This window comes from Ciconia boyciana, chromosome 1, assembly GCF_034638445.1.
Source record: "Ciconia boyciana chromosome 1, ASM3463844v1, whole genome shotgun sequence".
Taxonomy (NCBI): domain Eukaryota; kingdom Metazoa; phylum Chordata; class Aves; order Ciconiiformes; family Ciconiidae; genus Ciconia; species Ciconia boyciana.
The window spans coordinates 80,216,357-80,466,110 of record NC_132934.1 but is presented as its reverse complement, the minus strand read 5'-3'; the positions used below and the strand labels follow the sequence as shown (position 1 = coordinate 80,466,110).

The 249,754-nt window shown below is 39.7% G+C and overlaps 5 protein-coding genes across 11 annotated transcripts; 3 read left to right on the top strand and 2 right to left on the bottom strand.

The window, feature by feature from the left end:
* Window positions 1–8,874: 8,874 nt before the first annotated feature.
* Window positions 8,875–37,595, top strand: LOC140658321 (protein mono-ADP-ribosyltransferase PARP12-like). The gene is made up of 14 exons (XM_072876559.1): window positions 8,875–9,311; window positions 12,726–12,858; window positions 17,841–18,093; window positions 18,204–18,308; window positions 18,687–18,755; window positions 21,146–21,247; window positions 23,604–23,727; window positions 24,947–25,112; window positions 27,529–27,649; window positions 28,206–28,302; window positions 28,748–28,826; window positions 32,936–33,066; window positions 34,863–35,014; window positions 35,641–37,595. Exons 1-14 carry the CDS (start codon window positions 9,025–9,027, stop codon window positions 35,922–35,924), a joined length of 2,103 nt encoding a protein of 700 aa, XP_072732660.1. The 5' UTR covers window positions 8,875–9,024; the 3' UTR covers window positions 35,925–37,595.
* A 1,416-nt stretch (window positions 37,596–39,011) lies between these two features.
* On the bottom strand, window positions 39,012–64,356 carry TTC38 (tetratricopeptide repeat domain 38). Its single transcript, XM_072876571.1, has 14 exons — window positions 64,269–64,356; window positions 60,888–60,965; window positions 60,290–60,371; window positions 59,780–59,951; window positions 58,641–58,814; window positions 56,316–56,391; window positions 55,041–55,160; window positions 51,927–51,986; window positions 50,775–50,813; window positions 49,819–49,900; window positions 48,685–48,850; window positions 45,065–45,224; window positions 44,700–44,773; window positions 39,012–43,874 (listed from the first exon to the last, which is right to left on the bottom strand). The coding sequence occupies exons 1-14, from the start codon at window positions 64,290–64,292 to the stop codon at window positions 43,781–43,783; spliced, it is 1,401 nt and encodes a 466-aa protein (XP_072732672.1). The 5' UTR covers window positions 64,293–64,356; the 3' UTR covers window positions 39,012–43,780.
* Window positions 64,357–64,620: 264 nt separating this feature from the next.
* Window positions 64,621–72,674, top strand: PKDREJ (polycystin family receptor for egg jelly). Its single transcript, XM_072850261.1, has one exon. The coding sequence runs from the start codon at window positions 64,713–64,715 to the stop codon at window positions 72,672–72,674; it is 7,962 nt and encodes a 2,653-aa protein (XP_072706362.1). The 5' UTR covers window positions 64,621–64,712.
* A 1,356-nt stretch (window positions 72,675–74,030) lies between these two features.
* On the top strand, window positions 74,031–97,690 carry CDPF1 (cysteine rich DPF motif domain containing 1). Its single transcript, XM_072876547.1, has 5 exons — window positions 74,031–74,130; window positions 74,434–74,572; window positions 85,007–85,130; window positions 87,400–87,511; window positions 93,487–97,690. The coding sequence occupies exons 3-5, from the start codon at window positions 85,018–85,020 to the stop codon at window positions 93,634–93,636; spliced, it is 375 nt and encodes a 124-aa protein (XP_072732648.1). The 5' UTR covers window positions 74,031–74,130; window positions 74,434–74,572; window positions 85,007–85,017; the 3' UTR covers window positions 93,637–97,690.
* Window positions 97,691–98,792: 1,102 nt separating this feature from the next.
* Window positions 98,793–141,408, bottom strand: PPARA (peroxisome proliferator activated receptor alpha). Of its 7 annotated transcripts, none has more exons than XM_072876494.1 (9): window positions 141,121–141,408; window positions 140,327–140,523; window positions 137,739–137,865; window positions 117,156–117,401; window positions 114,319–114,479; window positions 112,806–112,944; window positions 110,047–110,249; window positions 106,658–107,105; window positions 98,793–104,946 (listed from the first exon to the last, which is right to left on the bottom strand). In XM_072876494.1, exons 4-9 carry the CDS (start codon window positions 117,361–117,363, stop codon window positions 104,699–104,701), a joined length of 1,407 nt encoding a protein of 468 aa, XP_072732595.1. In that variant the 5' UTR covers window positions 117,364–117,401; window positions 137,739–137,865; window positions 140,327–140,523; window positions 141,121–141,408; the 3' UTR covers window positions 98,793–104,698. The 7 variants fall into 7 exon arrangements, with proteins under 7 accessions (XP_072732595.1, XP_072732587.1, XP_072732614.1 ...); XM_072876486.1 differs by lacking the exon at window positions 141,121–141,408 and adding an exon at window positions 140,765–141,110; XM_072876513.1 differs by lacking the exon at window positions 141,121–141,408 and adding an exon at window positions 140,765–141,110 and having other exon boundaries at window positions 117,276–117,401.
* Between the last annotated feature and the right edge of the window lie 108,346 nt (window positions 141,409–249,754).

The following is a 249,754-nucleotide window of genomic DNA, read 5'->3' as shown; positions in this document are numbered from 1 at the left end:
CCAACAAATCCCAATGGACCAAAACCAATATTAATTATTACAGATTCAGACTATGTCTCTAAACGTTATAATTCTAAGCTAGAATTTTGGGAATCTAATTGGTTTTGTAATGCAAAAGGCAAACCATTGCACCATATCTCATTATGGAAAAGCATTTCTGAACTAAAGAAAATTAAGCCCTGGGTGCATGTCACCCATGAGCCAGGGCATCGATGCATCAGGACCAGTGTACATACAGCTGGAAATGCAGTAGCTGACTCACTGGCAAAGAAGGCCAGTACGATTAATAGGAAACATACCAAGCCAACAATAGACACCAACCTTGAGCAATGCATTAATGAACGTACTCCAAACCTACCAGGATATTACAAAAATTATAAATATCATAAAGATGACCAGGGAATATATTGGATTACTAAACCTGAGGGGGAATTTCAAATACCTCCCACTACTGAAGGACATTTGGTAACTGAAAGAGCTCATTCCTCTTTGGTACATGCACATTTTGGAAGAGATGCCACCTTAGCAGTTCTGAAATGAAAGCATTGGTGGCCATACATGATCCAGAAAGTACAGCAAGTTTTGCAGTCTTACTCTAGATGTATCACATATAATTCAGCTAATCAGGCACCCATCCCCCATGGTAAAAGATCTATCCCTGAGTCTCCTTTTGATATATTGTTTATAGATTATATATGACTATTACCAAAATGTCCTGGCCAACTGGAGTATGTTCTGGTGATTATAGATGAGGCAACTAGTTTTGTATGGCTGTACCCCACTGCAGGACCAACAGCCCAAGCCACAGTGTGAGCCCTGACTGATTTTTGCGAGACTGCTATTCCCAAGAAAATACATTCAGACCAAGGTCCTGCCTTTATGGCAGATATTTGCAAAGAGTTTGCAAAGTATAATATACAATGGGAATACAGCACACCCTACCACCCCCAGAGTAGTGGGAAGGTTGAGAGGGCGAACGGGGAAGTCAAAGCAGCTCTCACAAAGTTATCGGGAAGTTGCCCTGGCAAGTAGTATGCCTACATTCTGCTAGTACAATTAGGCTTCAATAACAGACCTAGACCATCTATCAAAAGAACACCATTCGAATTTCTCTTTGGGGTACCAATGAATGTAGAATTTAATCTTACTTCAGACCTCTCCAGAGAATAACAATTAGCACTCCTAGCCAAAATATGACATACATTGGCAACTACCTCCACATCCACGCCACCACTCTCACCTCATTCGTGGCATCCTCTGGTTGGCCTTCTCATCCAGGAGAGGGTAGCTACTCAACGACCACTACAACCTCAGTGGAAACCACCAACTCCAATTATTAAGATACCATCTGACTGAGTTGTTGAAATTGTGGACAAGAAGGGCAACGTGAGACAGGTATAAATAGATAATTTAAAGGTAACTCCACATCAGCAACAGAATGGCCATGTCATTGGACCAGCAGATGGTGTGGGAGAGGGAGACTAGATGTAGAAAAGCACTTAACTTAGTACCATCAGACAAGACAGCACGAGCTAAAACACTGTTCCAGAATTATATTGAACAATTGGATGAAAAAATAACATGGAAAACATGATACAGATATTAGGGCTATGCTGCGTATGCTACTAGTACTAGGATAGCAATGTGGATTATATTTACCTTACTCATATTAATGATTATCTTAGGAGTAACCTGTACAGTAATATTTAGGTTACAATGGAAATATGCTATAGAGAGACAAGGCCCTACAATTACTTGGAATCAAACAATACATCAATCACCATCTATTCATAGAATCAGGAGAGGATTATATGATCATCCATTACTGGTAAATGTGACTATTACAGGATTAAAACAGGGACTATACTGGGAAGCATTTCCGAAACCGATAGTGGCCAAGGAGAGGGTGCTAGGCATATCCCAGGTATTGATATTAGATTTGGATCATATGGCTGAAGCAAACAATTTAGGAAATCTTGTTGGAAAAGAGATTCTTACTCAGCTCCTAAATGAGGAAATGAAACAGCTTAAAGATATTACTCTTAGTTTTGAAATACCTTTAGATGGTCCAGAAACTCAGCAAGACTATATTCAAAAGAAAAGTTACCATGAATTTACACATTGTTACTGAATTGATTATGGGGAACTATGAAAAAGGCCAGAACCCCAAAGTAATAGCTGACCATTGTGCACACCCTGAAAGAGGATACCCTCAATTTGCTAGTAAAGACTACAGGGTAGAACCTCCATTCTCTGTTATGGAACCGGAATGGAAAAGGCTACAGAGGTTAAAACAGAGAGCAAAGCTACAGACATATAGGCTACCAGGGGGACATGAGACATTTACTGAAGCACTAATGTGATGGATGATGCCTATCATTTGTGGTGGAACAAGAATAAAATGATAGAAAAGGAGCTATTCTTAGCCTATGTCACTCAGATAAAGGAGCTGATTCAAGATATGGAAACAGGGTAACTAAAAAAGGATGCCCTTCCAAATGATTGGCATGATCAAGCAAAAGGGAAATGGTTCAAATCCATGGATGACCTGTCATTTTGTAGACATCCAGAACGTACAGTATTTCGAAATGGCACATATTATAAACACTCATGCATGGAGAGCAATTGTCAGATGACTTGGGCAAATATAACACAGATAAAAGGTTGTGAAAACCTAAGGAGTTCATATAAACACCCATATGCATGTCAGTTGGAAGATTTTCTCCAACTACAATATTATGATCAGCAATATTTATTATACCCTAAATATAGCAGGATGGAAAAAGTCAGTCATGGAGTAGATATGGGACTCCTTTTACATGATCACGCATTTCCCAGACCCTGGTGCATTGAAGCTAAGCAGGTCCGGTGACAGAATTATTCACTATATTCTCTATACCAGCAACATTTATTTCACTCACAAAAACACCCAGTGGATGACGTAACTAGTGGAATGAAGCAGAGATTATATGTACAAAAACAGGAAGAATGGTATCCGCGCAACTTAACCACATGCCAGCCAGTCTCAATCTTAGACATATCACGAGGACAAGCTATCTGGGGCACAAATGAAACCTTCCTAAATTACACGACAGTAGACACACCTAAAAAACCAAGAGGCAGCTATACTAAGCGAAAGAGATCTACTACTAATCTACAAAAGATACAAGCAGCCAGATTGATCCTAGGTAGTTCCATTACTAAAATTGCCAAAATATCTGATTTAAATGATAAAGAATTAGCAAAAGGGATACATCTGCTATGAAATCACCTTATTACATTTGCTGATCATACAACTGATGATATGATTCAAACGAGTCAAACCATTTCCACAGTAATGATACATTCTCATATACAGAATTTAAGAATCCTTTTAATTGGAGGGAAGGTTGGTTGGAACATTTTAAACTCAACCTGGATACAAGAACAATTACAAGTCACAGATGAAATTATGACTTTAATTAGAAGGACAGCTAGGGGATCAGCTTATGATATACAACAACGGGTTGAAAAATCAGAAGAAGTAGTCTGGGAAATCCTATATTACAAAATTGTTATACCACAAAGAATATATCCTACTAATTGGAAAATTGTCAATTATGGTCATCTGGTATATACTGGAAATAAAGGAGGAAGAATCTGGTTAAAACATCCCTATACCCTAATAACCTAAGGGTGCGGGGAAGTAAAATATTTAGAAGTAAGAGAATGCTATGAACAGGATTCTTATTTGTGATGAGGTCATCGAGCATGAGCCATGTGGTAACCAAACTGGATCCAGATGTCCTATAATGGCAGCACCAATTGTCTCCCCATACCTTAGAATTGACCCATTGAAGGATGGGAGTTACATATTGATGACCAGTTTGGATGAGTGTAATGTACCACCATACCAACCATGTCTGATCACAGTAAATGAGACAGTGACTTGCTATGGATAGCAGTTTAAACCACCCCTTAGAATAAATACAGTAATACAAGAAAATATACATGTGCTACCACTGTCAGTCAGCTTACCGCATATGATAGGTATTATAGCTGATCTTAGGCAAATAAAAATGGAGCTGGCTTCCTCTGGGACTCAGTTCGTGATATGATTGAGAAAGCAAATACTGAATTACTGAGAATAGATTTACATGAAGGAGATATACCTCAATGGTTAAATAGACTGTCAGAATCCATTGCAGACATCTGGCCTACTGCAGCTGAAGCCATCAAGGGCATAGCTAACGGCATCAAGGATGTAACATCTGGAATTTTTGGTACGGCTTTTGATTTGTTAGCTTATGCAAAACCCATGATAATAGGAGTGGTTTTGTTGATTATACTAGTGCTAGTCATCAAATTAATCAGTTGGATTGCTACGAAACGTAAAACAGAGTAAGATGGAATCGCAAGATTAGGCTACGTTAGCAATGTTATGGCTTTACAGACCTTTTATAGTAAAAGTATACTTACTCATTATAAAACTATCCTGGTACTAATGCCGAGTTGTGACCAGGATTCTACTATTATTTTTAGACACGCTTATTGTTATTGTGTTTATATCTATCATAGTAAATATCTAATTAAGCAAAAAGAAAATGGAGACAGAGCATCCTGCACCACTACTCCAAAGCGACAACTCAAACATATGGGATGGAATTCTATCTGTACACACATTAAAACCAGACACCGAAATCGATCGTGAACAGTACCCTGTGGTCATGCAACCGACTCTTACTACTCTCAAAGGCACACCACCTGTCTGGATACAGACTCCGGCGAAGGAACTAGCACGGATCACACTATCTGACAGGACAAAGATATTGCCCAACCACATGGGATGGCCAATCCTGATGGAACAGCCACATCTCCTATACTTTCAGAGTCTCCATCACTGGATGTACAGCAGCTCTTCGAGGAACTGGGTGCAGACCTCCATCACCACTCATTGTCTGAATCTGGTATTCCGTCCCCTGGGACAGGTTTCAAAAACTTCTTCGAAGAATTGGATTTTAACGTTGACGTGCTATAACATAGCTAGTGGATTGACACATGGACATTGTTACATGGATCTTTGGGAATCTGGTAACAATGGGACCACTGAGGGATTGCTGTTCTGGGGTGGAAACAATGCCTACAAGCACAAGGTACAAGTAATCTTTGGTGTCATAAGCCATTATTACTACCCATGCATTGTTACGACACTGAATTTGCATTTGTTAGCGATGGGTCCTATCCGGTTGAAGACTGTAATGTATGTATGCTATGGTATAAAAGCTATAACTCAAATTTTAATAAGACCTCTTGCGATATTATATATCAAAATCTAGCAATGTTAAGAAAAAATGAATGTACTAATGATATACAGCGCTCTTGTACTAACTGTCAAAAGGAAATTGTTATACGAATGATTGCTGAGAACCAAAAAGATAATTGGCAAGCTGTGACAGCAAGGAAAAGGTGTCACAGGACACAAAGTAGCCCTTGGTGGAGTAAGAAGTGATCTGACCACTGTCAAAGCCTCCCACGGACAAATAACAAACAGAAATAGGTTGCTAAACTGCAATAGGTTGCTAAACAGCAAAGAAATGCAGACTCATATATGCTTGCTTAAGAAGGATCTGTTTGAACATCACTCGGTATGTAAACATCGAACAAGTTCTGGTATTATGCTACCTACGTAAAAGACGAAGGTGTCGGTGTATAAAAGTAAGATCAAGTGTAAAGCCAGCAGATCTCCAGCCCATTTGCACTTGGTTGCATCCAAGCAAGGAGACCTCTGGCTCGGTATGTAAATCTTATTATTTAATGCTTGCTCAGGTCACTTAATATTTCATTATTCATTATGCGTGATACCTCTGTATGATGTGTCAACAGTAATAAATAGTAATTAATATATCTGCTCCTTGTGGTCCTGTAATTTATTGCCAGGGGCTTAATATAAGCAACCTGTGCGTAATCCCAGCTATTCCTGATTGGCCCAGGCCAAGCAGTGGAACAAGTGATCTATGTGAGGCCTATACCCACGACACCAGCATGTTCTGCAAAATGGTATTTGAAACAGTCTGGGGAAATCAGAACAAGAATAATAGTTGGTTGCGTCGGAGAGAATAACTATAAGGTGAGCCAAAGCTGAGACCTGAAAGAGGGTTCTCAAGAAGTAGGATGGGGCTGACAATGAGAGAAACTGAACTAGCCACATGCTGGAAAAGAGGGGAAGTTGGTTTGGCAGCAACATTCTCAGGGTGTTTCTGCATACTTTAGCCATCCTCAGAGACAGAACTGCTGATGTCGTCAGAGCTACCAGGCAAGCCGGGCTGTGTAGTCTATTTAGAGCAAGAATAGCCTCTTCTTCACACACAGCAGAGTGGTTCCACAGGACTGAGCGTAACAACATACTGTGCGTTTGGACTGCCGATACATCAGGCAAGGCAAAATTTTTTTCAAAATCCAGCTGCATCCAGTTAAGCTGCAGAAGTTGCGTTTAGGTATGCATTCATTTCACTCAGTTCCCCCACTTTCATTCATGTTCATTCAATTTATTTAACTTCATTCACACTGTCAAACCCCACACTCACAAGGACCGAGGTGCGTGTGCACCTCGTGTTCTTCATTTTGAGTTTCTGAGGCTATGGTCTGCTTCCAGTTGGACAAACAGGAAAAGGAATGGCATTTGTGATGTGCTATATCTTCCTGCTATGTCCAGCTGTCAGACAGTAGGGTCTTCTGCAGACAAGTTGTCTCTGCCACAGAGTGCAGGTCTTCCTGGTTTGAGAGAAACAACATATTTCTCAATTTTACTGCCTTAAACCATGTCTTTGGTTATCAACACAGGCCATTCTTTTAACCTTTGTTCTGCTGTTTCTTCTGGTGCTTACACACAGCCATTTCCATTCATACTTCGTTCATACCAATCGATATTTCAGTTTCAATTTGATATTTCAGTTTCAGCAATCAGTTTGAAAGCTGATTCAGCTTACTAAGGAGTCAGGTGAATACCAGAGCCAGGGCAAACAGGGAGACATTACAGCTGGAAGTAGAAGACACCAGAGAGAAAGATGTACAGGGATTACATTTTTAGCAGCAACAAGAGGTTACATCAACCCAGCCACTTTTTCAGTGGTTTCTAACTTTAAGCAAATGGCTTGATATTTAAGGCTGGAATCACTCACTGCCCTGTGAAAATAATGCCAGTTTGGGACTCCTTGATACAGTGATCTCTTCTGCCTCACCCAGTTGTGTTGTTTCACATAAACCGGTTCTGTTTGAAGTAGGTAAGGAAGTGAAGTATTTGAGGCATTTGTATTTGCAAAACATTATACCAACAAACAGAATAAATCCGGTAATGCTTCTTTGTTTGCTTTCACTCAGGACTGATCCAAAACCCTTCTTAAGTGTATTTAAGTGCAGAATAGAACACGCTTGCCAAGATTGTATTTGCAGCTTCTTTCTGCTTGCAGTGCTTCACTTACTTTCCTGCTCCCTGCTGTTAATACTGTTCCAAAAAAGTATCCAGTAAAGCTCCTCTGCCCACATAGTTCAGATTTCTCAGTGCACTAATGCACAAATGCATGTTTTCACTGGAACTGGCTGAAAAACAGAAGACAAATATAAGCAAATGACTGAAAGGTTTGCCTGATTAATGATTATTACCTACTGTTTGGAGTTGGCAATACATTGCTGAGTCACTGTTTGAATCATTTTCTACCTTATCAGTCAGTCTTGAAACTACATCGAGTATCTGTTTTATCGTCCTCAATAACCTGTTGACAACCTGAGAATGCACGTATGTATGCCTAGAACATAAACCAGCCCAGAACTATCAATTTATCTTCTAAAGCTAGAAGTGGTGTGGTAAACTCCGTCTGCCTCTCCTTTTATATTGATTTCTTTAAATTAGTTCATTTGTTCAAGTATAATAGCAAGAGGGCAAATATGGGAAAATATGCCCGATTAAAAGATCCTTCCATATTCCCTTCAAGAAAGAAAGCAAAACAACGGACTGTGCCACCTTGGTCACATTCCTTGAGGTGGTTCTCTTTCTATGGCCTGAACAGCCATTGTTCGTACAGCAACTGTGTAGTTTCACATGCCCTTCAGATTAGGCAGTAGTACCAGGCAACACAGGCTGGCATTCACTTTACTTTTGAGGTTAACTTCCTGATCCAGAGGTCGTAGTTGATACTTGCCGTTTCTTAAGCTTGCACTGCCCAACAGTTTGAATATGAAAACTCATCTTGAATGGATTTAGTACTCAGCCCTCTCCCCATCTTCCCGATTCACTCTTTGCCGTGCTTCTCCCCAGTCCCACAGACCCTACTTCAGCATTAACAGGAACCGGTCATTTCTCGGCTTCACACCCCCTGCCAGGACACCGCTCTGCAACCAGCCTTGATCAGCAGCTGACTGCTAATCTGAAAGAAAGAAAAGTAATGGCATTGCTACACAAATACTATAATTATTTGGGTATGATAAGTTTTTCTCCTACATTACAGGCTTAATGCTCTGTACTACATTTGTGTTAGTGTTACGTATAGGTAGAGAGAGCAGAAGTTAGCAGCGAGGCGAGGAAATCCTTCAGTGGACGCTGGTGCTCTGCTCTGTGTACACGCTCTGGGAGGGACCAGCTGGGATCCATACTTGATATATAGGGACCGATAACAATACTATACATGGAATTGCATCCAGGCGGCAGCTCATTGCCAAATCCATTCATCCGAAACAGCAAAGAATGCGGCATTTAAAAAAAGAAAAAACAAAAAAGGAAGACGAAAACCCCGCACCCCTTTCAATCACTTCTCGCATTATTTGTCTCCTGCGTGGTTTCCAGACGAGGAAGCCGCCGGGCTCCTCTCGTGGCGCTGGGCGCCGGCTTCCCGCCTTACCTCCAGCGCTTCCACAGCCTTAGGCCCCGCCCGCCGCCGAGCCCGCCCCGCGCCTTCAGTTTCGATTCCTCCGAAGCCCGGCCGGGCGGCGGTCGCGGAGTCTCACTCCGTCCCGTCCCGTCCTGTCGCGGCCGGCCGAGGCGAAGGGGGAACGATGGGCGACCCGGCGGTGTGCTGCTTCCTCACCAAGACCCTGTGCGCCCAGGGCGGGCAGCTGGGGCTGCCGGAGCTCCGGCAGCACGTCGGTCTCTCGGCGCAGCAGCTGGAGGAGACGCTGTCGGCGGCCGGTCCCCAGCGGTTCCTGGTGCTGCAGGACGGCGGCGACGCGAGGGTCCTGGCCCTGTCGCCCGTGCGGCTCTGCGTCCTCAAGGAGTGCGGGGGCTGCGCACGGCTGCACCTCTGCAAGCTCCACCTCATGGGCAGGTGCAACCTGGGGCCCAGGTGAGCGCGGGGGGACGGCGGGGCGCGGGCAGCCGTTGGCGCCGGCCGCCCTCGCGGAGGGGAGGGGGGCACCCCCCACACGCCCCCGACCCCCCCCCCACACACCCCCGACCCCCCGGGCTTCTCCCCGGAACCGGCCGCCGTCGGGACTGGCCCCGGGGCGGCTCAGCGGCAGCCTGAGGCCGCTCCCGTCCCTCGGCTGTGCCGGCCGGCCTGCTCCGCCGGGGGTGCCGCTCCTGCCCCGGCTCCCTGCGGGAGGAGAAGCCCAGTCCCCCCGTCGGGTACAGCCTCGTACCGGGCGTTTCGTGCTCGCGAAGGACTCGTTTGCTCTTCTCGCTGGTTCGGTAAAAACCCGGAGTGACCGCGGTAGGTTGCAGTTTTCTGAAGCCTCGTTTTCTTTGTCAGTATTACGATTTTTTCTTAAAGCCGCTTGTTTGCCACCTCCACCCCTCAGCCCACTGGCATCTGGATGAAATAGTTTACAAATATTTCCCTACGTAAAAAAACCCAAAGTGTTAGCATGCCATCTGGTTTTAATCTAGAAAGTTACAAGCACTTAGTTTTGCTCGAAGTCACTGCTCCACTTACAGCCCTTTGTGCAAGAGGCGGTGTTTGATTTCCCATGTACAGCGGTCCCGTTTTCTGGAAGTACAGAGGACTCACAGGAAGGGTAGGCCTGGCAGCCTCTCTAGGCACAGCTCGGCCAAAGGTGGTACCTAGTTTAAAAAAAAAATGATAAAGGAAACCAAAACCAAATAAAGAAATGAAACCCAGAAGCTGTTTTCAGTGACAATCAGTGGCAACAGTGAGCTCTGATGGAAGAGTTTGCAGTGTAATCCCCCAAGCCCCAGGCCTTGCCCTGTTGCAGTGTTAGTAACATGCTAATATCCCACCAGATTCTTCCTCTTCTGCCCCAGGAAAGTAGCTCGTTGTGTGCTCGGATTCAAAGAGGATGGAGGCGAAAGTACCATCTCAGAATGGTACTAGCAAAGTATTAGGATGCTAACATTTTCTTACTGTTTCTCACTTTACTGATGGTACGATAAGCTTTCATGTGATTCACTGGTAGAAATACCTTCAAGTGCATACGGGCACTCGCACTGGATGACTCCGTGTGAACTAAAACGTGCAGTGATGTGATTCCCTTTGTAACGATAAACCATTCTGTCCTCTCAATAGGACTAAGTATTTAAAATCACCTTTGTATGTGTTAATAATTAATAAGAGTATGCCTTTCGTGGAGGGAGGTTGATTAAAATGAAGGGGCAAAAATACTGCTAGGTGGAGCACATGGATCAAGACAGAGAATATTTTTTAACTGATAAGATAAAAATCTAGCTGTCCTGGTTTCAGCTGGAATAGAGTTAATTTTCCTCCTAGTAGCTGGTACAGCGCTGTGTTTTAGAATGAGAATAATGTGATAACACATTGATGTTTTAGTTGTTGCTAAGCAGTGCTTATATTAAGTCAAGGACTTTTCAGCTTCCCATGCTCTGCCAGTGAGGAGGTGCACAGCCGGGAGGGAGGGAGCATAGCCAGGACAGCTGACCCAAACTGGCCAAAGGGCTATTCCATACCGTATGACGTCATGCTCAGTATATAAACGGGGGGAGTTGGCCGGGGGGCAGCAGTCGCTGCTTGGGGACAGACTGGACATCGGTCAGCAGGTGGTGAGTGGTTGTATCACTTGTTTTTCCTAGGTTTTGTTTCTCTTTCTCTTTTTTGTTGTTTTCCTTTTCATTACAATTTTTTTTATTATTATTATTTTTATTTTATTTCAATCGTTAAACTGTTCTTATCTCAACCCATGAGTTTTCTTACTTTTGCCCTTCCGATTCTCTCCCCCATCCCACTGGGTGGTGGGGAGGTGAGCGAGCAGCTGTGTGGTGCTTGGTTGCCAACTGGGGTTAAACCACAACACTAGCCTTGCTTCCAGATCTTGCATCCTTTTTGATTTAGATGTTTTTGAAAGAAAAATGTCTGTACAAATTACTGGGGTCCTCCTATTTAGTGGAATCAGGATTTTAGTCCAGTTAAATCTGTTTTTAACTTGTGTCTCGCAAGTAACTTTTCACTGCTTTTTTTCTAAATGTGTTATTAAACTCAGCTGATTGAAACAGTCCACAAATACAGTGATAATCAACCTTTGACTTAGAAATATGTACTCAAGTGATGTAGCTCACTATGTGACTGTCACGGGAATCTGGAGTTAACTGTGGAGGAACGCTGGTGATGGCTCCCACCTCAAATAGTCTCTAGCTCTCCTACCTTCATAGCCATTAATTGAGTGTCTATAGAGTCTAGTATCCTTAGAAGATTGTTTCTCAGGACCAAAGATGGCACACTTCTGCCCTTCAGACTTCACATTCTTATTTATTTGCTTACAAAGCAATGTGTCCAGCAGGTGGTGGGGGTCAGGGGCAAAATGTCTACACGAGGGTCTGCACAGAAGGATTGGATCAGGCACAGCATGAGATAAAAAAGCTTTCACGAGGAGAGTTTCAGGAGTTAACTGGAGGCTAAAAGGATAATAGGAACAGAGACTTGAGTGGTAGATTAACAGCTACTTTTATTGGTTGAGTATGTCTACTCTTAAGGCTGTATCAAATCATGCTTTTGAAGAGCAAGACATAAGGAAGCTATATTTTACTTAATTGAATTAATGCACAAGTTGATTATGTTTCTCCTCTTATTATTGATTTGCAGTATCTTTTCAAATAGATGCAAAAAAAAGGCAATCTTTCTCACTCTGTAGTTTATACTCACTTGAGACATTTCTCTTGGGTTAGTAAGTGGCACCAGCATCTTTGTTATTGTCCTTTAGTCGCTTCTTTATCCAAAACTCAGAAGTTAATGAACTTTATTGGAATTTTTTCTTTTTTTAACTTCCCAGACAGCAAAAATAACAAATTGTGTTGTTTTCAACTTCATTATCTCTTTGTTTTGCACTCTCAGACTTTTGCATCTTTCTTTACATGCCACCGCTGAGACAACAAACTTTTACCTTCACAAAATCAAGGGTGTTGCAACTTCCGCTGTTGTTGATGTATTCCTCTAAAATTAGCTTTCCCTCCAGCTGTTCAGATCGTGTGATTTGATTTGCCTCTTACTGGAGTGGAAGAAAGTGTGGGGTAGACAGACTTACCTTCAAATCTGTGCTGCTGGCTTTCTTAGAAGTGGTCTGGCCACATCCATGTTTAAAATGGGGATAATAATGCCACTGTATTTCACAGAGTTATGCTGTTTGGTCCATTCTGTACCTAACTACAGAGACCATCTAAATGTTCACAGAGACTTTTGCCAAACTGCCTTTCTCTCCCTGACTTTTCCCAAGCTCAGTGTTATCTGAGGTTCTTCTTTAAATCAACTTGACTGAAAAAGTAAACATTGATATTTCTGTGTATTTTCTTGCAGATCTTGTAAGTACTCGCATGACATCACCAATGCTGAGAACAAAAAAGTTCTAAAGACTCATGAGTTGTCTGGCCTCGATGAGAATGAGCTGCGAGTCCTGCTTCTCCAAAATGACCCTTTCCTCCTCCCTGATGTGAGTTGTACTGATTTCTTAAAAGAAGCTTTTATTAATTAGGAATGGGAGAGGGTAAGAGAGAAGGTGGAGGTCTGATCTCAATTTCAAGCTGTTAAGATATGTAACAGAAATATTAAGATTAGTCTGAATGAAGTATGAATGGGAATGGCTGTGTGTGAAAGCACCAGAAGAAACAATATGGAGCAAGGGTTATGAAAGTGCCGTGTACTTATAACAAAAAAAAAATAACAGCAATTAAACTGTTAAACACTAAGGAGTGTGTTGCTTACATAAATACCAGAAGGTTTGCACCTTGGTAAGGCCATGTCATCTGCGACTTGTCAGCAGAAGACCTGCCCTCTGACAGCAGGAAGCGGACAGCAAGGATACAGCCTGTTTTGCGTGCTGTTCGTGTTGTCCCAACAGGATAGCCATAAAGTTACTCAAAACAAGCAAATAAAAAAAGTCAACAACTTCACCAGAGATTTACAGACGGCGAGGTAAGCAAGACAGAGGTGAAAGATCACAATAATTGTACATGCTTACAGGATAAAAGGCCTGACCAAAACCCGTTTGTTGGCTCTTCTCCAAGAGATGATGGAGACTAGGAAGCGAGGGCCCCTTTCCTTTTCCAGCCTATGTGGGCCTCCACATTTTGATGCTTTAGGGTATAGGGGAGTGAGAAAAATCTATGAGAAAATGACCAAATAACTGCAGTCAGTTTTATGTAAAATCTGCCCCTTCCAAAGCACACTGAGTTTTTGTACACTAATTTTCTACGAAGCAGCCTTTGTCCAGTTTGTATGCAAATCATTGATTTTGTTAAATTTGGCTGAACGATCCATTCTGGTTCTGCATGTGTGTATAAGGGCAGTGCTATCTTCAAGCTGTTTCAAAGCCAAGAATATCCTGTTCTGGCTACAGTTGCTCCTGGTTAAGAAATTACCAGAGTACTACCTGTTACCCTTGTCTTTTGGAGGTTATAATCTCCACAGATCTGTTGGTATAACAGTTCTATTGTTTTCTTATTCCCTGCTGTGACAGTGCTGGGCTTTGACAAAATAAGTTGTTGTTGTTGTTTGGGTTTTTTGTAGTGTTTTAAAATATGTTGTGCTGGCAGATTCAAGGAGCATGGTGGTGATGAGCAAGGAGGTTTAATAATATCTTTGACCCGCTCAGCTGCATCTAAAACTTAAGTGTTTCTTGTTTAATTACTCCCAGCAATGAGCAGATAGTAGCAATGATCATTGATTGGTATTACTCTTAAACTCTTATCTATAGATCTGTTCAGCCCTCACCACTTGCAGGCATCATTAATTACTTCTAATTGAGCACCTTAACTCCTTTTATGGAGTAAAATAGTGGTAACAACAGAAAACTGATCAATGGAGGCCATTCATAAAACTGAGAGCTGGGGAAAAGGGTGAGAAAGCCAGCTTGGCTTTTTCTTGTTTAGAAATGCTGACTGGCTGTGTGTGTGCTGACAAATAGCAATGTGTGAAGCTCTCAAGCAAGAGGAAACTTTGGTCTTCTGTGACGTGAACTGGGGTGCAGGGTAAGAAAAACACAACAGCACCCCAAAATCAGGGGGTTTTACACTTACCCTCACCTTTTCTCTGGCTCTCCTTTTTTTTGTTTCTTGGCAAATGCAAGGGGCAGTGTGCTTTCTTGATGTAGCTAATTAGTGGATTCCCTGTTTAGCTGAGGCAGCACTTTGTTCTGGTTTGGTAGTTTATTCTGATGCTCCCGTGTAAAAATTCTGTCTGGCATACTAACATCATTTTTTAATGCATTTTCCTCTAGATGCTCTACAAAATCACCCTCAACCAGATTCAGTGTCTTTAAATCTCTGGGAGCTTCACTTTGTAACTTAAGTGGCTGGTATTACCTACCACTACCCTAAAGTGATATTTTGCGTAATGGGTGCTCCATACAAAATGTTTGTATTTTTAGTACTCTCTCAACTTTTACCCAATTCTGTATTTTAGTTGCCCTTTTTTTTTCCTCCTACTCTCTTGAGCAGGAACATGCAAGCATGAAAGCAATTCCTATGCTCTGGCCCCCAAAACCAGTGTCTGACATAAGTCTTATGCTTTTTTTGCTAGTTCTTAAACCAGCTTCAGGCTGTGTGACAAACTGTGCTCTCTATGCTTCTGGTTTTGATTAGCAGTATTCCTGGAGGAGAAAGTTTCTAGACAGGAGAGGATATTGAAGTTAAGGGGGAAAGACTGATTTGGGGAAAGACCTATTAAGAAAGCAGTGATTTTAAGTTTTTCTAGAAACATCCAGCGAACTATGTTACCCCTTTGAACCAAGGGACTATTGTATAAGTTTATATCACAGCCCTTAGTTTGTGCTTGATTGTCTGTCTCTGGTGGATGTTGGACTAACTGTTTCCAGCTCAGTAACTTGAACAGTTATCTTCACTTGGAGGGATGGAAAAACAAGCTGCATATTTAAAGTCTTAACTTATTTTTCTTGTTATGTAGGCACTTGGGTGAGGCACGTACATTTTAGATGAAGGTAACACTGAGTGGTATTGGGCCCCCAAAATAGAGCAACATTCTTCAACTGAGGAAGACCATCTCTTGGCAGTGGTGTAAGATTGGAGTTCTTTAGTGACTGAAGTTGCAGAGCATCTCCCACAAGACTGTTTGTCATTACATAGCACTTACATATGTTCTTGATACATAGATCTTAGAGTGCTCTGTAGACAATAAGTCACTATCTCTTCATTATAATGTCTTCCACAGCGGCCCACTACATTAGCTGAAAATAGTCCAAAATTAATTTTCCAAAATTTATTTTCTCAGTACAAGAGAGTGATGGAGCTACTGGAAGGAGTTCAGCAAAGAGCCACTAAGATGATGAAGGGACTGGAACATCTCTCACATGAGGGCAGGCTGAGAGACCTGGGACTGTTTAGCCTGGAGAAGTGAAGGTTCAGGGGATCTCACTGATGTTTACAAACACCTGAAGAGGAGGGTGTAAAGAGGACAGAGCTGGGCTCTTTTCAGTGATGCTCAGTGACAGGACCAGAGGTGATGGGCACAAACTGAAACACAGGAGGTTCCCTCTGAACATCAGGAAATGCTTTTTTACTGTGAAGGTGACTGAGAGCACTGGCACAGGTTGCCCAGAGAGGTTGCGGAGTCTCCCCCCTTGGAGACATTCAACAACTGTCTGGACGCAGTCCTGGGCAACCAGCTGTAGGTGGCCCTGCAGGGGAATCTCTACTCAGGCACCTGGAGCACCTCCTACCCTTCCTTCTTCTCACCTTGCTGTCTGCAGGGCTGTTTCTCACACTTTCCCCACCCCACTCCCCCTCACTACTGTGCAGCGTTTTGCTCTTTCCTAAATATGTTTTCCCAGAGTTGCCACCAGCTTGGCTGACAGGCTCAGCTGTGTCCTGCAGTGGGTCTGTTGGAGCCAGCTGTGTCCAGCATGGAGCAGCCCCTGGCTTCTTCTCACAGAGGCCACCCCTGCTGCCAGCATCTTGCATGGGCGCCCAACAGATAGTAACACCACTGACAACATTTTGTGATGCAGCTGAGCTTAAATATGTAAATAATAGCCATAATTGCAAGGTGGTAAATGGAAAGTTGTGATATAGTTGTGCAAACAGGGTGCAGGAAAACATGTAGAAGTACAAGCTGCAAGGTATCTGGTAAAACTAAAATCCTGCAGAGCAGGCAGGAAGGGTATGCGATGGAAGCAAAACAATCCAGTAGAACAAGCAAAACCTGAACAAGTACAGATCCCAAAAATAAGATGTCAAAAGCAAATGAGAGCATTCTTTGGGGTGTTAGGTGTAGAAAAGCATAAAGCATCCACAATGACAGAGGGAAGATGGGGAGGAAAGAAGACAACCCCCTTTGGTTTCTGCTTCCCTCAGGGGGTAAGAACCATTAAGGGTAGTAGCCATCAGTGCTCACTGAAATTCAGTTCCGTGCCTTTGTATGCTCCCAGCTAATTTAGAGTAAGTTTGTGAAGGCTAATTGTTCTGTATATGACACTGACTGATGGCAATAAGGAACTTGCCTTTGGCAATGGGTATTGTTAATTTCTATGAATCGAGTAAAGAGTTGTTTTGCAGTTGAAACTGGCCTGATTTCTCAGTCTTTTAAACACTGCCATCCCAGCAATCTCTAATTCCCTAGTTGATATATAAATCTATATATATTCAGTTGCACGCAGCATAAAAACTGTCTCTGTTGCTTGGAACAGGGGTTGGGAGGAGATCCATGACAGTTCTGGTGTGATGTTGGGGCTGTCTGCCAGACTGGGTGTCTTCCTCAAAGCAGCTTTCTTGTTATGGGCTGCTCCTCTGTGCTGCAGGAGTGGAAGTGTTGCTGTGGTGCTTGGTGGGCAATAGGAAGAAGTTTTTGGTCTGTGACTTGTTCCCTGGGTCCAATTAACTGCATATCTCTTTTTTTGCTGAGCAGAGGAATAAAGAAGTGCATTGCTTTTTCCATATGTACTCTAATCTCAAAGCATTCTTATCATTTTTAGATGCCCAGGTCTTCAATGCAGAATAAGCTTTACAAATAGGAATTGCAAATGCAGTTTCAGCTCCATGAAATAATACCTCATTTGTCACAGTATATATGTTTTTGTGGATATACTTGTTCTTTGTTCTTCGTTATGTTTTTGTTTGGGTTTTTTTTGTTTTGTTTTGCTTTTTAATAGAATAACTGTAAAACAGTTGTTATGTAACTGTCTTCCTTAGAAGTGCAAAAAATAATGCTTGTTGGATTGGCTTTTCTTTTTCTTGGAAAAAATTTCTGCATAACTTCAAAACGGAATATGCATGAGTCAGCTGAAAATGCCTGCTCTTCCATGCAAGAAATCTGTCCAGATTAAAGAAGTCACAATGAACACATGCTTTTTAGTCACAGTTTTTCTGCTGTTAAAGCTGCATGCTTATAGAACAAAGAAAAAAATTACTGATTCTAATGTGCTTTTCCATTTCATATTTTATCTATGCTCCCCACTACTAGGTCTGCTACTCTTACAACAGAAAGGATGGTACCTGCAGCCAGCAAAACAACTGCAACAAGCTTCATATTTGTCGACACTTTCTCCAAGGGGAATGTAGATTTTTGCCATGCAAGAGGTCCCATAACCTCTTGGATACCCATGCATTGAGAGTGTTGGAAACTGGAGGCATTGATGCGAACACAGCTTCAAATGTCCAGACTATATATAATCACAAGCATGTGGAATTCAACAAACACCTGAAGAAGGGGAAAAGTAAGTTGTAAGAAACACTGAGTTTAAATAGGATTCTGAGTTTGATAGGAGTAGAAGCCGTTCTTGCCTCACATCACAGCTAAACCCCATCATCCTTTCTGTGCTTTCAGTACACAACCACAAACCAAGAGAAAATTTATTGAAGAAAACGGCAGGTATAAGGAGGGTACCTTTGCAAACAGTGGGCTCCACACTGCATATGCCACCTTCAGAAGGTAAATATCTAGATAAGTATCAACTGCTTCCATGTGGAATCAGCTTTCCGATTTTCCCTTTTACAACATGTACATATTTTTTTCCCTCCTCACATTGATCTGCTTTCAGGAATGGAGTAAGTCATGGCCGAGTTGTGTGGGAGGGAGAGCTGCATTACTGTTGCCTAAAATACTGCATGCAAAATTGCTATTGAGTGGCTGCTGATAACAGACTAGCTGGGATTTGTAACTGTTATTGCTGATCTGTTATATCAGCAGTGGAGTGCTGGTGGAAAATTATATTTGTGATGGACATAATTGTCAACACACAAATTGGGATGTTGCCAGCTAGCTGAGGTTCTGGTCCAGCAGTGCTGATCATTCACTCTTCTGATGCAGGTCCCAGTAACAGTGTACCTGCTCAGGGACAACACCAGTTGCCAACAGGAGCTGGAGGTAAAGAAGAAGGTATGGATTGTTTCTAACCCTCCAGTCTTGAGATCAGTGGTTCTCATTGGGATTTGGTTTCACACAGCCCTACAGCTCCCTGTGGTAGTCAGTGCAGCTTATGTGCTTACCCTACTGTATGCTGAAAGCCATAGTACTGGACGGCCTGGAGAGGAGTCTTGAGATTTCTGCCCAAGCATTGTGCAGCACAATGGGGAGTAGTCTGGGATTGATCTCTGTACTGTTCTGGACACATTGCTTCCTTCCTGGGAAGGATGCAGAAGTTGTATCTGTGCATGTGATATCTTTCCGTGCCTTCTGTCCCCAGGAAATGGATATAGCTTTGTCAGTAGAGTGGTTGTCTTGATATACCTTCCAGTGAGTGAATAGGAACTCATAAATCTCCTGTCCTCCTGGGCAGAGGGCCTTGGCTTTAAAGCCTGTCAGAGACCAATACTCTCTGAACAGGTTCTTTTAGATATTCCATGCATGGAGAGTGTAATGTTGTCACGGTTTAACTGCAGCCAGCAACTAAGCACCACAGAGCTGCTTGCTCACTCCCTCCCTGGTGGGATAGGGGAGAGAATTGGAAGAGTAAAAGTGAGAAAACTCATGGGTTGAGATAAAGACAGTTTAATAGGTAAAGCAAAAGCCACGCATGCAAGCAAAGCAAAACAAGAAATTAATTCACTACTTCCCATGGGCAGGCAGGTGTTCAGCCATCTCCAGGAAAGCAGGGCTCCATCGCACGTAACAGTTGCTTGGGAAGACAAACACCGTCACTCTGAACGTCCCACCCTTCCTCCTTCTTCCCCCAGCTTTATATGCTGAGCATGATGTCATACGCTGTGGAATAGCCCTTTGGTCAGTTGGGGTCAGCTGTGCCAGCCGTGTCCCCTCCCAGTTTCTTGTGCACCCCCAGTCTACTCGCTGGTGGGGTGGTGTGAGAAGCAGAAGAGGCCTTGTCTGTGTGTAAGCGCTGCTCAGCAGTAATGAAGACATCCCTGTGTTATCAACACTGTTTCCAGCAGAAATCCAAAACATAGCCCCATACTAGCTACTATGAAGAAAATTAACTCTATCCCAGCCAAAACCAGCACAAATGTTTAATATCAAATTTTCTTATTTGAAGATAGTTGATGTTACATGGGTGTTGGGGGTTAACCCTGGTGGGCAGCTAGGCACCACACAGCCATTCGCTTGCTTCCCCCTGACCCCCAATGGGACAGAGGAAGAGGAAAAAAAGAATAAAAGCAAGAAAACTTGGGGGTCGACATGGGGAAAAAAAGCAAAGGGTAAGTGCAAGAAGAAAACAAACAAACGAAAAGTGATGCAAAGGGAATCATTCGCCACCTCCCACGGATAGGCTCATGCCCAGCCAGTTCTTGAGCAAAAGATGGCTAACCCTCCTAAAACTCCCTCTTTTCCCTTTTATTGCTGAGCATAATGTTATATGGTATGGAATATTTCTTTGGTTAGTTTGGGTCCTCTGCCTGGTTGTGTCCCCTCCCAACCTGTTGTGCACTCCCCAATCTATTCCTTGGGGGGCAGAGTCAGACACAGAGAAAGCCTTGATGCTGTGCAGACACTGTTGAGCAAAAGCGAGGGCATCAGTGTGTTATCTGTATTGGTTTGGTCAAAAATCTAAAACACAGCATCATATGAGCTGCTATGAAGAAAATTAACTGTATCCTAGCCAGGCCCAGTACAATGAGATTTCTGATGTAGTGAAGTGATACAAAATACACTGAAAACACAACACAAATGTTAAGTTATGCTTACCAAAACATAGCAATTGCAATACATGGTTCAATCACAATACCAATGTGATTCCCATTAGGTCTGTATAATATGCTCACTGTCACGATGCTGTCCTCAATCTCCAGGAAGAAATAAGTGGGTTGAAGCCAGCTCAAGCCTGTTGCTCTCTTTGAAATTCTTTTGATAGTTGTTTAGTTTTTATACTCTATGTTGGCCTGAGTCCTGTATTCACTCCCCCCATGCTGGTCTGGCTAACTCGAGGAAAAAGCATTTATACCACCAGCTGATCCACTCAGCTGACATAGCCATTTATCTACAAAAAAGGCCACCCTCTGGTCCCCTTTGTGTTGAGACAAAGTCAGCTTCTTTGCAATAGCTGTGGTCAGTCATACCTTGTGTTACTCTGAGCTTCATGACATCGCCTTCACCCATCCCCACTGAGCCTTCTTCCGTGGTAGGGGTTTATTGGTCAGTCACAAAGCCCTAAGTCATGCCGTGGGCTGTACAGGGAATAGTCAGATCCTGAAAGTGCTTGACTTGGCTACTGCAGTCAAATCTTTGTTATTTCTGGGATGAAATACCAATTGCAACGTCTTTCTCTTAGAGTTGTATTTTGGTAGGGGCAAATAACGACTCATTCTTTCCTGTAGATAAAAAAGACAATTCCTCTGCTAAAGCTTCGAAGGACAACAAAGAAGATAAGTGTGATGAGCTATGCGTGTTCTATGTCTGGAAGTACTGCAAACTTAGAGGTAAGCTTTATAGAAAGTAATATTACCTTAGGAGAGCAGCGTCTGCAGAGGCACTCCTTGCTCAATGGCTCGGACTAGCGGTGGCATATGGAGTGGCAGTGGCAATTGTGCCTTCGCACTCATTCTCTTTGTTTCCAAGTCACTAATAAACACTGTCAGAATTACGAACACAATCAGAGGAAAGTCAAGTGGATATACTTAAACCCTTTCTCCTCTAGATGATCCATCTATGGCCTATTTCAGTCCTGTTGATGGTGGCAGGCTTTGGGTATGTTTCTGCGGCAAAAACCCTTCAAGTGTTAAATGTTACACTTTCTGTAACTATTAGATCAATTTAAGAGCTGGCCTTATGTTGTCATCACTGACAACTGGTAACAATATGTCATCCTTTATTCCTGCTGTATCCTATGTACATCAGATAATAGCCATATTCTCCCCCATTAAGTCCTTTAAAAAGTGATCTGAGGTGTTACAACATCTTAAGAAAACACTATAGTTGTACCAGCTAAGCTAAAGATAAATCTAGTCCATCGTCTATCTGGCAGCGGCCAATAACAGGGGTCTGCGTGAAAATACAAGTATAAACAGTTGTTTTCGGGGGCTGTCCCTGAACAGTTGCCTAACCCTCAGGTTAGGCTCTTCCTTGGTTATGAGGAGGTACCATGGGATCTTCTTTCAGGGAACTTGTCCAGTCACTTTCTAAAGGACTACTTTTCTGACCTCCTGGTCTTGGTAAAAGATCCACTTAAATTCGATCAGACTATGTTTGTTTTCGCTTAGGATGTGGACAATAAGTTGCCTGATAACTGTTTGCTCTGAGATATTTGTGTGTATTTAGCATTTCTGTAGTGGGTTTGTGTTCTGGTAAAGATGCAGTTCTCCCATCAGAAGCTCTTTTTCTGAGAGGCAGATGAGTAAGTTACTTCAGGGCTTGATAATACCTATTCTTAAACATGACTTTGAAGAGAGACAGTACTTTAAAAAATAAATTCTTTTATGGGTATTTTATGGATCCTAGAAATGAAATCTGGCCAAGAGAGACGAAGTATGGTTTTGTCTACAGCTTTTCAAGTTAATTTAAGCACAGTGCTTTCAAGACAGGGTGCACTCCGACCCTGTTAACAAAAAGAAGGAAGAAAGGAGTGAGTGACACTGTTGTCTTCATAACTGGGGTTAGTTTCTGTATGTTCTCTGGTCAGATACATCAGGGGTCAGGAATGGCGAAACTCCTTTTGGCTTTGTCCGTGCAGCAGCTACTCCAGCCTTGTATCACATTTGTCAGACTCTCTGCTTCTTTAGGACCAGGCTTGAGGCTTAAGTTTATGAACTTTTGGACCTGCATAATGTGAATGGTGTACCCATGTGCTAGCTGTGGAGGTTGGGCTCAAAGCAGCTATACTGTCACCACCAAATAGCTAAACTCAAGTAACAGCTGGAGAGTTAGTGTGCTTTGCCATGCCACGTTTGGCTCAAAAGTTGTAAATAAGAGGTTTGGTCCGTACTCGGATGTGGAGTGTACATCACCTTCCCCCAGTAGGGAGGCCTGGAGGTCAGCCTCTGTCTGTATCCAGCAGCATGTGCTCATGCAGGGGTGTTAAGCAGGGCTGAATGCAAACATGCAGACATACATGCATTGAAAACATAGATGATTTTAAAAAACCCCAAAAGAGTATAGTGAAGAGTATATAGCACTGCTGCAGGTCTTGCATGCAAGGCAGTTAGAAGTTGCTGCTTCCTGTTTTCTGCGAAGCGAAGCCACAATTCCAACAGTGCCTAGCAGTCTTGTTAGTAGGGCAGTGTGCTACCTGTTCAGGAGTGAGTGCAGGGTCCCTCCTGGGGGATGTTCTGTGGAGTATTGCAGTCCTTTATGCTGCCTCATTCGTTGGGCTGGACCTAAAAGAAAACATTCAGGCCTTGGTAACCACCCCATAAGCTCTAAGGGACTAAGGGAAAGAGAGAACCAAATATATCAGAGTGCTTATGTGATGTGTAGACGAGACTTTTTACAGCTGAGAAACATGGTGGTGTGACACACACACACACACACACGCTTCCTATCTGTGGCACTGCTCTCCCAGCTGCCAATGTCCTGTCTCAGCAAAGGGAAGGTTGTGGTTTCTTTGAAATATATTTGGCAGTATGAGGAGCTTATGTTGCTTTTCTAGATAAGACTGGAGAAACACACACCCCTATTGTTCAAACATATTTCTATTTTCAGAACTCTGTCTTTATTGCTCATACCAAAGCCCAGGAGATAAAGCCAGAGTGTAAAAAATGCTTGTTCCTTTTTTTTTTTCTTGTCTTGCTCTCTGTGTTATGACTGCAGAGCTCTTGACTATGTCTGATCTCATTACAGATAAATGCAGATTTCTTCATTACCATTTGCCATATCGATGGCAAGTATATGATGGGGTCAAGTGGAATGACCTTTCCATGATGGAGGAAATTGAAAAGGCCTATTGTGACCCAAAAAACAACAGGTATAATGATGCTGGGCTGCTTGCTTAGAGTACTGTGGTTGAGCCCCTGAGGAAAAACTCTTGTTTTCTTCCTAAAGATGCCTGACTTTCATAACTTCTGATTACTGAGCTTCTCAGAATCTGGGAGGATGTACAAATGAGACTTTCTTTTTAAAAATAAGAGTAAAAGTGATTGCATAGAAATATCGCCCCATTTTTGTCATCTTAACACAACAGTATCTTGTATTTAAAACTCTATACAGGGTAAAAAGAGGTGGGTGGAATTTAGTGCTTAGAATACTAGTATTTCAGATAATTAATCATAATTTATTTATAATAATTAAGTTGGACCTTTTAACAGCAGTTCAGAGCTGGTCCTTCTCTATGGCTATTCCTTTCCTAATGCAGCTAGTATCTATAGTAATAATATAATATAATAATATCTATAACTTGCCTAGAGGAGTTTTATTAAATGCCCTTTGTGTAAGCAGTGCATTTTTTTTTTTTAAGAGAGTGCATTTTCCCTTTAACTCCTTTCTGAAAGCCCCACTGTAAGCCACCTGGATTTGTAGGGGACCCCAAGCTTGGCCTCAATAAAATGGTATAGTCGTTTTGGCCCATACCTCTTCAGACAGCAGATGATTTTGATTTGCAGCTTGACTAGGCTGCTGGATGGTGCAAATCACAAACAAGATTCCCAAGGGGAGGCTGCTTTCAAAGCCTTTCTGCCTGAGAGTTAATTTTTCAAGCCTCCCAGGAGTAAAAGGCCATGTGGCTCCAGTGATGAATGCTATTTACAGAACTCACAGCTGTGATTGCATCCTCTGTAACCACAGAAAAAGAACAAAGTTGATAAGCTGCAGGTGTTTGCTGGCAAACTCAGGAACGTACTTAAGAACTTCTATTTTTGTACTGAGAAAAACTGTAACCATGCTTATTTATTGCAGAAACACCTTTTGCCACATTGTACATGTAGTCCCAGACTGTCTGTAAAGCTGGCAGTGCAACATCTGGCTAGCGATTGAGATGGCATTCAGTGTCTCACAGGCCATAGTTCACTTCTGAAGACTAGAAACAGTTTTCAGAGCTGCCATGTATGCTGTGGGAAATACTCTTATTTCAGGCCTAATTGAGTTCAGGCAGTCGCATTATATTAAAGAAAATTGCACCAGCTTAAACTGGGGACTAGAGGATAAAATGCATACTGTTAACTATAATAAACCTGAATTTGTCCTTACAGCATGGCAGATAAGAACATTAATTTCCAGACAATGACCTGCTGTTCTTCTTCACTTCGACGCCTCTCTACACCATCATCAGTCACAAAACCCACATTTGTATTGACCACGCAGTGGATTTGGTATTGGCAGAATGACCAAGGCCAGTGGATTGAATATGGACAACAGGTGTGTCTACATCCTGTGCTTTGAATCGGTTCTGAAGAAATGTGTGGAGCCTTTTCCCCCCACTGCCCTTTACCCAGCAAGGTTAATTAAGTAAATACTTGTGCTTGCATTTTACAGTGTCAAATAAGGCGGTGAAGCTACAGATGTTCATAAAACATGTGATAAAATAATGTCAGGCTGGAGGGGAGGCAGCATGCCTTATCTCCTTGCAGTGAGGTTCAGTATGAACTATTGTCTTTCTTTGTGTCTGGATGATTTGTTATAACTACTTTCCTGACAAAGACCTTGTTGGCAAGTACAAGAAAGCAAAATTCCTTTTTTTCAGCTTGTGTTGATCAGACTGTTTTTGATGATGCATGCTGGCTTCTCTAGTCAGATTCCCTTTTGGAGTTGTCCATGGCTTCTACACAGATTTAACATGTATACACTGTCCTTGAGATATATTGCCTTTTAAATTATTCAAGAAGTAGTCTTGCCTCTCTTCTAAGCATTGTCCCGCTTCCTTGAACGTGCAAGGATTGCTTTGCTCTCTCCAAATCCTCTTTGATGGGAGAGTGATCTGTCTGAAAAATGCAGGAAAAGAAATATATAAGGAAACTCTCCTTCCCCCAAGGCAGATGAGTTTTCCCCATCTGGTTTACAGTATAGCTGCACAAATGGCAGAACACAAAGGTGATCCAGGGATGTGGAAAAGTAGGCAGAGAAAGGTGATGGATGTAGTCGCTCTGGCAATGGTGGGCCTTGATTTCAGTAAGCAGCTTAAATGGAAAGCATCTCCATAAGCATACCCTCATATTTACATTGTTTTGTACATTAGAGAATTACACTTGCATCGTGGTTTAACCCTAGTGTCATGAAGCAGATGTAGAATCTGCTGACTACACCAGTTTGTCGTGGGGGAGATTTTAGACCATTTAAAGAACCACCATCAAAGGTAGCAGCAAAAGTAGTTTTATTGAAGTAGGATGTTGTAAAAGCGAGACTAACAAAGTCCGATGGCAAGGTTTACTCTACTACTTACTGCGCAGAGGATAATAATAATAATAATTCAAAGTTACTAATACAAAATCTTAGTACGTTATAATACAAGGTTTTGCGCAATATTGATCGCGTACCAAAGATCTGCAGTTGGTAAGGGGTCTCTCAGCCTCAAGGAGTAACCTTGAGAGGTGTCCCAGCTCAAGGGGAGATCACCACTGTGCAGCCTGCTCCTTAGCAAGGAGAGCTCAAAAAAATCTCACTCAGGCTGTCATATTTATGGAATAAAGTGGTTGGCTTGTAGTCAAATTACATGCACTGGAAAAGGTAAGCATGAGACTCCTTGTACCCACAATGTTCTTTGTTCCTTGTCAAACTAGTCTTGGAAGAACCACCTGCTATTCATGTGTTAATCGCATGATTGGTGTTCCAGTTTCTAAGCTCATATGCATCAATGCTCACCATGTCACCCTGTTCCTGCGTGTGTTTTCAGAGAACAGGTTGGAACTAGAGAAGCTGATGGTCCGGTCATGGCCTAGGCCTTTACTTCCTTTGGAGCCTGAACCAAACTAACACTAGTTTGGTCAAGGAGTCGAGTGCATCCATAACACCGGCTGGGAACTAAGCACCACAGAGCTGCTTGCTCACTTCCCCCTGGTGGGATGGGGGAGGGAATCAGAAGGGTAAAAGTGAGAAAACTCATGGGTTGAGATAAAGACAGTTTAATAGGTAAAGCAAAAGCTGCGCGTGCAAGCAAATCAAAACAAGGAATTCATTCACTACTTCCCATGGGCAGGCAGGTGTTCAGCCATCTCCAGGAAAGCAGGGCTCCATCACGCATAACGGTTACTTGGGAAGACAAACACTGTCACACTGAATGTCCCCCCCTTCCTCCTTCTTCCCCAGCTTTATATGCTGAGCATGATGCCATTTGGTATGGAATAGCCCTTTGGTCAGTTGGGGTCAGCTGTCCCAGCCGTGTCCCCTCCCAATTTCTTGTGCACCCCCAGCCTACTCGCTGGTGGGGTGGGGTGAGAAGCAGAAGAGGCCTTGACTGTGTAAGCACTGCTCAGCAGTAACAAAAACATCCCTGTGTTATCAACGCTGTTTTCAGCACAAATCCAAAACACAGCACCATATAAGCTACTATGAAAAAATTTAACTCTATCCCAGCCCAAATCAGCACAACTTGTTACAGAAATTTAAAGGGGATACATATGTGTCCATCATTACTAATTATGTATTTGTGTGTATGTTATGAGTGTTTGGTAATTGCACTTTAGTCCATGATAGTTCTGGGTAGATTCCTCTTCATCCTAGTCTTTGCGTCTTCTTTCCCTCTATGCAAACTAGTTAGCCAGGGTTTAGTCCTGACTGTGTTTACTTATTACTCTTCCTTTTTTTTTCTCTCCTCCTCCCCCCCCTACTCCCCCCAAAGGGAGAAGGGGATAGTGTGAACTCGCCATCTTCTGATATTATTGAGAATTTGTATATAGCAGATCCAGATACCACCATATCTTTCCAGGCTGGCTTGCATCTTTACCAGCTCAGTTTTAAAGGTACGCATTTTAAAGGTTCTCACTTACAACTATGCAGTGCTTTACAAAGACTAACTTGCAAGCTATCCCAGCTTTTAGAAGCTATGACTTCTTTTACCAACACTACCAGATTTACTCATTGGAAGGGGAAGTGAGGTAGTGACGGCCCAGAGGAAATTCCTTACAAGAGTAACCTTCCCCTTTATTCCTTGACACTATCCAGACTCACACTGGACCAGAAATAAAAAGATTCGTAGTCTTCATATAAAGTCATAGTAAACCTTAAGTAAAGTGAGTTAACCCTGTGATGGTAAAAATGAAAAATCAAGCATCTCTCTGTGCTGCTGGAGCAACATTTAAAGAGCATGGATGACTTAAAGGAGCAAGCAAGATAGGCTCAGGTGAAATAACAGAGTTACAGGAAGGACAAGAAGCTTACGTAGGATTTGTGCAACTATTCTTCAGCAGATAGAATTGACAATGAATATGCACTTTTCATTAATGAATGACTGTCATTAATTAATGATCCCATCTTGTAGACTTATTCATGACTTTTTCCTTCTCTTTTCTCCTCAAGAAATGACCCAGACAAACAAGTCTTTTAAAACTCGAAGGCGGGTCTGCAGGCGACCAAAGTTTGTGTCTTCTGAAGATGTGCAGAAGATAAAGAAAGGGTAAATGATGCTCTTTAAGTTGGGGTTTTTTTTTATATTTCAGAAGTAATTGTAAGGTGAAATGGCTGCCAGTGTTGGCAGTAATTGTGCAAAGAACATAGCTGTTGCTAGAAGAAAACATATCCATTTGACTGAACAGAATCTGTATCACAAATTGTCGGCTTGGTGCATCACCTGGTTTCTGGGGTACATGTTACTCCAGGTACCACATCCACAGGACTGATGATGGACAGTTGTTTCCTAAAGAAGCAAGTGGAAGAGGACTGTGACAATTGAATGGCAGCATGCAAAGCCCAGCTCAAAGAATGAGGCTGTTTCCCAGCTTCTTTGTGGTTTTTTGTTTATTTTTAAATGTAGGAATTGGCCAAAGGGGATGCTGCCAATTTGAATGTTCAGAGCAGGACTAGAATTACTAACACCTCGTTTTCTGTCTGTTTGCAAACAGCCAGAGGGATTCTTCTATTCCAAGTCAAGCCTGTCCTACCCACTGGGATCAATCTGCATTGCCTGACTTGGGATACAAGGTATCTTTTATTTTTTCTTTTCTTTTTTTTCCCTTCCGATGGGAAGGCATAATTCAAAGAAGAATGCTGCTTAACTGAACCAATTGTAACAGGGTAGGTGCTAAAAAGTGACAGGAGTGACTTCTTGGGTCGGTGTGCTAAGGACCTAGGTGATCTCCCAGGAGCTCCTGAAAAAGGTTCCCATGAACTTCCTGTGCATTTTAGGCATCTATCCACATGCAAAAACAAAACTTACCAAATTCAAGACAAAAAGATTCACTGTTAAAAATGAAAAAATGGCTTACCTTGGTGACTCGGTGGACCAGTTAAGCAAGGAGCTTCTATGAAGTGTGTATTTCTTCACTAGAAGCTGGGCTGAGACCAAACCCTTTCTGTGTAGGCCATTAAAAAGCATCCAATAATAATACTGTCATGGCTGTTGGTGGATAAAGTTTGGATTGGAGATCTAGGAAAAGGAATCTCTACATGCTCTTTCAAGTCACCCAGTACTGTCTCATACATTACAGATCTGAGCACAGACCATGGCATCAAGGAATGGCAGAAGTAAAGAGTAACAGCCAAGAATATCAAAAAACATTTGCAGTGATCTCTTCACCAAACCAAACCCCTGCCAGCCCAAAGTCTATGTTCCTACTTGGTCTACCAAGACCAAAAATGTGCAGGTGTTTTTTATATTATTAGATTCTTCTGGATCCTTCTGGTCTGGAATGGTCCTTCTGGAAGAGCAACACAGACTCTGGAAGTACTACGCTATGCTAGAAAAAAGGCTTTTCAGTGTCCTTCACTTGTCCTTTTTTGTAGTGGTTTTGACCCTGATTAAGGAACGGCACATAATGTGGTGCATAAGAAGTTTTCCTTGTTGACTGTGTCACAAAATCTTGTATGATGCTGACCAGGTTGTATTGGCACAGATATCTTGATGGCTAGGGACAGGACAGAAGTAATATCATATTTCCAGAATTCTTTCTGGCTACTTTCTGTTGACAGAGATCCATTGCTATTCTCACTCTTTGTACTTTATTTTCCCTAGGGTAGTTACACTGGCAGTGGCATGAGAACCAGAAGTATAATGTCTCTCAGCTTCCGTGGGCTGGTTTCTGTTATTCTGCTTTGTACTGAATGTTTCATTTTACCCTGACTACTCTCTTGTGTTGGATTATGCCTTATTCAAGTGTAAGACCTGTATCTGGCCATGTGTGTATATACAAATTCATCTAAATACAGTTCTGATGAAAAATCAATGGGTAAAATTTAAGTCAATTGCTCTGTACATTAGCTGCCTTCAAACAGCTGTTTTTCACAGTTAGCAAAAAACCCTAATTTTTTAAGACTAAAAGTGTCAGGTGTCCAGCACCTGCTGAATGAACTAATAGTTTGTGTGGTAATATGGCAGCCAGAACTTTTGAAGATTTGGGCCTGTGATATTATGAGCTCTGTCAAAATAATAAAGGATATAGCTAATCAGGTCTTCCCTTGGCTCATCAGCAGCTTAACTGATTACCATAAGCTTAAATTTTTCAAAAGAATGCCAGGAAGGCAGGTAGCTCAGTTCTTTCTAGGTCTCCAAGTTGTATGTACTTAACTGCTTCCCTTATTTACTCTGAAAACTTCGGTCTGAATTTTGGTTGAGTCCATTTGTTTGGGTGTTTCTGGAGTCACCGAGGTGAGTGTGAGAGGCTTTGAAATGCGATGTGCAGATCCATGGTATTGCTAGTGCTACTTCTGGGGATGCGTGAAATAGAAGGATCATCTTGTTTCCCAGAGCAGTTTGCGTGCTGAGTTGGCACCTATGAAAACCATCTCTTAACTTGTAATCTGAGTGCCTTTCAAAGGAAAGGAAAAATTAATTCCATACCTAAAAAGTGACAAAGCCCACAGTACCTGTTGGCGCTAAAAGTTAAAGTCTGGGCTAGATTAAATATTTCTGTGGGACCCTAAGCTTGTGTTTTTGCAGTAGGTAATATTGGGACTGGCTGGGATTCTGCATGCATGTGGTGACCCTCGTAACATCTGACAATTACGACTTGATGAATTCCCTTCTCTTCAGACACTGACAAATAATCCTGGCAAAACTTGCTGCGCTGGAAGTGATCCATTTTAAAAAGGAACACCTATTTGAGACAGGGAGAAAGTAATCTTTGCTTAAAAAGAGCAGCTCTGTTTTAGTAACATTGCTTATTTTTTGAGCCTTGCAGTGTGTCTTAATCTGTAAATCATTTAGAATCACAGTTCTGCAGAAAGTAGAGTGTATGAAATGTGCAATGGAAATTGGTAATACCAATCGGAAAGTTGGTGTGGATCTCTTCTGTCTTTGGTTAACAGACAAAGTGGAATTAGCAGTCAGTAAATCTTTTAAAGGCAAAAAAAGGAATTTATATTGTCTTGGAACCTCATGCCGGGTTTTAATTTGTATCTTTAATGTATGGCTGAGAAGCGTGTGCAATGAATGTCTGTTTTTATGTCAGAGGATGTCTTTGTGCAGCTGCTATGTTGCTGAATCCTAACATGCATGCCAAAGATTGCTGTGCTGTAACAAGAATGGGAGCTGATGCAACATGAAGAGTCTATCTGTGTACTTTATAGACATTAGTTCTAGTTGGGTCACTGTCACTAATACAAACTATGCTGCTTCCAAAACCTAAGTTAACCAGAGATCAAGGGTTGATATCACAGAGTACTGTTCTTGTACAGTCATACACTAATAGAAATTGTCAGGGCAGTGATTCTTTCTCTGCCTCAGAAACTCCACTCCTTGATAGTGGGTTAGCAAATGCTTATCCTCTCTAGGGTTTTCCTTTTTAGGTCTGAAGATGAGAAGAGCTAAAGAAGTTATGTCGCTATGAAGTATCAACCTGCAACAGCAATGTGATGTTACCCTTTATTAGCAGGGGAAGTGTCCTTGGGGAAGTAAAGACAATCCCACCAAGTTTTTATGCAAAAGAGAACCGGCTTCCTTGCTTGGAGGCCATCATATGATAAAATAATTGAAGTACCTTTCTTACAGGATTAGGCCTTGTGCCATGTGGCTGACCCTCTGTTTTACCTGGAAAAGCTACAATTCTTCAGTAGAAGATGCAACACAGCAAAAGCATATTTGTGGTCTAAATAAGAATTGTTTATGTATAAATAAAAAATGTAGTACTGAAATATAGCGACATAATTTTCATCTTATAGGTGATGGTGAGCAACTTGAGCTGTGGTGTCACAGAGCATGCAGATAATAAATACTCACCCATCCAAATTGTTTTATGTGTTGTGTTGTAAAGAGGCTTTGCAAAATATTCTTGTATTAAGACACAGGAAATTTCATTCAACCTTGTAAAAGCTTTTTAATAAATTCAAAGAAATACTTCTTCCTTGTGCAGCAGACTTTATTCTTAATCCTTAGAAGACTTTCCTGTGACAGGCCTCTTCTTCAGTAAGTATTTAATGCGCAAGCTGGACATGGTGTCCAGAAGAAAACTTCTTTATTTATATGCAGCTGTGAAATATAAGTCCTATTTTATCTCCTCTCTAAACTCAGCCTTCTAAAACGTGGAGCTTTTGCCTGACAGGTTAAGATGTTGATTCCAAATTATCTCCTAGGATGACTGCAGCTTTCCTGCTTAAAACACAGCTTCGATACGTGGGATGATGGGCATTTCACTTTAAGACATTTCAGGTCCCCACTTGACTTAGGCAGCAGCAAAGTGGAACGTATTACCAAGTGACATCAGTCTGCCAGCATTATGCATTTTCAGTCTAGTTTATAGAAGAGAAGTGTTCGTTCTAGAATATTAAAGACACAGATTACTTTGGAGAAAAATCTGGAAAATTTATGCATGACATAAGCAAGCAGAAGAGCTTGAATAATGTTTTATGTTTTGCCTTAACTTTTCTTTGGGAAAAATGTGCATTTCTTGATGGATTTTTAAACACAAAAAGCGTGGATTTACATATTAAGTGTCTGTCCTAATTATTCACATAGTCACAATCTAAAGCATTAAATTAACCTTCGTAAGTATAGTTTGGGGACCCTTCTGAAAGTATATCTGCTGTAATAAGGCTTCTGCGTGTTACAAGCTAACTGAAGCCTCATGTCTTCTTTTGCTTTGGTTTATATTTTATAGGCAGTGGAGATTGGTAATACAACCTCTGAATATAACACAGTAAAGCAGCGGTTTCTTCAGACTATGAAAAACTACAATGTCCTTAAAATACAGAGGATTCAGAATCCATCCCTCTGGAAAGTGTTTCAGTGGTTAGTATTTGTTTCCTCATCCTTAAGGGGAGAGAGTCTTCCAAGTGCTGGTGTCCTGCATCTTCGTCCTAGGAAAGGAAAGATGTTACCACCTGTGCTTTAACGTGACCTGTATTTCCTTCTTAGGGACAGTTTCAGGAGTGAAATGAAGTGTCTAAGGCCTTCCAGAGAATGCCATGCTCCTGGGCGGAGGTTCCCTTTGCATGACTCCTTGGAAGATGGGGGCAGGGGTACGGAAAGAAAGACACAAATGACACAAAATTGGGATGAGGATACCCATAGTGATGTGGAATAGCATATTGTCTCAGGGATTGAACAGTACCTGCCTGCTGCACATGCATTCTGTCTGTCACAAATATTTATCTATTAGAGTATATGAAATACTTCCTAAAAAAGAAGTGGACAAGGGTAAGGGTGCTTGGGCCTTTTTTTTTTCCAGTCAGATTTATTTAAGGCTTCTTCAAGAGTCTGAGTACTGAATGAAGTCAGTATTCACTGAGAAAGAATCCTTATGCTTTAACTTAATGATCTCTGAGTTCCAGAGCTCCTTTCTGGTTTTCAACATCTGCATCAGTGATATTGAACTCAGTGATATTGGTTCTTACGCCAAGCTAGATACCAACAGATTTGAGCTGGTGCTAGTGACAATAAAGAACCATGTTCAGGTTAATTTGGTAGCAGATTAAACTGTTGCATAGAACAGTTGTCTAGTTTAAAACAAAAGCACAGATACTTAATGGAAGTATTCAAGGACTGTATGGAATGGTAATGGAGAAAAGGAATACTGCTCAAATATGTACTTTCGCCTGCGAAGTGACTGAACCCAGGAAGTTATCAGCTAATAATTTCATAAAACCTTGTAATCTAGCAAAATTTACAACACTTCAAAGCATGTAATAGTGCATTTTTATCCTCCTCCAATGAGACAGTTAAGCTAACCAGGTAGAGTTTATCACTGCCAGGTTCTCAATGAACGAATTTCAGTCCATTGCTCTTAACTTTTCATTTACGCAGTTTACAAGTTGGAAGGATTCTCCCCTCTCCCCAGCTCTGTTTACTTCGTAGCTGGTCACTTCCTGAAGACTATTACTGTCTTGTCCACTTCAACAGCTTCTGAAAACCTGTGGAATGTCTGGATGCTGTGAAGTAGTGATGGGAGATACTAGTTGAGCCTTCTGTTGTGATTCCTCTTTTAATACTGGTCATAGCTCAGTCTGACTCTGGCCTAAGTTAGTAAGGTCTTCAGTGGTGAAAGAAGGCTCTGTTTCTCTCCTTCTGGCTCTGTCTCCTCGGTTGCACTGATCTCACCAAGGGGCAGGAGCTCCGGGTGTATGGCAGCTTGAGTTCACTAGGGGAATGAAGAACAAGCTGCCTCTAGCTTTTACCACTGCTGGAGCATGGAGGCTCTGTGGTTAGTACAATGTCCACTCTGCAGAGAGTTTGGGGGTGGGAAGGGACAAGAGACATTAAAGCAGAACTAGTAGGACCCTACAGAGGAGCAAAAGGTTGGTACAGTGGGGACTGTAGTAGTCTCAATGCTTACTTAAATTCACTGAGGAAGGCTAGAATTATCTAGAATTGCTGGGCAGTGGTATCAGTATATTGCTCATCTTGTAATTGTTCACCATACTGCTAGTGTGTCTTATCTTCCAAGCTGCAGCTGAGAGAGGAGAAAGCAGACCGGAAGTCTCATCCAGCTGATATTTACACGTACATGATATACTTCTTTAAAAAAAAAAACCTTTCTCCCTTTTCTTCCATGGCTCACACTCTCCTCCCCTGCATTTTTCTGTTAGGCAAAAGGAGCAGATGAAAAGGGAAAATGGAGGGAAGGAAGTAAATGAAAGGCTCCTGTTCCATGGAACCAAGACCTCCTTCATGGAAGCCATCTGCATTCACAACTTTGACTGGAGAATTTGTGGAAGCAATGGAACTGTCTATGGAAAGGGTATGTAGGAAGTGACTCTGTGTGTTAGACATCTACTTAGACTCCCCTGATACTAGAGCAATCAAAGTTTTGAAGTCTTTAAATATAGAGGGTGAAAAAAAGAGGTAGGAATTGGTATTATGATCTTCCTTCCCTCTGGAGAGGACAAGAATTTGCTTTGTGCAGGGGTAAGTCTTTTCACAAGGTATTAAGAGAATTAACGTAGGGATTTGAAAAAGCCTCTGTTGCTGTAGGTGGGATCTTCTGGGCTCAAGGTCATAATTTGAACTTGCCAGAGAAAGGGCCACTCGTCTTCATGGCAAGGAGCATGAAGGGTTTGCACTCCCTCAGTATGATTGTGGAAGGTCCTCCTGTTTACTTGTCTATTCCTCTCATCATAACAGACATACCTGTACTGTTTTTATATGTTTTGGGTTTTTAAAAATTATTCCTAAAATAGCAAATTCTGAATGGAAATTATGTGGTGAAATCCTTTCTTTTGTAAAAATTTCTGTGATATTGTGTAAACTGAGTAAGAGGAGACCTGAAAGTTGGGTCAAATACCTCCTCAAAAACAAGGGGATGCTTGGTTTTCACTGTCACTTTATACATATTCCTTGTAACCATGTTTTCATATCATTTTCTAGGAAGTTACTTTGCTAGAGATGCTTCCTATTCCCATGCATACTGTCAGCCTGCAGTGAAATCAAACATCATGTTCATGGCTCGTGTATTGGTTGGAGATTATGTTAAAGGCAATGCAGCCTATGTTCGCCCCCCGACAAAGTCTGCTGACGGGCTTCGGTTTTATGACAGCTGTGTGGACGATGAGTTCAATCCCTCCATTTTTGTTGTCTTTGAAAAATACCAGATTTACCCAGAGTATATAATAGAGTATAAGGAGGAAGAAAAAAAATGTATTGTATCTTAGAGGGACCAGAGCTGTTTGTATCCCTCATCTTGTTTTCCGTATTGCAGGTGTTCTCATGCTTGGTGACTTCTTTTTAATACAATCCTTTAGAATGTTAATCCAAAGAATTTCTGTGTTGAGGAGGGCTGTCAAAACAGATGTTACATTTGTTGAAAGTAATTGCCTCGTCTTCTCCTCTTCCTCTCTTAGATGAAGCATAGACATTTGGATAACCATAGCAGAAAAATCAGAACCATGGGATGGGAAATCGAATGTTATGACTTCTGTGGGCAAATAATTGTGAATGCATTTTCTTAGAAATAGATAGGATTTCTCTTTGCAAACAGTTCAGTTAAGAGAAAGATTAGCAGTACAGTAGTTTTTAGGCAAACTCTCAAGTTTTTAGTAGTCAAAGATCCTTTTCAGCGCAAATACGGCTGTTCTTCATCTTCTCATCTATCACAATTCTAAACAAGTCAGTGTACGTAAGAATGACTTGACTTAGTTTACAAAGTGCTACTTGTTAATGCTGATACTAGTTTCAAGTTTAAAATGGTAAAACAAAGAAATAAAAAGCTTATTTTAAATCCATGTTGTAAGTTCTCAAGTGGAGAAGTTTCATCTGTACAATGGCAGCTACTGTTTGGATCAGAAAATGGCTGAATCAAATTCTTTTTGCAGATCTGCAGTAACTTACTGGGTGACATATACAAAAATAGAGCTCAAGTGAAACTGTGTAAGTCACAACCAAGTCACAATAACCAGATACTAAAATTTGGTGGTTTGGTTGCAACTGATGGCCATAAGTATATAAAGGCTGTGTCACAATGAGCCAGGCTTTCACATGAATGGGGCCACGTATTTTCTCAATGTGGACATTTGCTTAGCAAATGCTATAGGACAGGAGAAACATCTTAAGAAGCATTGATATTTTCTGTCCTATTCATATATTTTCCTTTTTCCAGAAATATGACATGACTGGAAGAGACCAGTTATGTTCTCTCGAGGCCAGTGGTAGAACTGCTGTCCTAAGACACTTCGTATACGTGTTTCGTTGCCCACATTGCGTTGGGCAACTCGGTGAGAACTCGCTGAACAGTGTAGTTCCTCTTCGTGTTTTGAGGTAGCTGTGGGTGATCCTGGATACTGCTTCCCTGGGTCTGCTTTTGATAAACTTGCTTTGTCTCTGTCAGTGATGTAGATCCCTACTAATGGTGGTTAAGCCCTTTTTTATTGTTACATGCTTTTTATTCTCCCAAAAAGAAAACAGAAACTCATATCGTTTCTACTGAATTTTAATAGGGAGTGTGTAAGTTAATCTAACTGAAGGCCCTCTGTACAAAGATGTCTTATTCAGGCAGTCTAGCTGTTAAGAGGGAAACTGTTGCTGAGGACAGAGGAATAGTAATTTTTGCTTTCACGTAAGCTTTACAGTAACACGAATAGCCTCCCAGTTATTTGCATCTTTGATACAAATCTGTCAACCACAAGTACTACTCAAAGTTTGCAAATTACCAAGAGGATGGGGAAATATATAAAACTAGGAAATCTTATTAAAATTACTGGCTTAGAACTAAATGAAAACGTGCGTCAGTAACACATTAAAAGGGGAAGATTTTACTGCTTTTTAAGATCTCTCTCACTTTTGTTTGCCTGTAGAGTTCCTGAGTCATTGAGCTTTGCCATATTTGCAAATAAAATGTGTTTTCACTCACTTTTTGCTTGTTATTGTGCAGTTTGTCTCCATACATAAACTTACGGCACAACTAAAGAGACCTAGTGAACTAGCCACTTAATACGTGTGCTCAGTGTCTTCCTTTCATCTGTTTCTAAACCAGGGAACTGCATGCATGTAGTTTTGCATTTTAGTGTAGATGCTTAGCTAAGTATGAAGGATAGAATGCAGTCTGATTCATGGAGAATATTTCTGTAAATGAACTTCCTAACCAAGATACCCTTAATATTAAGTACTGTGGTAGTTTGGTTGGATTCTATATAATTAAGCAGCTGCCCTGAGCAGTTGTTAAAGTCCTAAAAAAGGGGAAAGAATAAGGTGACGTAGTAGCAGAACTACTGGTTTTAATATGTTGTCCTGGTTTCGGCTGGGATAATTTTCTTCCTAGTAGCTGGTATAGTGCTGTGTTTTGGATTTTAGTATGAGAATAATGTTGATAACACACTGATGTTTTAGTTGTTGCTAAACAGTGCTTGTACTAGTCAAGGACTTTTCAGCTTCCCATCCTCTGCCAGGTGCACAAGAAGCTGGGAGGGGGCACGGCCAGGACAGCTGACCCAAACTGGCCAAAGGGCTATTCCATACCATATGACGTCATGCTCAGTATATAAACTGGGGGGAGTTGGCCAGGGGGGCAGCGATCGCTGCTTGGGGACTGGCTGGGCATCAGTCGGCAGGTGGCGAGCAGTTGCATCACTTGTTTTTTTTTCCCTGGTTGTTTTTTTTTCCTCTCTCTCTCTCTTGTTGTTTTCCTTTTCATTACAATTTTTTTTCCCCAATTATTAAACTGTTCTTATCTCAACCCACAAGTTTTCTTACTTTTGCTCTTCTGATTCTCTCCCCCATCCCACTGGGGGCTGGGGGGGGAGGGTGAGCGAGCGGCTGTGTGGTGCTTAATTGCTGACTGGGGCTAAACCACAACATATGTAGAAGTAGTCAGGTATTGACTTATTCTAAAGATGTACTTTTTTGAATATCTAGATGAGGAACTTTTAAAGAATCTGAACTAAGCACCTATAAGACATAGTGCTGTACTTCCCTCTACCCCTGTAAGCTCCAAGACAGGCAAGTATATGGAAAATGCCACTGAGATGTTGACAACTTAAAATCAGTCCAAATCGCAAAATCTAGAGGAAGGACAAGGGAAGAAGTGGGAACTCCAGTACTGTGCTTCACCTTGTCAAAACTGCACTTCCATAGGTCTGGCAAGAAATGCTGCCGGGTGGAGGTACAACTCTCGTGCACAAGATATTGGCTATTTAATCGGTGCAGGGTTGGACTGTAGATGAGAGCTGCTCTGGGGAAGGAAAACAAGAACTTCAGTCTGGATAGCTGAGCTGAAGAGGGAAGAAAGCTAGAAAAAAACATACTCTGAATGCAGGAGGATGGAGCATAAAGACAAAAAGGTTCTCCCACCTACTGGCACCTCAGCCTCTTCCTAACTGATGCCAAGCAAAACACCTTGCAAGAGAAATGCCATGCTTGCGACAGGCTGATAGTAATCCTTTGCCCTTTGAGCTTGGTAAAAGGCATAGTGTGTGAGAGGAAAAGAATAATGCCTTGTGTGGCAGCTGTGTAGCCACTGGATTGAATTATGGTTCCAGTTGTTGCTGCAACAAGCCAGCTTCAAGGTAAGACCAAATCAAAGTGTGTTTTCATGAAAACCAACAGCATTTTGGAAGTAATTTTTTTCATTCCTAGTGACTCTGAGCAGAAACCATATTGGCTTTTTTCTGGCAATCCTAGCACTGCCTGTTGAGACTGACACTTGTGGGCTATGTTTTTCTCTGAAATAGCCTATGTGTGATCATAGCACTTTGATTTGTTGCTGATGATGCTTTTCTTGGATTTCTGGATTGGCTAAAAGCAGGTTATTGACTGCCCTGCTGTATCTGCCTCATTCACTAACCTTATATTATAATGTGGTTAATGGCTTTCAGGGAATTCGATAGGTGAATTCAGAACAAGCTTGTTCAGAAAAGGCTAAAAATGCATTTGCTAAGGGCACATTCTGTGTTTAATCCAGTAACTTCACCTTCTTTTAGGCACGGCATTATAGGGGGCTCTTCATGAGCACAGATACTGCTGCTCTTGACTTCTGGATGCCTGCTTTTTGGTCATGTCTTTAAACTGTGGGAGTAACTACTTCTCACATTTCAAGATGCAGAGAGTTTAGAGAATAGTACCACAGAATGTGCCATGAGCAGCACCACTGTAAATTTTTTATTTAAAAAAAAAGTCTTAGCAAGTTTGTTGCATTTTACCTCCAGTCTACCCCTGTGAGCTGGGGTGCCAACCAGCTAGTTTGCTTACAATGAAGCATAGGACAGATGCAATCCTAGCAGTCAGCTGGTCAGCAGCTCTGTTAGTCCGGTCTCCTCCCTCCACCCCACCCAAAACCCTTCAGGTATTAAGATGGAGAGCATTGTGAGGTATCTGTGAAATTGAACGGTGTCAGCATAGCTTCCTTGCCCCTGCAAGGCTCTGGGGCTTTGTTTTGCGTCCTGGCACATTCAAGCCTCTGCAAAAAAAGATGCTACGTTGGTGACAGCGCTGAAGAAGTGAAAGCTGTGAATGTGCAGCCCTCTGGCACAGCTGCTCTTTGGCTTCTTATGTCTCAAAGACAAGGCAGCTGCGAGTGGGAGTCTGCAAAACAAATGCAATGCCATTTTTCAGGAAAAAGACTCAAGGCCTCAGAACAAGCCCGTTCACCAATGCCAAGTGTTGTCGTGGCCTGTGAGACTGCATGGTGGCTGTACACAGGTAGGCATAATATCCTCTTGAAAGGTCTTGGTCAGTAGCTACGCATACAAAGTTAAAAGAAGCTATCACATGCAGAGGTTCCTGCAGCTGACTGAGGCCTTTATTTTGTATTTGAAAAGATCTATATGTATGCCTTTATCAGGAAAACATGGGTTGAAAACTTGTTTAAAAAAACATGCTTCACCCTGGGGTAATAAATCTGGTCTTGATTTGCAAACAAAAAAAATGACTCAAAAGGAGTGTACCTGCTACAATAGTTGGTCATGATACTGCTGATGCTGTGATACGCTTTCTTCCCCAACAAAACCAATAAGCTGTAGGAAGGCTTTGGAGTTGAGTGGCAGGAGCCTAGGGAAGGCCTTAGATGATGGGTGACAGGTGTGCTTTCACAGCAATGTCCAATACCTATCACAAATCATCATGGTAGGTTTTAGTACAGCACGAACAGTCTAAACCAGACAGGTCTTTAACAATTCTTTTAATGGGTCCTAAAACCTAGACCCACTGGAGCAAAGATTTTTCCAAAGAACCTTTTCGTTCAGCTTGCTTGATATCAACAGAATTGTTACAAATACTGCAGTACCGGGTCTGACAGTAGTGAAGTCCAACAGAACATCACCAGCTCCCTGTTTTATTGCACCGAGCTACAACAAACAGCTAACGCTGAAGAAACCATAGAGATAACTGAGCTGTGCTGGTCTCAGCACAGATGACTAAGAAAGCAGTTCAGAAAAGGCTTCTGAAGTGGGGGTATTGCCCTTGCAGTCACTCTGGGGATCATGAAAAATACCATCAATGTTAAAAGTAGAGGTCTCCTGATATAACGCTGGCAGGGAAGTTACTGCCCAGGCTCAAATTCTGATGCACAGCACAAAGGACCTCTGCCCCTCTTAATCCAGAAAAAGAAGTGCCACGGAGACTGGGAGGGATGGCCTACTAACTTTAATGGGTGTGGCAAAGATAGCAAGGATAGGGATGTATTTGTGTTTGTTTGCATAACCTGGGCAAAAACAGTATCTCATTTATAAGCAGAAGATGTTTATATAAAGTTTGTATCAACTGCTTTTCAACTAACTGCTCTGCTTGGATATAAGCAAGTGAGCTTTTAGGAGTCAGCATGGTCCTTGGTCAAGTTCTTCCTCTGCTTGTTCTTCCTCTCATATTGTTCTTCCCACTGAGCTACCTGCTTGTTAATTATTTTTCATAATAGTAACTGAAAATGATTCAGCATAGTGTGGTGGAGCAAGACAGAATGGTTTGAGTATTTTAGATGAAAATAAGGGGAAGATAAGGTAGAAGGCCAGAAGTTCTCATTTATGGGCAAAATGTGTAGTACTTGTTGAATAAAAAAGCTTCTAGTCACATTCACGGGAGCAAAGAGGATGCATACTGTTACAGGTTTATGAAAGTAGGCTGAATAACCCATTTAAAAGCTTCATCCATACAGGCAGAGAAGTCATATACTTGCTGCTCAACTAAGCACATCTTTGACTTTATTGATGTAAAGCAAAATTCTCAGTCACATTATATCAAAAGTACTACAACTGTCATTCTTAAGTTTGTGTAGCCATGGATTACATAAACTACATACATACTTCATAGCCAACCAGCAGACTTCTCAGGCTTTTGTTCCCTAATGAGACTTATTATATTCCTTGAGTAAAAAGTTATGTCTAAAGTCATTGCTTGAAATGCACTGATTAAAAATAATAGTAAAAATCTAGTATAACTTGAGCACAGAGTGAGCCAATCACAGTCATGGCTGAACAGATAAAGCAGTGATGAAGCTGAAGAACAGGGAACTACGACTGTCCACAGGATTCAAAAGGCTGCAGGCAAGGATGCACCACCCTTATCTGGTTTCACAAATTATCATTGATTTAAAAATAAACTATTTTTACCTCAGGTGAGGGCTGGGGGAAGAAGAGTGGCAGCAAGGCACTTGACGTCTTGTTCCTCTATGCAGGAACTCCAGGGGCAGTACAGGGCCAGCTGTGAGAGTGCTTTTTTAGGTGAAAAGGAAACTGTATGTGGGGTGCGGCTGCTGCGGGACATGGGAAAGAGCCTGAGCTGGACAGGAAGGAGGGGCAGGCATGTGTGTGTCCAGGACACCTTGCAGATGTGATACCAAAGCCAGAGCTTGGGCAGTTGAAGAGTGTGGCATTTCTCTTCGGGAAGAAGAGGAGGCATTAGTTCAGTTTCAGTCTGAAATACCATCTTTCCCTTCATTAGGGATTTCTGGATTACTGTTGCAAGACAATCTGTTAGCTCTGCTGCACTGCTGGAATCCAGAGGCACCAGAACTTCATAGAGGTACACGGCTCATATCGTGCCTCATTTGCAGCACCAAAGCTTGTCACATCACTTGGGCCGGGACACAGCTTTGTGTCAGTTCCCCTTAGCTCTCTTTCTATGGCGGAAGCTCCCTTCCAGTCTTCACCTGCTCTGAGATACCTCTATAAAGTGCATGCTTTAACATTGGTTTTAAACTCTACTTTGCTAACATGTAGGGACTCATGCTATTGAGATGGTAGTAAGGCCTGACTTTCCAAAAGCTCAGGTAAGCACAAAGACGCCAGTCCAAACTACCATTCAGAGATGGTACTGTTTAAGTTGAAATCCAGGCTTTTTCTTTTTTTCTGAAAGATTTAAAAGTGCCAAGGGAGTACGCATGTTAGAATAGTCACAGCCAGCTATTACCCCTCATGTCTGGTTTCATTCACACAGTAATTTCAGAAAGCTCTGAGGTGCTATATTGAAATGAAAAAGTTTAACATTTTGTGAGAGGGAGTTTAAAAATATGCACCTGGAAAGAGATCCTGAATGCAGACAGATCTGTAATGCCAGAGTCTGGGACTCACGCCTGAACGGACTGGAAGCTTGATATGGAATTCAGTTCATGCCTGTTATTGGCTCTGGCCTCATACTTTCCTATTAGCTATGTTTAAAAGATCCATTTGAATTAGCTGAGCAGTTTACTGATTATTTAACATATTAACGAAGGAACAAATTGGGACAATGAATGACTGAAATCCAGGCACTGTTACTGTACTGTATATAATCAGGGTTAGAGAGAACTTTCAGGAAAATATACCAGAAAAGCAGTGTCCTGGGATGCTTCAGAAAGCTGTGCATTATCAGCAGCTTATCTTCTTCCTTCCTTGTGGAATCATCTAAGATACAACCTCCTGAAATGCAACAGCTGTATACATATATATTTTTTTTTAAAGAAATCATCATCAGCTCTCTGACTCATAGGGTACTCTTACCTACCATGAATCTCTAGCATGGTTTACAGCATAGCACCCCTCCACTCCCTGCACCCAGACTTTGATTGGTAAGCTTATTGCTATTTCAGCTGAAGCACAGAGGAAAGACTTTATGCCATCGAATGAATGGATGCTGCCTTCCTAATAAGTCGCTCCGTCATTGGTGAATTTGGTCTCATCACATCACGTTCTCTCAGGAGGCACCTGAGAAAGGAGAAGAGGTAGGAGAGAAACAGGAAGGTGATGAGTACAACATCAGTTTTCCTGTGAGATCACCAGCAGTATCCTTGTAAGAGGAGGAAAACGGTACATAAAGACCTGCCCTTGAGGTGCAGATTTCCCTTATTGGAAACATTTGGCCTTGGCAGTAAGTTTATGCAGAAGAGAATTGTTTTCAGCACTGACAGAGACTGAAAATGAGCACCCAGAGATCAGAGTGCACCAAATAATCATTTTGATACTGTATCTAATTTTTAAGTTTCAAAGAGACCTCAGGAGTGGAACAGGCAAGGTCTCATTGTCCCAAGGATCCATTCTTTTAAGTGCACAGGCAGACCCAGTCAATACATTTCAACAGAACTCAATATAGGTGAATAAGCAACATCTACGATTTCTACCAAACAAGGCTCCTGTGATTTGTACTAAGACAAACTCACATATCAGACTCTGCAGATCTTATTTCCCAATAAAGCCGATGTCATCATTAGGACAGATTTGATTTTCAGCAGTTCACAGAAGTTTAGCAGTCCATTAAGTAAACTGATCAACAGGCAGGAGGCCACATTTTAAGACAGAACCATTTGAAAGTCAACTGCCCTTGAACAAATACAGATAGTTGATCAAGACCGCAAGAGTGTACTTTTGGAATTGGAAACTATTGTACTTTTTATCTTAGTTAAATGTTGCTACGTGTAACACAAATGCTTGCATATAATTTTAGCCTTAATTTATTGATTTGAATATACTCGCTACTTCTTACTTTTAGTAACAGTACTACTTCCACAAATATTTATCAGGAAAAATACTCACCTTGCAAGGTTTTGTTTGGCTTGTGATTTAGAATTTAAAGCAGCATGAATCAATAACTGGCTGAAAACATCTCTCTGAAAAAAGAAGTCAGCAAAAATACAAAGTAATAAATAACTTATCAAGTATTGCTGGTTACAATGTCTTATTTACCAAATTATTAAAACCACTGAGGAAGGAAACATATCGACAAGAAAAATTAAACAGCTAACACTGCTAATAAGTGTTTGCAAACAGGATTCAGTCACAAGCACAGTTTAGCTTTTCATTTCCTAAGAATGAAGTGGTGTTAATAATGTAAGTGCCTACTGGAGGCTACTGAAAGAGGATTAAGTTGCACCAAAAAGTCTTTTATTGATCTCTTTTACCTGAGCATTACTGCCTCCTAGTTGGATTAGTTGATAACGGATTGGGTACAGCAGGTCTACAGCTTTGTCACAATTTCCATTTTCAAACTCTACAAAAGCCTGGCACAGCGGCAACCCCAAACTAGGAGCCAGGGAAAGCTCATGGTCTTCAGAAGGTGCTCTGTAGAACAAGAAAGTGGTTAACTCCCATAAGTCAAATTATAAACATGCATGTTTCAGTGCCAGTCTGTCACTGCCTGCAGACAGAATTTTTTTTTTACTGTAAAAAGCCTGATGTTTCAGTTACTTCATTTAGATAATATCTTCTGGTGTGGTTATGTTACTTTCACCTTTTTGTTACTCATCAATCAGTCAGTTTTCATTCTTTTGCATATATCTGCAAAAGGCACAAGCCCAACCCCTCCTGCCTTTGCAATAAACAGTTTTGGCTAGAAAAGTGAGAAAACTGCACAGTTTCTCTTCTGATTATCTCACCAGAACATCCTACTGCTAGTTCTTGGACTGTTCTCATCTCCACCAAGAGTGGCAATCAGTCCCTTGCAAACAGCTCCAAATAATAATCTTGCAAAACGGCTCGCCACACAGCACAGTGCCTTGCTGTCTTTGTAATGTAAACTGTATTCCCAATGACAGCTCTCAAAGTCTGCGCTTTTATTCTAACCATGACCGACTGCTTTTAGGCCCACAAACAGCAATGGATTTTAGCTAGCTCTTAAGTTATTTTTTTTTCTTTTCTTTTTTAATGCTTGTATCCTAACCATCTAAGAGTGGAAGAGGCATATAGCATGACAATATGCCTGCAGAAGAACATATGCATTCTAGCAGGCATCCTTGGCAATATTTAAAAAAACAAAACAAAACAAAACCAAAAATACAAGTAACCAAACTGTAGCTCTTTGGTCTACAGGCAATACCTGCACGGGATAATGTGGAATTGTGTTTTTCCACTGCTACAGAAGAAGCTGACACTGATCAGGCCTTGGAGGTAGTGCCATTTCAGTGCCAAATGGCTGGCTGGCAATACGAGGAGAGGAGGGCTTTCTACGCCAAGCAATATAAACTATTCCCGAGAATACAGTGCACAGTTCAATGCTATAAATTCCATCCATTGTTTAGAACAGACCTTTCTGTAAATTTTCCAATTAAATCTTTAACATTGAGGAACATTAATCACTGGCTTCTGTTTTGAGTGCTTGCAACGACAGCTGAGAGTCACACTCCCACACTAGTACCTTAAATTTACCAAACAGAGAGCATACTCTGTGCTATCCTTCTTGAGTCAGTATTACACATTTCCCATTTCTTCCACAAGGTCAATGTTGATTTTTCAGTATGCCATGTTGCCCTATATGTTTATCATTCCTTAAACAAAATACGGCATCCTGGAAAGTTAGGAGTGCACAACAGATGTGCATTTTAAGTAAGTAGTTTTGTTGCCTTCACAAACAGAGTTTGTTACCTGGTGTGCAACACCCAACACGCACACAGAGCCGAGATAACAATTTATTTCTGGTTTTGTGCAAAACTGGGTACTAGGTGGTAATTCCACAAAGCTAGCACACTGCTCGTTCATGCAGGTACAATATTTATACAGTCTAGTTATACATATGTATAAGTAATTACACAAAGCGGTTTTCTATTGGTCTACATTTTCTTGTCTCAATCTTAAAGCTACAGTACTACTTTGTGCACATGCCCAAAGGTGAGGGGTCTCTGCTTGGGCGGGCGTCTCCAGCTCAAGGGGTGTGATTTTTAGTATTTTAATGAGGATATTAATGTGAGGGTGCTTCTTAACACACTTCTCCTAGTAGTTTCAGGTTGTTCCAAAAACATCTTAATTAGCTTACATATTTCTCCAGGATGTGCTTCACTCCCAAGGACAATAATTCTTGATTAGACATTCCACATTCCAGTCTGAATCCCCCTTATCAACTTCATGTATGTCTTGGCCTTCCATTATCTTTAGAGCACTCATCATAGCTAAGTGCTTAGGTCAGACCGATCTTCCATACGTACTTGTATAACACTGAATCTGATTGACTACATTTTGAGATAGTTAATGATGAAAATGATGAAACAATTCTTCATTTAAACATTTGTTCCAGCTGAGAAAATGCACAGAGATGGAAGACTGATTTTTTTTTTTCCTTTCTCTTGCAACTGATCTGAAGTATTGATTCATGAAGAACAACGTACCCCCTGCATTAACTAACGTTTCCATCCATGAAAATAAGCATGTGATACCAACCACTAGAGCGCGTCATGGAATACTTTACAATAAAAATTCTTGTCAACTTCAAATTGCAAAGGCTACAGAAAAATATTAATGAAAAGCTAAGAATGACTATTGTTTGTGCCAGATTTTTATGACTGCTTTTTAAACACATACAAAATGCATCTTAGGTATCATTTAGCTATTACATATTAGTGATACACATAAATTAATCCATTAATCCAACCAATAATATAATCCCTTCATCTCACAGTCTGTTTTCTCAAATAATAAAATTAAGCTTTATAATACTTCAAACTACAGCTAAAAACGTACAGCTGTATTACTACAAAAGGCTGAACACATAGGCAAAAGGAAGCACTGGGTGAAAGGATCAGTAACGTATGTTCATTAAAGCTTCCCTGAAGTGGTGTGCATGTGCAGTTTTATATACTTCATATATGCTCACATATATTTATATACTTTTATATAAGATATTCCCCATTTCCTACTTTAGTCAAATCAGACATGCTCAGGCTTGATTTGACAGTTATTTGTTTTTGTTAAGTATTCTTAAAAATAACTTTTTAAAAAATTATTTTTGATTGATGGTACTATAGTTAGGAACACATAGTGACAATTTCAGGTTCTCTTTCCTTCTTTTTTAAGGCAAGGGAAGCAATAGATACTGAAACAGACGAAAAACAGGGTGTGTGTGGGGGGAAGAAATTGCATTTAAAGCATCTATATATCAATCCCTTCAAAAAATCAAGGCAATTTACAGTTATTTAATACATAAGGGAACACACAAAAAAAACATTGTTTAGATGAAATACTTAAACATTCAAATTTTTCAAATAATTTAATTTGAAAGCAAAATATTATCTATTATTACTTTAGCAGTAAATTCCATTTCCTGCAGAGGTACTTCACAACGCATCAAATAGTAGTATTAGAATATCACTACCAACTAATGCTCTGTTATTAAAGAACCTTTTAAACCAGAGCAAAAAAGAACCACCATAGATAGCTGACATATATTGTAGAATGCCCTTACTAATACACAGGTGAAATACTTCATTCACTGAATGAATGTATGTATGTATGTATGTATGTCCTCCCATTGAAAGGAAATACACAGCAACTGTTCAGTTAGTGTCCATGATCTTGGACATAAGAGACTTCTGCTCAACAAGATTAGAAAACCCTCTAGACATTAACTCAAAAAATAAATAATTAGAGGGATCTCCTAACTGGAGATTGGCCTACTTAAACCAGACATGCCCCAGTGACATGCTAAAGCAGAGAAGAGCATGTTGTAGTGCTTTGGCAAGCCAGAGACATTATCACCCTGAAGTCCAGAGGACAAAATATTTATTGAATACAATACTTCCATTCACTTGCTTACTTGGCAAGTTCCTGAAGAGTTGTTAAAAGCTCATCAGTAGTTTTGTGGTCTTTGGCTCCAAGTGAGGACATCAAGATGTGTACATCATTGAACAAAAGAATGTGATCTTTGGTGTGCTTCTTTGTAAGCTTGAGAACATTGTTCCACCTGTCTCCAAGCTTTACACCTAAGAGTAAAAAATATTTTTCTCAATAAAAATACCACATGCAAAAGCATGACTTCGCAATATACTTTCAGTCACCCAGCATAAACAACATTCTGACTAAACTCGAGAAAACATTCCCTGATGTGGCAAAATTTATACAGTAATGCTCAGCTGCAGCCTACCATATTTGGGCAAAGAGTTTACTGACTGTCAGTAATTTATCACCAATATTCTAGATTGCATTATGTGAGGTTCTGGCTTTATTATGGGATCGCTCTTTTCTTGGAGATGATGTTCATAATGAACTACCGGTAGCAATCAAACGATACGAAGTAGTAACATGGATTTCATAAACAAACCCAATGCATCATTAGTGTTTTAGCAGAATAGTGTGAAAATAATGTCAATCTGTCTGTCTGTCCCCTGCTTCATGAACTCTAGTGTATAAACACTAGCTTAAAAAAGTTAAGGAGAAATGCCACTGAGTTCAAGGAGAGTACACAAAAGCCAGAGGCTAATATACATGTACCAGCTATTTCAATCAATATCAAAATAGACAGTTAAGTATCTAACTTGAAATGCACTTCAAGGAAGCTCTACAGCTTTTTAGAGGCTTATGTGCTTGATTGTTCAGCCTTAACTCTCCAGGGACAATAGAATTGAATTTGTCAAAAAAGAAATATGTGACCTATGCTACCTTGAGCCGAATGAAATACCATACTGGCATGGGGAAAAAAAAAAACAACAAAAAACCCAAACCTCTTGGAAAGAACAAATGTTATGGACATTATTATGAATTTCACATTGAGGCTTTTCTCAAGAGCAGAATTTTCTTCTGTAACAGAAGATTTCTTTTCTAACACTGACCAAGCTTGCTCTGTAAGTACCTTTAAATACTTCTCCAACATGCAAGGCAGGGGAAGGGAGGAGGCAAAAAGAAAACTGTTCCCCTAACAGCATTAAAAAAGAATGGTAGGTGGATATCCTACCTTCCAGATGAAGCCTGTACAGCATCGAACAGTTATCTACTACATCCAGCATGCTTCCACTTGACAGACACCGGGGAGCAATCTGTAATCACAGGTATCCATAAGCTGCCCAGCTGATGTGCTAGTGGGAACTTATTCAAATAATCAAACTGATTTTCACAGTACAGAACTAATTTTATCTTCTTATTCATTCAACAATACCTGCTTTGCAATAGCCCTAATTGCATCTTTCCTGAATACAGCAATTTGCAATGACAAACACTTATATTGCTTCATTTGTGTTGTTTTTCCTGTTATGAAGTTAAACTCGGTAAGTATGCAGAATCACCAAGGTATTTTATTTTTTCCAAAATAGTGCCATAAATATTACTTCACTTCGCCAAGGTTAGTAGATAGGAGTCTGCCCAGCAGCTTTCTTAATATTTGCATTACTTTTACAATCCTCACAAAGATATGTTATCCTATCTAATTTGATATTGCTTATGTACAAAGATTGTTTTGAAATCCAGACAGTAAAGAACTATAATAAATTAACTAGGAATCAAAAGACATGCTTTTGTTGACTTAGTAGCGAACATGCAAAATCAGTTCTTTGTAAAGGTAACTACTTATAGGAAAATTATTTTCCATCCTTTCAAAAAGCTTTTTTCAGTAGGAGCATTTAGACCTACAGAGCATGAATAAGAAACACGGACAGAATGGAAAACAGTACCTACAGTGCCATTGTAGCTCTTTCAAGCACAAGTGTAAGAAACACTTGAACTATATAACATGCAAGTTTTCTGGGCATTTTACCAGTTGAGAAACAGTTTCCCTAAAAAACTGTAACAACAGATGTAAATAATATATATACATATATGGCACACACTGATAGGTTTCAATCTCATACAGAAGAAAGAAAGCACGTATCACAGTCTTAAGCACGTTCTCAGTTAAGAAAAAAGGCCCCTACTCACATGATTGTCATAAATTGTCAAAGCAGCCTCATATTCACCCTGTAAAAGCAAACGAGGACTGCATGATTAACATTCAGATACAGTAACCAAAAGTGACTGGTAGTAACCAAAGACATACATACAATTAATAGATGTCATAGTATTACTTCACAACTGCCTCATGACTTGACCAAAACAAACTGAGTCAAAGTAACCTTAAAAGAAACCTCAAAAGAAAGAATGGAGCCTAAGATAAAGCAGGATTTACTAGGCAAAATAATCAGTATGTTTAGGTTTCATTCAATAATAGGTACCAACACTGGTGTAAGTTACATGAGTGAGAAAGACAAGGTATTACCTCTTATTCTAATGTTCCTTTCAGGGATCTTTGCAAAAATTAGTGCGTCCTATGGTGTATGCAAAGAGGTAGGAAGAAAAATAATTTTAAGCAGGCTGCAACAAAGTTGTATAGATAGAAGGTGGCAAAACAAACAAGCTATTAGACTACTATCGAGAATTATGCTCCTTCTGTGTTAATAATACTGAGCATAAGCAAGTTGCTCTGTTTTCAAGTACATGGCCTTCTCAATGATGTCACATTTGTCTCCCTGCTGAACTGAACCCCACAAGTGCTAAGCATTATGAAATCCAAGGAAATTCTGCATTGCAACCTGACACGTTGGGTAAAATTGCAACCATTTTTAAAGTGTTTCAATAATAAGAATTATTAACACTAATAATTAATAACACTGGTGACTAAATTTACAGCTGCCTCTTACAGTCAGCAAATTTTTGTGCCAGCAAATTAGTATTGAATTTGAAGAGAATTTTGTCTAATTTTTGTCTGAAAATTAGAGATCCAAGTTCATCTTTCTATAAAATAACTGTGACAAGTGTAATTAGTGAGACTATTTGATCTTCAAACATGCAATAATCTCACAGCAATTTTTCAACATTCTAACAAAGATCCTGGAACTTTGACCAATGTAATTAAAACTTCTCAAAATAATTGTAATAAAGGACTAGCTTGTAAAAATGGCATTGTGCTATTTTATAAAAACATCCTTTTAAATAGCTGAAAAAAACCCTATAAATGTTAGGTCTGCCTTTTAAATAGCATTAGATGAATTACCTATCTGGACCATAAAACACCTATATGAAAATACCTCGTACCTTTTCAATAAAGTATAAAGCCCAGTGCCAGTAATTATGGCAAGCAAGCATATCACTGTTCTGGAAAAAAAAAAAAAAAGATGACAAAATATTATTTACAAAATAACTTCCCATTTAAACATATCTAGTCAGATCTCTGTTTCCTTCTTCAGCAAAAATGAGTGCTTCATGAGACAGAAGAGACAAGAACTTTAAATCAGCTGGCCAGGATACCTTCTCATTTGATACATTTGCTCCTTGCAGCTATTCAGGGAGACACCTCAAAACCAAGGTTTCCCCCATGTCATTTTCCAGAGAAGAATTTCAATTGGATGCCTCAGAATTCACCCTTCTGCAGCACCTTTTTTTTCCCCCTTAGGAAAAAACCCCACATCTATAACAAGCGTAATATTTGTCTCATCTAAAATGTAGGCGTCTTGTCTAAAGTAACCTGCCTAGACAGTGGAGAGAGATACTCACCTTATGAGGGCCATTCACCCCACCCGTCTTGACATCCAGCTCAGACAGAGAGGAATCACTTCTTAAACATATGTTTTACTATGGACTGCAGAAGCTGCACTAGATACCAAACACACTGGCAGTTAATCACATGAGATGAATATTTGCTGGACTGTACCAACTTCGCACTGTCCTTTTCAGCTGGCACTAGAACTTCAAATACTCTTCCCTAGCCTGCACTTCAGGACAATGTCATTGCAGTTCACTTTCGTGAGTGCATTGAGAATAGACAGACAGGAAAATAATTCCATAATCCTTTGATGAAAATTAAAATATCAGAAAGGTTCGTCCCTCTCCTCCCATTCTCTCCCAGTACCCTCACACTCACAAGTGGAAAAAGCATCATTTTCATGGTGACAACCGTAACACCCACTTTCAGGAAGCACAAAGGTTCCCAGTGAATGTCAGAACTTTATTCTGACATTTATCGCCAAGATAAACATTCTGGTAATCTTTACTTATTTAATATTAAATCACAAACCAAACCTGAACAACTGAAGTAGTTAAGTGCTTGGCATAAACCTGATGATATCAAGTTTACTACCATACCTCCATTCCAAATGTCATACAAACAAGAACATGGGATTACCTCACTGAATAAAACAAAACCCTTTTTCTGCTGCTGATTTTGAGTTCTGAATGAGATTAAATTGCTAAAGGAGAAGTGGGCTTGCAGGTTAGTAAATAAATATATAAAAGCAGGCTATGGGAACTCGATCCAACAGCTCACCAGAAAAACCATTCCTATTTAATAACAAACAGCACTGGCAGAGAGGTCTCCTCTGGTAAGATAATTTGTCCCTTCTGATTTTGTGCTGAAATATACCTATAAAACAAATGGCATCTGCGTTTTTTTGGGGGGGTGGAGAAACAAAAAATATAAAGTACTCTGTAAAGAAAACCTGTACCAAATCTCTTCCACTCTTATTGGGAAGGAGAAAGATGAATTAAAAGCAACAGAAGGAGCCTGAATACTCTGGCAGTACAGATAGATGATCCCGGTCATTAAATAAAAATTAAAAATTTCAAATCACCAGGCAAAATACAAGCAACTTTATTAAAGCCCTTATAGAGACCTGCTTTCTTTTCATGCGCTTACATTTTAACGCTTGTGTTCATGATGGCTAACATGAAAAATGTTGTACAAAATAAGTGATTATACATATTATCATTATGACAATGTCAACTGTTATAAGTCTTAACTATAGTGGGTCAGGCACGAAGGTACATCAGACAATTCTACTTACTGATCTTGCACTTTATTACATTATTTTAGTTGGATAAAGGGTACAAATGACAGAGGCATGCAACTATTTTAAGAAAGAGTTCAAAAATCGATCCAAAAGTCAGTGATTGGGGGTTTTTAAGGCATCATCCAAACTGTCAGCCCCCTGCATCACTGTTTCATTAAAACTGATAGATCAAAGGACAAAAGGCTTTCTGAGAAATGACAGATATGAACCTGAAGCAAGGGTTTTCTGCCCGCACTTCCAAGCTTGGTATCTGAATGCTTAACTTAAAAAAAACAAGTGCAAAATAAACAGTCCTTCTAGCCTCATTATCCAGCCCTGCTCTTTGGGTGAGGTGGAATGGTCAGGCCAGATGACTCTAAAATAGACTCTTGTGGGTTCTAACAAATTCAAACCTCACAGCCTGCTGCTCTGAATACGACACAATCATTGGTAAAACACATGCTGTCCAACACAAATAAAAATTAAGCTTCACTTACAGCAAAGGACCATATGACTGACTAATTAAGCTGGTCAATACTCTGGGAGATATTCAAGTTTGTTGGATATATAAAGTAACTTCTGTACGCTAGAAAAGAGTCAAAAGCATCATTTTGCTTTTCTTTACAGTTGACCTTTTAAAATCCTTCCCTATCCATAAGCAAACAAATATTTTATGAGTCTTCTAAAACATTTGATCTGACTGTGTCATTTCACACATCATCTTAGGTTTCCATGAAGAGGTTTAGCCAGGTTCCTCAAGTGACTCTCAGTGCTTATCTCAGTCTAAGCAAAAAGCTTGTGAAAATATCACTGGTCACTTCAGTTTTATAAACCACACAATAAGTCACATATATATAAATCACATATCAATAAATTACAGTTTTCACAACTGAGGTTTCACCTGTCCGCAATGGCCATGTCTTTATGAGATGTAAAATACCTAATCAGCTCCTCCAGGAAAAAGAAACTAGGGGGTGGGTGGGTGTGGGTGTGTGTGTACACACCACACACTTGTTGAAAAGCAGTATTTATTACAATATCCCTAGCTAAAGTAAGGCAGTGTGAGAGGATAGACTGTGTGAATCCCGGCCCACTGACACGTTTGCCATTTGTGTAATCTCAGCACTCATAGTAACGATGGCTTAAAGAGGTCTACAGTATGCGTCCCTCATAATATGCCCTTTTTTTTCCTGCCTCTTGCTTCAAAAGCATGGATAGTAACAGCACTTCAAGTGACAGTTTCTTCTAATATGTAAAATTTTCACTGCTTTTAACATATCTGCAGATAGGAAGGAATTGCATGCAGAGGAATCAAGAACTTGGCTGGAGGAGATTAAAGAAGACCTAGAAGGAGCTTTTTCAGACATGCTACAAGAATGTTTACCTTCCAGTTGGTTTCCGTTTCCTTCATAAATTCTAACCCTTTCTTCACCTCTGCTTTCATTTCATTTACGTGAGCTATAGTATGAACAGACCATGCATCTGTCTGATTTATAGCCAAAGCCTATGAGTGAAAAAAGGGAAAACGTGATGAAGCTTGCAAACTTGCAAATAACAATATTTATCACTGCTGATATAGAAACAAGAAACTATTTTTTACTTGCTGCACATTAAGTACATCCCTGTACTATTCCAACTAACGACGGCCAGGAAGTGATTTGGATAGAAAAGGAAGAAAATGTTTATTGGCTGACTTCACTTCCCAGCTTCTACTGCACAGAGATGAACACCTGCAAAGCACTTTAAAATGTAGGCTTTAATGAAGATTATCAAATAATATTTTATCTCACAGACATGCATCAATATCAGTCATGAAAGAATTGCATGCATAGGCATTCCATGACACAGTGCCTTGCAGGTAATCATTTCTTCTTCAAGAAGATGGCCAGCTGAAATGAATATTCAGTGAATTCCTCTTTCTTGGTTCAACAACTCCCACTAGGTCTTAGGCATTATACAAGGTTAGTCATTAACCCTGTAGATCTTAAATGTTAATGTTTAGTCTTTGTTGTCACTTTCAGCAATTTGATGTAACAGAAGTTCGTCAAAAACACCCATTAGAAATTAATTGTATCCAGGACTCCTGGAGGACAGGGATAATCCTGAGGACTGGAGAAAGTCAAGTATAATGACTATCTTCATGAAAAGGAAACAGGCCAGCTAATATTGATCCCCAGGAACACTGTAGAGTTAATTGTTCAATAATCACGGAACAAGCATCTGGGAAAAAAGGGAGAGAGAACCCAAACAGGATGGATTGTCAAGAGCAGATTACATCAACCCAATCCAACATTCTTTAACAGGAGTAAACAGCCAATTATACCTGGGGGAAACAGCAGATGGGATAATATATGGATTTTATACAGGTGTTCTGACACCATCTGACAAGGCACACTCATAAGCAAGTGAAGGAAATACAGTCAAGATGAAACTGCCATGGTATGGCATAAATGTGGGAATCTTTCTAAGGAATAGTTATCAGTAGTCTCTCATGAAACTTTGTGAGTATTTCCATGTTGAGCTTTATCTCTTTGCTACTCCTACTAACAATTGGGATGACGGAGATTCAGTTCATGGCATTTGCGCAAACCACCACCCAGAGACAGGGACCAGGTTTAAGAACTCTAAAATCTTTTAGCACCAATAACAGGTAGTTTACCTCACGGGCAAGCTCCTCAGCACGATCGAAAAGGTTTGTTTCCATCAGTCCAAAAGAGTAGTAGCCCTTCACGTAGCTAAGCAAAAGGGCAAAAACAGTACATCATCCATTTAGAACCAGATTTAAGTTAGGACAGAAAAAACTATTAGAAATAGCATTTAATTCAAAACAGTCCTTACAATGCAAGTTACAAAGAGGGTTCAAGCTTGCAAAATACAGAACAACTAGCTAGTTCTTATAGGAAATGCAAGGCCCAGAGACACCAGCACGGGAAACAGTAACAAGATGCACATCACCAGTGTTTTGAGAACTGACACTTACATCTTTAGATAAGCTAGAATTAGTTTAGAGTTGCACAGAACAATCTGCTGATCTCCATAACAGTTGGAAGATGCAAAATTAGAAGGCTAGAAGCATGACAGTGCTGTCACCGAAGTTATCTCAGTATCTCAAAAGCAACATGAGTGTAGCCTTCTGCACTTGCTCCAGTGCCCACAAAACTACAGGCGAGAACTTTCATGTGAAATGGCCCTTTAAAACTGGTTGTAAAGCATCCCCATTAAGCCATAAAGGCCCAATGTAAAGGAAAATTAGGGATGTTACATGCTCTTATGCACATACCTGATGCGCTCATTTTAAGAAATTATTTAACAAGCGATAGAACAAGAGGAAATGGCCTCAAGTTGCACCAGGGGAGGTTTCAATTGGATATTAGGAAAAATTTCTTCACCGAAAGCGTTGTCAAGCACTGGAACAGGCTGCCTAGGGAAGTGGTCGAGTCACCATCCCCGGAGGTATTTAAAAGACATGTAGACATGGTGCTTAGGGACATGGTTTAGTGGTGGACTTGGCAGTGTTAGGGTAACGGTTGGACTCGATGATCTTAAAGGTCTTTTCCAACCTAAACGATTCTGTGATTGTATGATTAACTGCTATTCTATTTGCAGATTCATAGATTGCGAAATACCACAGGATATGATTACGCTTCTCAAAATATCTGTTGGGGTTTTGGTTTTAAACTCCTGAGGCAAAGGAACTACTAAAATGTGTGGGGTATGTTGCAACAGATTTATTTCATGGATTGAGATGAATAAAAGTTGGTTGTTTTTTTTTTTTTTGCCAACGTATCAATTCATGTGTAACTCTACATGCCTGTAAGTTTGAGGACAAGGGGTACTTGCCCAGTTTTTATACTTCAAGAAATGCTTGGCATATGGGTGTTTCCTGTTGCTTTACAATTAAGTGGACAACAACCTGAACTTTTGTAGCATTGTGTCTAGAAAAGTTTATAAAAATGCAGTCAAAACTGCTAAGTCGTCTTACTTCCCCAACAAATGAAACCAGCATATTGTAGTTAAAAAGAACTAAGGGGTTTAGATTTTTCTGAGTTGAAGTAACACAGCTGGAAAAATGAGACTCCTGACACTACCCTCTGTGCCATGAGACTGCGGGGTACCTCAGTTAGCTTCATTATAATGTTAGCATTCAGTCTGTATTCTCTGCACTGTTTGTGGAAGAAAAAAAGGAGAAAAGATTGTGCTGGATATGGAGGTACAGTGCATGGGTCTACAGCAACATTCATAAAATATTCAGAAAGTTATGGTTGCCTGTGGATCACCTATTTATCTATCTCTAAATGTGTGTCTTAACTTATAATTTAATGTTAATTTTTATATAAAGTTAAAAGCTTTCAAATAATTTAACAGGTCTTAAAAAAAAACTTTAAAAATTATCCCAAGTTAGTTCTTATTAACTATGCACTTGTCAATAGATTCAGATTATCCTGAATTAACTTTGGGAAACCGAAACTTTCAGGACTGAACGAAAGAAATTTTAAAAATATTCTGCCTTCTTGTCAGTCTTTGCAGCACCAGCTGTTATGGTATATCCCAAAGTTTTATTTCAGAACTATGCTTTGGTATTCCAAGTTACAATTCCTTTCTTCCTTCCACTGACATGCTCTATCACCCACAATGTGAGCCCCAAGTGAAAAACTGGACCCATAAAAGCCCAAAGGAGTTTTGCCACTGCCCTCAGCAAGGACATGATTTTTATCCTGTTTGTTACATGTCATGTGCTATATCTGACAGCAAATTTACTAATTGAGCCACAGCTCACTTAAGAAAAAACCCTCAACAACAGTGTCAACAGGGATACAGGAGAGATGTTCTAGCTGTGGTCAGGTTTGATTAACTTCTAAGCCCTTGACTTCATCTACATGTTTGTTTCCAACAGATCTTGCTATTTAGATGTGTCTGAACTTAAAAAACACAAAGTATGTGCACACCAGATAAAGAGCAATTTTCAAAATGAAGCATGACCCACCTGCTCAGTGGAGTATCAGGTGTCCAGAAAGGATAAACCCGGGCAACAGAATCTCGCATCTGTATATGATATCCCAGGTAGAAATAAGTGTCCTGGGAAAATTTGAGGGCCAGCAGGTCAGTTGGGTAGCTCTGCAGAATCTGTTCCCATAGATCACAAGCTTTGGGAAGCTCGCTAGAAATAAAAAATTATTTTGATTGCTGGGAGAAGGCACAAATACCTGCCTCTACTGTTAGCTCTAAACTCATGCTATTCTGAAAAATAGAAAATTCAACATCAAATGACTTTTTCCTTAAAGGAATTTCTTAGTCTTTTTTAAAGTAATAAGGGCATTATCTTCATTGAGCACCTTCTGGGAAATCTTTTGAAAGAAATGTCCTTGAGTTACAACAAGTCATTGTAACACACAAGGAAAATGAAACAAGCTTAAACCATAAATCTAAAGATTCTCCTACAGGGTTGAACAGTTTTTACAGAGACCTACCATAATTAATCTAACTTCACATGCATAAAGACACCTTCCCTCTCCTCTAGTGGGTATCAAACCCATAGTAACAGGGCTTCAGTAGCTTCCTCTTTACCTTTGCTAAGAAGTATGTGAGGTAAATCCATGCTCACCTGTTTGACAAATAATGAAAGTGAATCATTAGCCCATACTTCCTGCAGTGCACATAAATTCATCATATTGAATGGAACAGTGAGCCTCTACGGCCCTTCTGACACTCTGCTATCTCCCTCTTTTACAGATGAAATAGTTTTTGACACAGGGAGACAACAGAGAGAAGAAAAGTCTGTAGCTTTGCTTCTGTGGATCCGTCTGTGTTATGTTATATTGGACCTTACTGTAGTTAAATATTTAGTTTCGTAGTTCTAAACCATATATGCCACTGATGGATCTATGACAGGTTTAAAACATGGAGTGTTTAATGATATGAAGTGGTGGCAATAGAGCACTTCCCCTCCTATGGTGCTGCTCACTAAGTAGTCATGGCACTTACCGTTTGGAGAGATAAATTCAAGAACAACAACTGACATCTCACCCTGATCTTTTGCTAGATGTCAGCTAATGTCAGGCAACACTACTACCAACTAGCTAAAAACTCTTCACAGTCCTTTAAATGGGATGACAGTGGACTTACCCACGGGCAAACATGTCCAGCGCTGATACATGAAGCTTCTCCCGCTCAGTCAGTGGCTGTGATTTTGAAAGCATCATCATTGTTCTCATCGCACTGTCCAGCTCTTTGTTGAGCCGCACTGAAGTTCCAGTGCCAATCAGCTCCAAACCATTAGCAATGACATGTCCCATTGCTACGGAAAATGGCACATTACAACTTGAGCTGTACAGCATTGCAGGTAATTCATCTCTACATAAACACGAGGGGGGGTTGTTTGAAACAAGACTTGTACTCACAGGGGTCCGGGAAGTCTTGTAAGCCTAAAGTTTTTACAGGCTTTTCAAGATAGCCATTTAAAAAGACTTGATGTGAAAAGGAAAAAAAATACACAAAACCATCCCAGCCTGCTCTAGAGTCTGAAGAAGTTTTACAGAATTCTATAACCCAACACTTCCCACTTGCTTAAACAAAGTAAGTTAAACACCAAGACACAAGGCATTATCCATGCTAAGAATTAAAGGTTACACTTACTAAAATTTGGATCTGCTGCTTTTAACTTTGAGAGACACCCCTCAATACCTCCAAGGCTCTCATTATTGGCCCAGGTTGCATACTGTAAGACAGACAGAGAGAGGGTTGAGGAATCCCTGATAATATTGGGCTTCTTTTCATTCTCTCACACAAGTAAAATCCAAAAGTAAGCAAGACAAATGAGTAAAAGACAAACTTCAAATTCAGATAGGGTTAGCACAGTAGGAAAACAGTTTTCTTTAACAGGAAACAGGAAAACTGTTTTCTTTAACAGGAAACAGGAAAACTGTTTTCTTTAAGGTAGTTTGGCCACCAGCAGAACTAACAACCGTGGATTTCTATGTGGTTTATGTCAACTGGTTGATTCTCCCGTGTCACGTAGGATGAGCACGCTGGCTGAAGTTTTCCCCACAGCTGCAGCATCTGGTATAGCCCTCTGCTATGAGGGTTTTCTGCTGCCTGCTAATGGCTGAACTCCTGTAGCAGCCTGATTGTGAGGCTCTCCAAGCTGGTAAGAAATTTAAACATCAACTACAGCAAAGACTGTTTCTTGCACAAGTCACTTCAAATCACATTTTCTTACACTTTTTGGTCATACCTGGGTCAGCGCAGCATCGAATAGTTTACAGGCTTCATTGCTAGTAGTGGACAGGACAAGTCCAGCATCCTGCCAGGCCTGCACAACAAATACAAACCCACTCATTTCACACATTCGTTTTCCAGACTAAGCCAACAGATTTTCAAATTGATGGTGTTCTGATATTTTCCTCAACTATGCTTTTTTTTAAAAAAGAGAAAAGCTGGAAGGACAATGTAAGCACATACACAAACCTTTTGTGCCATTGTAGTTACGTCCGAAGACTCAATAAGTTGGGGTTAGCAGTGGGAATAAAGAAGCAACAAATTATAAAGTGTACTAGAAGATCTTGACAGGTTACGCATCTCATAATGAAAGACCCATTCTTAAGTCATTACAACTCAACTTTTGGCTAGTCCCTCTGCTGCAGACACACCTCATGTGAAGTAGAGACATGGTAAAATAAAACCCAGCTTTTTCGAAACTGAAATCAATACCTTAAGTAACTTGTAGGCCAAACAGCCTGACAGAGCAAATCCACCAAGTCACTGGCGTTCAGCCAACAAAGAATTTGGACCAGAGACTTGTACCTGAGCCTTACAAAAAGGAAGAACATGGGCATTTGATAAAGCTAAAATGCAAAACAGAATCAGGCTGCCACAGTTTCTTAACAAGCTATGTAACACTGACTGAGGTGCTACATCTCCTGGCTAGCTGCTGGAGAATGAAAAAGTTTAGTAGGCAGATGTGCTCAACAGTGGAATTAAGCTGCAGCAGCTATAGCACCCTGGTTCACGGTTGTCTCCATAACTGCTCTCTTAAGTAACTCAGGCAACAAAATGAAAAATCCAATGCCTATTTCAAAATGCCCAACTTATGTGGGTGCCTACAGCAAACAGGCATGTAATCTCTAGTTGCTGGCAGGCCTTTTCCACCACACAGGATGGCCACAAAACCACAAGCCCATCTTCTCTCAAGCTGAGGTGTTTCCCTTGGCAACCTATTCATATATTTTTAGTAACATTTAGGTTTATTTATACTAGTCACTCTCCATTCAGCATTCCTATACTGCACCCATCACTGCCTCTAAGAAGATAGGCTTCTCAAGCACACTTACGTTCAGCACACCATATATATTCTTGCTTAAGTATACACACATTTGAGGAGCTGCCCCAATCACTTCAGCATCACTTTTATTCCCATACACAGAGCATATAGGATAGACATAAAAAAAGAGCTGGGGCAAGCCAGTTCAGACTCCTCCTAATGGAGGATTAGTCCTTGCAGATGCTGCAAGAATTCAGTTCATCTCACTCTACACTTTAGGGTATTTCCTAGTTCTAATGACCCAACTGTCAAAAATTTTAAGTAACCAGGCAAAGACATCTTTGCTAATAGTATCCTAAAGCTTTACCACTGTGATTGGATTAAAGGCTCACATTCCAGCAGCTCAAGTACTTGCGTGTTCAATTACAAGCCTGAAAGACTACACCGGAATGTAAAATTACAATTTTTCTTTACAATCCATGCTATATCCAGAAACAGCGTAAAGAGAAAAGTCAAAAGAGTAACAAAGTTAGGCCTGCTACTTACAGGCTACCTTTCAAGGCACCCTGCAAAATAGGCCACAAACCACTTTCATCACCAGTTGTCAAAAACAAGCTCCGTTTGAAGCAGCTCTCTATGCCACTGCCTGTTTTGCACAACAGCTCAAGGTACTTGCCAAGTAGAAAGTGCCATCCAGTTTTGAGGAGATTTGTTAATAGTAAGATTCATTGGAATGAAAATGTCTGTGCGAAAGCATGAGAAAACCCAGCAGAACTAGTGTTAGTAAAAAAAGGCCTGCATCCATCGCTAAGGACACTGCTGATCTAGTTGAGGTACGCGGTGTTTCCATCCACTCTAGAAAGCCTCTGCTCTGCCAAGGCTACAGCCCAGGTAACTCACCCCTCACTGGAAGACTCCCACTCTGGCAACAGGAGGATGGCAGCAAGGCTGCATCACATCATGTATGCCACTACTTCTCCTGTTAGCGCACCAGGACAAGAGCCTGCAGGGAAGAACCACCCTGTAACAGCTGCTTATCTGCCCTAAACCTAATCTGTTGTTGCCAACCAAGAGCCAAAGAGCTATGGGGAGCACAGAGGAGCCAGCGCTCCTTGTCCTCTGGGTTGTACACAAATGGTCCTGCCCAGACTACTTGGGACACTCATGTCTTGGGGCTTGTCTGTACTCAGGTATCAGACTGTGACTGAAGAAATCCATGAAAGCAGGTGTGCGAGTAGGTAAAAGTCAGCCTGAAGAGTCTGGGAAACAATTATCACCTCCCATTTCCACAGAGGCTGCCTTTGAGTTCTGTTACACTAATTTCCCCATAACCTTCCTCTCTGACTCCAGAAGAGACTCTTCTCTGTGATGCTTCTTGGAGGAGAGCACCATGGCCTTGGCTCTTCTTACTGCTTCTTGGCGAGACCAAAGCTTTGCCCTTTCTCCTGCTTTAAGATGAGAGTTTAGTCACAGGATCTGGTGACTGTTTATTTGTATTTTTGTTCCTGCTAGAACCCTGGCTGGCTCTGAGGAATCTCTCCTCTTTGCGGTTTGCTGTTAGCACATCCTCTATTACCCAAGTGGCAGCTCTCCAGAGCTCTGGCACTCATGAACCTGTGACACTCTCAGAAGACCTTCAAGACTTCTTTTTTTACCTCCCTCCACCTAATTAACCAAAAATCAACAAGAGGAGTGACAGAGAAAATGAACTTCACCGGGAAGAAAGCACGCAAAGGACTAATCAGTAACTAGCTCCTGCAGATTTTGAACCCTTGGACTTGAAGCTGGTTTACAGTTAAAAGAAAGCCTGACCCGCTTTTGAGGCCCACAGGAAGGGCAAGTGAGTGCCTGCGGGACCAGTCTGCACTATGAACAAGACCCAGAAATGTTCAGACACGAGTTTGCTTCCCCCGTGGGAGGGAAGGGTGCAGCAACTCGTCCCCGTTTTCAGATCCCAAGAGCAGCCTCACCCCACCTGAAACCTACCCTGAGTGTAAGGTCACAGGGGGGTTAAGGGAGATGAGCTCCAACACAGGCCTCGCCAAACCGGGGCTGGCTCTCCGCCCCCTTCCGTCAGCCTCAGCCGGCTCGGCTCAGCTCAGCTCCCCTGCCGCCACAGACCCAGCACCCGCCAGCAGCCCCCCGTCCCAGCCCGGCTCTCGGGCGGGCCCGGGACCTCCCCAAGGCCCACACGGGAGGACACTGCCCGCCCAAAGGGCGCACACCCGCCGCCCCTGTGCGCCCAGGCAGGAGCGGGGGCCACGGGCAGAGCGGCCGCAGCCCCCGCGCTCAGTCGCTGCGGCGGGGGCAGGCGGGGCACCTCGCCATCCCGCTCCGCCTCAGACCTGCCCTCACCTTGCAGTCCCTCAGCGGCGCCATGATCCCACTCACCGGCTCGGCTACCGCCGTACGGCGGCTCCACCCCTCCCGTCCCCGCTGAAGGAGGGGCCGGGCCAGCAGTGGGCGGGGCTGCCGGGGGCGGCGTTCGGCCCGTTGGCAGTTGCTCTCTCCCGAGCCCCCGGGTTACCGAGAGCGTCCGCGGTGCTGTCGGCGGATGTGTTTCGTGTAGATTATTGGCCCTGAAATACTTGTTTCTTGCGGCATCGGGTATATCCACACACGATGTGCTGTTTCTAAAGTTAAATACCTTTCTTACCAGCTGTGCGGAGGAGGAGGGAGGGGAGGAGGCTCTGGTATCCTAGAAGACCTTCTCCGACAGTTGGGACTCCCCAACTGTCAACCTCCGTCAGGCTGCGCTCCAGTGGCTGTGCTCCCTCCTCTCCTTCACCTCATACCGCAATGACAGCTCTCCATCTTCTCCTGCAGCTGCTCTGCTGCTGTCCCCGAGGCTTGAGGGCCTCCTCTCCCCGTCTCCAGCCATCACCCCTGCTGGTCACCTGCCGGGGCCCTCACGGACAAGTCTCTCAACGGCGGGACAACGAGCGCTGGGTCTCATGCCTGTGGAACAGCACCATGGACCTGCGTTACCAGCCTGCCCCAGGAGCACGACCAGAGGCAGAGACGAAAGAGGGGCAGCCACCACCCCCACCACGGTGCTTCTGGTACCTGAACTCGGCCTGGGTAACGAACACATCACGCTGGTCAGGCCAAGTCATGCTGCAGACAGGCCTCCTACCGGGAAGCATTCCTCCACCCATGGCCTCCAGCCTCCTTACAGTGCAATGCTCATCTGCTTCATGCGCTGCACCCGAGTGCTTTCACCACAACGTGAGCATCGAGATGTCTGGGCAGGATATGCGACTGTTCGTGCTTTGGCCGCAGACACACCTGATCCACGCATGGCAGCCAGTAGAGCTGGGCTGGTGTGCACGCCTCAAGAGTGCCAGCTGGCAGTACCGCTTCAGCAGCCAGGGAGGCAGCCCCTCTACCCTCCTCCTTCCCAGCAGTGAGCACCAAGACACGCCACCACCTGCTGTCTACCCAACAGCCGAGCTGCATCAGACCTGTGCCACCTACTACAGCTACCGCTTGACTGTGCGCTACAGGCACCACGGGCTCCATGTTGCTTCAGTCAGCATCGAGCAGATGCCTCAGATAAGCCTCAGCCTCTCTCTCAAGGTAGAGCCTGACTTGCTGCATGTCCTCAGTGTCAGCTCCAAGCTCCTTAGTGTTTCTCAACAGCCCCTCAGCCTCTCCTGGAGGCTTCAGCCCCTTACGCCAAGGACACTGGCCTACAGACTGGTGGACACGCAGGCTATAGGAGGTTGGCTCCGTTCCTACAGTTCCTTTACTCTGCAGAGCAATTTCTGTGCCATTCCCACACCTCGGAGCCCAGGTGAGGTGGTGGTGGCCAGCATTTATTTTCATGTTGGTGGAAAGAGGTTCGAGGAATTGACAGGAGAACTACATCTACTCAATGGTACCCTGAGCCTAACTGCAGGCAGAGAAACTCCCACCCATGTCAATCTGCACCAGGGAAAGACCAACAGGAGCACTTACATTTTCAGGTACAATCACAGAACGTTTTACACAACCAAAGAAAACAACAGACCTACTTTCACAGATGGCCCTAACACACGCACTGTGTTCTACCAACACAAGGAGCTCTCCTACTTACTCTCCATAGAGTTTGTGGCCTTCCAGTGGTACAAGTTCAATATGTATCTTTATATGAATCAGAAGAGGGCTTTGTTTAGGTCTCTGGCAGAAAGAGACCTTGAAGTCCATGTTTTCAGCAGCGGCCGTCCTTCTTTTCTGCAGAGCTTTACTTATTTAGTGTGGTTTATCCCTGCACAACATCCGATGCTACAGTGCGAGTGGACCTTCCACCTGCAGCTTTTTGGAACACAAAAAGACCACCTTCTCCAGAACAGCACATACACATACAACGATCATGTAAGAAATGCCACACGTTTTGTCCGTCGCTCTGCTTTACCCTTTGATCCAGAGAAATACACGGGGTTTGTGGCAAAAGTGAACTGTACCAGAAGTGCACTTACACCAGCTCTTTTAGGAGTCAGAGTCAACAACTATGCTGCAAAAACCATAGAAGCACCAGTGTCTTGCCAGAAAGAAGCCTGTTACATACACACCGTGCAGATTCAGAAACCTGTTCTTCACACCTCTGTCCTGCGCCAGAAAAGGGGGACATCTTTTTACCTCTTTGTCAGATTGCTAGTAGACTGCAACGTCGGTATATCTATCAAGCCCTTGTGGCGAATCTATCCTGTTCGGGACACAACAACTATTCCAGACTGGAGAAAACCAATAAACTCTTCTTTGATGTATGGTGTAGAAATGATACACTTAACTGTTCCCAGTTTTACTTTAGATTATGGGTTGTATCTGTTTTATTTCACTGTTGCGATAACCCCAATTAGGACCACAACAGTCCTCAGGGGCTCAGATAAAGTTTATGTTCAGATTGAGAGCACCGATCTAGTGGCAAATATTGCAGGAGGCACATTCCGCACAGTGGGTTTTGCTGATAATTGGACTCTTGATGGCTCTGCATCCTACGATCCTGATTCACAGGAAGGACTAAAGGGAATCACATTTACTTGGTACTGCACTAAAGACGTGTCAGACTATAAAAACATGAAAGTCAGCCCAGGAAATAGATGCCATCCGGCCCAGAGGGATTTGAAATGGTTAACATCCTCAGGTCCAGTTCAAGCAATGCTACCAGAATCCCTCCCAGGAAACGCCGTGTACTACTTTCGTCTAGCGATTCAGAAGGATAGAAGGAGGAGTTATGCCGACCAAACTGTAGATGTGCAGCCCGGCTTCCCACTCCTTCTGAACGTGGCATGCCTTGAAAACTGTGGTAGCACTCTAATTCCAACAGAGAGATTTGCCTTGTCTGGAAAATGCCTGAATTGTAGAACAAACAGCCAGCCAGTCTACTACTGGTCCCTTTTTTCAGAAAACTCTACAGAAATTAGCTTTGACTGGTCTTCCAGAACCTCAACGGGGAGGTCTGGGGCTTACCTGTCTATACATGCTCTGACTTTTACAAAGACTGCACATCGATCCTACATACTTCTGTTAAAAGTAACTACCTGGGATGGTAGGTCCTCAATCTACAGACACGCATTTAAGGTAAATTCTCCTCCTACGGCTGGCAAGTGTACCATCAACCCACATTGGGGTACAGCCTTCCTGACAAAATTTGTTGTTCAATGCAGTGGATTTTCTGACAGCAATTTACCTCTGACATATAAAGTGATAGTAGCTTCCAATGTACCAAAAACTACCAAAATAACTTCTGTGGAGGAAAATACATTTGGCACAATTCTGTACTTTGGTTATCAGCCTAAAACTCCTCCATCTTTTCTCCCAGTTGGAGTGCCTTCTCAGAAGTACACCTTGACACTTTATGTTCAAGTCCGCGATTCTCTTGGAGCATTTACCCAACTGAGTTTATATGTTCGCGTACGGAACCCAGTTAACAGTCGACCACTAGCTGTTGTGTTTCATGAACTGCTGGCCTCAGTGAGCGGTTTAAGCGCACCGATGACATCTTATCTCCAGACTGGAGATTATTTTAGTGCAGGTTATTTGGCTTATCTGGCAGCCTCAGTCTTAAACTATATTAAAGCCTCACCAACTCTCCAGCTCCCTAAGGCTCAGTTTCGGGAAAGCCTGATTAAAACAGCCCTGAATATTTCAGTTGAGAGCACAATGGAAATCAACCAAGTAGTTGCTTCTCTTTCTCAAGTCACAGAGGAAGCTGATGAAGTGAACATTAGATCACAAGATCTTGCCATTAAGAAATTGACAGAAGTAACGGGAGTGCTGAAGATACAGAGGAATGAGAGCCATTGGTCTGAGGAAGCAGAAATTCAGACCAGTGGAATACTAAGATGCTTGTCCAACATCCTGAGAGCTGCTCTTCTGCATCGCAGGAATGTCAATGTAAGTGGAGTTAAACAAGTCTTCTCCATCATGGAAAATTTAACAGAGATAGTTTTTCAGGGCAAAGTCCCTGGAGAAACAGAAACTCTAATAGAAACAAAACACTGGAATATCACTCTGAAGAAAGATGAAACTTGGAACATTGCAAATGCTTTCTCTACCAGAAACACCTGCAGGAATTGCTTTTATCCATCACTGAAAAAGGGAAATTATTCAGGATTGCCTCAGGATGCTGTGATTTCCACTGCCCTTTTTGAGTTTGATGAGAACCCCTTCCCTTGGTTAGGTTACACATCAGAAATCGCAACAATGGTCTTGGGGTTCAAAATGGCAGAGACCAAGGCTAATGGGGATCTACTAGGGATCATGCCTGAAGGAGCAGAAATTACTATTGCTAGGAAAGATAAGGAATCTTCAACTTTTCAGTTAGCAATGGGACCCGATAAAACACAAGCTTACACAACTGGAGGATTTAGTTTTGAAGTCAACAGAAATACCAAGAGCATATACATCCAGATCCTGACAAAATTAAAAGTTACTTTCAAGGTACTAGTATTTACAGGCACCAACGTCACTCATGCTCATCCCATAGCCTCGTTTGCTGCTTTTCACAACATGTCAACAGTCGCACGCAAAAATGAGACAGCTAGCACTGACTGTAACATTAAGGCTCCCTATATTATCTGTCTCCCAGAGTCAATGCTGACAGCCACAGCTCAAGGAAGCGATGCAGACACTCATAACATCTCCATTGTCTTGCTGACACCCTATGTTATAAGGTACCAAACCCAGAGACTGGTGAGCATACACATTTTTAGTGATCAGTGCTTATTTCTGGATGGGGTTCAAAGTCTGTGGAGAGAAGACACCTGCAGGCTTGGCTCCTTGACTGACTGGCAGAGGGTACACTGTGTCTGCAATATGAAGCGGCGTCACAGAAGTCTGTCAGTCCACACTGCGTCAAATGTATCCACGTTTGACATCAGGTTCCTGGCAGCCAAAGTAATAGTTACCCCCAACACAGTAGATCTGGGAAAAACCCTGATAGCAGACATACCTAAAAACCCAGTGACCCTCTTAACAGTGGTCTTTATTTTTGCTGTCTACTTTCTTTTGTCCCTCTGGGCCATGAGAAAAGACAGGGCTGACAGGGACAGCAAAGGCAAGATTATAGTTCTGCCAGACAATGACCCCTTTGATAAAGTGAGCTTTTTGGTCACTTTATACACAGGCAGTCGCTGGGGAGCTGGAACCAAAGCAGATGTCTTTCTTCAGCTCATTGGCCAGAATGGCACAAGTGACGTCCATTGTTTACGGCACCCACATTTTCCATCTTTCCAACAAGGAAGCACTGATTGCTTTCTGTTAACTACTAAGAAAGATTTGGGGGACATTTGTTCCTTCAGGGTCTGGCACAATAACAAGGGCCCATCTCCAAGCTGGTTCTTAAGCAGAGCCACAGTTGAGAATACGTCCACCAGGAAGACCTGGTTCTTTATGTGCAGGAAATGGCTTTCTCTTGATAAGGGCGATCACTTATTAGAAAGGACATTTTCTGTCATAAACCCCAAGACACCTCTGCCCAGAATCGACTATTTTTTGATTAATCTTGCCAACAGCCTGACAGAGGGCCATCTGTGGCTCTCAATTTTTGCTCATGTTCTCACTGGCACTTTCAGCAGGCTCCAAAGGTTGTCTTCGTGTTTAGCAATATTATTGTTAAACTTGCTTGTTAACATTATGTTCTTTAATGCTGACAAGAATGAAGAATCTCCAATACACTTGAGGTATTTGAGATCAATAACAGTAGGAATTGAATGTGCTTTGCTTACCATACCTGTGGAAATGATTATAATTGCCTTATTTAAGTATTCCCAGAAGGAACCTTCTCCTCGTGGTGTGGCTCAGATGGACCCAAAAGTGAGTTCACCCCTCCTGACTGGAAATCTTAAGAACCGGAAGGAACATTTGCAAAAATTGTACCTTTCAGAAACTTCAGCACAATCGAGGAATATTAGTCCTTTGGAGAACATTCCTGGTCCCAGCAACTCACAGAGCCTGCCATGTTCCAGAAAGACAAGAAGCAAGGGAGCTCCCCAAAACTGGAGTAATTGCACAGTTTCTGAAAGAGGTGCAAATGTAATTGGAACAGAGGAGCAGACGATAACCGCAAATTCGCCTCCAATGGCTAAGGCCTGCCAGAGAAGGCAACCAGCAAATTCCAATTTTAGTAACAATTACACAGAAGAAGGGAGCAACTTTCAGAAAGAAAGGAAACTACTACGCATTACCTCCATGCCCTTTCGCAAGAGACCACACATAGTTTTTTATTGGTGGTGCGTCTATCTCTCATGGGCACTAGTTATAGCTGTCACTGGGCTATCATCATTTTTCATTGTGTTATATGGTTTATCTTATGGCTATCAGACTTCACTAGAGTGGCTTTTAGCATCTGCAATCTCCTTTATTGAGAATGTGTTTCTCCTTTCAATTCTAAAAATCAGTTTTTTCTCAGCTATGAGTACAATTCGTCCAAAATACTGTGAAAACATCACATGGTCAACTCAGGAAAAGTATTCTGAGATGAAGTTGGCTAAAGAAACGATGAGTGCTGATGAGAGGAGAGAGATTCACTTGAAACTTGCTAAAGTCAGAGGCACCAAGCAGTATAAGCCTTTAGAAGCTGATGACATTGCAAGCATGCTGAAAAGGGCAAAAATTAAAGTCAAGGCATTTATTTTCACAAAAGGTTTCAGCAGTCACCTTGTCTTTTTAACACTGCTATTAAATTTTGCCTATTCCACTGAGAACACCAACAGTTTCCACTACAACCGATTTATCCATAACCAATTCTCTCCACAACTCTCCAGTGTAGATAAGCTAGAACATATCTACGTGTGGGTGAAAGACTTGTTCTTACCTTTGATCCACAATGACATTCAGCCAACCTTTCTTCCCGACAGCTGGTCCAAAATCATTGGTTTGCCTAGGATGAGGCAAGTGCGGGCTAAAGGTACTGAGAAGAAATGTTTCCATCCTCACAGCTTTGTAAATAACTTTGTGATCAGTAAAAGTCACTGTCTTCACAAATATGGCAGTGACATCCCAGAGAAAGGTGACTATGCTGGCACTTGGACAAAGGTTGCCAACCAGTCTGTTTCCAAGGATGCCAGCAGTTACAGTGGGTTCACTTACCAGCAAAACAGAACTCCGTGGATGTATTATTCATATGGAGATTTGCACACATATGGACCAGCAGGATACACGCTTTACTTTTTCCCTGAAGAAGGAAGACTTAATTCAACAACAAGGCTGGATACTCTACAACAGAGCAACTGGCTTGATGAAAAGACATGGGCTGTGATCATTGAACTAACTACATTTAACTCAGATGCAGATCTCTTTTGCACCATCTCAGTCATATTTGAAATGTCTCATTTTGGGATCATAAAACCAAGTTTGTCAGTACACTCTTTTGCACTCCCCATTTTTCATCAGCAAACTAAAGCTCAAATGTTTGTGTTTGTAACTGTTCTTGCCTTTCTGTTCATTTACATTGCAGATGAGCTTCACATCATAGGCAAAGAAAAAAAAGATTATATTAAAAACATTTCCAATATAATCAACTTTGGCTTAAAATCAGCATTCCTTCTTTTTGTTTTATTAAAGATCATAAAGTTTAAGGTGGGAGCAGATATAGTGAAGTTTTACTTACTTCACCCAAATGATTTCATTCATTTTCATGCAGTTTCTCATTTAGATCAGATTTTAAGGACTACTATGGGCTTTTTAGCATTTCTTGTAGTTTTGAAAACTCTAAAATATTCTCAGTTTTTTTATGACGTGCGCCTGGCACAAAGATCGATCATGGCAGCCCTTCCTGGAATCTCCTCAATGGCCCTTGTGGTGGTGGTGTACTTCTTTGTATTTATGGCTTTTGGCTACCTTGTGTTTGGGCAGCATGAATGGAATTACAATAACATTATTCACTCAGCTCAGACAATATTCTCTTACTGTGTCTCAGCTTTCAGAGATACAGCATTTTCATCCAACAGGTTGCTGGGTGGTCTTTTCCTAGCCTCTTTCATGTTGGTGATGATCTGTGTCTTGATCAATCTCTTCCAAGCTGTTATTATGTCTGCCTATGGTGATATGAAACAACCTGTATATGAAGAACCATCTGATGAAGCACAAGCTGTTACTTTTGTATTGCAAAGGCTCAGGAGGATATTTTATCTTCTGATCTGTAAAACATCCAAAACCAGTGAGCCTGATCTTTTTCACAGTGTACTCTATGGGCAGCTTGAGAGAAGACATCAGCGCCATTTAGGGCTCAAGAACAGAAAAATAAATGGAAAAAAAAAGGTTTATCTTGTCATATGAGCAAGGAAAGATTTTGTATTCAAGATGACGTTTATTCTGTAATACTTGCATTTCAAATAAATGTTCATAAATAAATTATTTAGTTTAAGGATTTTTTAACATTCAACCCCTTACGAGTGATTGTGCTCAGATTTTCTCCAGACTATTTTGCATCAATTTCAGTGGTTCTTGGCTGTCATGGTGTGGTGGGTTGACCCCAGCTGGCAGGTAAGCCCCCTCCCAGCTCCTTGCTCACTCCCCTCCCAGCAGCATGGGGAGAGAATTGAAGGGCAAAAGTGGGAAAAAAACTTGTGGGTCAAGATAAGGACAGTTTAAGAAGTGAAGGGGAAAAAAACCCAAAACCACAAGTGATGCAAAAGCAGTCACTTACCACCTGCAGATGGATGCCCAGCCAGTCTTTGAGTAAAAGTTACTTTAAAAAAACTTCCCTTGCTCCAGTTTTCTTGCTAAGCATGACCTTATATCTCATGGCATTACTAACTCCATGCCAGCCAGAGCCAGTACACACAGGAACTGATGCCCATTTCACAGAGGTGATGCAGAAGGACTTCGCTCAGGAGTCTGAGCAGGACTCTCGCCTCTGGCTGAGCACATGCTAATATAAGAGCACAAATGGCTTGAGCTCTGAAAACGCTGATAAATCCTTCCTACTCAGAGCATGAGGAATAAAAGACAGGACAAGTTAGGAGGGTGCAACCCAGCAATTAAAAATAAACCTTCACAATGCTGCATTTGTATGCAGAAGGCTTTGTTACAGTGTCCCTTTGGAAGACATTAACCGTGGACTATAAAATCCCATTATTTAGCCCGGGGGGAGGGTAGTAGACCTCTGTATTGTAAGACTGTACCTGCACACAGGTCACTATGTGACCTCCTGTGAGGGAAGACTGGTCAACTTGGTCAAAACCTCTATTTCTTATTCCTAAAGCTGGGGGCATCCTCCAGGCAGCTCACTTTGAATACAAACAGACCACAGAATATTTTTTTTTTTAAATCTCGCATGCTCTTCGCAATGGGATGAGTTTATGGGGAGCGTTAGGCCTGAGGGATGGCGTCACCCACCACCCCTCTGCCACATGCTCCTCGCGGCACTGGGCGCGGCCCGGCACGACCTGCCGTTTCCAAAGCCGGAACACCTTCCCCCTTGAACTCCAGGGACGTTCGGGATCGGCCCGTCCCGCACCGCCATGCGGGGCCCACCGGGGCGACGCCCGGCAGCTGCCCGGGCAGGCCCCTCACCTCCCCGGGAAACCACCGACGCGCCGAGGGAGGCGGCAGGCGGGACACCGCGCAGGCGCACAGCGCCACCTGCCGCCGGCGCGCGGCGCGGCCCTCGGCGTCCTGCGGCGCTGGCCCTTTAAGGAGAAGCGGCGCTGGGCCCTGACGCCGCAGCGTCAGCGCGGGAAGCCAGGAAGTGTCCTGTCGCCACGCGTGGGTGGTGGCCGCGGCGGCCCTGGTAGGTGCCGCGCAGTTCGGGTGGGCAGAAATTGTGTGGTCCTGGCTGAACCAGGCGTGGCCTTCCCGCCCCGCCCCCCCCCCCAAATATGAAGAGCAGGGCTGAGGGCTGCTTGGCAACCAGGCCCCAGTGTCGGGGCAGCGCGGGAAACCCGAGCTCCCCGGGAACAGTTCCCGCTGATAGATTTATTATTAGATAGTATTATTACAAATAAAGGGGTATGGGCATGAATGAATCTTTAATCTCTCTTCAGCAGACAGCGTGTCTGTGATCTGAAAAAGGTTTTTATTTTCTCCTTACCAGCCGGATCCATCTCTGGAAGACGGGTGGCGATAGGCCTCCTTAGGACAGGACCCAAAGTGGCTCATCTGTTGCTGCGAGGGCAGAGCGCAGGGCTTCTGCATCACAGAAGACGGCGAGTAGACGAAGCCTCGCTGCAGAGGTGGGAGAGCAGTGTTCAAACCCCTGCTTTGCTTGGAGTGGGAAAGGTTTCAAATCTGCACTTTCCACCTCCAGAGTGCCTGGCTCACTAGAGCATAAGTTACACTGAGTGGAGGGACCCCTTCAAACTGCAGAAGCAAATGTGAGAAGAGGCTAGGTCAAGAGAGAGCATGAGCCTCCTGGGAGTAGCCTGGTGACTGAGGTGAATGCATAACAGGAGATGCTGATTCTGGATCCAGATCCAAAGCTTGATTATAATTTTTTTTTTCCCTACGCAAGGGTTTTAGTATAACGTATATTCTTTGTTTAATAGAATGTAGTGGCCACAGATCATTTTTTATGAGGAGCTTTGGGAGTTGGAGCTACAGGATGCAGCCTTGAAGGGGGCTGTGGAGAGGATTCCAGGGAAGTTCAGAGCTATGTGAGGGCACCGCTTTTGGACATACACAAAGAATGAGCTTTAAGGAGCCTAGGGAAGTTAGGGGAAACCCTTATTTCCTGTGATATGTAAGGATTTCCAGTGTGAGGTTGCACCCGAACAAGGTGGTTTTGGGATCACAGCTTTGGACTTACAGGACCGTAGAGCCGTGGAAACAATCAGGTACTCAATTCCCCAATGAGGAGGAGGTAGGAAGTTTGCAAGATGTTTGAGAGGGGGGGGTACCACAGTTTCTTTCTGAATCTGCTCTGAGAACCCCAATAAATACCTCCATATCTCAGTGATACTAGAAATGGTCTCTCTGCTTAAGGAGAGAGATGAATCATGTGGCTTTCCTTCACATATAATCCAGACTTGCTCGCTGACCTGTTACTTGTCTGTAAGGCACTTGGGCTGGTAAGAGAGTCTTTATAAACACTGCAAAATGCCATCAAAATAAAGTCAGTTGTGCCTTGGGTGTGATGGAGTAAATAATCTCTTGAGCTGCCTTCCACCTCTAGGCATCTATGAGTCAAAGAATTGGATTTATGTACTAGTAGTTAGTTATACCAGTACTTGCGGGTTTGTGCATCGGTTAATTTTTTTTTCAGTTAGGATTTTTCCCCTGCTGTAATATTACCAACATACCACCTTGGAGGGACCAGTAGAAGTATACCAGTGCAAAGATACCATATGCTGATTGATTTCCCTTAATTGGTATAGTTTAAAAGTTGTATTGATATGAACCCATTTTGGTCAGTATAACTAATTCTACATGAAAATATTACACTACTTTAACTATACACTTACAATTAAAATGGTATGTTTTATATAGACAAAATTTAAGACCTTCATAGTCCAGGAGCCCATGTCAAAAATGTTGTTTTCCTCATGCCTTAATTTATCACATAAAGGGAGAAGTCTGCCAGGCAAAGTAGTGGTTATAGCAAGAGCATTACTTCATATTTTGCCTCACTTTATGTCTTGCCTCAAATAGAGTCAAGATGTACATCTACAAATATGACAAAGTTGCATCAAGAACAGTGGAGGATGCCCTGAAAGTTTTACTCTGCACAGATGCAGGTTGCTTGGAGGTATTCTGACCAAAGAAGAGTTTTATTTGATTATAACGGTAGAAAAAGATTTGGATTCCACTGTTTTGGTATGGGGATTTGCTCCCCAGGCTTGTTGAGATGCTAAACTTTCTAGCTTGTACGTTACCTTTGCACTGGCCTGTTTGCTAAAGCAGTGCTTTTACTGGCACAAAAATCAATAAACCCAGAAAGCTGTGAAGAGCCCCAAAACTCCCAATAGATAAGCCGAAACCTGAGATTTGGATTAAGAAAGAAATTAGTTATCTATGTAATTGCAACAGTTTGGGGTTTTTTTGCTTTTTGCTCTGGGCCAGAATAAAGCAAGAGAGGGTCAGTGAATGTTTTGTTATGTTCCTTTTCTCAATGCCTGGTGAAAGCATTTTTCACCTTGTCTTCCTGTTTTCTTTTTTACTGGCCATCTAACACATGAACTGTGCTGCCTCCTATAAAGTCTCCTTCTACCTACATACCATAATAATTTAGCACTAAGCCTTTTTCCCTACCTGTTCATTTATTTTGTCATAACTTTCCTAACACTGAGTAAAGTTATTATTAATAACCACACTTAGAGGTACGCATATGTGCGAAAAGGAAGCATTTAAATCTGTAACAAACATCACAGCATTCTTAAGCCTTATCTATCTATAGCTATAGCCAGTACTTTTAAAAACTTAACATAAACATACAGCATACAAATTTTCTGTCAAGACCCCATCATTCTGCTGCTTAATTAGCTCCACTCTGCAGTCCACACTTTCCTCTTGGACCTCAGTGAGCTCTTAGTCAGACCTATCTATGCTTGCTGAACAGACAGAGATCTGAAGCCAAAGGAAAGTTACTTAAGTATCTGTGACATATTGAGGATGCTGCTAATTCTCACTGGATTGTGAGCTTCTTGGGCAAAAAGGCAGAACTGCAAAGATTTTGCATGCCTGCCCTCCTAGCATATGACCTAGTAGGAACAGTCCACTCTGGTTATAGTGAATTCTAGGATCCACACATCGCCACCTGTGATTAAATTTGTCACATGTGAAAAACCCACCTTCCTACTGTTTTGCCTGTGATGAACACAGCAGTAAATTTGTCCAAAATAACTTCTGGAGGGGAAGAGCATAAACACACATGATCTGGGGAACAGGCTGTGCGGACTACAGAACATGAACAAAATAAATGGCCTGGCTGTCTATGATAAAATATATCTCCAACTGTTTAAGAATAAGTATCATTTCTCTGTCCCCTACAGAAAATTATGGAAGCGGTTCTTGTATGTGTGCCCTGATACCTATTTGATGAGAATATCAGGTGTTGAAAGAAGTGCGTGCAGCCTTAGTACCTGCATGTTTTTTAGGCAAAGTAATCCAAGTATTGGTTGGGAAGCAAAGTCCTTCTGAGAGGAGCAAAGAGACTAACCTGAAAACATGCTAAAAATTCATGGTGTTTGTGCCTGGCTGAATTCATATAGCATATTTCATATTGCTACATGGCTAGAAACGAGGAATTTACCATATGTGTAAGTCAGGAAGTCTTGAAGCTGCTTGTCCCTGACTGGAGGACTAATTTCCACTGTAATCAAAGGGGCAAAACGGAAATGACCTCCGTGTGAAGGTGTGAAACAAGGCACCTATTTGTAAATTCTTGTGGCAGAACTCCCAGCAAGTGCCCTGGAAAATAAAACTTTCTAAGGGTTGAGCAACAGTGGACTTCTTTGCTTTATCAAACATGCTGGAAATACCTCTCTCCGGTGTTTTCTCATGCTCACTGTTCACAATAGCTGGGATGGCAAAACTTGAGGAACTTGTCTTCTGGAGGAAATGGGCATGCCTGTAAGAAGGTGTGTGGGGCTATGTGCATGACAAAGTATATGTATAGTAGGTACAGGACTTTATTCTCAGGTTTTCTTGGAAGCTGACACTCTTTACCCCATATCTTCCCCACCCCTCTGGTAGTTTTGTGTTTTCCTTTTGAAGGTTTTGCTTCACTTCATTACGCAGTCCTCAACTTGAGCTCAGTCCCAACAAACTGAGAGCCTCAGTCACATTTTACTGGAAAGAATTATCTTCCCCAAGTATATTAAAGCTGAACATCTCGCTGGTCACAGGGGAAAGTGGGTACTGGCTGTCACAGCAAGCACATTGTAACATGCAACCCCACATAGTGGGGGCTGAGTATTTCCTTACAGTTCCAACTTTGCTTTCTGTAGGGAGATAGATCACTGAAGCTATATTTATTTCTTTCAGGAGTATGTCAAGTTGCAGTGTCTTATTTCCCTAAACACTGTGTTAGCCTCTCCTCGTGTATTTCCACAAAATCTTGGTGTTCCTATTTTTAGACTCTGTTGGAAAGTGTTGCACTAAGTTTAGATTGTGCTTAACCAAGTTATTTTCAGTGGTATGTGTGGCCCTCCATAACTTTTCTTAAAGGACAACTTTAAAGGAATCATCATCATTTATGTATTAATAGAGTCTTACCGTTTTATTCTTCCTTACTATGGATATTAATCTATCAAAGCTATAATAGGGAGCTACAGTTTGGAAGGAAGACAAAATCAGTTCAGGGTAGGGGGTAACCTATGGCCATAGCATGCTTACTGTGGCTATACCAGAAGGGAGATTTAATGAAATCAGACCTCAAGGTCTGTTTTCCCCTTTTTGGCAAGGAATAACTGTAATCCAGAACTGATGTTCCCTTCAGTGAACACTTCAGTGTTTGCATCTCCTGTGTTACCTCCTCTCCAGTAAGTCCCTGTAACTGTGCTGTGAGAAGAGCAACAAGCTTACTTTACCTTCCTTTAATTTCTAGGCCATTTTACCTATAGAATTTTAGAATGGCATCATGGATGATGATGTGATAAGCTTTGTACTCTGCTTAGGAAAGGCCATTGGAAGAGAAGAAGAAACAGGAATGAGGGGGATTGAGCAGAAAACCAGATATAACCATAGATTAATTTTGGGGGGAAGGAAAGGAAGAACTAGTGACGCTGTAGTTCTCCCTCTGTCAGGATTGTTTGTTCTGTTACACAGCAAAGAGATCCACCATTCACTGTGCCTCTGCAACCAGACGTGGAGATGGTCTCTACCATAAATGCTTGGGCAACTTGCTTTTATTTTATTCTGTCATTCACTCTTGCTGTGTGATCCACTTAGCCTTTTACAACTGAGTCACTCTAAACAGCGGAGGTGCTGAAACAAAATTCCCCGCAGTTAGTAGCTGTGATACTGCCAGTCACCGGAGCTGTACAGTGCCGATGTGTCCACTAGAGGACAGTGGTATATACCGGTTAATCAGTGCCTTGTTGCAGCATTCCTGTGTGAAGCTGTTAAATTCTCACCTAATTTGAGATTATTCTTTATTAAATGCTGTCTAATTCAGAGCTAGCTGGCTGCCATATTCAAGTAAGGAGTATTTGGGCTAGATTTTTTAAGTGTTGGTTTCTCAGCTTTGTTAAATCATGCACAAATAGATGCCTTTTTGGGATTCATCTTGTGTTCGTAAAGCCTTTTTACCTAAGGAAGGGGTTTGATTTGTTCATCTCCTCTCTTTCTGCTGACACACCATGTTCAAACATTCCCTACAACTGTTCAAAAAACATGCTCACTTTCACATCTATGACTACCTAGGCTGTTTATCATCCAGGCACAGGGACTCCACACAAGCTGTTGTTAAAAAGCAGGGCTTGGGGCCTGCTATATGACCCATATCTAGAGGGAAGCCTGTGTGCTCCAGTGATCTCAGTTCCTTCAGAGCAGAGAGAGCATAGCAATACTAGCACAATCCCCGTGGCCTTCAGCGGGGACTTGTTTCTGCAACAAGTCAAGGTTTAATTCAATCAAGTGCTCTTTGGGAGAGGTAATAAGGGTAAAAGTTCCAAATGGCCACGCTTGGTGAAATTGCATTCCCAGGCTAATTTGTTACGCTGAACGCAAGGTAAGTCACCTCAAAGGAAGGGCAGGGAGGCAGGCAACAGGTGACCTAAACATGCCTTCAAGGCAATAACATGAAGGAACTGGAGGGAGGGAGTTGTTCACCTGGGGATTAACTAGCAAGTAAGAAGGTTCTGCCGTTTCATCTATTACCTGAGCAATTAGGCAACAGATCATTTTTCTGAGGGAGGTGAGTGCATTCCTGGTGCTGAAGTGTATTTAAACTTATATCACACCAAACACGGCAAGATAACTTGGCATTTACTAGGCTATGAACTCAGTGGCTTCTACCCTTCTATTAGGGAGCACTCCTTCTCATAGAGAATCAAGCTGTGAATATTTTAATAGGTCATCGTCATCAGCAGTGGATACTGCAGGAAAATCTTGGCAGGAAAAAGAAACAAGGGTTTAATTGGAGAGGATTAAAGGTATATCAATGTTGGTTTTATCTGACACCCGTTCAAATCAAAGTCTACATCTGTTTGTAGGCAGTGTGTTTCTTGTATAGTTTCTCTAGTTTATCAGTGACTCAGAAATACATGAGTCTCCTGTAGAGTATTAAGAGGGGCTTAACCTATGCATTGTAAAGACTTGTGCTAATGAGGTTTGAAGCAAAGAAAATCAGATTACTTATCTGTGCCACTACTTTGCCACTGACCCTGACAATTTAATGGTGATTTATTATTTCTGGCATGCCTTCCAGGCCTGTTAGCAGAATGCTCTGAGCAGAACTGCCCTGAAGTTTTTAGGAGTCCCTAGAGAACTGCACTGAGAGCCATTTCCCCACATCCATATCATGTATCAGTCACAGCATGGAGAAACACTCTTATAGCACTGCTATCTAACCTGTGCCTTTCTTTTACTGCAATTGTTTCCTTAGTGTGGCATTCAAATCTGTGCTTTACCTTTCGCCATGACACGTGGGCCAACCTCACACACGTCCTGCAGTATTCTGGGCTTGACTTGGCAGGTTTGTGCTGTGCTAGTTCAGTGTTTGCTTCATAATCAAGCATGTGTGGGTAGCCATGTTCTTTTCAGAAGAGCTATGCATGTGCTTAAAGTAAGTATGTGTTTAAGTACCTTGCGGCTTCCAGCCAAAATGGCAAACGCTTGGGCAGAATTCAGTTCTAAACAAGCTGTTCTAAAAGACTTCTTCAGTACATACCAGCCAGCCAGATATTTGACGTGTTGCTGGATGGTGCTGCTTCAAAAATTTTCAAGGAAAAGAGAAAAAGCCAGTGTTAGCACTGGTAATGATTTGAGTCACTTGAGGTTACAAATTTGCCTGTCATGATTATGAAGGGATTAGTGCCCTAGACTTTTATCTCCTCAAGAGATCCTTCATCCTGTTGGTATGCTAGAGAGAAACGAGTTCTCACTCATGCTTTGTATGTCTGCTTGGAGGGGAGACAGACGCCTTGTCGTAGCTGTCATATCAGGCATCTTGCTAAGATGGTGTATAGGGCCAAACCAACGAGCTTACTTTGTGATAAACCAATGTCTGTCTCAACTGTGGTTTTATCCCAGAATTTCTTCTGTGCATTTGCTATCTGACATAAAGATACAGTTCTTTAATTGCAGACGAGCTTTTTGGAAGTACTAGAAGCTTTGTGAGAGAGTGCATCTTAGGACTTGTCTGCTTGGTGGTTTAGTCTAAAGGTGTGAAGCACATGCATAAACTAAAAGTTTATTACATCTGCCATTAGATTTCTTTCTTCAGGAGGAAAATGGGTTTATTTTGTAATATAGCAAACTTTACTTCTGGATGGGAGCATTCAGCCTGAAATCTGCATGTGTATTAACTTCATACCTTGAGTTAGTGACCTTAACTTTCCCAAGTGCTGCTGTGTAGACAAGCTTTCAGGACAAATGATGTTCCCAGTGAAACAAAACATGGTACAGCTGATACCAGTGACTTGTAAAGCTGGGAGTAGAATGGAAAGCATCATAAATTTATCTGTGCCTTGCAGGCAGGATCATATGCTTTTCAACTGGCATAGCCAAAAATCTGTTTGTACATAGATACCATTCCTTCCCAGTGGTAGTCACTGAACAGATTCTGTTCTACATGCCAATGGTCTATAAGAGAGCAGGTGTTTCTATATCTAACATACTTCAGCTCTGACCCCAGGGCTGTTATTTTGACTTGGAATCAGGACACATTCATTCCAAAGTCTATGATTCTCACTGCCATAAATACTCTTTTTTGTTGTTGTTGTTCTTAGTGTTTTGCTTTATTTTAGAGAAAAGATAACCATGATGATCTTCTGTATTTGATTCAAGTGACTTTCCATACTCTACCTTTGTGGGGTTAATTATTTCCCCTTTTTAAAAAAAGTTGATTACAAAAATTTGCACACATTCAGACAGGTGGGTGTCTTGGTACTGCTACTGACTACCTACAGAAAAGGTAAATTTAGGTATGTTTGGGGGACTTACCTGGTAAACCTAAAATGCAGGGTTCAAAAAGCAGACTTCTTAGTTGAGTTTGTGTATAGTTTGAAGAATCCCAGTTTTAATATACAGGAAGAAACAGATAGCATGCCTTATATCTAACTGAAAAATCTGAAAGCACTTTACTTAATTAAATTCTCTCAAGCATCCCTGTGAGGTAGGGAAAATACATGATATCCAAGGGTTACATCACTTCTGAAAAAATGTAGTTGCCTAAGGTATTCACGAGTTGGATTTATTTATTAAACCAGTACCCAGCCCCATTTGTGTTACATTTGAAGAACTCCCTGTACTACTAAAATGCCAGGAGCGGCAGTAGAAGGGCTGGTGTTGAAGGAATAATGGGGTAAGGGAGATTATTCCCAAAATTAAGTTTCAGGATTTAACAGGCTAGGGCTTTCTGAACTGTGTGTCTGTTATGAAGCCTCTGTAACCTCTGAGGATCTTGGGGCTCCATGTTCTTCTGGAATATTAGAAGACAAGTAGTCACAGTTCTGCTTCACCTTGCCCCTAATTCACCTTAGCAGCATATGTCTCTAAGGATTCAGTTTCACCACACAGAGTGAGCAGAAATAGCACCTTACTGTCATTGAAAGAGGGAAATACAGGTCCCTCATCTCAGCCCTCCCTTTCTCCTGGCTGCGCAGTTTTGCCTCTTACCTTGTACTACTGTTAGCAGTTGTTGGACTCCTCTGCAAGCCAATTTAGTTCCCTAAAACAAGAGAAAAAAAGACATTGGGGGGAAAAAAAAAGGTATTTCTTTTATTTGTTACCACATTATTAACTAGTCTGATGCAGTAAGAGTGAAACCATAGACCAAGAACTTCGATGTTGGATACCAGCTGCCCACTCTCCACGTTTCAGGCTGTTTCAGACTACCTGTGGTCCTAGCCTGTAGGCTAAATGGCCATTAGCTGGGCATTCAGGTTGGAGTGTATTAGGTGTGCTTCTGGAGCACATCTCTCAGTTTAGTTTCATCCAAAACTGTCTGGTTTATGTGCTTTAAGACTGCTCCACAATGCAGTCAGGCAATTTGTTCCCAAAGAAAACCCCTGAGCTGAGCTAAAACATAGAGACATGGCCTTAGTGAACTGAATCAGCTCTGCAGGGGAGGGGTATGGCTGCAAAGCTAAAAGAGTGGGAATGACCTACTGTCCTTTGGCAGGCTGTATGTCAGCTCAACTGTGAGCACGCACAACCTAACTGCTGAGATATTGCCCAAATCAGAGTTCCTAGTGCTCACCTTCCTAACAGCTTGATGCCAGCTCTGCTTCACTTAAAAAAGCTGACAGGTTTGCAACAGAAAACTGCGTGCCATGAAAAGTCTGAGGGCTTTTAGCTAAAAGCTTGAGTTTTCTTGGTAACTGCAAGGTGAATGTGTCTGTTCAAGAAAATGGTGCAGGTGAGCAAAGATATCCAGTTTGCAAACAAGCGATCACATTTCATTCATGAATTGGTGCAATTTTGGGCATGCACATGGTTAGCTGTGTTTGATCTGATCATGCATACGTACCAAAATCAGTCCTAAAAGCATACTTGCCACACCATGCTTTTTGAAAACTGCAGGGTGTGACTCTCAACTAAAGTGGTATCAGTGAAGGATAAGCTCCCAAATGTAAAACAATGGCCAAGATTTTAAACAAGTCATCTTGTAAGCACCAAAGCTGATGAAGCACGGCTTCCTGTGTTTTATATCTCGTGACTGATAGCTACACCTTTGTAACGGGTGTCGTGAAATCTTTCAGACAGATGAACAATAGCTTTCCTATATGCAGATTCTCTGATTTATAGAAATATATGGATGTCCTCCATGAGGCTAAAACAGTCTCCCTCTTCTGCCTATTTTCATAAAAGTTATAGGACCTAAACTTTTTTGAAGGTACCTCCTCCTCTGTCCTGTGTGGCTTGAATGGGCCAACAATCTATCTAGACACAGGGTGATTACATCAGCCTCATTTCCATAGGAAGTCAGATAAGAACAGGGAGCCAGGGTTAAGGTCCCAAAACTCTATTCAAAGGTGAACCAGAAGCAAAGAAAAAGTCATAGTAAATCATTGCAACACCTACCTTTCTGGTACCTGCCTCCTGAGCAGGGTCCCAAACCCTTTCACAGCTCCATTTGCAGTTTGTGGGAGGAGACAGGCATTGCAGAACTGGATTGGGATTCTGCACAGCAGACAAGGAGTCGTTTCCTGGGAAGCACCTAAGGCGCATAGGCCTCAGTTGAGCAAAGGGTTTTCCAGTCACAGCCATATACTTTCGTTACCTAAATTCTTGTATGGATCAAGTTCTAAATTAATAGGTGAACTTTTATAGTTAGGCTCCTAGGCTGCAATTTCTAAACCTATCTAAGGAATTTTGAAATTTAACTGGGACATGGGAAACCAACTTGATTTGGGAGAAAAGATTTACTAATCAAGGTTTGCAATAGTCAATTTTCCATTGGATTTTAATTTGCATAGCCAGATGTCCCACATCAGTTTAATCTTCTTGCAGGCATGTTCCCAGTACTGCATTTTGGAGCTAAAAGATTTTTGTCTTTCTTGTAGGTAGCTTAAAGATGGATGCTCCCAAAGAAGCTCAGCCTACAGGAGAGTTCAAGTGTGAGCTATGTGGCTTAACAGCTCCATATACGTACTACGGGCAGAAGCCACCAAACACACGCTCTATTGTGTAAGTACAGTTGTTCGTATTACAGACTTCATTTATGCTATGAGCATTGGAAGCCTTGTACTGTGGAACGACGTGCACCGCATGAACCCAATAACTTGCCATATTGCCCCTGAATATGAGGTTTGGTACTTAAAGTGACCTTCTTTTTCCAAAGGGGAGAAATGTTAAAAATTGTCAGCATTGATAGCAAAGACAAAAATCAACTTTCCCGACCTGCTTCAATACCCTGCAAAGATTTGTATTTAACCTATTTCCTGACCCCACTGGCCACCCTACTATTTACTTATACCATAATTTTTTTACTAGAATACTGTTGACTGTCAGCCTAGTGTTTCTGGGAATAGCCCTTTCCTCACAGCTGTGTCAGCTGGGCAACACGTAAACACAGCATGAATTAAATACATATGGTAAAAACACTTTTTAAGAGCTGTTTGACATGACATGGAATTTTGAACAGCAATGCTTTTTTGCATAAATTAGACAATTCTTTGGCATATTGTATGACATTAAAGTGTGTGGAAATTTAGTACATATTTACATTTTCAGGGACTGAAGCCTTTTCCATCTCTGCCAAGTAGGGATAGTTTGACCAGAAACTATGTAGTTACGACTTTGTCTGCAGACATTAAACTCCCCATAAAACAAAGCACTTAGCTTTAAATGTACGAGTAGCTCTGTTGAGGCTGTCCCAGTCAACGAACCCATCAGGCAAACATGGTCAGGAACTCACTGGAACTGGAAGTCAGACATGTACTCAGCATTTCACCTCACTAAGACTGCTCAGTTTCTTATATAATGGAAACAGCTGTTGATCACCACCTGCTTGGGCTGAGATCAGATCTGTTTTCCTTAGGCAGCTGTACTTTTATCATTCTAAATCCCATGGTGCTACTGGTTTTCCCTCTTTTAGTCAGCAGAGCGATGGCCCACCTTTGATCAGGTCCATTTGTAAAGAGTCTGAATCAAAGCTGAACATGAATCTTAACTTTAGGTTATCCAAGCTCAGTGTTAACATCTCAGTTTTATTTGGATTGCTGAGATTCAAAAAGCAAAAGAATAATGCTGAAGCATAACACTTCTGTACATGCATATAAGAAATAGCTTTACATACTATCTTTACTGGCTTACTTTCTGGTCTACTCACATGTCCTAAATGCAGGAAACATATGCCAGACATGAAGGCTTGTACCTGGCTTGAATGCCAGGTCTCTGCACTGATGATGACTACATTAAGAATGTGAATCTTGCAAGGGGAGCTTTGCAAAGGTAATCCAGTCTTTGTACACTAGGAGACTTGTTGACAAGGTGATCTGCCATGTTGAGATGCCTGATCTTTCCTAACAGTGGAAGGCTTGAGCCATACCATTTTTTTGTTTGAGTAGAGAGGAAAAGGAAAAAAGAATACACTCACAGATGCACACATGTGTGTGTGTGTGTGTGTGTGTGTGTATGTATGTAGACAAGGAGAAGGCAGTATGAGTTAACATAATACCTTTTAAATATGTATTGTATTCCATATTACTACAGAATCCAAGTTTGCTATAAGTCCAAGAATAAGCCAGCCTTGCAGGGTGCCCTGTGCAAGCAGACGCCCAACTGCCTTCTGTAATATTTTGCCTGGAGCTCCCAGGAAGAATAAGGCCTTAGTCTTTCCCAAGCAGTTTGCCAAATTATTAATAAATGCACTCCCTTAATACCCTGAAGCAAACAGTACAGCCTCTGGCATAAAGTAAGCATATTTCAGGTCATTGTAATGTTCTGTGCTAGTAGCTCTTGCTTGCAAGAGGTGGGAGCCTTAGCTTTACAGAAGTGACATAATAACTAAGAGCAGTAAAACCTTATTATTTTGTAATCACATGCACACAGCTTTAGAAGAGAACTTCTAATGAAAAGCTGTGCAATTGAAATCATAACTTGACAAGATACTGAAGTTGGCCATGCGAAGGAGTGCCTGTCATAAAAATGGAAGATAAAAAATACTTTAAGGTAGAGCACTGAGAAAAGCCTAGTAAGACAACGTTGAGATGATTGCCAGTTGCCCTAATTTTGGAAGATAGAAAGAAAGTGCAGTATAGGACTGAAGGCAGTCCCCATGTTGGTTTTGAAGAGGAAGGGAGCAGCATAGCTGCTACATTGCCTCAGGTACAACACTAGGCTGAGCAAATCAAGTAGAAAGGGCTGATACCTTTACAGCCCCCACAATTTCCCCATTTCAACTCTCCCATACTGTGAAATCTACCCTTAAAAGCCTGAAATTATTCTCTTACAGGCTTTTGGAAGAAAGCTATGTCATGAAGGATCCTTTCACCCCTGACAAGGACAAATTCCTCATCCTTGGGTCTCATTGCAGTTTGTGTAGCAGATCAGTGTGTGTTGGTACAGTAAGTAACAAGCAGAACAAGTTTCTTCAATAATTTCTTTTTGTTCCAGTCCTGGTGACCTGTTAGAGAAAGACAAAACAGCAAAACCCCAAACAGCCTATTTTTAAGGCAAGCTAATTGTATGTTCTTGTTGATTCCCCCAGATAAAGCTCTTTGTATTAAATGAAAATGATCAGCAACTTTAAGTGTTCTATTTACAGATGAGCACAGTCCAGCCTCACAAACACAGTGAGTGCTCTTCTCCACTTTCTCAGCACAAGAAAATGCAAGCGAGAATCACTTCAAGACCTTTAAGGTTCAGTAGATCATACTATACCAGCAGTAGATTTTTTTTCTGTAAAGGGAATATAAACAGCCATGGATTGTTAGGTTTGCATCCACAGCACAGTGCTGCCATCCTATTTGCAAAAGATAATGTAGAAAGTGAGCAGGGAGGAGAGTTGTGCAATGCCATGATAGCTCTCTGAAGACAAATGAATTTGAGTAGCAGCTGGTAGTCAACCTTAAAACTATGAAATGGGAGTGTGGTCCAGAAACATGGTGTAAAATTACAGTTGTCTTAATTTCTTCTCCTCAGTGCAGAACTGGTCCCTTTGTTTCCTGTGAGTTCAAAGCAAAAATGAAGACAAGTTGTTACACAATTATCAGTGTTCGGAGGCTGTACTGTGCTTTTTTGAGGCAGTATAATGAATTGAGAAAACTTAGGTTCCACTCCTTTCCGTTGGCAAGCCAGTTCTGTAGTTGAAAGAGACTTGGGACTCATGCAGTAGTCAGGACTCATGCATGACTCAACCCATGAGGAGACATCACCTGTCCGTTTACATGGACAACGGCATATATTTGTTATACCAGACACCATTGGCCTAATAGCAGCCAGATCCTGGTCTTCTCTTTCAAAGTGGTTGTTTGCTATCCTAGGGTAACGTGCTTAAATCTAGAGTGCAGCTAATAGCATGAGCTATTAGCAAGAGCACACCTTGGTCTTAAGCGTCAGCTTTAGCAGTTTCCAAATTCAACCTTTTCAGCCCATTCTGTAATCACAGTGGTTAGGGGCCAGCACCAGTGACATGATCCTTACTGCAAGTAGCTAGTAGTGGGAGTTTTAAAACAAACAGGCTGCTAAAGACTTTGTGAAGATGTAGAATTTTTTTTTCATGTTTGGTGGCCAGTTATGGTTCTGGTGGGACAAAGTAACACCTCTGGCCTCCTTAGAGCATGAGGTGAGATAATCTGGGCAACTGAGACAGCTCATATGCCAATGCCAGACAGTTTCTGTGTGGGGACTTGAGGAAATTCTCTTGAGCAAAACAAAGGGTCTAATTACACTGACAAAATTTAGAGGGTTGGACAGACACTGCCAAAAGGAAATTTGCACACTTGGACAAGTTTAGCTGCTATTCTGACTTGCAGGGAGTTAGCACCAAGGATGGATTTGGTCCACTGTCCTAAGAGGAGCATGCAATAGCACCTTTCTCCTGATTAGGTTTGTTTCCTATTTCTGAAGTCTCTTCTGTCATTTAAATGAATGAAAATCACCAAAAGGTCAGTCTAGAGATTGCAACTGAGATTTTTTTTCCTTTCTGGAACTACCTGAGGACTACCTGGGAGTCAGATGAAGTGCCAGTGCTCTCTGGTTATGTCTTTGATAGCTGGGCTCAACTTTCCACAGCCAAGTAGCTCAAGGCAGTTGTGTGAAGGCAAAGCTCACATGTGAGCAGGATCTTCCTAGTGACAATGTCCCTATCTTGGCTGGTAGTTGACTCACTCCCACGCACAGCTGGAGGAAGAGGCAAGTGCAGCTAGTCAGATAGTTTGGGCTTATGAGCTTGATTCCTGCCCTGACACGTCAGGTTTATCCCTCCTCCTTTTTAACAGCAGAGGATTAGCAACTCAGACACATTTTGGGCAAACATGAGCACATTTAGCTGTTTTCATTCCCAAATGAAGTGTCTTGAATTTATGAAGGATTCAACAGATATTTCCAAGTCTGGCAGTTAAATCTGTCAGAAATACAGCGTTTCAGCCCCTCAGTGTCTTTCCACACAGTCTGTGTTTCTGAATGAAGGTGGGGCTTTTTCTTTTAAAAGATTTATTAATTGTTTCAGTTAATCTAGGGCATGGCAATGTATAGAGGATATTAGCAGTGAGCTAATAGAAGCGTTTTCTAATCTTTTTGACATTCCTGCCTTTTGTCTATTGTGGAAATATGTCAATCATTTACTACTTGTTATTTGGGTCTTCAAGATTCTCCTGATGGTATCACTCAAAGCAAAACCTTGATTGTAAATAATTGAGAATAAATTTCTTACCAAACTGGCCAGGCCAGATAGTGAATCACACATATGTCTATGGTTTCAAAATGTATTTAGCAATACTGCTTGAGTAACATTGAAAGAGATCTGCAGAAATGATAATTAGTGCTTTAAACACCCACACCACAAAGTAGGTAAACACATACTATTCCTCTTTTATGTAGGGAAAATTAAAAGTCCAGAGAAGTAAAAACTTATCCAAGGCAGTAGAGAGAGAGCCAAAGTTAGGATAATGTCTCTGTGGATTAGTTTTGGTTCCTGCTTTTGCTTGACCCAAGTAGATCAACTCAGCCCTGCACTGAGTGTTTCCATAACATTATAACATAAGAATTGAAGCTGAAGAAAAATCATGCATTCCTGGGCCTCTTTGGCAAAGAAGCTGGACCAATTTGATGGAAAGTTTTCAGTGACAGGTTGCTTTCATTTTTATGTTAATTCAAAATACTACTAGACTAACCTGTGGCAAAATTAAGACTTTTCTGACCTTAGATTTGGCAAAGGGATTGGATTTAATTTGCTAGCTTTCGTATCTAAGGAGGCTTAGATACAGATCAGATTTTAGGCTTTTCATGAGACAACCCCTGCTAGCTGAAGTGTCTTTCCTTACAGTTGCTGTGCCAATGAAAGTCAGGACTTAGCAACTGTTTTGTGTAATGCTCATAAACCGACTTCTTCAAATATTCTCTAAGTCTCACTCAGTTAATTTACTCCCGTCAGCTTGCAGCGTACATGACCCTACTGAACCAATCTTTAGCACAGTGTATTGGTAAGTGCCATTATTTCTGGTCCAACCAGAAATAATTCTAATGATTATCTGTAATGTCTTAAAACATGTCAAAACCCTGCAAAAAGGAAGATAATAAAAATGTTTCTAAAAGTATTGAGGAAGGTCAAGTGCCCTTCTTCCTGTTTCCCTTTCAGAAAAGGGGAGAGGAAATGATATAATCTGACCATATTAGTCATTTGAAACAGTTACTTCTTTTTTATTGCAACACTTACTAAACATAGGAAAAGAAAAGAGGTAGCTTTTGGAGAAAAGCAGAGGAAAGGGAGCAAGTTTCATCCCGTATTGCTCACCTCAGCAGAAGGTGACTAAACACTGACCTTGGACATGATGGTAGGTATTAAGTGATAAATGTAATACTACAGCTACTTTCCACTCAACTTCCAGTCATGCGGAGTCAATCCTGGACACGGTTAGGCAGAATCTTTCCTTTACATAGAGTTTCCTTTACAAGTGTGGTAAAGATACTATCCCTGTATATATTACTTTCAGACATAATCCATGTCAAAACAGAAATAAACTCTGGCAGCATGCTTTGGCAGCTCAGTTTTGCCTGAATCGGACTATTAAGTTTGAAATTGAAATGGCCCCCTCCTGCCTTGGTCATGGAAGGGGTGAAACATAGATTTAAATAAAATTTAAAGATTTAAAGAAATAAAGAATTATCCGATTAAACACAGAACCCTATCAGGATAATGGTCAAAGAAGGGATTGACTATATATAACAACAGCTAGGCTGAATAATCCCACGACTCCCACGAGAGGAGGATTAAGGGTATGTGGACCCAGCCCCCAGATGTGCAACCGTTCATTTGGCCCATTGGCCAAAATCAGCAAAAGTTGGCAACTCATTTCAGCTAAAAGAATGCAAGTTGAGCACCTGTATATCTGTGAGGAGGTGCATCTTAACATCGGAGTTCCCCATCTGCAGAACAGGGAAAAAGTCTCTCCTCTCCTTTGCAATTGCCCAGTGGTGCAGCGTCCATCACTGTGGAGCCATGAACTTAACCTGGAGGTGGAGGGAGCTGTGTGCCATTTTGCAATACAAACAGGAGTAGCAGGGCCAACTTAAACTCTAATCTTCCCTTTTTAATTGGCAGCTTAAAGTATTAAGGATACCAAGAGACAAAAAACAATAGGCTGTGGAGGTTGTGCAACTGAAATCCAGTTTCAGGGCTTTTCAGAGACCAAGGCTCTGAATATGAAGGTGCCTGGCAGTCAGTGCAGAAAAGGACAATAGACGAAGAGAAGTTGTTCCTCAGGCTTGAAAGTTGCACAGAAGCAGGCTGATTGTGATTTTGATATAATCGTCTGCTGAATCTACTGCTGAAGTCCAGATAGTGACATGGGAAACAAAGGCAAGAACAGAAACACAGAAATATCCAAGCCAAGCCCCCAGAGAAAGGCCAGCTGCAAATGACCATGGCAAGAGGAAAACTTTGCTATTTAGGTAAAACCCATGGAATCCATTACTCCCCAAAAGATGTCCTGATCCATCTAAACTAATGTCTTTATTCATGCTTAAATCCCCAAGAATAATCCATCAGCAACACCAGCTCCAGCTTACCCATTAAATCCTATTTGGAATTTAGTGATCAGCACGCCAGGAGAACCATGGACTTCAGTCTCACCGCAGGGCAAAGGAATAATACATTAATAAGCTTCTCATCCAGTCGTCCAAACACTGTACTACAAATAGATTAAAATATTCCATCGGTTTTGCTTCTTCCTATTCACTAACTAACATCTGGTTAGCACTAACTGGTTGAAAAATAAATATTGGGTCTGTAACACTTGCTAACCAAAACAACATGAATGAAACATGTCAGATCATAGTGTCATTCCATTTCAAGGGCAGGGAAAATACCTTCTTTGTGCACAACAGCTTTTCTACTTCACCATCAAGAATTCAGAGAAGAGACATCAGCTCAAGCTTTAGTACCATGTATGTTTTTACTTTTTAATCAGCGAGTACATTTATTCAGGGTAAAGGTGGGTAATGGATGAAATCTCAGTTGAATTGTCTCAGCCACATTGAATTCATTTAGCTATTCTGCTTATTGGACACCTATATGATACTGATATAATATTTATACTTTTTAGTATTCTTCTAGGGCAATACAAGCACACAGATTAATAGAAAGAAGAGTAGATTTTTTGGGAGTTGCGGAAAAAGATGCAGCTAAAGTCTGTGAGAGCCTACAGCCCCTGGTCCATGCTCTTTGTAGTTGTGTTGGCCTTTAGGCCATTTTTGTGGAGATTGGTGAGGAAGAGCATTCTGAGACTTCACGTCTCACATACCAGTGTAGGAACTTGGAAGATCCTCCCAGGAGGGAGAAATCTTCATAACTTTAAGATTTAGCTTTAGAGGAAAACTTTGCTATTTAGGTAAAACCCATGGAATCCATTACTCCCAGAAAGATGTCCTGATCCATCCATACTGATGCCTTTATTCATGTTTAACTCTCCAAGAATAATCCAGCAGCAGCAGCAGCTCCATCTTACCCATTAAATCTTGTTTGGAATTTCGTGATCATGCCAGGAGAACCATGAATGATGCTTGAAAGACAAGCCAGTTGTAAGGAAACATGTTACTGTTCTCTGTAGCAGTGAGGTGATGAAGGTCACTTCTTTAAAAGGAGCGACATGATAGTTGATTTGGTTAGTGATTGTTGCAGAGCCAGTTTTTATTTTTCACCCAGTTATCTCTAACCAGATGTTAGAATTCTTGAATAGGAAGAAGCAACATTGCTGGAATATTTCAACGTAGAAGAAGAATTTAATTTAGAAGACTTCTAAATATAAATGTGGTTTAATGAGACTGGAACTTAAGCAGTTCCATTTTGTATATCCTGCTAATAATGTTATTTTCTTTACAGGAATGTAGTCTGTTCTACTCCAAAAGGTTCTGCCTCCCCTGTGTGAATGAAAACCTAAAGGCCTTTCCTCTGGAAATACAAGAAGATATGGATAAAAGGAAGCCCCAACAAAAATCCTTCCCCTGTAAAAAAATGGATACAAGAACATAAATACTGAAGGACCAAGAGAGACAGTTCTTTGGCTGGGGTTTCTCCTCTCTCCGGTTAGAGACTATCATGTTGCTCCTTTTAAAGAAGTGACCTTCATCAGCTCACTACTACAGAACACAGTAACACATTTCCTTACAATTGGCTTGGCTTCAAACGTCATCATGCAGCGATTGCAGTGCCAGCAGTATGGCCTTAAGGTGTTGAAGAGCCAGAAATAAAGGCAGACAAGCCTGTTGTCACCACGTAAAACACATGTAGTAAAACTAAACAGTGTATAGCATAGGAACCATGTCCAAATTTTCACATTTGTTATTTTAATGTTTTGTGTTGTTGATTGACATTCCTAAAGTGTTATGAAAATCCGAGACAGATTTATCTGGCTTAATTCAGTATACATCCAAGGAAGTCAGTATACACCAATTGTTAACCTGACAGTGCTGTCCTTATAAGATTACAGTAGGCAAGGAAATCAAAGCTTTATTTTTAAGTCTAAAATAAAACTGTTATGAGAAAAGGTCACAGATACCCATAGAAATATCTAGATTCTTCAAGATTATAATCTCAATACTATCACAGCATTAAGACTTCTGAAGATAGGTGCTCTTATAATAAAATACCAATATAATAATAAAAAAGAGAATACTTACAAGTCACTTGCCCTTGCAGTCACTTTCCACTCAATCTTCTCATCCATGTCAATACAGCAACAGGAGAAGACCCTTACTACAACTAGTTTATGCTTAACAAGTAAAGATGACTTCCTTTTCACTTTCACATCAGTTAATCTGGAAATATAAAAGTTCAGTTAATAAGCTCGATTCTTTCCTGAACTGGGCAGTTAAACTGCAGCTTAACTGCAGTTTATGCAGTTAACTGCACTTAACAAATTTCAGAAACATAGTTTCAGTCAAAAAAGGGTAAAAAATTGTTAGGGAAACAGCAGTTTGTTTAGCTCAAAAATTAGCTTCACAAGTATCTGTGTTGACTTTGTCTTAATTACAAGGAAGATTTAGGTGGCATTTATGTAAAACCACTGTCACACACCTTAAGGATGTGTCTAGAATGCTCCCTAATCAACAAATCATGTTATTTACTCAAACTTTTGTTGGTCATTGGTTCAGAACCTGTTAATGCCTCGGTTAACGTCTCCTCTTTTCTCAACTGTTCCATCCATATCATTTGTCATATGTCAACATGTAAACTTGATCATTTTATTAGAATGAACCGTGTATCTGTTAAAAGAAATCAACATTATTTCAATGAGTTATTTTTAGTTCTTCAGGATGTTTGAGTGTCCTAAAATATTTTTATTTTTTTCTGAACCTAGTATAGTGGTGTCCTCTGTTGAGGACTGGAATTTCTTGCAGTTACTAGAGGAGCAATAATGGACCTATTAGTACCCTTTTCAAGCTCGGGGTGCTTTAAGACATAAAATACATCTATATCTTTAATTGTGGGAATAAAGATACATGTTAGAAGTCAACATTTCAAATTCCTTTTTGCAGTAACAAGAGACTACGCTTTCAAAGAAAATGATACTAAACTTATTTAAAATGGGTGGTGTTAAATTTCAGTTTCATGTTACACACACCGACTTTAAAAGTTGTAGTGTATCTGTCTGCTCTGTACAAATAACAGAGGCATATCCTATGCTAAAACCACAACTGTAAAGAGAATGAGAGATACTAGAAAGAATCACAGCACTTTTCCATCTTAAAATTGTAGTCATAATCAAGCTGACAAAAAAGCAACACAGTTATGTGGGATCACATAATATGTTTATACCAGCAAATGTCTTTCTAAAACATTTTATTTTCTGTATTTCACAATGTTTGCAACAGGTTGTATCTTAACTCTTAGCTTGAAAGTAGGTTTTAAAAGCCTGGGTAGTGCAGTTCCCATCTAAATGAGAATGTGCCTTTTGGTTGTATGACATGCAAGTCTGTCTAGGGACCGGGAGATGCACCCACTAATGTGCTGGGAAGGATCTGGTGTCTCTGAGCTGTTTTCCCTCCTGTTTAACCTCCCCTGTGCCCTTTACGAAAAATGCAGTTCACTCATTTATTCATAATCATCTTTGCCATCATGATATGCTAGAAGAATAATTTAAAGCCCTCAGAAATGACCCTACCTTTAAGTACTTGTTAAGTTGAACCAGAGGGGGAGTAGACTCAGTATTAAAAAGGAGCAGAATCTGTAACTACAGAATTTTTAATTTGGCGCAGTACAGCTCATTTATTTATCTCGAGTACAACAGAAAAAGCCAAGTTAAGGATAGCGCTGCTTCACAGTTACCTGGTTACACATACCTTTTAGGTGAAGAAAAGGACACTTCCAGCAAAGTGGTTCAGTAGCCCAGGGCCATCAGATATGTTCTGTCATCTCTGGTCCATGCTTTAGGGAAAGAAGGGTGACCTACATGCAGTTTGGTATTTCCTGGAATGACAGAGGATTAATATCTGTGCCCAGCTGTTAAAACTTAGGTATTCCACATTCTCATATTCCCATTGAACGTGAGCATTATGATCTCTGTATCATAATGTTTTAGTATATATGTGATTTCACAGACCAAATGCCATCATGCCCAAACTTCATCAGCCATGAGGCCTACTCTCCAAGATACGTACAGTCTTTACAGTTTGGTTTCATCAGGTTCTCTGAGTACTTTCTGCTGCTCAAAATCAGGCCTTCAGTGCTCCTGAGCACAGCTGATGAAGAAATGTGATTCTTTGTCCTCTGCTGTAATTTTCGCTTCAGCACTGTTTTACCAGCTTAGTAAATCCCCAGATTCTTGAAGGAAAACAATTATCTGTGACATACCCTTCCAACCGATTTAATTGAAGCCATGCTCATCAAATTAGTTAGCATGCTACACTTCATGTAGAAGTGCATTCAATGCTTGTTGAATTCAACAAATGTCTCAAGCTGGTCATGTAGTCAATGAGAATGGAAGGACACAGCAGGACAGTGGGTCAGCAGAAAAACTCATGAAATATATATTATATATGCAATGTATATATGTATGTTACACACACATTCCTAATTTAAAAGGTGTGTCTAACAGTAAAAAGTGTAAGCATCAGCACTTTAAAGATGCTTCAGATATCATTCCACCTTTAAAATGTCCTTGCAATACACACATCTTATTACATAGTAAACATACTTAATACAATTTGTTAACAGATATTTGATGCTAACCCCAAAAAATCTGGGCACCAATCCCACCAAAGGTTGCTTATCCACTCTTGTTCACTACTAAAAATCAGCATGATTACTCTCTGGTATAAAATTAAGCAGCTAAGTGTTTTCTGAAGCAGGGTTTTCTGTACCAAATTAAGGCAAATGAGGTTAAGGCAAAATCATTCACATTCTTAATTACAGTAGAGCAGCACAAAACACATGTTCATGCCACTGGTACTATCGTGGAAGGAGCAATGCGTGTCACCATTCCCAGGTGCGCCACCACCCTGCACTCCCCAGGTCCTGATTCTGCAAACATTTACACAAGCTATCAGTTGAGATCGTAAGTGGTTGTTCAAGAGTGCAGAACAGAACTACTTTGGTGTACATAAAAGTTACTCATGTGTGCACGGTCATTGAATGAGGGACTCGGTTAAGACTTGGCAGCTGCTTTGGATAACGTACAAGAGGCAGCCAGCAGAGGGTAACAAGTATGTTTCTTTTAAAACCATGACATTACAGTGAATTACTTTCCTGGAAATAAAAGATCAGCACAAGTCATTAAATACACTTTTAAAAATACTTTATTTTTTTAAAACCATTAAGGCAAAAACCATGTTTCAAATTAACTGTTTACATTCAATCTTAAAGGAGGACTTTTTTTTTTTTAAAGCACATAGGTTCCTACTAGTCTCTATACAGACACTATGAGTTCAACCTCTTAATTTTAAAGGAGACGGAAAAAAAATCAGAATGTAAGAAAGAAGAAAAATGTTTAGTTCAAGTTTTTTCATCCTAGATCAGTAGGCTGGTAACATTTGAGAATGCATCATCATATTTAGCTATATGTATTTTTTATATTCACAAGTGCAAGAGACTTTGTCTTTCCTATAAATCCCTGTGAGACCAGGGTTTCCATTCTTTCTTGAAAATGTCATTTGCATTGTTCTGACAGAAGGAGACTTGGGAAGTTGGCTTGAATTAGTGGTATTTTACTGGGAAACAAGCATTCCATGAGAATTAGGTTTGACTACTCCCTGCAAGAAATGTCTGCTCTTTGTAAATTCTGTATTCACTGTAATAAAACGTACCCCAAAACTCCTAAAAACATAGGTGACTGGAAACAATGATCTAGGCTTTTTTTCTCTTTAATACTGATGTCTTGATTTAATTAAACACTTGTTAGCTCTAGTGATTAGGGTTTGGCAACGTTAACAAAAATGCGCTTTTTTGTGTCGTATCAGATAACAGACAATTTAAGACGTGATAAAGGGTTTTAACATCATGATGTAATTAAACTCTTGTGTTACATTCCTAAAGAAAATTCAGAGCAATTGTTTGTAAAAGCTGTGAAATAGCAGGAGCAATATGAAATGCAGCTCATCCGAGAAGCTGATAAAACGGACTTTGTCAAACAGTTAAGAGGGGTGTTCTTGTTAAAATCCATAATATTTAAACGTTGATTAGATTTGTTATTACTAAAGAAATAACTAAAGCCATAAATGTTCTTCCACCTCCGAAACCAGAGGAAAGTAGCATTTGTGGCTACTGAGATGGAGCCATGGCTTCACATATCCACCTGTCTCACAGGATTCATTTCCCAGGGGAGAGGGATGAATGATTTGATCAGAAGCAGCTCCCTCCCACTCTCTGCACAACTGCCACCGGCAGCAGAGCCGTAGCAGTCTGCTCAGTAACCGTCTGCCCAGCGGCGCTGCTGGTGAGTTCCCGTAGATACCTGTCTGAATACGCACATGGCACTGCAAACAACTCTGTTACCAACAGGAGGGCAAAGGCACTGTCTCTCCATGAAGGCAACCCTACGCTACCATGTGGCAAAACATACCTAGAGTATCTGAATGTGCCAGAGGTAACGAAATGTGGATTTGAACAGCACTCTGTGGTTACTTGCATATGAATCGTCCACCAGAAGCTTTGCTAACCTTCTTCCAGTTCCTTTTGCACATCACAAACAGATTTTGAATTATTATACTGCACTCCTACACACTTGCGTGTTGCCAGTATTTCGGTTGGTTAGTATTTTCCCATGCAACCAATATTTTTTTCTTTCAAGCGTAAAGAATGCCATGAAACTTCTTGCATTGATCATAAGGCTGGTGTCTTTTCCACAACAGGGATAACTGTACCTGCATATCCGACCTGAGAAAATATACCAAAATACTGAAAAACAACTTTAAGTACCTTATGCTTGATCTTGCAGTCCTTATTTAAGGCCCAGCCTGTAATCAGATTAATCTCTTTTGTGCATGCAGCCTATCCCCTGGGCAGAGGCAACTCAGCTGAAATTGAGGTCCTTGCAATAGGAATTCTTTTTGAAACACCCTTGCAATGGAATCTGACAAGACTGACTAACACAATAAAGGAGTTCAAGAACAAAAACCAAAACAGCTTCAGAAGCCGAAAAAAGATTTTAAAAAACCTGTAAGCACATTAGAGAATACAAAAGAGGAATCACCCTTGCCCCAGGATGGGTTTAGTTAACAATGAATTTGTATCACGTATTTACAGTGTAAAGTGACATATCTTCTAGTACCTTTTACAGGGTTTTTTCATTGCTGCCTATGAAATTGAGAAAAGTAGCTGTAGGTTACCACAAGAAAGTCCAGTAGAGCTTTTACAAATATGACACAAACATCTTTGTAGACAATATACCTGTATGGTGACACTGATCAAGTGAAAATTTCAAGCTGCAGCGATTTGGGGAAGTAAAATGTTATATATTACAAATAAAGTGCAGTGAGTATAAATCATTGCTGGAACATTTGTAATATACTGTGCTTGTACTCGATGCTATGTTTTGACCACAGCAAAATAAAAGGTATACCTTTAAAAGGTAACTGTTCCTATATCGGGATTCCTTAGCAGGAATGCTGCAGGCACAGATTGTCACACCGGAATCACAGGACACAGAATCCCTGTGAACAGATTCTGAATTCATCTCTACTTAAAATCATAAGGGGAACACTCCTGTAGAAAAGCCAATAATGGCATTTCAACGTTCTGTTTTGCACTGCCAAATCACATATTTTAAAATACATCTATAAAAGCTGCAGATCAACCTCAGTGCAGGTAGCAGGAAATAATCCTGGATACACATTGTTATTCTAGTAAGCCACAAGTCAGTTCCTCAGAAAATGGAGTACTAACAGAATCTAGCTCTTTTTAGCTCTCTTTTCAGACTTTTAAGGAAAATTAACTACTGTGCTGTAAAGCAAAGATGAACTTAGTTCTACAAAATATCTTTCATACCCATGAACTTGAGTTAAAACATTAAAAATATTAACTTGATTTTGGGATTACAGCTCTTCCTTGCCTAGACTTACTTTTATTAAAATTAAATAAAAGGAAGCCTATGTTCTATGTGAAAATATATTTTAAAATTTTGTTACAGTTGTCAATACCAAACACTGATAAGTTGCAGAATTTGTGATACTTCTGCACAAATGATACAGTAATAAAGACCAGACAGGAATAAATAGCAGTTTGTCTTTGACTTCAGGCCCATCATCGTTACCCCATAAAAGTAAATCTTTCCTCACTGTACAAAAGGGTTCACAAGATAAAGTATGAAACAAATATTTAAATTAAATAATTTACATATTTTTCTTAAAGCACCTCTGTAATATAATTTAGTGAAAGTTTATACCTTGCAATTATATTCTTGTATTTTACAAATTGAAACATGAAGAAATGGTATTACATTAAATTAAAAAAATCCCACAATACATAACAACATCAATAAACTTAGATCAAACCCACATATAATTTAAATCTCTAGTAAAAGAAGGGTAATAAAGCTGATTAAACCTAGATTAAAAAAATTATATGCCACTGATTATCAAGAAAGCACTTGAGATATAAGCAAGCACCAGATACCACACTCCACCTTACATTTCAACACTTACTAAAGGATTTGGGTTTTCAGGGAAGGACCAGTATTTGTAAGACCTTATGCTTAAGCAATATCACAACAGCTGCAAATGCATTTGTTAAGTGTAGTTGCAGATTTTCAGCTAAGTAACAGGGATACTTTTAAGGAGAGACAGAGCTGAAATTGTTCCTCTGCAGACACAGTACAGGCAGCTACAGCGTAAGCTTCTCCAACTGCTTTGTCCGAGATGGTGCGTAAGTCATCCCGGCTTTCCATTAGAAATAAGGAGGAAATTCAAATTTAATAGTATGTGACCTAGCTCTTGTGATGAATAAATCTCCCCAAGTTTCAGCAGTTTGAATAAACAAACAAATGTTTAGATGCTTATTATAAGCTCTTTGATTTGCAAACTTGTGCTAGCTCTTTCATGAGAACGGACTCAGTGCAACTGCTGGTATTTCCTAAATCTGTGCAGGCCAGAAATAATGCAAAAATATGCTCTTTGGCAACACTTTAGCTTTCTAGCAGCTGGCTAGAACCAAAGCACAAAGGCACATGGAAATGGCAATTAAATAAAAAAGATTTGTTTAAATGCGAAGAAAGATTCCATTTCTGTATGTGGAAAACATTCCTATCTATTGTCTGTCAATTTGTGTTTAAAATAAAAGTGGGATTCTGAAATTTAAAAAGGTACAAAGTAACTGATTTTTTTTTAAATGGCAGTTGTGTGCTGTTACACTGAAGACAGTACACCTTTAAAGAAAATATTTAAGAAGGAGATAAAAATGAACATCAGCTTTCCCTAACACTTGACACAAAACCTTCCTTTTTTTTTTTTCTTCTCCTTTGTCAAAGTACTTAGGGCATCCCAATAAATAAATAAAAAAAACCCAAACAACCCTCAAAAATTAGTAAGCTGTAGGTTCACTGAAAACTTAAGTCATACCATTGTTTCCTAGGATTTTTCTCGATCCATCTGTTGTCTCTGGTCTTAAGCTACTTGTGGGTACCTGGTTGCTAACCAGAGTTCTTCGGTGCTATGATAGTAAAATAAGTTCTGTTGATAAGAATCAGATCAAAACTATACCTAACAAGCCAGTAAATCTTTAATAATTTTTTAATCCTAAAATCTGATCACTTTATTTCCCTCCATAGAATGGGTATTTTAAAATATTAAATGATCTGTACAAGGTGGAGATGCTGAAGGCTCCTCAGTAATATATCTCAAACTAGTTCAGATTGCAAACTTCATAAAAAATGAACACAAACTGAGTCATTTTGAAATCTAATTGGCAAAAGCCTGCTGCAGTCACCTACTGAAGTAGCTAATGTACTTCGTTAAGAGTGTAATGTAGAAATTAAGAACTTCTTTTGCCCATTAAAACTTGGGAAGTGAATCGTCTGCCCTGTCTCATTCTTTGAAGAGACTGGGGGTACGTGCACCGTGCAGCAGTGTGGGCAGTGGAATCTATCCAGAATTTTAGGCTACGTTAACATCTTGTTCATATTTTTGTAATTCAGGGATGCGTTCTTTCCATTTTTTTTTCATTAAAGGTCTGCAATTTAATTTAAAACAGAAATTAAACTTCAGTGTCCAAGGCACTAGTCAAAAAATGCTTGCTGGTTTTCCTGAGAAACTTCAGCACATCCAAACTATGGAACACAACTTTGAAATTTTCCCTTTGCATAAATCTAAGCTTTGGGGAAAAAAAATTCAGCTTATAGTTTTTTTAGAAGATAAACTTAAAACAGTTGGCTATTAGAATTTCAGTATGCCATCACAGAATGGCTGATATTTTGATAATTTTTTTGCGTAAGCAATATTGCGTGTCAGTTATTTCAATGCTCAACGTCTTATGCCTAAACCCCACAGTTCCTTAGTGAAACATGGCTGACTTGAAGAATAAAGCAGCATCATTGCTAAAATCCTCTTGTTATTTCTGAGGGCATACTACGTACTGCTGTAAGACACAAAAGACAACCTATTTCTCATCTGCTGTTTCCTGGTTAGACCAACGATCTTCTCTTAATGAAGTGTTAGAAGTAGCTGTAACGTAAGCCCTATTCTTCCTGTTGCCGACTGGCGACAGGGAAGGGAAGAGAGTTTTGTGCACGTGCATTTATTGTTTCTGTTCTGCCCCAGCTGGTCAGCAAATTTGAGGCCTATGCTTCAATATTTTACACTAAATATATCTGACACTAAAACCTCTGCTAATGACCATCGCCTGGATAAATACCAAATTGCTTTTAAACCTGTAATTTATCCAGTGTCTAGCCATGCCAGCGGGCCTGTAAAGAAACAAATGTTGTGACTAAAATGAGAATCACAGTGTGATGTTCTTACTTTATTGATCTTACTTAATTCTTGCAGTGAAGGTTTAAGATTCTGAAGTCTTCAAACATGCTACAATAAAACAACTACAAAGTGTCCTCCTGTGCCACTGAAAGATTGTGAAAATGATAAGATTGGCTCCCGAGATCTTTGTGTTATGCAACAAATAGTAAAATAAGGAAATAATAATGTGAAGTTACCATATTAAAAAAACAAAAAGAAAAAGAAACAGCACAGTGTCTTGCATGCAACTAGCATTTTTGTGTAGTACTCTCTGATAAAAGGTCCTGTAAAGTGGCAAAGTCAAGCAGTTTCCTTATGGCTTATTTTGCATCAGGAGTAAGTACTATTGTAAAACCATAGTTTGCTGTCAGGAACATGATAAACTTACTCTCAACTCTGCTCTCTTTCATAATATTACACAATTGACACCTACAAATGCTGTTCTTGGTAGTATTGTCACCTTGTCCACTACAGCTGTATGGACAAGGACAAAATCTGGTGAAATAATCTACCTAATACTTCTGTCAACAAGGCCTAAGAAGGAATAGAAAGAAATATATCCGAGTGGATAATTGGAAAAAAATGAAACAGTGTACTCATCAGAAAAGTATAAACAGGTCCAAACAACTCCATACTGCCAAGATACTTGTCAAGAAAAAGGTGCCTTTCCTATACAATCATTTCGTCAGAGTAAGCTATCACTGCACTAGAATGCTACACAGTTGAAATTATTTTTTCTGGGCTAGGATCAGATTTTTCAGTCTCTCCAAAACTCTGGCTAATTCAAAATAGTATTTTCAAGTTAAAAACTGCATCTTGAGCTATTACAAGTTCTCCAAAATACACATGCTATGATATATTTTTCCTCAGAGACATTTTCATATTTCCTTAAAACACTTTAGAAAAAAGTGTTCCATGGCTTTATCACATTTACTCTTCAAGAAACACCTGAATGGAGCATCTCTATTTTAGATATTTTAGTATTTTAGTATTTTAGATAACTCTTCGGATTTTATTTCATTTCATAAAAGAACCATGTTTTAAACATGCTAATCCTAAGGTATACTAATGTAATACTATATGAAGCTGTACTGCATTTCCTGGAATTAAAGCAGCAGCGCATCAAAAGTGTTTCAAATTTTTTAGAAGTGTATGTACAGTAATGTCCAACCATTTGATACACCTAGACTGACTGCTGTAAGAAAAAGTGTTAGTTGGTTCTCAGTAATTACCATTAGCCAAAAGTGCATAATCTTTATGATTGTGCATATACCTGGAGAGAATTTGCTGAATTTGTCATATTAATTCTAAAATGACTAAGCCAAGAGGAAATACAATTTTGTTCATTTCTGTTACTTAACATTCTGATTTATTATACAAATATGTATTCCTTACCAATCTTCAAATTTCCAAATAAAAGAACCATTGTAAGACACTTCATGAGCACTATGATCAGTATTTTTCTGCAGAACTCTTTCAAAAGAAGACATAAGATCCCAAACCAAAAGAAGTGTAACACTCCAGTTACCCAGCTTTTAGGTTTTTCATGCTCTGGACTGAGTGAACAGGAGATAACTGTGCAAGTAGTTTTGCTCCCATCTGTTATTAGTATTGCTCTTGTCTTTAAATGTTGTGGAAAAAAATACTAAAAATCCTTAGTACATATCCCTGTAGATTTCCTGTAGTAAAGGGTGTAAATGTGCATCAGATTCAGTCTTCTTAATTATCTGAACAAGTTGAGCATGCTCTGTGACAAGTTGTCGGAGGTCAGCCATTTTTTGGAGAAGTTTCGGGAAGAGGAAGATGTCATCAGGATGGTTGGTTTGCAAGTGCAGTTTCAGTACATGCACAATGCTCTCCTGCATTTTTTCAATGTGTCCTACATTTACAAGACCAGGACGATCTGTCCTCAAAACAAACAAAAGAATACATGTCATAATTTTATAATTATTCTTTAAAGTAGGCTACTTTATAGATTCTATATGGTAGGCTACAGTGTATATTTACATTATACGCTGAGGGCAATGAGCTTCAAAATGAATTGTCTTAAAAAAAAAGAAAATAAGAAAAAAAAAGTTTGACCAAAGTTTTTTCAATGCCCACAGTTATTCGAGGAGAGATTTCATACTACTAAATACAACCCGTGCTACAAAAAAAAACCCCCACACCACCCTCTCACCCCAAAAACCAGCAGAAGTATACAGCCTAGGAATCCAGTTCTATATTCTGTATGTCCCAATAACAGAATTCAAACAGTAAGGATGGAGAAAAAAGCATGTGGCTATTTCTAGAGAGTTCTTGAAGTCTGGTAGCAATACAGCAAGACATAAATAACAGGCTTTCACTCTTGGTTCCCATATGTATACTGCCATAGCACAAGTTGTTGACAGGACGTAGAGAAGCACCTATTAAGGATGTTTCATACTTTCTAGTATATGATCTCATTTTCAGCTACTTACAGTCCTGTAATACCTTCACTCTCCAGATCAAACTTCTCTGTAAGAAGTCTGGGACAACAGACTAAATATATTTCTTGAAAACTTAAGCTAGTTCCAAGGAGAAGGATAGAGGGAAAAAAAAATAATAACCCAACCAAAAAACATTTTGCCTGCAAAGAACTCTCTTGACTTTTGAAAACATCAAAATACCAATGTATTGTGCAAAAGTAATTCAAGATTTGACGGGAACTTGCTGTCTAAACTAGCACATGAAACTTTTGAAAGTCTACAGATTGTATCTTTCCTTGTAATTGCTGAGGATGTAACCAGGGCAGTGAAACATTCTGTGAGTACGGCAGAACGTAGAAAAGTCAGGCAGCAGCAGGTGCTGGAACTTTCTTGATGTTTTGTTTCCTTTTATGAAAATGCTTATGGATAGTTTTGAATTTAACCTTAAATATGAATGTCCTTACTTTCTGGAGGAAAGAAAGGATTACATTTGTGTTCCTTCACTCACAAAGAGTTCAAACAACAGGCATTTAAAAAAGAAAAAACCCAAACTCCATATCCTTAGGTACTATGAAATAATTTTAAAAAATACCATCAGCTATTTTTTTTTAATTATCTAAGTAAGCTGTTTTTTTAAAATCGCTTGTGATATTAAAATCAGAACACAGGAAGTGCATCAGCAGAGCCGTGCATTTGTGCAGAGCTCATTACATGATGCAATCAGCACGTGTCAAAGGTGAGCAAAGCTATGATCTGCACCTGCCTCCAGTCTCATTACATAGTATTTTTCTGCCCATTTAGCAGATACAAATACTGTTTCCAACCCAGCCTTAAACATAAAAGAAAAATCCTCCAAACCCCAAACAAAAAAACCACCAACACTCTTCACATCCCACTTTTAAAAACAGAGAGTAACTAGACATCTCTCTTAAGCGAGGCTAAACAGTAATTCCAAGCACGTCTACAATTTGGCAAAGCAAAATACAGGATCGAGACTGTTAACAGTTACACAGTATCTTCCATGTAACGTGCTAAAAGGGAAAATGACACTGTTAGTGGTAGAATTGAACCTGCAAGAAATATATAAGCTTTTCCATTAAAATTACTAATTCATATGAAGAAAATTTTAAAATTTACTACCTTAAAGAACAAATATGTAGTGCTTACCTCCACAGCAAATGATGGCAGCAACAAAAAGAGATATATCGCTATCATCCAATTCCAGTGCATTGAATTTCATTGCAAAATCAAATTTTGGCTCCATTATATCACAGAATGGCTTTCTCAGGCTTTTCAGGAACTCCCGGGTTATAAAACCGTTTCCATAGGCTACCAGCATCCCATCCTTGTTCATCACAGATGCTAACATGGCAAATATGGCTTCATAAACTCCGTATTTTAACAGTGTCACTTGATCATTCAAGTCAAGATTGGAGAAGCCAGGGATAGATTTGGCAAATTCAGTAAGTTCTGTGACAGTCTCTACAGACGTACACTGGCAGCAGTGGAAGATTCGAACTTCTGCTTCCTTGTTCTGAATTCCATTGGCTACCAATTTTGCCACCAGGGTCTTCTCTGCCATACACAAGGTGTCCATATCATGTATGACAAATGGCTACAGAGAAAAAAAAATACTAATTCAGTTACAAAATAATGGTTATTAATCATTGGTTTCCTAAAGAATATGAATTCTGATAAACTTTAACTTTCATGCTAATCAGTCTTCAACTATCAATAAACCACGAGTTCTTTCATATTTCTGCATAAAGACAAACCACATATCACAGAACTACAAACCGTAGTACCTAAGAACAAGTATGCTCTGCAAACAATGCAAATAGTAAAATGTAAATCTGTATGACATATCTTTAATCTAGTTTTATGTAGTAGTTATAGTGAAGATCCAGAAGTACCGTGCTTAGTATGCATATATCCATCTCAGAGCAAGTCCCAGAAGGTTCACAAAAGACTTGTATTACCTTCTCCAGAAGTCCAGGTTATTCTGCCTACACTCCTATTGATTCCTAAACTAACTACACTTGATGCACATCATGATGCTTTCCTGAAGTATCCTAGGGGGAATACAGACAGTCATTTAAATACAGGACCGCATATTTGCACAAGAATGTGAACCCTGTACTACTCTTGCATTTTATTATCAGATTTTCATAGACTATGTCCCAGCTGATCTTCCACAGAAATTCAGCTCATCCTTCTAGCTACAGTTAGCGCTAAGTGATCTCTAAACTCAGAATCCCACTAGAATGTCAGACAACAGAAAATTTCAGTCTTGATCATGGTCTTTTCTATATTCCCCTTAGTTTAAAAAGGTACGTGCATTACAAACTGATGAGCTGGTCTCTTAAAACATCATAAAAAAAAAGGCATTCAGGCTTCCTAAAGAACAATCAGAACTCAAAAATATTTTGATATATATCTGAAGAGCAGTAATCAAAACAGAGGACAATCCACTACAGAAAAACAACAAAACCCAATGCTTCCCAGCCTACCAGTCATGGCAATTGACCATGAACATAAATCTAGTTCCATGAATGCTAAGCAAAGCACCTTCCCTGTGCTGTTTTGTTCATCTCAGATTAAATATGATGAGGAACACTTGGTGTTCTGTTAGAAACTCATGGAATTCACTTATTTCACTTAGAAAACTGTCAAACATGCTAGTTTCCCACAGTTGTTCACTTTTTAAATGCTTATGGCAACTACACATTCCATCTTACTTCAGCACTTAGAGTTATACAGAACAGAACTTTCTATGTGCATGTGGGTATGAGCAGAAAGTGGCAAAGCAATAAACCCACCACATTTCTAAAACCTTTAAAAGATGTAGACTATCTTGTAAATCTTTTGGGAATTTATCATCATTTCACTATGCGGAAAATAGGTATGGCCAATGACTTAGGAGCTAAATTTAAAAATTATATTTTGTCATAATGAAAAATGCCATTTTATTCTGAAATGAATTATAGCGGTGCCAAGAATTAGGATTCACTTAAATCAGCTGTTAATGCACTGTTCAGACACAGATGGATTACTAATTACCAACAACAAACCCCCTCTTCTTTTTTTTTAATTTTTCTGTTAAAAAGTCAACAGAAAATTAAAATCTCTGTTTTCCCAAGAGATTATGAGATAGATTAAAAAACCTCTCCTCTTCCCTGCGTGTTGAAGAATGAGGAAGCAGCTTGTTTGTAAATACTAGGTCTGATTCCTCATTAATTTTTACTTGTAAATTCACCAAGACACATGCAAGGCACTATTAGGTAAGCAATCGGATGACTATAATCTGAGAGCCTCGATCGCATAAATGCAAACACAAAAATAAGGATGCAGTGATCTAGAATCCCTGCATGTATGATACATATTGTAACTTATGATTCTCACATGTGGTAACAAGCTTGAAAAGCACTTTATGCAGATACCTGCTTGGTAAGGTGTTAAAGCATGGTATTTACTGTAGGCTTATGTCAGCTTGTACTCCCAAAAAAATTTAAGCCTGTGCTTAATTTTACGCATCTCTTTAATCCAATGAAGAAGACTGGGATTATTCATATGTCTCTCTTTTAATGTAGAAGCCTGTATGCTTGGCTAGACTAGACTATAATGTGTCAAATTCCATAATTTAGAAGACAGCTTGCTTACAATTTTTATAACACTCATCCCCATAGTTACATGGGTTCTGTTATGGCATATGTAAAACCTCTTCCCTGCAAATTTTTACTGAAATTAAAATTGTTGATAAAATAAGATAGTTATCTTCTACATACAATTAACATAAATCACAACAGAATTTTTTAAAGTATACATAAAGTGAGAGAAGTCAGTCCTTACAATAGTTATACAATCTCATGTGCTACAAAACAAAAAGCAGTTGATAGCATTAGGTAGACCTTGGCTAAATTATCCTGAAAGAAAAATAACCTCTACAGCATACGTGTCTTCACAACCTTGCTTGCTTCTCTCTTTCAAAGTAACCATACAGTAAAGACCAGGAAGGCCGGGTGAGAAAATGGCCAGAACTGTAAACAAAGAATTACAAACTCAAGTTTTCTTTCCCCTCCTGCCATTAATATTGTTGTGATTAAAACAAAGGTCACAGAGAGCTCCTGTACACTCTAAAAGATAACGGTATTTATCCTGGCACTTGTGGCAGAAAAACATTATAATTTCTTTTTTCACTGTCATAATAGGAAATTAATTTTGAACCATTTCCCCCACCCATACCATGAGTTATTCACATTCAGATGTAACTTTTTTTTTTTATTAAGAACTAATTTTCTTTCCCTTGTGTGTCTACTATAATCTAAGGTTATGAGCTTCCATTTACAAGTTAATGACCTGATTTTCCTAAAGCTTCCTGTTCTTCTGATAGTGGCTAAAAGCAACCATATTTACTACAGGTATTCTTTTTGTATATTTCATGTCTGTATTAGCATGATATTTATTTTCTAAAAGATTTGCTTAAGAGATTAACAAATTATTATAATCACCTTATGTACTTGCCAGCTTTACTTTAAAGTTACAGCAAAATTACTTACTGGATTGTTATTAGTTTTCCCTGCAAGGATGATTCTGGCTTTAACCTTGTTCATATTGAAGTTTTTCAGGTAAGCATCATGAATTCTTTTGGCAAGTGATTTAAGATCTGCCATTTCTGAATCTTCTACATAATTTTCACCTGTTAGAATTTCTGCTTTCAACTTGGCCTTCTCAGACCTTGGCATTCGTCCAAAACGTATTGCTGATGGGAAGACATAATTGTAAAACAAAGGTAAGTTATACAAAACCCTATGCCTTTTACCGTTGCTGATTAGAGCAGTAAGACTTTCTGTCTAGAAAAACTGAGGTAGACGTAGTATCTTTATTATGATAAATTAATGAGTGAAAAAATCGCATCCTTTCCAACATAGTCAGTGACTAATTATCAAGACAATATGCTAAACTGAAGGTAATCAGATGTTTCAAAACACAAACTGATATCTGCAATGAGCTAGAATGCATGCCTTTTTCCTTCTACATTACCCAAGCAGTTGTATTTTGTTTTCTCCATATTGTGTTCTACAACTCCCAACGTGAAACTCAAAGTCCACCTTGGGAATTCTATAAAACTGAGTAAACTCATGTCAGGAGCTTGGCAGACAGCACACATGCCAGCTGGAGAGCTGCCTGGGGAGTTACTCTGCAGGGAACACTGCAGTGGAGTTGGGCCCGAATCCCATTGCTGATTCTGAACATGCTCAGGCATTCAGTTCTTTATGCACTGAATGTTCAGTTCAACATATCTGTACTGTCTAGTGAGAACAAAACAGACCACAGACCCAGATTTATGCCCAAAGGCTATAGTCAACAAAACCGCCTCCTAGACCCAGCATTTTATGCTTCTTTTTTCAACAGATTAGCCCTTCAAGACTGGAGAGGATGAGAATAGAGTTTGCGTATCCAATCTAGTCATTAGGATATTCTTTTGAGAGGCAGGAGACATGAGTTTGAAACACCACTGGATACGGAGGTCTCCCAGTTCTTGGGCAAGTGGTCTTGCCATTTAGCAATAAAATAGGCATGTCCACATCCTTCTTCAGTTTCACTTTAAAACTAAAACAGCTTTATTTTAAAAAGGACCTTACCCTCTCAGGTTTTGAGATGGCTAATATAGCTGGTTACTCTTACCGCATTTCAGCATCTAACCAGTGGGAGGACCGAACCTCACTGCTTAGACTGAGCAATTCAGAGCATGTGCAGAATTAGCCCTTCAACATGCCCAAGGAATTTTGTCACGACCTAAGGAGGTGTCTCATGACATAAGGAGGTGACTCTAGGCATGATCTGAAATACAGTTTTGGACTTCAATGGAAGTCCAACGTGGAAGGCCTGTTCGGAATCTGGCTATGGGTCTACTGGAAAAGTGGAAGAGTATCTGCACTAAACTGACACTTACGGTTTTAAGGTTGTGGCTGTAAATCTAGTTCTAGCTCTTTTCCTGAGAGGTATCGCCTGCAAGTTAGCAGTCATCTCCTTGCCCCACTGCCTCCCATGTGTTCGCTGCAGTAAAACTGCTACTATTCCCTTCAACTGGAGCACAGATGCCCACAGCATTTTAGTAGGATGAAACAGCTTCAACTGAATGTTAATTCCTGCCAACCAGCACAGCTCCCTGCTCAACTCCTGCCCCTGAGATGTTACTTTGTTGGCTGACACACTCTTCCCAAGTCTGCTGCTTCAGGAAGGTGATCCGCAGTCTTGCAGAGACTATCAACCCTCTCCCAATGGACCTTCATTTCAGTCAAGGCTCACAACAAGGGAGCCAGACTTCTCCAGAACCAGAAAGTCAACTCTCCCAATGACTCTTGCTAGGACTCTAGACTACAACGTCATAGGCAGCTTCCCCAACCACGTCCCCACCCCAGCTATCTTGACTGCATAGTTTCCTTCAGAAGGTAGTCTCCTAACCCACAGCTTTTCACCTAGCCCAGCATTTTCACCTACTTTTCACCTACTCCCAAGTTGCACCTGCTCCCAAGTTCAGCCTTGACACTATCAGACCTATGGAGGGAAAGCAAACTACTGTCATCTGGCCAACCAAAATGTGCTTTCTCATGGCTTAGCCTCTCCCTCGTTACCAAAGTTGCTTAGCAAGCTACATACTGTGCATAAAACTGCCTTGTGGATTGAAACTGGCCTGTAAGCCACAGGCTTACCAGCCCTATCTTAAATCATTAACACAAACAACAACATAATTGTTAAACTGGATATCTAAACGCTCTGAATTTTTACCATTCCATTTAATAAGCAACCTACCAGATTCCTGTTCCACAGTCAGCACAGATCTTCGCCCTCCCCCCACACTCCCTGAACCATCTGCCCAAGAGCTGTTGCACTGTAACCTGAAAAATAATGAAGTCTGGTTTCCTGCAGATTTCTATCCTACGTCATTCCCTCCCACAATGAGCTCGTTGTTCTCCTCCTACTCCTCTACAATGCCCTTGATCAGAAATCTTCCAGTATTGAAATTTGTTTCAATGGGAGTAATGGTGCCAAAGTTCGGGGTGAAGAAAGCAACTAAATGAATATGGACAAACAGACATCCAGCACAATTGTGTAAAGCTCATAACAGTACATTTGGCAGCTGTGTATCAATTACATCAACTACTCATTAGGGAAACTGGTGTCCCCCGCCACAATCTATACTGTAAAAATCTGAGGTTCAACTCATATGTGTAAGTAAAAACGCTATCCAAGTGCCTGCTTCCAGAACCAGACTCTGGGTAGGAACAAACAAATTAAGAGCACTCTTACCTACCATTATGTGACATTCCAACTGAAAGGCACTTTTGAAAACGACAGTATTGGCACTTATTACGATTTTTTTTCTGAATTTTGCAGTTGCGATCACATTTATCATAGATGAGTTTTAAACGAATTGTTCTTCTAAAAAAACCCTATAAAAAGTTTGAGAAAACAATATGTAATGTTAAAGAATGTTGGCTACTAAACTTCAATCATACAGGTAATTTTTTTTTCTTTTATTGTTTATTGATTTCACTAGCAAAACAATACACAAAGTATAACCTGTGCAAAGGTAAGAATCTATGCAGTGAAGTGGTGTGTATGAAAGCATGTATAGAATGGAAAACATGAAAGGAGGGAGTAGCTCTCAGCCCTCTTTCTTGGGAGAGGACCAAAAGCCTGGAGTACACAAGCAGATTTGCTCTTAAGGATTAAGCAAAACAGTCACATATTGGTTTTGTACACATTCTCTCAGCGTCTTCTGTCAGAAATAACCTTCATCCTTCATATGTGTAAGTCATACAAACACACATATTTAACACATCTTTTCTTCATCCAGCAAATGTGAGGGGTACAACACAGCACAGTGTATAGAAAAAGCCAAGGACACAAAAAATGAGCATTACAGAAAAGCCTGTAACTCAACAGATCTTACCGTGATGTCTTGATACTGCAATGTAAGGTTAGTCTCATACTATGAAATCATAGGGTTAGCAAATTCTGAGACATTGCAACATTTTGCTTCACATGACATGACAACATGTCATTTAGACTGTGGAACACAACTGACTATGAACTGGCTCCCCCTCTCTAATAGATATTCTACCATTATTCCACACGATTTATATTCAAATTATCATATTCTGAAATTGTGCATGAAAGAAAAATGTACACATATACAATTATTTCTCTCACTTTACATTATAATTTAGAAAAAAAATGGAAAACTAAAATATTAGAAGGAAAAAGAAAAGAATCTTATAATTCATGGGCCGTATCATCCCAAAAATTATACGTTAATGATAACATTATTTTGCCCCAGAGACATGCACTGGCCCCAAAACTACAAGAGGTACAATACTACGATTCAGACAGAATGTGGTGGAGATGAGAAATTCAGAATTTGTTACTGTTATAATGGAAATGTAGCAAACTGGCATGCTTCTCAGCCATACTCCCAACACAAATAAAACACTAGTGGAGCAAGTAGGCTTTGATTTTTCGTCACAGTTTAGTGTTTTAAGTTGTTTTAGTGTTTAACAAACTATATCCAGAAAAGCAGCATTAAAATTATCATTGTGAATTGCCCCTGCTTGATGAAGGTCTGGTATTGAGTTATGGTATCCAGTTATGGTATCTGAACAATTTATTTCAGAAAAAAGATCACAGATATGTTTATTATTTAAATAATTGTCATGGCTAGAGTTATATTAATTAAACATTTATGTAACAAATGTTTATCTTCATATAACCCTGTAAATAAAACAACATGATTTAGGTTCTTAAAAAGAAAATTATGACTGTACCTTACAACCTTCACAAGCATGTACTCCGTAATGGTAGCCTGAGGCTTTATCCCCACAAATTCTACATTCAATGTTTAATGCTCCACTGGGTGATTCATCTATGCTACCTGGAGCTGTGGCAAAATTAATGGATGAAGGACTGGATGCTGGTGAAAGGGTGTCTAAAAGAAAAAGGAACACTTCATAAATACTATACTATCAAGACTGATACCATTTCTATACTAAAACCACACAAAAAATGAGCTTATTCTAAAAAATAATCATGAGTTAATAGTCATTAAGTAAACAAAAAAATTGGCCATAAATGTTTGAAAAATAATTAATATTTATATTAACAGTGCAAACACACACAAAATACATGTACCTTGCTAATTTTGATGAGACATACAATGTCAAGAAACAAAAAGCCTTACTGAAGTAACTCTGATAACAAGAACTAGAAGGATGATAATGGTTCTTGAGGATTCAATAAATATGCACCACACAAAATAAGAGAAAACCAAGCTATTTTGGTTTTTTCTGTGTTCCATTTTTTACTTTGAATTTTTCAAATGTTTCTCAATTTGATGTGAACATGAAATTTTTTTATCTCACAACATAAAAGAAGTAACTAACAAAACCTGAATTAATATTTCATTTAAATCAAGGAAATTTTCTTAACCATAAAAATGCACATATACTGTCTTCACAAATAATGTAAATTTGAAACTGAAAAGCAGTATTAAACATGTATCTGCTCAAGACATTCAACTGCTCAAGACAAACAGTACAAAATATAAAAATAAAAAAAAAAACCCACAATGAAATAGAACACCCCATGACTTCAAGTTGTTATCACAATATCTGTTCAACCTGTCAATCGCTCTTTCCAGAGAGGTTATTAACAGCTGATCTTGCCATTACATCTTCCATCTCTTGTGCCGTAGCGTTGAGCATCAGATCTATTGCTATGGTATGACAAAAGACATATTCCTAGCTCACGCTGAGTTACACTTAAGATACACTTAAGTTCCCCCTGACTTTTGAAGAGGTACTCGTAGTTTTAAATGATGGTCTAAACTGAGGCCTAAAAAGCAGTTAGACAACTTCTCTTTCTAAAGAGATTTTCTCAAAGTGAAAGCATGCGCCTGCACATCAGTAGAAAGGCTGAACAAATATTAAAAGGAAGGTAATACAAATGTCTGCTTCTAAAATAATCTAGCAATAGATTAATCTAGCAGATATTTTACATTTTGATTATAATGGGAAAAGCATTTCTGAATTGTACAATGAAATAAACTCTCCAGACATTTTACTACTAGATGAACATGTTACAAAACTAACACATTCCAACCTTAATTATTTCAATTAATATTTCCACCTTGTTTGAGGAAAATATTTTCTGAGGCCAGAATTTCTTTTATCTTCCATCCTGCAACTTGCAGCACAAGACTTCAGCAAATTAATGGGTGTGTTATTTTAACAGAAAGATTAAGAAACACTCATGAATGTAGGTCAGCAAGTATTATGTTGGAAAAAACCTTGGCATAGAACTCAGAGTCGGCATTGCCGGCACTGCCAAGCCCACAGGCATCAGAGTCATCAAGAACAGCCTAAAACCCTGGATTTTTTTAAAGTGTGATTTTAATTTCTTTTTACTTGCCTTAGGGAATTTGAGCCTTGAAAGTTTAAATTTTCCATCTTCGCTAACGGCAAAACTAGAACGTTTTGCAATGAACACTGAATACTCAAATTAGAAGGTGACAGTAGAAGCTGATCTAAATTATTGTGGGACTTGTACACACATACGCACAAATAATTAAAAACACTCATGTCTCAGAAGGACTACATTATAAACCCAGCACATAGTAACTTTTCCTGTAGAAGGCATCTCTCTAACGTGAAGGTCTGCAACCAAAAGCGACCCAAATTGTATTTCTACAAACATTCCTTTGGGCAATAGTGCCAAGAGGCAGCTCTCCTTTCTCCCTTCAAAACTCACACTATTCATCGCAACCACTTTAGCACAGAGGTACACCTCGGTTGTATTAGTGCAGTTTTTGTAAGGCAAAATAGTGATCACAGCCTGGGAATCAATTTGAAGTAAGAAAACCCCAAAACAAAACCAACCAGAAAGCTAATCATAAACTGCTTAAAATGGCTCTACTGCTAAAAGATTTGTAAAACCACAGTTTCAAAAGGGATACCTTACTGACATTATTGCAGTATCCCATACCACTTCAATTATTTCCATTTTGATCTCTCAACAAAGCTTCTCACAAAGATCTTTTGACTAAAGACTATGTAATGTATAAGCACTCTGAGACTGTTAGTTTAACCAGGGTAGAAGTCATTAGCTGAACAATGCTACTCTTGCGAAGGAGGAGAAAACAGCGTGTTCAAAACATCAGTACACTAAAATATACTGGAATTCTAGGTGAGCTTTTAGGGGTTAGATTATAAATTTTTGGCAAACATTTCAAAATACTTTTCAAATATATGTGATTTGAAGAAACTTTAAAAAATGGGGAATTCCTTTAGTGCAATATCGTGACTTTCCATATGACTACAATACGTAGTAACTTCTTTGCTAGTAATAGTGATTTTTAAAAGTTATTTTGAAAAAGTTCTTGATACTAATGATAATTTAAAACAGCAACTTTATGTTACATTTTCCAGTGACGTTTGTCTAATAAATTAACGTTAGCCTTAAATATGTTAAGACCATGCTATAATCAGCTTATATATTTCTAGTATCACTTAGTCATAAACAGCAATTATTGCATTTAAAAAGTTTTATAAATACATAGTGATAGAAATTAAAAAGAAAGTTTTATGGTAAACCAAAACTCTCTTACCTGTTATAACTGATCCATCAGATCCTGGACCATTTCCCAGTGACTGGAACTCTGTTAAACTTAAAGCTCCAGAGCTATCATCACCTAGAGACTGAGACAGGTCTTGAATGTTCTCCATACCTTGTAGGAACCCTCCAGATAAAGGGCTGCCTATATCATCCTCCTCCAAGGGAGTAAGGGGATAGAGCTGGTTTTCAGTGTCCACCATTTTGATCAAGTAGAGCAGTCACTTAAAGCTTCTTTACACTGGTGAAAGAATAATTAAAAAAAAAAAATCCTGTACTTACAATATCAGGATATTTTTAAAAATATTTGAATCAGTTACAGCACACTGAATACATGAATTCTAATCTAATAGTGAAATATTATACAACATTCTGTTGCTCCAGAAGCTTTATGCAACATGAATCACCAACAGGACAGGGGAAAAAAAAAAAATAATCCCAAAATACTTTAATATGAATTAAAGTTACGACAAGATCAATCTGTAGATTGTTGTTTTCTCTCCTTTGCTGATAAAAATTACATATTGTGTTTCTATAGCAGGCATTATGCACTTCCCACCAAAATTTGTAGAAAAATAACAAATACCAATATGCATACATATTATGTTTGAGCAGTCTTTTCTCCCCTTATCTGACCGGTTTAGATATGTTGATTTGGTCCTCTGTTCTCATCTCTCTTAAATTTGTTTGATAGGTCTTATGACACTGCAGAGAACAAAATACTGTCTTATACTGAAATCTTTGTGGAAGTGGGCCAAACTAATACTTTCTGACCTACTTCGGTCAAAGAACACCTTCAGCAAAAGTGATCCAGCATATACAATCCAATATATCTGTAATTCCTAGAGTTAGTTTTATTTCCTACAGTGAAATAAGTTTTTAAAGTTGCCTTCAAAACTAGCTACCAGTATCATCAACTTTGAGTAACAATACAGATTCCTAAGAAAAAGTCACAAATTTTAATTCTTCTTCTATTGACTTGTCAGGTAAGGAATTAGGAAATGTACTGCAGAATGTTACTACTCCTGCATAGATATACTTCTGCTAAAAGAAACTCAGCTTTTACCCCGAGTAACTTGCGTTATGCTCAGTATGCGTACAAACACATACTGCTGCAGTCTTGTCCATGCAATGAATATGCATGGGCAGTTAGAGAAGCTCTGACTGTTACTGTGGTTACTGCTCAATGCTGGCCTTTACAAAGAACACGTGTTCTCTGCAGTTTATTGTGAAACTTGAAACTTCCAATAACTGGCTATATGGGGATGTAAAAATGCTGATTTTACAATAAAAGTGAATGTTATGATTAAAAAAAAAAATCTTCCTTGATGTTATTTAAAGTTGCAAATACCAACTAGTTTGATTCCCATGACATTAAACATTTTATATTAAGAAATCAATCCTTTTCTTTCATAATCTGTGACAGATTCATCCTATGAAAATCAGGCATTTATTCTGGAGAAAAAACGTATTTTTTTGGCTATGTAATTGACCAAAAGGGTACAGTTAAAAGTAGTACAAAGTGCTGATTACTGCTTTACATACTAATGACAAAAGACAGCCATCACTTGTATTCAGTTATATAAAAAAAACCTTCAAAATATTTTGAAGCAAGATACCTACAATCAAGCCTTTTATCCCCAGGCTGATGGCAAAAGTCTGCCTTCAATTATACTTGCATAACTTTACAAGTCATTACACAAATGTGAGTGAGGGCAGAATGACCTACTCTAAAGACGACTAAAAGTTATGCTTGTAACAACCCGCAACGTGCAGACAGTTTTTAAATGATTTATTTTTCAGGTGCACTTATCAGTGCACACTGCTACTTCTTTCTGCTATTTCATGGAAAACCAATGGTGCATATATGTCACTCCTATAGTGTTCTCCAATGTGTTCATTACATGACTGTAAGGCAAAACAAACAATTAAAAAAATATCTGTATTACATAAGGCTTTCTATTCCACAATTTGCTAGCTAATCACTGTTATTTAAAATATATACATTAGACTTGGCAAAACTTTCCTTTGATTTTCAGAGTACCCAAAATTTTTAATTGTGATACCAAATGGGTGTAGTGGTACATCCTATGTACCCATTATTCATTTTTAGCCAAGTGAATAGACATAAAAACGTTAACCCCTCAGATACACAGGGAGATTGAAATTGTAGTGTAACCATAAACTCTGATGATTAGAACAAAACAATATGTTTCCTATATCCTTGGGCAATTTATTACAACTCTGTGTGCCATTGTACCTGGTTTTGAAAGCAACTATGTTGAGGCTAAAAAAAGAGTTTACTTAAACAGTGTCTAGTTAGATTATCTTTCCTGCAATTCTTGAAAATAATACTGTTATGGTATTTAGCTTGTGGCACATTTTTTCCCCAAGCCAAATACCACTGTAGAGCAAAGATACAGATTTTTTTGCCCAGTGAAACAGCTTACCATGTACCTGGAAGGACAGAACTAAAGGAGTAGCAGACACAAACACATAGCAAAATCCAGAGCTTCTACTCATTTTACTCAGTTCACACACCAAAATGGAGTTCTTCATGAAAGTAAACACTGAAGATTTCAGTATCTGTCCAGCATAACTGAGATGACAAAGTTTTCAGAAGGTTCATTGTATTGTGACTACTAAAACTAAGCCAAATAAAATAGACTGTTCTGAAGGCTGAAGACTGAAAGGAATCACAAATTATAAGAATCAGATCTCTAAATATCTGATTTTATAAACCAAACAATTCCACTCTCCCTTGAGTAGGAAAAAACACAGATGCTGTCACTATTACTAACTTGCCATCTCATACTACAAGGACCCTTAGTAAAGATCTATTTGCCCAATTTCTTTGAAAGAGGATAATATTAACTAGAAAAGGAAAACATGTTCTATATCACATGGTGTAGCAAATAAGAATATCTAGGAGACTAAGAATGGGAATTTATCCATGATTTCTAATACCAGTTACAGACAACAGGTATGTTACTGTTGATTTTACTTGGATGTGTCACATTGCTACTCTATCACTATGCACAGCTTGGCCGTATTTAAAAATAACAGTCAAATTAAGTTTTCCAATTTGATATATTAGTCATTAGGACATTGTGCCAGATTGCCAGCACTGTAATAGAATATTTATAAGCAATACAAGAGTTTTCATGCGCATTTCAACTTCTTTCTGAAGGGATCAGTTGAAAGGCTGGTGCAGCTTTTATTTTAAGAGCATCCAAGCAATACTGATTGTGATGCCTAATTATTTTACAACGTAATGGAACTTTATATTGGAAAACTGAAACAAAATAACTTGTTTCACATAGAGGACTGAAGTGTAATTGCTATCCCTACAGAATTTCCATAATCTGAAACTATTTAGTAAAATAAATTTCCGTTGTCACTTTCTTTTAAAGCTCAGCAGTTGTCCTGTCTCCAAGAAGCACCTTTGTTTCTCTTATAAATCCTACTGGCTTGTAACCTGACAAAGTATTAAGAAATATCTAAATTTGATACTCATAAGCCTGTCAGAAGACATAAAATAGAAATTAAAATTATTGTAACATACATGACCATAGTTACTGAAGAAAACAAAAAAAAAATCAGAAATTATATGAATGAGGACTTTAAATAAAAGACTACTTAAAAATAAAATGATTAGCCTAGTGCTTTAGGAATGTATGGTCACACACCAAAGGAAAATGGCACAGATTATTGTAGATGATCTGACAAAGATTTTATCGCTAAACCATCTGCATTTATTCAGAGCAATGCTTCCAATCTCATGAAGACTCAAAATGAAGAGTAATTTTGCAGATGCAGAGTGCATTTACAAAACATTACATTCACAAAGTAAGAAAAGGAATCAACTGCGAACATGTCTGGTTAACATAATCTGTTACTATCTGCCAATACTTTCAATCTTGAATATCTCTGTACAATTTCTTTGTTGAGGCAGCATCAACCAGCTCAGTAACACCTGAAACTAACTGGTGTTTGCTGCTGGTTATCTAACAGAGTCCAAAACATTACATTATGCACCTGATAACCCTGATATAACTGGAAGATAATATACTCCAGTTGAGAAATGAGAAATCACTTTTATGTATTTTATTTGTGAAAACGCAGTTAAATTGCTATCCCTGTGACATGGCTATTTTCTGGTGAGGGAAAAGAGTAAAGAAACCTTGACGTAAGTTGTTTTTGTGATGATAGCCAAGAATAATAAGAACTGTTCTCCAGCAATCCAAAGGAGACTACCAAATTTGTCTCCCTGAGGAGTCATCAACAAACAAGGAAGAAAGGAATGGCAGAGCATATGGATCAGCACTGCTCCTCCAGTGTGCTCTTCATGAAGTTCTCCCAGGCTAAGACAGCTGTTCACGGCACAGAAACATTATATTCCTCTGCAGCAATGTAGCAAGAGTACTCTGCCCCAGGACAGCTGGGGAGGTTCCAGGAGGCTCCTTGTACCCAATGTTACTTCAAGTTCCCTACTGAATCACGTACATCTCTCCAAGTATGACTTCTTCGTCCAGCACAAGTATTTTTAAAAGATTAAGTGAACACTGAAGTCTACCTTGAAACAAAATAGGCATTCTTTGACAGGAAAACAAAGGAAAGGCTTGATAGCTGAACTTTGAACATAGCAACAGCTCTTTCAGCAGTGCCTGTTACTGCCCAAATTGCACCATACTTTTCCACATATACAGTAAATATTTGAAATTCAGCAGTCTTTTTAGCTGAATTATATAAGAACAACCTAACAGCTAGTGAAACATAAATGAAGTGCTTATTGTTTTAACTATTAAATTACATACCCTTTTGTACTTTCAAACACTACTAGTAAATTACAGCTGCTTAAGCAGCTCTTGTCAATGATTAACTAGCTACCTTAGCAAGCATAGCCATTACTTAACCATTTCTGAAGACTGTCAAAATATACGAATATTTTAATTACTGGAAAAGTTATAATTTTTTTTTTTTCATAAGCACAGAAAACCTTTAAGTAAAATGTCTAGTATTCATGCAATAAACCGTTTGCCTTCTGTCTTCTCTGTATTTTGTGCATGTTTACACATGTGTATGCTTTCATTGGCAGGTTTCACTTAATATGCATTGATCCTTGTTTGTATGAAAATAAAGTTTCTAAAATAAAAAGGGTCATGAGTATGAAGTTCATTTAAGTAGTATTCACAGAGAGTATTTTGCTTTACAAAAAAAAGCTGTACATGGTACAACAGTAGATGTGGTAGCTGCAGCGTGATGGTTCCAGTGAAGCATCTGTATAAGTCAACATTTCTTCTTACTCTTAAGACTTTAGAAAAATTCTGTGCCACAAAGACATTGGCGGAGGATTTTCTCATTTCCCCATACAATATTTTAGTCTCTATACCCCCTTTCCTACACCCACATACAAACACACACAAAGTAAACTGAAAACAAGAGAATATGACATAGAAAAATAAGAACATGATTTTATGAAATTATGGTTTTAAGGATAAACAGGTTTTACTGGTGCTCTCTCAATGCCTGTTATCTCTGAAATATGTCTATTTTCAGAAGAAGTCCTCCTTTCTCACCACCACACTGCAAATATCCAATGAGTAACTTACCTATAAACTTGACACGGGTCTTAAAGAAATCACAGTCACATTATCAAAGAAATATACCTAATCATGCAGCAATTGGTTATTTGCTTCACTTTTGGAAAGGGATGGTGGGAGACTAAACCCCTGGCCCTTCCACATTTAATACTTGCCACCCCTGGCCCTTCCACATTTAATACTTGCCACAATAGGGATAATCCCTGTAAGGAAACAGGTCTCTCAGATGCAAAGGTCTCTGAGAAGCAGTAACAAAGTCTGGATTTACTGCGTAAACAAATTGATCATGTAAAGGGCTTGCTTGCAAATATCAAGGTTAAAGTTGAAACAATCATTACCTCTAGGTCACTTTGAGAATGTTGTGGCTGAACATAGCACATTTAGAACTAGTGGCTGCAGTAGATACTTTTAGAAAACTTAGATGAATAGGAAGAGGCTGAAATATGTAAGCTACAGGATATTTCCAATATCCTGATTCAACACATAAAAAACAACTGAAAATAAAAATAACTGAAAATAAAATTTGGCACCTAAAATATGCAGTCCAGTCTCCTACCTGGGAAGAATGCATGTTTTTTCCTCTATCCTGTGACATTTGATTCAGTTTTCATACTTTGTAACCTGACATACTAGTAATATTTTGTAATTTACAAAGTATTAAGAACCTAAGACAAAGGGAATTTACTATGCATGAGATGAAAAATTTTCATGAGCCTCTCCAGTTGCACCCCCCCCAAAAAAAAAACCAGAAAAACTTTGTATTTTTTCCCTTTACACAGTTGTACTCCAAGATATCATATACAACTTATAAGCATCCTTGCCTTTAAAACAAATCAAAATGTACATACCCTAATTTTGAAAAATGATACTAAAATTGCAAAGTTAAGCTCTTAAAAGTTATGTAATGAAAAATTCTATGCAACCTTGATATGCTACCCTATTTTTTTTATGCACTATGGTAGAATGTACATTTATACTGCACAATGTTCTTCTTTCCCCATATCACTCCCCTTATAATTGGGCAGTGCATTAAACAGAAGTGGAATTACACAGCTTGTAAGGCAACCTGGTCTATATTAGCCTGCAGCAGGAAAAAAGCTGTTAATTTATTGGTTGATCAAAAAGGAAGAACATTCCTTGCCTAAGAAAAAAGGGAGAAAAGACAATCCTCCTTCTCTGATCCATAAGTACTTGCAGAACTGGAGGAACACTAGAGAGCTTCCTGAAGGAAGAAAACAGGCCACAGAGGCAAGTCTACTGGCTTCAGTGGAGTGGGGACCATGATGAGTTTTACTTTCCTCCCCTGAACACATTTCTCTAATTGCATCAGAAGATGTAGAGATAACACACTTCTAATCTCACATGGGAAGAGCTGATAAAGCTTTGAAACACTGCTAATATTTTGCTGATTGAAATTAAAAGTGGTAAAAACAATATGGGAATATTTTTTGGTTTTATATTACTCAGCCAAACCCAAGCAGAACTTACTGAGCCAAGCAGCAGCATTTCTTTGGTCCCAGGATTTTCCGTCCCATTGGATTTTAAAAGACATGATCCAAAGAGAGAGAAGAAAGGCAAGATTTCCTTATTGAAAATTAACAATTTTTATCAACTTTTCCATACAAGTAATTAGCCAACACCATAAGCAAATACTTTTAAAGACAGGACTAAAACAGATGAATTAACATGCTGTACAAGTTAAGTCAGCAATAAGAAGATGCGCACAAGAGCAGTGCTGATTAATGACACGTCAGGCATGAACAGTATCACATGCGCGACTGACTCTGTACATTACACTAAGCAGAAGGATTCTTCAACTAGACGTACTCTGTCAGACTGTCAGGAGCATATACAATTCTTCTGTGTTGCAGCACCAGCTCCTATTAGCCCACCATGAGTCGAAGAAAATGCAATGATAAGGCCAACGTGGCTTATTTAGGCAAAGTGTTGAGATTTTAAAATTAAGTTTATTTTATGGCATATGCAGAACAGATGTTTTCCAGATATATAGAAAGGTATAATGATGTTGACAGAAACTCTTGTATCACGCATGATATTTGGTATGCAGGTTCCCGCTAGTTTAACAAAATCTCAGTTCTTAGGATGTCACTGTTTTGATAGTTGGTCAGTTGTTTCTACTTTGAAAAAATAAGGAAATGACTTAATAAAATTATAAAACGTAATTTACAAGTCAGTGCTACAAATCTGCACTTTCCCTGGTGCAAACCACTTTTAAAAGTAAGAACATATGTAAGGTGATACTAACATAAGCAACACCTGTCATGTGGCAAAAAGTATTACCAACAGTAATATATCCATCAGGATACAAATTCTGTAGAGAAAACAAACAAGGGTTGTCAAAGAGGAGGTAGCCATACTAAACATGAAAGATTCCTTACGTATTATTCAAGTGCAAAGCAGCCATAATGCAGAATCTGCATTAATAGAAATTTAAGGCTCTAGGAACATCAGTTTAACATTTATGTCCCTCCCAAGCAAAAATCTAAAATCTCAGTTTGTATGATTATAAAAACACTCAGTTAAAGGCAAGACATACAAAGTCATCTTGGATTGCTAGACAAAATGCTATCATATCTCCTTACGAAAGAGAACTTTGAATTACTTATAATTGCAGTATATACGAAGACACAGTTAAAAATTTAGCATTCGCACCAATATCACAACCTACAAAGACCAAAAACCCCAAAATACTTATTGAAATGATTGCTTAACACTGCTCAGCTACAAAAATTTGAGCAGACCCTACACAGAAACAGACAGAAAGAGACAGCAAAAAAGCAACTAATCAGCCAAGGAAGGAGCAGGGGGCAAAGTACAGACTGAAAACATACAGAGAACAATGACATAATCACTAACAGTCACTATTCAACTACTTTGCAGTTACTGAGACAGCTTCAATCCCTGTTGGCATCTCCCTGTAGCTTCTTTCCAAGATTTAGTGGCACAGTGTAGAAGCTACTTCATGGGTCCTGACTCTCTGAAGTGGAGTCTCATTGCCTAGAACATATTGAAGAAAGATAAATGTCTCTGAACAGGGCCACTCATCCCCCTTTTAAATGCAACATTTCTGCTTTAAAACTATTCAGCTGCTTTCTATACCTTCATGATTATATATTCACGATTTCCTCCAATGTTTTCTTTCAATTATGTAACACATTCATTATACTCTAAATAGTTCTAAAAAGTGTTTGTTTTGCCAAGATTACTGTTTAAGAAGTAACTAATAACAGGACAGCAACAAAACTATTCAGGAGGTAATTAAACTATTTATCCCAAATATCATACCCTCTCACTTTCACACAAATGATGCAATTACTAATGGAGAAAAAAATTACAAAGCAGAAATTAATTTTCAGCAAAAGACATAAGAGGGGTATTCATCTCACCTAATGTCAAGCACCTCACTTACATGTTTGGGTTGAGTGGAACTCAATGGACTTTCCAAAGCCATGACTGATCTTTGAGGCCACGATTACAAATTGAAAAGCGGTACTTTTTGATCAGATCGCTTCCCTGATCCAGTTCACTGCAAAGCCTTACAAATATTTTTGCTGGCTCAATGGAGAGAGCAGAAATAAGCGGTTGGGGAGAGGGATACATGTGCTGCACAGCCAGCAAATACAAGTGTATGTGCAGCCTGCATCCCCACTGAAGAATCCAGTGATTGTATCAACAGGCTGGACCTGTAAACCAGGCACTTGCATTGCCTGAAGTAAAGCAGCCTCTAAGTCTCTGATGAGAGCTGAAAACTGCTTTACAGACCAGACAGCATCTCTATTAGATTAAGCAGTATCATCTTTTGACAGGGCTATGGAACTGTCATATAGACTCATGAGATCATGCACATCCCACAGTTATTCATCATCCTTCCAGCAGTAAAACTTTCACAGGAATCCAGTAAATGGAAGATACAGGCATTTACTCTGAGTTGAAACAACATGCTCCAATAAATAAATAAAATAAATAAATTAAAATAATAATTCCAGTGCTGGAAACTCAAGCTGAGAGTAGAATCTAGCTCAAAGAAAGACTTCAGCTGCTTGTAAAGAATAAAACAACATCCTAGCATCAAATGGCTTTCTAATGGGAAATTTTAAATTCAACAAGCCTCTCAAGAGCTTGGTAACTAGGAATTCAGTTGGGAACACTTTACATTTACATACATGACTTTTACACTGACATGTTCTATATATTTTCTGTTCTATTAGAACAGAAAATATATTTCATTGTATTTGGCCCACAACATTAGACTAGTCAACCTCAACTTAAGATGTAAAGAAATACCACAGTTCTAGGTTATCAGTACAATGAGATCTGAAGCCCATCTTTAAATTAGCCACTGCCAACCCCTTTAACAACAGGAGCCAGATTTTACTTCATCAGCAATGGGACATAAAGGTTTTGCAACCTTTGCCTTCAGGCTCCAAAGACAAGACTTACAGGTCTATCACCTCAAGTTTACATCTATCTGAAGTCATGCTTCCTTTCTTCCACATAAATGGACATCAGAGGCATCAAATGTGACATTACTCGAATTTGCAGCAAGGTTCCGCTGATAAAACAAAAATGTATTTTTCCTACCTCATTTCTGTAAAGAGTGGAGATGGGATTGTTGCTTGAACTGACATCAAGCTCAAATAGATTCAAGTCTGCATAGAATACCAATATGACATTGAGATTTTTTTGCTTTGTTTTTTTCTCCTCTAAATGTGAGTTTTCATACTGAAAAAGTTAATACTTTGGTGGTTTCTGTAATTAGGAATAGGAAGACCTGCATTTCTTTCTAGTGAAAGCTGAACTGAAGCTAAAGTCAGAAGTACCTATATATCAAAGTAAAGCTTTCAAATGTCTCTTTTAAATCTATGTCTGCTGAATCCTGTAAATTCTTGTAAGAGTTGACTAGTCAGAACTTCAGTATCAGTCAATAGTAATACTAGTTAACAAACTATATATTATATTAGGGTTATTGGTAACCTGTAATGTTCTCCTTCAGTTTACTATTTTCTTTTATTTTACTATTTACTTTTTATTTTACTATTTTACTATTATATTACTTACTTTTTTTTTTTTTTAACTACATTATAATCCAATCTGATGTCTAGATGATTCCTGACTAAACCAAGCAAGCACTGTCAAAGACTTAAGTGGAAAACTTCGTGTTAAAGTCTTTAGTCTTGCTTCAGCTTTTATTGTCAAGATGCCTAGAAATCCTGAAAAACAGGCAATTTGTAATTTTTTTTTCTTTCTATATTTATCCTGTCTCTGTTTCCACTTTTATAGTAAATAATGAGCTCTGACACGTGGTTGAGAACTGACTACAAGCTTAATCTATAGAACAAGCGTACTACTATTAACATGACTTAAAAAAAAAAAAATCAGCCTGGACAACAGTATGAGGGAGGTTTATTCAATTTATTACATTAGTTATTAATGCATGTAAAGGAAATATTCAGCTTGGAGTTAATAATATCCAGTATTTTTGAGGCATGACCAGTGAAGCAAGTATATTTTATTAACAAGAGAGTCAAAAGAACAACAGATTTTTTTTCCTGCAAGAAACTAAGCCATGGCAACATTTTAGTAACCACTATGTTATAGAGTACTCCGTGTTCTCTGATACGTGCTCTCTTTCAAGTTCAAATACAGTTCCATGAGTACTACTTACAGCTCACTACAGTTTCTAATAAAAACCCCACTTCACTGTTATATATACCTTTATGCTTCCAACACACTCTCCTTTTTTCTTTTCCTCTCTCCAAAGAATCTCCAGGTTTTGCTCGTTACCCAATGCATTTCAATGTCAATATCTCTTCAAGTCACTGTTACATTCCACTCAAATTATTCCATACTTGAGCAAGATTCAAATTATTACCCATGTTAATCATAGCAGCCATAGCAATTTGTGCTTCAAACTTTTACAGGTTCTAAATCATCCATGACAACATCTTGTAGGTGATGAAGCTAAAAAAATATAGTGTTTACCACAGAGATGCTCTGTGTCTTTGCTGAAGACTTACATGTGAACACCACAACTACTGAGAAACAAAGATTTGATGCATCATTTAAGAGGCTGTTTTCTTTACAGGTACATTAAAAGCTAGGATTTGATTTATGGCTGATATTTGAACCAATGCAAGGTCACATTCAGACAAACACGACATTTATGTATTTGCTATTTGATCCAAGATCCAAGGTCACGTTCACACAAATGTGTCATCTGAGTATTTGCTATGTTTTTATTACTGCGTTAATGAACTCAAAGCTCTCTTACTTTCCCTATGTGCCCCAAAACTCCTTACCCATTTATTTGGAAGTCATCTGTTTTTTCTAAGTTTTGCAATACGGTACAAATATCTGACAAGCTAATTACATAAGCCAAGATTTTGAATTAATTAACAGTTAGGGATACCTCGACTTCAGAAATCAGTGCTCAGATTGAGGCTAAATCTGGTTGCACAGTATGCCCAGAATTAAGGGAATTTTTTTTAAAAAAGGAACAAACCAAAAATCCCACAAAAACTATGTCTTATGAACTGCATGTACATATCAGATATCCTAAACCATTATCCATTTTTTTCTAAAAATAATATGTAAATATAAGTTTGAGTGGTGAAGTCAAAGTTGATTCCAACGTGTACAGCATTTACAAACAGCCTACACATCTGTCCTAACATGCCACTCACTGGAAACTAGATCCTCAAGACCAAATTGGAATGTTGCAATTGTTTCCTTGCACATGTGATCACAGCATCTCAGATTATGCAAAGTGGCTTCTCAACAATTTTCTAACTATACCCTGATATTCTACAGAGACTTCATTTGTTGAAGGATAAAGATATCTGAGGGTAAAAGGCAAATACAAATTGCATTTTAGTGTGGTGACTAAATGATTATCTCCAATATAATCAATTTTTGAAGTAAATAAAATGTAAGCCCCTTGCTAAGTCTCCTGCAGAGTACATTTTCGCTACATATGGTAAAAATAAACTTCAGAGGGTAACAAATTAAAGACATCTGTGCAACTAAAATTGTCAATTAAAATTATAATCTAATACATACAGAGGCAGTGCCAGGCAAAATTTTTGGCCATTTTCCATTAAACATATTGACTGTGCTATTACATAAACCTCTAACTCAGAAGTTTTACTTGCTCACGCACTTGATAAAAAAAACAACCAAACAAACAAAAAATCCCCCACAACATACATGACTGTTCTATCCAGAAAGACATAATAACTTTTACAAGCAAAGCTGTCTAGTAAGTCTTACTAACAAATGTGAAATTTTAGACCAACTATATTTATGAAAAGAAATAAAAACCAATTGCCACTAATTTAGAGAGTCAAGCAAAGACTTTGAAGCACTTTCTAAAACTCTGATAATATTTCAACAATCTTTAGGGTTCATGTATATGTATGGATACCTTAAAATGTGTTCTCATAAACTAGGATATAAGAATTCCTTTTGTTTTATATCCACAGACCTTTACGTGTGATAGCAATTGGTATATATTGTCGATAATTCCTTATTAGCAGGACTGGTAGTAACATACTCTTTAGAACTTAGAATCCTTGCTGTGTTATAAATAAAAATACCTGCCTTAAGTTTAACTTTATAGTAAAATGAAGGATAAGAAATAATTAACTAATCTTTTGTTCTGTGAGCATATTTATTATTCCCATATGATTTCAACCTTGCTTACTCTTCGACAGAAGAGCAAAGGAATGTTCCTGTGACAAATAATTCAACTAAATACAACCTAATTCAAGGCCACATATTTATTATTATTATTATTATTATTATTATTCTGCCACATAATCTAATATTTTACAGATACCAAGTAGTTCTGAGTTTGTTGACTGGTAATGAAATTTTTGAAGTTGTATATAATTTTGTGAGTTTAAACAACATGATAAAAGCTTGAGAGCATGGAGTTGTGACAGTACACAAATTTGAAAGGTAGAATTCATATCGATTTTTACTATTACCAGTATTAAGACACTGGGAAAAGGGCAACTTTGGGGAGAAGAAATAAAAAAGCTTTAATTTCTATTGATTTGCTCCCAAAGACATAAAATTTTCATACCTTTGTCACCCCACTTTGTCCTATCATGTCTCCCTGCTCTTTCCCCTTCTCACTACACTTACAGTTCCCCCTCCCCACACAACGTCCCTGAACTACTGACTATGCAAACAGCAAACATGCTGTAGCTGGTTCAGAGCTACGTGTTGCAACTGGCTCGCTAGTGCTCCTGTGCTGATTGGCAACTGACAGGCCAAACAGAACAGATAATTGTTGAATTCATATTGCATCATTTCCTCAGTAGGGTCAATAATGTGTTTTCCTGTCTTCTTTCCAGTTACCAACTTTCACAAAAATTACAGAACTTTAATGCCTTTGCAACCACTGCTCCTCTATCAAATTTGACAAGACTTGCAGGTTCAAAGTTATTGGGTAGGGGGAGTGGACAGCAGACCATACCACATATACCTGACTTTCTTACGTAACTAGACTAGAAGAGATGTGAAAACAGTTTTCAGTATAGCAGCTTTGGAGCATAACTCTCTTCCAAGATAGATCTGGACTTTTGCCCCCTCTTTTTTGTTTTTTTCAGTTCACTTTCAGTATTTGTTTTATACTTACTAAGTTTTGTAGAACACACAAACAGTAAAATGGGTGCCTTAAGTTATGTCAGTACTTGGAGTATTCTACAGTTTTCCAGGGTCCCTCACTTTGACTCCTAATGGCATACTTTATTAAGAAAAAGATAATTGGCTGTCCTTGAAATACTGGTTAAATATTCACTTTGGCTGAGGATTTCTGACTCGTGGGCAAAAATACTAGTTCTTACAGACATCTTAATGGCAACATTCTTCCTGAATAAAGAGCTATTGTTTTGGAACAATACTTTTTATCTAAAAAGAGAGAGAGGGAAAAAAAAGAAAAAGATATCTTAAAATTACTTAATGTAAAAAGTTGAAAGATGGTTTGGACTTTTTAGCATACTGGTTTAAGACCGTGAAAAGCTTCACTTGAATCTTAACTGCCCTTCAACCACAACCTAGGCCTTGCAATCCCCCTTTTTTAGAACACCTCGTCAGACACAACTTCTCCACCTTGGCAAACAAATTTTGCCATCCCAATCTCATTACACAGGTGGTGCTCAGAACAATCAAAATAAAAACCCCCACAACTTTGCATCTGTATCTGTTACTACAATAGCTCTCCTACTTATGACCAGTATTCCTTTAAAAGGAACACAAAACCTCTTAGTTTTCTCTTTTCATTTACAGCTTAAACTTCCACATCTAAGCTTGGTCTCCTTCTTGTTTTGGCTTGGGACAAAAGTCCAGTTACTTTGGAATCTGATGCTGCAAGTTTTGCTTCAAGATCAACAGCAACAACAAATATCCTTCTGCTTCAAGTATACCTCCTTTTCAGCCTCCAGCACTCTCCCTGTCCCCAAATCTCAGGTTTCAGTTTCGGCTTTACCCTGGCACACACAGCTTCAATACTCTTTCAGCTGTCTTATCCTTCTCTTTCATAAGCCATGTCAACCCATCCTCAAATCACCTCCTTCATCCCCTTGAGTCCTCTAGTCTTCTATCTCCGCCCCTCTAGTATCTGCACAGCTGCACTTTTCTCACCATCTGCAACCCCTTGCATGATTCATCACCAAACATAACAGACCATGATTATTCACTATTTGAAAAGCTACAGTGGAATTTACATCTGTTTCTGGAAGAGATTCAAGAAGACTGAATTCGCCTTCTTAGCAGAGAACACCACCACTGTGTATTTTCGGTGGTTTTATTTCACTGATAAACTTTATTCCCTTGCCAGACATAATAATAAGACATATTTGATAAACTAAATTCAGCTTAACAGAAGGATCTATATCCTATAAAAGAGAATGACCCTCAGACAAGGTATTACAGATTTAGGCTCCTTCTGCTTGCAAGTGTCTTTTTGAAAATTAATTGAGTAATCCCAATGGCCTAGCTTTCATACTCTTTTACCAGTAGACAAAATTTAATTTCTTCTATAAACAGCACCTGGAGTTGTGTAGTTTACTTATTCTTCAGTATACTACAATTTTACTCATTCCTTCAAAGTATTTTTACAGGCTCTTGTTGCTCAGCTATTACATTTAAATAAATAAATAAATAAATAAAACCTGCTAAAAATAAACCTACTTTGATTTAATGGCACACCACAACTCAGAGTATCCTGAGTGGAATGTGAAACAAAATTCTTTCACTTTTTGTTATTTGTTTTTTTGTTAAGAAAAAGGCCTTCAGTTTTGTTCTGGTAATTTAGAAATTCCTACCTTAAAAAGTTTTTCTTTGTGATAAATGTATCACACAAAACCAAAGTTTACACTGAATTAGCATTGCTGACAAGAGTCTTGGCAACAGGTATGAATGCAATGAATCTACATTTTTTGGCAAATGGACATCAAGTACTTGTACTTCCAAGCTACTGACATGTCAGATAGAGGATATACTTAGGACACATGACTTCACAGTTCTAAATCAGGTCACTTGCTACAGTACAGAGATCACAAGCCTCACACTCCTGCACGATCAAAAAATGTCAAAATATAACAAATTATTTTCCTGACATGTAAGCTCTCTGCTCATCCTTCATATGACATGAAGGGTGTCTACTTACCAGTTTAACAGCCACATATTGACAATAGTATCACCAGTGCTGCCTGCCTGCCACCCCGCTTCTCCTCCCCACTTCTTTTAACTAAGGAAGCACCTGAATTACAGAAGGGTGGAAGAAAAACAACAGTCCAATGAAACAGCCAGGGTAAGAAAACCTGTTTTAAAAGTCATATATGTACTTTCATGTACTAGTTTTAATTCACTTTGTAAGGCATTTTAGCTGACTGAATCAGACTTTGAAAAAGCAGTTATAGGGACACAGCAGTCACAGCCTTCTGCAGAGCCAAACTGAACTTGCTGATTGCAAAATAAAGTTGTGCTAAGGGTACAGTTAGACAAGCCAGCTTAAGTAACGTAATAGCTCCCTGACATCAAAAGGATATCCCTTCCGTAGCTCCCTGACGTTGTCAGCCCTGCACCTTCCCTCTCCCTTCTTCATTTCCAGCCACACAGCTCCATCCTGCCTGGCCTGGCTCTCACACTTCTCTGACCTCTCTGGCCACATCTATAATAGTAAATAAAACAGGGCCAGAGCACAGGCTCAAGCCATGCTGTTAGCGTCCTCTCTGACACCATTTTGGCCCTTACCAACTTGGCACCCTCCCAGACAAATGTGCAGGCACGGTTAAGGGGACAGCAAACGCAGAGCAGCAAACTGCTCTCCACTGGCAGTTTGGGTGCAACCATGCTGTTTCAGGAGGAAGACTGTTAGGTGTGTGCAATCTTGCCACTTTGTTACAGGTCCGGAGAACAGTCCCTGGCATATTTTATGCCCCAGCAACACGGTGTCGGTGAAACTATTCAGTTTATTAAGCCAGTAGAGATGTAAAACATGAAAAACATAGCTAGAAATAGCTGAACAGACTCACTAAGGGGCAGCAAAAAGGAAGGATAGAAACACATGGATGGTAGCATAGGAAAGAAGCACGGAGAGGGAGCCTGACTGATCTTTAACAACAGTTGCTAGATCAGATCAGGCCATGCTGTGTAACCACACCTCTCGCTGTAAGCCTCGTATTTGCAGGGCTATCAGGAACAACACAGAGAGGGGACATCCTATTGTATTATTTTTTTCGTATTTATGTCTTCATATATATACACACACACACACACATGCATACCATGTAGAAGAGAAATAGAATTAATGATAGCTGCAAACTGAACAATTCTATATTCTTAAAGGATAATCACTATTACATTTCCATGGGATTTATTACAGGATTTATAATCTTGAGAAAATGCAACTCCTTGTAAATTTGGTTAGAATTATGGCAGCTCAGTATGCTGAAAATCAGGTGCCCAAAACATACATGTAAGTTGAACATTTGACAGCTGTTTGAAAATATTGGCTTATTTATGTACAGTCCCATCTCTATGGAAGCACAGTACACAAAATGTACAGCTGCTGCTTTTTTCAAAAGCAGTATCCTGTGCTGCTTGTCTCTTAGTTACATATATTCTAAAGCTGATACCTGATTTGCTTCTAATCAGACTGGCCTGCTTAACTGCACACAGCAGTCTTTTGTCCTGAGGTCGATAAGCATAAATAAATAAATAAAAGAATTCATTTCGGAGGTAAAAAACAGTTCAAATTTCTTATGTGCTCTTCTCTGTGGGCAGCTATGTGGAATATGAATATACACATTACACCATTTTTAAATTTCACATATATACAGCATAACAACATAAGTCTACCTTGTGCCCACAGAGCAAAACTTCCAACAACCAACTGGTCAGAAACGACCACAGGCAGAACATTCTCCTGTTTACATAGCTCTCTTGTAATGAAACTGCATCCGTACAGCCTCTCACACTGGCAATAAGCCCACTCAAAACCCCCTCACAATGCAGCACACTTACTCCAAACTGAACGTTTACCTACAGGCTAAGAAAAAAGATTTGAAAAGCCACACAACCATTTTCAACTTTGCTGAGTAAACTTCAATGTCCAATATTCTGTGCATACGTACACTGGCTAGTTTTTCAAATTATTCTTAAGACTCCTAACCTTTATCAAGAACCTAGATCTAGCCTCCATTAGAAACATAATTTTTATGCTGCTAATGCATAGTTCTTGTAATCTTCCCCTGAAAATTGCCAACAAGCCAACAATATTCACTATGACGTGTGGGTTGCCATTAATTTTATTTTATTTTAACATTAGAGTGGGTGAATTCATCAACCGTTGTAATGGAGCATTCATCAGCCCTATTGTACAGAATGCCATCAAGCACTGCCTGCTAATAAACCCAGGAGTCTCCAAAGCAGTCTCTTGACACAACACCCACCTTCTCCCTCTTCCTCCCCCTCAAATCCAAATGGTTCTGTATTATATTTTTCAGCCTTACTACTCTAGGGAACATTTTCCACACATGTTGAATAAAGATGAGAGAAAGTTTTGTTTTGTTTAATATGAGCCTGGACAGTGACTCCAATGCCATGGACGTAGTAACATTCTTGCTGAAGCAGTAACCCTAACAGGAGGCTAGGAAATGTCAACAGTAATTCAAGTCTTCACTCGCAAATAGATTTTGCAAATAGACAAAAGTTCTTCTTACCATCTGAATGCTCACATTCTGGTTTAAATTCAGTGTTGTCTTCTGTGAATTGTTATATCAATCATTTCCAGTAAATAATTATTTAAAACAAAACAAAACAGGCATGTAGCACTCTTATTTGTGTAACAAAAAATGAATGGCAATACAAGCTTACATGCAGACAATAGAACTTACTCAGACAGCATAACGGTGGTGGATGCATGGATACATAAAGCAAGACAGGAAGCCCTGCCTCCAAACCTTAATCATAGGCTGTAGAATAGTTTCAAATGATCAATTTTTTTGTTAAATCTAAATAACATTAGGACAGATTGTGGTATTATTTTTCCATGCAAAATACATAAAACTCTAAACTATTCACAACAACAAATGCTCTCAGCTCCAGGATTTTATACACTCATAGATGAGTAAGAAGTTACTCAACCAGCAGTTAATTTGCACATTGAACAGCAGCTCTGGTTTCCTTTTACATACTTACCAAGAAACTGAAAATGGACTAACAAGATACAAAAATATGAAATAAAAAAATATTGGACTAACTCACTTTCACGTGTATTTCAGCTACCTGGAATCAAATGCCAAAGCAGCTTACAACTTCAGTAGCTGCTAACTACTGTGAGTTCCTCAAGGCAGACACACTTAGGAACAAGTTTCTTTTACTATTTGGAAAGATTAAGTGAATAATCTCTTAGTTTTTTAAAAACCATGATAGTATATCAGCATTTCTAGAAAGGAGTAGGTAATTTGCCAAATGCTTGCAAATTTATCTCATACTGTTAGTGTTTCCACAGGCATGAGACAACTTGAACTCAAAACAATAAATTCAGATGAATATAGTACCACAGAACAAACGATGCCTGTTTGGTAGTTCTCAGCTTTCAATCTGCAAAGTAAAAAAAGTTTCTATATCTTATGCTTACAGCATTTTAAAACACAGCAACCAGCCGCACAAACCAGTCATGTAACAGCTTAAACCTAAATCAGGATTAGAATACGAATTAACTGTATTTTATAATTTGTATTAATCTGTGTATGAGAAGCCCTTCACTGGACACAGAAATTATACTTCCTAGATACTTAAAAGACACATGCAATGCACTTATAAATAAATAGTTTCATAAGCAGAAACTATTAGAACTGGTATGAGGAAGTGGAATCAGATTTGGCAACATCTCAATGCCACATGCAATCTGGTCACACAACAGTCTGCTCATATCAATTTAATGTTTCTAAAACATGCCAAATATCACACTCTTTAAGATTGAGAGATTTTAGTTTTGTTTTGAGGACAGTGATGATTTAGAGCCTAACCCTACCAGATAAGTACTTTTTTGTTCAGTGAATATTCAGCATTCTACTTCATAAAAAGTCGTTCAATATTTCATTTTACAGACCTGGTCCTGTGAAATGCTGAGCACTCTACTTCTAAAATATTAAGAATTCAGAATTCTACTGGATAATGCCTTTATACAACTTTTACATAGAAGTCTAACACAGCAATAGATACTGGAACATAAAGAAATCTCACTTACTCTGTTCTCCTGATTGTGCTACCACTTTCCATTTATCAACTATTTGTTTGCCCTACTTGCTCAGACTTCTTTCCTTGTCAGTTGACTATACATTAATCATGCTTTACAGAAATTCTACCTCAAATGTTTTTTCTTCTCTAGTTGTTCAAAAACAATGCCAAGATAACTCCCAGTCCATGTATGTACTCACCACTTCACGCAGCATCTTGCAAGGTTGAAACAGAAGTTGTTTTCCAGAATCTGTTCCCTTTCCATTTCATGTGCACATTGGTGATAACAAGTGGCTCTTCATTAACAAAAAGCTGCTGACATTCTTTCTTAAAAAAAAAAAAAAAAAGTCAACAAAATTCCCCAAAGCTTACTATTCTAATTTTATATTGATATCATGCAATATAATGCTTTTTAATATTTCTTTATGCTTCTTCAGAAAAAAACACTGTCATTTCACTTGGGCTAAAATTATTTTTTAAATGTCTGAGGCTTTTAATACAACACCTCACTTTACAGCAGGACTACACTGACATCTAGCTAACTAGGGTATATGACTGGTATATCGCAGTATCATTCTGATCTTTTTTCTCCATACTAGAAAAATTCAAAAGCACTCAGCTGAGACCACTACAGTGAAATTTGTGCTATTTTAATTATTTGTTATAAAGGAAGATACTTGTACTCATAAAGAGCATTCTCACAAATGTCCAAGTCTTCATGTGGACAAACTGTTCGAGTAGTTATGGTTTCCGAGCTACAAACACACACATCCCACATGATGTCTTTGCAATTGACCTTTGAAGTACCATTTACACCCCAAAGGTAGAGATTTTTCTTTTATATACTTCATAAGGAGGCCTGTTAAAAAAAATTACCAAAAAAAAGCATACATAGCTATAAAAATAAATAATGGCTTGATTAAATTTACTTCCCTGTCCACTCAACCGAAAAACAAACAAATAAAAGATTCAGGGAGATTTTGCAAAAGCAGTCAGATTAAATTAAAAATGTTAAAGTTCCAAAGTGCTGTAAGAAAATATGTTTGTGTTTATAATAAATATGAATTCAACTTCATTTATTTTCCAAGACAAGTATGGTGTTCTCTTTTTTTCCCCCTTGCAACAAATATGCCATGTCCAAGAGAAACAGAACTCAGAACTCAAATCTCAGCAGGTAAGCTAAAGCAAAGGAAAGAGAAAAAAAAAGTGGTATTTGCAATTTTGAAGTAAGAGCTTCTTTTAAAAAAATACTAAGAAAATTTACATTGCCCTCCTTGACTACTTTGGGTGAACAGTGAGCACTACAGTCTATTTTTCAGAACAAGATGAATATCCTAGGCCATGTATCCTACTCTCCTGTAGGACATCATCTTCTCTAATATTTTTATAACACTCAACACATAAAATATTTTATATTTTAAAGCATAAGAAAATCACAACTGAAATGCAACCCTTTCTCCATGGTTTAAAATTCATAATGCCCTTTAAGAAGACTACAGTATTGAGGGGTATGAATAGAAAATTAAGACATTAAAGAACTACTGAAAAGCAAGTGAGACACCCACAAGGTTTTCAGGATGTACGGGTTTGTAATAGGTAGCCAAAACTCCCTATGCCACCTGATTGTACAGGATGACAGTCAATATCAGGCATCAGCAGATTGATAAGAACTTTTTTTTTGGCTATGCCAGGTGTTCCTTCCAAACATGGGAAAAGAAAGGGAGCGTGCTGGCTACGCAGTTCTACAAACCTCTGATAAGGCCTGTGTGCACTCTCATCCTTCTGAAACACTACATTGCACTACTTAAAATCCAAAAAGTTGCCACTAAAAGTAACTAAGAGCCAATGGCTGCTTGATAACCTTTGTTATTTGGCATGAGCTATGATACTGGTTTAGCTTTGAGTAGACTTGTGACCACATCACATGAACCACAACTGCCGTCAGTTTCAGCATGAGACCAGGTAGCCTCAATATTAAGTCAGTGATTCAGAATTTATAAAGGAAACACTTTTTATAGCTTATCAGTTTTGCTACCTGCAAAGACCACATGAATTTCAACCCAGTAATCAGCGTTAGATGCCAATAAGAAAGTCTGTGCATGTTCTATAATACCAGTGCAGTTTGATTAAAACTTTCCTTCCCAACAAAACTTACGCAACGCCTTTATTTGTGCAGTACTAGTAAGACATCCAATGCCACCAAAGTGCTAAACATCATTATTCCAGATAATCCTGTCTGACGAATCCTGTACTCATACTTCTTCCGTCAGAGAGCTTAGGGACAGCTACTCCTGTCAGTGAAGCTGTGCTAATCTTAATATGAATACAAGGCAATATGAATACAAGGCAATACCTTTTAGCACTCCTTTCCATTACTTTTTGAATGCTATCTTTTTCACTTGCTTTTCAGAAAGCAAGTGGACAGCCCCATAGGGACAATCAAGAACATGTTTTTCTCATCAAACCACAAAAGCAAATACAGGGGGAGCTCCCACTGACCCACGCCTCACTCCAAGGATGTAGGACTCTCCTCTGACCAACCGACTGGTAGAAGCACAACCTGCCTGACCAAGCCAAGCCAATAAAGGTAACCTCCAAGCACATATTTTCTGCCTAGTGCCCAAGTTCATTTCTCAAACCAGGTTAAGGACAATTCACATGTGTTGCATGTAAGAGATTTGACAGCTGCAAAACAGCACCTTACATGACAGGACATGGTCTTCTCCTCTGTTCCCCACCCCTCAGCACCCTGCAGTCTCCCCACAAAGTTTCCAAGATAGCTCTTTACCTGCAAACGCCAGCCTCCGCCAGGGCCGGCTCTTGTTCGTCCTTTAGCCCCTCTGCCCCCGGGCTGCCGCCCACCGCGGTCCCCGCACGGCGGGCAGCTGGCGCGAATCCCGAGCGCAGCAGCAGGAATAGCTAAAGCATCTCCCCACGCCAGCTAACTCCTCTTCGCCTTTGCCACCGCCGGAGTTTCGCAGAGGGCTTCAAAACGCGGCGGCGAGATACGCAAATACATACAAAATAAAAAGAGAGGGGGAGGAGAAGAAAGGACAGGTCATTAGCAAAACCGCCACCGTCTTAGCTAGGCGGGGGCGTCACCCAGCCGCGCTCCTACCGCCTCCGCCCCCTCCCCGTGCCCCCCTCGGCCGCCGGAGCCCCAACCGGGATACAGGCAGCCTCTGCACCGCAGGGCGCGGGGAGGAGGGTGCCCCTAAGGCAATACCGTGCATTACTGCCGGCCCGCAGGCAGGCGGAGAGGCGCTGCCGCCCGCGGCCGCTCGGCGCCCATGGGCGCAGCGGGCCGAGGCCGGCGCCGGGCAGGGTCGGGTCGCGTCGGGTCGGGTCGGGCCGGGTCGGGTCGGGTCGGGCAGGCACCACCGCGCCCCGGGCCGCGATCCGCCGTCGGTCCCGCGGGGCGCCCGGCTCTCGGCACGCGCGCGCTCAACGCCTCCCAACCGCCGCTGCCGGCGCGCGAGCACCCTCTCGCCGCCAGCCTCGGCCGCGGGCAACAGCCGCCCGGCGCTGTCAGCCCGGCGGGGCGGGGCCGGGCCGGTGAGGGGGGGAGGAGGGCAGCAGTACCCCGGTCCTGCGCCTGACCGACTCGGGGCGGCGGGCTGACAGCCTGACAGGTACCGGAAGTGAGGTCGTGGCACACACCTCCCGCAATGGCCGCGCGCGATTGGCTGGGCGGGGAGAGACCTGCGTGGGCCGGGGGCAGCGCGGGGGCACGCGCGCCCCCCCCGCGCCCCCCCGCCGCGCTCCGCTCCCTCCGCGCCCCCCCCGGTGGCTTAACGGCGACGCGCGCGGAGGGCGCCCGGCAGCGGGAGAGGGAGGCGAGGCTGAGGCGCTGACACTTTCCGTCAAGGGCGAATAAAGCTCGGCCGGGCGGAGGGGCGGGCCGGCTGCCCGTGGGCAAAGTCTGCGCTCGCCTCTCGTGACCCGCCCGGGCCGTGCGCGGCGGGGCTGCGGCCGGGACGGGCTGCGGGGGGCGAGCGGTCGTGCCCTGGCCCTGAGGGGAGGTGCGGAGGAGCCGTGTGGATCGTGGCGCAGGGACTTCTCCTTGAGTGCGGCCGGTTAAGAAAAGCTTTGTCGTGTTTAGAAAGTTATCGCGGGTCACGTCTACAAAAGCCCGAAATCCTGAATAAAACCCAGCAAAACCCTGAACGAGGCTTTGTAAAGGGCTTTGGCTTCCTGAGGCTCTTAAATCTTGGAAAGGTAACCAGAAGCATAAATACAATGGTTTTGAAAGGGGGTCGGCTTCCCCCCCCACACACACATTCAATTTCTGCTCTTTGACTGCTTCATCTATGTTACATTTCTCGATGATCCTCATAATTGTGGTCATCACTTAACAAAAAATATCACTAGGGGTTTTTTTTAATCCTATGATTGCATTTTCACTTTCACATTGTCACTCCATTTGGGAAAAAAGAAAAGCACTTTATTACTGACCTGAGTAGTCAATAACATAGGTGCCAGGAGGAGAAAACATGACTCATTTCAGATGTTTCCAATGGGAAGTTATTTTACAGTTACCAAGTACACATACACACATGCAGCTTCTGCTTGTTTTTACTCGATGGAAACATAGTTTGTGGCAGTTCAGAAAACAGAAACACAGGCCCAGAAGGGAAGGAAGGAGAGCACTGCCCTCGAGGCTCAGCCCCTACTGCAGTAAGCACCATATTTAATTCCATAAATTTCTCATAAATTTGGGTTAAGCACATGGACCTGGACACCGGAGCACTCAGTACAGGTAGAGGCTGAAAAAAACACCAGAAAGCATGCCTCAATACCAAACAATAAAAGGCAGTATTAACTGTGGAAAACAGAAGCTAGCAAAAGCCCTCACATTTATTTAAGGCTTTTTCACACTATTTCAAGCTGGTTCTGATCACAGCCCGACTTCTCAACCATTAGTGCTGCTCCAAGGTCTGTCCCAAGCTGGGCCAACACCCAATGCCGCAACAATCAGTTGATTTAGTAAGTTAATTCCCAATTTTAACAGTTACGTATTTCCCCACAGTCTGTGTGTAACAGAGCTCAGCTGATAACAAGGATCAGGGACTACTTCCATAAAAGATGTTATCTGAGCAGATGACTTTTTCATTCAGTTTTCTTTCTTTCTCTCTTTCTTTCTTTTTTTCTTTATTTCTGTCTTTCTGTCTTTCTTTTCTTTCCCCTGAAATATACGCAAACAGGATAAGGTTCTGTGCAGTTACAAGTATATATTGGTTTTCTTTGGGTGTGTAATCAGCTCTTAAAACTGTTTCCCCTCTTGTTTTGGCAAGGAAGCTGTAGAGAGTGAGGACAGTTGTGTTTGAGTTTCCATATTGAACTTTCAGACTGGATTTAGGAGGTCTGTTTGCATGCGTACTTGTATTGCTGGTTCCTGAGGTGACATTGTACAAGCGCTGCAGTACAATTCTCAAAAGTAAGATCTTGTTATGGTTGCGGGCTTTTGCCTTGGGAATATATCACATTTCGAGTGATTCACCACATCAGGGCTTTGCTGTTGCCAGTGAGAGGCATGCCAGGCTGTCTAGGCTTTATCCTAGCTGTCGAGCTCACCTAGCTTTTCTGAGGGGCAAATAGATGTTTCATACATCTTGTCCTGGCTCAGACACTAATGCTGTCCCAAAGGCAGTAAAAACACAAAATATTTATTGGAATTTAAAATGAGTTGTGGGCTGTTTCCTGTTTATAAACTGTGGGCTTCCCATCCCACGCTCGCTGATAACCAAACTTGTAGCAACCTCTGTCTACAGTGTGGTCAGCAAAGAGGACTGTGTTATCCCAGACATGGAGAAGAGCTCTCTTAATCCCTATTTTGGAAGTGTTTTCTTCTAAAGAAGTTGCATACATTTTGTCCATAAAAATGGCTGGTGTTGCAGAAAGCATCTGTAGTGAAGGAGGAGAATGTATCCTACATTTAAAATATTTACCCAGGAGACCGTACGGATTCCTTTTTAAGTGTAGATTACTGACTGGATTGTGTCAATTTGTATCGCAGTTCAAATCTTAATAACATACTAAATATCATAAACACCCATTAGCTATTTAAATCTGCAAGCTTTTAGAAATCAGAAATTAGATTATTTACTAGACTTTTAACTGGAATAAGCTTTAATTAGTGTTATATTCTATTAATATGCAATAACCATATTACTATTGCCTAACAGCTCGGCAGTTGTGAAACAAGCAGCCAGACTTGTGCAGCCGTTGATTTTCCATCTTTCCAGTAGCCAGCTGGCTTTGTCAGAGGTCTCCACGGTCATGCACAGCATTTCTGTCACAAAATGTTCTCATTTGCAAAACAAAAATGCCTTTCCATTTATTTAAAGGCCAGATACAGAGTCTCTCATAACAATTCTGTGGAAGCAGATCCAAGTCAGCACAGACTCATTCAGAAGTTTGGGAAACGGACTATACCAGCAAAAATTGGCAGCACCTTCACCATCTCCTCCAACTACGGGTAAAATGCAGGAAGTGGGCTGACCCCATGCTCAAATATTTGTTGTGGTTTCTCTTGCTGATCTGATGATAGAGATTTTAACAGACAATGTGCCTTGTTTTTGCTGGGTCATCATGAAAGACTTTCCTGACAAAGCTGATATAATAAGTAAAATAGAGCCTTCCCATTTAGGTATTTATTTGAATGGGAACTGCAGAGACCAAGCATTGTAGCCAGCATTTTATAAGCTGAAATAGCATACATATGGTTCTGTTTCTCTTTGTGTGATTACTGAAGTTTTACTGAACTAAAATGTACTAAATGAAAATTATTTTAATATTATTGAATTACTCTTCTTAAAATAATAGAAGTGGCTGGACTGTTACAAAAAGTTTTATGAACAGAGGTCACTAACAGAAGTACAGAAAACTATTCAAGTGTGATTTAAGACTTTTTGTGTATAATTTTGTGTATGCTGAATCCTGCCCAATTGTGCCCGGTCAAAATAAGTCGAAGCCAAAAGTCCCATGTGATAATGAACAGGAGATGATTACATCTGATTTATTTAAGTTAATACATGGGTTATGTGCATACACAGTATGCAAATTATTGTTAAAAGAGTCCTCTCTCACCAAATCAACCCCCTTAAAAAAACAACAACAACCAAGCAAACTGGTGAAACAGAGGACACCTGTGAGGTTTGTCTGTCCTGACCTTTCATTATGAAGCTTTGTCCCAGCATAGCAGTCTTGTTATGGAAAAGTCTGTGCTACTTTGCTTGGTTGTTAGTTTTAGGGCAGGTTGGTTTTGAGCGTTGGTTATTTTTAAATGCACATCTCTCTGCTGGATTAGAACAAAGCTCTAAGACTAAAGGTGATGAAAATGTTTTAAGATAAATCCTGTGAGGCTCATCTGCCTCATTTTAATATGACAGGTTTGGGATGGAACCAGGATGCAAGTTACAGGTTTACACAAGTCTAATGTTCCACAAAACTATTTAGACATTGGATATTTTTTTTTTAAATCTAAGCTGAGATTTTATTTCCCAACAAAATAAGTGATTAAAGTTGTTACTTATATTTAATTTTCATTAGAGATGTTTACCATGCCATCCCGTCAATGTAAGGTATGGACTCAGTCATTCAGATCATTTCTATCCATATTTGAAGGTCACTTTGCTCGTTACTCTTTACTTACTAGTGAAATAATTCATTATTTGTCAGAGTGTCAAGATCAAACATTCCAGATGTCCGTATGTCTCTTCCTGTGTCAAAAAGACTAAGAACAGTTGCATGTAAGAGGATGGTGCTTTAAATTTATCAGTTAACCCTTCTTAACCCAAAATGTTTAGAAGGTCTCTAATAACCGATATTCTTTTTATGCTGGTGCTGTCATCATCACTATGGATAGCTATATTGTTGGCAGCAATATTGAGAATTGTTGAATTAACATTTTTTTAATGTGACAGTTCTCTCCCCTGCCCCGTTATTAATGTCAGTCTGTTTCATTTCTCCATTTTAATAAAAAAGTTATTCTTTAAAGAAAAACTGTTAGCAGTGAGCAAGCACCTTTCTTACAGTAATGCAGGATGCACACATTAAGGGTGAACTGAAAGAGAGGGGGAAAACAGTACCACCCCCTAAGCTTTATCTGAGGGGAAGCCGCCCACACTTAGGCCTTCTGCAGGATGTGAAGGAACCATAGGGGAAACTATTAACTTGAAAACAGTTTACAGGAATAAGCAATCCTCTTAAAACTCAACTGTGCTGTTCTTTTCCAAATCCCCCCTACCTTCTCATTGGAATAGTTTCTTCCTCCAGTGTAAGATTCCTCTTCTACACATTCCTTTTTGTACTGGACACTGTATTACCAGATTCAGCAGGATTTAGCAGATTTATTTATGGTTTTATTGTCTCTGAGAACTGCTAAAAAATCAGTTAGACTTAGTATAATAAAATTACACAATTTTAGAAAACAAACGACTGCTCAGTATCTTGAACTAGGGCGAAGTTTTGTTATCCTGTTACTGGGGTTTTTTGCTCCTTCCTTTGATGCACGTGGTACTTGCCATGATGTGTCACTGAAGGGATAACAGGTTCCTCCCATATGTAAGGTTTTTTCCTATTATCCTTGGAAACAGATGTACTTTTAATTAATCCTTAATTTAATTGCATTTTAATTTATCCATCCCTGTACTTCTATTGAAATACTATTTCTACTGAAATACTCTTTCTACTGAATACTCTTTGAATGTTTCCTATTTCAAAGAAAGAGTTTCTTTTCTTGTCTAGGCTTCTCACTTCTTCCTACTTTTGCTCTGTTGGCTCAATGAAGTCTTTGTTGCCCTTTTTTCCCCAATCTCACTTTCACATTCGGTGTTTTATCTATCTCACTGAGATTCTCTTCTTGGGCGACATCTTTAAAATATCTCCCTGTCATCACCACCATAACTGTGATTCATATCTTATTCATTAGTTGACTATTGCAACATCTTTTCTGGCCTCCATTCTTCCCCCTCTCTAGCTAAAGCTATCTTTTACTGTTCCTCTCAAGTCTATTTTCTATTTATGTCAACTCTGTATCCCTTTCTGATGTCTGCTTCCAATTCCCAACCCTTCTTTCCTGTAATACCCGGTGCTCTCCCTACCGCCCTTTACTAATCATGCAGAAAATCTGCCCTTTCCCTGAAGAACTTGTATATTAGCAAGACATACTAGAACAAAAAAGCAAGAATGTATGGTGGAATGTGTTTCTTAATGCAATTATTAGCAACTTCTGCTTGGCTTTCTTTAAAATGTGTCCTATATACTTCTGCAGCATGTATGTACTCCCTTGCATGCCTAGACTAGCTTACGCTGCAACTGGTAAATTCTCCCAGCATACTTCTATCAATACTTATTTATTCTTGTCTGGCTTTAGTTGTAGCCTTAATCTAAGCTTCAGGAGTTTCTGCGCCTTTGCTCATGTTTTATGCAGATTTCAAGAAGGAATTACCACATAAATGTCAGCTTGCCATGATCTCATCTTTTTGTAAGTAATTCAGTCCAAGTGCAGAAATTAAAACTGGTGTTGGAACTTAATGTTTTCCTCCCTACTAAGTAGGTACACTTTGGACCAAGTTCTTCATGCACCAAAGGTGTAAGCATGTTTATTTAGCAAGCAGATGCAGTGATTTTAAAAGTTGTGTTATTGCCAGAGCACCCAAGGAGAGTCAGTGTGAATCACGTGCATGTATATTTGTTTTGGTGCAAAGTCCAGTGGCTTTTGAAGGTGAGTTTAAAGCTAAGCTGTTTTGTTTTTTTTACTGAGGCAATTAAAGGGATAGCACAGTTGCGTGTTGCTTTCAGAGTGGTAGCATGTGGTAAGCAGGTAGGATACGCACCACGCAGCACTGGTACTTTCTGCCCACTCCAGTGCATTTTCCAGAGCTCATCTAATCACAGTTTTGCAGTCCTCCAAGATCCTTAATGCAAGCAGTGTCTTTTCCTGTTCACTTGTACTACTGCAAATGCAGTTTTGGAAAGCCCCTAAGATTTCCCCCCCCGCCCTGGAGAAAGCGCAAGTATTTGTCTCGTACTATCAAGTAAAAATTTTGAGTTTGGGTTCTAGGGTGTGTAAATCTGAGACTTACTCAAAGCAATTAGCTGAGTAACTATTCAGCTTAAATTGTTTTCCTACTGTGTTTCCAGGCCATGACTAACACTCACTGTGCTACACCCAGTGTTTTCCAGTCTTTTCCATTCACAACTGATACACTGAGCATATGCTAGAACTGCCTTGTATGAAGAACAATCATATATTTAATTTCTGGGCTCTTTGCTCAATCATTGCATATCTACAGATTTTTAAACAAAAGCCACACATGTATAGTTGGGCTAATGCTTTGCAGGTACCAGTTTTTCCTTCACACTTCGACTGTCCATGTTCTTGTTCAAGTATTTCTCACTATTCTTTACACTGGTCAGCTTCGCTGTGTGAATAGGAACTGCTTATAACTAAGTCCTAGATAGACTTTTTTAAAGCAAGACTGTACTTCTAAAATTGTTTAAAGTGTTTGATAAAATAATTTGCAAACAAGATGTTAAATAACACAGAAAGTAAACAGAAGAGGGAGGTCAGATGAGATTTGAAAACACATGCAGATTTACTGTGCTATAAGACATATTAGCAAACAAGCTTGTTACTTGCTAGAAATTGAGGGAAGGCAAATCTCAGGCCGGTAGCAGAAAGGCCACAGTTTTCTGATCCTGTGGCCTCAGAAACATCCCAACAACCAGTTCTACCTTTTTTGTCCTCATGCAATACTGCAATACTCCTCGATTTTCCCAACTCCAGCTCCTTGCAGTACTGTGCTGTGAAGCAGATCAGGGGATCTGTTCCACTGAAAAATAATAAAAAAGAGCAGCAGGAAATAAAAACGATTTCCTGATCTAATTCATGGCACACACCCCAAGTCCTGGAGAGGTGGCGTGCTGTGATGAAGGAGCACTGGCTGAATTCCTTCCATCTGCATTACCTCTGAAATCAGCCTGGCATCAAACCACAGTCAAGCCTGACCAAAGATACAGAGAAGATGACTGTAGCAGGTGATCTGAGGGATAAAGAAAGAGAGTAAAGGGCTTATTTTAGTTAGAAGGCGGCTATAGGGAATCCTGGAAAAGGAGGTGATTTTCAACTGCATCATGAGGAGCAAAGCCAGAAGATGTTTGTAAGACTAGAGCACGGGCAAGTCCTGGTTGTTTGGACATGAGGAATGTAAGCAGCGGCAGGAGCTGTAACACTGAAAGCCTTCTGAGCTTGGAGAAATGGGCAAGGACGTCATTTCAGCAACGTGAAGGCATCAACTACTAACACTATATTTATCCAAACCATAAAGAACAATTTTAAATAAGAAGAGGTTTCAGAGCTGTGTTTAGCTGGAAGATCTGTGTGGGAGAGGGGTGGATACCTTTGGACTTTGTTAATAATTAAGTGGAGAAGTGTGTTAAAGCCTATGGAATGGATAGCATGGTAGTAAAAATACCGTGACTCACTGAAGTTGGAGGTTAGCAAACAGGCAGAAGTAAACAAAATTGCACATGACAGATCCTTGTGCAGCTAGACCTTCCTCTCTTTAGTGAAACCATGCCTGAAATGCTTCATTCACTTCTGGAAACCTCATGGAAATAATTTGATACTGAACCTGCAAGAAGTGAAAATTGTTGCGTTCGGAGCTGGATGCAAATCCAGCATGTTTTCCAAAGCTTTCCTATAATATTTGCAATATTCAGAGTATTTTCCAAACAGTTTTTTTTCTTATAATAATCCCTAAGCTAATGTCTTGCCAGTTAAAAAAAGTACACAAAAAAGCCTTCTTTTCTCAGATCATTTCACCCACTCCAAATGCAGTGAGAGCCAGAATAAAAATCTGGATATACGGTTTTAAAAAGGCAACAGCAAGGACTTCTATAATCAGCAGGCCTTTGAAGTCTGCTTTTCTGCATACTAGTGTCACCAGATGTTTAGTTTTTAACTGAGTTATTTTAAAGGGCTTCCCCCATTTTTTAAAAAAATTGTTATTAACTTTTGCATATATTAATATAATTATCTTCCTTTCTCCCTTTTTACCTCCTGTTTATGGCTTGAGGTACATTTGGCTCTAGAAACTGGCAGACAAATTTCATAATGTTTGAACGTAAAGCAGCACATACTCAAAAGCTGGTCTCCTGCCAGCTGCCTACCTCTCAGGGTTCACATATACTTGTTGTCTGGGTTCCCTGTTTCGACAGCCATAGCTGGAGACCCCAAAGGTTCCCAAGCCACTGGGAAACACCGACAACAGGACAAGCAAACACACCAGGTAGATCACCGATGCCGTTCCAGAAGAAGCTAAGTACAAGAAGCATTGTACAAGAGTGTTTAATTAGAGCTATGTCATAGAGTTTTGCATCCATTTTAAGTCATGCTACCTGATTCCAGTTTCTTTGATTACCTAATTCATCTGTGTGTAACTCTGCAAATATTTGCTAAAGAACACAAAATATTTGCTGTTTATCCTGGGGTTCAGCATTACAAATGTTTGTTTAATGTCCAGACTGGGATTTTCAAATGTATCTGATAGCTCAGTATACCTCCAATTTATTCCTATTTAATCTGGAAAGAAAAAAAGTCTTGTCTGTATACCTACCCTATGTGTCTGTCTTGAAATGTTTATATTCTGGGAGTTTACCTGTTGAAGCTATGTAAAACATAAAGTGCTGTGTCACTCTCCTGCATGTCAGCAGGTTTGTCATCACACACACACACACCACACACACACCTCCCACCACACACACACCACACACACACACACACACACCACACACACCGCATGCACACACAAGCAGACACACACACACACAGCCTTTAATGCAACATACGTAGAGCAAGCTACCTGTGCCACTAAAAAAATGGGGTGAAGGCAAGGCACTGTTATGTTATTATAGGGTAAATGAGTCTAGATTAACCAAGGGTGTGAGTATGCTGACATCACCTAATTACTTGGTGGTAGAATTACAAGTGCTGTCTCTCCACTTCAGATTTTACAGTTAGATTAACTATTACATATTACTGTGCTCTAAGACAAGTACTTTGGTGTAAATAAAAACAAACCCAAGCCTTTTTTTTTACCCAATAAAGCTCTAATTACGACACAAAGTGAAAATGCTTTTTTTTTCTTGTTAAGGGTAATGCCATAGGCTAATTTTAGGACGGGAAACTGAGTCAGGAAGAAATCCTCAAACCGAGGTGTCGCAGGCTACAGAACTGTATTTTATGGTGTTCTGGCAGCAGAGTGGTCTTTTGGGATAATGTCGATGTAGCTGCTCAGCATTGCTGAAAACAGAAAATCCCATTCCCTCCTCTTACCCCTTCCTTCAGGCACGAGCTCCACCATTTTACCTCCTTCGGGCTTTGGTATTTTTCAAACCCTTTAGTGAGTCAAAATTTGACTCACTGATCTGCCAAAAAGACTGGATAGTTTTCTGCAGGTTAGTGAGTTGAGTTGAGCTAACTCAGCTGGGAGCCACCGAACACCAGAGCAGGGACAAGGGCAAGGAGAGGACCTCAGAAGAGGGCAGGAGGAAGCGAGATCTTCCCCCTTGCAGCTGTAAGGTATTACATCAGTTCAGTTGTTTGTTAAACCACACCTTGGAAGAAGGTGGTAAAGGCCACTCGCTTTGGATATTTAAAAGTAGATCAAGAATTGGTTGAAATCACTATTGGGTCATTTGGTTTCCCATAGCACAAATACTAGTTTTATCCCTCTTTTCTTCCCCTGTATCTTCAAACCCCTTGACTGGGGCAATGTCCCTCTTAACAAGCACCCACTGTCCTTTCCTGTCATCTTTATATCAGTCCTTAAAGCGCTATTTCTTTTGCAAACTTTTTTTTTAATTAGTCAACTCTTCATTGGCTGCTATCAACATAATTATCTAGAATTCTTGCTCCTGTTTACCTGAGTATTCAGTTCTTTGGGGCAAAATCTTATCATTTCACTTAATTCTGTAGAGTGCTCTTTGCCTTTACATAGCTAAAGATCCTAAGACAGTTTAACAACTTTCATTTGCTCTTAGAGAAAAGACAAAGACTCGAATCGGTCATTATCCCACTATCAATCCATGAACTATATACAGGAAAATATGTATTATTAAGTAAATAAAGGCAAACTATACATTTAAAAAAAATCAGAGTGGAATACTGGAATCAAAATGTACTTAATCCAAACCCAATTAATCTCTGATTAAAAATAAAATATTAATACAATGCTGATTTTTTTTTAACTCTGTAATTCCTAGAAAAGCCCAGCTGGAACAACTAACCCTTTTTCATTATTTTTTCTGTTTCTAGCTCTTACATTGTTTTTTTGACTCCAGAAACAGAAACTTTACAGCTGTTATATATATTACACTAATGATGCTTTGATTTAGAAATATACCTACAGATGTTAAATTAATCTAGTCAGATTTTAGTTACCTTTGAGACCTAGCTACAGTGTTTTCTTCTTGAAGGTATTCACATTTTATTTGTCCCCATGGTTCATGAAAGTCAGGCTGTCTTTGGATAAATTATAGTTGATTCCATGTTTTTCTCAGATATCCACTCATGTCCATAAATTTGAAAGATGTGTTTTGTACTACCAGAGAATGTAGTTTGAAATCAGTTTTAGATTTGGTTGCTAATCTGGTGGCCCTGCTTTTCTCTTCTGTAAATGATGTTAAATAGTGTCCAATGGGCCCGAGTCCAGCTGTTCACTAAATAGCCTCCAGGTAGAGTTACTCCGTAGTGAAGGGACAAACCCTACATTAAAAGAGAAGTTTGATAGTACAAACGTATGAAAATCTATCCTGAATCTGTTTGCAGCTTTCTGAATTTGGATAGCTGAACTGCATACTGTTCCAGCGAGAAACAACAGGCTACACCCAGAGCAGCCTGTACCTGATACGAGGTTTCTGATAAGTTCCTGGATACCAAAAAGATTATTGAGCAAATATGTTTGATACAGTGGTCTACTATTTTATATTGTTTTTCCATTCCTGATCACAAGTCATCATAGAGCTAGTAAAAATTAGGTAATTCAATTCTAAGGCTTTGTTGCTCCAGCAGAATTAAAACTTACTTCTAAAAAATATTCATGTGCCTTAGGAAAAAAAAAACCAACCACCTTTATTTGCTGGATTAATCACTTGGAGCAATGTGCTAAATACACTGAGCCGTTCTTTTTGTGGAACGCGAGGATCAAACCTTCGTTCTTGGCAACCATGTCCTTCGTGCCGTGCATACTGTAACCCACCGTTGTTTTTTTTAATTCATCATGGGAGAGCAGAGTGCTTTACAGCAAATAAAGGGATAGCTCCTCCCAGAGAAGCTTATGCTACAGCAGGAGATAACACCCAGGAAGAGTGGGGGAACACAAGGATCACAATAAAGATCATGATGAAAGCTTGACATGGCACATTATGTTTCATTAACGCCACTTTGGACTTAGCATGCTTCATCCATTTTTATGGGTGGTATTCAGATTGAGGCTCAGGAGTGGGAAGCTGGTATAAAAAAAAGAACATAATGGACTGCTGAGACATACCAGATGCAAAGACATCGTGGAGGAAAGAAACTGAGACCTTCAAATTGTACTTTGTTGACAGTGAAGAACTTTGAGTGGAGCCTGCAGGCCAGACAGCTATTAACACTTCTGCCCTTTCGTCTCTATTAGTACCATGCTACCTGTCCATCCCATACCCATCCCATACCCTGAGCAGGTTTTATCTCTTTTTTGGGGAGGTTCTGTGAGATAAAAGTGTTGTGATTATTTTTGCCTTGGCAGATTCACCGGTGCAGAAGAGAGACAAAATCAGAAAGTTATTTAAAAAAAACCCAACCAACAGCAAAATTACATTCTTGTCTTCCTCCCATATCATTACCAAAAAGTCTCAGTGGTCAACACAGCAAAACTACAGCCTGTAAGACAGCTGATGGGAGGTCAGTTCTCATGCAAACCGCATAACAAAGACAAAGTTATAATCTGTGTCTCAGGGATAACATATATGGATGCATATATTTATTGTATATATTCAGATTTTATCGACATGCCTCCAAAAAACTGTGCCAGAGCTTATAGAGATGCAAAGGCAGAAGCAGAGAACACATTGCTTTATACTAATCTTTCTAGCATTAAATGTATTTAAAAAGCATTGCTTTTCAGAAAAAAAAAAAGAATAATAACTATCTGCAGTGGCTTAGCTTTACAAAGTGCAATCATCTGGTGTTAACAAAGTTAGTCTTCCTATTTGGCAGCGTGTACAGAAACCTTGCACTGCTCACACTCAGAAGCGTATTGTCAGTGTGTAGTCATCATAAAATCGTTTTTAAGAACTCAGCCCTGCAGGAAAGAGCAGAGCTGACTGAGAATGCTGACAGGTCATACTCAGGAGTTGTTCAAGTTGTTCCTCTAAATATTAGTCAAAGTGAATTTAGCTACTGCAGGTTTTACAAGGACTGTAGGTATGGAATAATTTAAAAAAAAACACAAACAAAAAACTTTGGTGTTAACCTCAGGCAAAACACATCCTCAAACTCCACATGAGACGGTGCACACTGAAGCCCCAATGGGTCCATAAGCACATCTTTTTCAGCCCTACAGGACAAATGGAAATTACATCTGTAGCGCACCGAAAGAAACTGTATTGTAACACACTGCTGCAAGCACATTGCTGTACTCTCCACAGCACCTAGCAGCTGCACAAAACAGGATCTATGAATGCTCTATTAGTTAGGATATATAGCTTCTCTTTACCTGATATTCACTAGGCTTTACCTTCTGCTGCTTTTCAGAGACTCCCAACTTTTAGGTATGCCTCTTTCCAGTTGAATTTGTTGTGCTTATCTATCGCATGGACTGGGTTTAACTGTGGTGTAACAACTGCAGTTCTTTCATATTCTTTTCTGTATTATTACTATTTTCCTTGTCCTGGCACCATAAATGAGACGGCTTTTTGCCAAGTCCATAGTACAGAACGAAAAGTGACTTTCTCTTCCTTACTGCTCTTCTGCTTGGATACAGAGAAGATGTTGGTACTGTTAAGAAACAAACAGGGAAGTTGTCCATGAGGATAAGCATTCCTTGCTATAACAGTTCAGGATATACCAAGGTGCTTCTGAAGCTAGGAAAATCTACTATTTAAAAAAAAAACCAAAAACCCATGCACCGTATATATTGTAGAGATTTCAAGCCTGATGACAAATTAGTGGGAGTTTGATATAACAGGTGATATTTTAGAATGACTTTTTAACATTCAACATATTTACAGGACTTTTCTGCAAGCACCATCTGCACAAAACGAAGATGAGTGCCTACCTACTGAAATTATATTCAGATTTGCTGGAAAGCACACCATGACATTCAGATTTAATAGAACCAGTTTTCTCTCATTTAAAAATATTTCTCCTTGCATTTGTCTTACAGCATTACAAGAACACAAATAGGTGATTTCCCTTAAACTAATATTTTTTTATTCCTAATAAAATGTTGTGTCTACAAATAACAAAGAATACACCCCTGGAAATTATTTAAACCTAAAAAAGAAACATTTTCTGTTTAAATTACTCTCTGGTAGGATCAAAACATTGTAGTCCCTCTTCTGGGGACATTATCAGAAGCAGACAAAGCTTTATGGCACAGACAGCAGAATCTGAGCAACTTAGCCATCAAAACCACTAAGAGAAACCCTAAATCCAGTTTTAGCAAACCATAAAGTAGTATTCTACAGTACTCTGTGAATAGTTTTGTATGACCAGCAGCTGGTTTAAAATAGTAACAGGACAATTATGCCATCCTCTAAAATAATGATTCTATCATATAAAAAATATTTGCATGAAGTAAATGGACATTGAGTAACGGTGGACTTTTGTACCAGTGATTACGTTGCATCAAGCCATGTTAAAAACAAGGTGGAGAGACTAGAAAAAACCTGGACATAAAACAACTTGCACCCTTTTTTCATTCTGCTGCTTATAAGAATATCCATTTGTCCTTTGAACAAGGACAAAAAGACTTACTTCTACTACCAAAAATCCCCACCACCAAAGCCCAACCCCTCCAAACACCAAATAAACTTGTAGCACCACAGTGCTTCCTTATTCCTAAACCATTTGACTGGTACTCAAAGCTTTGTGATTTTTATTCTTTCTTCTGAAATCATCAAAGAGACTTTTGTAGCAGAGAAAGCAACAACCCATCTCTGATACTTTCTGTGGTTCTTCATATTGGGCCAGATACTGAAAGATGTTATGAGTCTACAGTGCACTTCCCTGAATCATAACCCTTAGAAGAAAAATTGAGCATATCTGTTTCTTGAAGAGAGGGGAGACTGACATGCCCCAACACAAAGAAATTTAGGATACAGTCTCCCCATGTTTAGATCCTGAAGTTGGAGCCATGTAAATTTGATGTCTTGATTCAGTTTTCTGCGATGTAAAAATCACTCTTACATTCCTTTCTGGGATTGTAACTCCAGGAAATGACCATCTCCAAGTGGCTTTCTTTTTTTTAATGAGAAAGCCTTAAAATCTCTTAACAAAATTCACAGTTCATCTGTGAATGTGGTTGATTTTACAGCTGTCTCTAAAGCTCACTGATTGCAGAGATTTGGTGAATATTCAGTGAATATCTGAATATTCACTGTATTATTTCTTTTAAATGTGTAGTTCCATGTAAAGTTCAGAAAGAAAAACCGGACTTTCTTACAGATGCAGTATTGACTCAAAGCAGCATGGTGGGCCTTATCTTTTTGCAGAGCCATGCTCTTACAATGTTTTTATCCTCAGTGTAAAACACTAGTGAAGTTACAGGAATCCTTATACCAAGTGAAAAGCAAATTTTAAAATATTATCAGGTAACTTAGAAGACACTTGAGCTGTCAAGGGAAATAGACTTCTGCTTCTGTATGTTCCCTTGTGTCATGACGGCTAACAGCATGATTACAGGTTTACCTTTTAACTACTGGTAACCTGAACGATGTATCGCAGAGCTCCTCTGAGCTCTAGAGCAGCCCTGAAGTTAGCCAGGTGTTGTGATGAAGGTTTAAAAAAAATATATATATTTAATGGGTTTACAAATAGATTCTGAAGTGGCCTGAATTTCTGAGAAGAAAAGTGCAATTTTTGGAATTATGGTCTTGAAAGTGATAAAGGTTTGTTTAATTTCTGGCCTATGACTTTCCACAGTAATTTCAATATGTCTTTCGTTGTTCTGGAGCTTGATTCTCTATTGATCAAAATGAACACGAATTAGGAGAAAGGCTAGGAAAGAGAAGAGGGAAACTGGCTTGAGAAGAGAGTAAGGCCCTTTAAAAGTTGACTGCCAGGTGTTTAATCAATTATTGTGTTTATCTAATTGATAATAAAGTTTAATCTCTCTGAAATTCAGAATCGGCACGCATTGAGTTTTTCAGTGATCATCCCTCAAGCTGGCAGGATTCTAAAATGTTGCACCAAAGGTCCCCTGCAATTTTGCATGGAGGTACAGAGTGCATCACAAATAGAAATTATGTCTTTCAAACACACCTGGAAAATATTTTTAAAACATAGTGATGACAATGAATAAAAGGCTGTGCTCCAGGACATATATAATGATTGCTGTTCCCATCACAGAAATCTTTGTAAGATAATTTACTGCATTCTGAAAGAGATAGTGAAGGAAAGAGTAAGCTTTGAAGATAATCTCTGTGCAGTTTATATGAGATATTCTTCATTTGAGGTGGAATACATTTTAAAGAGAAACTGGATTATCTCCAAATTTTCCTGGGGAAAAGTGTCTCCAGTGAAAAGCTAGCAAAACCAGAAGTTTGAAGTGCTGGAATGGCAGTGATGCTTGGGGCTGACTAGCACACACCCAAAGGGCTGCATCCAGATAGCCTAGAGCTCTTTCTTTACTACTGAATGGTTTCTGACAAAATATTGAACCCAACTGTTTTATTTAACAAGGGAAGGATAGCAAAGACGATTTTTTTAATCTCTTAGAAAGCAAAACAACCTACTCTTGCTTAGATCTGAGGAACAGAGGCACATCATGAAAACAGTTTCATGAAAGAGAAGGTTAAGTGAGGAGTTTCTTTCCTTTTGCTGAGCTGTTTCGGTCCTTTAAGAAACACCATTAAGCAGTTGCATGTATTTCCAAGTGACTGTAAGGCTGCTTACTAAATACCTGTTGCACAGGCTATCGCATGCCACTGGCCTATAGATGGCATCACCGTAAGATCTTTTAATGAGTATTCCTATGGAGACCTGGTGTTGGGAGTGCAATAGCATAGGTGGAGTTTGCAGAGCTAGATACAATTGCAGTGATGTCACCGCCTTGTGCTGTTTTAGTTAATTGATTTAATTAACATCTTATTTTAACAAATTACGTTCTTGATTTTTCTTAGGCACTTCTGAGCAATTGATATGCTCAGCAAATCATTATGTTATGATCCTGTATAAAAAGATATGAGTGTTCATAATCTGTGAAAAGATTATATGTTTGTCCCTGGAATGATTGTTCTATTTATGTTAGTCTGTATGAATATTCACTGCATTCATTGGGAAAGGCCAAACCCAATACACTTTTTACATTCTTTGTATTTTTACACAAGGTAGTATTACCAATTGTGTAGTTAATAAAGAGTTTGGGAGCAAGCTGGAAAAATTAAGGACTTACTTTAGTAGAACTATTTCTATACATACACACATTGTTTGTGTGCCAGAAAACAAGCAAAGCCTGATTTCCCATGCATTTTGTGTGATGGGAACATCAGCTGGTCACCTCCTCTCCCCTAGTTCCTTTAGCTCTGTGTCCTTTGTTTTCAGCCCTATACTGAATGGTACGTTTCCAGCATCCCTCATTTTGGGGCAAAGTAGCTGATCTGTTCCTATGCTTGTGCTGCCTGCCCAGCTGGCTACTCGCTTTTGCAGTGGTAAGAGACCACATCACTAAGCAAACACTAATCTGTGTTGCTTTTGACTATTCAGTTACCAATTTTTACGTAATTTGTGAGGACTTGATTTCTTTGAATCTAATATCCCTCTGGCAATTTTGGTTTAAGTCAGACTGTGGGGTCTATGTTGCTAGGTCCACACCATCTCACTGGTCACGTACCAGAACCCAGTCTAAATGAAAGGGACGGGAGTCTCCATCACCAAATGAGAAGCATATTAATCTACTTTGGGCTGGTACAAATTACTGTAAAAAACTGCTGTACACTATTCAAAAAGTACAAATCCCGCATCTAACAATTATTTTTATCACCATTACTAATGCGCAAACTATAGCTTCCCTATTATTTTTGGTACAGCAGTAACTCAAATCAATGAACGTTTCTTTGCATGTTGGGAAATTTCATCTTTGTACATAGCACACTAAAAACTACAAATTTCTTACACGAAATTCTAACTAAATTTTAAGTGTTCTGATTGCTAAAGAACACCTAAGCGAGGTGTAAATTCACAGTTCATATTTGCTCTGATTTCTAATTTGTATTTATATCTACATATAAATAAGAAGGAGAATAATTTTAGGCAGTTGCAGTGATATTATTTTCAAACTGTACAGCACTAATGGTTATTAATGACACTAAAGAGAATGATAAACATCTGACCTCTAGTGGCAGCTATCTCACAAATAACTGTAAAGCGTACTTTATGTGGAAGACGTGAGGGAGTTGGAAAGGGGAAAAAAAGTGGTTAGAGGGTAAGCTGGAATTGTGAAGTGGAGCCTGAACTTTCATTAGTTCCTTTGTTTGTTTTTGTTTAATTATCTTTTCTATCGAGATCCCAGTTCAGAATCCAGGATATTTTTGCTTCTGAAACTTTTAGTCTTGAATCTTCAGTTTATTACTATGTTTAAGAAGCTTGTGCGTGGTCTTCCAAAACGAGGTTTTCAAAAAGAAATACAACAATATTCTAACAGGTTTTATATCTTCATATAGGAGGTTTTTGGTAAGTTTGTCGCTTTGGTTGTTTCCCCTCCGTGCACACATGATTATTCAACAAGCACACTGGGATCCTCATTAGACTTCATTCCTTCTCCTCAACTGACACATAACATTTCCCCAGTGAAAATACATACTTCCCTATCAGCACTCTGTACATCAAAGCTTTCATTCCTATTGGGCTAAAAATACAGAAGCTATTCCATAAACAAAGGTCATAACCTTTCTAATCAAGTGGTTAATCCAAATATTAAATCCCCTCCATGAGAAACAACAGTCTTGTTTTTAACCCCCATAGGATTAAATTTCAAAGTGCTAGTTTACGCAAACTTTCTCCTAAGCCAAAAACATTATCTGCAAGCTAAGGTTAAACCTACTTTTCATTACAGCTTTGTGAAGCCTTCAGACCACTGATACGGTCTTTTTAACATGATGGTGGCAAATCTGCAGGCGTACTGGAGCAATATCAGTTTCAAAGGGTCATTATTTTTTGAGTTGGAGTTAGAATAACTTACACTTATTTCCTGAAGCCAGAATGAAAATGAAGTTATGTATGACTTAAATAATTTTGTACATTAAAAACAAGTCAATAGTTATATGAAGATATGATTTCTGTAAAAACAGCTCTGATGATAGCAAATATTTTAGCCCATTTAAATGATCAGATTAATTGGGACATAATAGGGGTAAATTTGTGTTTTCCTTATGGCTGACGAGCGCTGATTTGAGAAGGGCATAGATTGAGTACTAGACTGTTTAATTTTAATGTTGCTCATAAAAAAAATTTAAATTATCATAGTTATATTTAAACATCCTTTTATGTTTGAGCCATTTATATGTTTTCTATTTAATAGAAAAATTTATGTAATATTTTTCATCTAGAAGCCTCTGAGAATCAGATTTTTCTTCTGTCTGTTGAGACTAGTTCAAAAGCTCCTTCCTTAGCGTCAAGATTCTTTGGCACAAGCCCAGGATACCCAATGGCTTGTCCTACACAAGATGTCATAGAATCATAGAATGGTTGGGTTGGAAGGGACCTTAAAGATCATCTAGTTCCAACCCCCCTGCCATGGGCAGGGACACCTTCCACTAGACCAGGTTGCTCAAAGCCCCATCCAACCTGGCCTTGAACACTTCCAGGAAGGGCACATCCACAACTTCTCTGGGCAACCTGCTCCAGTGCCTCACCACCCTCATAGTGAATAATTTCTTCCTTATATCTAATCTAAATCTACCCTCTCTCAGTTTAAAGCCATTACCCCTTGTCCTATCACTACATGCCCTTGTAAAAAGGCCCTCTCCAGCTTTCTTGTAGGCCCCCTTCAGGTACTGGAAGGCTGCTATAAGGTCTCCCCGCAGCCTTCCCTTCTCCAGGCTGAACAACCCCAACTCTCTCAGCCTGTCTGCATAGGAGACGTGCTCCAGCCCTCTGATCATCTTCATGGCCCTCCTCTGGACTAACTCCAACAGGTCCATGTCCTTCTTGTACTGGGGGCCACAGAGCCAAATGCAGTACTCCAGGTGGGGTCTCACTAGAGCGGAACAGAGGGGGAGAATCACCTCTCTCGACCTGCTGGTCACGCTTCTTTTGATGCAGCCCAGGATACGGTTGGCTTTCTGGGCTGCAAGCACACATTGCTGGGTCATGTTGAGCTTCTCATCAACCAACACCCCCAAGTCCTTCTCCTCAGGGCTGCTCTCAGTCCATTCTCTGCCCAGCCTGTATTTGTGCTTGGGATTGTCCCAACCCATGTGCAGGACCTTGCACTTGGCCTTGTTGAACTTCATGAGGTTCACACGTGCCCACCTCTGAAGCCTGTCAAGGTCCCTCTGGATGGCATCCCTTCCCTCCAGCGTGTCGACAGCACCACACAGCTTGGTGACGTCGGCAAACTTGCTGAGGGTGCACTCAATGCCACTGTCCATGCCAGCGACAAAGATGTTAAACAGCGCCAGTCCCAATCCCAACCCCTGAGGAACACCACTCATCACTGGTACCCACTTGGACATCGAGCCATTGACTGTAACTCTTTGAGTGTGACCATCCAGCCAATTCCTTATCCACTGAGTGATCCATCCATCAAATCCATGTTTCTCCAATTTAGAGACAAGGATGTTGTGTGGGACAGTGTCAAATGCTTTGCACAAGTCCAGGTAGATGATGTCAGTTGCTCTTCTCTTGGCCACCGATGCTCAGTTGACAACACCAATTAATGTCAAAGTGAATTAACAAAAAAAAATTGTGAATTTAAAGTTAATATAACTCGGGCATATAAAATTTCTCTATGGACACTCATTTTGGAGTCAGCTGGCCATAATTACCTTAATTCACGCTCAAAGTGAATTAAACTGAAGTGAACTAATGGTTTATCAACATGGGAGAGACACTGTACAATAAGCTCTGTGTAAATTCACAATTCATCAGCTATTTTGCTCTGACTTCCCTTGTGGAAATACAGCGTGCCCTCAAGGTGCCTTTGTATGAGGTAACTTAAATTTTAGGGAAAAAAAAGCTATGTATGGAAGTGTAGGCTGATTGATAGCAGGTGCAGAAGTGATTGTATTTCAATGGTGCTACGTGTAGAAAGAAGGTCAGCGTATATCATCTGTGCAGTTAAGGTTTCTCTACCGTTTTGGGACCATAATGGCACTTTCTATGCTATAGGGTCTATTTTGAACTGGAGAAAGCCAAATAGGACTTTTGATGTTTCCATAGCAGGGGAACAGGCTACAGATTAGTACCAAGTACCTGGTGTACCATCAATTCATATTTTTATTCACCGTTCAGTAACTTTGCCATGTAGGAGTGTAGAGAAGCCTTAATAATTTCTGAATGAAAACATCCAAAAGCAGTTACATGCTTTAAATTTACACCGCTACCCAGCTTGGCTTAACTTTACCGAGTATCTCTGTATTAATTTCCCCCTAAATTATTTCTCACATTTCTTTATTCATTAGATTTAACAGCATTTTCTGTTAGCATAGACAAAGCCAAGCAATAAGGAATATGGAGAAATATCCCTACTTGCAGTACCCCCTTTAAATTTAATCAGCATGTCAACGTCTCTGACATTATTATCCAGTTATGAAAACATCCCCGGCCCTATTCATTCAGCCATTCCTGCTCATTTTTCCAGGCACAGAAAGTTTGCGCCGTAGCATGCCTTGTCAGATTTGGAGCCCTTCCAGTACCTGATGAGCATATTAACAGTGCTCCCATTCATAGACGAGAGCCTGCCAGTTCTATCTAATTTTAGTTAAGTTGCTATTTATAGTTAGATCGCTGTGTTTTCTCTTGTGAAAGCCTTGCAACTGCTAGGCGCGGCGGGAATATATTTTTGTGCTGTTTTAGTTGGCATACAAAACGTTCACGGTTGTAATTTACCTAAGTCCAAAATACTCTGCAGTCCTCCCAAAGTAACAGCGATGCTCCACGTAACTATTTGCACCAAAAATATTGTGAATCATTGGCTATTTGTTTCTCAGTCCACCAAGATGCTTACTGTGTAAATAGTATAGGCAACCCAGAAGTCAGATGATAGTACAAAATCATAGTCTTTGCTAAATATTACTATATGCAGAAAGGTTTCAAGGTGCAAAGGATGGGGGAGAGGGGGCAAAAGGAGAATTTTGATTCAGATCTCTCTGTGCTGTAACACCTGTAATACAGGTCAATTGGACCGAATTCTTTCTGCCTTGTGCCACTGTGTAAGAAAGAGCATATTAATAACAGTAGTAATAATACTCGCCTTTACACCACTGTATTTTGTGAGAATTTATTTACTAACTTTGCAATTAGTGTTAAATGCCAAGTAACGTTATGGGGAAGGGATTCGCTGCTTTAGACTTGATGGTTGAGTTTATATATATAGGTTGTTACAACTTGGGCATTTCATTAATGTACTGAGAATTTATGCTCCACTATGAACAAATATTCCTATGAACATAAATACGTGCCTATGTATATATGTACATATGTACCTATGTGTATACGTATGTATATATGGGAAATTGAGAGACAGCTGAGAGGAAATCAACATTACAGTTCATTTTATCTTGCAGCAAAACATGTCTATGAAAAGTAAGCACTTCAAAACTATCTCATTTAGAAATACAGTGTTCAAATCATATATAGTCTAGTACTGCAATGTTGTATAATGATCCTTGGGCAAACACAAGTTGGCCTCTTCCAGTTAAAAAGGCACGTCATTAAGTGTTTTAGTAATAGATAATTTGTTCCCAGTTTTGTTGACATGACAGGATGGTGGCTGAAAAATTAAATTTATGTTTTTGTAAGTAGAAATTGGGGTTCATCTCATCTTGGAATTTCAAAATTAATTCTGACCTCGGTAGAGGGAGGTTCGGGCCACAGAGTTTCAGTCCAGATTGGAGCATTCTGGCTTCAAAACACCCAAAGTTGATACTGTCTACTTTTGTTTTGTTTCTATGTAGGCCTCTGATATTGGTAATATATGTCTCCCTTATTTGTAAATGGTGCTTGCAGGGGTTGTTTAGTGCCTTTCTGATGTTGTATCTTGCTTATGTAGAATATATATTCTGATCATCCCTCATTCTTGCTCCAATAGCCATGAAGACTTAGAGGTTGGAACAGATACAACTATGAGAGCCACAAAAAGTCAGAAAATAATTTTCGTACTCATCAATCTTAATTGCATTCTGATTCCTAGATAATATGTGTATCACAACAAGAAAGAGGCATTGAACCAGCAGAGATTTTGGTTCAGCTGAAATTCATATTCAGCCTGGCTGGGATTGTGCCGAGGCGGAGTTGAACTGGAACTGAACCAGAAAACTAGTTGAAGAAAGAAATAATAGCATAAGTCTGTGGATAACATGGTTCACAGGACAAAGAATAATTTTTTCTCTATTAATTTGTAGCTGACTGCTCCACATGATAAAGTCCATACCCACCGATCCAGAGGTCACAGGCTGGCAGAGGACTGTCATTTCTCTAACTTTCAGAGGCAGAAATGGGTTTTAGCTGCATAGTTACATCAGTAAGACTGTACGTCTCCCTCCCTCCTCCTCCATCTGAGCACAGATGTTCCAGAAAAACGACTGGTTTAGATGTTATTGCAGATACAAGCTGCAGTGTTGCCTAATGAGAATTACAGGTAAAGCTGTAACACAGCTTTAAAAGAGCCCTAGATTAACAAATATTTATATTACTTTGAGCATGATTTATGGCGGATGAGGATGTTCGTTGTGTGTTACTGGCAGGATGAAATTGAGAAACCCTTGCAGCTGCAGGCGTATTAGGTTCTTTTTTTTTTTTTAGGGGATGTAGAAAGAGAGGCAACACAGCATGCAGTAAGTAGAGATGATGGCATCGGCTGAGGGCTGGGAATCCAGAGGGTTTCAAGCTCTCATGCCACTGGCAGACCCAAACATCTGCACGGTGGGTAAAGCGACATACATGTGTGCTTGGCCAGCCTGTGTTTGGCATCGTACCTGTCTCACTGAAGTCCTCAAAATCTTAAATGGGACCAAGAGGTAAGTAGCCCTTCTGCCAGATGCCCGCACCACTGGTTTCCCATTGTGTGGTCTGGCAAAATCACCAGCCCCTCACACCTCGGTCAGACCACGGCTCTGGCTTCCCTGGCAGAAACCCACCCCTCCTCGCAGCCCGTGCGCTCTTCTGAAGGCTGATTCCTGGGCACGTGCATGGCTTTTTCCCCGCCTGTAGCTCATTGCAATAGGTTACTAACCCTGTTCTATAATCAGAAATCAAGATTTTTTTTTCATAATGGACTTATTTCCTAATGCTTCGATTTAGTCACTTCTGAGAACCTCCTCCAAGGACAGCTTTTCACAACACCACCACCACCACAATTTGAGAGACTCATTCTTACTGCACAGGCTGTCAAATCTCCCTCCTAGCACCACATCAAGCTCTCGTTTGCTTATCTTGTGTTGCTTTGTGGTGTCTATTAAGCAAATTAATTATACGGTCCTTCTTGTTTGCATTACTGTATTTTGCATGTCTTTGCAGCCCGCCCAGAAAAAGCTGACACATCATTGCTGCTTCCATATATTGTACTTTCTTCCACATTTTCTTGCAACCCATGGAGATGTTATGCTATTTTTCATTGTTGGATTCAGGCCCAAAGTGATTTCCCTTCATAAATGCCTCTAATGAAAGCTAATACATCATCACCTGTTGCTCTACACCCTATAAGAGAGAGTAAAAAAAATGTATGTGGTGACCAGCCACGGAAGCTTCTCCTGCCACCACGTGGTGGGCCAGGGCTGGGTTTTGCAAGCACAGAAACGCAATGTCTCCATCCTTCTTGGATTTTATCTGGCATCAGTACTCCTACTCATCCCAGGCATTTAGAGCATTGATGAGCTTACTTACAGTGACTTTAGGGAATGATTTTGAAATAATCGCCCAATATAAAATTGGTGATGTTTTTCATATACCTGCGGTACTCAAACTGCTGGTGAATTTTCCTTTATGGAGAAGACCTAGCTGATAGCAAGGCAGGGCTTAGAACTTCAGGGAAGGTTTTTACCTATGTGCTGAAATAAGACATTTTCTCTACAGCTAATATTTACCTTTTCTAGTCATTATAAAGTAAAGCTTCCATCCTTCCTATTCCCACCCCAACTCCTTATGTTTTAGGTCTATTTGAGTTTATTGTTCGCAAACCAAGAGCAGCAGAATCATTCTGCAGAGTCTTGAGTGATGCTGTGTCCCTAGAAAACTTAGACTTTCATAGTAATAACCTTCCACTCTCTCTTATGGCACTCATTTTTGGGTCTATAAACACTAGCATCTGTATCCAAAGTAAAAGAAAATTTGAAATACTGGAAGGACCCATGGCTCCACATCAAGGAATCTTGACAGCTTTTAATTTCTAGACAATCTTTTAATTTCCTTGTGCAAGTTCCTTGCTGCTGCAGTTCCTCTCTGCCGGTATGAGCCAAAGCAGTCGAGTTCTTTTGTTCTTCCATATTTTGTAGGACATTTTCTGATCAGTGGCAGCCAGCTGGCTGGTGGCTTTATCTATCCATCTTGTCTTTCTGAGCTGGCAGCATTGCAGCTGGGCTTCCTAATTTGCCCAGACAGTGTGTAGCTGCCCCGAAGGTTTGATCTCCTCAATTCTATGTCACCTGTAAGATCATCTCGGGAAGCCACCTTCTGTTACTTTAAATCTTTTTAGAGAACATCCAGCTCTTATTTAAGATTCTTTTGGTCTTTTTGATTTTTGAGAGACTGTCAGAGTTTATTCTTTAAGCCCAGCAGCTAATCAGCTTTCCATGTCTTGCATGTTGTTTCCATTGGGAAGACTAACTGATGATGGTACAAGCTCTATGTAATTTTTTATATAATCCTGTTTATTTACAAAGAATGTACTCAAAGTGCTGTTTTCCTGAAAACACCTCTCTGCTTGCATTTCTGCTTCTGGATTTTATCTTGGACACACCCAGCTCCGCCAAAACAGCGCCTGGCTCCCACATCTGCTTTCAGAGTCAGGAGATCTCTTTTTTGAGGCTTCAGCTCACAACATACCCCAGTATTGCCATGCTGATTTGCAAGTGTCGTAGTAGCAGCTACTACTTCAGCTTTCATTAAACAAAATGGGTGAAAGGAGCTGCAATATCTACAAGTTTCAGAGAGGTTTGTGGCTTCCTAAGGATCAAAGATGCACTGCCTGTGGAAGCTACCAAGCCTCAAACAAAACAAATTATTACCACTCTAAAATATGATGCACACTGTCGGTACTAAACAAATGACCACAGAGAGTGAAAAGATATGACAAAAATTAACTGCAATGCTTACAAGGTATTCAGTATCTTGCTACTGTGCAGAGCATTGCTAAACATCCCAAAAGCAAGGTGGCCAGTTCAGCAGACTACGTTCTGGATGTGTTATTTGGAAATCAGGAATTTTTGTTCTCCCTGTGCAGCATTTCTCATTCCGGTCTGCACATGCAGTTTGCCTAATGGGCACATTAAATGTCACTCTGCAGCCCTTTCCTTGTCGGTGTTGAAGCCTGTCTTTTCCATCTTGCCCGCTCCCTCCTCATGAAAGTGCATTGTCTTTTTAGATGAGGAGAACATCAGTTCTGTAACATTTTTCCCAACCAAACTCATTATGCATTTTTTCCATGAGCATCTAACTGCAGCTTTTAAGATTTCATGCTGTGTAATTCATTTTTGAATAAACTCTTCCCCTGAAAAGTTAAAATTAAACCAAGCAGCTTACTGCTTACATCAAAGCCAATACAAATAGGCCTCCACCGGGGACTGAAGGAAGCAGCTCTGCAACTCAGATCTTGGGGGGAAAGGAGCACAAATTTGAAACAGAAATATTTAGAAGTGCCAAAAGGGAAAGTAACTCTTCTTTCAAAGAGCAGCTTTATATTAAGTCAGTAACACTTGCTGCAAAAGAGTTGAAACTTCGTATAAAGGCACTATTGTACATGGAAAATATGTTAACTAAGCATGAAGCAAGGAAGGAAGATGTTAAGACAGATTCATATCGGGGGTTTGTAAGCCATAACTAAAGTTTCAATGTTTTTCTTTTATAATTTCTACTGCTTCTTTACGGTTTTTCTTAAATAAAATTTCATAATATTTTAGGTGTCTCAGTTTCTGTCTTTTGCCAGGGAGCTTCACATGCATCTCCCAGAATCTCAGATGAGTCTAGCAGCTGAAGCTCTAACCCAGATTCCCAGTGTCTGGAAGTTGGGAAGTCCTTATTTTATATTTCTAATGCATCTGTAGATATAATACTTCCACATCCCTGCTGTGATCACTGATGCCCTAGTCTGATCTTTCTCCAGCCTCTCTTGTTTATTTACACTTGATGTGTTATGTTAATCCTGTATTTCATTTTTCATCCTTGCCATCTTTAATGCACACACTGACAATTTTGACAGTGTTGAAACATTATCTTTCTCAGCAGCTTCCGTGTTTCTCTCCAAGTCCTCTCTGCCAGTTCCCCCATATTTACTTCAATCTTCAGTGGACATTCACACCTGCAAGGCAATAACAGTGCTTCTAAAATCTCTTTTCCCCTGGCTCTTTTTTCCATGACTCCCTGTTGCACATTAGGAACTTAAAAGCTTCAACAGCTGCTGAATATTGAATTGCAGGAGATCCTTCTGCCTCTTGCTTGGCTTGCAGAATCTCACACACTCAAGAGTTCAGATATTGTTTGAGACAAACTCCCACTTTGAAGACCAATTCGAATGGACTTATTTTAAGCTAATGTATACTCCGTTCACTAGATGATGTCCTGTTGAGCAGGAGGAATTTGCATTTTGAAAAACTCAAATCGGATTGATCAGGCTCAGCTTCAGACTCTCTCCAGCATCAGATTTCTATCTCCTGACTAAGCCGACTTCTACTACAGGTTAATTTTACCTCCCAGCTCAACTAATTATTTTTCCAACCTGATCATGTTGCACATATGCAATCTCAGTTGCATTTTCATCACCTGTTGAGTCACTCCCTACGTCATACCTTCCTTCTGCTTCTAATTTTCCATTTTCAGGATTCCCTCCTCCTTTAGGAGAAAATGGACAAGTATCATCATATTGGATTTCAACATTATCTTGACTTGCAGTACTTTTAGTCCACTAAACATTTGATTTAGCATCAGACTGGACACATTTCAGGGCATTAATTACAAACACCAATCCATTAGGGCATATCCAGACCTTATTCTGCTTTTCAGGAACTCCTGTTATGTAGTTAGTCTATGTTAGATAGTCCTAACTTAAAAATGAATAAATAAATAAATAGACTTTAGTACATTTAGTTCAATAAGAAGGAATGTAAGAATAGACAGGTAGAATTTTCTCCCTAAATTTTCCATTAAATTTTGTATTTTACAGCATATTACTGTGCTTTGAATATTGGAATTTCTTATGATATGGTTTTGTGCTAGTTTTGGCTGGGATAGAGTTAATTTACTTCATAGTAGGTGGTACGGGGCTATGTTTCAGATTTGTGCTGAAAACAGTGTTGATAACACAGACGAGTTTTCATTACTGCTGAGCAGCGCTTACACAGAGTCCAGGCCTTTTCTGCTCCTCACCCCACCCCACCAGCGAGTAGGCTGGGGGTGCACAAGAAGCTGGGAGGGGACACAGCTGCGACAGCTGACCCCAACTGACCAAAGGGCTATTCCATACCATATGGCATCATGCTCAGCATATAAAGCTGGGAGAAGAAGGAGGAAAGGGGGGACGTTTGGAGTGACGGTGTTTGTCTTCCCAAGTAACCGTTACACGTGATGGAGCCCTGCTCTCCTGGAGATGGCTGAACACCCGCCTGCCCATGGGAAGGAGTGAATGAATTTCTTGTTTTGCTTTGCTTGCATGTGCAGCTTTTGCTTTACCTATTAAAGTGTCTTTATCTCAACCCACGAGTTTTCTCACTTTTACCCTTCCGATTCTCTCCCCCATCCCACCATGGGGGGAGTGAGCGAGCAGCTGTGTGGAGCTTAGTTGCCGGCTGGGGTTATACCATGACAGGTTTGAACTCATTTCCCCCTGCTTTACTCTCCATGTCACCCTGCTCATGGCAGGACAACTGTCATGAATAAGACGAAACAGGCAAAATAAGTAAGATGAAAAAGGCAAATTTTGCTTTAAGGCCTATGTTTTGATGAAATAACTGCTATTCAGGTTTTTTTGTTTTGCTTTGGTTTGGTTTTTTTTGAGGTCTCATCTTTGTATTAGTATCTTGCAACACGAGTGAGTTAATCTATGGTTCTGAACTTGTTTTGGTACAGAAAGAAATTAATTCCGTATTTCAAAACTTAGATGTTTTAAGATGAGGTCTTTTATTCTTTTATTCCACACATTTGGAATTTTAGTATTCCATATGAAAACAAACTTGAAGCATAGGTAAAGATAAATCTTTCAACTGCAGGCTGTATCTTCGGTTGCTTTGATTTATGTGATCACTACTGCAGTAAACAGAGCCTCAGGTAATGAACAGAAATTCTAGGGGGTTTGTTTTGTGGTTTTTTGTTCTGTTTTAAGAACCTCCCCTTGCAAAATGCAGTTGGTCTCTTTCCATTTAACAATAGCTGATTAGGATATCCCTAATTCGATATCTTCTGGAGGTCTCCTAATACATCCATGAACACAAGATTTATCTTTATTGATCCAGCCGGGTACACATTGGCACAGGTACATTACTGTGCCTTCTCAAGAACACAAGAAAAGTTTTGGCTGTGAAGACTTTATAGTTCACTTTCGTTTAGCAATGCATCAATAGAGTGCATACCAGCCAAAACACCACATGGATGTAAGTCAACAAAGACCACTATAAATAAAATGAGATAAATAGATTAATTTTTGCTCAAAGATATAAGGCATTGTGATTTGGTCCCCAATATACATGACCTCTAATTTTTGACAGCTAGTTAGAACTGTTTATTTCATATTGTGTCAGAAGCTGTTTTGCCTCTGGAATATTGCTTTAATATATTTTATGCCAGAACTCATTAGTGTCACATATACTTTTTACATATTTTTATCTTCTGAGGAAAAAGTATTTTTATTTTCTGAGAAAGTAAAAATAACTAAGCCTTGTATTATTCCCAAGTCCCATAACAGTTGTCATCCTCTTCCTTTTCCAGGTTCAGAAAAATCAGCCTCAGAATATTGTTGGTCCAAAGTCACACAAACCTCCAGTGTCTGCATGAACATACTAATTAGGCCAGCTATATGTAACTCTACTTAGGACTTGTCAGACTACACCTGGAATTTAATGTCCACTTTTGGCCCCCCAGCTCAAGACACTGAAAGACACTGAAAGACTGGAGAGGGTCCATTGGAGGACTACCAAGATAAGGCTAGAGAACCTGGCATACGAAGAAAAGCTAAAGGAAGTGGCTTTGTTCAGCCTAGAGAAGAAAAGGCTTAGGATGGATCTAGTCAGTGTCTCTAACACCCAAAGAAAGTAGTTGTAGAGAAGATGGAGATACTCTCTTCAAAAGGATTCCTAGTGGCAGGACAAGAGGCCGTGGGCACAAGTTGCTTTAGGGGAAATTCCTTCTGGACATAAGAAAAAAATAATTCTTCAGCCAGAGAACAATTGAGCATGCAACAGGCTTCCCAGAGAAGTGTTGGGACCTCTCTTGATGGAAATATTAAAGACTTTGCTTGACAATGCCCTGGATAACCTCATCTAAGGTGCTGCTTTCAACAGCAGTTTGGACCAGATGATCTGCAGAGGTCCCATCTAACTCAGACTTTCCTGTGAATCAATGACAAGGCATGCAGCGTCATGTCCAGCAAACACCTACAGTGCATGGGGGTATGGAGGGAGAAAGCGGCGAGTTCAGGCTGAAGTGTGTAGTGCTAGGATAGACTTAGGACACAAATCAACAAGAAACTGCATTTCATTAAATGTTTATAGAACAGCTTGTCAAACGTTGCTAACATGAGCAGAGCTTGTCTGGTGCTAAAGCATCAGCGAGGCATTTCCTTAAAGTTGCCAAGCTTACTTATAGCCAAAATATAATCTATTGCACTAGTGCTGTCATACCCATTAAATGCCAAATGTAGTTCCTCCTAAAAGTTCAGAGACACCTGGATATTTAGAGCACAGGAAATTGTTGCCGAGTCTCTTAAATTAGGCAAATAACTCAACAGCTGATACACTAGGCATGTAAAGCAATGGGAGATGAATGCATTCAGTTAACAGAAAGTCTATGTAGTGTGCGCACAGACGTTTGCAGGACAGTATTAGTTGAGAGGCTTCTTAAGTGAAATTGAAGTCTAAATCATCCAGTGTCTCCAGGAAGAGGCCTATATATATTTCAGATGCAAGAGTGAGAGATTGCGTCAGCATATTTATATACATCAGTTTGCGTTTAATTAAACTTTTTGCTTGGCTCTGGAGTCTGCAGCATTTATTGCAGCTAGGGAACTGTGGTTTACTACAGCCCCTGGTTGAGATTAAGTACGCTATAGAGCCAGAAAAGTGTTTACAGGCCTTCGTTATTGATTCATGGGTATTTTCTGCTTGTAGCTATGAAGTAGAAAACTAAAGCTATATTTAGGACTTTTGGGTTTTTTCCACATATAGAAGCTGGATCTAGATTTGCCGCCAAAACAAGAATGAGCATTTTCAAAGTTTAGAACTGATTAGTAATTTCTGTTATTACTTTATCAGCAGTATGGTCTATATGTGAGCCTTCGGTTGTGAAGGAAACAAGAGGCTGCATTCATCTGAAACTGTTAAGTGTAAAGTGACAGCAAATGTAAAAGGTTCAGTCCCTTCAGCTACTGTTTGAGAGTTAACCAGTATCTGACAGTTGTAACAACATATCCTAGCCATGCTAAATAAAAACTTGAGGTTTTGTGCTCTTAAACTTACAGTAAGTCTTGGTATATAAGCATACAGTATTATTCCTATTCTACAGATAAGACATCATGTGCCCCTTTCTGTGGTGGTGCAATATTTTGACCTTTATTTAAATATGCATAGCACAGCCCAGCAAGAAGTGCGATACAGTTTAAGCTATGACTTTATACTTTATTTCTATCTTAAAATCTGAGTTATGTGTCCCACTGGAATGGTTATACTTGAGCACACAAATCAAGTGCAAGGGCAAAAGGCTCCTGACAGGAAGAACAGAATCTGAGGAACATCTTCATGACTCTTGCATAAGCCAAGTATGTTACACTATACAGGTAACTATATGTTACACAGGTACTGAAACATAATGCAAAAATGACTAACTTTCACCCCTAGCAAAGTCTACTATCAGCTCGAGACTGCTTTCAGCTGGAAGTCTACCCCTGGGCAAAGTGGGGGACCCACACAAATACAGCAGCTTTGAGATTTATCTTCACCATGTTTATCTCCACAATATTCTTTCCAAGCCAAGTCACTATTGCAAAACAAGCATATAAAAGGGAAAACCATCCAAATGAAAGCAAGTTTAGTACTGGGGCTGAAACTCTTTTGAGCCAGTGCTCCTACCATAAGAAAAGCCTTTCACAACTTTTAAACTTAAGTGAAAAAGTCCCTTCATAAAATTAGACTCTGTCCTTCCAAGGATCCACCCTTAGCTCAGACAGGAGTGCTACATCTGCTGTGGTCATCCACATACGCCCCTCACTCTTCCTGCTCTTTGAGCTGCCAAGGGCACCATGGTACACTCAACAGAAAAGATCTCCATGGTTTAACCATAACAGCTTGGGAAAAAGCATCTCTTTTTGATAATTTTTAATCTGCCATTCCCTAGGTCTCTTACTGCATGAGGCAGGATGCAGTTGTTCCCTGCTCACCTTCTCCACATCATCAATAATCAAAGACTAAGCTGAGGACAACCACTTAGCAAATACATAGGATCTTCTGATGAGGTAAGTCATCAAAACAACACTGAAAAAAAAAACTGAGGTCGCATGTTCATATTGTACGAGGTCTTGCCATATGTCATTAGTGACATTGCATATTCAAAATACACAAGGACTGATTTAGATATTACACTTAAACACGTACTGTAGTGTTAATGTTTCAGAAAGAGATTGTTTTTGATGTCATCATAAACAGCACATACTGTGAGGAAATAAGCATGAGAAAGTCAGTAATCAGTTGGGAAATAGAGAGCTGGGGAACACGAGGATCCCGAGGTTAGTGGGAAGGCACGCATCTCCCCTTCTGGCAAAGTTACATCACTCGCCCTTCTTTGGATGCTATTTTGGAGGAGACCACGTATCTCAGGAGAAGATCCACAGCTGCAACCTTCTAGGGCAAAGCCCTAGGCTTTGAGGCACTACACCTAGGGAAAAAATGGCAGCGGTGGTGGGTAACTGAGCAGTGAAACAAACCTCATGCAAATTATTTCTGATAAGTGGTTTATTTGTCTTTAAAGATATTCTGTGTTGAAATTTAAAGAGGTGCTGATAACTTTATAAACTTGAGTCACCTCTGGACTCAGGTAAACAAATTTGTCTGCAGAAGACCCCAGGGAGGCAGTTTTGTGTTGACCATCCATTTTGATGTCTATCTTACATCTCATGAGAGTCCAGACTTCCAAAGAAAATGTGCTTCAGATGTGGACTAGTGTCCAGTGAAATTACCAAAGAGTAATCCAAGGCATGACCTGTCTTAACTTTCCTTGCTTTAGAAAGGGCTTACAGCGTGACCAGCATTAAGCAGATGGAGAATTGGAGAGTATGTTGCTCTAGAAGCTTACAAGAGCAGGCAGACTATTATTTGGACTGTTGGGTGCCTTTCAAAAAAAAGAAACAAAAAAACCACCCCACCAAAAAACACATGCCATGGGAGCCTTGCTATAACCCTAGGCTGTAACCAGAAGGGAGACAAATTTCTTTCTTCAGATAGAGAAATAATGATAATAAATCTGAGTGAAAGGGAGCACACCAGAGCTTGTCTTATTAATGAAGGGAACGATACTGTAGCTGGAGGGGATTACAGCACTCACCTAGGAGGGAAAAAAGCTCCTGTTCCTGGCTTCTGTTTCAAGACCAGGGCCTCAGCAGTAGGCGTTGGCTCAGGAGTCATTTGTTGGCTGTAATTACAGCTTTCCTCCCTCTTGCCAGCTGTTTCGCTTTGCATCTTGATGTAGAGTGTTTAATGCAGGCCGTGGTCCCACAGGTGACTCAGTGCAGCTCTGCCCTTGTGCTCGTGTCATCCTGTATGTGCTGCAAGGTCTCACGTTATCCATCTGCAGAGTAAGGGCAGTGCCTGTATTTTTCCTATGTGCTACAGTTTTGGAATAATTGATTAATATATGTAAATAATGCTATAAAGTAGAATTACTTACAGCACTACTTTCCTTGTCACAGCATCATCTCGATGAAATCAGGCATAGCTTTTGCTCCACTTCTCTGTGAAAGACTATCACAAATTATTCTCCTTCAGCACCAAAAGCAGAGGAGCTCTGCAGGACATCATTAACCTAGAAAAGCATAGGTCGGTGCCACAGTAAGAGATGGCATGAGATAGAAAGGCTGTTCAGATGTATGTGGGATTCCTACCTACCCTGATGCTATGCGGCTTTCTGGCACTCTGTGTCTAAAATTAATTTAATTCACCAACGGTATTTTGGGATTTCCTACGTGTGCTAAATCGTAATAAAAGACATCCGCTGATGGCAAAGCGTCTCGGCTCAGTGGAGTACAGACTCCTCCCCAGCCATTGGGTAGGGCCGCCTGAGACAGCCAAAATCCACTTGAGATTGAAAAGGTGTGAGCAGTAAATAAAAGGAAATCCTGGATCACCGTATAGTGTTCAGCTCCCACACTTTGACCTCCTTTGGTCCCTTCTATATTTTGTTAAGATCATATTTCTTTACGTGCTGCCTGGCTTAAAAGCCGTCATAAATCTGTGGCGTGCAGTAAGAATAACAGAGAAGGCACCGTGTAATACAAGGGGCTATAACTCCATCCCAGGCACTCGGAGGGAGTCGTAAATCAGTGCGGCGAAGCTTTAGCCAGGAGAAGCTGGGGCCGAGGCTGGGAAGGAGGCAGCAGCCTGGCCCCTGCCCGCTGCACAGCAGCCACCGGACCCCAGCCTTGCTTGAGCTGAGGCGAGGAGCCCACCTGCCTCGGTGCTTCCTTTCCCTCCCGTGCTGCAGGGGAGGGGCTCGCCCCTGCCCTCTTCCCTGTTAGCCCAGAGCTGTGCCCAAAACCCTGTGCCCTCTGCCAGTGGGTGACCCTGCAGGCTGCCCCGGCCCCTCCTGGGCTCCCGCTCCTCTCCCTCCCTCAGCCATCAGGCCGTCTAAATTAAGGTAGAAACTGTAAGTACCTGATGAGTAACACATCCTCCGTGTTTCTGATGATTAAAAGCATGGTCTGCAACTAACACAGAGCACCACAAAAAAAGAGTTCCTAGGGTTCTCCAGGCTTGGACAGTGATAAAAATGCTTTAAATATTTTTTTTGAAAACGTGCACCTTACTACCTTTGGGGGAAATAACCTGCTCAATGCAACGTACAGCTGCAGGTTTGTGTATCGGCAGGTTGGAGCAAAGCCCAGACGTCGCTCACGTCGTGTGCGCCGAGGTGTTTACCTCCACTTGGCATCATCTGTAAAAACGAAGTCACCACGTGTTTTGGCTCACATGTGGTCAAACCACATGTTGTCTTCCAGCTGCAGATGCTGAGCGTGGTTCAAGTAGCTGTAGGCAGGAATACGCCATCGTCAGCTGACGGCAGTTTCCTTTTGTAGCTGTTTTAGCTTTATGTGAGCAACGACCGTTTCTTATTGTGTGTTCACACACTTACCCAAACTAATGTAGATGTAGCTCCTGCGTTAGAAATTTGGGAATAGCTTGAGCTACGGATATACTACCATATACTGGATAATACAATCCCTTTTTCTTAGCTCTAGTGTGAAAAATCTTCTTTCAAGCGTGGAAACTTTCTGAGGGAGATTTTCCTAATTCTCGTTTTGCTCAAATTTTAATAAAATTTGGGAATGATCACTTTTTCTTTTTTCTGTCAGCTAGTACAATACGATGCATGTCTGAAATGTAATGTATTAATAAGGTTTCTTTTTGCTACAGTTAAAACTTCTTAAGCTTTGGAAAAGCTGCTGAATTGCAAAGGGGAACGAAATGGAAACTAATTTGTCCATTCAAACTTCCAAACTCAGACTCTCGGTTTTGATAAGATGGGGAAATAAAAGGTAAATCATTAAATCCTGGGCCATCAATCATTTTATTTTACCTGTGGTAAATAGCAAAAAAAGGGAGAGAAAAAGAAAATATAATCAAAGTTTTGGACGTGTTGAAACTTTAGAGGGAAAAAGGTTTTTATATTGTAACCATGCGTATCGTATGCCCAACCTCAGCAGAGGTCACTGGAATGAGCCAGCAAGCCAAGCCTAAATAAAAATAGGACCTATGGGATTCCTCATCTGATTTTCAAATAGTCACTGCTGCAACACCATTTGTCAAGCTCGCAGGGTAGCTTTTTAACAGATGCAAGAAAGACAGTACCGAATTCAGGTTAAATCCAGAGAGAAGAGCGTGTATGTGTCCCCATGGGAATTATCTGCTCAGGAAGGACTGTAAAGACTGAGATTAGGTTGAAACCTCTCAGACCCTGCAGTGCTGCACACTGTGCTTTACTCTTAACCGTTCCACAAAAAGTGAGATGTTTTCATCACCAAAAGCGAGATGTTCGAAAGACCCATCTTGCTGTGCAAAGGAAAGATTAAGCTGCCATTTTTCACAAAAGGTAAATGACAATTTACCTTATCAGGAATTATTTTATTTTCAGTTTAGATGTTTGCATTGAGAAACATGTAAAAAAGATACTTTTATTTGCGTTAGTTCTAAGTGCATCAAGTGTTTCTCGTGCTCTTCCAAGCGTTAATTAAAAACATATACTAATATGTAAACTGCTGCACACTTTCAGCTGATTGAGAGACCTTTTTAACACACTAATGCCTTTGCTCGCATTATAAAATCTCACTTGGGCTCCTTGAGGATGGAAATATTATTGTTTACATTTGCATATGCAAGCTGGACAGGGAAAATCTCGAGTAAGAGCCTCAGGCCCTGGCTGGAATACAAACACAAGCCACATCAGGGAACTTAGTTACAACTTGGTTGTCTCTTAACCTGGTTACTCATATGGTTTTGATTTGTGTTGGAGACTAGGCATGAACTGTATTCCACAACCAGACAAAAGCCTTTATACCATCAAATGCTTAGCATGACTGGTAATCATTACTGTTAATTGTAAAACAATTAAAAGTGCCAAAGTGACTTAGGAACACAGATCTATTGGAAATTCAGTGGGTATTTTGGCCTAGGTTTTTTGATGTCTTTGTCTTGCTCTGTTAAGCAGTGCTGGCACTGATTTTTTTGGTGAGATCTGAGCATCCAAGTCACTGAATCCCAGATCCCGGCAGACATCTACAACGGCTCCCATCTCCCACAGTTTTTGTAATGGAAGTTAATACCTAGATACCTTCATGGATGGTTTTGAGCCACACGGATCAGAACCATGCCAATATAGCTTTAAAATGCTTTGTTAATACTCCCGTCATTCCATTTTGGTGTGATGCTCTTAGGACTGGGCTGTTTTACTTCTTGCTACTGATTCCACTTCTCGCATCTGCATTGCAGCAACAAAGATGTCTGCAGCTCAGCTGCTCACAGCTCTCCCAGTTCCGCAAAGCCCACGGTGCCGGAGGCTTTTTAGCGGGAGCCCAGATTTGCTTCCTCAACGTTGCCTTGGTGAAACTCCAGCAATGCACAAGGAGAATAAGCCAGGCAGACACGACTGTGCGCTTCAGCGTCACTGCAGGCAGGTGTGTCTATGAGCCTGGAATTAAGGAGCTGGGCTGTGCTACAGCCCAAACCTGAACACAACTTTGGGTTCAAGCTCTGTAGAAGACAGCTGAGGTCTTTAATCAGGGCTAGCCCCTGATTAAAGGCCTAGCCCCTGATTAGAGGCTGTGCTTGAAGGCCCTGGAGCATATCCTGGGTGATCCTAGGGGAAATCCCTCTCTGCCAAGAAGAGGCATGCCCATCTTGATGTCAGTGCAATGGTACCAAAGGCCTGGCTGGGCTGAGGGCTCTAAGAGAAGAGATGTGAGCAGACACGCTCCTTAACCTGATCTTACACATAATGAAACAGCCTTTTTCAGTGTGAGCTACATCCCCCCTGCCAAGTTTCACCTGTGTGAAATCAATGGCATCAGCAGGATTTCTTGGGTGCAGCCAGATAGGTTGTTGCTGCCTTAGAGCTAACATCCTTGTGAAGTCTCTTAATCTCAAGAGCAGATTGTTTGGATTTTTTTCCTAGTAAATTTTTGTAAAGTTGCTGCCATTTTTTTTGCTTCAAAAACCTTCTAAACATTACCAGTGAGTGGGGCACAATTTGGTGCATCCTGTTATTGACTGGCCCCTGTACGCACCTAGGTGGGCTTCCGCTCTTACGTTTCTATTAAGAGTATTAGCGTAGTAATTCAGGCCAACACAGAGACCTACAGGGGAGAAGCCCAGCAGAGCAAACACCTCTCACGCAGTGAGAGACTTGAAGATACAAACACTTCTTGGTGTCTGTAACTCTTGTAGCACTTTGACGTCGCTCCACTCTGCCTGCAGTGACGCAGCACGTGCAGGGAGCTGCTTCCATGCAAAAGCACTTGGTGGACTCATAGCTGGACTGCTTCTTCCCATCTGCCTGCCTGGTGGGAAAGTGAATTCAGGGCAAGAGGCGGCATCTTCCTGCTTGGATGATCATTTGTTGGTATTCCTGGGGTGGGGTTTTTTTTGTTTTTTGTTTTTTGTTTTTTTTTCTTTTTCCTGAAGCATATGTAGTTTAACCATGGAGTCCTGGTCAAATTTTACCAGTCCCTTTTGCAGTTTTAATCCAATTCTGTACCCTCCCTCCCTTCCCACCTTCGATTTGCTGTTATATTTCATGACAGAAATGACTTTATTTCATCAGTAATCCTGATAACCATTATCCTCATAACTGGTATGCATTCATATTGTGAGAACTGCATCGTGTTAGTTACAAAAACCCCTCCAAGCCCAAACAGGTTTTAGCTATGCCATCTCTAGGTAACTGCTGTGCACAATCACATTCATGGTAATTAGCAATATGCTCAGACCTCCGATTCTCTGAATGGCGCATGTTGTTTTACCACAGATGACTTCTGCTAACATTTTATTTTGTTCTCATTTGTCTCCCAGTATGAGCACAATCCTGGGACCAGACCCTGTGTGGGGAATCTCTCCAAGCACAAGGGAAGGCAGGCATTTTTTCTTTCCTGATGAGCACTAGCTCTTTCTCCAACCATAAGTGCCACTCTTGTTCAGCAATATGCAGTGTGTCACGTTGAATCTGTACCAGCACAGACTGGCATGCCAGCTATGGTCTTACTGCATTTTTGGATTCTCTCCCAGTATAAATCCCCCTTTGTAATTTGCCCTTTCAGCGGAGTGCCCAGAACTACTTCTGTGTTCAAGGTCTTTGCCCTCTCAAGAGCAGCCACGGAGGAACAGCCCCAGCAGCTGGCACGTCATGGTACCTATGCACAGTCGCAATGCCAGATTTTCACAAGTGGGGCTGGTAGCACAGCCTGTTATTAGGGTTATCCGGATTGTCTAAAACATTTGCCTTTGCTTTACTGTTTTGTCAAATGGAGTCAAAATTTTCATGCCGGGCATCTGTTTTTAAGAGAATATGGAGGTTTGCTCACATTAAAACAACCCAACAAAAACATAACAGCCTTGAACAGGATCACGGAAGAAGAGGTATAATGCTCCACGCATCCATGCAGCCGAGATCTAAAATTCAGCAACAGTGGCTTTAATGTCAGGGATCTGCTTGATGTCTTCTTCGTACCTTTGTCTCAAAACACCACGTACTGTCTCCAGGGCACAGAAGGGAAACTAACAACTGAAATCCTGATCTCACAGAAAATCCCATGCCCACCAATTTTCACCTGGTCTGCTATAAGCAAATGTACAGGCTTTGTTCCAGCAAGATATATTAAGCTTCTGCTCATCGATTAATGCTGTTGTTACACTAAAAAACAAAAAAAGATGCTTAAGCAGACACAGATTATAATAAAGTGTATGTTATGATATACACTTATCATGTGTTATGTTATGCATACTGATGACTATGCTTTTTCCTCACACCTAACGTGTGCCACGCAACAGCGCATGACCTCAAGAAGAAGTAATGCTGACTTGAGGTTTTAAAAAACCAGCTTACTTTTCATCATGATACCAGCAGCCCAAGCTACTACTTACATTTTGATACAAACATTTTCAGTATACAGTTCTGGAAAATATCTGGTACCACAGAGTTGCACTTTAAAGTTTCTACTGGAGTTCCCATTAGCTGTAATGACACCTACTGCTAAGGACAGACCTGATTAACTACAGGCTTGCACACTGCTAAATATAGGCACATGTTTTTGCATTTACTGTAGATCCTAGCGAAGAGAACACTATGGATTTTTTTGGCTCTTTGTTTTAATAGGATTGCCAGAATGACTAGAATCTGAAAACTCACAGCTCATTACCAAGAACAAAATGCTGACCCAGGCAGAGCCAAAAGATTTTAAAACGACTTCAGAGACAAGCTCTAATAGGCTGTTGTAGAATGTGGAGAGCGTTTTCCCTCTTGTCACCCCTTTCTCCCATACAGAACATTTGCTATGTATTTACTGAATGTAAGACTAAGCTAGAAATTTCCAGCCAATTTTGTATCCTGGAGAGGAGCAGGATGTTTTAAGCTACACACAATGCAATCACTACTCACACTCATCTAAGATGTTTACACTGCAGCTGTGAGTCTGCATTTTCAGCAGAAGCAAGAGTTCAGAATCTGCAATGCACATCCCGCAGCCCTTGAACATGGCCAGCATGGTAAGTATCCTTACAGCAGTTTTAAATTAAGAGATCCTCTTTAAACAGCAAGAAGAAAAGAGAAGATTAAAACCAGCCACAGTATCGCCTATTCTCCTACGTTTTTCAGACACGCAGCAATTTTTCCTCTTCTACCAACAGCCTTTATCCTTCTCTATGAACACGAGTCAAATAACATTCCTAATCTTTCATTAAAGGTATTAACAAAAGGCCCTTTTTTGAGGTGTTGAATGACCTCAAATACCTTCTGAGTCCAGATATGTGTGATATTTTTGGACCAGAGAAGCAATAAAATACCCAGTTTTGCCGTCGAATGTAACATCAGTTTTTTCATTTGCTCCCACCATGGATGTCTCAGCTTGCCTAGCTGCAGATATGAGCGTAATGCTTTTTACGTGAGCAAGGCTTTCTTTTGTGTAGCATGTGAGATAGGAATAGAGGATTATGACTAACTTAAATTTTCACTCCAATCTACAGTAATGAGATGCTGTATAATCAAATGGTTATACATAACCAGTTCGATACCCCTGGTCTTAAGGCAACCTTAAGTTTTACATGATTCCTATTTCCTGGTATATTTTGCATGTGGGAGAATGATTTCTATGTACGCAACCAAAACCAGCACCTTGTTGTTATATTCCCTTTTTCCCACAGTTTTTTGGTGTAAGACTCTATAGTTTGTATTCTCAAAATGTCTTTAATGGACTTAATATTTTCTGTCCCCAGTTTTCCAGGTGCAATTCGTGCCTTTTAGATAGCAGAGAATTCTCTTTTGGGGGCATTTAAATGTCATGAAATGAGGCTGCTTATAAGAAACTGAGGGTACAGAATCAATGCCTGGTTTGTTTTTGTTTTTGTTTTTTTTTTTTTTAAATCTGGGCCTTAATTTTCATTGTTACAGCTTTTTATTTGTAATATAAAGCTGACCTGCAAAGAACGTTGTGTGACTTAATCCAGTATTTGTAAAACACTGGAAGATTCCTGAGGGAGAGGTAAGGTTGAACAAAACCAGTGCATTGCTAGCAAAATTTGTTGCACTCAAACTTAGATGTCAAGGAAATACGAACATCTCGAATGCAAGTTCACAGCATTTTTGGAATAATTTCCCATGATAACTTCATTCCACTGAAACGAACCAGAAACAAAACAGATCAAGAGCAGACAAACTTTGAAATACCCAAAACTTCTTTAATTCAATTTTTCAAGATAAAGACTTTTTAAAAGATAATTATTTTGTAGGAAGTTATTAAAATAATGCAAGACACTAAATTTAGAGCTATTAGGGACAGGGTAACAACAACTGTATGTAGACTTACTTTGCTGGTCACAGAAGTATATTCTAGCCCTTGTTTTTCTGTGAATTAAGACACTGATGTTATGCTGCTTATCAGGGAAGGCAGTAGGTTGTATAGTTATCTCCTGATTGGGGCAAAATCACTACCCTGAAACCACACAACCTACTACCTCATCCTGTTAGAGCATCAAGTGCATCTTCCAAAGAAAACTAACATTTCACCATTTGCAAGTAAGATTCTTTTAACACTTTCTAGCCCACATTTTTCTTAGCCTTAAAAAGACCATAATTATGTCGTGTTGGCCCTTCCTCACAGTTCTTCCTGGAAGTCAGTCACAATTGGTGGGGTGACTCCAGAGACATCAGAACTGCCGTGGCAAGCACTGTCCCTCCCAAATTAGCATTATGTAATAAAAAAAGCAAGTTAAATCAGAGTACAAAAACAGACTAAAGAAACCTTTTTACTTAGGGGTCAAGCATTTACCAGTTCCAGGAAGAACACAAACTACTGGAAGACATCCTCTTTGGTTTTTGTCCACCTCATCACTCCACAGTTTCTCAAACAGCCTATGCAAAGTGGATTTAAATAGCTGCTGAATCAAAAGTGGTATCTTCCATTGAATATAACCACAAATGCCACAAAGTAATGGAGAAATGGGTCAGCTGTTTCCAAACGGCCACTCTCATGGCAGTCTGAGAAGGCTGAGCGTGAGCAAGCCCATGGCAGACTGGGTTGTACCTCTGTGCCCTGTCACTTACACCCCACCTTGTCTGAAAAAATGACAAAAAGGAAATCGCTTTTGAACCTGAATGAGAAATACAGGAATCTAAACACTATAAGGACATTTGTGTTCTTTCATAACCCTGCTACAAGAAAAAAATCCAACATGTAGACAGAGCCAGAGAATGTTACAGCTGAAAAATATTTGCTTTGTCTTTTGAAGACATATCCAGCGATGATATCACAGCCACTTCAGGAAAGACAGTAGATTGTATAGTTATCTGACAGGCAGGGCATAACCCTAAAACTATACAACCTACTACCTCACCCCAAAGGACAGTCAGACTCTGATCAGATGAAACATGAGCAGTATTCCCAGACAGCTGGATTGCTTTGTGACAACCTAGAAGACAAAAAACTCTGGAGACAAATATTAACAGTCTCGAGTCTGAAACAGTTTTCTATATACCAGTCAACATTGTGCTTAATGAGCTCTAGTTTCATGTTTGAAACACTTAATAGATTTGCAACTTGTGAAGTCATGTCAGTGACAAGATACACAAGGGGAAAGAGGATACAGCATTCATTTTTAATAAATGCACTTTTGTACTTCCAGCTCTGACATGACTGCATCTTATCAAACCAGTTTTGTCACTTCAGGAAGGGCATCACTACGACTTAGAGAGTGGATGCTGACTTAGAGGGATTGTTTAACATAATTCTAGATATTCCTCTATTATCCTAATGGGGAAGAGCCGAGTTTCTCTAACTGAACTTCCCGAGTTCTGCATGGGTAAATCCGTAAGACTGAACAAAGAATTCGTCCAGACTGTGAGGAAATGTTATGGCCTACTTAAACCATATGCTACTCCTCAATGAACAGTAACCCAAGCTCTGAATCAATGGCCAAACTAAATGTAGCCTACTGTACTGCACAGGCTTTGGTTAATATGACTAGCAAAATTGCCACTATAGTATAATCTACTCTAACCTCACACTTATGCTAGAGTTTGAGGGGGTTGTTATTCCCCACCACCTGGTTTGATGGACCACAACACTTCTCATTCAGGGCAGATCTAAAGAAGTGGAAATAACTGAGATACCAGTTCATAGGGTAATATAAATACTGCTTTAATAAATAAGCACACTTTTAAAGCAAATACCCTAACTTAATCAGCTAACTTACTTTTTGTTAACATTTAACTAAAGAAAACAATAAATGATACGTACATCAGCCACACACAGATAAAGTAAAGCGATGTTTCGCTATAAAGGAGATCTCACCCCAAAGGTGGTAGGTCACCTTTCAGGGTAACTGAAGATCTGCCACTGCTTTCAGCATAATTGATATGGGGACCTAAAAAGAGAGGAGCAAGAGAACACACTTACATATCAATTTCATTTCACTGCACACTGAAACAATTATAAGGTGAGTGAGAGCACGTGCAGAAGCAGAGAGAAGCTTCTCTGTACATTTTCTCAAGGAGAAGCATGCACAGCACCAGCTCTCTCATTCAGTTGTTACCACCACAATTATACCATGGCCCCTGGGGACCCCCAATTTGAAAGAGACAGGCAAGAGACAAAGTATAGCAAAAAAAAGAAAAGGTATTTTTTTAGATTGACCTAAGTGTTAAAGAGCATTGCAGAGACAGGCAGAGAGAGGTATCAGCTACTTCACCTTCAAGGAACAAACACACTCTTAAACGAAGCAGAGAAGGAAGGAGAACGCAGATGTCTAACCAAATTAGATAGCAATGTGTTAATCTATAAAAGGCAATGTTATACCGTCAACTTCAAAGCTCATTTCACTGTAGTGGACTCAGACCACATGTAGAAAGAAGTTACTGGTTGTGGTGAGCTGTACATGGTGCATATTTGTCGCACAAAACAGGAATGATGCAACTCTGTTCATTCTGAGACCACTGTATTGGAGGAAATACTGTACAACCCCAGATTTCACATCTTGTAACATCAATGACCTTGTAGGCCAAAAGGACATAAAATATTCTCTGTATACTATACATAAAGAGTAGCATGAGAGATGTCAACATCTCGTTAATGTAAATGGTAAAAATTGGTAGCAGAAGCTGCTCTCTAACCACTATCAAAGAAATCCATTTGGAAAGTTCTGCAGCAGAAAGCATGATAGTTTTCTCTAGGTACTTAAGGGTTTTAAAAGTCTGCGTTTTCTGAGTGCCAGCTTTTTGGCTAGGTCAATTACTTTCGGAATAATTCTCTGAAAAAACCCCTACCCTGGTACCTCTGTTTTTTAGATAAAATATTTAAAAACAAACATCTTCTTTACGTGTGTGGTCAGAGATCTCAGTATTTTTCCTAAGAGCCAAGAATTTGTATTGGAGCTTTGGCTAAAATTCTGTGCAGAAGTCCGTGAATTTTGGCAGCGCTGGGTGGGTACCTGTGTATTGTGCAGTCACCTCACAGAAAGTGCTTTCAGTGTAAAATAAACCCTATCCTTACATAAATATAACAGTGTTACTTCACATAATTGGAGGAAAGCTGTGTATTGTGTGATATACTTCAAAGTGAGACTTTTGTGTAAGCATTTGCTTTATAGTGGAAGAATAAAAACAATGTAACCTCTCAGTGTAGCAGTTCTTTATGCTGGATGGTCCAGTTCAAAGGACCAATCTAGCATTAAAAGGATGTGTCCACAGTAGTGAAAAGCCCAAAATACCCCACAGACCCAAACAGTTCCACCCACTGGAAATTTCGGATGAAGAACCTACACTTACAGCTGATTCCAGTGACTGTAAGAGACAGAGGTGAAAATATAGATCCAAACAATGGCAACATTTTGGAAAGCCTGAATACGTTCTAGGGATTTACATTGCCTGCCTACCTTCAATATATCTTGACTTCACTTTCACTTTTAGGTGCAATGCTAGGTGGGAGATTGGAAAATCTTCACCCTTGTTGAAAAAATGGTGAGCTTTTATTAACCATTTCAAAAGGATTCGCTTATTTTCTACAGTGATAACAATGTTAAAGATTCTTTTATCTGATATAATGATATCAGAGTTCTGATATAATGTTGCCTTAATGTATATTTTCCCACAAAAATAGTAGTCTGTTAATTCACAAAGATACTGAGATAATTATTGGTAAAGTACTACAAATTTGTGTAATACTATTTTCTATAAGATCTGTTATTATGGGTCTTAGTAGTACTCATTAGCAGACAAAAATGGAAAAGAATGTGCTTTATCCAACACCTAAAATTACTTAAGTCTTCTGCTCTGCTTCTGTCTCAAGCTGCTCATAAACTTATTTTAATTGACTAGATCACCAAACAAGGATGAACCTTAAAATACTTAATGAAAGAAAAATGCATGTTCATTTTCTTTCTATGAAGAAGACATGCATACGAAATAACTATCTGGCAAGAGTTATGTTTCTAGTTTAACAACTGTTTAATACTAGGAAAAATATGACATTTCCATATTCCAACTCTCACTGCTCACTGAAAAATGTCTTGGAACTGATGTTAATGAATACCTCAGCAGTCACTTTTAAAAAGGCACAGGGCCAAGACTGCTATTTCTATGATGTAACAGGAAAGAGGACAGTTTTAAAGTAGGGTTGTTATATAATTAAAAGCCTTACCAATTAACAGACTCTGGGACAACAGAGGCCAAGCACTTTGAGATTTCAGAGCACCTTCTACCCCAAAACTCAGAATGATTTACAAATGCAAAACCTCACTGGGCTCCCTGGAGGAAGGTAAATGCCCCGGGTGCTGGTGCACCGTGACTACACCGGGGAAAGAGCTGGCTCAGAGGCTAGTGACAAGGTAAGGATATTCCCCAGGAAGGTCGAGGCTCTGGATGCAAGCCAGATCAGCGGTTTCCAACATGTCCCCATATAATGATTATCTGCTGGCTTCCAAAGTGCTGTACAGTCACCACTCTGCTCCTACAGGCTATTTATTCACTATTAAAAATGTCACAAACATTTGCTGGCAAGAGCGGTTGTGGGGTAAATGGCTGAGGTTCTGCTATGGTGGATGCTGAGGCCAAGGGAAGCTTTCCGACTGAATTCAACAGACCCTGGATCAGGCCCTGGGCAGGAATTTGAACTGCTGCATCATCCTTCCAGGGCAGGGCTGTGACAGGGCAGTACCATGGCAGGTAACTCTTCTGGAGATTTCAGACAGAAATTATTTGGTCTTTAAATTAAATTATGAGGGAAGGATTCAGTTTCCTGTGACCTACATATGACAAACTTGACACACAATATTTTCAAATATATTTTAAAATAAATATAACAAAAATGACACACTGCCTTCATACAGCTTGCACCCTTAAAGAAGTAAATAGTATTCTACCAATACAGATTCTGTGACTCCTGTGAAATATGACGTATATCATGATCTCACCCGCTACTGAAATACAGCTGCTTCTAAAATGGCAAGCAACAGCTCTTCCCCCAGTTGTGAAACTTTACTGTAATTTAATAATACAGGACAGATCCTGCTGGAACTTCAGGCAGGCACAGTGGAAAATACTCACAGGACCAACCCTCCACAGCCTCCTCCTACATTCAGTGGACAGGCACAGGTTTTTCTAAAATTCGATTCAGTAAGGCTCCTGCTCTAGACGACAGTTCTCTGTACAAGCGTTTGTCTTTCTCAGCTGGGTACAGAAGAGCATTAGCCCGCGTACACTAACTTTGTAATATCTTTAACTAGGCATTAGTATAGCCAGACTGTAACTAGGAGACCAAATTTATCATTCTCTACCTTTGTGATAACGTCCAAATGGGTGATCAACTTTGGTTGGGATGTTTGCTCATCAATGAGATTATGTGGTGCTATAATGTCCAGGTGTGCTGTTCTGGTTTCTACAAACCCTATTCACATTTTGCATGGAAACATTTTCCTCAAAGTAATCAGGAGACTTCTTTTAAGAAGGGGAGCAATTCACATGCTATTGAAATCAATGGTACGCCTTCACTTGGCCTCAGTGGCTTTGAAGGAAGTCCTCATGATCCAATACAGCACAAATTATGGGGCACAGAACTTAAAGTCAACACTTCTGGATCCTTAGAAATCTTACACATCAGAAAATAATTTAGGAGCCAATGACTACTTGCATTGAGCAGTAATTCTATTAAAATTAGTTATATAATTTTTGTTCACCTTTGTCTACTTTTAAATTATATCATAGGTACTGTAACATGGTTCTATTTAATAAATAATTTTACATATTCACTGAAAACATTGTCTTTAACTGTTTGCAAATATTTGGGAAAAAGGAGCAGCTGTGAAATGAATCAGAACTCTGTGGCTAAATGTCTCTGAGCTCTGCAATAGTTTATGTATGTTCCTAAAATCTTGAACATTTTATGTATGAGGAAAAAAAAGGCAACAGAATGTAAGAACATATAAATACATTAGCTTAAATGATTCCATCTCACATACTGTAGCCTAACTACCAGCCCAGACCTGCACAGGAGCTTCCTTACTCTCATATGGATCCATGCAAAAGTCAAGGAAATTCCTCCATAGAAATGACCGCTCACATAGCACGTTTCAGAAAAGGTTTACAATGGTATCAAAAAATGGTACGTGCTTAATGAGAGCTGCTTCAACCTACTGAATGGGTGTATAGAGATCTGACTAGCAGTAAAGATGAGGAGCCGCGGCTGGGTATACATCAAAGGCGTTCTGCACCTTCACAGACATGTTCTATACATATATGTTAGGCATTTCATAGCCTTACTGCTGTAAAATGCCTTGAACGTTAAACAGATGCTTCAAAACGGAATGCATTAGGAAAAAGACAGTTTTCCATCAAAACACCACCTCATTTTTCTTGGATGTGGGATCATGTCTTCTGCTTATGCAAACTGCAGTACCTACACTGACAAAATTTTTATTGTTCTATTGCATTTATATCTGAGTTTTGCTTATGTAACACTCTGAACGCTAAAAAGCCATAAAAGCTAGTATTCAAGAGAATGATGAAAACACTCAGAATCTCTCAAAGCTTCCACAAAAAGAGAAATTAAACCAGGACTAATCACTGGCTGCTCTGTATCTTGCACTTGTATTCTTACGCAAATAAATGTTTAAGGAGATACATTTTTCTAAAATAAACTCCAAAAGGAACGCAGAACTGTTCAGTGTGTTACGAGCTATTTGTTTTGTAGGACTTAAATATTTATCTTCCGTGTTTTCCTAGCATAATCTTTCCGTCTACTTACTTCCCAGCCGAGTTGCTGTGTTTGCCCCGATGGGCTTTCTGCCCAGGTCTAAGATGGCTGCCAGGCATGACACGGGCGGCTGCGAGAGCAGCAGCAGCAGCAGCAGCAGGAACTCACGCTGGGCTGCGTTTCTGAGCTCTCCATGGCAGAAATGACGATTACCAGATCCTAATGCCCAGAAATCAGGGTGAGGCCGGCGTCCAGGGGAGATGAAACCTGTGTGGAGATGGCAAATCCACCGGGGGTAAGTGAGGTGCGTCTTACGAAAAAGAAATGTTACAGGTACTCTTGATATCTTACTATGCCTGAAAGCAAAAAAGCAAAAAAGGATTATCTAGGAGATGAGTGTCTGCAGTAAGAGGAGACGAAGCTGTGACAAATTAGGGATTGTTTCTTGTTAAGAAAAGAGATAAGAAAATGTGTCAGTTTTATTTTCTCTTGTCAGAGATAGCTAAGAATAAAGGGGGCATAAAACACCTTTCTTACACTAAGCATTTCCTAAACATTCATAATTTATGTCCATGCTCTAATGCAAACTGTATTCATGCAGACGACACAAAAATGAAATATTAATCACACCGCCCCCGCAAATATTCGCTTGTTTTAGGATGTTGAACCTTGGACCTTATTTTTGGAAGAGTTGAACTCGCGTAACTCAGCTGACATTACCTGCATTTGCTTAACATCTTTGAACACAAAATTGGACACTTAAATTGAGCACCCTTATCTTTGATCGGATATCTGATGTCCAACTCTTCAAAATTGTGTCTTTCCCGCTCCCCCTCAAGCCCTGTGAAAATGAAAAATGCAACTCGGCACACTCACTAATGCAGGGAACAGTCAGAATCACACTCTTCCAGTCTCTCTAGCTAAATACTCAGCCACCCCACAAGCAATTATTTGAGTAATGTTTTTAAGCACTTTTGGATGGAAAAGCCCCTTACTACACAGTGAATCTTAAATAAGCCATTTGACTTTTAAGTCAATCAGATTTGGCTTTTTAATATGTGCAACTCATACAGTGTCACACCTAACCTATGTGACACCACTGATAGGAAGTGTTATTTATTTCAATTCCTTATGTAAGCTAGGAAAATGACATTAACCAGAGTCACAAGATTGTGAAAACAATATTCGTCTGACATCTTCTTAAAAACCACCATCTCCAATCTCAAGCCACAAATTCCTTGGTAGGAAAACTGAATTTTCACTCTGAAATGGATTTAAATCCTTGGAAATTGGTTTCCTTTTAAAAAGACATGCAATAAACCACTATGTGCAAGTCCTAACTTAATTAAGCACCAAGAGGGAATGTCTGTCAGGGTATGTTCTAAGCCTCAGCAAGAAACTAAAATTCATTTTGCAGAAATGCAGCTGTGCCAATAATTCTAGCTGGTAGAAAAATGTCTTCTGCCCTTTGCCCCATAAGGCTTTCATTTTAAATTTTAGCCTTTAGTGAGACCAAGCAGCTGACAAGTAGGAGTGAGGAAATTAGTAGTCTGGGACCCAGGATTAGACCAAGGGTCTGAATAACCCAGCATTACATGGATTTAGCCTAAAATTCTGTATTTACATCAGTGCACATTTACATTTGCCATCACCACAAACAGGATAAAGTTACTCGAGTGTTAACGAAGAATAAACTTTGTATTATGGCAGACAAGCAATATCCATCCTTTACAAACTGTTACATTTGTCATGATCGCTTTAGACCCATAGCATTTGAAATCATTCATAGCATTATATGAAAAGCTGGCATAAAATCATCAATCTATGTAGGATGTTTGTTTTAAAACATTGTTAAAAGCTTAACATTCATTTCCATTTTAGAACGATGTTCTGAGGTCTGGACTGTATTTTGGCTCAAGCCACTGGGCTTGGTTCAACCTGACAGTCAAGAAGCAGAAGCCTGGAAGTTCATATACATTAACACAGGGAAAATATTTGTACAGACCTTGCAAACCAAAACTGCAGTGGGCTGTTTATTTCTGGTTACTTTTTTTTTTTTTTTTTTTTTGGGCGGGGGGGAGGCTACAGACCTGCTCAAAAAAGCCCTTTTGCAAGAGCAAGTATTTTCATTGACCCTGCTAGACATTTTCATGTCCCTGTCAGGACATGGCTTTACCAGGCCATGGCACACCAGCTGACAGTGAGAGGCTTCCATCAGCCAAGGGACACCCTGCAGTAAAGGCCTCTGCTGAGCACAGCTGGGCTGGCGTGCCTGCCTCTGGAGGTGCAATGCCTCCCCGGTTCGCATTCTGCCTTGCGTCCTCTTCCTCTGCCATCCTGGAGCCTGAGCTGAGCCCTGCCTCTTGCACACCTCTAACTCGCAGGGACCTCCGTGAATTTGCTGCTAACAACACTGCTAATTATTGAGATCCCTTTTTCCTTTTAGTTATTGTTTCTCTTTGGTTACCAGCAGATGATCTCCGTGCACAGTAACAGCTTTGTTACCACCCTTTGATATTGTCTCAAGTTGTGTTATGATTAAAAAAATATACACATGTGCTTTTGTCACCATTACTTTGCCTCTGCTCTGATCAGTTATTTTCCATTCGGAGTACTCCATGCTGCGGGTGCAACAAAGACACCAAAAAGAAGGCTTATACACACACTCGCTGCACGAGCTAATGAGATTACCAGCCTCATTAGCCATCCAACGCAAAGCCCAGTCTGAGACCCAGACCAGGTTTACACAACGCAAGTCTTAAAAAAGTGAGGGGGGAACCACCGAAAATTGCCATTTTCACGGCAAGGGCCTAATTTGACCATTTACACCCATGTCCCGAGTGGGGCAAAGGCTTTTGGAGTGCTGGGGGTGACCGGGGCGGTGACACTGATATGGTGCTCGCTGGCACAGGGAGCGCTCCTCATGAATTAGGCGAGGAGCTCGGGCGGCCAGACACAGAGCGCTGCCTGTTTCGGCTCCCTCTGTACAATCTTTTGTTTTCTCAGGTCACCAGGGCTCTCCATAGATTTTACTCTAGTGTAAGTCTTTTTACCTGAGACTAAAGCTTTCACTTGGTTAAACATTCATTAACAGACTTAAAGCAGGGCTTCAGGTGGTAGAGAATGAGCAGATCTTTGCCAGAGCTTGATGGGGTGTTAGACTCTTTGTGTCCATTATTCATGATGCTGTTGCTACAGGCCCTAATTTTACATAAATGAAAGTCACAAGAGAACTGTTAGGACGAGCAACTAGGAAGAGCAAAGGAAAAGAGCACCTCATCAGTTGGTATTAAAGACACAGTTTAGTATTACATTTTCTGATTTTGAAGCCTCTTGGGAGTGGAAATATGCAACACATTTTCTCTGAAGAGTGACAAGCTGAAACCTAAAATCTTGAAGACAGTCTTTAAATTCAATTTCTTCATGTCCTCTGCACAACTCCATTCCAATTCCCCGCATATGAAAAATACATAACCTCTTATCTCCAAATTCATGTGCCTTACAGTTCCTTTTAGCTCCTATTTGAAAACTACTAAAATCTCACCTTAGCTATCATGTAAGCTATTGTTCCGCACCTGTTCTGGGATGCCAGAAGATTTCAGAATTTAAAATCTGTTGGGCAAGGAGCATATTATACCTTCTCTGAAGATAGAAACGTACACACTAATAGTATCAACCCAGCAATACAGCAAGCAGACTTCACTCAACTGAAATAATTAATTCCCCTCTGCTTATCAACATAAAAAAGAGAGTCATATGAAAATACCTACTCTTCTATCTCACAGCATTTATAGCAAACATACTGGACAGTATTTCAACATTCTCTTGTAAGAGAAATGACTTTGAAATAAGCTTCAGGCACAGAATCCATGACATGTAAATTAAGATATACTTCACAAGATATATCTTAGTTGTGAAAGTAGGTCATGCATTTAAGGCATTTCTAGACTCTGTTTCTTGATGTAAATATTCTGAAAACATTCTTGTGTGTAGAGAATAATATTTTAATTATTTATGAGATTTCATTCTCTAAGAACAGTAAACGAACGGGTATTTCTGAGAGTCCTCATAGGGTAATAAGTATAAGTACTTCTTTGTAAATAACCTTTTATAACTTCATGTAGTATATACTCAATCCCTAAGGGACTGCATGTTTGAAGCACACCACAGAAAAGTTGATATAGTAGAAAAAGTTGATGTGTGAAGATCACACACTGCACACATAGGGATCCTGACTAAACAATATAATGAAACTTTCAAACGTTTACTACCTTGTATTATTTTGGGACTCTTGGAATTTCCTCAAGACTGGTGTTGGGTATTTGTTCACCTGGCTATGAGCAAGTTATTCCATGAGCAAAGTTAAAGAGAAAAAAAAAGGAGAGAGAGAGAGAAAGTAAGAAAGCAAGAGAGTCTATGTGTTTGTAATGTGAATTGAGTTTCCAGGCCAGAATGTCTATCAAAAGAATCTTAAAAAAAGAGGAAATTCAAATCGGCACTACTATCAATTTATCCACTAGGTGTCACAAAATAATCATACAACCAGATGAAAAGCAATTATACGTAAAATGTGTCAGTGTACTACATCAATGAAGTGCTGCTTTGAAACGAAATCTGTTATAAGAGCAGATGCAGGAAAATGTCATGAATCTCATGAATATACATACTGTCAGGAGTGTATGGGAACCTGAGCCATGATACACAAAAGCTGTTACTAACCCCGGTGTGTGTCATGTAATGGATTCACATACAAGCATATAAATGTTCCATTAAAAAAAAAATCTTCCTAAATCCTAAAAGCGGTATTAACAGTTCTCAGAATCACAAGTCTTATCCTTCTTGCTTTTTAATGCTCCAGCTACTGGACTAATGTATTATGTCAGATTCTCTACAAATATGTAAAATCCCTCATGACCACAGGGAAAATGCTGCAAAGAAAACAAGTTCTGAAGGCTAAAACGTATGAGGAAAAGAAACAAAAATGTATTATTAATATTACTATAAAATCACAACAAATGCCAAACATTGCAATTGGCAATAACATGCTGATAGATGCTCCTTAGATCCAGGCTGTTCTTATGGAAGGGTATATTATGAAGGTTAGGGTAGAAAATTACAAAATCGTTCTGTAGCCATTATTCACATTCACAAGAAATTAACCTCTACATTGGAGGTATTTTTGTTCTTAAATATTCCTGGACCATTCTAAATTCATAATTACATGTACACCTGCACTCATCCAAAACACTGACTGCATTAAAGGATCAAGGCTGGGCTGTTGAAACAGGCACTTTGGTTTCCAAAATGGTTCTTTAGTAACAGTAACTTTTCCTCAGAGTTGTATAAAATTTTTACGGGCCGAGTAGACTCCAGTGTAAATTTACCATTAGCTGTACTCACACATAATCCACACAATTAAAAATATTGTAATCAATAGTATATGCAACATTATAAAGTAGAATAGGCTGGTTAGATAAGAGGAGGAAACATATCCTGGACATTTCTTATCATATAAACATAACAGTAACAGGGCTATATACACTCTCCTGACAAGTGCCATTTCATAAAGCCAGCCTAAGCAATGTTAAATACCCTTCCCGCTTTTCAGAAATGTAGTGAAGGAACATATGCCCTAATACTGCACTACATGTTTATACTGCATTTTATATGTTTTATTACGGTTGTAAAAAGCAAGCATTTCAGGGTGTAATTAAGCTCACATGATAAGGTTTGGACTTTTTACATAGTCTTTCTTTATAAGATGTGCTTTCTAAATGTCAGAGCTGGCCAACAGTTCCCAAAGCTTTGAAATACTTTCTAACTTGGGGATCATAGCAAGGAAGCTTTTTTTCCCTCTAATTTTCCCTCCTTTTTTGAGCAACTCAATTAAATACTTGTGCTTACAGGTACACAGCTACAAAGCTGAGAGAGAAATACTGGGCTTTTGCTTCCAATACTAGCATAACTTTATCTGTATATGCTGAAGGAATCTGGTGGTTGTGAAATATACCTTCAGAAAAAATGAAAACTGTTCTCTGAAGTTCTTCCCACATTAAAACCATTATCTGGCTTTAAAGAACCCTCCTATAATCTCCATTTAAGCTGACAGAATTCAGAGCCTCATGAAGTCAATGAGAATTTTGTTATCTGACTTCAGTGAAGCTGTGATTTCACTTTTTCACTTTAGGCAAAACCATACAGAAGAAATGCCGAGGTAACTATTCATTACATAAACCCCCGACTCTTTTGATGCCAGAAGGTGAATTGATCAGATGTACAATATTATTAATTCCATTCTGATTTTCAACAAGTTGCTCCTTTTTGATCTTCCAATGGTCCAAGTCTGCAATATCGTTCTTGTTTTAGTCCTTGTTATGATAGAATCAAAGAACCACAGCATAATTCAGGTTGGAAGGGACCTCTGGAAGCATCTAGTCCAACCTCCTGCTCAAGGTAGGTCTAATTAGGTCAGGTTGCTCAGGCACGTATCCAGTTGAATCTTGGACACCTCCAAGGATGGAGAACCCACAGCCTCTCTGGGCACCTGTCCCAGTGTTTGACCATTCTTTGGTAAAAAGATTTTCCTTGTATCTGACTGGAATTTCTCATGTTCCAACTTGTGGCTGTTAGCCCTCGTTCTATTGCTGTGCACCTCTGAGAAGAGTTGGGCTCCATCTTCTCCTTACCCTGCAATCAGGTAGTGGCAGACACCAATAAGGTCTCCCCTTTGCCTTTCTTTTTCCAGCCTGGACAGACCCAGCTCTCTTAGCTTCTCCTTGCTTACCAGGTGCTCCAGCCCTGACTAGATTGGTGGCCCTCCACTGGGCTCATGCCAGTATGGTGGTATCTTTCTTGTACTAGGGTGCCCAAAACTGGAGACAATACTCTAAACACAGTCTCACAAGTGCTATAAAGAGGGGAGGATCACTTCTCTAGAGCTGCTGGCTGTAGTTTTGCTAATCCAGCCCTGGATGCAGTTGGCTCTTTGCCGGAAGGGCACGCGGCTGGCTGACATGAACCTGTGCACCAGGACCCCCAGATCCTTTTCTACAGAGCTGCTTCCTACATTGTTGGCCCCCAGCCTGTTTCATTATCATCTCACTGTGGCAGTGTATACTGTTTCCCAAACTATCAATATTAAAACTTTTTTTTTTTTAAATTTGAAAGCTCATCTATCCTAGGCCTCACTTGGCCTTGAAGTGCCATGAGTAAAACAGCTTAGGAATGTGAATGTACAGCGAATGTGCTTCCCATTAGCTCTTAATGCCATAAATCTAAAATCCTTGATACTACTGGTAGAGCAGTGCTTCCACTCAAATCTTAAAGAAGCTTTAGACAAGATAGTAAGTCTCAACAGCAGCATACAAGATGCTTACTTTTGCGTAGGACAGGCTTGTAAATGCATGTGGTTCAGAGGTCCTGCCCTTGTTCATCGGTATTTTACTTACAATGGAATAATTCTAAATTACATTAAGAACTATAATCATATTCTACTATTATTTACTTTTTCATATCCTCTGCCACTAGAAATAAGCTTGAAGAAAGACATCCAGCCCCAAGTGCACTATTCTGGGAAAATTTAGATTTAGATGAGAACATTTATGCTCATAACTACATGATTTTTTTTAAAGCTTAATTCAATACAAATAACTGGTTCAACTTGGTTTCTGCTCATTAGTGAGCAGTTGAAAGGAACTGGTTAATCATTGTTTGCCATCTGCTTTGGAGAATCAACACTGTACAGAACCTTTTCTGCAGCCAATGTAAAACCACAATGCACAAAGAGCACTAAAGGAAAATCCTGTTTTCAGCTATGGGGTTTTTTTTCAGTGCACACTAAAATGGTAAATATTTTGTGGTTAACCCCCTCTCACTCTTTGACAGCACTTTCCTCTGGACAGTGGTCTCTGTGGTACATACCACATAATTTAGGAATCCCTATAAAGGTACAGCAATAGTGCTGTGGAGAAGCATTAGTGGTCTGCTCAATAACAACTTACTCATGGAGAGCCAACCTATCAAACCACAAGGTCACCTTTCAGAAGGAGGTCAGAAGGCTGCAGGCCCCATACAAGATGCCACCTGTGGACTTTGCTGTAATTTACATTGTTAGAACACAAACTTAGAGAAATATTAGCAACACCATTAGTTTCAGCTCCGCCCCCCCCTTTCTTCACATATGAACAGTAAACTGCTCCTGTGCACTCCCCATCAATTTCCTGGCCAAAAATGAAGGCAGCCCCTTTCCGATATTTGCAGTTCTCCTAGGAAGGCTCAGAATTCTCGAAACCTCTCCTGGGTGTTTTATTAAAACCAACTTTAAGTTCTTCTAAACATACAGGCCAGGACTTAAAATGCCGTATTGAGTCAAAAAAAACATTTGCCTCCTCACAGAAAAAGTGAAAAAGAAAGAATAAAATCGGTTGACTATCCATGCTACTTTCTGGCTCATCTTCCCCATCTGGTGGGACTGACAAGAGCTGTGTCATAATTAGAAAGGGAAGGAATTTTCCATTTTTAGATTAGTTTTGGAATCCAGAATCTTCCTCAAAAAATACATTTTCTTCAAAATGAGGAAAAATATATGTGAATGATGTAAAAATGTTCCACTTAAACATAGAAAGATTGCTGGGAAAACGCACTTCATAAACTGAGGTTTTACTAAAATATACATTGCTAACAAGTGGCAAAAATATCAGAAGAAATGCTGAGCATGAGAAAATCAATACTGCTAGGCTCACTCTCCTATCAAAGATCTAGCACTGGGGGCCATAATTCAGGTTATTAAAGTCTTTTTTCAAGATTGATTAAAGTTCATTTTAGTAACATCAGCAGGGAACCCTGGCTCCAATGATCTTAATATTAAGAGTGCTAAAGACCACAGTCTTCCAGCAGAAAATAAAAGTGTGTTCCTCTAGGCCTTCTTGCAAATACAGAACTCACAGTGTATTCAATCATTAGAAAGGCCTGTCAGTGAAAAATATTTTTCCTTTAAAAAACCTCATAAAAAGAACACTGGGAAATGTTCCCTCTGACTTCTTGCTCAAGCCATAAAATTTAATCATCCTCCTTTTCTTTGCAGATCTCCTGGGATAAATAACAACTGGGGAGACCTACTCTTGCAGATTTCTGAGACCTGCCAATGGTTTGTAATTTGAGATAACGGGTACCAACAGAGGTCTTAAAAGGAGATCATCCAGTAAGCCGTTGGAGACTTTAGGGTTCAGGACCCAGTATTGTCTAATGTGCACTATGGGACTTTCTGAAAGTACTGTTGGGAGTCCCCCTCTATCACAGCGTGCAGCAAAAAAAAGAAAGATTTAATGAAAACAGTTCACAGAAGAGCTGCATTGTCTTCAAAAACTCAGCAAAAGAAGTCTTTGGAACAGAGAAGAGAGTAAGGTGGGAGGGAGGAAGGTCCTTTGGGTATGCAGAAATTTGAGTGAGCTGGATTCATTTCACAACTGTACCACATATTTCCTTCATGATCTTGGGCAAATACTTGGGTCAGGTTTTCAGAAAAATAAGTTCAGTTCTCCTGGCTTCTTTAGATGCTAAAATAACTAGTCAGACTTTCAAAGGCAAACTGCAACCTGTCTGTTGGTCTCCCTGAAAACGTTACAAGATGAGCTGACTCATGCTGAATGCTTTTAAATATCTGGCCTCAACTGTTGAGGCTATACATCTTAAAGTATTCACATCTGTGCTTCACTTCCACACCTGTAAAATATTATGTTCCTACCTCTATGGGCTGAGGAGAACAACTTTGTAATGTCCATGAACCAGCTCTGAGAATCTTCAGTGATAAGATCATACAAATATGTAGACTGATACAGGGAATATGTTTCCTGGGGACCCATCTCCTACTTCTGGCTTTAACAAGAAGGAAACTGTGATTCTACAAACCCCAAATTCATGATCATGAGATGCCACAGATGCCAGGATAGGCTGCTGTAAACTCTGCGGGGAGTCTGGCCTTCAGGCCAGTCACAGGAATGAGGAGGGCACTTTTCCCTCCTTTCTTTAACAGAGACAAGTGCCCCCTCTAACATGTGTCTGTTGAGTTCAACTGTTCGCTGTGCAGGTTATTATTATGCAGTATCTCATTATAAAGCAGAGATATTTAGATCACAATCTGACTTCCCTTCCTAAATTCAGCAATGTTCTTTGACAGCAACAAGATACTTAACCAAACAATTTAGATCCTGGTTTTGAGAGATTAAGACTATGTCAATACGGACATCTTAATATATTTTCAAACTCCTAAAGGTATCTTAAAATACTCTGCATCTACCATAAAAGTCTCTAGCTTGCTTAAAATTTAACTAAAACATTTGGACTTGGATGCCTCTCTCAAGACCAAGCTCCTGGCATTCCAGATCACCCTTGTAGCATTCCCTCAGAAGGAACAAAGTGTTTCTTGAACTTATTTTTCCAGAACAATTTGGAAACACTTTAATTCACTGCTCATTAGGGTGAGATTGGCACAGGTAATGACCTGAAATACCTGCAAAAATTCTCTCTTTCATTCCTCAGCTGCGTCCAGCAGAGGATGCAAGTCAAAGGCCTTGCCAGCAGAAATTTCACACCAATTGACTCCACATTCTGCAGCCATTTTTTCTAAGAAATTGTTACATTTGATGAGTTTGATTTAAAAGACCCATCAGGAAGACGAATCAGTAGTTTTCTGCAGACATGTAAGAGTAGAAAGAAAGCAGATTATTAATGCTAGAGTATCATCCTTGAGCTGGGCAGGAATCAGGCACAATAAAACATAAGGTGTGGGCAAGTACTTTCAGTCTTTATCTATGCCAAGACACAGCTATATAGGGCTGCACTCTTGTAGACACAACCCAAGACAGACAAAAGAAGTCTATACTCTGATTTTTTCCTATGGATATAGCCACATCAATGACTTTGGTTAAGGATCATGTATTTTTATATACATTTTCCATAAAAATCAACAGCCTTTCTCTAGCATTCAACTCATTATCCACACTCCCCACACCACCACATCAACATTTTATTTGAAGTATCAGTGATAGCATCCCATCAAAATTTAATAGCCACTTTCTATAATTGAAGCGTATTAACTCTTGGTTTCACCTATGCTAAGGTTTATCCTTCTGCTTCTTTTAAAATTCTAATGATATTAAAAATAAAACACCTTTCTACAGCATGACTCAGAAATGCATAATATTCCTTTCTTCAACTCATGGTAAAGGAAACAGATACAAGCAAAGGCAAAAGAATTCTCTATTCCAGTCTATAGCTTTATACTGAATCTTGAGTGTCAAATGAACAGGGCTTTTAAGGAAAATGTCAACAACTGTAACAGTTACATAAGATATAGTTAGAAAAATATTTTGCAAGGAAAAATGACAGTTTCTGTCACTTAAGAAGATGATTTATACTTCAGTTTTAGAATGCAAGCAGCCAACATGTGACCTGACATTTACTAAAGGAAATCAGAGACGTTCAGCAAGATTACAAAAGGAAAAGCATTAATCATCCTATACCAGCAGTTCCTCTCTGTACTACAGAAAGATCTGCATAGTCTTCCTCTCAACATTATGCAAAAAAATAGAAAGAGAGGTCACAATAACAGATCTCCCTTTTGGCATCTTGTGCTAACTTGCTCAATTTATGAAGGCCATCTGGTGCTGTTTATGCTGGCCTTTTTGCATTGTGTCTCATGTTGTTCTTTATGGACAAGCATGATTCACGGTTCACATTAACCGTGTGTTTTAAGTTACTTTGCAAGAGAGTTTGATGGTTAAAACTGTGCATAAAGAATGTACAGCTGTTTATGTACACATTCCTTACATGACAGAACATAGTGAAAAGGATACCAAGTGCAGGGATCTCCAAATAGGAAGGATGGCAGGTCAGGTGAGCTGGCTTTCATTGCTGGCTCTATTATATACTTCCTGTATGACTTGAAACGATTACATGAACCCTTTGGGGCTCAGTTTTATCACTTGTTAAATGGAGATCATAATTCCCTATCTCACAGAGATACTGTGAGGCTTATTCATTAATGGGTTCAATTCAATGCTGGGCAGATGGTCAATACAAATTTTACGCATCACTGAAGTAACATTTAACCTCAGAACTTAAGTGGCATATAGCCTTGTGCCAGTCTCTTAGCAGTCACTGTATAAATATTATATATTCACATTACTGAAAATATTTGAGACATGAGTTGTTAGTAGTGCTGATTTTGCATTCCTCAAGTTACAGTTCTACAGGATGACAAACGTAAAAGAACATGTTCTTTAAATGCAGTGCAAAACAGGTACTAGCACATCTCCTTGTAATGGTTATAAATAACAAAGAAAAGATAAAATGGTACAACTCCTGCACTGAATGTACAGTGATTTAAATGAATCCATGAAACAATTATTTTAAAGTCTCAAGAATGACCATTGATAGTGTCTGGAAGGATTTCAGTTTGGTGTTGGGAGAAGGGTTGTTTTTACTGGCCTCCGCCAAAAAAACAATTCATGAATGTGACTGCCATTTACCTGTAGAAATACAGCTATAATTCAGCATAGTAACAAGTTTAAAGGTGTATCTTAAAGATATTTATAAAGATATAAATACTTACTTTGCTTACTCTGGCAATCAAACAGAAGAAAAAAGTTCTTTTCAAAACATCTTTTTCAAGGTTTCTGAGGATTATTTTTAAACTTTATTGCCAGAAGTAATCTACCATGAAGACCTAAGCACCAGCAAGAAATTAATCTCCAGTGTGATTGCTATGCATACCTTGTCATTTCCTCTGCATAGATGACCAATCTTCCCTCCTTTCATCCTCTAACTTGGTTCCCCAGTAAGTCATTCTTTCTGTTTCAAAAAAGAAAGAAGAAAAAGAATAAAATTTATATGTTATCATTATGAGGGGAAAAAGTGAGAAACAGACATACAGATATTAAATGCAGGCCTTCCAAAGTCTTTCCTGCAGGTGAGGAATGTGCTTCAGTAGAAGGCCAGTAGAAGGCCACTGTCCCACTTGAAACTAATTTTGAAAGCCTTAACCAAGGGTAAGTGGGGCATGAATGGCACTTTGCAGAGGGATGACTTTACCCTCAGGGAAGCACTATGACTTAAGATTTCTGAGACTACTCAATTTAGCTGCCGCAAACCTTGAAAGCTTCAAGTAAAAAAGTCTCCTCTACCTTCACAGCCAAGCAATTTTGAAGAAAAGGTATCAGATAAAAATATTTCAACCTTTACTCCTGAATATCAGCCTTGTTTTCAGTCCTTTAAAATTACTATACTGATTGGTAGTAGAAAGATTAACTGTGCTTAGACTAATCAACCAAGCATGGACATCAATACATCAGATATAAATTATTCATAAAATGTAGTATTCAGCAGTTTAGTCTCAGTAGCCAGTGATGCTAACATTTTTTGATAGTGCATTTGTGTCAGTAATACCTTTGCATATGCTTTGTAATCATTCAAATATAGAAACCACTAATTACATATAAAAATATATACAGTATGGTGAAATAACGATTTTTGTTTTCTTGTATTGTGATAGTGATAGAACTATGGGGAATGTGAAACAACACTCTAGATAAATTATTCTGGGTCATCCCAAAGAAGTAATGCTATTACTGGTCTCTGCCTATTCATCAGACCGCACGCTAAATCTATTCACTTCTTATTGCTTCTAGTTTTCTTCAGCTAATTCTGTTGCTGTTTTTTGAAGAAAGGTTACTTTTCTCCACAATGTCCTTAAAATCTGCATATATGCAACAGCCCATCAAATCTTCTTGGAATACTGTTTTCCTCCAGCAAAAGACACCTCCCATTTTGACATTTCTCAATCTGTGACCACCATAATATGCAAATGCTTCACAACTCCTGTTGAATGCTACCCTCATAAGCTCACAGTAGAAAAATTATTGCCTTCATTTATAGAATAGGAAGATAAAGAGACAGAGAGAGGACACAGCTCACTTTAACTGTCTAAATTAAGATGATAGAATCATATATATAGTGTCAGTAGATACAGGGGTCTTCAGAGAGAAGTCTGTAGTACATATCTAACATACGTACCCTGAACCAACCCCTTAGGAGCCTCTCTCTTTTTCTCTCTCCATAGCAGCAGTTTAGGAATACCAATTACCTATACATGCACCTAAATTAAATCTAAATGCAAGTGAATATTCTCTCCACTGCCAAGTCTAAGAGCAAAGTCCTATAAAGACTTAAGCATCCTAAAAATTAGGTTTGGGTTAGCCACTGTGAGATACCTGGCCTTGGAATGAAATACAGTAAGGCATCAGAGCTCCCCACACAATCTACAAGGAGAGTTAAAGACTTCAGACTGGTATTCCCATGCTTGGATATCAGACAGGTCTTCACACCAATGCCTATTCACTCCTCATTCCAATCCCCTCTTTCTGTGAAGATATCAGTCATGTTAATGTTATGGCTTTTATAAGCTTTGCCCCTCCCCCCCTCCCCCCTTTTTTTTGCTTTATGTCCTAAACTGGTTTTCTATTTTTTTCCCCATCTCATTCAGTATTGCTCTTTCACTCTACAGTACACCATTATACTTTTCCCACATTCTTCCTTTGGTAAGATTTTTCTCTTTTTTGTTGCTGCTTCCATAGTCCACCTAAGTACTAGAACAGTCTGGCTTATTTTTCTCAAAGCCATCACCTTAGCACTGCTTTATTTTGCTTTAGTGGTCAGAGACCAGCTCCTCTTCTTCTGCTCCTTTAGTGACATAATACTTCGCTCTCTATTTAACTTCCTCTGAAATGTGCCAGTACATCTGTGTACCATTCTGAACAGCTGAAAGAATTTATTTTAAATTGTCACTCAGTTTATTAATAAAGAAGAAAAATGCATTTGTATATTTTTCCTTAAAATAGAATACAGGTACTGTACAAAAATGTACACGAAAATAATCTTTAGCCTCAGTCAGACATGTGGCCAATGGGAACCCACAGGCAGAAAAAAGTCCAGACACAAGATTGGAAAGAAATGCTACAGATAAAGAAACTCTTCAAACCTGACTGCCTTAAAGCTGTATGAAGAGTATGTGTTGATACAGTGCCATATTGAGATTTTATAGACATGGTTATAAAATCAGACTATTCCATTATTACAGTAGGCTACAATCCTGCACATGTTTAGACATGAAGAACTTTACTCAGTCACGTCAGTGTTTTCATGACTAGGTCTTAAATTCCTTCTCCAGAGAGTTAATAAGAAAACCCTCACTCTTAGATTTATCATAGAAGAGCAGCAGTTGCCAGATACATTTCTGTTGAAACACGAGAACGTACAAAAAGATACAGCATATTAAACTTGTGTCCGTTTTCTGAAATGCACTCTGCCCATGCTTCAAGGGCTTACTTAAATATGGAATTCAAATTAAAGATGTGTTTGTGTATTGTTCTGAATTGGGACATTACTGAACATCAGATATATTGTTCCCCAAGCAACAAGTATGACCTTCTTTAGCAAGAACTGTATTTTAACATTGTGAGTAAAAGCAAAAAGAGGAGGCAAACAGCAGGAGTGTGTTAACTACGGTATTTGAGACAGCAAGGTGATACAGCCTGAGAGCCAGAGAACTAATGATCATGCATCTCTAGCACAGAGAGTAAAATTGTCCTTTGTACTTAATATCTACACACTGAGATAGTTAAGCAAGTCTACATCTAGTTATAGCCAAAGTCACAGAGCTGGTGGTTCCTCACTAATCCAACACACCAAAAAAGGGTGCTAAAGATAACCTCAAGGATTAACGGCTGACAGTGGAAATCAATGTACCTCTTTTAGTTTAACCTGAGTATATATTTTTGAAGGCCAGTGGGATAAGCCTTTTACCATGGCAGGTTTGAATACAACAGGATTGCTGTTTTAACTCATGATTTTTTAAATGTAATTCTTACACATAATGACAGTAGTGCAATGCAAAATGCCAAACATTGTATCACTGAGACATAATGTCCACTAAAACGGAAAAGCCACAGATCACTGTATAGCAATGCAAGATGTTTACTTGATGGAAAGAAAGGAGAAATTATCCTTCTAATTGATTAAACCCCCCCAAACCAACATGACTGACTAGAACCTCACTGCTGGTTTTTTTTGACCACTTGAACAATAGCATGCAAGTATTTTTTTGAGGACTTGCCACCAAGAGCAGTAGGTTTGAATCTATGTTACCTCTTAGTTGACTTCCAGAAAGTGGAACTCCATTGCCCCACTCCTACATGAATTATTTCCTCCATGCAACAAAACATTAGTGAGCTGTAATTTACAGTGAGCCTTAACTAGACTATTGTGCTAATTTTCACAACTTCTACAGGTTCTGTTTCCCTCCTCCTTCTCCCTGTACCAGTCAGACTGCTAACTAATCTTTCTTGAGGAGTTTTAACATTTTTCCTCTCTGATATTCAAAGATCCCTGTGTATGTCGCCTGATTTATGGACTGAAAATATTTGTTTTTCTTAATTGGAAAATCTGAGATCTGAAACTGGCAGCAAATTCCTATGAAGAATTAAAAGCACTTGCTCTGAGTGATTCTCTTTAGGGAAACGTTTCCTTTCAGAAACATACTCACAATACTAACATAGCTTATAGCAACTAGGTTTCAATAATCTAATATATCACATGAAACCTTCAGACTCACTTCCTTGTTGATTGTCTTCCAATAGAAAAAGTCTTGCTCCAACTAACTACTACTAAGAATACAAAAAAAAAAATTCCTGATCTTACCCAACTAATAGCACTCATGTAAAAGAATCAAATGCTCATTTCTGTTTCATGTGGACTAAAGCATTTGTTCACTGAGACATACTGTTAAAAAGCAACCTAACCACAGCTGAAAGCACAGGCCTATGCTGCCCATAACAGAGATATCACCTCTACCATCATGACCAGCCTAGAGTTTTATTCCTTTAAAATGGTTAATTAACACTTGCTATCTTGAACTGTAACTTCTATCTTGAACTGTAACTAATTTCTGCTTCACCTGTTCAAGATAATCTTGGTGGAAGTAAGAGAACATATGAAAAGCATAACATAGCCTTTGTGGTTAAATGCAGTTACACGACTGACACTTCAGAGGTGAACCCTACTAAAACGCAATGGATAAGGCTGAAGTAGTATCTCCATGAAGTGGCACCACTAATCCCATTTTAGGAAAGTGTTGGCTATGAGTCTTTTTTGGAATAATTTCATATTTGCCAAAAGACATCCTAGGTGTGGTAGCTACAGCTACTTCCTATGCCCATAAGCTCCACAGTCTGACTGTGCAACTTTACTAAAACACTTCTATGCAAAATGCAAATTTTTGTGACATGATGCCACTTCAACCAACAATAGAAAATTGCTGCTACAGTCAAAGTCCTCAAAACACCTGCAAAGACTAAAAGAATGGGGTTTATGCTGAAGTAATATGGAAATAATCAAGGCAAATCAAAACCATTACGTAAAGAGCAGGTTACTAAAAATAATTAAGAGTAAGTTAGTTATTGATTGTATTTGAACAATCTTGTATTTACTGTCATTGAAGATGAATGCTCACACAGTTAGATCATTTGCACATGGCTGGAATACATGGACTTAACCCCTGACTTGTCTGGTGTTTGACAAGATGCACAGTGCAGGCCCATATGCTAAAATATGTTATTGTGAATCCAATCATACAAATTGCGGGTTTGTGCATAAGAATGCTCTGGCCTATGGCAACTATAGTCCAGGGTGGTTTTCCACATGCAGTGTGACTAACCTGAATAACCACAGCACTTCTGCCTATTTATTCCATATACATACCACTTGTATTCCTTCCATAACTACAGTCTACTAATCACTGCTGGAAACAAGACAGTAGGCCAGACAGACCCTTGGTCTGCTCCAGACTGTTAATTCTCAAGTTCTTAGGATTTTTAACTGAGGAGGTTTTGTTTCTCAATGTTTGTTTAATATACATGCATATTGAAATTGCCACATACTTCTCAGGCTATAATAATTCACAATCAAATGCTGCAACATAGTATGAGCAGGAATAACATCACTGCAGATGGAGAAGTGCTGAAACTCAAGTATAGCTAATTCAGTTCCTCCACTGTCTTTCTGATTCACTGCAGCACATTTCACAGTAGCACTGCTGGCTACTGTTAGCCATCAATATCTAGTGCTAGGATTCATACCTTACTGAAATTTCCATGGAAAAAGCTTTGGAAACAAAAATAAAACACAGACATTATCAACTGTGCATTGTGAAAACAATTATGAAAACTGTGAATGCAATAGCAGATGTGCCTGCTTACAGAAATTTCACTCCACGCATGACGTAACAGGAGCCACATAACTACCAGAAGGGTGTCCCCAGGGACTGACCTGTGTGTAGCTAAAAGCATGCTGCCGGCTTTCTGGGCAAGAGCCTCAGAACATCACCACTGTGCAGCATCTTTGGACCTGCTTGGGGGAACAATATACTTTCCTTGAGAGCCATGTGAAGCTAACTTGCTGCTCCTTTATGCAAAATATGGCAAGGGCCTAGAAGAAGTACCGACACACGTGATTCCCAATGCATTGGTCAGGAAAACCAAGCTACGTAGCCAGAAAGTACATGGATCAGTGGGTATGCCAAGGTTTTGTTCCTGTGCTGAATCAGCAGTTGTATCTGATACTGCTTTTGATCCTTTTTTTATCTTCAACAAAGAAGATATGTAACTTTTGAGGTAAACTCATATTCTGGAATGTGCTGAACAAATATTTCATAAAAGGAGAAAAGTTTATCTTGGAGTCATTTTGCTGTGAAATGATTTATTAGAACTCAGAGCCAAAACAGGTAAAAGCCCTAAGGAAGTGCTGTATCTTTGAAATAATTCAACTCTAAGAGGAGTTAAACTCTATACACAAACAGGAGGGTTGGGGTTTGGGAGGAAGGTGAGGAGCAGAGTTTTGCCAATCAAATAAAGATTTCCCACACATGTGTCAATGCAATTCTCTGCATCAATACCTGAAAAAGGAGCAGGCATTAAAGAAATGCACACTTAAAGAGGCTACTAATGAGGTTACTTCTGTATCACAATGTCTGGATTAGCCAATGAATCTTTCAAACTATCTAACTTGAAAAATAGCGTTTGGCAAAGTCCACTGACATCTGCCACAACTTTATTTAGCCTTCTACATTCCCTGGAGGTACTGCATATGAGTTGCTCTGCAGTACCACACTAGAGCAACTGCAGACAGAAGGGAATGTAGACAGACATGCAAAGTGTTTAAAATAGGAAACACAGGCTCTGTGCTGGGGGCTACTATAACAGGTGTATATATATTGGGAGCTTATATTAATGAGGCTTCTGTTACACATGTACAAGGCTGCCGGCAGCCTTTTCAGAAGTAGATGGGTATTTTGGTTAAAGTCAGACAAAGTAACCTCGTAGTAACCTCTAGGCTGGCTCACAGCCACCAGGGAGGACTCTGAAGGACTGTCCCTTGGTGCTGCATTGATTAGATTTCTTCCCATAATACATCCAGTGTTTTTGCTCAGTAAACCTTACTAACAATTGAATCAAGAATAAAGAGTGAGAGGGGAAATAAAAGCTGATCTCCATGTGAAAATGGGCCATAAAATTAACAAGGTTCTCAACATCAAGTAATTCTGTCTGCTCTATTGTGGCCAGAAAATCAGAGCCTGTAAAATATATAAGCAAGCAAGGAGAAAAAAACAAACAAAAAAATTCCCGAATTTATACAACATCAAAGTTAAACACACAACACCTAAGAAATTTAAAAGCCTAACTTTCCCTACTAACATTTAAATATTTCCTTGTCCATATATTTTACATGCATCATTTGTGGATACTAGTTATGTTGGCAAACACACATTTTCCACAATCTTTTGGTGCTGTGGAAATGTTAATACAGAAGTTTCCCAATTTCCATGTCTTGCAGCATCAACAGCGCATAGAAAGCACCTTTACAAAAACACACAAAAAAGCCACACACTCTTAAATAAAATGTGGATGATGAACCGGGACATAACAAGCCTACAGTGGAGTAATTTTTCTTCTAAGTACATTAGCATCAATGCACTGTGGTACTATAATCCCAGAACACACTCTAATCTAGTTGCTGAATACTAAAAGTGCACTGTTGTCAGTTGGACTGTGTGGCTGATTTATTTCAGTGAAGGCAGACTGAGCCTGTCCAGTAGGAGACATTTTGAATGAACAATACCTTAATTACCATTGTAAACAAACTTTCACGGAAAATTTTCATGTGACTGAGAATTTGCAAAGGCAAAGATTCAGCACAGAAGTCTCTCAGACTTGCTGAATTCTTTAATGACATTTCAGTCTTTTGCCTTTTGCAGCATGCTAATCTGCCTCTTGCAAAGGTAGCTGATATTGTCTATACAAAAGGCTGGGCTGGTAGAAAACGGGGAACCTGCAAAGTTTGGTGGTGGATTACCAATATTTTTTGCTAGAATGATCCTTAGTTGCTAAAAAAGAAACCAAACCCCAAATCATCATCATTGGAAAGACAACTGTAACACTGAACATTCCAAATAAACAGCCCATTCATTTAAGAAAGGAACACCACTTTCTATCAATAATGAATCATCTAAGCTCTGAATAACAATTACAACACTCACCTACTTGGTAATTCATGTAAGAAAAACTATGATCTTTCTAACGTAAACGTAACCTACTACCAAGTATTAAAGTAGAAAGGATGAATAGGATTGTCATGACTTCAACTATCCACACTGCATGATAAATGATAAAGTAATAAACTAAGTATTTTGCAATATGTAGAGTTAAGATGGGAACATAATACGTAGGATTGCTTTAATAAGGCATATGAGAATACACAAATAATTAATTTATATCTTCTCTAATAACACAAGTGCTCTCAAAATGGTCTGTTATCCAAAAATGATCAATATAGATAGGAAGACTGGTATAGCATGCAATGTAATTTTTAAAGGTTTATAGCTGTATCTGGATACCAGACTAGATCTTAAGTATATCTACTCAAGCTACACATGTTATCATAACTGGGACCTGATAAAGCAGAAGCAAAAAAAAGTTTATTGTTACATGAAAACAGGTGTCTAATATCAAAGGGAAACTAATGGTAATGACCTCTAAACACTGGCATTTTTTTGAGGTCTTCTCCCTAAGATCTTTTAAATGAATAAGTCTGGTAAAGTAATGTCAAGAAGCAATAATCAGACAAAAAATACCCACGTAAAAAGTCATCACCACAAGAAGCCTAACACAGCTGATGCTGAATGTTAGCAAGCCTTTTTGCTTCTGGAAACACGGGCACTGCAATTTTTACAATTTTGTTTAAAAAACTGATCTGATCATTTCTGACCCTTTGACATTAACTATGGGAAAGGAATGAAAGCTGGCCATTCACCTGACACTAGCTTACATTCCTAGCCACTGCTGATCTGTAAAGTCTTTTGAGTGTCCAAACACTGTGCAAACTAATTCCTTGCAAACTACTTGCAAAAACTTGCCATCTACATTCAGAGAAGAAAGGACTTACTTAAAAATAAAAAAAAAAAATAATCACAAAATAAGCCCAAGCATCTTCATAAAAGAAAATGAGATTTTTCATGGGGGTTCTTTATGTGTTTTGGAGCTTAAAACAATTGTGTGGGAAATATACGATACATTTTGTACAAATGGCACTTCAAATATTCAAATACAACTTAAGTTTTTGAATGCCATGCCCTTCCTATATCCAACATCTCCTTTTCAGAAAAGGCTCAGAAAAGAATCAGACACTTGATACGCTCCACTGTGATAGTCTGTCCTCTACCATTCAAACAAGCAACACACGGAAATGTAGGATGAATTCCAAAACATACACTAACAACATACCCTACTAAGAGGCCTATTAAGTCTTTCATTTATGCCATAGGTATTTAAGTATGATGAACTAAAACCATATATACTTATAAAATTTATCTGACATACAAATGTGCAGTAAGTTACAAAAACATGAGTATCAACATCACTAAAAACAAGCTGCTTCCGCAAACCTCTGAGAAAGGCAATTTCGTACAGAAACAGAGACTGCAAAATTTTGCAGGGAATCTACACAGTTTTTCACCCTCTCCACTGCCCTAGCATTTAGAGAAACTCTAGGCCTTTCCCTGGCTTTGGGCAGAACAGCAGTCAACAGCCCTTCTTAGAATTATTGGAAAGCTGCAGACCTCAGCTGAGCGATCCCAAAAGAGAGTTATTAATCTATCCAGCTGTAGGATGCATTGTTCATATGTGTGCTCTGCTGGTAGAGTACATCATGTCTGCTATTTTAGAACTGGAGTATTCTGGCCAGCATTGTCCTCCAAAGTTCATTATATGCTCCCATGTGCCATGAGGATAACAGAAAGGACAGTGCAAGCCCCACTTTCCTTTCGGTTATTTTGTCAACTCTGAATACAGTTTTTGACATTATACAAATGAGATGGAGGCAGGTCACTGAAGGTACGTGCAGATAACTCACCCCCAAGCACTTTAACTACCATACAAAGGACTCTTCCTTTCTTCTTGGAGCGTCTGTCTACAAGCCACACTCTTGTGGCTCAAACGCAGTAATCTGATGTACAAGAGTTCAACTAAAAATAGATGGCAATAAAGTTCTGCCAAAAGAGGTGTCTGCTCTGGATCGTTCCACCAGCAAATGGTGTTTCCAAAAAATATGTGTGGAACCCCGTATGGCTGCTTTCCAGATGTCAGCAATGCAGATGCATCTCAAGGAAGCGGCAGAACATGCTTGCTGCCTGTTAAAATGAAACATGTAATGAGAAGGAACCTAACGGACCAGACAAACACAAAATATAAGCCCTCGTTATTGCTACTTTAATTAAAATCATTTGAGATATTGCCTAAGATATGGCTTATCAAAGCAGTAAACATTTTAAAGAAGTCTTGGTGTGAATGTTTGTGTTCTGCTTGCTGAGGCAGCTGTCCCTAGGAAGGATGTATTTATACATAAAATTCACAAAAATACGCTATTACAGTTATGAATGCATAAGGCTAGGAAGTACTATCATAAGCCGCCCCGTAGTTCCAAGGTGGTTATTTTGAATTAATGGGAAAACACTTATTAATCCCCCAAGGAACCTAGATTGCAGACACTGAGTAAAAAATGCTCTTCTGTAAGAGGAAAGCAAACCTTATTAACTCCTAGTTACAACTTCAGAGAATTGACTGGAAATCCAGATGTCTTATCTCTGTAACCTATGATCTGAGTCCAGATCGTTTGTGCCTTTGTCTTCAATTTCACCTCAACTAAACTTGCTTTGCATTGAGTTATTTTTTGTTACATAAATACCTATTTGTGGAGGCTACTGTTCCCGACACCAAAAATCTCTTTCAGAACTTCTCCCTTTACTTATTGTTGGGGCAACTAGAATGTTTCAAATTAATTCATAATTCATGTGAGATGATTTTGGGCATTTTTGGTCCAATGAGATGGTTCTACCGGTCTGATGACTGAAACCACCACTGTTTCTCTCTGATCCTTTAAAAAAAGCAAAGCCTTTGATCAATACAATGGGTGAGGGTCAGTCTCAGAAAATGAGTGACCCAAGAAAAAGCTCACTCATAAGAAAATCCATCTGGAAGTGAAAATATAGGTAATATACTTATAGAGGTATGCTCTCACTGTAGTTGGTTATTTGCTGGAATATGGTGCCGATACTTTTATATTCAAGTTGTGTTAAAAATCCTCCCAGTTAATATACCGTTAGCATGACTGAGTCATGTAGTTCACATTTATATCACTAACAACAGTGACAAGTATATTTGCAGTATATTGGAGGAACTTCAAAGTAATTTATAAACACTAACGATAAGGAAGCATTAATCCTTATTTTGCAGGTGAAGAACATATGTACAAGACACTTCTGTGCTTTTGTGTGAATCAGTGTGGCAGCGACAGAAGCCGAGCTTGAATTACCTACAACCTCTATTACATCTATAGGAGCAGCTTTCTGAAAGAGCATGGTAGACATAGGAGGCTGTCCCGAGAAGAAAAGAGAAAGAAGCAATTTTCAGTATAACCCTCTTAAAAGAAAGTCTAGCATTGTATGTAACTCCCACCTCAAAAGCCAAAACCAAAACCCAACAAAACCCAAGAACAAAACAGCACATGCTGTATTTCTAGGGAAATAGTCAGGTGTGGCAATTTCTCTGTCCCTCCTCACACAGTCCATAACGGCAATCCCCACCTGGCAATCGGTCTTGTTTGGAGACCTACTCCCCGTTATGCAATTCCAGATTTTTCTTGCAGCTTTGAGATTTCACTGTACATGTATGGGTGAGAAAGAAAAGAAGAACGACTCCACAGAAGGAGTTTCAGATGCTTTATTTTTACTGCCGTACACACCGTTTTCTGAGGTGTTTGGCACTAAGGGCGCAATGTATTAAAATGATTGATTGATTGCATTTTAAAAATAGAAGTACTGTTCTGATACTGGGATTAACTATTATCATTAAGATATGGCAGAATTTTAAACAGCTTTGAAGCTGCACCCTACTGTGAATGTAAAGCGTCCTTCCCCATCCCCCCTTGCCCACATTATACACACAAAACAAGAGGTTTTCATAAAGGAAGCAAGTAAATGCCACTACCTTCACGCCTCACACAGTGAGTAGTGTATCCATAGGACCACAGTAACAACTCCATAGTGTCCTTTTAATTCCCGTCGTGCATTTTTAGTTTGCTTTCAGCAAACTTGTAGCCTCCCCCTCTTTTTTCTGACAACATTATGTGTTGCTCTATGGGAGAAGCTTAATCATAGCTATTTTGAAGGTTCTTATTTTTAAATACCCTATATATTCTAGATCAAATCTTGGTTATCGAAGGGGCTGCAAATAATATTCGGAATAAATGGCGTAATTTGGTGGCCCAGTACAGTGTAAGCAGGTTCTGATTCAGAGCTGGGTGAGCTACTGCAGCTACAGGGAGACCCTGCCAGCAGCACGTTCGTGCCAACAGAAAAGAACAGTTGATGGCATCTACCCAAGGTCAGCTCCTCAAATTCGGGAGCTGGTTTTCTTCCAGACACTGTAAAGTCGCTTGTTTAAATGCAGCCAGTCGGCAACAATTAAGCGTCTAAATAAAACATGCAGATTTTGTACTCCTTTTGAAATCTCCTCCATGCCACGCTGTTTATTTTCTATTTCTCACAGTCTTCATTATCCAACAATCAGGCTACAAAATGGCGGTCAGAGTGAGGCAGACATTTTGTTACTGTCTCATTAAAAGCCTAACAGAACAATGAAAACGCTCCGAATGAAAAGAAGCGAGGAGCCAAAAGGAGCGTGTACCATTGCGACGACCAAGCTTTTAAGCAAATCCTTTATCTTATTTTGTAGCAAAGTTAAAAAACAGCCACACTGGGAAGCAACCGGACTGCATTTTACCCCCATGCAGGCAAAATATAGTCTAGCACGGCCCTTTTCGAACACTTTCACTTCGGCGAGTGCAGCCTGTCACCTATCTGAGCAAAGGCTCTGCTCTGCCCCTGTCTACTGTGTGCCATATGGACTCAAGACCACCCATTGACAGTGACTCAGTCGCTATAATCTTAACCACATTCTTCCCTTGAAAGTCCAGACACTAATGTTTTCTATTACAGCTCCAGGAACTTTACAGTCTTCAGCACAGCTTTTAAAGCACTTGCAACAAAATCAGCAAACGAACATTTAAAGAATGGAGCCTACCTCCATCTCTGCAGATAACTTTTCATTCAAATTTAACTATCTAATGTGAAATAAGCTAGGGACAGCAAGAGCAGAACAAAGTAATGCCGTAGCTGATAAAAGCAAAAAACCCCAAGAATTAATAAGCACGTTCTTTTTTTAATTGTGTGCCCACCAGACTGCTCCTAGAAGTATTAGCAACTGATGTATTCTAAGAAGCAAATATGCAAATCTCTAGAAAAAAACTGCAAAGCACATACTACTCATTAAAGATTTAGGTACCTGCCAAATTTCAGGTTTAAAGATTCAGACATTTTTACACTGTTCCCTGAGGAAAAAACCAAAAAAACCCAAACCAACAAAAAAACCAAAACCCAAACCTACAACTTTTAACACAGAAAAACTATGGTTTTGTTACCCACCTATAAATAAAAAATCGCTGAGGGAATTTTGCTTACATTTTTTAATGATACAAAACGACCAAAGAGGCTGGGCTAATGTTATATTTGAAAAGAGGGATATAGGTTTAAAAAAACACCCTGGAATTATATAATGAAAAAAAAAATCATTATTAATTTTAATGCATCTCTGATTTTGAGGGACTTCTAATACAAAACTTAAACCAACAAAACAGGTAAGGAATAATTACATAGGCATGCTGAAAACACAGGCACTACACAGATACATCGACCTGAGAAGACAGCAGGCTAAAGCCATGCATCTCTCTTCCCGCTTCTCTTTTCTTACGAAGACTCGCACTCCAGCGTGACGCTGTTACTTGATATTCAACGAGCCAGGTCATGAAACAGGCAACTGAATGGGAAGAAATGGCTGGCACTCAAAAGCCAAAGTTAGGTAACCCTTCCCAGAGTGCAGGTGGCAGAGTGAACCAGCTACCTGGAAAAACTGCCTGGAGAAGCTTATTTTGAAACTTTATCTCTTGGTAGTAAATGGAAGAAAGCTGGTGTGCCTGACTGTGTTGAAAGAAAACTACTCTGAGCCCTCAGAGAGAGCAGGGTAAAATGTTCTCAGAAAAGGGAAGAATTCAGCCTATAGTTTACATATGACTGTGACATATTTGCCAGTATCTCTATCTCTGCCAGCACTCTCTCTCTCTGTGCTTTTGCATGTGAGAAATTTCCAAGCTACACACTGACCCTTCCCTTACAAGCAAGCAAGAGACACAGCAAGTGAAAGGTGATTTGTTTCGGCCACCTAGACCTGCAGTATATATAAAAGGACAAGAGAATCATTGCCAGAGCCTGTACCCTCAGTGGAGCCAGAGCTGCCTGGGACAGGCACATGTGCGATGCTGTTAACATATGGTGGAGGTCCCACTCCAGACTGTGCTACAGCAAGCCCTGAGAGAGACGCGTCTGAAGAGTCCAGCTGCTAAACGACCCCCTCCAGCGCTCACGTGAAGGCTGTCTCTTACAACACAATATAGCCCTCTGTGTTTTATGGGAGACGTTATTTCTGCGAGACATATTTTGAAGCATCCCATGTCTTGCGGTGGGGCTAGCAATCTGCCGCACTACTGAGACAACAGGTGGGACAGCTCTTTCAAAACTTGAACAAACCTGCCAAAATCCAGATGCCTGCCAAGCTTACGACACAGACGCTATGTTCAAAGATTACGAGCCGTCTCTAAAACCACCGATTTAAAAGCAATGTCGATTACAGTTGTCCTTTGCTTTTGTTACAAAACACCAAAATCGTGGAAAGAATTTTGAGTTTTGTTACAAACCTGAAAACAGGCCAAAGTTCATGAAGAAGTTCCCTAAGGGTTGCAATCCTTCAGAGTTAAGCTAATGCCAACCTGAGCTGGGAGGAAAAAGCTCTGAGTTAACACCAGGTTTCACACTGGAAGTGTGGGAAACTCATGGTTTGACAAGATTTCCTTGAAAAGCCAGGTGAAGTTCAGTGGTTTCTGTGATATTTCAAGAAAGAGCGTCTGGGTGCCTTTGAATTTGAAACTCAAAGCAGAATCCAGCAGCTGCAAACTTAAACACAGCAAGACAAAGATTAAGAAAAAAATGTTTGCATGAGCTCCTGGGAAGAATATACTGAGTTTCACCTGCTGACATTTGAAAAAGCAAAAGTCTACACACCCTACTGTTCAACTTCAATTAAAAAAAAAACCATTAGGGAGGTACAGTAGAGGCACAGTTGCATTACACTTTTGACTTACCTAAGTGAGGTACCTGTGGGTGGACTGCAGAGTCCCTGTTAACACTGCTGCCCACTGCTGTTCTTGCAACTACTCACATTGATTTCTAGAAGTTATGCAGTGCCAGCCCCACAGGCTGTATCACAGCCTCTTTTCTAGAACCACCAAAGCTACCAAGGCTTACTTTCAACAATCAGGAGAGAATGAAACAGAAGCTGGTTCTAGCCCTTAAATTTGGAGAACTGGAATTAAAAAGACAAAACATTCACGTGGGTTTAAGCTTTGAAGCAGTATTTTTCTTCAAATAGCACTTTTCAGTCATCTCCTCTCCAACTGCAAGGTTTCAAGGCTGATGAAACAAATGGCTTGGAGTCACTTCCATGAGGGGTATTATATTAGTTCACGACAGTGTGAATCTCTGTGCTATTTGGCGTCTGTTAGCTAGCTGACGCAGAATACTTTGAGCAGCCCCAGTCTTCTGGTCACAATAAAGAGCAGCTTGTAAGCAAGAGAGGGAAACCAGTGTGAAAGAATACCATTCACATGGGCACCATATAACTTATCAGCTTTGGTTTGCTGTATGTTAGAATAGGAATAATCATATCCTATAGGGGATTTATATCTTATATTTTGAAAGGGCTTTTCTTAATGGCACTGAAAACAGGAGAATCTACATGCAGCGCATACAGTTGTAAGGGAAAAAGTGAAAATTAATTAGGCATGCAGGAAACAAAAGAAGATTAAAGGACTGTAAGTGGAAAAGGAGAAAGGTAAAACAGGAAAGGAGAAGCAAGATGATTACAGACAGATGAGAATAAAGATTAAAAAGCAACCAGCAACAACTGGGAGAAAGGTTTAGAAATCATACTGAAAATCAGGTAACGGGGATAAAAAGACTAAGCATGTTAATTATGGCACATTTCTTTGACACACTTTTTTCTTAAGTGTAGTAAACTTTTTGAGCAGTAGAGAAATATTAGTATTGTTGAATTTTCATTCTACTGTTAAATCACTAGAGAAGGAGAAAAAATCCTAAATTTTGTCAGCAGTTTTTGTCTTTGTGGTTCCACTTCTTTGGCGAACTATTCCTTAACCACTTGTAAATGCTGGAAATTAGATATGCTGATCCTAGAATAATATACCCTGCCCCCCAAGTCTCCAATTATCCTTTAACACAGCAAAACTGTAAGAAAATTAACCATTTGTATTAAATGGTTAATCAGATCACCTCTGGGTCACTGCAGCATTCTCCCTAATGTTGTAGTTTCTGCCTGTCTGACTGAGTGAAGTTTTGGAAAAGAAGGGCAGAAAAGTATTTTGCGGAGAATCACAAAGTATCACATCTGTCTTTTTATTATATAGTTCTGCGTCCATTTTTGACAAATCTATTCCCTAATGGAGGAGCTTATTAGTTATATAGACAAGAGAGAGTCAAGCTGATACAGTTGTGAGCATACAAGTGCTGTGGTTTTTGATTGCGAACCTGGATAATACTAAAGTTGTAAAAATCATCTGGAATAAAATGAACTACAGCAACAACAAACCCCAGAGTGCCTTCTTGTTAGTTTAAAAAGTACTGGATTTACCATTATGACCTAATGCATCTCTTTATATAAGTTCCTCTTCTCTTCATCATTTATGTAAGACCAGTTGCTGTGACAACTAAAAGAATTGTTTTAATAAAGCAATGTCGCCTATATTCTAAATACTGCAGGTTCCTGAGACAAAGAAATCCACCCCACAACTCCAAAGATACAAAATAATACAACACAAAAAGAAGCTGAGGGGAAAAAAAAGGAGAACCCTGCACATCGAATTAATTTTGCATGGAAGTGGTATTTCTGGTCCACAACTCCAAGAACAAGCTTACCGCTTATTATAAGCTTTATTACTGATAGCTCCTACATCCATAACTTCCTTCTGTGTCCCCATGGCAAACTGATCAAAACCTGTGTCTCCTAATTGGACTCCAATAAAATAAGCATAACACAATGCGCAATGCAAGTATTGCGAGGATACAGTCTTAAATGCTAAGAGCTCTATACCTACTGAGACCAAGGCATCAGTTAAAATCTGATGTGAGGTAGTGATGAAAGGCTCATGAAGTGCCAAGGGACAGCAGATCCTGTACATCTGAGCAAACAGTCTTCAAACAAGACTACACAGATGGCCCAAAGGAGGTATGTCTTTGCAGGATCAGGCCCTTGCAGTGTAAGTAACAATCCTAAAATTTACTCTTAAGTACAGACACATGGCAGTGTATTGGCCAGTACAAATAACCAGAGCCTGGTGGGAAATTCTGGGAAGGAAAATGTGAACATCTTGGTTCACTGGAGCGAAATGCTAACTCTCTAAATTCTCCCTGCATGTTGGCATTCTTCAGATAGGGACTTGTGTGTGCTTTGTGCTGGGCTGGAGTGACTTCTACCTATTCCACAAAGTTATCCAGACCACTAATAGTTAACAGAAAATGTACAAAAGAGAACAATCACACATTGTCAAGGGAGATGAAATTAAATATCCCAACAGACATTCCTGTTCATACGACATTCTGGCCAACAGGCTGCCTCAGATACTACAGTGATAACAATACAATTACTTTCATTATTAATGCTAATTCAATGGGAATTTAACGGAATAAATAGTTCAAATTAGCAATTTCTTTTAGGAATTCTGAGCTGGCAACAGTAAAATCTGTCTCTCTGTAAAGTGACAACAGACAGCTTAAACTTCAGGTTTGCCTCCTCTGCAACATTAGGCATCACATTACTAACCCGGAGCTGGGTAATCATTCTCCTGCCAACCTTAATGAGTTTTCAGCTGCCTAAGCGGGCTTCAGACTAACAGGCATGGGTAGTATTAGCAGCAGCGTAGCCACTGCAGCATGGTGTTTGCAAGGGACTGGTGCATCTGCCTTAGAAGCTGATCTCTTGTACTGCCACATCTAGACAGCGGGACCCAGATCAGCCAGCCAGAAGCTGGTTTGGGTGCGTTCTGCTAAGATACAGTTCTGCCATGGGCTTCAACCTAGTTCTTACTTATATGACAGTGACTACACTGAAAAACAGCACTTGGACTACCAGGGTGATTTGATTAGCGGCACAGCATGACTGGATTAGCAGCTGACGCACTGTGTTAACTCAAGTTTGAAGTCTCTCGCCACTTCTCTATTGCATTACCAGTTTAAACATTGGTAGCACTTGCTCTTCAAAACAGGCTCCCAAAGGACTAGCTGACTGAAGTGAAAAGCACCACTCCACAAAACTGGAGGTTTTTGTGGGTGAATGAAGTTAAGGTCCCAGTAACACTTGAGTTGGGTCTGTAGTTGACACTTCAGTGAAGACAGATCTTTATTTTACACACCCACACTCAGAGTTTATAAGATTTTTATGCTCTTTTTTCCCCCCCATAAAGTATTTATTTTCTGAAATACTTTTAGAACTGTGTAATTAACACCATGTTTCTGATTTTACATGGGAGGCTGCTTTTTAAAGATATTTTGAAGCATAAATTCTGCACAAACTATTCCATAGATGTGTTTTACTTTTAAAAGCTTCCCTCTGCCACATTACATATTTCTGAGTAGGAATCACATACAGATTACCTAGTTTAGAATCACTGTTTACAGGAGGTTTACATTCAAAGTTTCCACCTTTTATTCCTTCGCAACTGTGAAAGAGTTAATCTCACATCTTAATGGGAGTTTGCCCTTAATAAGAAAGCATTAAAGCAAGCCAACAATAACAAGCTAAATGAAGGCCATTCTTTTGCCTTTTGTCAATATTTTCATAGCGACAAATAGATCAAACACAAGATATTTTTTAAAGCTTTTATTTTTTCCCTCTTTGTAAATCATAAATGTTTTGGTATATTTAATTTCAAAATGAGTTCCCCATGGATTAGGGTAACACAACAGATTAAAAAAACCTTCCCAAACTCTGCAATATCTTAGATGGAAAAGAACACAGAATGTTCTTTTGCTATTTCCCCCTGCTCATTTTCTAGCTGTTCCTCTTTCCCCTACACCTAAAGACCAAGCTGTCTGTGTTAATCAAAAAAGTTTCATAGTCCTATCCTGAGACTTCAAAACACTGTAACACACATTTTTCTAAATAAATGAAGGATTTTAGACTATATTCAGAGGAAAATACTCAAGTGCCTAAATATTTGCTACACCACACAGATATAACTGGCATATTCATGTGGGAAGAGGTAGAAAATTCCCCCCTGCAATATGAACTCAGGCTTTGAAAAGCAGAGGGAATACCTGCATTTTGTGACAATCTGCGCAGGCACTACTTGGTGTCTTGTTTGTGGGAGAAGCGCTTGAAACGTGTCTGAAGACCCAACGGACTGTTACTCTTGAATCTGTACCAGTTTTAAACCTTCCTAAGCAAGGTCAGAAGACAATTCTGCCCAGTGAGAGGTATTTATAAGACCTGACTAACTTTTCCATGCAAGGGCATTGGCCAGACTGTGAAAATACTCCTCTGCAATGCTTGCTTGTCAGAGGACTTGAATGTCCTTTCTCCTGTCCTTCTGTCCTTACTGGTTATACACGACCAAGGGCTCCTCAATGAAATGCAGAGTACAGCTGTTAACAACCGCTTTAACATATGGACACAAGCCTTCCGTTAATGTAATAGGTTGGGGCTTGTTTCCCCCCCCCATTCAATCTGTTTGATGATAAGTCCTTTTCCTCGAAAAAGCCTTTGTATAAACTGTGAACTCTGGTCCAGTTGCAGATGGGAATGAAGGCAACAGTGGCAGCAGTGGCAATGAGACAGCCTATGGATGGGGTTATACCATGGCCTCAATCCAGAGGTGAGGTCCAGGCTGGACGACCTCCTCCTTCATGCAGCTGAATCGGAGAATGGAGTCTTAAAACTAGAAGCAAAAGTGACAGAACAAGCTTCCTGTTCAATAAATCATCAACTCTTCCAGCTGGCCCCAGGCAGCAGTGATGTCTACCGGCACAAAAAGAGCCCATCAGGAGAACACAATGAAAACAGTCTGGGATCACCACTTCCTTAGGTGTTTGGTGCTCCGCCTGGCCATCGCCCAAAGTGAAAGTGTCCCCTCTAAAAATTTTGCGAGAGTGGTAAAAGTAGTGACAAATTACTTACAAGTGGCATCCTAAGTTTTACAAATTTCTTTGGTAAGAGAGGCAGGCATGCAGCGTGAACACAAAATAATGAACGCTAACTCTCAGAGAAACAAATGTCCCAGTTGCAGCTCCAAAAGATTATGAATCCCAGCTTTAGCATGGACGCAGTTTTGGTTACTTACCACGTATTTGAAACAATTGAAGTGGTTTTTTTCTGTGTTTATTTTGGAGCCGGCTATTTTTAAGGTCACAGTCCCTGCTAAGGGAGGAAACTGTGTCTCTAGGGTATTGGGAATTAAACAGAGGAAAGAAAAAAGGCACAGAGAAAGTAGCTGCCCTACAGAGAGAACTCAAATGTTTTGTTTCCTTCCTTGTTCAGTCTGTAGTCAAAAAAGAACTTTACAGTAAACATTAACTCATGTTTTTGTAAAAATCTAATCTAATTCTGAATTTCACAGGAATTCTTTCTTAACTTTTTCCCTCCTGGAATACCTTCTGATAAACTGCAATATAAAGGGACATTACTGCTTGTCGATTGGCTTTTACAGCTTCAGAGGTTAGGCTTACCACTCTCCTGTCTGTAGTGACTTATGTCATGGGACCCACGTCAAGGCAAATATTTTGTGCAGGCAGTGTTCTGACTTGGAGATACGAATGAGGAGGTGCAGAGAAGGCAGCAAATGTTTTGAGAGCCTTAGAAAAGCCAATTGAGACAGAAATCAGCTACCGCAGAGGGCACATATTGCGCCAAGACCACAGACTTCTGTGCCAGGAACCAGAGGAAACCAGTGCTGAAGGAATGGTGCAGGAAAGGACTGGAGTGAGCGAATAGAGAGGCTGCAAAGACAACCAAGGCAATTCCACCATAGGGAAGTGCAGAATCTCTGCTATCAGCCTGCAGCCTGCTCTGTCCCTGCTCGAGGAGGTCACGCAAGATGTTACCACAGCAAAGCTACACTCCATATCTGACAAAACGAATTCACTCTGGAGTCTTAGGTGTTAAATAATGCAAAGAAGGATCAAAGCCAGCAGCTATATGAAAAGAGGCTTCTTTCATAACTTAATTGCTCATTTGCAAAATACCAGTGTTATTTATTTAAGCAACTATGACCTTTTTTGATGCACTGGCAATGTAAATGCTCATGTGTGGGTGTCAGAAGAATATCATAGTAATAAAATACTAATACCTTAGATCAGGAGTTGCCCAATTTATTTTGCTGGGATAGCATCCCTATAGAAATAGAGCTGTATCGTACCTTGCTGAAGCAGGGGTTACAGCTGTTTCCAATTCTGTCCCAGGCTCTGCATTTGCAGAAAATAAATGCATTTGGATGTATTTTTCAGACAGTCTTTTTCTCATGTGCATACCATAAGAAATACACCAAGATTTTGTGAATCTGTCCTTTTAGTTAGCCCCTGTTCTTCTTGTCATATCCCAGATTATGATAGATGTCAGGTATGTTCCTCCAACTGTAGTGCCAAGAAGCATTCTTTTGAGGTGCACAAGATGCCTTCCATGGCTCTAGTTAAACAGATAAAGCATGTACAGGCAGGGAAAGGCATGTGCACACCAGTCCAGAGGACATGTAATGTCAACTAGAATTGGCTAGGGAACAGTGTGACTAGAACATCAAGAAGGCTAGAAAGTGAAGGAAGACACTCCCATGCCTTAACAGCGGTACAACACTAGACATAATCTGTTCCTTATTTACAAAGATGTCAGCAGTAAGACACAATTATTAAGGGAAAGTCTCTTGTCGCTACTTATTACTTGGGCCCAACTGGGATAAAGAACACCAAGAAAGTGCAGCAGTTATTGAAACAGCAGATTATAACAAACTCTGGGAAAAAAAGGTGGGGGGTTAGATACAAGAGCTCTACAGAGTGGAAAAATAAGGAAGAATTTATCCAAATTATTCTTAGACAGTGTTATTTTGCTTCAGAAAGGGCATGCTCTGTCTTGTGCCCAGGCATTATAGTAAGAAACTATATTTTGTTTCAGTTAGGATTCTCAAATTTGGGACATTAATAAAAATGGGACAGGAACCCATGACAATATAAAATAATTCTCTCTTCAGAAATTGTCTTGTGGATGTATATGCAATTTATCTTCAGGTGATATCTATGTGTTCATATGCTGCCTGACCTGACTAGGGTACATACCTGTACTCTACTTTCCAGTGACACAAAAGAGCTACACAGCTTTTTCTTCTAATCACCTGCATAGATATTCTGTAATATACATTGATCTAAGTATGCAACAATACACTGACTGCTACTGGTGTGAAGGGAAACTGTGTGACCTCTCAATCCCATTTAAACACAGTAGTAGGCTTTAATAAAGTCAAGCAATATTGTTAGCTATATTAGCACAACTAAACAGTCCTTGAAGTAAAAGAGAACTGTGCATGGTAGAATGAGAGTATCAGTAAATTTAAGAACTAATAGTATTAAAGCCATATGGTTACCACATTAAAAACCAAGCTTTTAAGAGTTCAGGAAGGAGATTAAAAGTCTGTAAAGCATATTTAGATAGTGAATACACATGAATTAGGTGTGTGTTTTGGGACTTGTTTATTTAAATTCTGCTGTAATCAATACATATTTTGGAAGGCAATGAGAAACTCCTCAAGCAGATGATGCTATTCAATGGAGTTTGAATATGAGAATATTCTTTCTGACATGCTGAGGGAATCTAGGCTTACCAAGAAAGCTGTGCTAACTGAAACATGCAAATAATTAACTCTGAAAGAAAGTGGAAGCTGCTTAGATAGGAAGAGCACTGTGTTACACCTGACCAAAACCAGAATGCAATGCTGAGGAACTGTGAAGTTTTCCAGAAGTTTAGGCTGTGGCAGGAGATTCTAACTAAGCGTATCTTGCAGGAAGGTACTGGTTTCAATTTGCTAGCCTTCTGAAAGAATAAACACTTTCCAAAATGTGAACAGCCTACCATGTTTTTAGCAACATTTCTTAAAAGCATGTTTTAACTACAAAGGAGCAGAAAAAAAATCTGTTCAAGTGAAAGATCACATTCTCAACTTCTTAATGCACATTAGGCAACTTACTTACCAAAAGACTTCTTTTTTGAGTCACACTACTTCTAAGTCTCCCTTGTTTGCTTTGACATCGTATCTGGAACAGACAACGGTAAGCAGACTCGGTTTGCATGTTATCAGTGAATCTGAAATACAGGAAAGAATTTTGTTCAGAATTACTTTTATTCTCCATGCCTCAAGGAACACAAGCGGTGTCAATCGCCACTACCGATTTTCAATATCTGAAAATCCCACTGAGCTGTCAAAGACAACATCCCAACTCATCAGAAGCCAGTACCAAATGATTCCATACAAGTTGGATTTAAGTGAAGGCAATTTTAAAATAAGGTCTCATCTACAAAAGCTTCTTACCTATAACACTTAGAATTCAGCTGATGCCCAGGAGTAAGTACAAAGCTCACTCAATTTTTTCTTGTTAGGTCTGTTTTCAGTGGCATGCTGTTCAAAATATGACCACTGCTTAAATAAACTGGAAAATTTTCTATTTCTGAGTCTCGGATTTTCACTGCGACTATTTCAAAAACTCTCCCTTATGAAAGAATGCCACATTTGTATTTATGAACAGCTTGGCTCGTGCACTTTCATATTGATTGCAATACTTTAATAAAAGTGAAAAGCTTTAGCTTTTTGTAGCTGAATCTGGTAAGTGTGCAATGCAGCAACCCAAAGTATCAACCTAATGAAGCTCCGTGGCCTTGATTTTATACATTAATAATCTGATCATTATTTTTATCAAAATCAAGAAAGAATCCATATGAGTTCATAATGGAATAATGAATCTCTGTCCCTGCACAGCCATGTCAGACGATATAGAAAGAATACAGTATTCTGATGATCTCTGCAACAATTATGTAACTTGTACCCTCTGGTTTTCATCATCAGCTCTTTTCTCAGTTGTTATAAGATCCAGCAAAAGTATGTGAAGCAAAGAAATCCTGTTGCGTTCAATGCAAGAAACTAACTGGTGTAAAAAAATCATCTATCTTTTACACTATGCTTTGTTATCTAGGAATAATCCCAAATTCTCCCTCAGGATTGTTCAAGGGTTCTACCAGAACTGTTCAGTGCATTTAACATTACATCACTGAGCTGCAAAATCCAATCATGGAGGTAATAAAGTTTGCTAGTTTTGTAATTACTCCAAGCATCCTGGTACCAAAAGCAAAAATACACCATCTTCCTCTGTTAGAAAGTTGTTGAGAAGGTAGTTTTAACTTCAGGAAACTAGGACCACTCTTGCTAAGTAGGACACGCTATAATCATGCTCTTTTCTGCCATCCTCCACTAATCTTGCTTTAAGGAAGACCTGGTGCCAAAATCTACATTGAAAAATTCTAACCAACTTCTGTACAGATTAAGTTATATCCAGGACATGATACCTTCCTTTTTCAGTGACTGAATTCTCATTTTACACCTCTTCAGAACGTTATGCAGAAATAGGTTTCCGCATTCTTCCCATGCGAGAGCTGTGCAAAAATCTACTGCTGACATGAGCAGCAGCATATCCAACAGTGAAAAAGCCTGTAAATGTCAGTGGCAAAATATCTTTTAATTAAGAAGGAAAGCACACCCATGCTGGAATCTGATTTGTGTTTTACTGCTTTTAAAACTTCACAACTTTCTAATTCCAAGTAATGATGTGCCTACCAGTTTGGTAAGGAAGTGCAGCTTTTTAACATATCATCAGCTAGCTGTAGTTGCTGTATTATTCACCTATTCTTTCACCTTTCCCAAAGTATGGCTCATTAAAAAGGAGTTTTAATGGGGCTTGCTATCTTGAAGAAAAAGGTTTAAATAACACTACAGCAACAAAATATAACTTCTACCATATTTCTGTTTCTCAGATTTCTGCATTTCTAAAGACATAAAGTAGTATTAATAAAATACTCCAAATAGCAGCTGCTGTAATAACTATTCACCAGAAAAAAAATGTTCTGATACAGCTTAAAATGTATTAAACCCATTCACAATTAGCCTGATTGTGTCCTTCAAGTCAAAGGCAGTAAAAGGAAGCTGAGATCTCAGGTATAATTCATGATATAGTTTTCACTGAGCACCTGCTGCCGCAGGTACTTAATAGGCCCAACATTTGTTATTCCTCAAAGCGCTGCACCAAAAATGCACATATGAATTAAAGAATCATACAGAGTTGTGTGTGTGCCTAACCAGGCTTGTCCCCATGCAGAGAGAGATTAGTATATTCCTTGCCTGGACTCTGACAGTTGCCGATGCACAGTTAGGGTTTGGCTACAAAGAGCAAAACTCTCTGCAGGGTGCGTTACTGTGATTTTATTTTCAAGGGAGGAGTAGTATTTAGTCTTGCTGATGACATTTTCCAGAAACTGCTTCGGATACATTCTTTCCCTCCCCAAAATTATTTTTATGATCATCAGTACAAATTAGGCTCCCAAGAATAGACTGTTTTCTTACACATACAATGTCAAATTGAACAGATCAAAATCTGATCTATTTTCTTTTCTTCATAGATTTTTTTCTACAATGGATATATAGGTATTTGCATATATCTGTACTGCAAACATTAGTCTATTATTTTAAATAATGTTTTTAAAATATAATGTAAAATAAAATAAATAATAACAACTTCCTAAATTATAAATAATAAATTAAAAAGAAAACCAATACTCAGCTTCCACTGGCAAACCTCTCACTTTAAACTGCTCTGCTTCTATAAGGAAATTAAAGTTTTATGCCAACAGTACTGAGAATCCAATATGATCCTGATCCTTTGCACATAAAATGCCTTGCCTTTGCTCCAAACTGTCAACGCCAGCTATGTTCTGATTATCTCCTGGTTAAGTCCCACAACTTCTTGTGTCCCCGAGAAAAGGCGGTGTCAGTGCTTAGACCGTGTTTTACATGCCTACAAACAGCAAGTGCTAATTTCACAGATTAAACAGGTTTTCTCTAACTGTAACCACAATCTGTGTATTGCAATGCCACTAGGGATTTCTTTCCGCTTTACTCGATCCAGAGCTTTACTATATCGCTACCCATTATAACTGACGTACATTTATCTATGCACATACATATCCATAAAATAAGATAGTATGTTCTACGTTTTTATCCTCTGAAATATGAATTAAGGAATTGTCTTCGGTGACAGTCTGCTCTTTTGTCTGTACATTACCAGCAAAAGAATAACAATGCTCAATGGATTTCAATCAAGAATTAACAAGAAGAATGAAAAATATTTTATGTAGTTCCTTTGCTTCATACGCACAACTAAATCAGGCATGTCTTCTCAGTATTTGTGCAGATAGACGCTGTTTTCATACAGTTATAAATAATCACTGAGATTATCATCACAGAAAGAAGTTAGTGGGGAACAAACACATAAAAAGCCTTTCTGTTTTTGTTTATTTATACACTGTATTTCACAGCACTTTTTCCTATCATAAGTCAACCAGATAGACATTGCTGAAACAAACCTTGTCCAACAACAGCAGGAAAAGAAAAGAAGCCTTGGAATTATTTTCCCAAATAAACTAAAAGCAAACCAAAACAGGGCACATTGTTCAAACAACATTATATTAGAAATGATATACCAAATTTTACCAGCTAGGGGAAAAACGGCAAGCTAAGCATATCCCTTTAGCTCTCCCATTTTGTTAATTCTTCACTGGTGCACATACCTACAAAAGACTTCAGCTGAATTCCAGTTTAATCTCTCCCTAGACTATCCTGGAGACATTCTATTTAAATATGTTCTCATTTTCTTCATGTCACGTTATGTGTTTCTTCCCTGGAAGTGCAGTGTGTTGTCCTGAGAGGGTAATACAGGTAACATTTAATATATAATTGTAAAATAATAGTAGCATTTATCAACTCCGAATTCCACCAGCACTATTAATTCTCACAGAATATACCCACATAACTGAGGCCACAAGCTCTGGGACTCCAAAATGCTGCAAACCTTTTTAGCTCCAGCAGCAGGGAAGGAGGGAAGACAGGAGAAGTCAATTTGCACGAAGACTGGTGACTAAACCAAGTCTCTGTCCTGTTTCTGAGACTCGCCCTTAGAACTTCATCTACTCTCCCAAAAATACTCTGTTTGTGTAATCACAAGGAAGCAAGAAAAACAAACTATCCATAAAATGTATTTGAGTTTCCTTTTCAATGGCATCTAAGTTTTTGGTTGCGGTTTTGCACTGAGCATTCATTAATTCAACTGCAAAACAATGGAAGAACCACAAAGTCTAAGAGGAAGTCTTTAATTTCATTTTTCTTTGTCTAATCATTGATAAAAATATCCTCAGAGTAGACACTTACTAGACACTAACAGACCCGTATCTAGCTTCAAGGATGTAGATGAAATGTAAACTAAATGATGTACCAACAAATATGTACCACTAATGCAGGTATAACCTTAAAAAACACAACTTCTGTCTAAAATCCAGGAAAAGTCAGTTTACAAAAAAGAACACCATCTTTGCTTTTTACTAGCTAATGGTATATGCTGGTTTCACATGAAATACTGTTGCATTTTCCAGAATCCTACATTGATTTAGGTGTCTGCTTTACCACATGCACCCTAACTAATATTATTTCAGCAAGTGTCACTGGAGTAGCGCAATGCAAATAGAACTTGTATTCTCATCTTTACTTCTAAATTGTACTCCTGCCCTGAAAAAGTAGAATGCATGTGACAAATTCAATGCACTTTGTACTTTTCACCAGTAACACAATGACCTGAGAAGGTTAGGCATATGACTAAAATTATGCATGTGAGTGGTTCTCCACATCTCAGAGAGGCCTATGCTGACCAGTCACCAAAAAACCACAGGAGCCTAGTTAGGAGAAAAACAAACGTTCTTGCAGTGAGTGTATCTGTCGCCCAAATCCAGTTTCCACTTCCATCACCAAGAAAAGCTAGCTGTGGTGGCCTGCATGCTGGTCTGCAGTGAGAGCCTAGAAAACCACATCCTCTTTGCTTCTGTTTCTCTCAAGGCTGCAGAAGATCAGCACTCTGCTTAAAAAGCTGGGCAGCATGAGATCTGCGGCTCACAACCTGCGCTGGGTGGCCCAAAGAGGACACAGAAATGAACTCCACGGCAGGTGGCTCAGAGAGCAAGTTCATACATGCTGGACAGAAACCCAATCCTTCTAAAGACTTAAGAGGATCTAAATATCCACTCTTCTTGTGGAATTTGTTCAGCAGTTGCAAACCTAAAAAGTCTGAAAACCACTCCTTTACACCAAAGCTAATCCACTGGCACATGCGATAGGATGCGCAGGTTCGCTCACTTCATACTCCCAGGCTGAGCAGCTTACTTGAGCCCTGGCACCCCACAAAAAGACTTAAGAAAGCCTTCCTATAGTTGGATGCATATTTTCTTCCAATATTAATACATTAATCCAGAACAATGCAACATGGATGAACATCTGAAAATAGTATGGCTATGTGAAAACGGTATGCCTGCATTTGACATATTTTTACCTCTTTTTTGTCATTTTAGTTATCAAAGCAGAAAGAAGTTTAAGTATAGAAGGTTGTAAGTTTAAATTCATTAAACTTGTAAGTTTATTTATCTAAGCAAAGAAAAACCAGCAAACTGAAAAATAACTGAGAAATATTTTCAGTAATCGAAATGAAGTAACTGACATTAAGTAGGGAAGGGAAATTTGTATTTTATTTTAATACGCAATTTTAATATAACATCTACTTAGGAGGGTATTTGAGAGTTCACATAAATATTTTAACATTCTAAATTGCATCTTTACTGAACTGTACATAATCACATTTATTATTATAATTTTCACTGAAACAGAAACCTAGTAAACATACAGTTAATTTCAGTACCTTAAAGCAATAACAGAGCTGTACCTTTGCGTGCACTCTATGTCCATCTTTGCTGTGCCCAGGACTATTTTCAACTGCAAATGACTCCTTAAGCTATAAATGCACAGTAAGATACATAACTGGCTGCATGATTGAACTGGTCTCCGGAAGGAGGATGCAGAATCTGAACTGTCACCTCCAACTCTGTTTCTCAGTGACACGGAGGCAGAGTTCCACAAATAGCTGGGAAGTTATATTAAGAGGTTGTGTGATGTCCTGCCAGGGTCTTTACTAGGCTTCTAGAGTACAAAGGTCATATATTATTTATTTATAGAGAAGGAGGATACTGTACAAACCATATGAGGTTTTAGGAAGCTTGTACTTCTGACTTAAACGATTCTGTGATTCTGCGAAATAATGCAATGCACACCACATTTTGAGAAATGGCATTAAAGTACACCTATAATTGAAAGGTGTCCTCTTTAACTAATATATGGTCTTCATTCAAGACGAAAATCAAGACACGTCCTTAAATCTTGCTCAGTTGGGACAGAGCTTACCTTGTTTTATGGTTTAAAAGAAATTTACAGGAGACTTCAGTGTCTTTCAGATAGATAGACTGAGCAGTGCCAAGATGAGGATTCCTCTTATTATGTGTTTGTAGAGCACTTAGCATAGCTGTATCTTTTTTCGCTACACATAAAATGACTTTCTCTTCTGCATTTGTGTAGCACACTGTATGAGATGTTGTAAGTATAACCACTATGAGTCCATCCTCCTCAGCCATAACATACAGGACTTTATCATAAAGGGGCTGGTTAAGATTTGATTCTCACCCCAGTTCTGCCATCTAGTAACTGCAGTTGCTTGGTCAAATCACTCCTGCCTTGCCTCTGCTCCCCTGGGACCAGGTAGTAGAGCACTAATGTTTGCCAGACAGCTGTTGTGTGGCTTAATTATCTCCACAAAGGAAAACAGAATTACTGCAAATTGTTGTTCAATGACTTGAAATGCATGCCATGTCTGTCAATAATATCAGCAAATCAATCAGTATTTTGAGTACATACAAATACAGGCTGTTCTCTAAAAAATAAACACCTTTTTCCCCTTTTCAGTTAAAGAAGGGACTAAAGTAGCCTTCGGTCCTGTGGTGAACCCTGCCTTCCCTCCCACTCTTCACTTATTAACAGGCTGGAAAACTAAAGCATATTGTGCCTCTCTCTCTAGACACTGTTTTTATTTTAACATTACTGATTTTCAAATTTGACAGAGCCTTTAATAAGACATAATAGGAAAGCTGAATGTCAGTCCCAAGAGTCAGAAAAACACTCAATTTTAACCTGTCTGAAATGCAGCAAACAGCTTCAAGAAAGAAAATGAACAGACAGAATTACTTAAGTATTCTGTGTTAAGATACTTCTATTGTATCAGTACGAACCTTGAGTATACAGGCGACACATATGCCCTCTGGAAGATGTATAAAGTCATTGATTTTAGAAGTTTATATTTGAGATTTTTTGCTTAGGCTGCATTTATTTTGATTATAAACAGTATTCTGCCAATTCAATTTAGAAATAAACTGATTTCCTACCTTATCTGAAAAACACAGGTATTAGTGATCTTCCTAAATATAATGAAGCTGGTCATTGCCGGCCCACACCAATCCCATAATGGTGGGTTTTATGGTGTCCTTTTATGATGTCTTGATGGGCAGTACCATTTTCTGAATGTATTGATCCTCACAGTTTCCTTCTGATTTCTGCTCAACAGGAACACACTGCAGGAATAATAATTCCCATATTTTTACCTCATCTGGCATCACAAGCTACTTTTGACATTTCTTTTGATGGGTTCCATCTTTCACTGCCAGCAATGTACTGTCCATTGCATTTTCTTACGTCTTCTCTCCTGTTGTCTTTATTCCTCTCCATCGTTATGATGGCTTTTTATTCTTTCTGTTTCCTTCTCCTTTACCGTCTGCCTCTTAAAAAAAACCTACCAAACCCCAGAAACTTGTTTTGTTTAAAACACTGGATTAAGCTTGAGCATCCAGGTTTATTTCCTGCACTGAAACAGATTTTCAAAACAGCTTCTCTATTTTCCAGAGCTAAAAGCCCAGTCCTGATTTCAGATTTTCAAGCGAGCTCAGCATCAACTAGTTCCTGTTTCAGTTCTTATGATCAGATATTTGGAATAGTCCAGGGCCAAGAGAGCTGCGCATTTTTGAAAGTCCAGCCTTCTGTTTTTCTGTCTAAATAGGACTTCACAATTTTTGACATTCTGACCCTAATCTTTCAGTGCCCCAGTATGTCATATGAAAAGGAAAAAAAAAAAAAATATTTGTCTTCTCCCAAGCTTTACCTTTGCATAAAAGGAATTTAGGATATATATGATCAAATATTGTACTATAAGACTCATTTAAGTATACCACTGTTCTGTAATGTAATGTCATACATTGTATTTACTATAATAATTTCCCAAAAAGATTTGACATTTAAGACAGCTCAGTTTCACTGGACTAAAACGTGCAAAGTCTGTTTGCATTAAGAAACCTTCTCAAAATGAAATCTAGTATGGAAAAAAATCCCACAGGCAGCAAGACTTTATGGTGATTTAGTTAAAATCAGTCTCTCAATATCATGATTTTGTATGTTTGTTCGGCTGGTCATTTGGTTTTGCAGGAGTAATCTTAGCAGTCTGCAAAACTTGGTGAGTAAATACTAATTTTAATACTTTGTTCTTTCCATTGCTTTCCATTTGAAGCTCTTAATATGTTTTACAAACAGAGCAAAGAGCTCTTCTTTTTATTTAACAGAAGATGCTACAAAGGGGCAACTGTGTCTGAGGACAAAGAGCAGCTCAGGCAGTTGCAACTTGCTCATTTCCAACTCTGCGCTACGCCCATTCTGAAGGCTAGATAAATCTGCTCGCTCTTTTCATCCCATAAACTGAAGGGTTCAGTGATGGGCAGAGGCTACGTGGGACCCGTAGTACATTATATGTGTTCTACTGTTATGCCTAAAAGAGTTTAAGAACAGTCTAACCTTAAACACATCTTGTGACTTCTGGCAATATCCTAACTCATTAACCACGGGTGTGTTTATAAAACACTGGTTCTACAGGAACCACAGGAAAGAAAAGGTACCATCAAACTCTTACAAGGTGGAAAAGTTGACAATTTAACTCTTAGAGTCTTTCCGATCTCCTTTGACTACTTAAGTAGCATTTAAGCATTTATTAGTTCATTCCAAGGAGATCTTGTGTCTCAATATATAACAGACTGATGATTCCTGTTCTTCCTATCTTCTTTAAATGGTAGGGTTCATCATGCACCTTTCCTCTCCTCTTCCCACTTCTCTCTACCATTCATCCCTCTTATCACTGGAAAGCTGAAAATCACTGAACACATTGATCTCAATAAGATCCCAATTAGGATCAGTGCTCTACACAAAATGAACAATATCCAACATATATCAAATGACAGCAAAGTCAAAAGCATATGGTGATTATCAAGCAAATATATATATATATATATAAAAAGGTGTTCCAGCAGCACTACATTTTAGAAATACAGAGGTACCTCAAGAATAACACCCAGACTCAGTAACATACCATAGCATATACTTAGTCTGAAACATGGCAGTGGATTTAAACATATGCTGAAATGCTTCCTTTGACTGGAACCTATCATGAGTTTTTCTGCTGTTACCAAACATGCCCATGCTTATAATTGATATGTCTGCTAAGACATAATTTCTCTTGAAGTACAGACCTTTTAGGTTAGTAGTTATTTCATTTACAAGGCTACCCTGTCCTGGATTACTTAACTGTGTTCTATCTACCACACTAATCTAACTTCCAAAAATGAATCACATTTCAAAAATATAATCTCAATAATCCTTTACCAGCTCTGCTGTCAGATGCCATAAAGCATCCTTCCATCATGAACTAGCATGAGGTGGTTTCAAAACAAACAAAAAGGAAGTGGCTCTTCATAACACGTGTGTTAAACTGTGGGACTCCTTGCTACAGAATTACGTGGATGCTCGGAGTTTGCAGGGCTCAGAGGGAGACCATGCAAGTTTACAGAATAGAAATCCACTGTGGTTACTAAATAGAAAGAAACTATGCCTGGCTGCATACATCTCTGAGATGGCTGAACACCAAGGGATTACTTAGTCGAAATATGATACACAATTTCCTTGTTCTTACACACTTCCTTAGGCATTCCTTGTTGGCCAGTGCTGAGGACAGGTGACAGTCCGAGTGGCTGGACAATCCACCCACTGCTGGACGAGTCCTGGGACTAAGCTCACGTGTTCATTCTTGCACTCAGATGTTCCAGCCCTTCCTAAAGGGAAGTCCTACTCCTTGCACACTGCTGTTGAGTGGATGATCAGCAATAGTTAAACAAAATGTAAAATATTACAGACTGAGGCTTAATCAAATCCTGTTTCAGCCTACCGGCTGAAATTGAGCTAAAGTGTTTCAGCATTTTTTAATTTTCCTGTTTTAAGGAAAAAACCTATCAATTTTTTTCAGTTCCACCAAAACCTAAATAGCTCCAGATACAGTTTTAGAATAATAGAGGTTTCATGGATTTTAATGTAGTTCACTTTCATATTCAAAACTAAATTTCAAACAAAAAGTCAATGACATTCAACAAAATCAAAACTGCTTTATTGATTACCTCAAGTTCTACTCATCAGTTACCAAGTTTAATGGCTTTTAATTCAATCTGACCAGCAACGCAAATGTGCCCTAGTATTCTTAGCTAAAACACAGAGCAAAAATTATTGAATCTGTGAGAAACACTCTTTTGTTTCTTCCCAATTTCTATCTATTCCTATCAGAATCAGATGTAAGAAGAAATTCCACCAGAAAAGTTTTTCTCACGAGACTGCCAACTGATTCTGCAGATTCAGCTAAATAACAGACTTCTGTGCACTTCTCTGAACAGATCTTCCTAATCACTCTTTACAGGATAGGAGAACAAAATTAGAAAAGGGGCAGGGGACGCAAGTAAAGTAACACAGAAACTTCACAGATCTGTATGTGCCATTTAATACTTTGTGAGCAGGCAAGTATTTATCTTTTAGGTGAAAATATATCTTTTAGGTGGAAATTTTAAGATGCTGAATCTTGAAATGGATTATAATTGTGCCAACTGAAATTTCATTCAAATAGACTTGGCAATCAGTTCCACCACTTATAATCCATAAGAAATGCTTTGGCTGCAGTGTAGCACAAAGGACGTAGTTACTTGGAAACATGCCTTCAGTTTCAGGAATGAAAGGCAAATTTTAACGTTTTAAGAAAACTACTGCATTGTTTAGATTGAAGGAGAGAATTTTGCCTCCTGTCTTTATTCTAAGCAATGCAGCAGTTTCCTTAAAGTGCTGAAAATTGCCTTGCATTACCAAAATTGAAAGCATGTTTATGCGATTTTAGCTAGGTGGGATTACCATCAAGGTGCATGGTCTCCACATACTGTTGGAGGTACAGGGTCATCCTAACTGTTGTTTCTTTGTTTTTTGAAGTGCAGTGAGAGAAAAATCAAGCCCCTCTGAGGTTTGGGGGTCTAACCCATCTTTATATAATTTCTAATACTAATTTTCCTGTGGCTTAAATCAATCCTCCCACTATCTGCAAGAGGCTACTGGGATCTGTCCTGTGAACCCCCTCCTTTTCCCCTAGCATACTTCTTTGTGATGATCTCATTCTCCACGCATGTATCTTCACATTCCATCTGTAGGCCGATAACTCATAAATCTGCCCCTTCTTTCATGGCTTGTCTCATTTCATCTCATCCTGTCTCATGTCTCTTCTTGGGTGTTTTGTTATCAGTTATGAGTCACCATAACTCAGGCTTAATTCACATCTGAAACCCTCTTCCCTCCCCACATTACTGTTCAATATATGCTACTTAGGTCCAATGAATGCCCTGCCTCCAGGAAAAAAAAGGAAAAAAAAATCAATTCATGTTTTTGAACATTATCAAGGAAACCAAACTTTTAGACACAAGTTCAGGAACTTCCAATGTGAAGGCTGTCAATTATATCATCATTATGTCTTAACTTTTTATTTTCTTCCTCCCCAGTGTCTTCATTGCATTTAGATTTTACAGCTGACATTCAACTAACCACTGCTACCTAGTCTTCATTTTGCAGTAGGAGCTGCTCATGCCTGGGCTGCATAATAGGTGCAAAGCTGTCATTTTGAAACAAAGGCATCCAAATAGCACCATCAACTTAACAGCACCCAGACATCACTGTCACCACTCAATGCAGAATCAATGTTCCAAAAAAGTAACCGATACTCCTGCACTTTCTGAAACCATTGCCTTGGTTACAAGATGCAGCAAACAGGAATGAAAGAAGTGGTTAACACAATTAACTGGAATCATCCTGTATCACATTCTCTATTAGTATTTTGATACTAATTCTTCCCATGCTCAATGCAGAGTGTTTTGGAATGAGGACTAGAGTTTTGAGAGTTTTGCAAAGTTTTCCAATTAAGAAGAATTCCTTTTAAAATGCCATCATCTTCTAGAAATCCTGACTGTGATAATATACTGATTTCAAGTTTTTCAGGTCCCAAAATTACAGAAAATTTGTGAAATAGAAGTACTCCTTCTGTGAAAACCAAAACGAATTAAAATCTGCATCTCTCAAATACAGCAACACTTGTAAGTAGCTTTGTTATATTATAATCGTAATTTATTTAGAAAATAGTGTATGGGGATAGTGTTAGAAACATGAAAGCTTTGCCACGAGTATTAAGTGTAATTTTTTTCCCAAAGAAGGAAAAAAATCTTCCTTTCTAAAGTAGCTTGTTACTCATAGTTATTCAAATCATATATAGTTTGAAATTTCTAAGAGGAATATCTGACTTTTAGATTTTTCTTATTTTGAGGGAATTAGAAGTACTGGAACAATCACAACGTGAAATTCGAAGTTAAGCCTATTTTCCCCATAACGATGAGTTTTAGAAAATTAAGTAAGGTCAGTAATTAATATCTAAAATATTGGATATTTGATTTGACCATCACCTTTGGGTACAGAATTAGTGCTTAATTTCAGGTTGTAGAATGTTCTCAGGCACTATTCTTCCTACCTATTGTCAATAAAATCTGTATAAGGCTCATTTCTCCTGTCTTAGAGTGTTAACTCTTCTGAAGAAACTGCATAACTGAGTAGTTAAACACTTTTTAATCTCGAGTGTACTTACTTTCAAAATGCTTAAAAGTTAAAATGATTTAGATTCAATTAATCTTCTTATAGGAAAATAGTATCACTCTTCAAAGTTGAAGATAAACCTTTCTAAATCTACATTAGGAGATTCTGACAGCAGTTTCCTGTTCTTACAGAGAAAACTGCAGCTCCAAAGAGAGACTAAGGACGTTTCTGAAGGCCAATGATCTGACTCAAGGTTCAAAAACACCTGGAAGAAAACCAAGAGTTTTCACCACTGAGATTACATTTTGCGATGCTGCTGCTAGCAACTACTTGCATTGGAGGACCAATGTTACAAAAAAGCAGCCAGTGAAGACAAAATAGTGAAATGAAAAGTACTATTAATGCTACGCCATCATTCAGTGGTTCCATGTGTTACATCTGTATCATGTGTAGCAAAACCTGGTGCTCTGGGATTTGATATCAATTTTTCGTATGAGTTATCTGAGCCTCACTCAGATGAAGCAAACTGCACGAAGTCAGAGAAGCAGTTTGGTAGCAAAATCTTAAAAAGTACATCAATACTGTCTATGAACACACTCAAAACCACGGGAATGCACACATAATAAAATACGAACTTGAATAAATATCTGGAAGCTGATACAGTGTGTAGTTAGGGAATTAAAAAAATATTGAGTGGCTTTGCTGTTTATTCATATTTGCTTTTCAGACAGTCACATATGGTATAACATTTAACAAGAGGAGGTACCTCTGCTTTTGTGGTTTTGTTTAAAATATTTAATTATGAACAATAGTTTGCAACATTAATTATAATAATTTAATGATTGTAACGAGATAATATAAGACTGTAGTGACCATACAAGTAAAATTTTTTCTCTGAATGCACTCTGTATTTATGCATTCTGCAAACACAACTCTTACCTTTACGCCTGTTAGCAATCCCATTTGCTTCACTGAATTAATCAGCTATAAAGGGACTTAGCTGTGTACAGTCAATATCTCTACACTATTATCATAACACAAAAATGTATGTAATTACTTGTTGCTATTAAGTTATCAGTTGCACATCAATAGCACATCTGTCATCACCTGCTCACAAGGAGCTTTGAAAAGTAATCACACAATTGTTCTTGCTTCAGAGGCATGTAACATAGACTAACCAGACCTGTACTACTTTTCCCTGTATGTACTCGTGAAACAAAAATCTATTTTCCTATAATCTAGAAATTTACAACCTTTCTCTAGATTACCCTTGCTATCCAACTAGAAAGTCCCAGTTCTGCACTGGGAAGAACTGCAAATGCCTTGTTTCCTTTCAGCTGTATACAGGACATATACACTATTTAAATCCCACTAAAATCCTTGAGGCCTGGCAAGAGGTACACAAGACCTTCTGTCATCTCTGGGAACCAGAATGAATTTCACCATCACTGTAGGCCTAACCCAGGGCTTACACAGTGCCCAGGATCTAATTTCTGAAGTCACTGGGAGTTTTATAGTGCCTTAGTCCATTAGTAGAGGAGACCCCGTTCACTGCTGCAGTGAACATCAGAAAATAATCTTTCTCCACTGTTGCTCAGATGGCTATCAATGCTCTGGGTAGTAATGGATGGTAAAATCTGACTTAGCTAACACATGGGATGGAACATCCAGAAGCATCAATGTGTGTTGACACATTGAGCTGCATTGTGTGTTGAACTCTGAGCTGCAACTCTGATGACACACTACCTTTTCAACCCCAACTTCATCTTTAAGTTGCGTGGTGGCATTCTGACTAAACAGCTTTAATCCTTTCTTGTGACCTTTTTATTTATTTTATGTCATTTTATCACCACCTTGCGTGAGTTAACAAGAACATTTTCCTCCAAGTGCATAAACTGCAGAGTACCCCACATTGTGCACCAATTACTGGTATATGTAACGAAAGTGCAAATACCTGAACACCTTGCAGATTAGTCTTGAATGTCTCCTCTTTGTGTGTCTTGAGTTCATTTTGCCAGATTACTACTTCATCTTTTTAGGGGCAGCCTGAGACAGATATGCTGTAACAGCAGAAGAAAAAGCTATCTGAGTATGAATTTAGTCAGAAAATACAGAATAAACACAGCAAAAGCCAAAACATCGTAAAATAAACATTTAAGTACTGTTACCCCCTACAGTCTGCTTTACTGATAAATGTGACATATCATGCAGAGCAGATAAACAAGAAACAGTAAACAAACCATGTCATTTCACAGAAAAGGATGGAAAATATTTGCACTGTTCCTTTAAGCAGTGGTTTTGAACTTTTTGAACTGAGCTGCGCTCACAACTATTGGCAGTGCTCGACGTTTTGCTGGATTTAGTGGCTTCTTTGCCAACCCCTCTCCTTCTCCCCTTCTTCAATTGAACCAGAAAAGCATATTAGCTCAAGTACAACATCTCCGTTACAATATACAGACACCTCACTGGCTTGGGACTACTCACCCAGAGTACACACTTTATAGCAAAACTACTCTCAAAACCTAATGAAAACTTTCCCTCTATTGGTTACTCAGGAATTGGGAGAATGAGAAACAAACCATTTGTTGTACACTGAGGCCAAATCATCTGCCACATAAACTGGCATAAGCTTGCAGTGAGTAGAGTGATGCTGTGCCAGTTCATACAAGCAGAGAATTTGGTTGCTGTGTGTGTAAAAATCTCTGTGAAATATCTTTAAATTCATTGGAATAAACACCAGAGAACCCTTTTCTCTTCAGGCCAGTAATAAAATGTTTGTTCTATTTTTGTGAGTCAGTTCACTGACATTAACATAAAGATAAATCAACACACACAAATATTGCAACTACACATAAATCTGGATGAGAATGAAAATGTTACAGAATGTCCGAAGTATACTTCCGTTCTTCTGTATTTTCCTTTATTCCCCATATCTTTCAAAAACCCAATCCAAAAACCTGCCTTCCCCTCTAACATCCTTAGACCTTAGGCCACTGTGAGCCTTTCCCTGGCTGAAGCAACTTGGATACAGCCTCCTCAAACCAAAATTTTGAACATCAAATAAAATGCATTCATTCTCCTTCTCACTGCTTCTTCCAAATCCTGCTAGCCTGTGGTACGGAGTACACAGTAGACATGCCTGGTGCAGGACTGAAACCCTCTGTCACTGGAGATCATCTGGCTAGTCCAGTTGTCACATGTGTATCGTAACTGCTTCTAGTCTGGTTGTCAATTTACCTACATCAGCAGTTATTGCTGACATGCTGTCTCAATTTAAGGTTCACGTTTATCTTAAAAAATAACAATTGGTATGATCTGAGTTTTAACACTCCTTACTCTCATATCTACTGCAAGTGATTGCATCGTTAAAAAAATACATAGTCTAAATGACAATTAGTAGTTGTGTACAATACTCAGTTTCTTCCACCTTCAAAAAACATCTGGATGAAAGTTAGTAGTCATCGAAGATAAGCAGCCCTACCAGCCAGACCGAGTCATGGGCCTGTAACAGGCACAAGTCCGAGTCTCCACTACCCCCTGCTTCTTTCAGGTCTCTACCTCTCCTTATCATTCGATACTGCTTACAGCACACGGCAGACTGATGTGTTACGTGGCCACAGGTCACACAGCAGCATAGAGGTCTAATTCAAATCCAGTTCCAGTAGCAGAAGACTGACACGTTAGTTCCCAGTTTCATATGCTTCTGTTTGCTTAGTTTTGCCTTTCTGCTTAACTTCAGGATCTACACATACGTTTCAAATGGGTTCTAAAATGCATCTATTGTGCAGACAAAGTACTTTCCATAAAGGTATTCTTTCATTAAATACCACTGAGCTTGGATCTCTCATGAATATTGATGCAAGCCTGAAATATTCAAAACTTGGGGCAATGTGATTTTTTAGAAGATACAATCTTCCCTAACAGCAATTTCTGAAGATTTTGGATCCCTTTGAAGATTCCTGAAGCTGACCACCCAAAATCACTAATTGTTTTCAAATCGTAAGGCAAGGTATATTGTGAAAAGTGATGATGGAGTGGCCACTATTTGGGAGAGATCAGATGATTTACATGCCAGTAACAACCCACGGAGTCCAGAACCATGTCCAGAACCAAATTCTGCCATTAGCAGCAAGTATATAATCTCATTAAAGTAAACTGTAAGGCTACAGTAGAAAAGGATAGATAAAGATGACTCTGTGCACTGAGTAACTGCAGGGAGTCTAAAGCTGAGGATCTAATAATTAGTCTTATCTCTATCAAGGTGCAACAGAATAAGCTGAGAAGTGCAAGAATCTGCCTGACAAGGCCCTAGGGCTCTTCACAGCTGCAGAGAAGCCTCATTGTTCTGCAGAATTTTAAGGATGATCTCACATGGAGAGAACATGAGAAATTTCTTTTTCCTGCCATGCTGCTGATGTGGGTATCCGGAAGGTACATTTAGCTATGCACTCTTCCCTTCATACAAGCCACAGCGATGCCGAAGGTTCACTGTTGGGTTCCCCTTTGCACGTCTGCTCAGGCACAGTGAGCAGTAGGTGCATAAAGAACAGCCTCTGGGGCAGCCAAACTTCTGCTGTCTTGTGGCGGGGAAGCCCAAGGGAAAACTCACTTTAAAGAGAGAGGCCTCTTCCTTGAAGTTTTTACATTTCATTCTCTGCTTTGCACAAGCCTTGTTCAGGATACATTAGTTCATTAGGGCAAATATTTAGATTTAGAGATTTATTGGTGATTATTACACATTCAAACAGTAGCTGACACTTCACCTTCCAAATTGAACGAAACACCCAGGAGAAGGCGGCGGTCCTTCCTTCCCTACACTCTAATACAAACTCAAACGAAATACGAGTAGGTAGGAATGCAGTCACACACTTCAGGTCTTTCTCTGGATGTCATGAAAGTGCCTGATTAACAGGTTTATGGGACTCTTCCTCCAAAACCAGAGCAGTTTCTCTCTGAAACGTGCAAATGATATGGCACCAAGTTGATAGGGATCATATATCTCTATCTGTAAAATTTAAGTTTCATTGTCCTTCTGTTTTAAGACATGGTGGTAACTAGAATAGACATGATATGATCGCTTCTTCCTAATGTTCACGGTTACTCCCCTTTTGCATCAATGTTTCGCTGAACAGGCAGGGCAAATGCTTTAACAGCAAGCCCTGACTGCAATGTCCTATGCAGCCATTAGGCTAGTTTTCTACAGGCAGCAAATTCTTGTTGTATGGGCCATCCCTTCAACTCTCTGGAAGAATAGGGGCATTTCAGCAATCCTTTTTACAGCTATTTTCTGTGACCAACCACTTCCATATTCTCTGAAGAAAATAATCAAAGAATTAGTTACACTAAAACCAAAAGGTAATATATGCATTTTACATTTGCACGATACTATGGACTCACAGCTTGCTTCTACTCTGACAGAAACTGCATCATGGGTTTTTTGCAAATTCCCATTGAAAGCAAGTGAAATTTTGCCACTGGTTTCAAGGAGAGCTGGAATGGCTTTTGTGTTATTTTGAAGTGCAGCAACCAATATCCTTTTCCTTGGGCAGCATAAAATACCGCACTTGGGATATAAAAATTTGTTCGACTATGAAAAAAGACCCAAAGCGTCTATTTTTAATGCCCCAGCCCTTTCAATGCCTACAGCCCTCCAGCCAGCTGCACTACTTTAACAGAACAGCGGTTGAAGAGAAACTGGAAAAAACACCGTAACTGAAATATAAGCAAATGACCTAATCTACAACATGGATCTGTAGCAAGCCTGATTCCACTGCCAGTGAAGTCCAAGACAAGTTTCATCTTCAAAGCAAGCAGCAGAAGATCTTTAGTCAGTATAATAAAGTGTGAGCAGTTTGCAATTTCGTATAGTTAAAACATGTTGACCATAGCTGGGGTCAAGTGACTGGTTATGCCACATGATTTTTTTTTTCAAGTTTCCTGATGCTCTTACAAGGTCCAGAGCCTTCTTTTTGCGTTTTCTGAGACACACAAAAAAGGAATGGGGTCAGACGGGAAGTAAATGGGAGGTTTGGGTTACCCTACACCTTCCTTTCTCAAGCAGATGACAAATTTTATCATTCTTACTTCATGATCTATTACCTGCGATATTGTTGAGGCTTTCAAGTCTAACTTAAGTCACTCCAACATCAACTAACAAAGCAAAATCAGACCTTTATTTACATAGACTGCAATAAAGTACTACAGGCAGGCCACAGACAAAAGTGAATGCCTTTATTTGTTTCATGATTTGTACAAACACATCCTTTGCAGCCTCTAGTGCACACCTAGAAATTCTGAAAAGCCAACAGCTGCACAGTACCACTGATATTTACACTAGACTGGGTGATGAAATCCACAAGGAATACCATTTAAATAGAAATTCTGATCCATAAAGTGACTATCATACTCCATAGATCTGTTCTCTGCCAAATGCAACTAGTTCAAGTCTGCCATCAGGTGTCCCATCTGCCTTTCCAGTGATCCTGTACCGGCAACCTCATGCAGATAAGTCACCCGAGGAGCCTGTTCCAGGAAGAGCCTCTAACACTGCATGCGGAGAGGGCAGACGGGATTTGCAGCAAGCCACAGCTTGATCAGCCTGAGAAAACACCACTCCTTAGCCAGCCCCTTGCCTGTAACTGTAACGCATACAAGGGATGTAACCGTAACCATTTGTCTCCAGACCATAAAACAGAGTAACAGTACTGCTCTACCTCACAGGGTACTTTCAATGGTTGAAATGAGTAAGGTTTTAAAGGCTGTGAAAAACTCAAACGCTACATGAATAACGTCCAAGAGCCACAGGCACAGTCTTTGTTAGTGCTGAATGCAATTATTATGATGATTTGAAAAAGCCAAACTTAGGATTTAGAATCTGACCAAAGGGATTCGGACATGACCGGAGAATTTAAGTTAGATGTACCTTACAATAACCCAATCTAGTTCAATGAGACTGTCTCTATCAAATCCATATTGCTATTTTTATTTCCACAGTAGAACCGCACTACCAAAAAAACTGACTTGAGATGGCCACAAAGAAAACATGCTAGCAAAAATTATTCAGAAATAATTTTAGCCACTAATAAAAATGCCTATGCTGCTCTGGCATGTTCCATCAAGAAACAGGTCACAAGATTCTGCCTTGAAGGTTACACTTACTACCTACATGTACAGAAAACAGGACTTAGGACAAACCGTCTGTATTTTAAATACAGGGGACTGAGGCATGGAAGAACAATAATGCTCATCCTCCCCTACGAAATAGTGCAAAAGACTATTCAAAGTAAATAAATAATTTGTGAACGATTAAGCATAGGATTTTTTTTTTCAGTTAAACATTTCTTTCCTAATCCTTTTAGGACTAGAATATCATTAGTCTTATTCAAGACTATGTGCCTTATTTCCTTCTTCCCCCTCAGAACAAGGCCATACCAATCAGTGTGTGTTAATCTTGCAAATCAGTTTCTCCGAACGGCTTGCTTTTCTCAGCAGCTGTATGCTGGCTTCATCACGGAGCTGAAGTCAGCTGCTCTGGTACTTGCCACTAAAATGCAGAATGTCAATCACTTACACTACTCATGAGAATTAGCACAACACAAGTCTAATTAGAAACTAAACACTGTGTTATCTGCAATGATTCGGAGATGGAGTAAGTTGATGCATGTTTTAGGAACCTTTCTTGCTGCACAGTAGTTCATGATAACACCCACCTCACAGCTCATTAGCGAATCAAAATATTATACTGTATAAATACTACTTTGCTCTTTTACATTTTACAGAAGCCCCAGGTCTCAGAAGCCTCCATTACAGAGTATATGTGATTTAGTTATATTGGAACATTGTAGGAAATGGAAAGCAGCCCTGACTGTCCAAAAACAGCAAAATGGAAGCCAATATACTGTATACTTTGGTCCTCTCTCTATAGAAATAGTCCCAACCAGCCTCAAGACATTTTAAACTGAAATACATATTGGCAGAACACAAAGAAATTATATACTGTATGACGCTGTACATGAATTCTCAGTACTTCTGCGCTGGATTTATTTCTTTCTCTCGCTCTTTTCTGCAGAAAACAGTGTAACCCACTATAAATCTAGACAGCACTACTGCAAGCTTGAACCAGAAATCCAAATGCAAGGAGGGGGAAACCTGGCAAAGAACTGAAATCAAAGATGTAAATGTTTAACAGCAAAAGAAGGACATGAAAGGATATGCAGCTGGTTTTCTGCACGGTTTCTCAAAATGGGAATTGGAGAGCACAAACGTAGACCACGTTCTCACTTCTAGTTGAGATAAACATTTACAAGCTATTCATTTTAAACAGGAAGACATAACATTAGGACATGACCTTTAATTTCACTGAGTCTGTGAAGGCAAACCACCACAGCTCTACTGCAATGCAGTTAAACATCCAGGAAGAGATGCATAGTATTCCACGGCTTTGTTATTACAGGTGTACTTGATTTTATATTTGACGAGGAAGGTGCAATTTTATGGCTGTGTGGAAAAATCTTTAAAATGCTTGCGGGTGGAAGTCTAATGATGCCAGACTGGTGTTGCAAAACATAATATGAAGATAAAGCATTGAAGAAATTGTCTATGTGCCAATGAACAAGCATTTAGGTAAATAATACTAAACCATACACGCACAGATTTGGTGTCATTACACTATTATTACAGATGCGTACCCTGCTTTTGCTCTTTTAAAAAAGTGCAATTCTGATGCGTTATCATTAGCTTTCTAGCTGGAAGCCGATAGAACTTGAAAGGCACCAACAAAAGATAGCGGAAGATTAATATACAGAGAAAATCTGCAGATTCTGAAAAGCCACAATCTACTTGTAGCTTGAAAGATGAAACACATTTCTTGTTTGTATAACATTCCCCACATTTCCCATACAGAAATACGTGCAGACAATTTTTTATGGTGGGAAACTATTAAATATAGAAGACATCACTTTGTATTAATGGACAAGTATGTATTTATAGAGTTTTCTTATAAAAATTAAAGTAGGTCAAAGGCTGAAAGGTGACGAGTTTGGACTTTTGTATCCTAACCTGAGACACCTTATAGGTGGATCTCCTGCACAGAGCTGAATGCCTTGAAACCTTTGGAAGGGGTATCGGCAAGGTCTCAAGTTTGGTTCTCCAACACTGACAGTTCCAGAATTACTAGTAATTTTTAAATCTTGGCTCACAATCTTTAAAAAAAAGTTTTGTAATATCCATACAATCTATGATAGAATCTGGTAATTCTGTAGGGAACAACATATCGTACACATATATTAAGGGCAAAATTCTTCCCCATTGTATAACTGGTTTCTCATCATTAAGGGCCTTAAATAGACCCTCTGCTTTAGCTTACTATTACTTTCCATCAGGAGAAGACTGAGGATCCCTTCAAGAGATTTATTTCAGGCTTCCAACTGACTGTTGGAACAGTTAGTTCCAACACAGGCTGCAACAGAGTACCAAAGCTTCAGAACATGCAATTCCAAAAGCCTGACAATTTTTTTTTAAAGAAGCACTAAACACAACCATGACTTGGAAATACGAACTAACTGTACCGAACAAGAAAAAGTCTTCTGCATTATTTAATAACCTGGCAAAACGCTAATGCTATATTTTATTTTTAAAAATTATAAATACTATTTATTGAAATGCAAGGGTACTCTTTTCTATGAGACAAACATACAGTGCTTTGTGAGGTTCTATAATTTTCAGATGGGTCACTTGTATAAACCTGATTTTTACTAGAAAGTTTTTTTCCATTCTAGAATATTTTTATTGCTATTTAGTTTTCCTCAATAACAACGTGCAAAACAAATATTGCTTGTGACTCTAGGAACTGTTTTGGACATTGAGACCAGGATTGCAATCCACATCCATAACACACTGGACTGAAGTCTCAGATCCTAAAGCACACGTTAACTTCATGGAAAATCAAAACTAGTTCTTCTGTCTCATTAGATAAAATGCAAGTGGCCACCACCTTGCACATGATCTCTCAATGCATTGTGGGCAGCAAAGAACATTTAGGAATGGTATTTTATATTTCTATCATCTTCCACCTGAAACATGTGTGTGCTCAACAAACGTTAACAAAGAGACCTTTCACAAGGTAGCAGTGTATTATGTGATGGTGAAGGAAGGTACAGAGAGATAAGTGACCTGCAGAGGCTGTGCAGGAAGGCTGTGGCACAGCTGAGAGCACAGCCCCCACCATCCCGGCCCAAGCCCTCTGCTTTAAGCACAGGGTCAGTTTCCCTGGTTGGAGAAGCATGTAGGAGGTGTGACAGAGAAGTCGTCTACCCACCTTTTAGGAGGACAACTGTTTGAAATCTTATGAAGAGGAAACCACGTTCAGCTGTTATCAGGTTTGTTTGCCAATCTAAAACTTGACGAGCCAGATGAGAATTAGGAACATGTTTTAGAGTACCTGGACGGCACCTCACTGAAAACTGGGGTACAGATTTCTAACTTCAGATAAAACTCAGTTTCACACAATTCTAAGCAGGCACAGGAATTACCTGAAAGCTTCTGCTAATTTTCAGTTGGCTTCCTACTGAGAACATGTGATAACTGAAATTACCTAGCTTGCCATATCCTACCTATGAACATTTGAAGAGAGTATGTTTCTTTGACCTGGGTCTATTAAGGGACAAAAATTAAGACAAGAATCC

Excerpts from the sequence above, each read along its gene's own strand:
- LOC140658321 (XM_072876559.1), top strand. The coding sequence starts at position 9,025 with ATGGGCGACCCGGCGGTGTGCTGCTTCCTCACCAAGACCCTGTGCGCC. Across the intron at positions 27,650-28,205 it reads TTACCAGCTCAGTTTTAAAG|AAATGACCCAGACAAACAAG; the intron begins GTACGCATTTTA and ends TTTCTCCTCAAG. Across the intron at positions 28,827-32,935 it reads TGCCTGACTTGGGATACAAG|GCAGTGGAGATTGGTAATAC; the intron begins GTATCTTTTATT and ends TATATTTTATAG.
- TTC38 (XM_072876571.1), bottom strand. The coding sequence starts at position 64,292 with ATGGCGCCGCTGAGGGACTGCAAG. Across the intron at positions 60,372-60,887 it reads TCGATGCTGCGCTGACCCAG|TATGCAACCTGGGCCAATAA; the intron begins GTATGACCAAAA and ends TCTGTCTTACAG. Across the intron at positions 58,815-59,779 it reads CTGGACATGTTTGCCCGTGG|CGAGCTTCCCAAAGCTTGTG; the intron begins GTAAGTCCACTG and ends TTTTATTTCTAG.
- PKDREJ (XM_072850261.1), top strand. The coding sequence starts at position 64,713 with ATGACAGCTCTCCATCTTCTCCTGCAGCTGCTCTGCTGCTGTCCCCGA.
- CDPF1 (XM_072876547.1), top strand. The coding sequence starts at position 85,018 with ATGGATGCTCCCAAAGAAGCTCAGCCTACAGGAGAGTTCAAGTGTGAG. Across the intron at positions 85,131-87,399 it reads CCAAACACACGCTCTATTGT|GCTTTTGGAAGAAAGCTATG; the intron begins GTAAGTACAGTT and ends ATTCTCTTACAG. Across the intron at positions 87,512-93,486 it reads GATCAGTGTGTGTTGGTACA|GAATGTAGTCTGTTCTACTC; the intron begins GTAAGTAACAAG and ends TTTTCTTTACAG.
- PPARA (XM_072876494.1), bottom strand. The coding sequence starts at position 117,363 with ATGGTGGACACTGAAAACCAGCTCTATCCCCTTACTCCCTTGGAGGAG. Across the intron at positions 110,250-112,805 it reads AGTTGGAATGTCACATAATG|CAATACGTTTTGGACGAATG; the intron begins GTAGGTAAGAGT and ends TCTTCCCATCAG. Across the intron at positions 107,106-110,046 it reads GGAAAACTAATAACAATCCA|CCATTTGTCATACATGATAT; the intron begins GTAAGTAATTTT and ends TTTTCTCTGTAG.